Consider the following 288,358-nt stretch of genomic DNA (forward strand, 5'->3'; position numbering starts at 1 on the left):
TTTAATATATTGTTGAGTCGGGTTTTGTTGAGGATTTTTGCATATATGTTCATAAGGGATGTTGCCCTATAATTTAGGGATATTGGCCTGTATTTTTCTTTCCTTGTGGTGTCCTTGTCTGGTTTTGATATCAGGGTAATGTTGACCCTATAAAATGAGTTTGGAAGTGTTCCCTCCTCTTCTATGTTTTGAAAGAGTTTGAGAAGAATTAGTATTAATTCTTCTTTGAATGTTTGGTAAAATTTACCAGTAAAGCCATCTGGTCCTGGGTTTTTGTTTGCTGGGAGAATTTAACTGCTGATTCAATCTCCTTACTAGAAATTGGTCTGTTCAGATTTTCTGCTTCTCATGATTGGGTCTTGGAAGGTTGTATGTTTCTAGAAATTTATCCATTTCTTCTAGGTTGTCCAGTTTGTTGACATGTAATTGGTCATAGTAGTCTCTTATGATCCTTTGTAATTTTGTAGTATTTATAATACATTCTGTAGTATTCTGTAGTATACTCTGCAGTTGTAACATCTCCTCTTTCATTTCTAATTTTATTTGAGCCCTCTCTCTTTTCTTTTTTTTTTTTTTTGGTGAGTCTAGCTAAAAGTTTGTCAATTTTCTTTATCTTTTCAAAGAACAAACTCTTGGTTTTATTGATCTTTTCTATTGTCTTTTTTGTTTTTCTTTCATTTATTTCTGCTCTAATCTTTGTTATTTCCTTTCTTCTACTAACTTTGGGTTTTGTTTGTTCTTCTTTTTCTAGTTCCTTGAGGTGCAAAGTTAGATTGTTTATTTAAGAAATTTCTTGTTTCTTGTTGCAGGCATTTATCACTATGAACTTCCCTCTTAGAACTACTTTTGCTGCATCTCATAAGATTTAGTATGTTTTATTTTCATTTGTCTCGAGGTATTTTTTGATTTCTCTATTGATCCATTGATTGTTCAGTAGCATATTGTTTAGTCTCCACATATTTGTGAATTTTCCAATTTTTGTCCTATAATTGATTTCTAGTTTTGTAATTTTGTGGTCAGAAAAGATGCTTGATATGATTTTAATCTTAAATTTATTAAGATTTGTTTGAGGCCTAACATATGATCTATTCTGGAGAATGTTCCAGGTGCACGTGAGAAGAACGTGTATTCTGCTTCTTTTGGATGGAATGTTCTCTTTATATCTGAGTCTATCTGGTGTAATGTGTTAAGGCCAATGTTTTGTTATTGATTTTCTGTCTGGATGATTTATCCTTTGATGTATGTGGGGTATTAAAATCCTCTACTATTATTGTATTGTTCTCTATTTCTCCCTTTAGGTTTATTCATACTTGCTTTATATATTTAGATCTTTCTTTGTTGAGTGCATAAATATTTACAAATGTTATATCCTCTTGTTGGATTGACCCCTTTATCATTATGCAATTCCCTTCTTTGTCTCTTATTATAGTCTTTGTTTTAAAGCCTATTTTGTCTTATATAAGTTTAGCTACACCAGCTTTCTTTTGGTTTCCATTTGCATGGAATAGCTCTTTCCATCCCTTCACTTTCAGTCTGTGTGTGTCCTTACATCAAAGTGTGTCTCTTGCAGGCAGCATATAGATGGATCTTGTTCTTTTATCCATTCAGCCATTCTATATCTTTTGATTGGAGAATTTAATCCATTTACATTTAAAGTAATTATTCATAGGTATGTACTTATTTCCATTTTGTTAATTATTTTCCAGCTGTTTCATAGTTTCTCTGTGTTCCTTTCTACTTTTCTTCCTCTCTCCCTTTATTTTTTGATGACTTTCTTTAATGGTATGCTTAGATTCCTTACTTATTATCTTTTGTATATCTACTATAGGTTTTTGCTTTGTGGTTACCATAAGTCTTACATATAATGATTTATACTTAAAATAGTCTATTTTAAGTTGATAAGTTAAGTTTGAATGCATTTTAAACCTCTACATTTTTACTATCTCCCCATGTTTTATGTTTTTGATGTCACATTTTACATCTTTTTATCCTGTGTATCCCCTAACCAATTATTGTATTTACAGTTATTTTTACTGCTTTTGTCTTTTAACCTTCATACTAGGTTTATAAGTGATTAATCCACTACCTTTACTATATATTTACCTTTACCAATGATATTTATACCTTCCTGTATTTTCTTCCTACAAAGAAGCACCCTTTTCAGCTTACAGAAGTTACTTTGACATTTGTTGTAAGGCTGGTTTAGTGGTGAAGAACTTCTTTAGATTTTGCTTGTCTGGAAAACTCTATTTCTCCTTCAATTCTGAATAACTTTTTGCCAGGTAGAGTATTCTCAGTTGGAAGTTTTTTTTCTTTCAGCACTTTGGATATATTGTGCCAATCCATTCTTGCTGTAAAATTTCTGTTGAAATACCTGCTGCTAGTTTTATGGGGGCTCTCTTGTAGAATAATTTGTTTTTCTCTAGATGCTTTTAAAATTCTCTCCTTGTCCTTAACTTTTGACATTTTAATTATAATGTGTCTTGGCATAGGTCTTTTTGTGTTCATCTTATTTGGAACTCTCTGGAATTTCTGGATCTGAATGTCTGTTTCCTTCCCCAGCTTAGGGAAATTTTCAGCCATTATTTTTTCAAATAAGCTTTCTGATCCTTTCTCTCCCTCTTCTCCTTCTGAGATTCCTATAACAGAAATATTAGTCCACTTGATGTTGTCCTATAAGTCCCTTAAGTTGTCTTTACTTTTTTATTTATTTTTTTTCTTTTTGCTGCTCTTGTTGGGTGAATTCTTCTGTCTTGTCTTTGTGATCACTGATCCTTTCTTCTACTTTATCTAGTCTGCTATTGAATCCCTCCAGTGTATTTCTTAGTTAAGTTATTGTATTCTTCAACTCTGTGACTTCTGTTTGATATTTTCTTATATTTTCTATGTCTTCATTGATGTTTTTACTGTGTTCATCCATTCTTTTCCTGAGTTCAGTGACCATATTCATGACCATTCCTTTGAACTCTTTATCAGGTAAATTACTTATCTCCATTTCATTAAGGTTTTTTTTTCCCCCTGAGGTTTTATCTTGTTCTTTCCTTTGGAACATATTACTCTGTTTTTTCATTTTACTTGATTCTCTGTGTTTGTTTCTATGCATTAGATGAAACAGCCATCTCTACCAGTCTTGAAGTGTTGGCTTAGTGTAGGAGATAAAGCTTATTGATTAACCTTGCCCTAGTTCTTGGTCGTCTCTTAAACATTTGTGATTATCCAAGCAGTTTATTTTATTTTTAATAACTCCCGATAGTTGAGAGTGTGCCAAGACCAGTCAGTGTCCCAAAGGCAAGGATCTTAGTCAGCACCTAGATTCAGACTGATTAGAAGCCAGACCCTCAGCCTGTAGCTTTAAAGAATGCAAATATATACATTCTTGTGGGTCCACAAGCATAAGCCCCACTGGCCACCAGAGCCAGGCAATCTAGAATTGTCCTTTGGGTGGCAATGACAAAAATTAGGGCTCCAGATGAGTATACAAGCTCCTTTCTGGGAGATACTATTGGTCTATAGTGAGGCAGAGGGAGAGCACAAAGATAGCATCCCTTGGCCTGCATTCCCTGAGAACACCTCTGTAGCATCTAGATGTGTGACAAACCTGAAGGTTGCCTCTAGGGCTGATGCTCCAGAACAAGCAAATAGACTTGCTTCACAGAAAGTCCGAGGGTATGTTTTAGTCTGCTCTCTGTGCAGTGTCCTGGCAGTGGTAGCCTGCCAAGAACTGTCTTTCTAATTTATAGAGTCCCAGGGGACCCAGGAATGCAAGCCCTACTGGCCACAGAGCCAAGCAATCAAAGAGTATGCCCTGGGCAGCAGCCACAAAAACCAGGGCACCAGATGTAAAAACTGGGGCACCTGACTCATATAAGAGGTCCTCTCTGAGAGATGCTGGTGCTCTGGAGCTGAGCAGAGGGAGAGCACAAAGATAGTGCCCACCCTCCAAGGTCTCAGGAAGTTTATAGTCAGCCCTTAGATGTGTTTTTAATTAGAAACCTGTCCCTCAGGCTGCAGCTATGATGATAAGCTAATAGGGCTCTTTCACAGAAAGACTGAGCTTCTGGGTAAGTTACCTCTTGCTGTGCCCTGGAGGTAGTAGCTGTTTAAGAACTCCTTCTCCATTGGTTGCATTCGTTTGGGACCCACGAGCAAGAACTGTCTCCTGGGTGGAAGCTACAAAAACTAGGTCACCAAATGTAAAAACTAGGGCACAAGATATGTGTAGAAGCTCCTTTTTGGAATATACTGGCACTCTAAAGTGTTGCAGAGGACGAGTGTGAAGATGGTACCCACTGGCTGATGCAAGGCAGAAGGAGAGTACAAAGATAACATTCTCTGACAAGAGAGAAAAAAAGAAAAAAACAAAAGAAAGAAAAAGAAAAGAGATGACTCCTGCCAGCTTTAACAAGGCAGAGGGAGAACATGGAAGACAGCACCCACCAACAGGAACATAAAGATGGCACCTGTCAGAAAAGAAAAAAATGGCATGCACTGGCTTTCACAAAGCTAAGAGAGAGCAGGAAGATGGGACCCACCAGCCTCTGTCCCTGGAGAGTATCCCAGCAAGCTCCTGCTCCTCAAACCAGTGCTTTAAAATTAGCAAATGAGTCTTTTTCACATAAAGTCTGGGCCCTTTTCAAAGGGCTGCTTTTGTAGTGAGCCCTGCGCCAGGTAAATCTGCACATTAGCCCTTTAAGAGCCATTTCTCAGTTCACCACAGCCCTATGGGTCTTGTGCCACAAGCCCCATTGATCTACAAATCCAGATGTTTTGAGGGCTCATCTCTTAGGTGCCGGCTTTAATAGTTGGGGTGCTCAATGTGAGGTATAAACTTTTCACTCCTCAAGGAGAAGCTCTTAGTTTTGAGTTCCCTCCCTATTTTGGGTCACCATAGTGGGGGCGGGGTTTATGGTGATATTGTGTCTCAGCCTTTCTTACTCGCTTTGATATGGTTTTCCTCTCATTTGCCCAATGTGAAGGGGTCACTCCACGAGTTTTTAGTTTTATTATTTAAAGAAAATTGTTCCATATACAGCTTTAGATTCTGTGTATCTGTGGGAGGACGTGAGTTCAGGATCTTCATATGTCACCATCTTGAACCAGAATTGTCTATATGTCTGCCTTTATGCCAGTATCATACCTTTTTGATTTGTAAGTTTTGGAATCAGAAAATGTGAGTCTTCCAACTCTGCTCTTCTTTCCAAGACTTGTTTGACTAATTGGGGTCCCTTGAGTTTTCCTGTGAATGTTAGGATGGGTTTTTCTATTTCTGCTGAAAAGTCATTGAGATTTTGGCAGATATTGCATTGAATCTGTAGATCACTTTGGATACTATTGTTATCTTAGTACTATTATTTTTTCCCATCCATTATGCCTTTTTGTTTATTTATATCTTATTTAATTTCTTTCAACAATATTTTGTAATTTTCAGTGTATGTCTTTTACCTCTTTGGTTAAGTTTATCCCTAAGTGTCTTACTCATTTTGATACTATTGTTAATATAATTGTTTTCTTATTTTACTTTTCTGATTGTTAATTGTCAGTGTCTAGAAACACAACTGATATTTGAATATTGATTTTGTATCCTGCCACTTTGCTGAATTTATTTATTAGGTCTAAGAGTTCTGGGGTATTCATGTATGTGAAATCTTCAGGGTTTTCTACATATAAGATCATGTCATATACAAAGAGATAATTTTACTACTTCCTTTTCAATTTGGGTGTCTTTATTTTCTTTTCTTGCCTAATTGTTCAGGAGAAAATGTGACTGGACATGGTAGATATGCATAAGACAAATCTTAATTGTGTTTCATTTCCTGACTTTCAAATTTGTTTTTGTTGGATTGCTTTCATTCAATAATTGGAGCTTGTTCTCAGACCAAGTTATGGCACAGATGAAAGAAGTAGAAGCTGCAAATAAGATGGTAGAGATGAAAGTAATGGAAGAGAAGGAACCTGCAGAGGCTTTCAAAGTGATAGAACGAACAAGAGCCATATATGAAGTGCAGCCAGTGGGGGCATGCAGCCAGTGGAGACCATATAGAACATGGAGTCAAAATAGGCAGTGGGAGAAAAAAAGGCAGAAGAAGTAATAGAATGAAGAAGTCAGTGGATCCAATGATGAGAATGTAGCCCTTGAATTCAGCAGAGGAGAAAATTGCTCAGAGGTAATGGTCTAGGCTTGGAGATACTAGTACTCTAGGAATTTGTACGTTGACAAGAGGTAATACACAATTTTTGAAAAGTAGTATAAACTCCTCTCATTGTTAATATGGTTGTGCATGTTATATGTAGCATTTCCAGACATTGCAAATAGATTTAATCTTATACACTAAATCCTTAAGAAATTTAAGACCTACTCACCCACACTGGGAGGGCTAGAGGACATACTTTTAACAAAACTGTGAGAAATACATTTGAGAAGGGAGCCTCAACAACCTTGAAGAACTCTTAGATTATTCTTCTCTGTAGGCCAGATTTTAAATTGGGAACTGCAGTCACTGAATTGGAAAACATAAATGCAATTGTAGTAATTGGATCCTGAGGTGGCAGGGGCCATGTAACAGCACTAAACCACCAAAGGCAAGGTAGGTATAGTTACCACAAAGGACAGTAGAGTCAAAGCAGCGATCAGAACAGTCTGACTAATGTAGATCTATCGCATTGGCTAGTTGATCATAATGTTCCTGGAAGTGAAATAGGAAGTCTACTAAATCCTTACTATTTCTGTATAAGTAGAAAACTTCTAACTTATGTGAACAACAGTATAACCTGAATCATAAAAATTGAGTTATGGCCCCTCAATCAGTTCCCAAACTTGAGCCAGTTTACATATCCAGACTACCTTGAATGAAGGGGAGGCCAAGTCCCTTTGAGGAAAGCCCCTGGTACACTACTGAAAATGTATACTGGTAATCTTTTCCCTAGTCTTCCCCAAAGGGACCTATGGTCTTTAACCAGGCTAACTGTGCATCAGGGAAAAGGAAATAACCATATCTTTCAGAGACTACTGGACACTGGCTCTGAACTGACACTAATTCTGGGAGACCCAAAAAGTCACTGTGTTCCATTTGTCATAGTAGGGACTTATGGAGGTTTGGTGATCAATGGGGTTTTAGCTCAAGTCCATCTCACATTTTGCCCAGTAGGATCCTGAACCCATCCCATGGTTATTTCCCCAGTTTCAGAATGCGTACTTAAAATAGACATGCTCAGTAGCTGGCAGAATCCCCACATTGGTTTCCTGACCTGTGGAGTGAGGGTTATTTGGTGGGAATGGCCAAGTGGAAGCCACTAGAACTGCCTGTACCTAGGAAAACAGTAAACTAAAAGGAACACTGCATTCCTGGAGGGGTTATAGAGATTAGCCTCACTATCAAGGACTTGAAGGATGCAAGGGTGGTTATTCCCACCACATTGCTGTTCAACTTGCCTATTTGGCCTGTGCAGAAGACAGATAGATCATGGAGAATGACAGTGGATTATCATAAATTTAACCAGGTAGTAACTCCAATTGCTGCTGGATGTGGCTTCATTGTTTGGACAAATTAATGCATTCCCTGGTATGCAGCTATTGATCTGGTAAATGATTTTTCCTCAGTACCTGTGAGTAAAGACCATCAGAAACAGTTTGCTTCCAACTGGCAAGGACAGTAATACACCTTCACTGTCCTGCCTAAGGAGTATATCAACTCTATAGCTCAGCGTTATAACTTAGTTGGCAGGGATCTTGATCACCTTTCCCTTCTACAAGATATCACACTGGTCCATTACATTGATGATAGGCTGATTGAATCTAGTGAGCAAGAAGTAGCAACTACTCTAGACTTATTGGTAAGACATTTCTATGTCAGAGGGTGAAAAATAAATCCAACTAAAATTCAAGGACTTTCTGTCTCAGCGAAATTTCTAGGAGTCCAATGGTGAGAGGCATATCAAGATATCCCTTCTAAGGTGAAAGAAAGGTGTGTTTGGCCACTCCTACAACCAAAAAAGGCACGATGTTTAGTAGGCTTCTTTGGAATTTGGAGGCAATATGTTTCAACATATTTTTCATTTTGGGGCATTACTCCAGCTCACTTAACAAGTGACCCAAAAAGCTTTTAGTTTTAAGTGCGGCCCAGAACAAGTAAAGTCTCTGCAACAGGTCCAGGCTGCTGTGAAAGCTGCCACTTGGGCCACATAATACAGTAGATATAATGATGCTTAAAGAGTCAGTGGCAGATAAAGATGCTTTTTAGAGTCTTTGTCAGGCCCCTACAGGTGAATTGCAGCACAGGCCATTAGGACTATAGAGCAAAGCATTGCCATCCTCTGTAGATAACTACTGTCTTTGAGAAATAGCCCTTGGCCTGCTACTAGGCCTTAGCAGAGAATAAACACTTAACCATGGGCCACCAAATTACCATACATCCTGAGCATGCTAATTATAAAATGGGTGTTATCTGACCCACCAAGTCATAAAGTTGAGCATGCACAGCAACACTCCATTATCAAATGGAAGTGATATATATATGATTGGGCTCAAGCAGGCCCTGAATACACAAAAAAGTCACATTAAGAAGTGGCCCAACTGGCCCCGTGGCTTAGCAGTTAAGTGCACATGCTCCACTACTGGCGGTCCGGGTTCGGATCCCGGGAAAGCACCGATGCACCGCTTGTCCGGCCATGCTGAGGTGGAGTCCCACATACAGCAACTAGAAGGATGTGCAACTATGACATACAACTATCTTCTGGGGTTTTGGGGAGAAAAAGGGAAAAAAATAAAAAGAGGAGGATTGGCAATAGATGTTAGCTCAGGGCTGATCTTCCTCACAAAAAAAAAAAAAAAAAGAAGTGGACCAAGTACCAGAGTCACACTCCTGCTACATTGCCTTCTCTCTCCCAGCCTGCATCTATGGCCTCTTGGGGTGTTTGCTATGATCAGTTGACAGAGAAAGAGAAGAACTGGGCCTGGTTTACAGATGGTTCTGCACAATATGCAGGCACCACTGAAAGTGGACAGCTCCAGCACTACAGCTCCTTTCTGGGACATCCCTCAAGAACAGTGGTAAAGGGAAGTCCTCCCAATGTGCAGAAATTCAAGCAGTGCTTCTAATTGTTTATTTTGCTTGGAAGGAGAAATGGTCAGACATGTAACTATATACTGATTCATGGATTATGACCAATGGTTTGGCTGGATGGTCAGTGATTTCTAATTAACATAATTGAAAGATTGGTTACAAAGAAATTTGAGAAAGATGTATGTGGATAGACTTCTTTGAGCAAAAACCGTGAAGATCTTTAAGTCTCATGTAATGCTTACCAAAGAGTGACTTGAGCAGAGGAAAATTTTAAAAATCAAGTGGATAGGATGACTCATTCTGTGGACACGAGTCAATCTCTTTCCGCAGACATTCTTGTCATCATCCAAAGGGCTTGTGATCAAAGCGGACATGGTGGCAGCGATAGAGGTTATGTATGAGCTCAACCACTTGGACTTCCACTCACCAAGGTCGAGCTGGCTATAGCCACAGTTGTGTGCCCAATCTGCCAGCAGTAGATTCCAACACTGAATTCCCAATATGGCAAAATTGCCTGGGGTTACCAGCCATCTACCTGGTGTCAGATTGATTCCATTGGACCATTTCCATAATGGAAGGGATAGCATTTTTCTTACTGGAATAGACACTCTGAACATGGACTTGCCTTGCCCACATGCAATCTTTCTGCTGAAACTACCATCCATGGACCTACAGACTGCCTTATCCATTGTCATGGTATTCCATAAGCATTATTTCTGATAAAGGAACTAGATTCACAGCAAAAGTGGAGTGCTGGGCCGGTCCCATGGCTTAGCGGTTAAGTGCGCGCTCCGCTACTGGCGGCCGGGGTTCGGATCCCGGGCGTGCACCGACGCACCGCTTCTCCAGCCATGCTGAGGCTGCATCCCATATACAGCAACTAGAAGGATATGCAACTAAGACATACAACTATCTACTGGGGCTGTGGGGAAAAAAAAAAGGAGGAGGATTGGCAATAGATGTTAGCTCAGAGCTGGTCTTCCTCAGCAAAAAGAGGAGGATTAGCACAGATGTTAGCTCAGGGCTGATCTTCCTCAAAGAAAAAAAAAAAAGATTAAAAAAAAGTGGTGTGGTAATGGACAAATGCATGTGGCATTCACTGCTCTTACTATGTTCTCCGCTGTCCTGAAGAAGCTGATTTGATAGAACGACAGAATGACTTTTTTAAGACTCAGCTATAGCTACAGCTAGATGGCAATATTTTGCAGGGCTGGGGAAAGTTTTGCAGAGGGCTGAGTATGCTATGAATCAGCATCCAATATATTGTGCTGTTTCTCCCACAGCCAGGATTCATGGATTCAAGACTTAAGTATAGAAATAGGAGTGGCACCACTCACTATTATCCCTAATGACCCACTAGCAAAATTTTTGCTTCTGTTCTGGTAACTTTATGCTCTGCTGCCCTAGAGTTCTTAATTCCAAAATGAGGAATGCTTCCACCAAGAGATACAAAAATGATTCCATTGAACTGGAATTTAAGTCTGCCACACAGCCACTTTGGGCCCCTCATGCCTCTGAATCAACAGGCAAAGAGGGAAATTACTGTGCTGACTGTGGTGATTGATCCTGACTATTAAGAGGACGTTGTACTACTACTCTACAATGGAGGTAAGGAAGAGTGTGTCTGAAATTCAGGAGAACCCTTATGGCATCTCTTAGTGTTACCATGTCCTGTGACTAAGGTCAGTGGATAACTACAACAACTCAATCCAGGCAGGACTACTAAGGGCCCAGACCCTTCAGAATTGAAGATTTGGGTCACCCCACCAGGTAAAGAGCCACAACCTCCTGAGGTGCTTGCTGACAACAAAGAGACTACAGAATGGGTAATGATAAAAGGTAGTTATAAATACCAGCTATGACCATGTGACCAGTTACAGAAATGAGGACTGTAATTGTCATGAGTGTTTCCTCCTTACATTTCTATGAATACATTTGTGTGTGGGTATGTTTGTATGTGTGTCCGTATAGAGTGTGTGTGTGCATATATGTGCATATATATATCAAACATTTGTTTTCTCTCCTCTCTTATTTCCCTTTCATGTGACATACAATGTATTGACTCTATATCATAAATATTGTCACTTTGATATTAGAGTATTTAAGTTACAGGATATCAACAGGAAGAGCAAATATCACTCAAGGGATTTATCTCCTCTTCTAAGCAAGGAGTTAGTGCATTTTCAGTTGTACACAGGATAGTTGTATCACGTTAGGTGGAATTATTACCTTGCTATTGTCTTTATTTTGAGACTAACTATGGTTTAAGGAGATATGTATGGGTGCCAAGTCAACAAAACATGCATTTGTGATGGTTAATTCTGTGTATCAGCTTGACTGACTAGGCCATGAATTGCCCAGGTATCTGGTTAAATATTATTTCTGGGTGTGTCTCTGTGGGTGTTTATGGAAGAGATTAGAATTTGAATTGGTAGACTGAGTAAAACAGATTGCTTTCTCCAATGTAGGTAGGCGTGATCCAATCCATTGTGTGTCTGACGAGAAAAAAAAAAAAAAAGGTGGAGGAAGGTAGAATTTGCCGTCTCTGCCTGACTACTTGAGCTGGGACATTGGTCTTCTTCTGTTCTCAGACTGAGACTTACACTATCAGTACTCTCGTTGGTTCTCAGGCTGTAGAACTTGAACTGGAAATACACCTCTGACTTTCTTGGTCCTCCAGTTTGCAGACAGTAGATCTACAAAGAAGTTGCAATATTTTGCATCATGGTTAGCAAAGTATGAGTATTCTAGTTTCTCTGCCTCTTAACCAAAACTTGGTATTTTTCTGTCTTTCTGATTTTAGCCATCCTAGTAGTTTGAAGTGCCATCTCATCATGGTTTTGATTACCATTTTCCAAATAACTAATTGATTTTGAGTATATTTTCTGGTGCTTATTGGCCATTTGTATATCTTACTTGGAGAAATGTTGATTCAAATCTTTTATACAGTTTTAAATTTATTTATTTTATATTATTAAATGATAATAGTTCTTAATATATTCTGGAAACAACTCCTTTATCAAATATATGATTGGTAAATATTTTCACTTATTATATGCTGAAAGAAATTAAAGAAGACATAAGTAAATGGAAAGATAACCCATATTCAAGGATTGGAAGAATTAATATTAAGATGAAAAACTATCCAAAGTGATCTAGAAACTCTGTGCAAGTCCTATCAAAATCCCAATAACGTTTTTTTCAGAAATAGAAAAATTCTCCCTATAATTCATATGGAAACTCTACAGACCCTAAATAGCCAAAACAGTCTTGAAAATTAACAAACTTGGCAGACTGACATTGCTTGACTTCAAAGCTTATTATATAGCTACAGTAATCAAAACAACATGTTAGAGAACACGGCAGGGTGGAGGAAAGTGCAGGTTTCCTATGTTATTCGAGATGGAAGTGGAAAAGTACAATCGAAATGGAGTCAATGCCCTGCAGCTGGATCCAGCACTAAATAGACTCTTCACAGCCGGTCGAGACTCCATCATAAGAATATGGAGTGTCAATCAGCACAAGCAAGATCCGTATATAGCATCTATGGAACACCATACTGATTGGGTAAATGACATTGTACTCTGTTGTAATGGGAAAACATTAATATCCGCTTCTTCTGACACAACAGTAAAAGTATGGAATGCACATAAGGGATTTTGCATGTCAACATTAAGGACACATAAGGATTATGTAAAAGCCTTAGCATATGCCAAGGATAAAGAACTGGTCACATCGGCTGGGTTGGACAGACAAATATTCCTTTGGGATGTGAATACTCTAACAGCATTGACTGCCTCAAATAACACTGTCACAACTTCTTCTTTAAGTGGGAACAAAGATTCCATTTATAGCCTGGCAATGAATCAACTGGGAACAATCATTGTATCAGGGTCCACTGAGAAGGTTTTAAGGGTATGGGATCCAAGAACATGTGCAAAACTAATGAAGCTTAAAGGGCACACAGATAATGTAAAAGCATTGCTGTTGAACAGAGATGGCACACAGTGCCTTTCTGGCAGTTCTGATGGGACAATTCGCATTTGGTCTCTTGGCCAGCAGAGATGTATAGCCACATACTGAGTCCATGATGAAGGTGTTTGGGCTCTGCAAGTCAATGATGCCTTCACCCATGTCTATTCCAGAGGAAGGGACAGGAAGATTTATTGTACAGATCTGAGAAACCCTGACATTCGGGTGCTCATTTGTGAAGAAAAAGCACCAGTTCTCAAGATGGAGCTTGATAGATCAGCTGATCCCCTTCCTGCAATCTGGGTTGCAACAACTAAGTCTACAGTAAATAAATGGACATTGAAGGGAATTCATAATTTTAGAGCCTCTGGAGATTATGACAATGACTGTACAAATCCTATAACACCCCTTTGTACATAACCTGACCAGGTTATTAAAGGGGGTGCTAGTATTATTCAGTGCCATATTCTTAATGATAAGAGACATATATTAACCAAAGATACTAATAATAATGTGGCATATTGGGATGTATTGAAGGCGTGTAAAGTTGAAGATCTGGGCAAAGTGGATTTTGAAGATGAAATTAAGAAAAGATTTAAGATGGTATATGTGCCAAATTAGTTCTCAGTAGACTTAAAAACAGGGATGTTGACTATTACTTTGGATGAGAGTGACTGTTTTGCTGCTTGGGTTTCTGCAAAAGATGGTGGCTTCAGCAGCCCTGATGGGTCAGATCCAAAATTGAACTTAGGGGGACTTTTACTTCAGGCACTCCTCAAGTATTGGCCTAGAACACATGTGAATCCAATGGATGAAGAAGAAAATGAAGTAAACCATGTAAATGGGGAACAGGATAACCGAGTACAGAAGGGAAATGGATATTTTCAAGTGCCCCCACACACCCCTGTGATCTTTGGTGAAGCTGGAGGTCGCACACTGTTCAGGCTGCTCTGCCGAGGTTCGGGGGGTGAGACGGAGTCGATGCTTCTTAATGAGACGGTGCCACAATGGGTAATTGACATCACTGTGGATAAAAATATGCCCAAATTCAACAAAATTCCTTTCCACCTCCAACCTCATGCATCTTCAGGAGCAAAAACCTTAAACAAAGATAGACTCTCTGCTAGTGACATGCTCCAAGTTCGGAAAGTAATGGAACATGTTTATGAGAAAATCATCAAATTGGATAATGAGTCCCAAACCACTAGCTCTTCTAATAATGAAAAACCAGGAGAACAGGAAAAAGAAGAGGATATTGCTGTGCTGGCAGAGGAAAAAATTGAACTTTTGTGCCAGGACCAGGTTTTGGATCCAAATATGGACCTTCGAACAGTGAAACACTTCATATGGAAGAGTGGTGTGGTGACCTCACCCCACATTACCGTCAGAAGTCCACGCAAAGGTTGGGCAAATGCTCCTGGCTATTTATTTACTGACCTTCCTCTATGGCCCCAAGAGTAGTCCTAGGAAGCCCACTGAGCCCCAACGGGAGCAAGACTTCTAACGGCTGATTTGGTGTGGACCGAGATTCTCTTTCAATTGAAGTGACTATTTGAGATGTAATATAGAAACCAGTCTCCATGTGTAGAGTAAGCTGTCCCCAAGGAGGCAGGACGTGAGAGCAGAAGAGCCTCGAGCAGACTATGTCCTGTGAGATATGCAGTGAACTGACAACAGGCCAGCGCAGACTTTGCTTCCTCCTTTTGTTTCAAAGGACCTTATCTTTGTCTGTTAGCACTTGTTAAAGACACATTGGTAGGGCCACATCTTTCACTGTTTCAACTTTAAACCCACACTCTCTAGCTTTTCTAAGAGAGTACATTCCATTCATGCAGTACCTATGAAGGCTTTTTCCAAGTTGGTCATTAAAATCAAACAAATTGTTTTCACCATTTAAGACAGTTATTTTTAATAGGAATTTGCTGTTGCACAATTTGAGCCAGCTCATTTCATAATAAATGATTATTGTTGGGCTTGTTTTTAATATTGCATCTCAGATGTGTTCTTTTAGGAGGATCTATTGACACTGCTCCAGGTGCTGGATCACAGCACTTGGACTGCCACACTAGAGTACGCCCAGCCCGTGCCCAGCGATGCCACACCCCCACAGTGCCCCTGCCTGTGTGGCGGTCACAGGGAGGTGCAGCTGTTTCAGTCCTTCCTCCACTGTGTCCAGTTTTATTCATGAGCAAAGCCAGGTAACATCACAGGTTCCTGTTCTGGGTGAGCAGCATGACACCATCAAAACTTAAGTCCATGATGAAATTTTACCTTCATTTAAATGCTACCTAAAATTTATGGTGTCAGAGTAAAATGATATCATAGTGAGTTAATATTCATATCCTGGAAATATACGTATTTGTTTTTCCAGAGTTTTATATGCAGATTTTTGTTGTTGTACCTGTATCCAGATTTCTTTTCACTGTTCTTTCTAAAACTCTAAAGCTTTCATAGAATCATTTGGCTCTTGTACAGAATATAACTTATTGGGGATAAATACTTCAACTTTTGGCAGAAAAAAAAATACTTTGGATTCTCCCCAAAGTCATTTGTATTCAGAATAGATTAATGGTCCACCCCCATAAAACTACACAAGACAAGCCTCCTGTACGAAGCCAGAGCACAAGTGCCTTCAGAGGGCAGTTGATTCCAGTCCAGTTCCCTCCCCAGCTTGTGTGCGGCCTGTCCCCACAACAGCATGGACTGGGGAGGGGGTGGGAATGCTTTTTCTTTTCTACATCTTCACAGGTTCAACTGGAGGCAGCTGATGGGCCTGGGTCCAGACCTTACTATTTGAGATATTCTGACCTGCACAACTGTAGAGACAGGGTCCCTCACTGCTGGTCAGCCTCCTTTGGAAAGTGGACAGGTCATTGCCTCCAACACTTTGAAGAAGTGAGCAAAGACATGCCACGTTTCCACTGAGTCTTTCTCCCTTAGCAGAGAGCACCCGGCTGCTTTTTTAAAAAAAATCCTTTCTATCTGTTGGATACAACAGTGCACTTTTGGTGCACATTTTTTAGCAATAGTTGTGAATTAATGGCAAAAAAAATTTAAAAACTCCTTTACCAGCCCTCAGGTGTGTTTGCATGAGGGGCCCTCGGGCTGAAGGAAGGAGCTTGCTGGGCCATTGCCCTGTGTGCCGAGCCTCGAGGGACAGCTGTGCTCCCTTCCTGTCATAGATCTGACCCCCAGCATGGTTGTACATTTTTCCTTCCAGTCATACCAGTAATAGTTTCCAGAAAATTTGACAGTCTGCAATGCCAAAAGGGTAAAAATCTGTATTTCACGGTTGTATAGAATAAAGGCTTTAGTTAAAAAAAACAAAAAAACAGCATGGTACTGGCATAGAGACAGACATATAGAACAATGGAAAAAATAAAGTCCAGAAATAAACCCTTATGTAGATGGTGAATTGATTTTCTACAAAGATTCTAAGATCATTTGATGAGAAAAGGATAATCTTTTCAACAAATTGTGCTAGAAAAACTGAGCATCCACATGCAAAAGAATGAAGTTGAACATTTACCTTACACCACACACAAAAAATTAACTCAAAATGAAACGAAGACCTAAACATAAGAGCTAAAACTACAAATTCTTAGAAGAAAATATAGAGGAATAGCTTCATGACATTGGATGTGGCAATGCTTTATTAGCTATGACACCAAAAGCACAGGCATCCAAATAAAAATAGATAAATTGGACTTCATCAAATATAAAAACTTTTGCATACCAAAGGGCACAATTAAGATAGTGAAAAAGTAACCTATCAAATGAGAGACTATATTTACAAATAATATATCTGATGAGAGATTAATATGCAGCATATATAAAGAACTTCTTCTACTCAACAACAAAAAATTTATTAAAAATGGGAAAAGGACTTGAACAGATTTTTCTCCAGAGAAGACACACAAATTGCCAATAAATACATGAAAATATACTCCACATAATTAACCATATTTAGCTTTTGTAGGGACTTTTAAAAATATAACCACTATACTCTTATGACACAAAACAAAGTTAAAAATATTTCCTTACTATCTTCTAACACCTAGATCATATTCATTTTTTTTATTAATTCAAAAATGCCTTTTTTACAATCAGATTGTGAAAATCAGTATCCAAACAAGGGCCAAACATTGCATTTGATAGATGTGACATTTAAGTCTTTTTTTAAAAAAGTTTTATTGAGATATAATTAATATACAATAAATGACAAAGTGTACAATTTGGAAAATTTTAATATTTGGGTATACCCATAAAACCACCATCACAATCAAGATACTAACTGTATCCACCACCTCCAAAAGTTTCTTCATGCCACTTTGCAATCTCTCCCTCCCATTCCTCTGCTCCTTCTTCAAGTAATCATTGATATGCTTTTTAATACTATAGATTAGTATTCATTTTGTAGAATTTTATATAAATTAAATAATACACTATCTACTCTTTAAAAAAAAACTCAGCTTAATTATTTGGTAATTCATCCATGTTTTTGCATATGTTCCATAATCAGTACTTTTTGAACAATAGTATTTCATTGTATTAATATATCATATTCTGTTTATTCATCTGTTGATAAACATTTGGGTTGTTTCAGTTTTTGGCTATTACAAATAAAACTACTACAAATATTTGTGTAAATGTCTTTGTATGAGCACATGAGTTTTCAATTCTCTAAATGACTGGCTTATATGGTAGGCACATGTCTAACTTTTTAAGATAATTCCAAACTGCTTTCCAGAGTGGTCATACCATGTTATATTCTCACCGGCAATATATGAGAGTTCCAGTATTTTCACATCCTTGAAAACACTTGGTATGTGTTATGTACTGAATTGTTTCCTCCAAAATTAATATGTGAAAGCTCTAACTCCTGGTACCTTGGAATGTGACTGTATCTGGAGATAGGGCCTTTAAAGAGGTAATTAAGTTAAAACGAGGCACAATCCAATCTGACTGGTATCCTTAAAAGAAGAGAAGATTAGGATACACAAGAGGTACCAGAGATGTATGTGCACAGAGAAAAGGCTATGTGAGGACACAAGAAGGTGGCAATCTATAATCCAAGGAGAGAGGCCTCAGGAGGAACTACACTTGTTGACATCTTAATCTTGGAATTTCAGCCTCCAGAACTGTGAGAAAATAAATATCTTTTGTGTCTTAAACAACAGACACCCAGTCTGTGATAGTTTGTTATGGCAGCCCTAGCAAACTGAAAGATTATGGTCAGTCTTTCTCTCTCTTTTTTTTTTTTTTTAATTTTAACTTCTCTACTAGATGTGTAATGGTATCGTTTTATTGAATTTTTGTTTACTTAACATCGAGGTTAGGAGTTTTTTTATATATTCTGGCCACAAGTATTTCATTAGATATATGATTTGCAAATATTTCTCCCAGTCTATGGTTTTTCTTTTTATTCTCTAGACAGTGTCTTTGAAGAGTAAAAGTTTAAACTTTTGGTGAATTGCAATTTACTATGTTAACTTTTATTGACCTTGCTTTTGGTGTCATATCTAAGAAATATTTGCTCAACCAATGTCACAAATATTTTCTCCTATGTTTTTTCTCTATAAGATTTATAGTTTTAGATTTTACATGTAAGTCCATAATAATTTTGAACCAATTTTTGTATATATTATGAGGTATGATGTAAATTTTATTTATTTATTTATTTAACATATGGATATTCAACTGTTCCAACACTATGTTTTTGCAAGTTTAACAAGTTTTCTCTAATGTATTGTCTTTGTATTCTTGTTGAAAAGCAGATGTCTGTATATGTGCAGTTCTATTCTGGACTGTCATTCTCTTCTATTGATGTATTTGTCCAACATTAAGCCAATATCTGTATAGTTTTAAAAATAAACCTTGAAATCTGACAGTGTTAGCCCTCTAAATTTGCTCTTCTTTTTTAAAGTCATTTTATCTATTATAAGACCTTTGTATTTATAAACACTAGAATCATCTCAAATTTCTATAAAAAGTCTACAGACATTTTGATTTGGATTGCAGAAAATCTGTAGATTATTTGTGAGGAGAATTAACATCTTATCAATATTGAATCTTCCTACCTATGGCCACTGTACATCTCTACATTTACTTTGTTCTTTATTTCTTCTCAGACAAATTTTGTAGTTTTCAACGTACATGTTTTCATATCTTTTTGCTCTGATTTACCCCTAAATATTTCATACTTTATGATGCTATTATAAATGGTATTTTTTATATTTCAATTTTCTATTCTTCATTGTTAATATATAGAAATTCAACTGATTTTTGAATGTTTCTTGTATCTTGCAATCTTGCTAAAATTACTACTTTCAGAAGCTTTTTGTACATTTCTACTAGATATTCTCAACAGGCAATCTTGTTGTCTGCAAATAAAGGTATTGTTGAAATTCCTATGTTTCTGAAAAGCCAGTAATGTTTTTGGAAATCAGAGTAGACTAAAATACATTCCTAAAGCTAAGAGGCAACAAAGACCATCAGATTGACACTCTAGTGGAATGACATTTTTTTCTATCTTCTATCTGGATCTCTCTTTCTCCTGTCAAATACCAACTGAAAAACTTCAATTCTCACTTTTTAGTGGGGCCCAGCAGAGAGATAATCAGCCATGTCCCCTCTCTAGTGGAAGTAGGTGGTGCTCCTGTCCAGTAACAAGCTGTACTTCCACTCCTGGCAACAAAGAGACTTAAGGAGAAAGCTTGATGTGAGGCTAGTCACCAGTACAATCCACTCCCCACTTCCTCACCATGCTCAGTCAGTTTGTTCCGGTAGGGATTTGAGCCTTCATCTCCACCCAGCATCATTGAATCATGGAGATTGAACAAGGTGGTGGTGTGAGTCCCTGGAATTCAGTACTCCATTCCTCCTGCCCCAACTCTGGAGACAGAATAACTCAGTGCGGAGCTGAACCTCCACACCCATCTGGCAGCATAAAGATTGAATGAAGTGGTGGAAGGTGGGGTTAGTTGGCACTCTGCTTTTCCCCTCCATGGTCTTCCCCTAGTGTCAGCAGAGTTGAGATTTCTTGCCTGCCCTGAAACAACAAAGCCTTTCATTCAGCCCTCCACTTCTGCCCTCCCTGATTCCCTGGTGTTGTTGGAGTCCAGAAGAGAACTGAGCTTACACTTCCACTTAGAAGCAATGAGGTGGTATCATCACATTTAAGATTCTGAGGTTAATCATGAAATGATGGCTTTTAAACTTAGCATTTAATTTGTGTGACAAAGGAAAGAAATACGGATTTAACAATAATATGAAAAGAAATGAGTTAAAAGAGAATATGTAAATGGACAATGGTTGTTAGAAATTCCAAACTTTCATTAACGTTCTATTCTGTAGGATCTATTCACTCACAAATATCATCAATAAGTGATTAAAAGAGGTCCATTAGTTTGTTAAAATTAATACTCTCTGCTTTCACCAAATTATTTCTAATAATGCCAGAAACAAAGAAAGCTTTGACATCTTCATTTCTCACTAAACTTTCTTTAATTTTCCTGTGGGATGTCTCTAGAATGGATCCATTAACTTCAATAAAGCTTTGTTCAAATCCCAGGGAAATGGTCTCTTGTGAGCCAAAGTGGCTTGTAAACTTTTCTTAATAATATCATTCAGTGGGAGTGTTAATTTGATGGTCTTTGTTGCCTCTTGGCTTTAGAAATGTGTTTTAGTTACTCATTTTCTGAAAATATTACTGGCTTTTCAGAAACATAGGAATTTCAACAAAACCTTAAAATATTTTCTTTCCATTCTGATTTCTGATGTGAAAGAAGACAGAAGATATTCTAAATAGTATAGGAAGATCTTTGTGTTATCGATTTTTGTGGTATTCTGTTTTCTATTTCATTGGGTCTGAGAAGGAATATAAGAAATGAAAGAATATTTTAAAGAAAAACAACCCTCAAATTCATCACAGTATAATTTGTAAAACTGACTATTAAGAAAATAAAGATAATTCTGAAATCTTTTTGTTCTGAAATGCATTTTATGCATATTAGAAATGCAAATAAGAAAACAAACATTTTATGTCACAAAGCACTAGTGTAGATTCACACTTTTTCATATAAAAAATTTGGTAACTTGTTAGCTATTTCAAAAAATGTGAAAAGGATCAATTTATAATAAATCTTTCCAGCATCCAAAATTAAGAAGGAATAGTTATTTTTTTCAAATATCCCAGAATTATAGTAACTTCACACAAATCTCATCAGAGAACAATTAGTAACACAATAGTTACTAATTGTAAAAGGTTCCTATTTCACATTTAATTTCTGTGTTACATAAAATAATCAATTCTAACTCCCTTTGAAACATTGAAATACAAGTAGCAAGGATTGTGATTGTTTACTGATGCATTGTAAAGGATAATTATGTTACTTAAATTTTTTTTTTTTTATGATCACTCAGGTGCAGACATGGAATAACACCATGGAGAGGCACATAAAAGTGAAAAATATTTATTACTCTCACAGGTCCTAGAAGAGGAAGACAGGGCAAGCCACACAAAGGGTCATATGGGAGGAGCTTCAAGAGAAAGGGCTCAACCAAGCAGAGGCGGATTCTACAGAGTGAGGCCCCCCAGGACAAGTGCCTTTATTGAAAGTCAGGGCAGGCTACACAAGCAAAAGTCATGAGGGGATTTTATTGGTGCATTTGAATGTCACTAGGTCACAGTCAGGGGATGGCTGGGTGTTCACAGCCTGTTTGTGGGGATTTTGAAGTACCAGGAAAATACGAAGTTTTAAAAATTTACAATACAACTGATAATGTTACTGAACCAGTTTCATTTTTGCCCATCACCCAGAAAGCCAAACACTGAGATGACGAGATTGCAGCCAGGAGAGAGTTTAATCACAAGGCAGCCAAGTGAGGAAAATGGGAGAACAAGTCTCAAATTCACCGCCTCGGTAATGGAGACTCAGGGATATTTATGGGGCAGGGGGCAAGGTGGTCTGAAATGTGGAGATAGATGATTGGAGGTGAGGAGAGATGAGGTAATTGATGTTCTCCACAAGCATAGTCAGACTTCATGCCTCCTTATAGGATGCATGTTCACAAAATGACAGGATCAGCATGACCTGAGGGTGTAGTTTTTAGCCTCTTGATGTCAAAAGGTCACTTATCAGACATCTGTGCAGGCCCAGTTGATGGGTTGGTGATCTCAACCAGCCTGAAGTGGACAAGGGGTTCTAATTCCCAAAAAGTAGCTCAAACAGCCATTACCATGGTGATCTAGGCTCCAAGGAGATGTTATCTATAGGAACCTAGTGGGGGTAAGATAACATATTGCCTAAACAGCACAGTTAACAATGGGTGGGTAAACAGTTAAAAACTATAACCAGCACTTGCAAAAAGGAAAAAAAAAACTTTAGTGCCTAGGTACTTAATCATCAATGGCTGTTTATCAGTTTCAATAATGATAAACATTTTTCTTGCCAACACATTTGAAATGACACTTTTAGGAAAAGATTGTTTATATCAAATACTTTCACAAGTGTGTGTTTAAATGTTTCCTTTCTTTTTCAGTGCTCCTGATTCAATGAAAACAGAAATCTGTGTTGATAGTTGAGTTTATAATCCTGAGAGTGAATCGAAGAGTGCTACCAACAGAGAGCAAAATCACCAGACAGAAAAAAAACAACCTAAATTCTCATGTTACCTTTCCTTCTGAGAAGTGAGATGTGATGAGCAGAAAAAGAATCATGACTAAATAATGTAACCACTAAATAATGTAACCAATCATTAGCATCAAGGTCTTCATGATGGAAGTCAGTTAGTATGTGAGAAAATAAACAAACAAACATTGAGAGAGGGCCTACTGTGTGTAAAAGAAATACTTTCAATTTCCTTCTCTGCTCTACTGGGAGCCTCTTTTGTTTCAGAAGAGTAAGCTTTATGCAGGCCTTGGGAAAAGTAGAACATTACAATGCTCTTAGTAGTGTCTTTCCCTAATAATAATAATAATTTCTATTGAACATTTACTATGAGCCATGTACTTTGCTAAGTTCTTCATATGCATGATCTCACTTGATCCTTACAAACACATGATGAGTTAAATGTTATTTATTTCTCCATTATGAGATTTAGGAAAATAACACTCAGTGATTGATTTACTTACTAAGATCACACAACTAGGAAATTCTGGAGCTGAGATCCCACCTGAGGGTGTTAGAGTGCAAATTTTGAATTCTCAATTATTCTCCTGTTTTGCCTCTTACTACCCTAGACTGTAATTGTGATGATATACCACTTCTACATGTAATAACAATAGTAGTAGTAGCCCACCATTTATTGAGGGCTTGCTATGTGACAAATTCTCAGAGATAGGAAGTGAAGAAGATGGTATTCAAATGCAGGTCATTTGTCTTCAGAGACTCTGCTTCTAATAATTGTACCATATTTATTTTTATGCTTATTTCACTTAAGAAAAACTGGGACTGATAGGGGTTATGTGTGTTTATCAAGATCACCCGATTAATTGAGAGATCCAGGACTGAAATTCCAACCTGATGGTCTCCATGATTTTAAACACTATACTCTATTGAACGTGTTTAAATATGTGCAGGAATTTGAGTGAATCTGATAACTCTAAGTTGTATCACACCTTAAGTTAAAATACTCAAACCTTCCTCCCCGTGAATCTGGGTGTATATTTTAACTGGAAAAGTCTTCAAATATCTCATTCACTTTATGAGTCATAGATGAAACATTTAAAAAGTTTTAATTACAGCATAAAAACTACAATTCCAAAATTATAAATTGATAATGGCAGAAGAAAAAACAAAAGAAAGGGTGGGATAAAGAGAATGCTAAGATACTAACTACACCTAAACTTGCAAAATCTTAGACCAATATCAGTATTAGTTACCTGTTTAAGGGTACAAACTTGCAACTAGTAGATAAGTTCTGGAGATATAATGCATGGCATAGTGATTATAGTCAATGATCCTGTATTATAAACTTTAAAGTTGCTAAGAGATTAGACCTTAATTGCTCTCACCACAAAAAAGAAAAAGGAATGACAATTATGTGACAGGATAGAGGTATTAGCCAATGCTATGGCAGTAACCATGTTGCAATATATAAATGTATCAAATCAACACCTTGTACAGCTTAAACTTACATATTATATGTCAATTATATCTCAAAAAAAATTAAAAAATTAGTTACCTAAGGATTTTACTAGCCATGTTTTAGAAGTGTTTCTACAGAGAAAAGAAATTATTTTTTCTTCTTCTTGTGTATAAATATTTTTTTCATCTGAACCAAGCTAGAGGTTTTATCCTACATAATCCGGTATTAAAAATTCAATAAGATGAGGGGCTGGCCTGGTGGCGTAGTGGTTAATTTCACATGCTCTGCTTTGGTGGCCTGGGGTTTGCAGGTTCAGATCCCAGGTGCAGACCTATTCATTGCTTGTCAAGCCATGCTGTGGCAGGTGTCCCACATATAAAAGTAGAGGAAGATGAGCACAGATGTTAGCCCAGGGCCAATCTTCCTCAGCAAAAAGAGGAGGATTGGCAACAGATGTTAGCTCAGCTTCCTCATCAAAAAAAAAAAAAATTCAATAGGAGGAAAGTTATTTTTCTATTTTTGATAGGATAATCTATTATCCATGCCAATTACTTCATCTTAAGTTTGATGAGCTACTTGGCCAACATAGGCAAGAACCATTAAATTTTGTACCCTAGATCAGTGTCTGGCACATGGTAGGCATTAGGTAATGAGTTAAATGAAAACATCTACTTATTTTATGGTTTCAGAAAATCTTGAAAAAGAAACAAATAGATAAAACCTGTCTGTTGAGTAATTGAATGGGAAATGATGTCTCTAATCCTGTTAGAAGAGGGAACAATAACAATATAATTATATCCTGGAAGATGTGGGATCCTAGAAAGAAACTGCCATCAAATACATCATTGTTCTCAAGGGTTATGGTGCTACCACTGAACAAGTAATTTACCTCTGTATAACTTGCCAGGTCAGACCAATTATGCTGTACTGTCTAACTTAGAACCTGTAAACAATACTTGCCATTTAAAGATCTAAAAGAATAATACTTTTGAAAAACAAGTAATATGTTCAAAAAGGCAAATACAAATCAGTTTTAAAAATACATATTTTACTAGTAAATTGGAAAAAATAATATGTTCCAACTTAAAATTGAGGATATATTTAGAATGAAATTGGTAAAACTGATAATATAGGTATTTCATTTGTCTGCCTTTCTAAGACAGTAACTTTTCAACAAGATAATGGTTCTAGTCACTCATAAGCCATGATCTCTTTTGAAGCCTACTTATTAACTAAACAAGTCTCATGTCATTTTTGATGGGTAGGCAATGATTACAGAAAGTCGTTTTGCAACATTGACTACAGGATTAGGGTCAAAACAGTATTTTGTATTGTAAGTTAAATTCTAATTAGACAGTTGAAACATTTAATGTCATTTAAAAATGATACTTAAAACAGTAAGGGTTAATGTTCTCTTTACTATTCTAAACACACTTTTAGACCAGGTTTATGATCTAATATATTAGTCTTCTTTTGTCATTGTTCTCTTAAATATACTATTCCTATTGAAAGCTACTCACATTGTTACAAGTAGACTATACCCCCAAAATGAACAAGATTGATGAAAATTTTGCTTATGATCTGTTTTTAAGAAAAGGAAAAGTAATAAATTACCCTAAACTCAATCACAAAATGATAAAAAGCAAATAATTCTTATAATCATCATGACACTTGCATTAATCATATGATAAGACATATGTTTAAAAGTTTAATTAAAGTTCAAATTAAAATTTTAAGATACATAGGATCAAGTCATTTTAATCTTTTAAATATAATAGATTTCTTATTTTGACACTATTTAAAACAGAACCAGTTTTTCATATATACATATGATTAATCATAAAAGTACAGTGTTATAAATCATATGAACAAGAAAGATTACAGCAATAAAGGAATTTTTAGACAGGTTATTGGATACAGTTCTAAATGCTAAATTAGAACGACCAGTAATCTATGAATGATACTGTTATATTTACAAATATAATTAATAAGTGTAATATGACAGATAACCATCTCCAGAATACAAATATTATCTAAAGTTTGCATACAACATATTTAGGGCACTTAGATTCTATGTCTGTATGTAGTAGAACTGAGTGTAATCAGAAATATTGACATCCTTCTCATGAGAAATAACTGAAGAAGCAGGCCAAAAATATCAAAATATGTGTAGATACTCAAAATATCTGTAAATATTTTTTTCTCATAATTTTTATTTTTCTTCTCATGTTTACTGAGTGAATACTGTATATCAGTCAACAGAATATGCATATTTAATTTTCAAAATTACTCTTTAAGTGTAAACCTATTTAACAGATAAGAAAAGCATCTTAAATAATTTGCCCAAAGTCACACAGAAAATTGGAATATTTTCTTTTTTTCCTTTATTTGCCAGTTTTCAAAATATTGAGTTAGTGGCCCAATATCCTCCAAATTCTGATCTCCACATACCATTTCTCACTAAGAAGAATCAAGATTCCTCGGAGAAATGGATGATTTTAGGTCTGGGTTAGGAAATGTGCAAGATAAACCTGGAATACCTTGTCATGCAATTTATCCAAACATCTATCTTATATTACTGAGGCTGCTTCTAAAGGACTGATGAGACATCTAGAAGAGACTTCTTTTGACCAAAGGTGGAACAATCTGAGCATCAATAAAAATATTTAAATCTTATTTCTATGTTTTTTAAATAACCAGAATACAAAAATAAATTTTATCTTTTAAGAAAATATATTATGTATTCATATTGAAAATTGCATACAAATTAAGGTCTATTGGGACTTTATTTCACCACTCTTCTCTTACATCTGTTTTCCTCTTATCTCTTATTCTGAAAACCCAGTAATCAAAGACTGCAACATAATTATTCACTTTTTTAAATCCACAGCAGATATACAGCAATTTTATAATCACAACACCAACACTAACACCAAGAATATGATTGCTAATAATAGGTTTTTTTGTTTTGTTTTGTTTGTAGTTCTTCATTCTCTTAGTAATATACAGGGATTTAGAATCAAATTGTTTTAAAGTAATTTTAAGTTCATATAATGGTTAAATTCATTTCTTACAATTTGCTCTTTTAAAGACGTTCCTTTTAAAGTTTGTTTTATAATTAAACATTTGAAAGTTTCCAAAGTGAAAATAAGATATATTTTTTAAAAGTCTAGGTTAATTCTCTGTCTTCTCCACCTTGTTCACCCTTTCTTGTTGTTAGTGCCATTGAGTCAATTCTGACTCCTAGAGACCCTGTGTACAGCACAGCAGAACCCTGTATGTTCTTTTTGTGCCATCCTCTCATCTTCCAGTGCAATGTCAGACAATGCTCCCCTGCTATTTATGGGGTTTTCAAGGCCAATTTTGTTTGGAAATGAGTGGCCAGGTCTTTATTTCTAGTTTGTCTTAGTCTAGAAGCTCCCTTGAAACCTATCCACCATAGGTGACCCTGCTGGTATTTGAAATACCTGTGGCATAGCTTTCACCATCACAGCAACATGCAGCCACCACAGTACGACAACCAACAGATGAGTGTTGTATTCCCTGACCAGGAAACAACCCAGGCCATGGTGGTGAGAGCATCAAATCTTAACCACTAGGCCACCAGGGCTGGCACTCTCTCTATTCTCTCACTGTCTCTACCCTCAGGTAATTGTTTCTTTATGATTTTGGCACATCTCTCAGTTGTTTTAATATGAGCAAATATAAAGTGCTACATATAATGCATATTCAACTGCAAACATACATATATATGTGTTTGTACATATGTGTATATATACATATATATGTGTGAATGTATATATACATATGAGTGTGTATGTGTGTGTATGTATATATGATGAGGTAGTATACTATACAGACTTTCACCACCTTCCTTTTTGTTACTCAACAATATATATTGGAGATCATTATATCACAGAATTTAAAAAGATTTTTCTCATTTCATTTTATAGTTGCATAATATGCAATTATATGGATGTTCCATAATTTATACAACCAGTCTGTTATTGAAGTATATTTGCATTGACTCCAATTGTTTGTTTTTTTTCTTTTGCTATTACAAATATTGCTGCAACGAATAACATGTAACTTTTAACATTTTTATCAGTGTGTCTTAGAATACACTTCTAGAAGTGAGATTGCTGAGTCAAAAGGTAAATTTGTATGTAATTTTGCTAAATATCATCTAATTTTCCACAATAATATTTTGCTTTTCCAACAGCAATGTCTGAGATTTCCCATTTCCCTGCTGCCTCACTGATGGAATATGGTTTCCAGCTTTTGCTAATATAATGGGTGGGAAATATCTCAATGAAGTTTTGATTTGTATTTCTCATATTATAAGCAAGATTGATCATTTTAAATAGATTCTTATTGAACCACATTTTACATACACTAATGACCACAATTTTAATGTGTGTAGATCTATAAATTTTGATAATTGTGTACAACTGTTTAATAATCACCACACCAAGACAGAGAACACTTCAATTACACCAGAAAATTCCCTTGTTCCCTTTGCAGTCAAACTCTTTTGCTTTAGGCAACCACTGAGTTGATTTCTTTTATAACGTCTTGGTTATGCCTGTTTGAGGACTTCATATGAATGCAACATACAACACATAATATTTCATATTTCATTTCTTTGTAATCATTACATTTTTTCCCCATCTTTATTGAAATATAATTAATATACATAAGATTGTGCAAATTTAAGGTGTAAAGCATGCTGGTTTGATGCACTTATATATTGTAAAATGATTACCATAGTAGCATTAGTTAACACCTCCATCACTTCACATAATTATCATTTCATTTTTGTTGTGAGAACATTTAAGATCTACTCTCTTAGCAGATTCATCCATGCTGTTGTATCTATCAATAGAAATTTATTTTTAATGGTATGCGGAATTCTATTATAATAATATAGTACAAATTATTTATCCATTCTCCTATATATGAATATTTTTGTTCTTTCTAGTTTGTTGCTATTATGAATAAAAGTATCTTTTACATGTACACATTCATGTACATGTCCTTTTGCAGATGTGTCTTCATTTCTCTTGGGTAGATAACTAGAGTGAAATTCCTAGGTCTTAGGGCAAGTGTGTGTGTTAATTTTTTAAGAAATTAACATGCTGTTTTCCAATCTGGTTGTATCACGTTTTACATTCCCATATGCAATGTATGAGAGTTATGCTTCCTTCACTTCATCACCCAATATTTTGTGTCAATTCTTTTCGTTTTCTCTCTTCTAGTAGGTGTTTAGTGGTTTCTCTTTGTGATTTTTAAAGTTTTATTTTCTAAAATGTCAAACAACAAAATTGACATTTTTTGGTGTACTGTTCTATGAATTTTAACAAATTTATAGATTTGTGTAACCACCACTATAATCAGGATATGGAACAGTTTATTCACTCCTCTAAATACTTACTTATGCTATGCATTTATAGTCCTACCTTCTCCCCACTCCTAACTCATGGCAACTACTGATCTATTCTTAATAACTATAGTTGTATCTTTTTAAGAATTTCCAATAAATAAAATCACATAACATGCAACATTGTGAGATTGGCTTTTTTCACTTAGTATAGGGTTTTGAAATTCATCCATGTCTTTGTATGTATCAGAAGTTTATTCTTTTACATTGCAGAATAAGATTCCATTGTATGACTGTACCACAGCGTGTTTATCCAATCACCAATTGAAGGACATTTGGGTTGTTTCCAGTTTTTTTATGATTATGATTAAACCTACTCTAAACATTTATGTACAAGTTTTTATGTGAATCTCATCATGATTTTAATTTGAGTTTCCTGACAAATAATGATGCTGAACATTTCAAGTACCTCTTGGCCATTCACATATCTTCTTTTTTTTTTGAAGTGTCTGTTTAGGTCTTCTGCAAATTTTTATTGGATTGTTTTTCTCTTTATTATTGAGTTGTAACAATTCTTTATACATTCTGGAAATAACATTGTCAGAGATATGTAGTATGAATATTTTATCCCAGTTCATAATTTACCTTTTTATATTCTTAATGCTGTGTTTTGAAGAGTACAGATTGAAATTTTAATGAAGTATAATTCATCATTGGTCTTCTGTGCTTCTTTTCTAAGAAATTTTTGCCTACCTCAATATTATGGAGATACTTTTTTATACTTTCTTCTAGAAGTTTATAGTTACAGCTAATACATTGTGTTCTGTTATTCATATCTAATTAATTTTTTCTATGGAGTGAAGTAGGAGTCAAAATTCATTCTTCCCCACATGTTTATATAGTTTTCCAGCATCACTTGTTGAAAAGACTATTCTTTTCCCATTGAGTTGTCCTAGCATTTTTGCCTAAGTAAACTGGCCATACATGTACATTTTTCTGGATCTTCTATATTCTATTTCATTAATCTATTTAATTATCCTTATTTCAATACCATAGTGTTCTTGAAACTGTAGCTCTATAGTAGGCCTTAAAATTAGGAAGTACAGTGCTTCATCTCTGCTTGATTTTTTTTTTTTTTTTGGTTAGGAATTTTAGCCCTGAGCTAACATCTGTGCCAATCTTCCTCTATTTTACATGTGCATTGCCGCCACAGTGTGGCTGATGAGTGGTGTAGGTCCATGCCTGGGATCCGAACCCACAAACCTGGATCACCGAAGTTGAACACACTGAACTTAACCACTATGCCATGGGGTCAGCACCATCTCTTCATATTTTTTGAAGTGGTTTTGCCCAGTCTAAGTCTTTTGTATTTAAATATATATTTTATCATTGGCTTACTGATTTAGAAAAATGATGCTGTCATTTTTCATTAGGATTGCTTTGAAGCTAGGGATTGTTTTTGGTAGAATTGACATCCTAACAATACTGGGTGTTTTGGCCCATTAGCAAGGTACATCTTTCCACTTACGTAGGTGTTCTTCAATCTCTCTCAGCAACCTTTTGTTGTTTTAAGTATGGAAGTTCTTTGTATCATTCATTGAATTTTTCCTTAGTATTTTGTTGTTTTCTATGCTATTTTAAATAATGTTTAAAAATTATTTCCCAATTTGTGTTGCCAATACATAGAAACAAAATTGATTTTTGCATATTGACCTTGTATTCTGGGACTTTGATACAATAACATATTAATTCTAGCAATAATTTTTGTACACTGCTTAGGATTTTCCATTAGATAATTATGTCACCCAAGAAAAGACAGTTTTATTTCTTTCTTTCCAGTCTTTATTCCTATTTGTCAGGACTTATCACAATGGTCAGGATATTTACTATAATGTTGAATAGGGGGCATGATATTATATAATAGTATAATGGTTTTTTACCTTTAAGTATGATGTTAGTTCTATGTGATTTATAATTGCTCTTTATCATTTTGAAGATGTCCCCTTGTATCTCTAGTTTGCTGAAATTTTCATCAACAATGATACTCAATGTGTTCAAATGGATTTTTTCACATCTATTAAGATAACCATGATATTTTCTCCTTTACTCTCTTAATTTGTTATATTACATTGATTTGTTTTCAAATGTTGAAACAATTTTGCATTTCTGAGATAAATCCCACTTTGTCAATAGGTATTATCATTTTTATATATTGCTAGATTCTGTTTGCTAACATTATATTGCAGGATTATGTATCTGCACACATGAAAGACATTAAGGTATAATTTTGTTTTCTTGTTATGTCCTTGTCAAGTTTTGGTATCAAAGGTTGTTTGGCTTTATAAATGAATTGAGATATGCTCCCTTCTTTATTTTTTGAAACATTTGTGTAATGTGGCAATGCTTCTTAACCATTTGGTAGAATTTACTGGTGAAATCATCTGCTCTGATATTTCCTTCATAGGAAGATTTATAATTATGAATTAAATTTCACTAATATTTTTAGGGTTTTCAGTTTTTTCTTTAAATTTCTTCTTGTAAGTGTCTTGCTACATTGTCTTAACAAAGTATTTATGTAATTTTTCTTGGTAACATTATTCTGACTTTTTAAATATTATATGCTTATTTTATTTTTAAAGTCTGCAAGGTTTATAGTGATGCCTTTTCTTTTAATCCTGATGTTGGTAATTTATATTTTGTCTCCTTTTTCTTTTCAGTCTAGTTGAGGATTTATTAATCATTTTTTTTAATTTTGGTTTTGTAGGTTCTTTTTGTCTTTTTTTGTATATTCTATTTTATTGACTTTTTTATATAAACATTATTTTTGTAAAAGTTTTAGGTTTACAGAAAAATTTTCAGATAATATTGAGAGTTTCCACATACTCCATTCTCCTGTTTGTGTTCCCCCAAGTTCATATGTTGAAATCTAATCCCCATTTTGGAGGTGGGGCCTTTGGGAAGTGATTAAGTTATGAGGACAGAGCTTTCATAAATGGAATTAGTATCCTTGTAAAAGAGACTACAGAGACCTTTCTTGCCCCCTTCCAACACAGGAAGATACAATGAGAAGATAGCCTTCTATGAACCAGGAAGCAGGCCCTCATCAGAACCAAATCTGCTGGCACCTTGGGGGTCTTGGACTTCCCAGGCTCTAGAACCGTGAGAAACAAATTTCTGTTTATAAATCACTCCATCTATGGTATTCTGTTATAGCAGCCTGAATGGACTGAGAGAATTGGTAACAAAGAGTGGAATGCTGCTGTAACAAATGACTAGAATGTGGAAGTGGCTTTGAAATTGGGTAATAGGTAGGAGCTGTAAGAATTTTGAGGTCATGTTATAAAATACCTATACTGCTCTGAACAGACTTTTGACAAGAGGTTTTCATATGTTGAAATATATGTATATAGGTATAGGTAACTATTCGGGTTGAAAACTGATTTGGCTTGAACTAGAAAGCCTGACTTATGGCCTATAAAACATGCATTGTACATCTGCTTTAACCATTAAAGTAAAGAATGCACTCTCTTAAGAATGCATACTTCCTTTCCTACCCCCTATTGGTAAGACTCTATTGGTAATGCCTGTATTAATCCCTTTCCTGACATCAGGGTTATGTTGACCTGGTAATTTGCAACTGAATACCTCTTTGAAACTTTGATGAATGTGTATCCTGGGTATGTTTACTGTATTTGTTCTAAAATGTATAAGACTGTACTGAAAACCATGCTTCTCTGGAATGCTTTCTTCCTTTTTGGAAAAGGTCTTCCCAGGTTATAATCCTCAGTGTGGCTCAAGTAAAACTCACCTTATCTCTCTTAATTCTTGAATGGTTATTTGTTATTTTGCATGAAAATCTTTAAAGGTGATTCTGGTGAAAGCTCAGAAAGAAAAAAAGAGAGCTATAGAAAAAAGCCCAATCTTCTTAGAGAATATCTAAATAATCCTCAATAGAATCTTGGTAGAAATATGGATGGTAAAGGCTATTCTGATGAGATCTCAGATAGAAATGAGAATCATGTTTCTGTAAACTAGAGGAAAGATGATCCTTATTATAAAGTGGCAAAGAAACTTGGCTGAATTGTGTTAGTGTTCTAGTGTTTTGTGGAATGTAGGACTTGTGAGTGATAAAATTGGATATTCAACTGAAGTTATTTCTAAGCCAAGTATTAAAGGTGTGGCTGGGCTCCTCCTGACTGCTTAGAGTAAAATGTGAAAAGAGATAAATGGCTTAAAGATAGAATTGTTAAGCAAAAAGAAAGCAGAACTTAAAGATTTGCAAAACTCTCAGCCTATTTACATTGCAAAAAATGAAAACACTAAGGTGTGGCCAAGTGACCATTTGCTAAAGAGGATTACTATGAATTGTCTATCTTTACAGAAGCCAGGAGCTATTGTTCAAGACAATGGAAAAATGACCCTGAAGGCCATTCAGAGATTATCAGGGCTGCCACTGTTATCACAGGGCCAGAGTACCAGGGCCAGGGAAGGGAGAGTTTTCAAAGGAGAGGCTACCTGTGTCCACCTTGGTTTGCACTGCCTAATGTTACCTCACCTTAAGGGCTCCACTACCCACACTCCAGTGGTAGGCTCATTAGTTGCCACAGGTGAGACTCCAGTGGGCCCTAATGTGGTGCAGGCTATGGTGGCCACCTCTCCAGAGAGCATAGGCAACAAACTTTGATGGTGTCCATGTGGTGTCCTCTCTCTTGTTGCACAGAGTTCACAGGCCTGGGGGTCATGGCTACCTCCACCTAGACTTCAGAGGATGGGGCTGCCTGATAGAACCATGGGCTAAGGACCCCAGCTTGAAAGAGGTGGGAGCCAAGCCAGAGAGCTGCTTCAGGGCTGTCCCATTGAGCCTGGGGGGTGACATTACTACCTCAGTGGACCTGGAGGGAAGCACATCAAGACAAAAAGTATCATTCTTAAAATTTAAGGTTTAATGTTGTTTGCTCTGTTAGGTTTTGCACCTACATGAGACCTGTCACTCCTTTCCCCTTTCCTATTTCACCTTTTTGGAATGCAAATATCTGTCCTATGCCTGTTCTGCTATTGTAATTTGGAAACACATAACGTTTTTGGTTTAACAGCTGGAGGGGAATTTGCCTCAGGATGAATCATACCTTGAGTCTCACCCATATCAGATTTAGATGATATTTAGATGAGACTTCGGATTTGGATTTTTGAGTTGATGCTGGAATGAGTTAATAATTTTGCAGTTATTAGGATGGAATGACTGTATTTTTCATGTGAGAAAAACATGGATTTTGGGGGACCAGGAACATAATGTTATAGGTTGAATATTTTTTCTCCCAAAATTCATATGTTGAAACTGACAAGCGATTCTCACATATTGAGGTATACGGAGTAACTATTCAGGTTCAAAACTGATTCAGCTTGAACTAAAAAGCCTGACTTATGGCCTGTCAAACATACATTGTATATCTGCTTAACCATTAAAGTAAAGAATGCACTCTCTTAAGATAAGAATGGATACTTCCCCTCCTATGCCCTATTGATAATACCCTATTGGTAACGCCCTATTGGCAACACCTAGATTAGTCACTTTCCCGACATCAGGATCATGTTGACCTGCTAATTTGCAACTAAATATCTTTGAAATTTTGATGAAAATGTATCCTGGGTCTGTTTAATGTATGTTCTTTGTTCTAAAAAGATATGACTGTACTGAAAAACATGCTTATCTGGAATGCTTTCTAAGGCCTTCGCCGGTTATAATCCTCACTCTGGCTCAAGTAAACTCACCTTATTTCTCTTATTTATAGAAGGGTTATTGGTTATTTTTCATAGACAAAACCTAATCCCCAATGTGATGGTATTTATAGGTGAGGCCTTTGGAAGGTGATTACATCATAATTGCAGAGCCCTCATAAATGGGAATAATGCTCTTATAAAAAAGACTCCAGAGAATTCCCTCATCCCCTTACACCATGTGAGGGCACAGCAAGAAGATGGTTGTCTATGAACCAGGAAGCAAGCCCTCACCAGATGCTGATTCTGCCAGTGACTTAATCCTAGACTTCTCAGCATCTAGAACTGTGAGAAATAAATTTCTGTTGTTTATAAGCCACTCAGTTTATGGTATTTTTTTATAGAAGCCTGAACAGACTAAGATATCCTCTTATTAATATCTCACATCAATATGGTCCTATCAAAACTAAGAAATCAATATGTGTACATTATTATTAACTAAATTGCACACTTTATTTGGATTTCATCAGTTTTTCCACTAATGTCCCTTTTCTGTTCCGAGAACAAATTAAAAAGAAAAAAGCACATTGCATTTTGTTCTCATACCTCCTTAGTCTACTCTGTTTCCTTTTCTTTGTAACATTGTGTTTTGTTTCGGGAGGCAAGATTATGCTCAGAGACTGAGGCTGTCTTTGCCAATAATTTATTTAACATGGGTTCACTGTGGGATTTATAATGGTTTCACAAGCCAATAGTGTATAGGATAATGTTTCCTAAAAATATAAAAAAGAAATAAAACATAACATAATATAACATGACATCATAACATCACATCACATCACATAGTTTAAACCAATGATAGATTAATCATACTATTGTTCCAGGCAAGGGGAGATGAAAAGAACAGAGTCTAAATTTAATCTAGGTGTTCATTTGTAGCCACAGGACCAGGAACAGATTTATCACCCCAAAATATGCCTCTTTGGCATAAGAATTATTTTAGGCTGACTATTTTTAAGAAACAGTAGACACAGGGAAAATCTCTGAAAACCTAGTAGAAGTTACCTATTTGTAAGGGAAATTTACATTTGTAAGAAAAATCTCCGTTTGTAAGGGTGCCTTCCTCTCTGTGTCAGGGAAGAGAGGATGACTATATCTCTAGAAACTCTTAGCAATAGAGAAGGTAATGACTTAAATCTACGTAACAGCTTTACCCTTGTGTACTGTGCTGACCTCATCTTAACAAAATGCTAAAGCTACTTTTCAGGGGTGGAGAGCCAGCAAGGAGTACTCGAAGAAGAGAAAATTTTGATTGGCCAATCAAAACTAATCCTTGCCAGCATTTCTGCATATCAGCCTGCCCTCCGTGATCCCTTAAACCATACCCTATATCCTGGATCCCTGGATCGAGGAGACAGAGTTGAGAGCCTTTCCTTCTGTCTCCTCTACAATTGATTGCATAGTAAGCTTTCTTCCCTCAAAGACCGGTGTACCACAGTATCAGCTTCTGTACGCACAGGTGGAGAAAGCCCTTGCTAGGTAATACCTTTTTATGTGAATAGGCACTGGAGAGAGAGGGTTAAACCAATGATAGTGCTCAGGGCAAGCTACCCCAGGAGGCACCACTCTGGTATGCAGATTATTTCGAGCTGAAGACAATAAGGACTGAGAGAACTCAGGAAGAACATTTGAGCTTCCCCTCCCAAACCGCCTAAAGAATTTAAAACAAAAGATCTGTTTCAAGAAAGAGTTATCATGATGGCTGTAAAGATAATGTAGGATAGAGGTTACAATAGGAAAGGCACCAAGCCTCTTTTATCAAAAACTCTGTCTCTCCCTGACCACATTATCTACAGATGACCCTGAAAAGAATTGTCTTCCTGCCCTCTGAAGTCCCAGGCCACTACCCACCCCCAACACGCTCCTCTCCTTGAGCTGCAATACTTAAGCAAGAAGCTTAGACAGAAGGATGAGTTGCTCATTTCTGAGTTTCTCCCATGTATACATGTTATTAAACTTGGTATTATTTTCTCCTGCTAACCTGTCTTGTTGATTATTTGGCCAGCCATAAGAACCTTAAGGGAAAGGGCAGAGAGGGATTCCTCCTCTTCCCACAACAGATTTGGCATAGTCGCCAGGAGCCACACTGGCTGGCAAGTTGCCTTCTCTGGCTGGAAGACCTGCCTTCTCCCCGGACTACTGCAGATGATGAGATACAGGAACGCCTGGCGAAAGCCGGCAAAAGGTAAGACTTCTTACCACGTCAGCCTCCCGGAATCTCCATCTGGGTGGTCTGGCGGAAGGAAGTGGTGAGATTTTTTCTCTTTCTAAATTTAGATTGGCAGGAGAAAATATTTGGGAAACTAGTTTCTTGTACTTTTAGTGACTCTTGGTTTAAATTTGGTAGAGTACTCTTGGTTTTGATCTTGACCCCTTTTCCTCCCAGAGATAGTCTCTGTTTCTCTCTTTTGTCTCTGTCTTTGTGTCATGTGTCATAAGAAGGAAATACCATAAGGTAGGACACAGGCATAGGCCCTATAAGCCTGTTGTCCGGGCCGGCCCCACAGACTGGTGAGTTTGCGGGTCTCACCAGACCGGCGTCTATTTAGACAAACTTTGCTGTGGGTTAATATGCACATGAAGTAAAGGCCATTGCCAAGGGCATCTTGGAAGCCAAAAAGGCCGCTAATTTGCTGGGCACGGGTCGAGCAGTTAAGAGCCATTAGGGCGCTCGCCACTTTCAGAAGACTCCCGTGACAGGATAAGTTGGGTCACGGAATGGGGTAGATGACACAGGTCCCCCACCAACTGCAAGAAAATGTCCGTGCAACGACGAGGTACTCTGTTAAGCACACAGTACCCAACCCCACAGCACCTCCCCCCCTAGGTATTATTCTGACACCAAGAGACCTAAGGCGTGGCTAAAGCTGTCATTGTGCACATAAGAAAAAAACTGGATGAGGTTTTATCTTCTGTCTTGTTCTGTGTCCTGAGAAAACTTGGCTTTGTGACCAGTGAGAGTATTCTCCTTGGTCTCCACCATACGGAAGGTGCATTTACCGGAGTGCACCTTGGTGGCCAGTTGAGTAGACTGGGGTTCCGAACTGTCTCTTTGTCCGGCTGTGCCAAGCTCTCAGGGGAGTTTGTCATAAAGGGCTCAGTCCATAAGGGCTTTTGTCATCTTAACCTTAGTTGCTTGTTAGTGCTGGAAAAATCCCATTCCAGTATCGCCTGCCCTGTGTCACAGATTAGCGGGTCTGTGACTGGAGGTGTCCCACACTATTGTGGGAGACCGGAGACACCATTTTCACTACACCATCCTTACCGCCTGTGCAACGAAGGTCTTTACTTCCTCTGAATATCTTTGGGGTGAATTCTGTGGATCATGGGGGCTACATCATCTGCGACCTCACCAGGGACGCCTCTTTCATCCATGGTAAAGGTTTCTTCTAAGGGTGGAAAGTTACCTCAGGGTCTTTCCTTAAAAAGGCTTATTGGATTGAGTCACTATTGGAATAAATATAGAAATGAAGATCCTACTCGTCAATGGCCAGATGACAGATCCTTTGAATTGGGAAAACTTCTAAATTGGGGGAAAAAAATGTTTTGAGAGCTCTCACATAATTATTTATCTGGTACCTAAGAAAAGGCCAGAAAAAGGAAGGGAAAAATTTGAATAGCCTTAAGACCTTGACTCAGGTTACAATTGAATTGAGAACATGTAAAAGTGTAAGTGTTGATAAGATTATAAAGGTTGGAATGTTTGAGCTAATTTTATATAAAGAGGTTACATCAACTTTGCCTGAGTATGTTTTAAAATGTCTGACTGGGAATGCTTCCCTTGTTCAAAATTAGAAGACCAAGACCTATTGATAAAAATCTTAATGATAACTATGTTTAAAGGTATAAGAGGTGATGAAATTTACATGAAATTTTGTAGAAAAAACTGATGTTATTTCTATTACAGAACTGATTAACAAAAATAGTAATTTAAATGATGGCTAATTTTATCTGAAGACTTATGAAGTCTTGTAGGCAATCTAAATAATAATTGGGAATAAGTAACTAAATAGTTGTGAAAAAGATGAATGTTGGATGAACTTTAAACAATAATTATGTGTTATGGTGGTTACAGCTTCCAAACTCTTTTTGGTAACTTAAAACTTTAGAGTTTTGCTAAATTTTATGATAAAAATTCACTTGAGTATCTAGATCATTTCCATATAAGATGAGATATTAGACATTGATTGCTAAATGTACGTTTGTCTACTTTTGGCTTTTCATTACAGGAAAACTAAAACGTGTTTTGGGTCTATTGATAAACATGTGTTTTATTAAAAGGTTGTACTATAAAGTAACATATTTCTAGAAGTTATGAAGTGTTTATAAATTTTCCAAGCCACAAGATATTAATGTAAAAGAAAGTTTATATTTGTTTACTTAGTTTTTACTTACAAATTAAAGTTTCTAAAGGTTAAAATTTCTAATTAGTGTATGTGATTGAAGCTACTAAAAATTAAGAAAAAATATGTCTGTGTACAAGGAAAGTAAGATGTATAAAGAAGGTACAAAGAATGAAAATATTTTGTTTGATTGATTAAGAAAGATAAATTTGTCCTCAAGTACTAGGAGGGAAAAGAAAGACATGGGACAAATTCTGAATGTAAAAAGGAAGTTATAGAAGGTTTGTGAAAGAGGAATTCTGGAAAAAGAGTTTTATGCATGGTCAAGTTGGCTAAGATTAAAATGAATGTAATTAAGTAATTAAGTTTTAATAGCAGAAGTAAGCTGGTGCAAAATTATAATTTGGTCTTCTGTCTCTTAAAAGGATAATTTGCTTAAACTTGATAAAGAGGTTACAAAAGATTTTTCTTTACCTTTGGGTAAGTCTACCTAAAAGACAGAAAAAAAAAAACAAAACTGTTAAAATAATTTCCTATGTTCAAAAGACTGAGGTCTCTATTAAGTCTTTTTGGACTGTTAATGCTCTGTTTGCTTTGACTTTTTATATGTTTGACAAGCTCCCCAAAATTCATATCTTAAATAAAGTCTTTTTTTTCTTTTTTTCTTTGAGAATTTTCAAAGGGCCCTGGAACTTCTCAAAGAAATTTGCTCTCTTCCTATAAAGAGAAGGATACTAAACTTATTAGGCTTATTCAGTATGTTAAATTACATGGAAAGCATTGTCAGACAAGTGATGATAAGCCTGCTTAGGTGGTATTATGTGGGTAAATGTTATTGATATAGGTGTTTTAAAATTGAATAACATTAATGAAATTCTGATCTGTCCTGGTTATCAGTCATAATTCTGGTTATTATTATTTTAAAATGTTGTATGTCACAAAATTAACCAAATTTCTCTGTCAATTGCCATTTTGAGGTCTTGTTGTTTACAGACTTATTTCTTTGCTCTAATGCTTTTGCAAAATGTTTAAACTTCAAAAAAATTCATGGAAAGGACTCTGACATTTACACTGGAGTACAGGTTTCTGACAAACTTTCTGATCATAAAACTGAACTTGGTAAGAAATTACAGAAATCTGATGGAGAGACTGATAACTTCATGAAGCTGCTAACAAAAAGATTGAGATCAAGAATGGATAACGCAGGACTGAATGAACTGATAAGGATGATTATAATTTTTATGATTTTTCATTTGAAGTTTTGTTGAATTTTTAATGTTTTGTTTTTTCAGATTTAAGGAAAACTTTTTCTCTTTTCTCCTGAGCCAGCTATGACTTATAGCAATTTGGTAAATGATATTTTTGTAAGTAAAATTGAAATATTTATCTTTTTCTCTCTACCTGATCCCTCCAGGATTTGGAAACTCTTAGTAAGTGAGTATTGTTGTTTTCATGGCAATATAGTTATTTGCATAAGTTCAATAAGAATCTGTTCTCCTTATAACAGGAAACAATTGGAAACACTGGTTATATTACCAAGGTTGTGACTGGAACATCATATTTGCGATATAACCATACAGCTTTTGAGGAATGAAGATTGGACTTTATGGAATAAAGCCACGTGGAAATATTGGCCTGGTACCTTATGTTCCAAGCAGCACTTACCAGGATAAGTAAAGAATGTCACTTATCTGACAGGTACAAGGGACCTTGAAATATTTTGGGGGAACCTCGGAAGAGAGGAATTCACCCAAATCTGTAGGTATTGCAGGCAAAGTCTAATGACAAAATCCTTGGCTTGGCTTTCCTGGCCTCAAGAGGCCTTTAAAGTTCAATGTGAGATTCCTTATAAAAAGTTCCAGCAAAGCAGATTTAAAAGAGCCTCTGTGATCAATTGCTGTTCTTGCTGTACTTATGTAAATAATTGGGCCAACTCTATTGGAACTAGACTTATTTTGCAAACTAGTTAGTTTTAATTTGGCTATCTTAATGAAAATGAGGGTGATTTTAGAGAGAAAAATTATATTTCAATAAAAACTATAGTATACATTTGTAGATATTAGATCCTAGTTTTGTTAATTGTCTTTTGAGGTTTTTGTTTTATATCTGTTGACTGGACTGGATCCTGATTTCTTCTAGTCTCCTAAAATATCTGGCTACAGATCTCCAAACTAATGTTTTTCATTTTTTTCCATCATTTTCATTTGGAATCACTGAAAACTGAACATGCCCTTTTTCCTGAAGCCTTACAAACTGAAGCTGATGGACTTGATATAAACTTAAGAGATTACCTGCTGACATCATCAGAGACATTTTAAACTGCAAAAGATGCTTTGATGCTGACATCTAAAAATCTTCTTAACTGGTTGTCCTCTAAACTCAGAAACCACTTTACAACTTGCTCCAACCATTAACCTTGTTTTTCTATTGTTTACATAGAAATGCTTCCATTAAATACTTGATTGCTTGCTTCCACAATATAGGCGTAACCTTGAGAGCCAACCTGCATCACCACCTTCTAAAATGAACTTAATTGAACTGATCTATTATCAGGACTAAGAAATGTGTTCAGTGAGATGAAACAATCTACCAACTCAGCTTCTGGACTATGAAACTTCTTTAAGTCTCAAAAGGACTGTGAAACTTCTAGGGAAGTTTCAGAGGAGGGAACTGATGGTGCTCAGGGCAAGCTACCCCAGAAGGCACCACTCTGGTATGTAGATTATTTCGAGCTGAAGACAATAAGGACTCAGAGAACTCAGGAAGAATATTTGAGTTTCCCTCCCAAACTGCCTAAAGAATTTAAAACAAAAGATCTGTTTCAAGAAAGAGTTGTTATCATGATGGCTGTAAAGATAATGTAGGATAGAGGTTACAATAGGAAAGGCACCAAGCCTCTTTTATCAAAAACTCTGTCTCTCCCTGACCACATTATCTATAGAAGACCCTGAAAAGAATTGTCTTCCTGCTCTCTGAAGTCCCAGGCCACCACCCACGCCCAACACACTCCTCTCCTTGAGCTGCAATACTTAAGCAAGAAGCTTAGACAGAGGGATGAGTTGCTCATTTCTGAGTTTCTCCCATGTATACATGTTATTAAACTTGGTATTATTTTCTCCTGCTAACCTGTCTTGTTGATTATTTGGCCAGCCATAAGAACCTTAAGGAAAAGGGCAGAGGGAGATTCTCCCTCTTCCCCCGACACCAACAAAAGCTGACTTCCAGCTACTAGCACAAAATAAAAGTCCCCTGATGCTCGAACACATTGGTAGGGAAAAAAGGTGCCAGTATTGGTGGGCAGACTTACCTCCTTCATGGGCCACTGTGCAGTTTATCACTACCACTGATATGGGAGTCATAAACCTTACTGCATAGAAGTTAATGCCCCAAGGTCTTCAGAGAGTTCATTTAGGTCAGCAAAGTATTGCTTTGCCCAGAGCAAAACTCTCAGATATTCTGCAAAAACTCTGGATATTTATAGTCTAAAAGCCCCCTTGCCATAGTTGCTTCTCCACGTGTTTTTACCGATAAGCCCCCCAGCAGTGTTCATCATCAGCTGAGTTACTGAGTGCTTTTCAATGACAACATATAAGAGGATGACATTCTGACACAACTTCATTCTTATATCAACACAAACTTTTATGTTTTTGTCATAAACAAGTGGATTAAAACAACTTCACTTAAGTTAAAAACAAGTGGATTTAACATCATATCAAAGCAACACACAACACCTTGACACATTTGAAGAGTGCTGGTCAGGTTTTTTGTAGAATTTCCCTTAATTTGGAAATTTCTGATGTTTTCTTTTTATTATAAGGAATAAATGAGGTTTGTTTGCTTTTGTTTTTATTTTAAAAAATCTTTTTGAAGAGTACCACAGAGGTAATGTGCCCTTGTAATCACATCATATGAGGTGGTACATGATATCAATATGATTTATTACTGATGATGTTAATTATAATCACTTGAGTAAAGTGGTACACAACAGGTTTCTCCATTATAAAGTTATTATGTTTTGCCTTTCCTTAATTGGTTCTTTGGGTTAGTCAATAAGTCAAGCCAATTCTCAAGGAAGATAAATTTAATCCTAACTTTTGAAGGAGGGAATATTTATACATATTATTTGGAATTATTCTACAAGAAAGATTTGTCTCTTCTCCACTTATTTATAAAATAATTTATTTATATCACTGTAAATTCATGGATTTCTTTTTTATTCTTTGGGTCATAATTCAATGCTATATTCTTTGTATTGTGTTCAATTTTTTCCAACTTTTGCCATTGGGAGAGCTTTTAGTTTGGTTTCTATACTCTTTTGACATATTCCTATCTTTTCCTATTTTTTTTCTTTTTTGAGCACTTCCTTGCTTTCTGGCACTATGAGATGCTTCGAACTCATTTCTTAGCTTTCTGGCACTATGAGATGCTCCATGCTTATTTTGTACTGTTTTTCCCCCAGTTTTAGAATCAGCCATTTCTCCAAGGAGCCCTGGGTCCTCTTATTGGAGAATTTTGTTGAAGAATGGTATTTAGCAACCAAGATATGTGTTCTGGGCATGCTTGTTCTATGATTTATCACTATTTCTAGGTCCTGATAGTGGTCATAAATATGAAATATATTTATTTATCCATAATTATCTATATCCATCTATCTATACATCTATCATCTATTTATATTAAATGAGTTAGTAATAACATCACTGCTTCTAATCTACCACTACAGGATTCATTCTAGCTTTCCTCTGTTGCTTATTTACAATTTCTTTCTCTAATAGGGAGAAACTTGGGTCCCATTATCTAGAATTTATTTACTTATTTGTTCAAACATAGTACATACGTAAATTAGTTTCAGGATTCTTAACCTGTACCTTAAGGAGAGGCAGAGTTACAAACTAGAGTACAATTTTTACAACAATTCTTTCTGTCTTTAACTGTAGACTATGCAGTTAAAAATAATTTGCCAAAATTACTTAGAACATCTCCTTGTCCCCCTACTCCCTTCATCGAGGGTACACTTGTGATAAAGTTAGATTTATTTGTTGTAGTCTTCATTTCATCCTGGGATCCCCCAATATCTTGGTTGATCTTTTTAATTGGCATACAGTAAAATTCTCTCAATTACGGGTTTGGACAAATACAAAGAATCATGTATCCACCAACCCAGTACCATACTGAATAGTTCCATAACCCTAAAAATTGCCCTGTGCAGCTCCTTTTTTAGTCATCCATTTTTCCTACCTCAACTCTTGGTGATCTTTGATCAGTTTTCTGTCCCAATGGTTTGCCTTTAGTAGAAGCTCATTTAAATGGACATATGCAACACATATCCTTTTTGGTCTGGTTTTATTAACTTAGCAACATAAATTTAAGATTCATCCATGGAGTTGCATTAATAAAAATATCTTACTTTTTTTTCACTTCTGAGTAGTATTAAATTGCATGGATATACCACAGTTGGTTTATCCATTCATCTGCTGGAGGGTATATAAGTTGTTTGCAATTTTGATGATTATCAATAGTGCTGATATAAAGATTTAATTAAATATTTTTGTGTGAACATATTTTCAATTTCCTTAATTAAATACATAAAAGTGAAATTGCTGGGTTGCATGACAGGTATATGTTTACTTCATAAGAAACCACCAAATTATATTCAAAATTACTGTATGAGTTTTCATTTCTACTAACAGTGAGTGAAAGTTTCTCTCATTGTTTTGTTTTGTTCTTTAATTTTGATAATACTCATTTTGTTTTTTATGGATCTTGCTTTTGTAGTGGTATCTAAAAACTCATCTCTAAACTCAAGGTCACACAGTTTTCTCCTGATATTTTCTTTTAGAAGCTTCAAAGCTTTATGTTTTACATGTAGATCTATGATTTATTTTAAGTGACTTTTTGTATAATATGTAAGGTATGTGTCGAGATATATTTATTTTTCATATGTATATAAAATTAATTTTTATTCTTTCCCCAGTACCACAGTATTGGTTATTGTACTTTTATTTGATATCTTAAAATCAAATGCTGTGAATCACCCAACTTTGCTCTTTTTCAGAATTGTTTTTGTCTATTTTAGTTCCTTTGCCTATCACATAAATTCGAGAATCATGTTGTCAACATCTACAAAAGGTTGCTGGTACTTTCAGCTAATTAATGTTGAATCCAAAGATCAATTTGCATAGAATTAGCATCCGAAAAACATTGTGTCTTCCAATCCATGAATATGGAAGGTCTCTTAATTTAGTAGTTTTTCTTGAACTTTTATTTTTTATTTATTTATTTTTATTTTTTGTTTATTGCAGTAACATTGGTTTATAACATTGTATAAATTTCAGGTGTACATCATTATACTTCTATTTCTGCATAGATTACATCATGTTCATCACCCAAATACTAATTACAACCCATCACCACACACATATGCCGAATTATCCCCTTGACCATCCCACCTCCCCCCTTCCCCTCTGGTAACCACCAATCCAAACTCTGTTTCTATGTGTTTGTTTATTGTTGTTATTATGTACAACTTAATGAAGGAAATCATACGGTATTTGATCTTCTGCCTCTGACTTAATTCACTTTGCATAATACCCTCAATGTCCATCCATGTTGTCACAAATGCCTGGATTTCATCGTTTCTTATGGCTGAGTAGTATTCCATTGTGTATATATACCACATCTTCTTTATCCATTCGTCCCTTGATGGGCACTTAGGTTGCTTTCAAGTCTTAGCTATTGTGAATAAAGCTGCAATGAGGACAGGGGTGCATGTATCTTTACGCATTGGTGTTTTCAAGTTCTTTGGATAAATACCCAGCAGTGGAATAGCTGGATCATATGGTAGTTCTATCCTTGATTTTTTGAGGCATCTCCATACTGTTTTCCATAGTGGCTGCACCAGTTTGCACTCCCACCAGCAGTGTATGAGAGTTCCGTTCTCTCCACATCCTCCCCAACACATGTTGTTGCCTGTCTTGTTAATTATAGCCATTCTGACAGGGGTGAGGTGATATCTCATTGTAGTTTTGATTTGCATTTCCCTGATAGTTAATGATTTTGCACATCTTTTCATGTGTCTGTTGGCCATCTGTATATCTTCTTTGGAGAAATGTCTGTTCAGGTCTTTTGCCCATTTGTTAATTGGGTTGTTAGTTTTTTTGTTGTTGAGATGCATGAGTTCTTTATATATTTTGGAGATTAAGCCCTTATCAGACGTATTGTTTGCAAATATCTTCTCTCAATTGTTAGGTTGTCTTTTCGTTTTGTTGATGGTTTCCTTTGCTGTGCAGAAGCTTTTTAGTTTGATGTAGTCCCATTTGTTTATTTTTTCTATTGTTTCTCTCGCCCGGTCAGCCATGGTGCTTGAAAATATGTTGCTAAGACCGATGTTGAAGAGCATACTGCCTATGTTTTCTTCTAGAAATTTCATGGTTTCAGCTCTTACATTCCAGTCTTTAATCCATTTGGAGTTAAGTTTTCTGTATGGTGTAAGGTACGGATGTGCTTTCATTTTTTTGCATGTGGCTATCCAGTTTTCCCAGCACTATTTGTTGAAGAGACTTTCTTTTCTCCATTGTATGTTCTTGGCTCCTTTGTCAAAGATTAGCTGTCCATAGATGTGTGGGTTTATTTCTGGGCATTCGATTCTATTCCATTGATCTGTGTGTCTGGTTTTGTGCCAGTACCATGCTGTTTTGGTTACTATAGCTTTGTAGTATATTTTGAAATCAGGGAGTGTGATACCTCCAGCTTTGTTCTTTTTTCTCAGGACTCCTTTAGCTATTCGGGGTCTTTTGTTGTTCCATATAAATTTTAGGATTCTTTGTTCTATTTCTGTGAAAAATGTTGTTGGAACTTTGATAGGGATTGCATTGAATCTATAGATGGCTTTAGGAAGTATGGACATCTTAACTATGTTAATTCTTCCAATCCAAGAGCACAGAATATCTTTCGATTTCTTTGTGTCTTCTTCAATTTCTTTCAGCAATGTTTTATAGTTTTTGGTGTACAGCTCTTTCACCTCTTTGGTTAAGTTTATTCCTAGGTATTTTATTCTTTTTGTTGCAATTGTAAATGAGATGGTATTCTTAATTTCTCTTTCTGCTACTTTGTTGTTAGTGTACAGAAATGCAACTGATTTTTTATGTTGATTTTGTATCCTGCTACTTTAGCATATTTGTTTATTACTTCTAAGAGTTTTCTGGTGGATTCTTTAGGGTTTTCTATATATATAATCAAGTCATCTGCAAATAGTGACAGTTTCACTTCTTCCTTTCTAATTTGGATCCCTTTTATTTCTTTCTCTTGCCTGATTGCTCTGGCTAGGACTTCCAGTACTATGTTAAACAGGAGTGGTGACAGTGGGCATCCTTGTCTGGTTCCTGTTCTTATGAGGGATAGCTTTCAGTTTTTCACCATTGAGGATGATACTAGCTGTGGGTTTGTCATATATGGCCTTTATGACATTGAGGTACTTTCCTTCTATACCCATTTTATTCAGAGTTTTTATCATAAATGGATGCTGTATCTTGTCAAATGATTTCTCTGCATCTATTGAGATGATCATGTGATTTTTATTCTTAATTTTATTAATGTTGTGTATTACGTTGACTGATTTGCAAATGTTAAACCAACCCTGCATACCTGGAATAAATCCCACTTGATCTTGGTGTATAATCTTTTAACGTATTGTTGTTTGCAATTTGCTAGTATTTTGTTGAGGACTTTTGTGTCGATGTTCATCAGTGATATTGGCCTGTAATTTTCTTTTTTTCTGTTGTCCTTGTCTGGTTTTGGTATCAGGGTAATGTCGGCTTCATAGAATGAGTTAGGGAGCTTTCCCCCCTCCTCAATTTTTTGGAAGAGTTTGAGAAGAATAGGTATTAAGTCTTCTTTGAATGTTTGGTAGAATTCACCAGGGAAGCCATCTGGTCCTGGACTTTTATTTTTGGGGAGGTTTGTGATTACTGTTTCGATCTCCTTACTGGTGATTGGTCTATTCAAATTCTCTACTTCTTCTTGATCCAATTTGGCAAGGTTGTATGATTCTAAGAATTTATCCATTTTTTCCAGATTGTCGAATTGGTTGGCATATAGCTTTTCATATTATTCTCTTATAATCTTTTGTATTTCCGAGGTCTGTTGTAAACTCTCCTCTTTCATTTCTGATTTTACTTATTAGTGCCTTCTCTCTTTTTTTCTTGGTGAGTCTAGCTAAAGGTTTGTCAAGTTTTTGATCTTTTGCACGAACCAGCTCTTGGTTTTATTAATTTTTTCTATTTTTTTCTGGTCTCTATTTCATTTATTTCTGCTTTGATTTTTATGATTTCCCTTCTTCTACTGATTTTGGGCTTTGTTTGTTCTTCTTTTTCCAGTTCCTTTACGTGCATTGTTAGATTGTTTATTTGAGATTTTTCTTGTTTGTTGAGATAGGCCTGTATTGCTATAAACTTCCCTCTTAGAAAGCTTTTGCTGTATCCCATGAATTCTGGCATGTCGTCTTTTCATTTTCATTTGTCTCCAGGTACTTTTTGATTTCTTCTTTAATTTCATCATTGACCCAGTCATTCTTCAGTAGCATTTTGTTTAATCTCCACGTATTTGTGGCTTTTCTGATTTTCTTCCTATAGTTGATTTCTAGTTTCATACCGTTGTGGTCAGAAAAGATGCTTGGTATTATTTCAATCTTCTTAAATTCATGGTGACTCGTTTTGTGGCCTAATATGTGATCAATCCTTGAGAATGTTTCATGTGCATTTGAAAAGAGCGTGTATTCTTTGGTTTTTGGATGGAATGCTCTGTATATATCTACAAGGTCCATCTGTTCTAGTGTGTCATTTAAGGCCAATGTTTCCTTATTGATCTTCTGTTTGGATGATCTATCTGTTGGTGTTAGTGAAGTGTTAGAGTCCCCTACTATTATTGTGCTACTGTCTATTTCTGTTGTTATGTCTGTTAATAATGCTCTATGTATTTAGGTGCACCTACATTGGGTGCGTAGATATTTACAAGTGTTATATCCTCTTGTTGGATTGTTCCCTTGATCATTATGTAATGCCCTTCTTTATCTCTTTTTACAGTTTTTGTTTTAAAGTCTATTTTGTCTGATATGAGTACTGCTACTCCAGCTTTCTTTTTATTGTCATTTGCGTGGAGTATCTTTTTCCAGCCCTTCACTTTCAGTTTGTGAGTGTCTTTAGGTCTGAAGTGTGTCTCTTGTATGCAGCATATATATGGGTCTTGTTTTTTTATCCAATCAGCCACGCTATGCCTTTTAATTGGAGCATTTAGTCCACTGACGTTTAAAGTAGCTATTGATAAGTATGTACTTACTGCCCTTTTTTAACTTTCTTTTTTCTCAGTGTTTTATTAGTCCTTCTCTGTTCCTTTCTTCTTCTATACTGAATTGATGGTCTCTTTAGTTTGACCTCTGTGTGAAAGCTGTACTCTTTACTTCCCTTCCTCCCTCATTTTATGTTTTTGATATCATATCTAACCTCTTTTTTGTGCATTTGTATCCATTACGTTCTTATCATGGAAATAGATAATTTCTCCTATTTGTGGTCTTCTCTTTTCCCCTTAAATCAGTCCCTTTAACATTTCTTGTAGCACTGGTTTCTTGGTGACAAACTCCTTTAATTTTTGCTTGTCTGGGAAATGTTTGATCTCTCCTTCCATTTTGAATGATAACCTTTCTGGGTAGAGTATTCTTGGCTGTAAGTTTTTTCCTTTTAGCACTTGAAATATATTGTCCATTCTCTTCTAGCCTGTAAGGTCTCTGCTGAGAAGTCACCTGATAGCCTTATGGGGTTTCCTTTGTATGTTACTTGACTTTCTCTTGCGGCTTTTAGTATTCTCTCTTTATCTTCAATTCTGGACATTTTGATTATGATGTGTCTTGGTGTGGGCCTCTTTGGGTTTATCTTGTTTGGAGCTCTCTGTGCTTCCTTTACCTGGACGTCTGTTTCCTTCCTTAGGTTAAGGAAGTTTTCATCTATTATTTCTTGAAATAGATTCTCTGCCCCTTTGTCTTGCTCTTCTCCTTCCAGGACACTTATAACACGGATGTTAGTGTGCTTGATGTTGTCCCAGAGGTCCCTTAGACTGTCCTCACTCTTTTTAATTCTCTTTTCTTTTACCTGTTCAGCTTGGGTAATTTCTTCTAGTCTTTCGTCCAGCTCACAGATCTGTTCTTCTGTATCCTCTACTCTGCTTTTGAGTCCCTCTAGCAAATTTCTCATTTCCACTATTGTATTCTTCATTTCTGATTGGTTCTTTTTTATATCTTCCATTTCTTTGTTGACATTCTCACTGAGTTAGTCTATTCTTCTCCCCAGATCAGTGAGCATCCTTAACACTCTTAGTTTGAACTCTCTGTCAGGTAGGTTGCTCATTTCTGTTTCACTTAGTTCCTTTTCTGGGGTTTTGTCCTGTTCCCTTACTTGGAATGTATTCTTTTGCCTCCTCATTTTGCCTCTTTCCCTGTGCTTGTGTCTACGTATTAGGTAAGTGAGCTACATCTCCTGCTCTTGGATAGATGACCTTATATAAGTGATGCCTTAGGAGGCTTCCAGTGTGCTTCCCTCAGTTCTCCATGTTCCAGGGTTGACCCCTATGTGGGCTATGTGTGTCCTTCTCTTGTGGCCCGTTTGCTCTCCCTGTAGGTGCCCAGGGAGGCCGAGTTATGCTCCTGGCCAGCTGTCGTAATGCTCAGCTGCTTGTAGTTGTTGTGGGCCCTTCAGTCTCTTTATCAGGTGTGGGGAGCCCCAGCACAGTTGGCTGCAAGTTCTAATACCACATTTGTATTGCAATACTTCTTTTAAGTGATTAGGCCCCCAGCGTGGCAGGTTGTTAGGCTCAGGGCCTTACAATTGCTATAAGCCTCCAGCCTTTAGGTCTCTTGTCAGCTCTCTGAGGATTGCAGCTGGGTGGGGCTGGCCTCAGGCACAGGAGCACCCAATTGTTTCAGGCTTTGATGGTCGGCAAACCCCCTATATGGGTCTTTCAGAAGCACAAGTCTTCTGCAGCTGGCAAGCCCTGCTGCCCACAGGTCCACATACAGTCAACACAGTCCTGCCCCATGTGTGTGCCCCGACCTCCCGAAGCGGACCCAGTCTCTCCACGGCGGGAGCCCCACACACTCCACCACTGCCCCACACTCTCCACCCGCTGCTTTTGCACTCCCTGCCCCACTGAGGCTGGCTCAGTTGCCAGGCTGCAGCGAATCCAGTCACCAATCTATGCAGGCCCACAAGTTGCCTGAGGGCTTGTTGTTGGGTGGGTTGGGCCCGTCTCTAGGGTGGGCTGCCTGCCCTGGCTAAGCTGGATTAAATCGGTGCTCTAGTGAGTGGGGCAGACCTGGGCTAGCAGGCCCCAGGGAGAACTCCAATGGCCTCTGTGTCAGCACGCCCACACTGGGCCTCAACACTAGCTGTCGCCATTGTCCCAGTCCCTGGAGAGGTCTCACCTCTCACCGAGATGCACTCAGGGCCTGTTAAGTGAGTCTCTTTTCACCACAGCACTGTGCACCTTTCTTTCTGGAGATTTTGTGATCTTTTCTGAGATTGGTGTGTTTGCACATGGGCCCTTTAAGAGCCGGTTTTAGTTTCTTTGTGAACCGGGTTTTCTGGGGGTACTCCTCAATGTTTTAATAGCAGGCAAAGTCAGATATTATGCCACTCGTCTCGATTGTGCTGAGTCCATAAAACGCCCCTAGCAGGGGCGCTCCCCAGCTCAGGGCCCTGTGTCTCCAGGGAGGGCTGCGTACCTGTGGGCTACCCCCGGGTGGCTGTGACGCTGGCGGCTTGTGAAGGCGCCGTTTTTCCTCTACAGAAGGGAGTTTCTGCTCTTCCACCTCAATTAGGATTGTCCGTTGTTGCAGGAGTTCCTCTTATCCAGTTTTCAGTTCTGTCTCAGGGGTAAATTTTGACGAGTAGTTGTATATTGGCTGTGTCCACGGGAGGAGGTGAGTTCAGAGTCTGCTTACGCCATCATCTTGACTTCTAATCCTCCTGAACTTTTATAATTTTCAGCATGTGGGTATATTATTTTGTAATATTTATCTCTAAGTGGTAGCAGAAGTAGCAGTAGTTGTTGTTCTTTTTCTTGGTGCAATTCTAAACTTCTTAAAAATATAAGACTACTCATTTCTGCTATATACTTATATAATTGTCAGTCAATTTATTTAAATAGCCTAAACTGCAGTCAATCCTGACATAGGTATTATATACTTTCTTCACAGTAGGCTTTTTTTGTTAGATTTTTTTTGTAATTCAATACATTTTGCACTTTTTCAGTTCTGATCTAAGTGATCCTATAATGTCTTCATAAAAAGTGAAAATATATCAGTTTACCTGTAATTTTTGTCTATTTGTACTTTCCAAATATTTCTAAACATATATATGACTTGTGATAACTTTTGAAACATTTCACCTAGATATTTAACAAAATTCATATACAGTATCAATATGCTCTTAGTATCTTAAAATTTCACCAAAAATGTGCAATTAATCAATAGAGAAATTTGAAAAATACAGGTGCATGAATGTATTATATCAATCAATATTCTTTTCTGAATTTTGTCTGAAATATACTTTGTACCAAAATATATCTTTGTACTTTTTGTACTGAATTATATCTTTGATTTTTTACATCTGTGTTATCAAAGATGAAAGGCCTTTTTTGAGGATTTAAATGGAATAAAATTAGTAAGAAATTTATAAATATGTAAGCTTTTTGTTAGTTAACTCCAGTTAAATTAGCTTTTAAAATATTTCTTAAATTTCAAAATACTTTTTACTCATTCAAAGTTTGCATAAACTGTGTTTCAGAACACGTATTTCTTCAATAAATTTTGCATGTGAATATAATCTTATAAGAACTGAGGTTAATTATGTTATATTTTTCAATTCAAATAAGTGGAGCAACTTTCCTCCAGACCACTTCATTTATTTATTTATTTTTGGTTTATTGTAATAAGAACACTTACCATGACATCTACCCTCTTTAAAATATTTAAGCATACAATACAGCATTGAAACTATAGGTACATTGTTGTAATGCAGATCTCTAGAACTTATTCATCTTGCTTACCTAATATTTTATGACTTTTGATTAGCAACTCCTCATTTTCCTCTCCCCCCAGTCCCAGACTACCACCATTCCACTCTATGATTCTATGAATTTGACTATTTTGGATACCTCATTTAAGTGAAATGATGCAGAATTTGTCCTTCTGTGACTAACTTATTTCACTTAGTATAATGTCCTCAAAGTTCATCCATGTTGTTGCATATTGCATATTTCCTTCTTTTTTTTAAGGATGAATACTATTCCATTGTATGTATATGCCACATTTCTTCATCTATTTATTTGGTGATAGACATTTAGGTTGCTTCCACATCTTGGCTATTATAAATAGTGCTGCAATAAACATGGGAGCGTTAATATCTCTTTGAGATTCTGATTTCAATACTTTTGGATAAATTCCCAGAAATTGGATTACTGGTAGTAATCCTGGTAGTAATTACTGGTAGTAATATATGGTAGTTCTATTTGTAATATTTTTTGAATAAACTGCATACTGTTTTCCATAATAGCTGCACAATTTTACTTTCCCACCAACAGCTTACAAGGGTTCCAATTTATTCACATCCTCACCAACACTTGTTATCTTTTGTTTTTTGATAATAGCCATTCTGACAATTGTGAGGTGATATCTAACTGTGTTTTAGATTTGCACTCCCCTGATGATTAGTGTCATTGAGTATTTTTTCATGTACTTGTTGATCATATGCATGTCTTCTTTAGAGAAATGTCTATTCAAGTCTTTATCCCATTTTTAAATTGGATTATTAGTTCTTTTGCCATTGAGTTGTAGGAGTTTATTATATATTTTGGAAATTAACCCCATTTCAGATAAACGGTTTGCAAATATTTTCTCCCATTTCATATGTTGAATTTCCATGCTGTTGATTATTTATTTGCTGTGCAAAAGCTTTTTAGTTTGACGTAATTCCACTTGTCTGTTTTTGCTTTTGTTGTTTTTTCTTTTGGTGTCATATCCAATAATCATTGCCAAAGCCAATGTCAAGTTTTTTCCCTATGTTTTCTTCTAGGAGTTTTATGGTTTCAGGTCTTATCTTTAATTTTTTAATCCATTGGGAAGAATGTTCTGTATATGTCTGTTGGATTAAATTGGTCTATAGTGTTTTTTGAGTCCTATGTTTCTTTATTGATCTTCCGTCTGCATATTTTATTCATTATTGAAAGTGGGGTATTGAAGTCTCTTGCTGTTATTGTATAGTATTATATTGTATTATATTTCTCCCTTCATTTCTATCAAAGTTTGCTTTGTATTTGTAGGTGCTCTCATGTTGAATGCATATATATTTATAATTGTTATATCTTCTAGGTGAATTGATGCTTTTATCTTTATATAAAGTCCTTCTTCTTGTGACAGTTTTTGACTTAAAGTCTGTTTTGTCTGTGTAAGTTTAGCCACCCCTGCTAGCTTTTGGTTACCATTTTCATGGAATGTCTTTTTCCTTTTCCTTACTTTCAGCCTATGTGTGTCATTTTATCTAAAGTAAGTTTCTTCTAAACAGTGTATAGTTAGATCATGTGTTTTTATCCATTCAGCTACTCTATGTCTTTTTCTGGGGGGAGAGGGTGATTAATCTATTTACAATTAAAGTAATTAGTGATAGGGAAGGTTTTACTATAGATATTTTGTTAATTGTGTTCTATTAGTCTTGTAGCTCTTTTGTCTTTCTTTTCCTCTCTTGCTGTCTTACTTAGTGCTTCATTAATTTTCTATATTGATATGCATTGATTCCTTTCTTTTTCTTTTCTGTAACTTTCATAGGTATTTTCTATGTGGTTACCATTGAGCTTACATACAATATCTTATAGTTGTAACATTCTATTTGAAGCCAATAACTTAAGTTCAATCACACACAAAAACTCAACAGTTTTACTTTTGCCTCCCCCACAATTAATAATATTTTTGTCACAATTTACATCATTTATATTGTATATGTGTTAACATAGCTTTTTATTTCTTTTGTTTTTTACCTTTTATTATGGAGTTGGGTGTAATTTACCCATAATTATTATGGCATTATAATATTCTGTATTTGTCTGTATATTTGCCTTTACCAAGTTTTATGTTTTTAATGCTATTGTATTGCTATTCAGCTTTCTTTCATTTCTACTTGAACTCCTTTTAGCATTTCTTGTGAGGAAGATCTAGCAGTGATGGACTCTCTCAGTGTTTGTTTGTCTTCCCTGGGAAAGTCTTTATCTCTCCTTCATTTTTGAAGGACAGTTTTTCCAGGTATACTATTCTTGGTTGGCATTTTTTTCTCTCAGCTTTTTGAATATATCATTCCTCTTTTTTCTGGCCTATAAGGTTTCTAATAAGAAATCTGCTGATGGTACATAGAGGTTCACTTGTATGTCACTTTTCTCTAGCTGTTTTCAGAATTTTCTTTTTCTTTTTTGACAATTTGATTAAAATTTTTATAGATGTGGATTTCTCTAATTGGTAACCTCAGGCTCCTTGGATCTGGATTTACATTTTCTTCCTCGGATTTGGGAAGTTTTTAGCTATTATTTCTTAAAATAACCTTTCTGATCTTTTCCCTCTTTCTTCCCTTTCTATGGCTTGCAAATTGCACATATTTGTCTTTTTGATGGTATCTCATAAGTCTCTTAAGTTTTCTCTGTTCTTTTTAACTATTTTTTCTTTTTATTACTTTCACTGAATAATTTCCAGTGACTTGTCTTTGAGTTCACTGATCCTTTTTTCTGCTTCATCTAGTCTGTTGTTGAACACATCTAGCAACTACTTCACTTTGATGGCCATCTTCAATTCTCTGTCAGGTAAAACATATATCTCTTCTTCATTAGGGTTGGATACTGGAGATTTATCTTGTTTCTTTGTTTGGAAAATATTGGCTTGTGTTTTATTTTTCTTGATTCTCTTTGTTGTTGTCTGTGCATTAGACAAAGCAGCCACCCCTACCAGTCTTCACTGACTGGACTTGTATAGGAGAAGACTCCTCCAATCAGCCTGGCCAGAGTTTCTGGGGACCTCTCAAACCATTGTGCTAGTCTATCCTGCTTTCTTTGTTCTTTGCAGCCACCAGATGTATAGGGTACGCCACTTTCCAGAACAAGCAAGACAGGCAGCTCTCAGAAAAATTGGATCGTTGGACACTTCATCTGACTCTTTCTCTCCTCAGAAACTGGGAGTTTTTGTTTGCTCATTGTGTACTGAGCCCAGTGGAGCAGGTAAGGTGACTGCTGGCCCAAACTTCTGTCTCTATTGTCATTAGTCCACAGGTAGCCAGATTATTCTAGTTCTTACCAGCACCCTGATACAGGCAAGAGAAAAGTCAGTACTTCGGTCAGTCTATGGAAATGTTGAGGTTTTGGACATGTGGACCAACTCTTTCCCCCACCTGGGAGAAGCTGGAGCTAAGGGTTTTTGCTTGTTCTGTGTTGACACAAGGGGAAGGGCTATGGTAACTGCCAACTCAAACCTCCAGACAGCTAGATTTTGCCAAGACATGTCAGAGCTCCAAGACAGATAAGATAGAAGTTAATCCTTTGAGTAGCCCCTGTAAAAGTTGAAGGAAAAGCTGGGAGCTGAGATTTTTCCTCTATGCACTCTTTGCTGAGCAGGGAGGAGGAGCTATGGTGACTACTAGTCCAAGTTTCCATCTTCATTCTTCCTTGGATGGCTATGTTGTGCTGGTTCTGTCACCAGTATAAGACTGGTAAGACAGTCTTCCTCTGGGGAACTCCTGTGGAAAAGTTAGGGCTCTGGATGCATGGACCATCTCCTTCCCTACTCTGGGAGAATCTCGGAGCTGAGAGGTCCCACCTGTTCATATGTTGCAGTGCCATAAGTAGTGATCCTGGAGAAGGTGTCCTGAATCTCCCTACCAGCTTTGATGGATCTGGTTTCACATTCACCTGTGATGCAAAATCCTTTCAATTAGTTTCTGGATTTTTCACAAAGGGAATCTGTTCATGAATTGTTGCTGAATTTGTGTTTTTGTTGGAGGAAATAGAGACGAGGGCTTCCTACTCTACTGTCTTGCTGACATCACTCCTCTGCCCACTTCTTTGATGACTAACTTTCAAGGAAATAATTACCGCTGAAACTTGTATTAATGTTTCAGCAATAATAATGAGGCAAAAATCCACTTCAAACTCCTACTAGAAAAGTGATTTTAAAGACAGACATTGGAAAATAAACTACTAACAACTTGTCATTTATCCCATAGCATTTTACAAAAGGTCAAGGTTGAGTAAAGTCTCCATTAACTCAAGTTTAGAGTATCTGTTGAGAAGGAAGTCTAAGATCCATCTTCTCTCCTTACTTGATTTTGTAATTCCTTCAAATTTTTCATTTCATTTCGTAAACTGAAGTACATTGTGAACTACATATAACAAAACTATATTATTGAAATGTATACTATTTTTTTAGTGATTTAGCTCCAAAAAAATCAGATTCTAGAGTAAACAAACTATATGCTAGTGTCTCCCAAATACTGAAATGCTTACAGGGGCACTTAAAATGTAGATATCTGATCCCCAACCAAAACTTATCAAATTAGTATCTTTCCTTGATAATTCTGCCTGTGTAGAATTTCTTACGGTTATAGTGTGAGCAAATTTCATTCCACAAGGTCAGGCATTCAAGAAGTATCACCTTATTTACTATAACACAACTTACTTACTGATTCTAAGCACCAATTTAACCAAGCAGGTATAATTTTTAATTTTAGTCATTCTTGGGGTTTTCTTTTCCTCCCACTCTATGCCCAGGTTGTTCCTCAGGGTCCTGGATGTTATAAAATATTAAAAAGACTCATCATCATACATCCATTTCTCTCTGAGTTCTGGAAGCTTCCTAGACATGATGCCAGGATATTAGGCTTTGTTCTCCACTGCATGAAAATCACAAACAGTTCTATAATCTCTCTGTTCTTCCTTATATTTCAGGTTAAAAAAATCATTTAATTTAGTTAAAACAAACCTACTTTTAACTTTCTTGCCAAGATACATTGCCTGTGCTCTTTACTCTCTCTTTCCTCTCACAGGCAAATTTTACTTTTTACTTAGCCACATATTTATCCCAAGGCGATATGCATTACTTCAATTTGTGTGAGTTGGGGAAAATATGTAGTGGGAAATCCATAGAGGAAGAAGTAAACATAGATAAATATCTCAAAAAATGGTCCCACCACTTACTTTAAGATTTAGATGGTATTGCTCTTTCTTTTATATGACATATTGTAGATAAAAAAAGTAAACTATGCATTCAATATTTTCAAATGATCAAAATGTGCTGAAAAAGTGCAACTGGGATCATTTTCAGGCAAAATGAAACCTAAAAATGTACCTTTCCAATAAATATTTTTTTTTAGAATTTTTTCCATAGGAATGCATAACAATTGCTGCAGATCCATTCTCACCTAGTAGGGGAGTATGAAGGTCAGTGGATTACATATTAATATCTTTTCCCACTGAATGAATGCATTGGTAAAACATGCATATGTAGTGACCCTTGGAACTGTTTATTGATACAAACAGGTTCACTCCTTTTTTTCTGTACAGATAATTACCAAAATATCCAAATATATCATTGGGAAGATGAAGGAGATTCTGTAGGCCACACTTGGAATTCTTCTAAATAATATATAATTAATAATGTTTCATATGTTTTTTTCAAAATTCAAATGTTATGGTTAATTTTATATGTCACCTTGACTTGGCTAAGGGATACCTTGATAACTGGTTAAACATTATTTCTGAGTGTGTCTGTGAAGGTATTTCTAGAAGAGATTAGCATTTGATTCAGTAGACTGAGTAAAAAGAATTGCCTTCACCAATGTGGGCAGGCATCATCCAATTTGTTGGATGCTTGAATGGAACAAAAAGGAGAAGGAAGGAAAAATTCCCTCTCTCTCTTTGAGCAGGTATGTCTATTTTTTCCTGCTGTTGGATATGGAAACTCCTGGTTCTTAGGCCTTTGAACTCTGGGTCTTCCACCAACAAACCCTTGGTTCTCAGGCCCTTAGCTTCAAACTTGGAGTTACACATCAGCTCTGCTGGTTCTTAGACCTTTGGACTCAAACTGAATTAATACCACCAACATTCCTGATTCTCCAGCTTTCAGATGGAAGATTGTGGGACTTCTTGGCCTCTGTAACCACATGAGCCAATTCCTATAATAATAATAAATATATATATATATCCTATTGGTTCTGTTTCTCTTGAGAATCCTGACTAACATATCAGGGAATATATATTTTATTATCTGTTATAGCTCTGTGGTTTTTTTTTTTTTTTTTGGTGAGGAGATCAGCCCTGAGCTAACATCCACCAATCCTCCTCTTTTTTTTTTGCTGAGGAAGACGGCCCTGGGCCAACATCTGTGCCCATCTTCCTCCACTTTATATGGGACGCTGCCACAGCATGGCTTACCAAGCAGTGCGTCGGTGCGTGCCCGGGATCCGAACCAGCGAACCCCGGGCCGCCGCAGTGGAGCGCGCGCACTTAACCGCCTGCGCCACCGGCCGGCCCCAGCTCTGTGGTTTTATTGTCTCTGAATAGACGTAAACAATCTTTGTAGGATGAAAAAATATATAGTTCACAATTCCATGCCAGCAATATAAGAGATAATTTTACTAATTACTTTATTGACTGATTACTAATTACACTACAGGCTTAATATGTCTCATTTAAGCTATACAAAGCAAAATTTGTAAAGAAATAATCTATAATATCCAAAGTAGACTTAAATTTTTACTTTTATCAATATCTAATTTTTACAACACATCTGAAAGGATAACATTGCCATCTTATGGCCTGCCTGTTGAAGTAACATTAGAGAAAAATGTGATGAATCTTAATACATAATAATGATGTGATTTTTTCAGATTTCAAATTCTCCACTGGGATAGAAAGAAAGATAAGATAGAAATTCTGACATTTCTTCAGAGTCATATGGCACTATATAATATAGAGTAGCACTATATGCCATGTAGTATAGCACTATATAGTATAGACTTTAATAGCACATAATCTAGATTTAAAGAAAATAAATGACAATTTAAGGAATACTATTAATATTTATGTAGTAATAGGTACCATTTACGAGGACATTCAGGCACTCAGGAAATTAAATAATATGTCCAAGTTCATAGAGGTCAAAAGTAGCAGACCTGGGATTTGAAATGAGGTCTCTGACTACAAAGACCGTGTTGCTAATTATTACATTATACTCTTTCTGAAATCTGTAGTTCTACCAAGGGATTAAAAGTGATACAATCTATTACAGGACAATAATAGATATTGTGTATTGAGTACATTGTATTTTGATTTGTGCTAATCTTTTTCTTTATCTCATTTAATTCTTTACACCTAGCTTTTGTAGATGAGCATCCCACACAGGTCAAGTGACTTGCTCAAAGTCACACAGCTAACAAGCTTAAAATCTGAATTGGAACCTAGACTGACTGAATCCAGAAGCTATCCTCTCACTTAAAATATACATATGTATAGACACAGAATCTAAAACTCTATTTTGACTAAATTGAAATACTACCTCTTCTCTCTCAGCAGCACTAAATATTATACACTATACACTTTCTTTCTTAAAAAATGATCTTTATATTCTTCCCCCTTCTCTGGTCACTCCTTCTGGCTCCTTTGAAATCTTATCTGCCTCTAAACAACCATTGTATATTGACTATGAGTGATATGTCTTTTTTAGGCTTCATTCTTTCCTTAAACAATTTCATCCATGACCAACTAGGCACATAACATATAAATTTATGCAAACAATGCAGAACATTTTTCTGAATCTATACCTGTGCATACAATTGCCTATTTTTGTCTCCCCTTGTATGCTGAGACACCTCATACTCAACATGTCCAAAGTCAAATTCATAATCTTTATCTTCAGGCTTTATCTTCTTTTTTAGTGTTATGAACCTCAATGAATAGCACAACTATACATGCATTTTTCTTTTTTATCCAGCTTTATTGAGATATAATTGACTTATAATATTGTGTAAGTTTAAGGTATACAACGTGTTGTTTTGATACATTTATATATTGTAAAATTATTACCACAATAGCATAAGCTAACACCTCCATCCTGTAAAAAAATTACCATTTCTTTTTTGTGGTGAGAACATTTAAGATGTAATATCTTCCAACTTTCAAGTATATAATACAGTATAATTAGCTATAATCACATTAGACACCCAGAACTTGTTAATCTTAAAATTGGAAGTTTATATCTCCCCATTTCTCCCACCGTTCAGCTCTTAGTAACCAGTACTCTACTTTCTGCTTCTATGAGTTCAGCTTTTTCTGGATTTCACATATAAGTGATATCACACAGTATTACTCTTTCTCCGTCTGACATATTTCACTTAACATAATGCCTTCAAGGTTTATCTACCTTGTCTCAAATAACAGAATTTCCTTCTTTTGCATGGCGAATAATATTCTATTGTATACATATACCATATTTTCTTTATTCACTCAATCTTTGACAGAAACTTAGATTGTTTCCATATCTTTGCTATGCCATATCTTTGAAAAATGTTGCAATGAATATGGGGGTACAGATATTTCTTCAAGATCCTATTTTTATTTCCTTTGGAGACACACCTAGAAGGTAGATGCTGGATCATATGGTATTCTTAGTTCTATTTTTTTGAGAAACCTCCATGCTGTTTTTCCCAGTTGGTGAATCAGTTTATATTCTCAACAACAGTGCACAAATGTTCCCTTTTCTCCCCACCCTTGCCAACACTTGTTATCCTTTGCATTTTTGGTGATAGCTATTCTAATAGGTGTGAGATAATATCTCATTGGGGTTTTGATTTGCATTTTCCTGAAGATTAGTGATGTCGAGCACATTTTCACATACCTGTTTGCCATCTGTACATCTTTTTGGGAGAAATGTCTATTCAGTTCGTCTGTGCATTTTTTAATTGGATTGTTTATTTTTCTGCTATTAAGTTGTATGAGTTCTTTATATATTTTGGATATTAATCCTTTATCAAATATATAATTTGCAAATATTTTCTCCTGTTCTGTAGGATGCCTTTTCACTTTGTTGGTTGCTTCTTTTGCTGTGCAGAAGCTTTTTAGTTTGATGGAGTTCCACTTTTTTATTTTAACTTTATATATGTGTATTTTTTTGCCAGTACCAAACTGATTACTATAGCCTTGTACTATAGTTTGAAATCAGAAAATATGATGTCTCTCGCTTAGTTCTTCTTTCTCAGGGTTGCTTTGGCTATTTGGGGGCTTTTGTGGCTCCATACAAATTTTAGGGTTGTTTTTTCTATTTCTATGAAAAATGTCATTGGAATTTTGATAGGATTTGCATTGAATCAATAGATGGCTTTGAGTAACATGGAAATTTTAATAATATTTATACTTCCAATACATGAACTTGAGGTATATTTCCATTTATTTGTATCTTCTTTAATTTCTTTCATTAAAGTCTTATAGTTTTCACTGTACAGATATTTCACAACCTGGTTAAATTTACTCCTAAGTATTTTATTGTTTTTGGTGTTATTATAAAAGGAATTTTTTAAAAATTTCTCTTTCAGCTGTTTTGCTGTTAGTGTATAAAAACACAACTGTTTTCTGTATGTTGATTTTATGTCCTGCAACTTTACTGAATTTGTTGATTAGTTTCAGTAGTTTTTTGGTAGAGTCTTTAGGATTTTCTTTATAGATTATCATATCATCTACAAACAAAGACAATTTCATTTCTTCCTTTTCTATTTGAATGCATCTTATTTCTTTATCTCGCCAGATTGCTTTTGCTAAGACTTCCAGTACAATGTTGAATAGGAGTTGTGAGAGCAGTCACCATTGTCCTGATCCTAATATTAGTGGAAAAGTTTTCAACATTTCACCATTGAGTGTGGTTTCAGCTGTAGGTTTGTCACATAAGGCCTCTATTGTGTTCAGGTATGTTCTTCTATACCCAGTTTGTTAAGGGTTTTTATCATGAAAGAATGTTGTATTTTGTCAAATGCTTTTCTGCGTCTATTGAGATGATCATATGATTTTTGTCTTTCAGTCTATTAATGTGGTATATCACATTTATTGATTTGCATATGTTGAACCATCCTTGAATCCCAGGGATGAATCTTATTTGATCAAGATTAATGATCCTTTTAATATGCTTGAATTTGGTTTGCTAATATTTTCTTGAGAATTTTTGCACTTATATTCATCACAGATATTGATTTGTAATTTTCTTTTCTTGTAGTGTCCTTATGTGGCTTTGGTGTCAGGATAATGTTGATGTAATAAAATGAGTTTGGGAGTGTTCTCTCTTCAATTTTTTTGAAAAGTTTGAGAAGGATTGGTAGTTATTATTCTTTAAATGTTGGTAGAATTCACCAGTCAAACCATCTGGTTGTAAGATTTTCAGTGTTGGGAGGATATTTATTACTACTACAATCTCCTTAGTCATTAAAGGTTAGCTCAGATTTTCAATTGCTTTATGATTCAGTCTTCATAGGTTGTATGTTTTTATGAAGTTATCCATTTCTTCTAGATTATCCAGTTTCTTGGTATATAATTGCTCATAGTATTCTCTTATGATCCTTTTTATTTCAGTGGTATTATTTCTAATTTATTTATTCAAGGCTTTTTTTAAGTCTAGCTCTTAGTTTGTCATTATTATCTTTTAAAGAAACAACTCAGTTTCTTTGACTTTTTTCTATTGTTTTTCTATTTTCTTTTATTTGTTTATGCTCTAAAATTTATTATTTTGTTCTTTATGCTAACTTTGGTCTTAGTTTCTCCTTCTTTTTCTACTTTCTTGAGGTGTAAAGTGAAGTAGTTCATTTGAGATCTTTCTTGTTTCTTAATATAGGCATTTGTTGCAAAAAATTCCCTCTTAGATCTACTTTGACAGCATCCCATAGGTTTTGATCATTGTTCTTCCATTTTCATTTGTTTCAGGATATTTCTTGATTTCCATTTTGATTTCTCCTTTGCCTCGTTGGTTGTTCAGGAGTATGTTGTTTAATCTCCACATATTTGGAATTTTCCAGCTTTCCTCCTGTTATCGATTTTCAGCTTTATACCGTTGCAATCAGAAAAGATACTTGGTGTGATTTCAATCTTAAATTTGTTAAGACTTGTTTTGTGATCTATCATATAATCTATCCTGGAGAATGTTCTGTGTATGCTTGAGAAGAATGTGTATTTTGCTGCTGTTGGATAGAATGCTCTGTTAGTTCCATTTGTTCTAATGTATGGCTCAGGTCCAACTTTTCTTCATTGATTTTTTTGGCTATATCATCTATCCATTGTTGAAAGTGTGGTACTGAAGTCCTCTACCATTATTGTACTGTTATTGATACCAAACCTCTCAATCTCAAGTTTGCATATCCAATGCACAGTAAGCCAATCACTGAGACATCAGTGCTTGGAGATGGAGAAAGGTTTATTCAAATTGGCCAAAAGGGGAAGGCACAAGGTTAGGTTCTCTCAAATGCACCTTAACAAGAGAAGAAAGCAGGGGGTTTTATAGAGCTAAGGGGTTTGGCAGCAGTTTTGGAGAAACAAAGGGGTAATCCATGTTTCTTTCACTCCAGATAAGCCCTTGGGCAATCTGACTTCTGGGCATCAATGGCAGATGCGGGCTAGTTATCTGGTGATTGTAACTTCCTGAAAAACATTCTTTTATTTCTGTAAAACAAACTCATAAATCTTTGTGACCTTTGAGTCACCCCTCAAGTTAAACAAGAAAACAACAAATTGACGAGATTAACTTCTTTTCATAACAAGGTTGAAAGATAATTTTATTGAATATTTACTGTAACCCTCGGGTACCTGGCTTCATTATCTATTTGTTCCTTCAGATCTGTTAGTATTTGCTTAACATATTTAGTATCTCCAATGTCTGGTGCATATATATTTATGATTCTTATATTTCTTGATGAATTGACTCCCTTATCATTATATAATAACCTTCTATGTCTCTTGTTACCATTTTTGGCTTAAAGTCTATTTGTTTGAAATAGGTATAGCTACCTCTCCTCAGTTTTGGTTTCTGCTTGCATGGAATATCTTTTGTCATCCCTTCACTTTGAGCCTGTGTTTGTCCTTAAAGCTGAAGTGAGCCTCTTGTAGGCAGCATATAGTTGGGTCTTGTTTTTTTTAATCCATTCAGCCACTCTGCCTTTTGATTGGAGAATTTAATACATTCACATTTAACATAAAAATAATAGATAAGCACTTACTAATGCCATTTTATTAATTTTTTTGGATGTCTTTTAATTCCATTGTTTTTTCTTGCTTTCTTGCTTCCTTTCTTGGTGAATTAATTTTCTGTAGTGGTATGCTCTGATTCCATTTTCTTTGTTGTTTGTGTGTGTGGTTACCATGATGCTTACATAAAACATCATTATATATATAAAACAATCTATTATATATATGTAACAGTTATATATATAAAAGTCTATTTTATGCTCATAACAACTTAACTTCAATTGCAAACAAAAACTCTATTTTTTTCCTCCCCTTTCCTTTTCAGTTTTTGATGTCATCATTTACATCTTTTTACATTGTGTATCTGTTAACAAATGTTGAAGATATGGCTATTTTTAATACTTTTGTCCTTTAATCTTATTCTAGAATTAAGTAGTTAATACATGACCATATTACAGTATTAGAGTATTCTGTATCTGACTGTATGTTTACCTTTACCAGTGTGTTGTGTATTTTCATACGTCTTTATGTTACTAATTAGCCTCCTTTTTTTCAGCTTGAAGAACTCCTTTCAGCATTTCCTGTAAGGCAGGTTTCGTGGTGATGAATTCCCTCAGCTTTTGTTTATTAGACAAAGTCTTTATTTCACCTTCAATTCTGAAGGACAACTTTGCTCGGTAAAGTATTCTTCTTTGCTGCTTCTTTCTTTTAGCACTGAATATATCATCTCAGTCTCTCCTAACCTACACAGCTTCTGCTAAGAAATCTGCTGATAGCCTTATAGAGGTTTCCTTGTAAGAGATTTTTTTTTCCCTTGCTGCTTTTAAGATTCTCTGTCTGACAGTTTTATTATTATGTGTCTTGGATTGAAATTTTGAAGTGACCTATTAACATTATGAACTTAAATATCCAAAAATCTGCCTAAGATTGAGAATTTCTCAGCCATTATTTCTTTAAATAAATGTTCTACTCTTTTTTCCCTCTCTTCTTTGGGGACTCTAATGATGCATGTATTATTTCTTTTTATGATGTCTCATAAGTCCCATTGGCTTTCTTTATTTTTTTTTCATTTTTACTCCTTTTATTGGATAATTACAATTGATCTATTTTCTAGCACACTGAGTCCCTCTTCTACTTTTTCAAGTCTGCTGTTGAAACTCTCTATTGAATTCTTCATTCATTTTATTCTTCAGTGCTAAAATTTCTATTGTTTGATTCTTTTTTCTATTTTTTGTCTCTTGTTTAACTTCTAATTTTGTTCTTACATTGTTTTCCTCATACAGTTAAATTATTCATCTGTATTCTCTCATAGCTCTCTGAGCATCATTAGAACTATTATTTTGGTTTCTTTGTTGGGAAATTCCTGGATCTCCATTTCTTTGGGGCCATTTACTGGAGGTTTACTGTATTCCTTTATTGGAGTCACGTTTACCTGATTTTTCATGATCCTTGTGGCCTTTTGTAGATGTCTGTTCATTAGAAAAAAACAATTACTTCTCCCAGACTTTATGGACAGACTTCAGTAAGGGAGCACTGAAGGTTTCTGCAGTAGCTTCAAGGGCTATTAGAGTCCTCAGGAGCACTCCAGCTCCAGCAACTGGGGACCAGGGCAGGCAGCAGTTGTGGCCAGAGCTGTAGTATGTACACACTTGGCTGTGGGGGCCCAGCTGCAGGTGCCTGTGGAAGGGGATGGGGTCACTGGCAGCTGTAGAGACCCTGGCTGTTAGTGTGTTCTTCTCTAGTTGCACACTATCCCCCTGGGTGTGTACACTGCAGCAGAGTCCAGTGACAGGGGTTGGGCTGGAGGCATCTAGGTGCACAGCTGGGGGGTAGGCTACAGGTACACATTGTCATGCCAGCCAGTGATTCAGCGAAGGGCCATATCCTGGTCCACAAGCAGCTGTAGGGACTCTGACTGTTGGTAGGCTTATCCGTTGCTGCATATTCTTTCCCTGTGCATGTGCACTGCAGTGGACACTGATAATGAGTGTCAGGCTAGTAGTGTGCAGGTGCACATCTGGAGGGGCTAGCTTCAAGCATAGACATGACAATGGGGGTTAGCTGCGGGCGTCTAGTCTGCCATCTTGTGCTTGCACAGCTATAGAGCCCTAAGGCTGCTGCGGGCATGGCTCCTGGGCTTTGGCTGGGGTAGAGAGGGACTCGGGCAGCTGGCATTTTACACTTGTGCAGGCACAGTGACCTTTGCTGGCTGACAGTTAGCTTCCTGGATTCCAGTAAGAATTGAAGGGGAAGAAGTAGGGAGACACTCAGGCAGCTAACATTTGTGAATGTGAATACCTACAGGGCAAAAGCTGGTGAAATCTTCAGGCAGTCCATGGTGGCTGTGCTGGCCATTGGCTTCATCAGTGATGAAATCTGAGTTTGTCTGCAGTGCAGATCTCTATAAACCATGATCACTTCCATTTTGTGTCTGCTAATAGTATCTTCTGTTTTTCTTCCCTATTATTGGCTAGCTCTATACTTCTCAGCTTTGCTGTCTGAAGGGGATGAAACTGTAGTAGGACCTTCCTACAGTGCCCTAAGTGGCTGGAGAAGCTTCTTGCTCATGCTTCTCTTCCTTTCCTGACAAGAGGAACGTTTTCTAGCTGAGAAGTTCCTTCTTGGTACTAAACAATGTTGGCTTGGGGGATGGGATGCTGCAGGCAAAAGGAAGTTGTCTTTTTTTTGTGTGCAATTATTCTCAGATTTTTTTGTTTCATTGTGTTACTAAAACTTCCTAAGTGGAGTCTAGAGGTCTCCCAAAGCTGTTTTTGTTTATAGATAGCTGTTCAATAGATGATCTTTGTGGGAGGATGGGTAAGCTAGATTTCCCTATGTCACCGTTTTTCTGCAATCTCTACATGCAATTTTCTATGCTAGAAACTGAGAAGTCATGTTTAACCTATTGCTCTAATTCCATATCAAGTTTATTATCATGTCCTGTCATTTTTACTTCTTAATGTCACTCAAATATATCCACTTCTCCTTCTCTACCACCATCATCTAAGTCTTAATCTTCCATTATTTTTCTCCTGGGCCTCTGTAACCATCTGGTTTCTCTCTTTCTCTCTTCACTCTTGTTCCCCTCATATCTTTTATCCATACTGCAGTGAAGTGTTTCTTTGTTTGTTTGTAAATTTTTATTTTACTGTACATATAGAAAAATGTATAAATAAGTGTTATGGACTGAATTATGTCCCCCACTCCAAATTCATATGTTGAAGCCCTAACCTCCAATGTGACTGTATTTGGAGACAGGGGTAGTTAAGGTTAAATGACATCATAAAGTTGGGGCCCTAATCTAATAGGAATGATGTCCTTATAAGAAAACTAAGAGACACTAGAGATCTCTCTCTTTCTACACACTAACAAAAATATGTCTTGTAAGGAGACAGCAAGAAGGTGGCTGTCTGCAAGCCATGAAGAGAGGCCTTACCAGAAATCAACCCTGAAAGTACATTGATTTTGGAATTCTAGTCTTGAGAACTGTGAGAAAATGAATTTCTGTTGTTTATGTATCCAGTCTGTGGTATTTTCTAATGGAAGCCTAAGCAGACTAATGCAGATTTTGGTACCATGAAGTGAAATGCTGCTGTAACAAATACCTAAAAATATGAATATCCCTTTGGAACTGGGTGATGGGGGGTGACTGGAAGAGTTTTAGATGCATCCTAGCAAAAGCCTAGATTGCCTTAAATGTACTGTTGGTAGAAATATGGATGCTAAAGTTAACTCTAGTTAGGGCTCAGAAAGGAAAGAGGAGAATCACAGAGAAAGCTTCTATCATCTTAGAGAATACATATATCATCATTAACAGAATGTTCATAGAAATAAGAACGTTAAGATTGTTTCTGGTGAGGTCACAGACAAATAAAAAACATGTTATTAGAAACTGGAGGAAAGGCAAGCCTTGTTATAAAATTGCAAAGAACTTGGCTCAATTGTGTTCTTGTCTTTTACTGAAGGTAGAACTTGCAAGCGATGACATTGGATATTTAGCTGAGGATATTTCTAAGCAAAATGTTGAAGATGTGGCCTGGATTCTCCTTTCTGCTTATAGTAAAATACACTAAGAGAGAGATAAATTGAAGGAATTGTTTAGCAAAAAAGAACCAGGACCTGAAGATTTGGAAAATTCTCATCCTATCCATATTGCCAAAAGTGAGAAAGTGTGTTCTGGTGAAAACACCAAATGTGTGGCTGGACAATTTCCCCATAAAGAAATCACCCATGACTTTAATCAGTCATATCAGAAGAAGCCAGAAGTAAATATGGAATTATACCACCAGACACACTGCTAGTTCAAAGTAAAGGGGACAGAGAAAATGAGATATAATGAAAGAAGGCTGTAAAGTCTTCTGAGATTCTACAGGATGAGACAATAGATCTATCCAGCTTTGAACATACGTTATCTTTCAAGAAAAGAGAAGAATGGCAGCAACGTCTATTCAGAGATCACTGTGGTGCCACTCTCACCACAGCAAAGAATACACCTGCCCAGGGAGCAAAGTAGTTTTCTCTTTTGTTTCAAAGTGTGGGACCACCTCCTTAGTTTCTGCAGGCCAGAATACTGCTGCCCAATGTCTCAGGTGAAAGACTGTCTTGCAGAGTTGAGGGGGCAGGGCCAAGGTGGTGGGGCCATTGTCTAGGACTGTAGGAGTGACACTGCTACCCTAGTGGGCCCAGACATCATAACATCCAGCCAAACAGTATTATTTTTGAGCCTTAAGATCTCACAGAGATTGCCTCACTAGGTTTCAGACTTGTTTGAGACCCGTCACCCCTTTTTACTTTTTGATTTCTCCCTTTTGGAATGGGATGTCTATCTTATGCCTGTCCCATCATTGTATTTGGAAAGCACATATCTTGTCTGGTTTCATGGTTTTATAGCTAGAAGAAAATTTTGCCTCAAGATGAATCATACCCATACCTGATTTAGAAGATATTTAGATGACACTTTGGACTTGGAATTGATGCTAGAATGGGTTAAGACTGTTGTGGCTGTTGGAATAGAGTGTACGTATTTTGCATGTGAGAAGGACAGGAATTTTGGGAGACAAGAGGGAGGAATGTTATGGACTGAATTGTGTACCCCAGAATTCATAGGTTGAAGCCCTAACTTGCTTTGTGATCATATTTGGAAATAGGGCCTTTAAGGAGGTAATTAATATTAAATGAGTTCATAAGGATGGGATCAAATTCAACAAGACAGGTGTCCTTAGAAGAAGAAAAAGAGACACTTGAGATCTCTATTTCTCCTCATGCACACAGAGAAATGGCCATGTGGGGACACAGCAAGAAGAGGGCCATCTATATCCCACAAAGAGAGGTCTCAACAGAAAATAACCCTCCTAGCACCTTGACCTTGGACTTCTACCCTCCAGAATTGTGAGAAAACACATTTTTGTTGTTTAAGCCACCCAATCTGTGATATTTTGTTATGGAAGCCCGAGCAGATTAATGCATAAGTGTTGTATAGTTCACTGAATTTTCACAAAGCGAACATATTTGTATAACTGGTATCCATATCAAGAACAGAACATTACCAGAAATTTGGAAGCCCTCTTGAACTCCACAAAATCACCACCTCTAAGGATAATAATTTTTCTGAGTTCTAACACAATAGATTAGCTCCACCAGTTTTTGAACTTCATATAAATCAAATCATACAGTATTGTTATCATGTGTTATATACCACATGACATTATCATTTTATTTTTAAAATTTGGTATCATTTGACAATTTCCAATATGTTTCACCCATATATTTACTGTTCTTCACTCTACTTGGAATATTTTCCCTTCATCCTTAAGAATGCAGGCAATGAATTCTCTTTGTTTTGTTTGTGTGAAAAAATCTTTAGTTTGATATTATTTTTGAAAGATAACTTTCCTGGGTATATGAATCTAGGTTGGCAGTTTTTGTTCCTGTTAATGTGGCGTGTTTGTTTGCTTTCTCTCAATACTTTAAAGGTGCCATTGTTTGTCTTCTGGCTTGTTTTTTTGTTGAAATGTTAGCTGTCATTTTATTGCTTGTCCTTTGAAGGTAATCTTTTTTTCTGTGGCTGCCTTAAAAATTTCTCTTTGGTTTTTGTTTTCTTCATTTTAATCATGCCTAAATTTTCTTTCTTCATATTTATTTTTTTCCTGGAGTTAAAATATCTCCTTCAATCAGTTGGGTTGATCTCTTCCATCAGATGTAGAAAATTCTTAGCTGTTATCTCTTCAAACTTTACTTCTGCCATATAGTCTATTCCTCACATTATGAGGCTCCAATTGTGTGTATGTAAGACTTTTTCAATGTGTGACACATGTCTCTTATGATCTTCTCTTGCAGTTTCCCCATCTTTTGCATTATTTTCTTTGCTTTTTAGTTCCAAAGGTTTTTAACTCTCTTCAAGTTCACTTACCCAATCTTCTGCTCTGTTTAAATCACTATCATCCCTATCCTGATAAAAGTAGTGTATTTTGCATTTTTCAAAATGTTTATTTCATTATTTTCATAGAATCAATTTTTTATAGACATACTTTTGAATTAGTCTATTCTTTCATCTATTCATCTATATTTTCCTTTAATTTCTTTAACATATAATTATAGTTATTTTCAAGTCCTTTTCTGATAATTCCAAATCTGGAAAATCTCTGCATCTGTCTTTCTTGGCTGTTTATTCTCTTGATATTTGGTTACTTTTTCTTCTTTTTCATATCACTAGTATTTTTTTTTATTGTATACTGGATTTTATATATAAATGAACAATTGAAGCTCCAGATAATATTTTTCATCAGCAGAAATTATATCTTCCTTCTATTAGGCAGAAAAGATGAAGGGCTGATGCCCTCAATATAGTTAGGAATTGATTTAAAAAGGGTATGGATTGTAGTTATAGTAAGAATCAGTTCATCTCTGACTTTTCTATGTTTCTGTGGCATGCCCTTCCCATGCTCTTGATTGAGAGCCTGTTGAATCTCTATATTCTCAGCCCTGAAATACAGTAATAGAATTAATCTGTCCTTCAGAAGTCTTGAACTTTGTTTTTTTTCCTTCTTACTGGTTCTGCTTCTAAATTTAGAAAGTGTCTTCTGGTGGAGACTAGCCTGATTTTAGAAAAGCCTTGTTGTGGGCTGAATTGTGTTCTTCCAAGTTTCATATGCTAAAAACCTAAACCCTAGTACCTCAGAATGTGACTGTATTTGGAAATAGGGCCTTTAAAAAGATAATTAATGTAAAAAAAAAAGGTCATATGAGTTGGCCCTCATCTAATATGACTACTATCCTTGCATGAAGAGATTAGGACACATACAAACAGAAAGGGAAGGCCATGTGAAGACATAGGAAGAAAATGACCATCTGTAAGCCAAGGAGAGAGACTTCAGAATGAAAGTAACCCTGCTTACACCTTGATCTTAAACTTCTAGCTTCCAGAATTGTAGGGAAATGGATTTCTGTTGTACAAGCCACTCAGTCTGTGGTACTTTGTTATGGTAGTCCTAGCAAACTAACACAAATCTCATTCCTCAAGCAGAACTTCCTCCTATATATCATGAGATGAAATATACTGTGGAAAAGATACACTACAAACTCTTAGGATTAATAAAGTTTCCAAATAACCATGTCAGCCCTATATAGCTGTCTAATGCTTCATATTTTTTTTTCCTCCAGCAGCATCTTTCTGCGTAAGCTAAACACAGTCCTTAGCTCATGCCCATAATTGACAAATGCTAACAAGAAAAGAAGATTTTTTACCTCATAAATGATTCCCCCCTTTGGAATGCTAGTATGTTTAATATTCTGCTTCCATTTCTCTCTGTACTTAAAGAATAACATTTTCTCTTTATATGGTTGTTTTTAATTGTTGAAATTAAAACAGAATTCTGCCATCACCTTATACCTCCTACCTGGAGCATGAAGTATGGCAAGAGATTTTGTCTGTTAAGAAAATTTTACTCATCCCCAATGTCATGAAAATATTCTCCTATGTTATTGTTTAAAAGTTATATTATTTTATGTTTTATGTTTCAATCTAATTTTTTCTGTAATTGATTACTGTTTACAATGTGATAAAGAAACCATTTAATATTTTATATATGGATATCCAATTAACCTACCTTTTCTCCAATGCACTACTGTGTTAATTTTGTTATGAACCAGCTGACAATACATATGTGGATCTAGTTCTTGACTGTATTGTGTTTATTAGCTTAACTATCTACACTTACAACAATACCACACTGTATATTTATAGTGTCTTGGTATCTGGTGATACTATTCCAACCAAACTGTCCTTCTTCATTGAGGTTATCTTGGCTGTTCTTGGCCCTTTACATGTTCATATAAATTTTAAAATCATCTTGTAAATTTCCTCCCCAAAATTTAATTTTGATTTGGATTGTTTTGAATCTAAGAATCATTTGGGGGAGAAATGATATTGAGCCTGTAATAAATAGAACTCAAGAGGGAGAGTTGGTAGACTGATTATAGAGTTTCATGTAAGGATATTTAAAAGATGGGAAAAAGGAGGAAAGAGTGTCTGTTGGATCTATAGTGATATTACCTTTTTCATTACTGAAAAATAGGCTTTTATGATCTTGGTAATTTATATCCTCTGATTTTTACTCCTTATCAATCTGGCTAGAGGTTTAAGTTTTGTTTTGTTTTTCTTTTTTTACTTTTTTATGGAAACGGATTCATTGTTTTTTTTTTTTCTATTGTTTTTCTCTTTTCAAGTTCATCAGTTTCTACTATTTTCTTCAATAAATGTTTTCTTCTTGTTTTAGGTGTGATTTGATTTTCTGTTCATATTTTTTTAAGTTGAAAGTTGTATCATTGATTTACATGTATAATATCTTTCTTCTTTTATAATATAAATATTAAAGTATATAAATATCCCTCTAAGCACCACTTTATCAGTATCCCATTAATTTTATGTTGTGTTTTACATTTAATTCAATCCTAAATATGTTCTAATTTCCCTTATGACTTTCTCTTTGACCCATGAGTTATTTCAAAGTCATGTTTTATAATTCCAAATATTCAGGAAATTTTCAGATGTTTTATTTATATTGAATGCTAATTTAATTCTGTTGTGGTCATGAAACATACTTTATATGATTTCAATTATTTTAAAATTCACTGAAGTTTTATTTATGTCCTAGAATATGATCTGTCTTGGTATATGTTCCATGTGCGCTATAAAATGTTATATATTCTGTTAATGTTGACTGTGTATCTTTTATAAAGTTAAATTAGTTCAAGCTAGTTGATAACGTTTTTGGGTCCTTTATGTCCTTAAAGGCTTTTGGTCTACTTGTTCTATGGAAATGTATGCTTTGTCCTCATTATTATTCCTTGATTTCTAGCATTTCCATTTGACTCTCATACTTTCCATCTTCCTCTAGACATTTTCATTCTGTTTATATATGATATCCATATTTCTTTTTACTAGAGCCTAAATTATAGGCTTAATTATAGTCATTTTAAGCTTTTAAAGAATTATAGTTATTTAAAATTTCCAATCTGATCATTTTTGCATCTCCATTAACTCTGAATATGGTTTTGTTACTGGGTTGTCTCCGGGTTGTTTTTCTCTGTTTGTGTGTCTCCTAACTTTTAGTGAACACTGCATATTATGCATATAATAATAAAGACTGAGGTAAATAGTATTTATTCCTAGAAATAGGCATGCACCTTCTTCTACCAGGCTGTTATTGTGGGGGCATTGAGCCAATCTACTCAGGAATTGTTCTTGCTTTGGATTTTGTTATTACTATTACCATCAATGCGCCATTGGTTTAAAATTCTTTTATCAAAGACTTATGCTTTGGGCTAGCATCTGTGATGCTACAAAGATCTTTTCAATATTCCTGCTCCAGTTTTAGCTTTTGGCATTTCCTACGTGCTTACACTCCACAAAAGATTTATCTTAATTTTTTTTACCTTCCCCAAGTGATAGATTGCTGTTTCTTTTTATTTACTGCTTGACAGATTAGTAATAAGAGCCAGAAGTGATTCTTTGTTGCTCTGGTCCGGCCTCAGTCTTTAGCAGGTCCTGTGTGTCTGGATCTCAAGGGTAGAGATTTCACAGTAATTTTTGTGTCTCCTCCATATGTCAGCCAAACTCTGGCATTAATATTACATCCTGTCTGCAGGACTTTTTCCTGCCTTTATCCTAAGGAATTTTTTAAACTTCTCCCGGTCACAGTTGGTCATCATCTGTGTCCCAAATGTAACAAAGTTTGTGGGTTTTCTCCAATCGCTTAATTCTGCAGTTCTGTAGTGGAGAAGTGTCCACATCAAGCTTCATCACATTCCCAAAATGATGATTCTTCCTGTCTTCCAAGTCTGCATGACTGAGGAAGGTTCTCACCATCCTCTCACTCTGTCATCCTTCCCAGTCTTTCTGTTGAGCACCTAGTGGAGGTCCATGAAGAAGAAACTGTGAGTGATTGTAAAGACCCTGTGTGTCTGGAGAACTATTCTATTATGCTAGCACATTCTTTCCATTTAGCAATTTATTATGTTTTTCTCTCTACAGGTAAGGTGTTCTTTTCCTCCAGTTTCTTGCAGGCTTTTTTCTTTACCTTTGATTTTCTGTAGTTGCAATTGATACGCCTATTGTACTTTTTTTTTTTTTTTTTTTAGTTTTATCCTGCTTGGTGTTCTCTGAGATTGCTAAATCTATGGTTTGGTGTTTCACATTAATTTGGGGAATTTCTCAGTCATTACTATTTCAAATAGTTCTTTTGTTCCTTTTTCTCTTTCTTCTCCTTCTGGAATCCCCATTGTGCATGTTACACATTTTGAGGTTGTCCCAGAATTATTGGATGTTCTGTTCTCTCTTTCGTTTTTTCAGTCATTTTTCTCTTTGATTTTCAGTTTTTGTGATTCTATTGAGATATCTTCAAGCTCAGAGATTCTTTTTTCAGCTATTTCCGGTCTCCTTATAAGCCAATTAAAGGCATTCTTCATCTTTGTGTTTTTTATATCTAGCATTTGTTTTTATTTCTTTCTTAGGATTTCCATCTCTGTTTACATTGCCCATCTGTTCTTTTATGCTGTCTACTTCATTTATTAGAGCCCTTAGCATCTTAATCATAGCTGTTTTAAATTCCTGGTCTGAAAATTCCAACATCCCTGTCATATCCAAGTCTGATTTTAACGCTTGTTCTCTCTCTTCAAATTGTGATTTTTTTGCCTTTATCATGTCTTGTAATTTTTCTTGATAGCCAGACATGATGTACTGTGTAAAAGGAACTTCTATACATAGGCCTTTAGTAATGTGCTGGTAAGGTGTAGCAGGAGGGGAAAGCATTCTATAGTCCTATGATTAGGTCTCAGTCTTTCAGTGAGCCTGTGTCTCTAGATTGTGAACTTTACATGTGCTTCTCAGTCTCCCACCTTCAGCGGGACAGGTTGGCTAGTGTGAGCTCTAGTTGGTATTTACCTTATTCCTTTCATCCCATGGAAGTTTAGAAGAGACTGGAGTTTGGTATTTCTCTTCTTCCAGGTATGTTAGGCTCTGATAATACCACAGCATGTTGGGCTCTGGTTCAACAATTTCTCCTGAGGGCAGACTTTGTTAAAAAGGACAGAATGCTCTGGAATATTTCAAAAATAGCTTATTTTTCCCTCCACCTGCCAAAATAACAAGGATATTTTCTCCAAGAGTCACTGTGAAAACCTGATTGAACTCCTGGAGGTAAAACTCATAAAAGTGTGGGGGTCCCCCAATGACTGGGTCTCCCTGGGGCTTTTCTCCTTCATACTAGTCCATGCTGAACCTCCAGTAATTTGTCAGTTATAATTCAGTTTTCTGTACCTTGGCACTGGTTTCCATGGAAATTTGTGCTTATGGGTTTCTGCTCTGGTAAGTTATGATCCTTTGTATTTGCCTTTCGGTCTCTTCAATTTTGAAGGCAGCAGTTTGCCCTGTGACCTCACACTTCTGATGTATCTGAGAAGAGTTGTTGACTTCTCAGTTTGCTCAGCTTCTTAGTTATTGTTAGGATGAAGTGACGACTTACAGTCTCTTACATGGGCTAGAATTCATGCCATTTTTTTCTTCAAATATTCTTTCTGCCCCTTTCTTTGTCTCTTCTCCATCTGGGATCCCCACAATGTTAGGGTGATCTGTTTAGGTTTGATGGTGTCCTAAAGTTACCTTAGATTCTGTTAACTTTTCATCATTATGTTTTCTTTCTGTTCCTCAGACTTAAAAACTTCACTTGCCTGATGTTTAAGTTTGTTATTTCTTTCTTTGGCCTGCTTAAAGCTTTTGAACCTCTGTAGAGAAAATTTCATTTGCTTATTGTATTTTTCAGCTCCAGGACTTTTTGGTTTCTTTTTATAATTTGTATCTCTTTCTTGGCATTTTTATTTTGTTAATGTATTGCTTTTCTGTCATTGTCCGTATTTTCCTTTATTACTTTGAGTGTCTTTAAGACAGTTGTTTTAAAATCTTTGTCTAGTAAATCTGACATCTGGGCTTCCTCGGGGACAGTTTCTCTCAAATTTTTAATTCCTTTGAATGGGAAATATTTCCTGTTTTTTTGTATGCCTTGTGATTTTTTGTTGAAATTTGGACATTTAAATCTTATAATTTGGTAACTATGGAAATTATATTCTCCCCCATTACAAGTGTTTGAATTTTTTTTTATTGATGTTTTAATGGTTTCTAACATTGTGAAATTTTGGGTTGTACATTTTTGTTTGTCCATCACCATATATATGACTCCCTTCACCCCTTGTGCCCACCCCCCACCCCCACTGCCGCTGGTAACCACAGTCCAGTTTTCTCTGTCCATGTGTTGGTTTATATTTCACATATGAGTGAGATCATACAGTGTTTGTCTTTCTCTTTCTGGCTTATTTCACTTAACATAATACACTCCAGGCCCATCCATGTTGTTGCAAATGGGACGATTTTGTCTTTTTTTATGGCTGAGTAGTATTCCATTGTATATATATACCACATTTTCTTAATCCAATCGTCAGTCGAGGGACACTTAGGTTGCTTCCACTTCTTGGCTATGGTGAATAATGCTGCAATGAACATAGGGGTGCATATGCCTTTTGGTTTGTTGATTTCAGGTGCGTTGGATAGATTCCCAGTAGTGGGATGGCTAGATCATAGGGCATCTCTATTTTTAATTCTTTGAGGAATCTCCATACCGTTTTCCATAGAGGCTGCACCAATTTGCATCCTCACCAGCTGTGTGAGGGTTCCTGTTTCTCCAAATCCTCTCCAACATTTGTTGGTTTTTGTCTTGGTGATTATAGCCATTCTAATGGGCGTGAGGTGGTATCTTAGTGTTGTTTTGATTTGCATTTCCCTGATGATTAGTGATGTTAAGCATCTTTTCATGTGCCTATTGGCCATCTGTATATCTTCCTTGGAGAAGAGTCTCTTCATTTCCTCTGCCTATTTTTTGATCGGGTTGTTTGTTTTGTTGTTGTTCAGTTGTGTGAGTTCTTTATATATTATGGAGATCAACCCCTTGTCAGATGTATGCTTTGCAAATATTCTCTCCCAGCTGGTTGGTTGTCTGTTCATCTTGATTCTGGTTTCATTTGTCTTATAAAAGCTCTTTAATCTGATAAAGTCCACTTGTTTATTTTTTCTTTAGTTTCCTTAGTCTGGGTAGGCATGTCATCCAAAAAGATTCCTTTAAAACCAATGTCAAATAGTATGTTGCCTATATTTTCTTCTATGAGTTTTATAGTTTTCAGGTCTCACCTTCAGGTCTTTGATCCATTTTGAGTTAATTTTTGTGAATGGCGGTAGCACATGGTACTCTTTCATTCTTTTGCATGCGGCTGTCCAGTTTTCTCAACACCATTTATTGAAGAGACTTTCCTTTCTCCATTGCATGTTCTTAGCACCTTTGTCGAAAATTAGCTGTCCGTATATGTGTGGTTTTATTTCTGGGCTTTCAAATTTGTTCCATTGATCTGTGTGTCTGTTTTTGTACAAGTACCATGCTGTTTTGATTACTATTGCTTTGTAGTATGTTTTGAAGTCAGGGATTGTGATGCCTCCTGCTTTGTTCTTTTTTCTTAGGATTTCTTTAGCTATTCGGGGTCTTTTGTTGCCCCATATAAATTTTAGTATTCTTTTTTCTATTTCTGTGAGGAATGTCATTGGGATTCTGATTGGGATTGCATTGAATCTGTAGATTGCTTTAGGTAATATAGACATTTTAACTATGTTTATTCTTCCAATCCACGTGCATGGGATATCTTTCCATTTCTTTATGTCATCATGGATTTCTTTCAATAATGTCTTGTAGTTCTCACTGTATAGGTCCTTCACCTCCTTGGTAAGATTTGTTCCTAGGTATTTTATTCTTTTTGATGCAATTGTAAATGGTATTATCTTTTTGAGCTCTCTTTCTGTTGGTTCATTATTAGCATACAGAAATGCAACTGATTTTTGTAGATTGATTTTGTACCCTGCAACTTTGCTGTAATTGTTGATTGTTTCTAATAGTTTTCCAACAGATTCTTTAGGGTTTTCTATATATACAATCATGTCATCTGCAAATAGTGAGAGTTTCACTTCTTTGTTACCTATTTGGATTCCTTTTATTCCTTTTTCTTGCCTAATTGCTCTGGCCAAAACCTCCAGTACAATGTTGAACAGGAGTGGTGAGAGTGAGCAGCCCTGCCTCGTTCCTGTTCTCAGAGGAATGGCTTTCAGTCTTTCCCCATTGAGTATGATGTTGGCTGTGGGTTTGTCATATATGGCCTTTATTATGTTGAGGTACTTTCCTTCTATTCCCATTTTATTAGAGTTTTTATCATAAATGAATGTTGTATCTTGTCAAATGCCTTCTCTGCATCTATTGAGATGATCCTGTGGTTTTTATTCTTTGTTTTGTTGATGTGATGTATCACGTTGATTGATTTGCGGATGTTGAGCCATCCCTGCGTCCCTGGTATAAATCCCACTTGATCATGGTGTATGATCTTTTTAATGTATTGTTGTATTCGGTTTGCCAATATTTTGTTGAGGATTTTTGCATCAATGTTCATCAGTGATATTGGCCTGTAATTTTCTTTCTTTGTATTGTCTTTGTCTGGTTTTGGTATCAGGGTGATGTAGGCCTCATAGAATGATTTAGGAAGTGTTCCATCTTCCTCTATTTCTTCGAATAGTTTGAGAAGGATGGGTATTAAATCTTCTTTGAATGTTTGGTAAAATTCACTGGAGAAGCCATCTAGTCCTGGACTTTTATTTTTTGGGAGGTTTTTGATTACTATTTCAATCTCTTTACTTGTTATTGGTCTATTCAGATTCTCCATTTCTTCTTGGTTCAATTTTGGGAGGTTGTATAAGTCTAAGAATTTATCCATTTCTTCTAGATTGTCCAATTTGTTTGCATATAATTTCTCATAGTATTCTCTTATAATCCTCTGTATTTCCGTGGTATCCATTGTAACTTCTCCTCTTTCATTTCTAATTTTATTTACTTGAGCCTTTTCTCTTTTTTTCTTAGTAAGCCTGGCTAAGGGTTTGTCTATTTTGTTTATCTTCTCGAAGAACCAACTCTTTGTTTCATTAATCATTTCTACTGTTTTTTTTGGTCTCAATTTCATTTATTTCTGCTCTTATTTTTATTATTTCTCTCCTGCTGGCTTTGGGTTTTGTTTGTTCTTCTTTTTCTAGTTTTGTTAGGTGTAATTTAAGGTTGCCTATTAGGGCTTTTTCTTGTTTGTTAAGGTGGGCTTGTATCGCTATGAGTTTCCCTCTCAGGACCGCTTTTGCTGCATCCCATATTGTTTGATATGGCATATTATCATTTTCGTTTGTTTCCAGATAGTTTTTGATTTCTCCTTTAATTTCATGAATGATCCATTGGTTGTTCAGTAGCATGTTGTTTAATCTCCACATTTTTGTCACTTTCCCAGTTTTTTTTTCATGGTTCATTTCCAGTTTCATAGCCTTATGGTCTGAAAAGATGCTTGTTATGATTTCAATCTTCTTAAATTTATTGAGGCTTGCTTTGTTTCCCAACATATGGTCTATCCTAGAGAATGTTCCATGCGCGCTTGAGAAGAATGTGTAGTCAGCTGTTTTTGGATGGAGTACTCTGTATATGTCTACTAGGTCCATCTCATCCAGTTTTTCATTTAAGTCTACTACTTCTTTATTGACTTTTTGTCTGGATGATCTATCCCTTGTTGTAAGTGGGGTTTTAAGATCCCCTACTATTATTGTGTTGTTGTTGATTTCTCCTTTTAGGTTTGTTAATAGTTGCTTTATGTACATTGGTGCTCCTATGTTGGGTGCATATATATTTATAAGTGATATGTCTTCTTGATGGAGTGTCCCTTTTATCATTATATATTTCCCTTCTTTGTCTTTCTTAACTTGTTTTATCTTGAAGTCTACTTTGTCTGATATGAGTATGGCAACACCTGCTTTATTTTGTTTGCCATTATCTTGGAGTATTGTCTTCCATCCTTTCACTCTGAGCCTGTGCTTGTCTTTAGTGCTAAGATGTGTTTCCTGACGGCAGCATATTGTTGGGTCTTGCTTTTTAATCCATCCTGCCACTCTGTATCTTTTGATTGGAGAGTTCAATCCATTTACATTTAGGGTAATTATTGATACATGAGGGCTGAATGTTGCTGTTTTGTCACTTATTTTCTGGTTCTTTTGCATTTCCTTTGTTTCTTGTCCCATTTGTTTCAGACTGTCAATTCAGTTTGGTTGTTCTGTCTTATGACTCTTCTAGTTTTCTCTTTGTTTATCATATGTGGTTTTGTTTTGATTATCTGTTTAGTGGTTACCTTGAGTTTTGGGCAAAAAAATCTTGTGTATGAGATAGTCCATTATCTGATGGCCTCCTATTTCCTTATACTAAGTCAATTCAATCACTTTCCTCTTCCCCTTCTAAGTTGTTCTTGTTATACCTTATTCTATCTTGTGTTGTGGCTGTGTGTTTACAGTGATGAGGTTAAATTTATTTTTGGTGAGTTTCTTCCTTTGATCTTTGAATTTAGCATTTAAGTGGTTGCTAACCTATTCCGGTAAAGATCTACTATTTTTCTGAGTTTGTCTACCTACTTTTCTCCTTGCTCCAAGCTTTGTGTTCCCTTTCTCTTCTTTTTTTCAGGCCTGAGGGCCTTCTTGAGTATTTCTTGTAGTGGGGGTCTCGTGGCCATGAACTCCCTTAGCTTTTGTTTATCTGGGAGAGTTACTATTTCTCCATCATATTTGAAGGATATTTTTGCTGGATAGAGTATTCTTGGCTGAAAGTTTTTATCTTTCAGTATTTTGAATATATCATTCCAGTCTCTTCTAGCCTGTAAAGTTTCTGTTGAGAAATCCGCTGAGAGCCTGATGGGAGTTCCTTTGTACGTTATTCTTTGTTTTTGTCTGGCTGCCCTTAATATTGTTTCTTTGTCATTGACCCTGGCTAGCCTTACCACTAGGTGTCGTGGTGAAGGCCTTTGTCTGTTACTACATATAGGTGTCCTGTTGGCTTCGCTTACTGGTATTTCCTGCTCCTTTCCCAGATTTGGGAAATTCTCAGCTATTATTTCCTTGAATAGGCTCTCTGTTCCTCTTTCCCTCTCTTCTCCCTCAGGAATACCTATAATTCTTATGTTACATTTTCTAATAGAGTCAGATATTTCTCGGAGTCTTTCTTCATTTCTTTTTAGTCTTAGTTCTCTCTCCTCTTCCACCTGGATTATATCCATATTCCTATCCTCTAAAGTGCTAATTCTTTCCTCCATATTGTCAACTCTGTTCTTTAAAGATTCCAGATTCTCCTTTATCTCCTCCATTGTGTTCTTCATCTCCATCAGCACTGATTGGTTTTTCTTTATTATTTCAATCTCTTTTGTGAAGAAACTCCTAATCTCGTTGAATTGTTTGTCTGTGTTGTCTCGTATTTCATTGAGTGTTTTTATGATAGCTATTTTGATATCTCTGTCATTTAGACTATGGATTTCTGTGTCTTTGGGGTTGATTTCTGGGTGCTTGTCATTTTCTTTCTGGTCTGGTGATTTCATATATTTTTGCATTCTGGTTCCTGTGTTGGTTTAGTTTTTCCTCATCCTGGAAATCTCTGGTTGCAATTTCCACCTGCCGCCACTGTCTGGTGGTAAAGGGCTGTGTAGTCTAAGCCCCTTGTGCTCTGCCCGGTTTTTCTGCTGCAATCCACAGTTTTTTGTTTTTTTTTTTTCCCACTGAGACCCACGGGTCTGGTCGTTTGATCAGGTCTGCCACGGATCACTTGGTCTGGTCTGCCGTGGATCGCTAGGTCTGGTCTGGTTGGTTGAATTGCAGGGTCCGGTTTGCGGGGATGGGGGAGCTCTCTCTTTTGCCCTCTGGGTCCCTGACGTGGGAGGCTTCTCGTTTGCCCCTCTTTATTCACTCTCTGGGGTGCTCAGATGTTGATGGTAGCCCTGTGGCTCTTCTGAGTCCTCTGTGCGGGAGTTTCCCCTTGGCTAGAGGGTCCGAAGAGCTACGGTTTCCCCGCCGAGGGCCACCCCTCCCCCCTCTCTGGGAGCCCCGCTGACCAGGATTGCTGATCTGATGGGGAGGGAGAGGAGTTCTCCTTACCTCTCCCCACTTCCTCCGGGGGCCCAGCACGTTCCCTTCTCAGATGTGCGGCAGTGTGGATCTTTCCGCTCTAGCTTTTCACTGTCTTGGATTCCATTGTTGGTCTGTGACTGTTCCTTTTGTTGTATCTTGTCGGGGGAAGAGTTCACGGGCAAGTTCACTCCACCATGATGCTGACGTCAAAAATCTGAATTTTTTTTATTGTTGAATGGTACATCTGTACCAGTGACCATCTTGAGGTGAAACCTTAATGTCTTCTTATGAATATTCTGAGCCTATGTCTTTCCTTGCTCATGTGTGCTGGCTTTCTAAATATCCCCTATTTGTAGTTTTTTTTTAGTATCTTAATTCTTAAATTTCTGATTCTACAATGGGAAAAAAGAGAAGAAAGATAGCAAAAAAAAAAGTCCTCAGTTTTGGCTCCTTTAAATGCCCTGGAAACTTCCTCAGTCAGTAGTGATGAAAATAGAGGCTGACAGTCTCTGTGCTTGCAGCTCAATGATCAAAAGCAATAATTAGCAATCAGAACACAGAACTCTGACATTTGGAGAACGAGGTCCGTATTGTCCACCCTGACTCCAGAAAGCCACATTAGAATGTGGATAGAATTGCCTGCCGTGAGACTAGGGAATGGGAGGATGGTTAGCAGCTACTACACTAACAGCTGAAATTGGATCACACTAACCACAATTTAGCAGCCAGGCTTTCTCCTGGAAGCTGAAAGCGTTTAAATAGACTCTAGAGTTCCAAAACAGTTAACTGACACTGATTCTAACAGTACAATTGTTGCCTAAGTAGAGAGATGAATTACTGGAACTTCTGACTCCACCATCTTTCTTGATATCAGTGGATATTTTTAAAATAAACTTCTGTAGTTTGAAGTATGGTGGATCTGATAATCTGTCAAATCTTCTTGTCAAAAACAAGAAAATAATGAGGGGGCCGGCCCGGTGGCGCAAGCGGTTAAGTGCGCGCGCTCCGCTGCGGCGGCCCGGGGCTCGCTGGTTCGGATCCCGGGCGCGCACAGACGCACTGCTTGGTAAGCCATGCTGTGGCGGCGTCCCATATAAAGTGGAGGAAGATAGGCACGGATGTTAGCCCAGGGCCGTCTTCCTCAGCAAAAAAAGAGGAGGATTGGCGGATGTTAGCTCAGGGCTGATCTCCTCACAAAAAAAAAAAAAAAAAAAAACAAGAAAATAATGAAAAAATTATAACAAATTTTGAAAAACATTGATAAGCTCACAAAGAGGAAAATAACTAAGTAAAAGTGTGAATACTAGAAAGCAGAGCACAAAATCTGGATCTGCGGGAGCTGGTGAACACGAGACAAAATCTATGACCTCTCTCATTGAAAAATCCAATAGGAGATATTGCAGCATAATACCAGTGCCTCAAAGGTATATAATCTATGTTAGGATTAATTTAGAAATAAACCTATTGCCCCCATTTGAATCCATAGAAAATGGTCTATCTTAAAATCTGGGCTTGACTGGAGATAAAATAAAAACATCCCCTTGAGATTAAATAACAAGACAATGCTTATATGGATTTAAAGCTAATGTTTTCTAGAAAACCACAAGTGTAGAAGTTGGTCCAGATTGCCAGTAACTCAAGGTAATATACAAAAGTAGAAGCACATCTTTTCTGGAGAAACATACCTTTAACTCAGATCTCAAAGTATCCACAAAGTTAAAATTGGGAGTAATATTTTAAAAAATCACAAAATACACAAAAAGACAGAAGAAATAATAGTATAAAGATATCTGCAAAAATTTTAGAGAATGGATTGCTCAGAATAAAATAGCATATAAATATATGTGACTAAAGCAAAAAAATTCTTTGAGAAATAATAAAGAACAAGATATTATCAAAATAGAACAAGGAACATTGATAAACATCCAACTGAAACTTCTAAGAATGAAAGACAAGTTTAATTAAAAACACAATGAGTGGGTTTAAAAGCAGATTAAAAAATAAAAGTTGTGAATTGAAAGATACTTTTAATGAAAGTATCCAAAGTGTACCCAAAAGACAAAAACATAGAGAGATATAGGTATGTAAAAAACAGAATGAAAAAGTCTAAGAGATGTGTAATCAGTGCCAGATAATATTAAAAGGGAAAGATAGCAGAGGAAATGGCATATAATTGTTCACAGTATTCTCTTCTAATCCTTTTTATTTCTGTAAAATTGGTAGTAATACTTTAACTTTTATCTCTGTTTTAGTAATTTGAATACATTTTCTTCTTTACTTAGTCAATCTAGCTAAAGATTTGCTTATTTTGTTGATCTTTTCCAAGAACCAACTTTTAGTTTTGTTGATTTTCTATATTGTTTGCTATTCTCTATTTTATTCATCTCTGTTCTAATCTTTATTATTTTCTTGCTTCTGCTATTGTTGGGCTTAGTTTGTTTTTCTTTTACTAGCTCCTTAAGGTATAAAGTTAGATTGTTTATTTGAGATCTTTCTTCTTTTTTAATATAATAATTTACAGCTATAAAATTTCCCCTTACACTGTTTTTGCTGTGTCTCATAAATTTTGGTAGGTTGTGTTCTCATTTTCATTTGTCTCAAGGTGTTTTCTAGTTTCCCTTTTGATTTCTTCTGTGTTTAGAAGTGTGTTGTTAAATTTCAACGTATTTGTAAATTTTCCATTTTTTCTTTAGTTATTGATTCCAGTTTCAATCTATTGTGATCAGAAAAGATACTCTGTATGATTTCAATCTTTTTAAATATATTAAGATGTTTTGTGGCCTAACATATGGTCTCTCCTTGAGAATGCCTCATATACACTTGAGAAAAACGTGTATTCTGCTTCTGTGTGGTAGAGTGTTAAATATATGTGTTAGGTCCAATTGGTTTAATGTTTTTCAAATCCTCCCTTTTTTATTCATCTTCATTCTGGTTGTTCTATCTACTGTTGAAAGTGAGATGTTGAAGCTTCCAAAATTATTGTAGATCTATTTATCCCTGCAATTCTGTCAATGTTCACTTTATATATTTTGGAGCTTTGATTTTTAGTGCATATATGTTTATGATTGTTATATCTTTTTGGTGAATTTACCCTTTTATCAATATATATTGTCCTTCTTTGTCTCTTGTAACAGTTTTTGACTTCAAGTGTGTGTTATCTGATATTAGTATAGCCACGCCAGCTCTCCTTTGATAACTGTTTGCATGGAATATCTTTTTCTTTACATCTTCTCACTTTCAATCTATGTGTGCCTTAGATCTAAAGTAAGTTTGTTGTAGATGGCACATAGTTGGATTCTGTTTTTTTAAAAGCTCTTTTATTAAGACTTGTCTTTTGATTGTTGAGTTTCATCCCATTGCATTTGAAGTGATAATGGTAGGGAAGAACTTATTTTTGTCAATTTTTATTTGTTTTCTCTGTGTCTTAAAGCTTTTTTGTTCTTCATTTCCTCCATTACTACATTCTTTGATGTTTAGCTGATTTTTTTTATAGTGACACATTCTGAGTCTCTTATCATTTCTTTTTGTATATTTTAAAGACATTTTCTTTGTGGTTACAATGAGGATTACATATAACATCATAAAGCTAAAACAATTTATTGAGAATTGATACCAACTTAACTTCAACTGCATACAAAAACTCTACTCCTATTCAACCCCATTGCCTGCACTTTCTAATATAGATTTCATACATTACATCTGTATAAATGGCATACTCATTAACAGAATTATAGTTATTTATTATGCATTGTCTTTTAAATACTGTAAAAACTTAAAAGTGGAGTTACAAACTAAAATCACAATAATACTGGTTTTCATATTTGCCCAATTATCACCTTTAATGAGGATCTTTATATCTCCATGTGGCTTTGAGTTATTGTGTAGAGTCCATTGATTTCAACCTGAAGGATTCCTTTTAGGATTTTTTGTAGACCAGGTCAAGTGATAATAAACTCCTTCAGTTTTTGTCTATCTTGGAATGTTTTAATCTCTCTCTTATTTTTGAAAGACAGTTTCACTAAATATAGAATTCTTGGCTGACAGTATTTTTCTTTCAACAATTTAAATATATCAAACCACCGCCTTCTGGCCTCCAAGTTTTCTGCTGAAAAATCACCTGATCATCTTATTGAAGATCTCTTGTATGTTATGAATTACTTTTCACTTATTGTTTTCAAGATTCTCTTTGTCTTTGTCTGTTGACCATTTAATTATAATGTGTCTCAGTGTGAGTTTCTTTGGGTTATCCTATTGGACTTCAATGAGCTTCTTAGATTTTTATATTCATGTCTTTCATTAAATTTAGGATGTTTTTGGCTGTTATTTCATCAAATAATATCTCTGTTCCTTAATCTTCTTGTTCTCATTTTTATAATCTCATCATGTGTATAGTTGCTTGTTTGATGATATTCCATAAGTCCCTTAAGATCTGCTCTCTGTTGTTCATTCATATAGATATATATATGATAGAATATTATTCATCCACAAGAAAGAAGGAAATCCTACCATTTGCAACAACATGGATGAACTTGGAGGACCTTATGCTGAGTGAAATAAGCCAAAGGCAAATACTGCATGACCTTGCTTATATGTGGATTCTAAAATAGCAAAACTCATAGAAGCAAAGAGTAGAATGGTGGTTTCCAGGGGTGGACGGGAAGGGGGAAATGGGGATATAATAGTCAAAGGGTACAAAGTTTCCGTTATGCAAGATGAATGAGTTCTGAAAATCTAATGTACAGCATGAGAATACAGTTAAAAACTCTTTTTGTATATTTGAAATTTGCTACGAGGGAAAATCTTAAGTGTTCTCACCACAACTAAAAGCAAACAAAGAAAATGGTAACTATTTGAGGAGATGGATATGTTAATTAGTTTGATTATGGTGATCATTTCACAATGTGTACATATATCAAATCATCAAGTTTCACACCTTAAGTATATACAATTCCTATGTGCCAAGTAGACCTCAATAAAGCTGAAAAATAAAAATAAAATAAAAAAACTAATATAGGATAATAATTTCTATTAACTCAGAGTACAGTAGAATTTTTTAAATAAGACAAAGAATGCACAGATCATGAAGGAATATCTGGAAAAAATTATACTACATTAAAATAAAAAACGTTGTCTGTGAGCTCATAATTCTGTGCTACTACTCAATTATCCTTGGTTCTAATACCATATTGTATTAAATATAATAGCTTTATAATCAGTTTAATATATCTTAGTGCAAGTCCTTCTATCTTATTGTATTCCCCACAAGACACATTAATGGAAGGAAAACATAAGCCTTAAACTGGAAAAACTGTAATACATATAACAAAGTATTAGTATCCAGAATTTAAAAGTACTAACAACCAATAAGAAAAAGATGAAAAGTTGATGAGAACAATGGGTTAAAAACTTGAAGAGAGATTTTACAAAATGTAACACTGACTGTCTAATAAATATATGAAATTTGTTCAACTCATTTGCTTCTCAGATGAATACAAATAACAAATAATGGTGAGATACCATTTCACACCCAGTAGATTGTCAAAAATTTAAAAAGTATGACTATTCCAAGTATTGCAAAGATAAGAAGTAACAGAAATTATCATCTACCATTGATAAGAAAGTTGCCGCAACTGTTTTGGTAAATGGGTTTACATCATTTAATAAAATGGGCATATGCCTCCCTAAAGACCCAGTAATTCCATTCCGAAGTGTATATCCTAAAGAAACTAACATATGTGAATAGGAGATATGTATAAGGAGGTTAAGAGCAATACTATACTTCTGTTCTTAAATGGAAACAATTCAAATGGCCTTGGATGACACACAGAAATTTAAATTGTAGTATACTCACACAATGGAATTCATGTACTGATATACATAAATGAGCTCAAGTTATTCACATCATCAAGGATAAATCTCATTGATATAATACATATGTTGGAGAATTAAGTTAGAAAATAATTTATACTATCTAATTCTATTTACACAAAGTTCCAGAACAATACAGTATATTATTAAAGGGTATATACACAGAGGGTATAACAATAAAAATTTAAAAAGGAACGTGATTGCCTTAAAATTCAATATAGTAGTTACCTCTAGGGAGAAAGGGAAGAGAACTGCAGTTGGGAAAGAACACATAATATTAAGATTTCAAAGACACTTGCAAATGTTCTACATATAAACCTGCGTAGTGGTTACATGGGTGTGAAAATTTATTCTTTATACTGTAGACATATATTAAACACTCAGATATTCATGATGTATTTTACAATTAAAAAGAATCAGCTATCTCAAGTAACAGTGACTTAAAATATAGACTTTAAAATAATAAGAATTGACAAAGAGAACTGTTCACTTAAAATGAATGGTTTTATTGCATGCAAATTATACTTCAATAAAGTTAATTTTCAAAAATACGACAATTCCAAGTAAATATGATGCTTAGAATAACTGAATCAAGTGTGTTCAATTCCATGATGTGTATATTAACAGTTTGTGACAATCTTTTTTGAATCTTTAAAGTCTTCCCAAAGACGTTATATTTTATAATTTTATTTATTTATTTATTTATTTATTTTCCCCCAAAGCCCCAGCAGATAGCTGCATGTCATAGCTGCACATCCTTCTAGTTGCTGTACATGGGACGCAGCCTCAGCACGGCCAGAGAAGCGGTGCCTTGGTGTGCACCCAGGATCCGAACCCCGGGCCACCTGCAGTGGAGCCTTCACACTTAACCGCTAAGCCACGGGGCCGGCCCCCTATGTTATATTTTAAAGGAAATTTATGAAAGAATGTCAATAGGACTTTCCCTTTTCAAAATTATTTAAACATGAAAAAATGTCTGAGTACCAAGTCACCATATCATACCACTTTGTTTTGTCTTGTGCTCTTTCATGCCTTTGATAAATATCTGAATAAGGCACTTGCAGCCATATTTTGATTAGAAATCTGTGGAAAATGAGATAATTTGTAAATTTTTTCCATTTTAAATATGGCAAATTTAATAATTATGAGTTTGGAATCACCAAAATATTCTACCATTTAACATGTTCCACAAGATCATTTGGAAATATAAAAAATATTAGTAAAATCTTACATGATTTTCTGAAAATCTCACATTCCTGTTTTCTGAAATGAATTGAGGTTAAGTCTAAAGTCTAACTTATACAATAATTTAATATGAAATATTATCTTCCACTTGTATCTTTACGAAGTTTTTCTTTCTCTTTCCATTTATGAATGAGTGTCTCAAACAGAATTTGAAATTGACATAAATATCTTATAACATCTTGCAAATAGTTTTCTTACTGGCATGCATCACTTTGTTTTCATTCAGCTCTGTTTTGCATCAGAATGACATTGTGAGAAAACATGTTATTGAATATGATCATGAATGGGTAACCTGTTCATTCTGTTTTTCTTTTTTTGTGTGTGTGAGGAAGAACAGCCCTGAGCTAACATCTGATGCCAATCCTCCTCTTTTTGCTGAAGAAGATTGGCCCTGGGCTAACATCTGTGCTGGTCTTCCTCTACTTTATATGGGACACTGCCATGGCACGGCTTGACAAGCAGTACGTCGGAGCATGCCTGGGATCCAAACCTGTGAATCCCGGGCCACCGAAGCGGAGCACACGCACTTAAGCACTGCACCACCAGGCCGGTCCCCATTCTGTTTTTCTTGAGCATCATTAATACAGAGCAGAATTGCTTGCTTGTATGAGTCATTCCAATCAATTGGCAAAAAAAATATCATTTAAAAAAAATCTAGCCAAATTCCATCTGGCAAGGGAAAATACATAAACACGATTTAGACTAAAGCTAAAAATAAATATCTATCTAAATATTTGAGTACAAGTATAATTCTTCCTTCTATATTGCCCACTACTGCAGTACTAAAAGTAACAGTAAAATGATTGAAAGCCAACAAAAGGCCTTGCTATATAAAATTCAAAACACAAGTCAAAACAAAAAACGTAAATATTTTTAAGTGAGATCAAGCACAAGTTTTGAGATTTGTTAAACCAATTTCTCCCCACAAGGACTTAGTTTGAGGGAGAATCAAGTTCATCAAATGGCTTATATATCTTTTGCTCAAATTGTTGAATCCCAACTATAAAACTACTAAATTTGATGATGAATGGAGACAGATGGAATATAGATTTAGTTGTTGTTATGGAATTTGACATAAAATATGTGACTAAGGACAAATCAACATATACAACTTAACAAAACTCTTTTTTGGCATTTGGGATTTTATAGTCCCCGACTTCTATAGTAAAAACAAAGTTAAAATTACTTATTGCAAAAGGAAAACAATCACTGGGGAAAAAGTTTCTTTTTTAATGGAAATATAATAAACACTTAGGGGAAGCTTCCAGTTTATATATACTAGCAATGTTTATATATTATTTTCTCAAAAACCGATACACATTTTTAAGTTAAAAATGGACACAGAAGAAACATAAGTAGTACCTACAACGTATTAAGTACTTAAAGTATATCAGATGCTGTGCTAAGCACCTAATTCAAGATTGCGTATTTAATCTTCAGAAGAACCCTATGAATTAGGTGCTATCTATCTTTATCCTTATTTTACAGATAAACATTCCGTGTTTTAGAGAACTCATTTACTAAAAGTACCACAGCTAGTAAGTAGAAGAACTGGCCCTAAACCAGGGCCAGTCTGATTCTATGCCTATTTTTATGCAAACATAAAACAAAATTTTATGCAAACTTGGGAGTGTTTGAGTCCTTATTGTCATGTAGATATGTACCATCTATGTTTTGTCTATCCCTAAGATGCCTAGCACTATTTCTAGCTATAGCGAGTGTCTATGTATGACTTAACTCATACCTCACAGAACTCTTATGAGAATTAAGTCAGATGTATGTAATTTGGATGTAAAATCCAAAACGCAATATAAATGCTAATTATTTTTAGTATAACAAACCATGTAATCTAGACATACAAAGGATGCAATTTTCACTTTGAAGGGAAGAAAGGCAAAAGCAAATAAACACAATCAGTATACTTCCACCATGTCTCCTCTACGTGATACAAAATCTATCATAGAACATTCTAAACTTTCAGAAACTTGGACTATTTATTATGGAAGTAACTGTGAAAGTTTACAAAAACTTCAAATACAATATGGTGGGTTTTCATTATATTTAAATCCAACACCTCTTACCAAGGCCTGAGTGAAGCTCTTAGCTAAAGAAGAGGGCATGATCTCTGAATTGGATTTTCTTTTTTTTTTTTTTATAATTTTATTTTTTTTTTCCCCCCAAAGCCCCAGTAGATAGTTGTATGTCATAGTTGCACATCCTTCTAGTTGGTGTATGTGGGTCGCGGCCTCAGCATGGCCTGAGAATCGGCGTGTCTGTGCGCGCCCGGGATTGAACCTGGGCCACCAGCAGCGGAGCGCCGCACTTAACCGCTAAGCCACGGGGCCGGCCCCTGAATTGGATTTTCTTCTATTAAGATTCAAGCTTGGCTGATCCTCTTGTTCTATTCCACATTATTGTTCCACAATGGTGATTATAGGGATAGTTACACAATATGATTACAATTCACATAAAACCTTTGAATTCTACATCCATAATATCTTAAAGTCTATATTGTATTTTAAATGTACCATCTATTTTCTGATATATTGTTAAGTACGGAGGGTGAAGGGTTGGAGTGGGTGCTTCTTCCAATATACTTTTGTCAAAAATGTTGTATAGGATCTTTTCTTACTTTGAAATGTTGTCTAAAATTAGAGCTATATTGCTGTGTACTAGTATTTCAGAGAAATTGCATAGTCTGTTAATAATTACCAAACTACCAAATTAAAAGTAGTCTGTCACCTTAAATTATTCATTTTTTTTATTTAGAATAAGTGAATTCTCTGTTTTCACACTTTTTTTCCATAATAATATAATAACCAAAACCAATTTGGGGATCAACTAGGTTACTTCAAGTAACTAAAGTAAATCTAACTCAGTAAAACAATCAATGAATACAGGAATGGTTTATTCAAATTAGTTGTTAAAGTGATTAAGCCAATGAGATCACATCTAAAAGAAGCCTAAAGAGATACTATGTAACTTCTATGTACAAGTATTTGAAAATCGTCATGATAAAGAAAATAAACCTACTCCTTAGTTAATCTTTCAAGAAGGATCAAAATTAAAGAAAATAATAAATAATTACTGAATGTTAAATGTATGAATTTCTTTCCCTACATCAGAAAACAAACTGTTGCCTTTAAGAATAAAGGGGGAATTACCGTTTGAAATCAAAATTGAAAATAAATATGCATATGACATGTAAATAATTAGTATCACAATCTTGAGTTCCTGTCATCTTAATCAGCTGGATTGCAACAAGTGGATTGACATCAAAATCTGAAATTCAAAATATATAAAACGAGCTAAAGACTAAAAACCTCTAAAGTCTTTCCAATGCGTTTTAGCTGAAACATTGACAGTGTGACTGATAATCCTCTCTCTACCAATGACAATAGATATAGAAAAAGGAAAAGAATATGTGATGAGTAAATGTTTTGAATTTTGTAGGCAGCTTGAGTTCTTTGTGAAAAATTGGTGCTTGATAGACACTAACTTTTAGAGCATCACTGTTTAGAAATGAACCTACTAAAACTAACAATCTATTTTCCAGTATCTACCAAAATTACACACACACTCATTTTCTTTTCACCAATGATAAGTTGGCAATGCAAACTTTTTAGTTAGGAAGAAATTGTACCATTTGACATGTTCTGGGGAATGTGCTTCTTAAATAACAAGCCTAATCAAATTTAGTTAGGATTAGAATGACCAAATTACAGTGGGAATGGAAAGTGAGTTTGAAAACCCTGCAGCCTCATGGCAAGATAGGAATTTTTTTAAATTGTGAATTATAAACTTTTATTGATTCTAAAATCTAATACTCTTATTATAAGAATATCAAAAGTAGGGCCAGCCCTGGTGGCCTAGTGGTTAATTTCAACATGTTTTGTTTTGGTGGCCTGGGTTCAGTTCCTGGGTATGGACCTACACAACTCATCTGTTAGTGCCATGCTGTGTGGTGGCTCACATACAAAAAGAGGAGGGAGAAGAAGTCAAGATGGAGGCATAAGCAGACTCTGAACTCACCTCCTCCCGCAGACACAGCCAATTTACAACTACTCGTGGTAAAATTTCCCCTGAGACAGAACTGAAAACTGGATAAGAGGAACTGCTACAACAAAGGACAATCCTAATTGAGGTGGAAGAGGCAGAAACTCCCTTCTGGAGAGAAAAAATGCCGTCTTCAAAAGCCTCCAGCTTCACGGCTGCCTGGGAGCAGCCCAAAGGTACGCAGCCTCCCTGGAGGTGCAGGGCCCTGAGCCAGGGAGTGCTCCCATTGTGGGCATTGTGTGGACCCAGCACAATCGAGGCGAGTGGCATAATATCTGACTTTGCCTGCTACTAAAACATTGGGGAGTACAACCAGAAAGCCTGGTTCACAAAGAAACTAAAACCAGCTCTTAAAGGGCCCACACGTCAACTCACCCGTTTCAGAAAGCAGCCTAAAATCACCAGAAAGAAAGGTGCATAGTGCTTTGGTGAAAAGAGACTCACCAGATAGGCCCTGAGTGCATCTTGGTGAGAGGTGAGACCTCTCCAGGGACTGGGACATTGGCAGCAGCCATTGTTGTTGCCCGATGTGGGCGTGCTGACACAGACGCCATTGGAGTTCTCCCTGGGGCCTCCTAGCCCAGGTCTGCCACACCCACTATAACACCAATTCAATCTAGCTCAGCCAGGGCAGGCAGCCCACCCTAGAGACTGGCCCTACCCAACAACAAGGCCTCAGGCAACTTGTGGGCCTGCACAGATTGGTGACTGGATTCTCTACAGCCTGGCAACTGAGACGACATCAGTGGGGCAGGGTGTGCACAAGGAGTGGGTGGAGAGTGTGGGGCAGAGGTGGAGTGTGTGGGGCTCCCGCCCTGGAGAGACTGGGTCCACTTCAGGAGGTCGGGGTGCCCACAAGGAGCAGGACTGTGTTGACTGTGTGCGTGGACCTGAGGGTGGCAGGGCTTGTCAGCTGAAGAAGACTTGTGCTTCTCAAAGACCCACATAGGGGGTTGCCCCACCTTCCACAGTTTGAAACAATTGGGTACTCCTGTGCCTTAGGCCAGCCCCACCCAGCTACAATCCTCAGAGAGCTGACAAAAGAACTAAAGGCTGGAGGCTTATAGCAATTGTAAGCCCATGAGCCTAACAACCTGCCACGCTGGGGGCCTACTCACTTAAAAGAAATACTACAACACAAATGTGGTATTAGAACTTGCAGCCAACTGTGCTGGGGCTCCCCAAACCTGATAAAGAGACAGAAGGGCCCACAACAACTACAAACAGCTGAGCATTACAACAGCTGGCCAGGAGCATAACTGGGCCTCCCTGGGCGCTTACAGGGAGAGCAAACAGGCCACAACAGAAGGACACACATAGCCCACATAGGGGTCACCCCTGGAACATTGAGAACTGAGGGAAGCACATGTCAGGACTCCTAAGGCATCACTTGTATAAGGTCATCTATCCAAGAGCAGGAGACATAGCTGAGCTACCTAATACGTAGACACAAGCACAGTGAAAGAGGCAAAATGAGGAGGCAAAGGAATACATTCCAAGTAAGGGAACAGGACAAAACTCCAGAAAATGTACTAAGTGAAACAGAAATGAGCAACATATCCTACAGAGAGTTCAAACTAAGAGTGTTAAGGATGCTCACTGATCTGGGGAGAAGAATAGATGAACTCAGTGAGAACATCAACAAAGAAATGGAAGATATAAAAAAGAACTAATCAGAAATGAAGAATACAATAGTGGAAATGAGAAATTCACTAGAGGGACTCAAAAGCAGAGTACAGGATACAGAAGAACGGATTGAAAGACTAGAAGAAATTACCCAAGCTGAACAGGTAAAAGAGAAAAGAATTAAGAAGAATGAGGACAGTCTAAGGGACCTCTGGGACAACATCAAGCACACTAACATCTGTATTACAGATGTCCCTGGAGGAGAAGAGAGAGACAAAGGGGCAGAGAATCTATTTGAAGAAATAATAGCTGAAAACTGCCCTAACCTAAGGAAGGAAACAGACATCCAGGTACAGGAAGCACAGAGAGCCCAAAACAAGATAAACCCAAAGAGGCCCACACCAAGAGACATCATAATCAAAATGTCCAGAATTAAAGATAAAGAGAGAATCCTAAAAGCCGCCAGAGAAATACAAGTTACATACAAAAGTAACCCCATAAGGCTATCAGCTGACTTCTCAGCAGAAACCTTACAGGCTGGAAGAGAGTGGCACGATATATTTAAAGTACTAAAAGGAAAAAACTTACAGCCAAGAATACTCTACCCAGCAAGATTATCATTCAAAATGGAAGGAGAGATCAAACATTTCCCAGATAAGCAAAAATTAAAGGAGTTTGTCACCAAGAAACCAGCGTTACAAGAAATGTTAAAGGGACTGATTTAAGGGGAAAAGAGAATACCACAAATAGGAAAAATTATCTATTTCCATGATAAGAGGGTAATGGATACAAATGCACAAAAAAGAGGTTAGATATGATATCAAAAACATAAAATGAGGGAGGAAGGGTGTTAAAGAATAGAGCTTTCAGAAAGAGGTCAAATTAAAGAGACCATCAATTCAGTATAGAAGGAGAAAGGAACAGAGAAAGACTACTAAAGCACTGAGAAAATACGTTAAAAAATGGCAGTAAATACTTGCTTATCAATACCTACTTTAAACGTCAATGGACTAAATGCCCCAATAAGAAGGCATAGGGTGGCTGATGGGATATAACACCAAGACCCGTATATATGCGGCATAAAAGAGACACACTTCAGACCTAAAAACACTCACAAACTGAAAGTGAAGAGATGGAAAAAGATACTCCATACAAATGGCAATGAAAAGAAAGCTGGGGTAGCAGTACTCATATCGGACAAAATAGACTTTAAAACAAAAACTGTAAAAAGAGACAAAGAAGATCTTACATAATGATCAAGGGAACAATCCAAGAAGAGGATATGACACTTGTAAATATCTACGCACCCAATGTAGGTGCACCTAAATATATAAAGCAATTATTAACAAACATAAAAACAGATAGACAGTAACACAATAATAGTAGGGGACTTTAACACTCCACTTACACCAACGGATAGATCATCCAAACAGAAGATCAATAAGGACACATTGGCCTTAAATGACACACTAGAACAGATGGACCTAGTAGGTATATACAGAGTATTCCATCCAAAAACCAAAGAATACACGTTCTTTTCAAATGCACATGGAACATTCTCCACGATTGATCACATATTATGCCACAAAACAAGTCTCCATACATTTAAGAAGATTGAAATAATACCAAGCATCTTTTCTGACCACAAAGTTATGAAAGTGGAAATCAACTATAGGAAGAAAATCAGAAAAGCCACAAATACATGGAGATTAAACAAAATGCTACTGAACAACGACTGGGTCAATGAAGAAATCAAAGAAGAAATCACAAAATACCTGGAGAAAAATGAAAATGAGACTACGACATGCCAGATTTTATGGGATACAGCAAAAGCAGTTCTAAGAGGGAAGTTTATAGCAATAGAGGCCTATCTCAACAAACAAGAAATATCTCAAATAAACAATCTAAAAATGCACCTAAAGGAACTGGAAAAAGAGGAACAAACAAAGCCCAAAATCAGTAGAAGAAGGGAAATAATAAAAATCAGAGCAGAAATAAATGATATAGAGACTAAAAAATTAATAGAAAAAATTAATATAACCAAGAGCTGGTTCTTTGAAAAGATCAACAAAATTGACGAAACTTTAGGTAGACTCACCAAGAAAAAAAGAGAGAAGGCACAAATAAGTAAAATCAGAATGAAAGAGGAGAGGTTACAACAGACACCTCAGAAATACAAAAGATTATAAGAGAATATTATGAAAAGCTATAAGCCAACCAGTTCGACAATCTGTTAGAAATGGATAAATTCTTAGAATCATACAGCCTTCCCAAACTGGATCAAGAAGAAGTAGAGAACTTGAATAGACCAACCATCAGTAAGGAGATTGAAACAGTAATCACAAACCTCCCCCAAAATAAAAGTCCAAGACCAGACTGCTTCCCTGGTGAATTCTACCAAACATTCAAAGAGGACCTAGTACCTATCCTTCTCAAACTCTTCCAAAATATTGAGGAGGGGGGAAAGCTCCCTAACTCATTTACAAAGGAGACATTACCCTGATACCAAAACCAGACAAGGAGAACACAAAAAAAGAAAATTACAGGCCAATATCAGTGATGAACATCGATGCAAAAATCCTCAACAAAATACTAGCAAATTGCATACAACAATACGTTAAAAAGATTATACACCCTGATCAAGTGGGATTTATTCCAGGTATGCAGGGATGGTTCAACATTCCCAAATCAATCAATGTAATACACCACATTAATAAAATGAAGAATAAAAATCACATGATTATCTCAATAGATGCAGAGAAAGCATTTGACAAGACACAGGATCCATTTACGATAAAAACTCTGAATAAAATGGGGATAGATGGAAAGTACCTCAACATAATAAAGACCATATATGACAAACGCACAGCTAATATCATCCTCAATGGAGAAAAACTGAAAGCTATCCCTCTAAGAACAGGAAACAGACAAGATGGCCCACTGTCACCACTCCTGTTTAACATAGTACTGGAAGTCCTAGCCAGAGCAATCAGGCAAGAGAAAGAAATAAAAGGGATCCAAATCAGAAAGGAAGAAGTGAAACTGTCACTATTTGCAGATGACATGATTTTATATATAGAAAACCCTAAAGAATCCACCGGAAAACTTTTAGAAGTAATAAACGAATACGGTAAAGTTGCAGGATACAAAATCAACATACAAAAATCACTTGTATTTCTATACATTAACAACAAATTACCAGAAAGAGAAATTAAGAATACAACCTCATTTACAGTTGCAACAAAAAGAATAAAATACCTAGGAATAAACTTAACAAAAGAGGTGGAAGATCTGTACACCAAATCTATAAAACATTGCTGAAAGAAATTGAAGAAGACACAAAGAAATGGAAAGGTATTCCCTGCTCTTGGATTGGCAGAATTAACATAGTTAAGATGTCCATACTTCCTAAAGCAATCTACAGATTCAATGCAATCCCTATCAAAGTTCCAACAACATTTTTCACAGAAATAGAACAAAGAATCCTAAAATTTATATGGAACAACAAAAGACCCCGAATAGCTAAAGGAATCCTGAGAAAAAAGAACAAAGCTGGAGGTATCACACTCCCTGATTTCAAAATATACTACAAAGCTATAGTAACCAAAACAGCATGGTACTGGCACAAAACCAGACACACAGATCAAGGGAATAGAATCGAATGCCCAGAAATAAACCCACACATCTATGGACAGCTAATCTTTGACAAAGGAGCCAAGAACATACAATGGGGAAAAGAAAGTCTCTTCAACAAATGGTGCTGGGAAAACTGGATAGCCATATGCAAAAAAATGAAAGTAGAGCCTTACCTTACACCATACACAAAAATTAACTCCAAATGGATTAAAGACTTGAATGTAAGACCTGAAACTATGAAACTTCTAGAAGAAAACTTAGGCATTACACTCTTCGACATCGGTCTTAGCAACATATTTTCAAGGACCATGTTTGACCGGGCAAGAGAAACAATAAAACAATAAACAAATGGGACTACGTCAAACTAAAAAGCTTCTGCACAGCAAAGGAAACCACCAACAAAATGAAAAGACAACCTAACAATTGGGAGAAGATATCTGCAAACCATACATCTGATAAGGGCTCAATCTCCAAAATATAGAAAGAACACATGCATCTCAACAAGAAAAAAACTAACAACCCAATTAAAAAATGGGCAAAAGACCTGAACATACATTTCTCCAAAGAAGATATACAGATGGCCAACAGACACATGAAAAGATGTTCAAAATCACTAACTATCAGCGAAATGCAAATCAAAACTACAATGAAATATCACCTCACGCCCATCAGAATGGCTATAATTAATAAGACAGGAAACAACATGTGTTGGAGAGGATGTGGAGAGAAGGGAACTCGCATACACTGCTTGTGGGAGTGCAAACTGGTACAGCCACTATGGAAAACAGTATGGAGATGCCTCAAAAAATCAAGGCTAGAACTACCATACGCTCCAGCTATTCCACTGCTGGGTATTTACCCAAAGAACTTGAAAACAGCAGTGCGTAAAGATACAGGGACCCCTGTGTTCATTGCAGCGTTATTCACAACAGCCAAGACTTGGAAGCAACCTAAGGGCCCATCAAGGGACGAATGGATAAAGAAGATGTGTTATATATACACGATGGAATACTGCTCAGCCATAAGAAACGATGAAATCCAGCCATTTGTGACAACATGGATGGACACTGAGGGTGTTATGCAAAGTGAAATAAGTCAGAGGGAGAAGGTCAAATACCGTATGATTTCCTTCATTAAGTAGTAGATAATAACAACAATAAACAAACACCTAGAGACTGAGAGTTGACTGGTGGTTACCAGAGGAGAAGGGGGGAGGGAGGAGGGACTAAGTGATAATTTGGCACATGTGTGTGGTGATGGGTTGTAATTAGTATTTGGGTGGTGAACATGATGTAATCTATGCAGAAATAGAAGTATAACGATGTACACCTTAAATTTATACAATGTTATAAACCAATGTTACTGCAATAAACAAAATAAAAAAAAAAGATGAAAAGAAAAAAATAAAAGAAGAAAGATTGGCAGCAGATATCAGCTCATTGTTAATATTCCTTAGCCAAAAAAAGAAAGAAAAAAGGAATACCAAAAGTAAAACTGTATGAAAAGTGAAAATATTTCACAGATAAAATATTTTAAAATTTACTTAATGAAATATAATCTATAGATATCTGTACAATCTCCTATAATGTGAATGTAGATAACTTACAAATAGAAAACCTCTAAGAAGTCTAGTAAATGATCCTTAATTGATTTATGCCACATGTCTTTTAACATCATTTTGCACTTTTGACTTTGTTGATCTAGATCAAAACAAAACAAAACAAAATATAACAAACACACAGGAAAACTAAAACAACAATCACAAATTACTCCTACTATTCCTGCTTAAATCAAATTTGTATCTAATTTGCCAGCTGGTGCTACGCCATCCTAGTAGATTTAAATTTCAGTTCAATATGTGATTATTTCAAAAAGTTTGCTTTTCTCTCACATTTTTGCACACTGTACACTAAATTATTGCCAATTTAGACCTGAAAATTTAACGAGATTTATTCAATATCTGCAGGGAATTATTTGTAAAAGATGCATTTCTCCTGGTAGAATTGACTATGCATAAACTATATTTTTCTTAATGATTCGTGACATTCTGAACAATATACCTTTCTTTTCAGGTGACAGAAATAATTATAGGGAAGTCGTCTTTCATAAATTACATCCATTTTAAAGGAAACTAGTTAATGATTTTGGTTCACTGAAAACATAAAGTGGAGCTATAATGGCAAACAACATCAAAAATAATTAAGAAAAATGAGTCTTTGGATCACAAAAAGAAAATAATTCATTTTGTAAAGATTGTTCCATCTTATTTTAAAACTCTATTTATGCATTCAGCTTAGAGCTGAAGTGCTAACCTGGTAATAAGTAGTGCAATAAATTTCCTGTTCATGTAAAAAGTGTAATAGAATTTTTATTAGAAATAGAGGAGCAATAAGTATGATGTGCCAGAATCCTGGCATGCAAATTAAAACCAAGTAAATGATAACCTCATAAATAATAGAGGCACAAGACAATAGGACAACAGGAAAAAGAATATAGCTGGGAGGTTTGCTTGGCAGTGTCTATTACTCCAATTATCCTTTTGCTCAGGTTATCCTGGATATAGTTATGCCTTTTTTCATAAAAAAATTACCACATGTCAGATTATTAAAATTAAACTAATTTTAGTAGTAACAAATAGAAGGAGGAAAATATAGTTTTAAAATGTAGATTTTCAAAAGGAATGTTCAAATGCCTTACTACTGTTACCTTTTTAAGGGTGGCAAATGGTGAAAATTTACTCACTTCTCTCCAGCCTCCCCTGTTATGTTCCCATAAAAAGGAAGACAGACATATAATCTGAGAGTGATATTTCATCTAGAGAGCAAAAAAAAAAATTATCTCTAACTCTCAAAAATGCACTTTCTATAGCAGTTAGAAGTGCACACTACAAGCAGTATTATTTGTAATTTTCAATTTGTTTTCTGCACATTTATCTGATTTAAAGAAATACTCTATCTTAAGCTGATTATATGTGAGTCAACTGGATCCTGAACCAGTCATACACAATCCCTCTCATTTATAGACATCATGAAAATAGATTTAATCTCAGGTAAGAATTGAATATCATAACCTGAACCCTATTTCTGTATATCATACATAAAATCTCATGCCTGTGAAAAGAGAGAGGAAAAGGGAGGGGGAAGGGAAGGAAGAATAGAAGGAAAGGTTAGGGAGAGATCTTATTAGAAGCTGATGCTCATTGTGGCAAAACAACTTCTTTTTGGAATATCTCCAGAAAGTCTGAACACAAAGTTAATGAAGAACAGGATCTGGTTCACTCCAGGAACACTCCAGATGTTTAGAAGTGTGTGAAAGAAATGTAAAAATATATATATATATATATCAGGATCTGGCCGACAGAAGAAATAAGGGTGGTTATGGAGGTTCAAAGGATGAATGTTTTAACAAATAAACAATGCATTTGGTCAAAATTCTACTTTTATTGGCTATACAAATCTTAGAAGTTTAGCAATATTTTGTGTTTCATTTTTTACATAATACAATATAGAGTTTGACCTGTTTCTAAGTGTCTCTTCTTTGACCATGATGAAAAGATTTCCTTTCTCATTTTCTCCTCCTCTCAGAAAGAAACATGTTTTAGATATTGCAGTTGTGAGTCATAGGTTTGATAGTCAAGAGGTCTAAAGGTTAGTGTGAGAAAAAAATCAGCATCTTTATTACAGATTCTGATTTTAGGGAATTAAGGTAAGAATGTGAACTCTTCTAGGGGAATCTATGCAATCAATAAGAAAGTTAATATTATACCTATTGTATACGTAAAGATGCTGAGGCTTACAGAATTAATAAACTTGTCCAAGATCAGCTTCACAAAGATGGTTTGAGGCTCAAATGAGTTAATACAGGTAAAGTGCTTAAGACAGTGTAAGAATTTGATCTATGGAAACTCAGTTTTTATTTTTTGATAATACCCGACTCTGTCCCAATGCCTGGAATAATGCTTGGTATATAGTAGAAATTAACATATACTTATTGCTAATTTTTTTATAATTCATAAATCTTGACCTTAATAATGTTTTTTGTATCTTTTATTCAGAACAAATCATAAACTTAATCACTTAGCTACAGATTTCGTAAAGGAAGACACATTGATTGGTAACAAAGCAAACATGTATGATCTTTAAAATACCAAATGTGCAGATGATAATGAAAATATATTTGCAAAAAATATTAATATTTAAAAATATTTTGATTATCTTGTTATATAGAAGTGATTTGGATATCTAGGAAGAGAAAATTTAGTGGGAGCTTATTTTTATTGAATGCCATGTTACTTTAAGATTTTGTAGATTATTTCTATTAAAAACATTTTACAATAATCAATAAAAAGACTTATGATTACCAATTGGGATAATGGAATAGCCATGCTGCCTTGCATCTTCAAGTTAACTTCGAAGATGGCTTATATTTTTTTGTTTTTCATTCACCCAGTCTTCATTGTTCTGATCTCATGTTTCACTCTAAAAATCTTCCATCAATAAGACATAATTTATTCAACAAATAAATACAATAAATTTTAATGACACTACATAATGAGAATTTTTATGTGCTTTCTACTCCTTGTACATGATATAAAAATGGTCCATATTTTCAATTCAAGCATTTGCTATCATAGGTTTCCACTATCATGATTCATCTAGAAGTCTTTGTTAGAAGAAACTGGACATAAATAAATAAACTTAATATTTATAGTATAGCCTGACTATGCTTTCTTAATTCCAGAAAGACTACTACTCCCAACTTTCAAGAAAAAATTATATATATATTTGATAATGTCTTAATTTCCTTTATCAGCATTTGTCTCATTAATAAAATAGAATCCATGGTTAAATACATCTCACAATGTAGCAATCATAATTTAAACTAACAATTTTAACAACATTGTATAGAAACCTTAATTTGATTAATGTCTTAGTTTTTAGTAACCCAGATTAACAAACTATTTAAATGGAATATATGTGAGCCAAACTCAATGATCTGGGTCTTTGTAAAATATCTGTTATATGTATGAAGTTAATAATTATAGATAAATTGTAAAAAGTCTTTAAAACACAGAAAGCATTTTTAAAATCATACATATTTCACCATTCGGGTACACTAACTGTTAATATTTTGTTTTAGTTTAAGTTTTGGCCTCATTATTTTACATTTTAATTGGTATTACAATATATGTATAATTCTGTATTTTAAATAATCAACTAAATATTATCACAAGCATTTCAATGTTATGAAATATGTTTTAGAAATGTGATTGATGGGGAGACGGTGTCAAGATGGCAGCATAAGTGGACTCTGAATTCACCTCCTCCTACAGACACAACAAATTTATAACCACTCTTGGAAGAATTACCCCTAAGAGGTAACTGAAAACTGGATAAAAATAACCCCCACAAGAAGGGACAGTGCTGACTGAAGTGGAAGAGGCAGAAATTCCTTTCTAGAGAGAAAAAAAGCCACCTTCCAGCCACAACAATTCATAGCCAGCTGGGAACAACCATAAGGTATGAAGCCCTCCTTTGAGGAGTGAGTGATCTGAGTGAGGGAGTATTACCACAATAAGCAGCTTTTGGACTCAGCACAACCTAGACAAGTGTCATAATACCTGGCTTTGCTTGCTATTAACTACAATGGGGAATACCCCCAGTAAAGCTATCAGACATAAGGGGAAAAAAAGCCTGCTTTTAAAGGGCCCTTGCACAAATTCACCTGTTTCAGAAAGCAACTTGAAATCGCCAGAAAGAAAGGTGCACAGTCCTTTGGTGAAAAGAGACTCACCTGATAGGCTTTGGGTGCATCTCAGGGAGGGATGAGACCACTTCAGGGACTGAGACATTGGCAGCAGCCATCATTGTGACCTAGTACAGGCATGCTGACACCGACACTGGCAGATGCCATTGGAGATCTTCCTCTGGCTTGTTAGTCAGGGGTCTACCCCACCTACTAGAGCACTGATTTAATACAGCTTAGCCAGCCTGAGCTAGGGTCTGGACCCATGAAACAGCAAGCCCTTAGGCAACTTATAGGCCCACGTAGGCAGGGTGCCTGGAACCTCTGCAACTGGGGGAGTGGGTCCACCTCTGGGGAAAGGGCATGCATGAGGGGCAGGCCTGCATTGGTGGAGTGTGTGGGGTTCCTGCAGTGTGGTGACTGAGTCCACTTCATTGGATTGGGGTGCACGCAGAGGGCAGGACTGTGTTGACAGGATGTGTGGCCCGGTGGGTGGTGGAGTCTGTCAGCTGCACCAGACTTGTTCTTCTCAAACAGCTACATTAGGAATTGGTCTCAGCTTCCAAAGCATGAAACAATTGGGTGATCACATGCCTGGGGCTGGCCCCACTCAGTTGAAACCTTGAGAGCTGACAACTGCCTTGCAGGCCAGAGGCCTACAGCAATTGTAAGCCCCTGAGCATAGCAAGCAGGCATTCTGGGGGCCTGCTCACTTAACAGAAAATCTGCAACTGAATGTGCTATTAGACCTTGCAGCCAACTGTACTCCTCATGCCTGATAAAGTGACTGAAAGGACAATAGCAGCCACACATAGCTGAGCATTACAACCAGCCAGCCAGGGAGACAGCCTAGCCTTCCTGAGAACCTGCAGCAAGAGCAATTTTGTAATAACATAAGGACACATGTAGCCCACACAGGGGACACTCCTGGAACACTTGGATCTAGAGAAGAGAGGAAAGCACACTGCTGAGCCTCATAAGGCATCACTTACGTGAGGCCACTTTTCCAAGATTGGGAGACATAGCTGATCTACCTAATACATGGATATAAACACAGTGAAAGAGGCAAATGAGGTGGCAAAGGAACACATTCCAAGTAAGGAAACAGGACAAAATCCCAGAAAAAAAAGTAAATGAAACAGAAATAAACTATCTATCTGACAAAGAATTCAAACAAAGACTCATAAGGATGTTCACTGATTTCGGGAGAATGGACCAACTCAATGAGAACTTCAACAAAGAATTGGAAAATATAAAAAAGAAGCAATCAGAAATGAGGAATACAGTACTGGAAGTGAAAAATTCAATAGAGGCACTCAGTAGCAGAGTAGATGATAGAGAAGAATGGATCATCAAACTGGACAAAAGACTAGAGGAAATCACCTAAGCTGAACAGATGAAACAGAAAATATTTAAAAAGAATGAGGATAGTTTGAGGGACCTCTGGGACAACATCAAACACACTAACATTTGTGTTATAGGTGTCCCAGAGGGGGAAGAGAGAGACAAAGGGGCAGAGAATCTATTTGAAAAAATAATAGATGAAAACATTCCTAACCTAAGGAAGGAAACAAACATTGAGGTACAGGAAGCACAGAAAGCACCAAACAAGATAAACCCAAAGAGACCCACACCAAGAAACATTATAATTAAAATATCAAGAATTAAAGATAAAGAGAGAATCATAACAGCTATAAGAGAAAGGCAACAAATTACATACAAAGGAAATCCCATAAGGCTGTTAGCTGATTTCTCAGCAAATAACTTACAGGCTAGAAGGGAGTGGCATGATATATTTAAAGTGCTGAAAGGAAAAAACCTAAGCCAAGAACTTTACTCAGAAAAGTTATTCAGAATGGAAGGAAAGATAAAGAGTTTCCCAGACAAGCAAAAACTAAAGCAGTTAATTATCAATAAATCAGCCTTACAAGAATGCTAAAGGAACGTATTTAAATGGAAAAGAGAAGACCACAAATAATAATAATAAAATTATCAAAAAAAAAAAACAATAAAATCACAGGTAAAGGCAAATATAGAGCAAAAGTAGCAGATCAACCACCTATGAAGCTAATACAAAAGTCAAAAGACAAAAGTACTAAAATTATGTATTTCCATGGTAACAGGGTACAAGGAACAGAGAAGAACCACTAAAACATCCAGAAAAAAAGTATCAAAATGGCAATAAATAACTTCCTATCAATAGCTACTTTAACTGTCAATGGACTAAATTCTCCAAGCAAAAGGCATAGGGTGGTTGATTGGATAAAAAAACAAGAGCCATATATATGCTGCATACAAGAGATGCACTTTAGACCTAAAGACACTCATAAACTGAAAGTGAAGGGAGGGAAAAAGATACTCCATGCAAATGGATATGAAAAAAAAAACTGGGGTAGCAGTACTTATATGAGACAAAATAGACTTTAAAACAAAAACTGTAATAAGAGACAAAGAAGGGCAATATATAACGGTAAAGGGAACAATCCAACAAGAGGTTACAACATTTGTAAATATCTATGCACTCAACCTAGGAGCACCTAAATATATAAAGCAATTATTAACAGATATAAAAGAAGAAATAGATAGCACCACAATAATAGTAGGGGAATTTAACACTCCACTTGCAACAATGGATAGATCATCCCAAAAGAAGATCAATAAGGAAACATTGGCCTTAAATGACACATTACACCAGTTGGACTTAGATATATACAGAACATTCCATCCAAAAACCACAGAAAATACATTCTCTTCAAATGCACATGGAACATTCTCTAGGATTGATCACATATTAGGCCACAAAACAAGTCTCAATAAGTTTAAGAAAACTGAAATAATACCAAACATCATTTCTTCCCACATCATATGAAACTAGAAATCAACTACAGGAAGAAAATCAGAAAAGCCACATATATGTGGTGATTAAACAAAATGCTACTGAACAATGATTGGGTCACCTAAGAAATCAAAGGAGAAATCAAAGAATACCTGGAGACAAATGAAAATGAAAATATGACATGCCAAAATTTAGGGGATACAGCAAAAGCTATCCTAAGAGGGAAGTTTATAGCAATACAGGCCCACCTCAACAAACAAGAAAAATCTCAAATAAAGAAAATAACAGTGCACCTGAAGGAACTTGAAAACGAAGAAACACAAAGCCCAAAACCAGTAGAAGGAAGGAAATAACAAGTCAGAGCATAAATAAATAAAATAGAGACTAAAAAACAAGAGAAAAAAATTAGAGAAACTAAGAACTGGTCTTTGAAATGATAAACAAAATTGACAGGCCTTTAGCTAGCTTCACCAAGAAAAAAAGAGATAAGGCTCAACCAAATAAAATTAGAAATAAAAGGAGAAATTACAATGGGTACCTCAGAAATGCAAAAGATTATAAGAGAAAACTTCAAAAAGCTATATGCCAACAAATTGGATGATCTAGAAGAAACAGATAAATTCTTAGAATTATAGAGCCTCTTAAAACTGAATCAAGAAAAAAAATAGAAAATTTGAATAGAATCATCACCAGCAAAGTGATGAAAATAGTAACTAAAACCTCCCAGAAAATAAAAGTCTAGGACTAGACTGCTTCCCTGGTGAATTCTACCAAACATACAAAGAGCACTTAATACCTATCCTTCTCAAATTCTTCCAAAAAATTGAAGAGGAGGGGAAGCTTCCTAACTCATTCTATGAAACCAACATTACCCTGATACCAAAACCAGACAAGGACAACACAAAAAAAAGAAAATTACAGGCCAATATCACTGATGACTGTCGATGCAAAAATCCTCAACAAAATGCTAGCAAATTGAATACAACAATACATTAAAAAGACCATACACCATGATCAAGTGGGATTTATTCCAGGGATGCAGGCATGGCTCAACATTTGCAAATCAATCAACGTGATACAGCACATCAACAAAATGAAGAACAAATATCACATGATCATCTCAATAGATGCAGAGAAAAGCATTTGACAAGATACAGCATACATTTATGATAAAAACTCTGAATAAAATGGGTGTAGAAGGAAAGTACCTCAGCATAATAAAGGCCATATGACAAACCCACAGCTAATATCATTCTTAATGGAGAAAAGCTGAACGCTATCCCTCTAAGAGCAGGAACCAGACAAGGATACCCACTTTCATCACTCTTATTTAACATAGTATTGGAAGTACTAACCAAAGTAATCAGGCAACAAAGAGAAATAAAAGGGATCCAAATCAGAAAGGAAGAAGTGAAACTGTCACTATTTGCAGATGACATGATTTTATATATAGAAAACACTAAAGAATCCATAACAAAACTTTTAGAAAAAATAAATGAATATGGTAAAGTTGCAGGATAGAAAATCTACATACAAAAATCAGTTGTGTTTCTATACACTTAGAATAAGTAGGAGAAAGAGAAATTAAGAATACAAGCCCATTTACAATTGCAATAAAAAGGATAAAATATCTAGGAATAAACTTAACCAAAGAGGTGAAAGACTTGTATACTGCAAACTATAAAACATTGTTGAGGGAAATTGAAGAAGACACGAAGAAACAGAAAGATATTCTGTGCTTTTGGGTTGGAAGAATTAACATAGTTAAAATGCCCATATTTCCTGAAGCAATCTACAGATTCAATGCAATTCCTATCAATATTCTAATGATATTTTTCACAGAAATAAAGAGTTCTAAAATTTATACTGAACAGCAAAAGACCCCAAATAGCCAAAGAAATCTTAAGAAAAAGGAACAAAGTTGGAGGTATCACACTCCCTGATTTCAAAAGATACTACAAAGATATAGTAATTAAAACAGCATGGTACTGGCACAAAAACAGACACACAAATCAATGGAACAGAATCAAGAGCCCAGAAATAAACACAGACATCTGTGGACAGCTGATTTTTGACACGGCAGCCAAGAACATACAATGGAGAAAGGAAAGTCTGTTCAACAAATGGTATTGGAAAACTATACAGAGACATGAAAAAGAATGCCAGTAGGCCATTATCTTACACCGTACGCAAAAATTAACTCAAAATGAATTAAAGACTTGAATATAAGACCTGAAACCATAAGACTTCTAGAAGAAAACATAGGCGGTATGCTCTTTGACGTTGGTCTTAGCAGCATATTTTTAAGTACATGTCTGACTGGGCAAGGGAAACAATAGAAAAAATAAACAAATGGGTTACCTCAAACTAAAAACCTTTTGCACAGCAAGGGAAATCATCAAAAAAATGAAAAGACAACCTAACAATTGGGAGAAGATATTTTCAAATCATATATCTGATAAGAGGTTAATAGCCAAACTATATAAAAACTCATACATTTCAACAACAAAAAAACTAACAACCCAATTAAAAAATGGGCAAAAAATCTGAACAGACATTTCTCCAAAGAAGATTTACAGATGACCAACAGGCACGTGAAAAGATGTTCAACATAACCAATTACCAAGGAAATTCAAATGAAAACTACAATAAGATATCACTTCATGCCCCTCAGAATGGCTATAATTAACAAGACAGGAAATAATAAGTTTTGGAGAGGATTTGGAAAGAAGGGAACTCTCATACACTGCTGTTGGGAGTGCAAACTGGTGCAGCCACTATGGAAAACAGTATGGAGATTCCTTTAAAATTTAAGAATAGAACTACCATACAATCCAGCTGTTCCACTGCTGGGTATTTATCCAAAGAACATGAAAACACAAATGTGTAAAGATATATGCACTCCTATGTTCATTGCAGCATTATTCACAATAGACAAGATTTGGAAGCAACCTAGGTGCCCATCAAGGGATGAATGGATAAAGAAGATGTGGTATATATACACAATGTAATACTACTCAGCCATAAAAAATGATGAAATTTGGCCATTCGTAACAACATGGATGGACCTAGAGAGTATTATGCTAAGCGAAATAAGTCAGAGGGAGAAAGCCAAATACCGTATGATCTCACTCATAAATAGAGATAAAAACAACAACAAACACATAGAGGTAGAGATTGGATTGGTGGTTACCAGAGGCGAAGGGGGAGGGAGAAGTGCAGAAGAGTTTATTAGGCACACGTATGGTGATGGATTGTAATTAGTCTTTGGATGGTGAACATGATGTAATCTACACAGAAATCAAAATATAATGATGTACACCCAAAGTTTATATAATGATATAAACCAATGTTACAATAACAATAGGGGCCGGCCCAGTGGCGCAAGTGGTTAAGTGCGTGAGCTTTGCTGTGAAGGCCCAGGGTTCACTGGTTCGGATCCCGGGCACACACCGACACACCGCTTGGCAAGCCATGCCATGGCGGCGTCCCATACAAAGTGGAGGAAGATGGGCACGGATGTTAGCCCAGGACCAGTCTTCCTTAGCAAAAAAAGAGAAGGATAGGCAGATGTTAGCACAGGGCTGATCACCCTCACACACACACAAAAAAAAGACAGAAACAATAAGGTCTGGCCCAGTGGTGTAGTGGTTAAGTGACTGCGCTCCACTTCGGCAGCCGGGGGTTCGCAGGTTTGGACCCGGGCGTGCACCGATGCACCGTTTGTCAAGCGATGCTGTGGCTGCATCCCATATAAAGTATAGGAAGATGGGCACAGATGTTAGCCCAGGGCCAATCTTCCTCAGCAAAAAGAGGAGGATTGGCATCGGATGTTAGCTCAGGGCTGATAGTCCTTGCAAAAAAAATAAAAATAAAATAAAAAAATAAAAAATAAGTAAATGTGATAGAAGATTATACAATAGTCCGTTTGATGTGATATATACCTTAATTTTTTAACTACTGCCTTAATGTTGGATACTGAGGTTGTGAATAACTTAATTATTATATAAATATGCCACTGTGGTCATTTCTTAATTAGCCTTTTACCACATTCTCAATAATTTCATTAAGTACCATCAACAAAAGTGGAATTACTTAGCTAAGGAAACTACCATTAAGATTGTTTATATTGATAAATTTTCCCTCAGAAAGCTGTATCAAATTATAGGCTCATTCAAACTAATTTTTAAAAATCTCATTTCAAGTAGACGTTAATGAATATAGGAAATTATCATTTTAAAATCTTTATTTCTCCTAATTTGCTTAAAAATGGTGTCTCAATTTAATGTTTATTTCTTTATTAATGAGGTTGAATATTTTCTTCTTAATATTCTTGCTCCTTGTATTTCTTCTTTAGCAACTTGTCTTTGCATATCCTATACACCTTTTTTATTTTTTATTTATTCTTTTAATTTAATTTAATTCCCAACATTCTCCCCTTCTATGTGTTCCCAACTGTGTGTTATATGAACTTCCACAGTTTGCTAGAATGGTCACTACCAAAATTTTCCTAGTCCATGGCTGCATCCATGTAGCATAGCCAAAAGTAGAACAGAAAAAGGCAATACAAATATTCTAGTACATATTTTATTACTTACAATGAGAGAACCAAATTAATCTGGGAATAATATACAGACAATGCCCCAAAGCCTTTTGGAGCATTCAAGTTCAGATTAATCCTTTTATAAATATGTTAGAGAAGACTAGATATTCTCCAAAATTCATGATTTTCCTTTCATAACATAAAATTATTTCTAGGAAGAAAATTTTCAACCAGGTACTATATCTTCCAGTTTGTTTTGCAGTTAGATTTGTACATGTAATTGTGTTCTAACAAATGGAATGTGAGGGGAAGCGATGTGTGTCACTCCTATGCCTGACCCATTGAATCATCCCATATGAGAATGCTTTTCCTCTTTGATGGTTGGATGTCTATTCATAGAGAAACCTTGCAAGCTATTTGTGAAGATGGAAGACCCTCCATCAACTAAGGTCTAGAATGGCTACATGAAGCAGGGCACCCCTCTCCCTAATTGGTAATACCAGCATTGGATTGTTAAATGAGTGATAAATAAAATTCTATTTTGTTAAGCCACAGAAATATGGTGGACTATTTTTATAGAAACTAGTATTACTCTAGCTATAATAATATATATTTCAAATTCTCCTTCAGTATCTTTTTCTTTGTGTCACAAACATCTTTAATCATGAAATACTAAGAGATGCCCTGGGAGATCTCTTGTATTCCAGACTTACTCTTCCTTACTTACATTGTGGAGTAGCAGTCCAGTTTCCGTTTAGTAGTCAGCATCAATCACCCCATATAGCATAAGAACTCACTTCTTTGCCTGTTGATTCAGAGGCATGAGGAGTCCAAAATGGCCAGTGGTAGTCTTAACTTCCAGTTAAATGGAATCATTGTTGTGTCTCCTGGTGGAAGTATTTCTCCCTTTGGAACTAAAACCTCTAGACCAGCAGAGTATGAGGTCATAAGAACAGGAAGCAAAAACTTTGCTAATGGATCACTAGGGATAATAGTGAGTAGAGCCACTTTCATTTCCACTCCTTGATTCCTGGACCTATGAATTCTGGTTATGGGAGAAACAGCACCATATATTGAATGCTGATTTAGAGCATATACAGCCTTCTGTAGAACCTTGCCTCATCCCTGAAAGGTATTACCACCTACCTGGCATTATATCTGAGTCTTTAAAAGGCTATTCCATCATTCTATTGAACTAGCTGCCTCAAGATGGTGGGTGTTATAGAAAATTATATTTCCTCAAAATTTGTATGTTGACGCCTTAACCCCAACTGTGATGATATTTGGATGAGGCTTTGGGGAAATAATTAGGTATAGGTAAAGTCAAGAGGGTGGGCCTCTAATAATGGGATTAGTTCACTTATAAGGAGACACACCAGAGAGTTTGCTGTCTTTCTCCCTCTCTCTGCCATGTGAAGACACTGGAAGAAGGTGGCCATTTGCCAGCTAGGAAAAATGTCTTCACCAGAACCTGACCAAGATGGTACCCTGATCTCAGTCTTCTAACCTCTAGAAACACAAGAAAATAAATTTCTCTTGTTTAAGCCACCCAGGCTATGGTATTTTGTTATGGCAGCCTGAGCTGACTAATATAATGTGTGATATGATAAAATCAGTGAATTCCATAAGCATGGGTCTGCTGCTGCACTTCATTTGTTGTGAAGTGAGTACCTTGATCAAAAACAATGCTATGGGGAATACCATGATAGTGGATAAAGCCTTCTATAAGTCTACAGATGGTAGTTTTAGCAGAAGTGTTGCTTACAAGAAGGCAAATCCATATCCAGAGTAAGACTCTTTTCCAGTAAGAACAAAATACTGCCTCTTCCATGATGGAAGCAGTCCAGTGTAATCAACCTGGCACCAGGTAGATAATTGAACACCCCAAGGAATGGTGCCTTGTTGGGAACTTGGTGTTGGTCTCTGCTACTGGCATATTGGGCACACAGCTGTGACTGTAGCCAGGTAAGCCTTGGTGAGTGAGTAAGTCCATGTTGCTGAGTTCATGCATAACCTCCATTGCTGTCATTACAGCCACTTTGTTCATGAGCCTATTGGGCAATGACAGGAGTGGCTGGGGAAAGAAGCTGATTCACATTTACAGAACAGGTCATCCTATCCACTTGATTATTAAAATCCTCCTCTGCTGAAATCACCCTTTGGTGGACATTGACATGGAACACAAACATCTTCAAGTTTTCTCCCATCCTAAAAGTTCTATCCACATACCTAGTCACCAGATTTCCTTGTCATCATTTTTCCAAACATATTCCTTCCAAATCCCTGACCATGCAGCCAAACCCTTGGACACAGCACATAAATCGGTATATTAATTGCTATGGACTGAGTTGTGTCTTCCCAAAATTCACAGGTTGAAGCTCTAACCCCAATGTGACTGCATTTGGAGATAGGGACTTTGAGGAAGTAATTAAGGTTAAATGAATTCAGAAGAATGGGGCCATAATCCAGTAGGACTTGTGTCCTTATAAGAAGAAGAGACATAAGGAGTGAGTGAACACAGAGAAAAGGCCACGTGAGGTCACAGGGAGAAGGTGGCTATTTGAAAGCCAAGGAGAGAGTCCTCAGGAGAAACCAAACTGAGTAACATCTTGATATTCGACTTCCAGCCTCCAGAATTGTGAGAAATAAATTTCTGTTGCTTAAGCCATGCAGTCTGTGGTATTTTGTTATGGCAGCCCTAGCAGACTGCTAAAACCACCGAACATATCTTTATGAATCCAGACAATGGACCAAAGAATTATTTCCAAATTTAAAGTCTATTATCTAAAATGGACTTCTGACAGGTTATTGATACTATAACTGGACATCATGTAATTACTTTAGCTGAGTTTTGTGAAAAATAGACATAAAGCATGGAATTGAAAACACCCAAGCATCATGGAAGAAAGCAACAGGAGGAATATGCATGCAGGATGGCAGACACTTTTACCACATGGTACAAAATCTTTGCAGGATTTAAATCAGACTTAAATGGAATTACAGAAGAAATAGTTGACTTTGAGAATGTTGACATTCTCACTGTTCAAGAGACTCTAGATATGTAGCCAGAGGAACTTAGCAAAGGCAAACTCATCAACATAAATAAGGAAAATGATTGTGATGAAAAGAATGAAAATGTTTTACAGGAAGTGACAGTAGAAAAAAATTACATTAAATGAATCCTCAGAGATATTTTATGACATTGAAAGCACAAAGTGTAAAATGGGTAAAGAATAAAAGATCAATGTTGGCATCTGATCCAAACTAGAAAAGAGTATAATAATTTTGCCTGGGCATAGAAAAGATTCTTACTCTGTTGTAAGTTATACATCAAGAAGCAGGTGAGCACTATTCAAACTAATCTTAAGTTTTCTTACAAAGAAATAGAACACTTCTATTCTCAATGATTCTAATGTTTTAAATTACATAATAAACATACATTTTTCTATTCTTTTTCATTTCCCCATAAATTTTAACTGAAAATAAGAAAGTTTTTAATGTTTTTACAAAAAATTTTAAATACCATAGAACAATTATGATTAATTTTTCACATTAAGTATTAAAATTGCTTTGTACAGTTTCAACTTGCATGATCATTTTTATAATCCCACACTACAGGGCAAAGCGAGAATCGCCTGTGGTTTATTTCATTTGTATATGTTTTTTATCATTGTAATATCATTTACCTGGTGAGAAAGCACTATTGAGAGTACAAGTAGGAGTGGGTCATATACAATTTTGACTCAGTTGAGTCATGTGCTCCATTTATTCTTGCATCACCTCACTAGTTTGATAAAAAGAATATCAATTTACAATTTTGTCTTTTTGTCTTATTTATATCTCTATAAATTTGTTGTGGCATTGCATAGTTTCCTAAATTCAATGACTTCATGCATTCAAATTTTAACAACTAGCTCTGGTAGTTTAATATCCTCTAGGAAAATAAGTTTTCTCTCTGATTAACACTACTTATTCAGTATTTCCTAAACTTTTCAATTCATTTTTTACTTCCAGGTTCATTTATTTTTGCCTTCATATTGCTTTGTTACTAAGTTATAATACAAACATAAGAATAGGAATGCATGTTATTATTATCATTATTATAATTCCACCATACAAAACCATATTAAATATAAATGGCATTAATCTCTTCTTCTAAGTAGGACATTTTTTTTAACCGGGTCCAATTGTAAAACAAGGTAAAACAAAATTTTTTAACTGCTAAAAAAGTTTTCACTTATTTTTAAACTAAGCTCATATGTCTATTTCTCAGTATATTAATTTCCTTTTAAGTTAAATTTCGTGCCACTTGGATATCTAAGGGTAAAAGTAGCCATTTATCTTGTTTTTATTGCATTTCTGCACAGTGTGGTGTATCAATAGCAAGGTTCTGATGAGGAACCTTTAAGAAGGCCTAAATACCATTTTGCAGTTATCTAGTATCCCTCAGGTCATTCCACCTCATTTCTTGTAAATGTAAACCCTGGACTTGTCCATAGTCTTTCCAATATTTCGTCTTCCATAGTTCTTTGTGATTTCAAAAATTAAGTAATTCTATGTCCAATAACCTGAATTCTCATTTCATTTTTTGAATCATCTACTCCAATATATCTCAACCTATCTGGCTATGCCCTCCTAAACTTTGCGATTAACAATAATTCTCAATATAATCAAAACAAGCAATAGTAGATGTCAATAGTAGGAATAACAGGTATACGTGCATAATACTTTATAAACCTTGTCACATACATATAGCTTACTTGATCCTCACAACAATTCTGTGAGGTAAAATTTCCTCTATTTTATAGATGAAAAACTTTTGTTTTAAAGATTTCAGTAACTTACCTAAGGTCATCGGTGAGTAATTTTACCCCAAATACACTTCATCAATTTTCCAATAATAGTACTTTTTGGAGGTAGAATGTTATGTGGACGTTTTAGCATCACACAGTTGGATGTTGTTATGGGAAGGACCACATCCAGGCTTAGTTCAGTTTAGTGCTCCAAAAACTGAAGAGGTGTACAGATAGACTCAAAAAGGAGAATGCCTTTTGTACCATGGATTCACTAGGTGACAGTGAAGGCCACCACTAGAGATTAGTGTGTGTTTTTATAGATAAATTGTGGTTTTAAGTGGTCAAAGCAGGAAGGAGGAAAGATGCAAAGCAAAGCTATTTTTTTAAGAGTTGGTAAAGGGGTGCACGTGTATGTGCCTGCATGCTGGATGTGTGTGTGTGTGTGTGTGTGTGTGTGCGCGCGTGTGTGTTTGCAGGACAGAGGAGCTGAAGAAGTAAAACTGTTACTGAATTCTGTGCATTTTCTCATACTGCTGTTGGGTCAGACCAGAGTGAAAGACCTTGATATTTGCCACTTGAATACTATCCTATTTTATCTTAGCCTATACCAGCAATCTCACCCTTGTATTCTACACATCCAGTTGAGTATTATACGAAACCCAAAATTATTCAGTATAAAAGTGGATGTCTTTTCAGGAGAAGGAATGCATGAGTTTGGTGCTTTAATGTCAATGGCTGTGCATGGGATGATGATGTTCCAATAAGACTTCATTTACAAAAACAGCAGCAACCTGATTTGGCCTGAGAGGGATAGTTTGCCAGTTCCTGCTTTTAGACAGAGTTAACTTTTAGAGCAATTGAAAATAATAATTTATTTATTTTTATTAATTTCACTTCTAGCACTTTGCATTTCTTTAAGTAGATCCTAGTTTCTGTCTATGATATTTCTTTTGCCTGAAGAACTTCCTTTAATATCACTTGTAGTGAAGGTCTGTCGGCAGTGAATTCTTGTAGTTTGCTTGTTTTTTTAAATCTAATATTTATTTTTCTTCATTTTGTAAAGATATTTTCACTAGGTATAGAATTCTGGGTTGAGCTTTTTCCCCACTTATGTTTAGTACCATAAAGAGGTTGCTCTATGGCATTCTGGTTTTCAGAGTTACTGGTAAGGAATCTATTCTTATTCTTATGTTTTTATTTCTGGATATAATATATATATTTTCTAGCTGACCTAAAGATCTTCTCTTTGACATTGGTTTTCAGCAGTTTAAATATTATGTGCCTCTGTGAGTGTGTGTGTGTGTATGTGTGCATTCATGCACACGTGTATTTATCGTTCTTGGCGTTCTCTGAGTTTTGTGAATCTGTGGTTTGCTGTCTATCATTGATTTTGGAAAATTCTCAATCATTATTATTATTATTAAAATATTTCTTACACACCATTCTCTTTTTCATCTGCTTCTGAGATTTCAATAAGAGATATTTTAGACCCTACATTGTTCCACAGTTCTTGGATGATCTGTTCTATTTTTTTGTTTGTTTTGATCTTTTTATTCTCTTTTCTCTTTGTCTTAGTTTCAGTAATTTTTTATTCATTTATCATCCAGTCCACTGATTTGTTTTCTGGTTTTGTTCTTCTACTACAAGTTCCCATTGAAGATATTATTCTCTCACTATGTTTCATTTAAAGAATTTCCATTTGATTCTTAAAGTTTAAGTCTTTCTGCTGCAATTATCCATCTGATCCTGTGTGCTATCCGGAGCCTATAGCATATTATTTAGTTACTTTAAATCGCTGTTTGAGAATTCCAACGTCTGTTTCATATCTGAATCTTTCTTTTTCATTCATTGCTTTTCCTCTTGATATGGTTTTATTTTTTTACATGCCTCATAGTTTTTCTGTTGTTGAAAACTGAGCATTGTATGTAGAAAGGTTGTAACTGAGGTAAATACGTTCTCTGCCTGGAAATTAGCAAAATTTTCCTTCTGCTAAGCCTTTACCATGGAGCTTTGAGTCAATCTATTTAGTTGAGTTTGGGTTTTCTTGTTGCTATGTTTACCTCCATGGCACAATAGCTTTCAAATTCTTTTGTGTTACCCTGTGTTTATTGTGGTAGCTAGTTTTCCAGAAGATTTTAACATTCTTAAATAAGCAGATTCTTAATATCTGCTCTACCCTCAGCTTCATATCTTTCCTTTGCACTGTGCCTCAGAGAGGATTTCTATTTCTTTTCTCACTTCTGTCCCTATCCAAATTATAGACTGCATGTACTTGGTAGCCTTGTGATTTGGGAATGAGGGATTCTGTTGATCCGATTAAGCCTCAGTCTTAGGCACTGTGTCTCTGGTCTTGGCAGTGAAGATTTTCAGTGATCCTTCTCTATCCCAAGCTGTAGGTTTGGGCCCAGTGCATATTCTTGTGCCTCCCCCAGGAGTGAAAGGTGTTTTTAATCTTCCTTTACCCCAACTGCAAAATGTTTCCACTTTTCCCTAAAGGGCATAGACTTTACAATCCTTCTCCCAGTAGCTTAAGGATTTTGCTCCATATGGGAAATAATATGAGAAAAATGCAGGTGAGTCTTTGTGCCTTTCCTGCAGCAGCTTCTTTTGCCCTCTCTCAGGTCTGTACTGAGAGAGATACTTCCTGAGGAATCTCACCCCGTCTCCAACAGTGTTCATGAATACTTGGTTAGTTCAATGGAGAAGGGCATGTGAAGAGTGCAAATTATCCTCGTTTCTGCTGTTCTCAAAGGGTTCTCCATTTGTTCTCTAATCCATATTCAGCCTTTAGCAACTCATTAAAAATTTAGCTGAATTTATTTTCCTGAAGACATTTTTTTTTTCTTTTGCTAAGGAAGATTTGCCCTGAGCTACCATCCACTGCCAATCTTCCTCTTTTTGTATGTGAGCTGCCACCACAGCATGGCCACTGACAGATGAGTGGTATAGGTCCACACCCAGGAATCAAACCCAAGCTGCTGAAGTGGAGTGCACCGAACTTAACCACTAGGCCACTGGGGCCGGCCCAAGACTATTTTTTTTAGAGCAGTTTCAGGTTCATAGCAAAATGGAGGAAAGGTACAAAAATTTCCCATATATTTTCTGCCCCCGCAAATGCATAGCCTCCCTCATTATCTACATCCCCCACCAGATTAGTGGTACATTTGTTACAATAGATGAACCTACATTGATATATCATAATTACCCGAAGTCCATAGTTTACATTACAGTTTACTCTTGGTGTTGTGTGTTCTATGGGTTTGGACAAATGTATGATGATATTTATCCATCATTATGGTATCATATAGAGTAGTTTCAGCACCCTAAAATTCCTCTGTGCTTTGTCAATTCATCCTTATTCCCCCAACCCCTTGAAAACACTGATCTTTTTATTGTTTCCATAGTTTTGTCTTTTCCAGAATGTCATATAGTTGGAATCATATAGTATGTATCCTTTGCAGATTGACTTCTTTCACTTAGTATTATGCATTTAAGGTTCCTCCATATCTTCTCATGGCTTGATAGCTTATTTCTGTTTAGTGCTAAATAATATTTCGTTGTTTAGATGTACCACAATTTATTTGTCAATTCACCTAATAAAGGGCATCTTGGTTGCTTCCAAGTTTTGGCAATTATGAATAAAGTTGTTACAAACATCTGTGTGGAGGTAACTGTGTGGACATAAGTTTTCAACTCCTTTGGGTAAATACAAAGATGTGAGATTGCTGGATAGTTTGGTAAGAGTATGTTTAGTTTTGTAAGAAACCAGTAAATTATCTTCCCAAGTGGCTGTACTGTTTTGCATGCCCACCAGCAATGAAGGAGAGTTCCTGTTACTCCTCATCCTTGTCAGTATTTAGTGTTATCAGTGTTCTAGATTTGGGCCATTCTAATAGATGTGTAGCTATGTCTCATTGTTGTTTTAATTTGCATTTCCTCAATTACATATGATATGGAGCATCTTTTCATATGCTTGTTTGCCATGTGTAAATCGTCTTTGGTGAAGTGCCTGTGAAGGTCTTTGGCCCATTTTTTTAATTGGATTGTTTTCTTATTATTTAATTTTAAGTGTTCTTTGTATATGATGCATAATAGTCCTTTATTAGAAGAGTATTTTGCAAATATTTTATCCCAATATGTGGCTTGTTTTCACATTATTTTGACATTGTCTCTTGTAGAGCAGAAGTTTTTTAATTTTAATGAAGTCCAGCTTATCCATTATTTGCCTCATAAATTGTGTCTTTCGTATTGTATCTAAAAAGTCATCACCATACCCCAGGTCATCTATATATTCCCCTATGTTATCTTCTAGGAGTTTTATAATTTTTTTCTTTTTTTGTGTGTGAGGAAGATCAGCCCTGAGCTAACATCCTTGCCAATCCTCTTCTTTTTTTGCTGAGGAACACTGGCCCTGAGCTAACATCTATTGCCAATCATCCTCCTTTTTTTCCCTTTTTCTCCCCAAAGCCCCAGTAGATAGTTGCATGTCATAGTTGCACATCCTTCTAGTTGCTGTATATGGGATGCCGCCTCAGCATGGCTGGACAAGCGGTGTGTTGGTGCGTGCCCAGATCCAAACCTAGGCCACCAGTAGCAGAGTGTGTGCACTTAGCTGCTAAGCCTCGGGGCTGGCCCCCAAGCATTTTATAATTTTATATTTAGGTCTATGATTTATTTTGACTTAATTTTTGCGAAGGATGCAAAATCTGTGTCTAGATTCTTTTATTTATGTGTGGATATCTATTTGTTCCAGCACCATTTGTTGAAGAGGCGATCTTTGTCCCATTATGTTGTCTTTGCTAGTTTGTCAAAGATGAATTGACTATACATACGTTAGTCTATTTCTGGCTGTCTATTCTGTTTTATTGATCTGTCTATTCTTTTACCAATACTACACTGTCTTACTTATTGCAGCTTTATAGTAAGTATTGAAGCTAAGTAGCGTCAGTCCTCCAACTTTTTTCTTCAATATTGTGTTGGCTGTTCGGAGTCTTTTGCCTCTCCATATAAACTTTAGAATCAGTTTGTCAATATTACAAAATAACTTGCTTGGATTTTGATTGGGATTACCTTGATTCTATAAATAATTTTGAGAAGAACTGACATCTTGACAATATTGAATCCTCCTGTCTATGACTATGAAATATCCCTTCATTTATTTAGTTGTTCTTTGATTTATTCATCTGAGTTTTGTAGTTTTTCTCATATAAATCTTAGTCATATTCTGTTAGATTTATACCTATATGTTTCCTTTTTTTGAATGCTGATGTAAATGGTATTGCGTTTTTAATTTCAAATTTCATTTGTCCATTGCTAGTATGTAGGAAAGAAATTAATTTTTGCATGTTAACCTTGTATCCTGCAACCTTGCTATAATCACTTATTTCCAAGAATTTTTTGGTGATTCTTTCAGATTTTCTACATAGACAGTCATGTCATCTGCAAACAAATACAGTTTTATGTCTTCCTTACAAATCTGTATACATTTTGTTTTCTTGCCCTCTCACGTTAGCAAGAACTTTAGTATAATGTTGAAAAGGAGTGTTAAGATGAGATAACCTTGCCTTGTACCTGATCTTAGCGGGAAAGCTTCAAGTACCTCACCATTAAGTATGATGTTGGCTGTAGGTTGTTTGCAGATATTGTTTATCAAGTTGAGGATGATCTCTCTATTCCTAGTTTACTAAGAGTTTTATCATGAATTGGTGTTGGATTTTGTCAAATGTCTTTTCTCTATCTATTGATATGATGCTGTGATTTTTCTTTTTTAGCCTGTTGATGTGAAGGATTACATTAATTTATTATTTTTTTAAGTGTCTGGAATTATTTGTTCCAGGTAAGCAAATGTTTCTTTTTTTAGATTGTAGATTATTTGGTTTCTTGTGCCCTCAGCTGTATCATGGGTTTAGGACTAGTTGCGATTTTGTAGATTGTCTAGCTTTTTCTCCTGTCCTTTCTCCCCTTCCTCCTGCTCCTCTTCTTCTTTCTATTCTCTCATTTCCTTCTTCTCCTACCTTTCCTCTTCCCAATCCTTGTCCTCCTCCCTCTCATCCTCTTTCTTCTTGTTGTAATTGGGGAAGTGATGTTCTTTTCAGCTTTCTATACCCTAAACTGAAGCCAGAATGCTTGGTCTCCTCTGTTATACCTGACTTTTTAATAATAGAGTGCATTAGCGCTGAAACCTTGGCTATATTTCTTTCTCTAAAATGTACTTTATTTGTATTTTCACCCAGTCTCAAGGATCTAAACAACATTTAAATTCTAATGATTCCAAAATTTATATCTCCATCACAAAGCTATACCCTGCACTGGAGATTTCTATATCAAAATGTCTACTTCTTCAAATTAAAGATCTCTTTAAATTTTTAGTTACAAAAACAAACTCTAGTTTTTTTCCCCTATACAAACATTTTCCTCCCACATTATTCTTCACTTCGGCTGCTTCTGCCATCCACACTGGTTACCCTTTTGACTCTTCTATATCTCTTACAACACATATTTGATCTATCAAAATATTCTTTTTGGTCTATCTTCAAAATAGATCTAATGTCCAGCCACTTCTTGCCACTGCCACTGTTATTGGTCTAGCCCAATCCCATATTATCTCTCACCAGAATTATTGCAAAAGCATCTTAAGTTGTCTCCTTTTGTTTCTTGGCTCTTCCCATGTCTACTCACTGTAGAGTAACCAGAGTCATCTTATTAACCATAAAATAGACCATGTCACTTCTTTATTTAAAGTCCTCCAATATTTTCTCTTCTCTCTAAGAATACAACTCAAACTTCTTAGAACATATTACAAGGGCTTACATGCTCTTACCCTATCTCCTGCTACTCGACTCGCTTTTATTTGGCTTTCTGCACACTGACCTTCTCCCTGTTCCTGGGACATATCAAACACACTCCTAAACTTAGGATCTTTCCACTTTCCTTCCTGTTGCCTAGAGTATGTTTCATCCAGATATATGCATGTTTCACTACCTCATATACTTCAAATCTTTACCTAAATGTCACTCTCTCATGTTTTTTTCTGAAAACCTTAAGACTGAACCTCTTCACTCTTGACAAGCCCTAATTTTTTTTCTAGTTTGTTTTTTCCCCTTAATAGTCCTAATCACCATGTAGCATAGTATCTATTTTACTTACTTATTTGTTTTCATCTTCATTTGTGTCCACTCTAATGCAAATTCCACGAGGACAGAAAAATTTATTTCTTTGTTTTTTACACTTGCATTCTTTTATTTTGCTGAAGATGATTCACCTTGAGCTAACACCTGTGCCAATCTTCCTCTATTTTGTTTGTGGGTCACTGCCGCAGCATGGTTGCCAACAAGTGGTGTAAGTCTGCACCCGGGAATTGAACCTGGGCTGCTAAAGCAGAGTGCACTGAATGTAACCAACAAGCCAGAAGGCCAACCCCTCACAGTTACATTCTTAATAATAAAAACAGTGCTTGGAATGTAGTAGGTGCTCAAGAGATAGTTTTTTAACAAAAAAATTAATTTATAATAGTAAACATGAAGAGAAGTAACCTGAAGTTTGAATTACTTATAATTCATTGGCTTTTTCTTTTGTGTGTGTCTGAGGAAGATCAGCCCTGAGCTAACATCCATGCCAAACCTCCTCTTATTGCTAAGGAAGACCAGCCCTGAGCTAACATCTATTTCATTGTTTTTTTTTTTAAAGAATTCATTGACACTTTGGTTTTTTTCCAGATTTATTGAGGCATAGTTGAAAAATAAAATTTATATGATTTTCAGGTTACAAATATGATGGCTGATATACATATACATTGTGAAATGATTCCCACAGTCAAGTTAATTAACACATGTATTACCTCATATATTTACCTCTTTTTCATTTTTGTGGGGAGGTGAGAACACTTAATATCTACTTAGCAAATTTCAAGTATACAATGCAATATTATTAACTAGAGTCACTGCTCTGTACATAAGATCCTCAGAACTTATTCGTCTTATAATTGAAAGTTTGTACCCTTTGACCATTCTCTCCTGATTTCCCCCATCCCTCACGACCCTAGCAGCCACCACTCTATTCTCTGATTCTATGAGTTCAAATTCTAGATTCCATATATAAGTGAGATCATACAATATTCATCTTTCGCTGTCTGACTTATTTTACTTAGCATAATGTTCTCCAGGTTCATCCATGTTGTAGCAAAAGTCAGGATTTCCATCTTTTTTATGGCTGAATAGTATTTCATTGTATTTATATATATATAAACACCACATTTTCTTTATCCAATCTTCCTTCCATGGACATTAAAGTCATTTACATATATCCTGGCTATTGTGAATAATGCTAGAATGAACACTGGAGTGCAGATATCCCTTTAAGATACAGATTTCAATTTCTTTGGATATACCCAGTAGTGGGATTGCTGGATCGTATGGTGGTTCTATTTTCAATCTTTGAGGAACCTGCATGACCTTTTCCACAATGGCTATACCAACTTAGATTCCCACCAACATCCTTGTCAAAATTCTCCACATCCTCACCAACACTTGTTATCTCCTGTATTTTCTTTTTTTTTATTGGGGTAATATTGGTTTATAACATTATCTAAATTTCAGCTGTATATCATTATATTTCAATTTCTGTGTAGATTACATCATGCTCACTATCCAAAGACTAATTACAATCCATCACCATACACATGTGCCTAATAACCCCTTCTGCCCTCCTCCTTCCCCCCTTCCCCTCTGGTAACCACCAATCCATTCTCTACCTCTGTGTGTTTGTTTGTTGTTGTTTTTATCTTCTATTTATGAGTGAGATCATATGGTATTTGGCTTTCCCCCTCTGACTTATTTTGCTTAGCATAATACCCTCAAGGTCCATCCATGTTGTCACAAATGGCCAGGTTTCATCATTTCTTATGGTTGAGTAGTATTACATTGTGTATATATACCATATCTTCTTTATCCATTCATCCCTTGATGGGCACCTGGTTGCTTCCAAATCTTGGCTATTGTGAATAATGCTGCAATGAACCTAGGGGTGCATGTATCTTTACATGTTTGTGTTTTCATGCTCTTTGGATAAATATTCAGCAGTGGAATAGCTGGATCATAAGGCAGATCTATTCTTAATTTTTTGAGGAATCTCCATACTGTTTTCCACAGTTGCTGCATTAGCTTGCACTCCCAACAGCACTGTATGAGAGTTCTCTTTTCTCCACGTCCTCTCTGACACTTTTTATTTCTTGTCTTGTTAATTATAGAAATCCTGAAGGGCATGAGATGATATCTCATTGTAGTTTTGATTTGCATTTCCCTAATAATTAGTGATTTTGAACATCTTCTCATGTGCCTGTTGGCCATTTGTATATCTTTTTTGGAAAAATATCTGTTCACATCATTTGCCCATTTTTTAGTTGGGTTGTTTTTTGGTTGTTGTTGAGATGTATGTGTTCCTTATATATTTTGGATATTAACCCCTTATCAGATATATGATTTGCAAATATCTTCTCCCAATTGTTAGGTTGTCTTTTCATTTTGTTGATGGTTTCCTTTGCTGCACAGAAGGTTTTTAGTTTGATGTTGTCCCATTTGTTTATTTTTTCTATTGTTTTCCTTACCTCGTCAGACATGGTACTTGAAAATATGCTGCTAAGACCGATGTCAAAGAGAGTACAGCCTGTTTGCTTCTAGAATTTTTATGGTTTCAGGTCTTACATTCAAGTCTTTAATCCATTTTGAGTTAATTTTGTGGATTGTGTAAGATAATGACCTACTTTCATTCTTTTGCATGTGGCTGTCCAGTTTTCCCAATACCATGTATTGAAGAGACTTTCCTTTCTCCACTGTATGTTCTTGTCTCCCAAGTCGAAAATCAGCTCTCCATAGATGTGTGGGTTTATTTCTGGGCTCTCAATTCTGTTCCATCAATCCACATGTCTGTTTTTGTGCCAGTAACATGCTGTTTTAATTACTATAGCTTTGTAGTATATTTTGAAATCAGGGAGTGTGATGCTTCAAGCTTGGTTATTTTTTTTTCTCAGCTGCCTATTTCTCCCTTCAGTTCTGTTAATATTTGCTTTAAATATTTAGATGTCTCAATGTTGGACACATTTTTTATCTATAATTGTTATTTTCTCTGGATGATTGACTTCTATATTTCTGCATACTTTTTTTTTTGTCTTTTGTGACCGATTTTGATTGAAAATCTATTTTCCATTCCTGCTCTCTTTTGATTGCCATTTGCATGGGTTATCTTTTTCCATCCTTTCACTTTCAGTGTATATGTTTCCTTAAAGCTAAAGTGAGTCTTTTGTAGGCAGCATATTGTTGGATCTTGTTCTTTCTTTGTTTTTTTTTTTGTTTTTTTTTGTTTTTTTTTTTTTTTGCTTTGTTAATCCATTCAGCCACTCGGTGTCTTTCAATTGGAGAATTTTGTCTACTTATGTTTAAAGTAATTATTTTAGGTAAGGACTTATTATGGTCATTTTGTTAATTGTTTTCTGACTGCTTTATAGTTCTTTTGTTCTTTTCTGTCTCTCCTGCTGTTTTCCTTTGTGATTTATTTTTTTTGTAGTGATATGCATTAATTTCTTTTTCTTTATCTTTTGTTTATGTAGTAGAGGTTTTTACTTTGCTGTTACCCTAAGGCTTACATAAAAAAACTTATAGATATAACAGTCTATTTTACGTTGATAGCAGCATATCTTCAACGACATACAAAACCTTTATTTCTCCTCCCCCTACACTTTATGCTATTGATGTCATAATTTATATCTTTTGATATTGTGCATCTAATATCAAATTATTATAGCTATAGTTATTTTTAATACTATTGGCTTTTAACTTTTATACTATAGATAAATGTGATTTACACACCATTTTTATGATATTAGGGTATTCTGAATTTGACTGTATATTTGTCTTCACTGGTGATATTTATAGTTGTATACGTTTTCATGTTGTTACTTAATGTCTTTTTATTTGAACTTGAAGAACTCCCTCCAACATTTATTTTAAGGCTGATCTAGTGATAATGAAATTCCTTAGCTTTTGTTTTTCTGAGAATGTTTTTATCTCTCCTTTATTTCTAAACAGTGTTTCTGGGTATAATATTCTTAGCTGGAAGGTTTTTTTTCTTTCAGCACTTTAAATATATTATTTCACTCCCTCCTTGCCTACAAGGTTTTTGCAGAGAAATCCACTGATAGCTTTATTAGGGTTCCTTTGTATATGACAAGCTGGGTTTTTTTTTATTGCTGCTCTCAAAATTCTCTCTGTCTTTGACTTTTAACTTTCCGTTATAATATATCTCAAGGTAATATTCTTTGAGTGGATCTTGTTTTGTGTCTTTTGAGTATCATGTACGTGGATGTCCATATCTCTCTCAAGGTTTGGGAAGTTTTTAGTTATTATTTCTTTTTTTTTTTTTTTTTTTTTAGTAAGAAAGATCAGCCCTGAGCTAACATCCATGCCAATCCTCCTCTTTTTGCCAAGGAAAACTGGCCCTGAGCTAACATCCGTGCCCATCTTCCTCCACTTTATGTGGGATGCCACCACAGCATGGCCTGACAAGCAGTGCATAGGTGTGTGCCCAGGACCTGAACCCAGGCCACCAGCAGCGGAGTGCGGGCACTTAACCGTTACACTATGGGGCCGGCCCCTCATTATTATTTCTTTAAATATGCTTTCTGCCCATTTCTTACTCTCTTCTCTTTGTGGGAATCCCATGATGCAAATGCTCATTCTTTTGATCATGTCCCGTAATTTACATAGAGTTTCTTCACTCATTTTTATTCTTATTTCTTTTTGCTATTTTTTTTCCTTCTAACTGGCTAATTTCAACAGTCCTGTCTTTGAATTCAGTGATTCTTTCTTCTACATGATGAAGTCTACTGTTGAAGCTCTCGATTTTTTCAGTTCTATCATTATATTCTTCACCTCCAATATTTCTGTTTGGCTCTATTTTTATGTTTTCTATTTCTTTACTAAGCTTCTCATTTTGTTCATGCATTGCTTTCCTGATTTTGTTTAATTAGCTATCTTTGTTCTCATTAATTTTATTCAGTTTCTTTAAGATGACTATTTTGAATTCTTTGTCAGACAATTCACAGATGTCCATTTATATATGGTCAGTTACTAGAACTTTATTTGTTGCCTTTGATGTTGCCATATTTGCCTGATTCTTTGTGATCTCTGTAGCGTTGCATTGAGGCATATGCATTTGAAGGAGCAAGCACATCTTTTATTCTTTACAGATTGGTTTCAACAGTTAAAGATTTTCTCTTGTTGCTTTCCTGAGCTGATGGGATTACCTTAAAAATCACAGTCAAGCTGGGTTTGAGCTAGATCACAAGGTTGTTGCTGGATCTGCAGTGCAGTCTGTGCTTTGTGGGACTGTTACCAAGGACTCAGGTGGGTATGTATCCTGTCTGGTTCCTGGTTGCACAAGACTTCTTCCACAACTTTGTTCAATAGGGTGGCACTGGGACAAGTGACTGCTTCAAGGTCTACAGACAGTAAGCCAGCTACCGAATGTGCCAAACAGTATGGGTCCTGCAAAGGTCCTTGGGAGAGCTCCTACTGCTTCACTGGTTATATCCCTGGGCAGGACCCATGTTCCCAGACCATGCCTGAAAGTGGCCAGACTGAGTTTCAGGGCTGTTTCAGGGTTCACAGCTAGGATCAAAGTCTGCAGACCTGACTCTGGAAGGCTTGCATGTGCATGTCTCCTGCCAGATCCTTTCATGGGCAGGACTGCTCCTTGTCTATGCCTGGTAAGGGCTGGGGGAAAATTACAGGGCTGTTACAGGGTCTGCAGTCAGAATAATTTTGGCCAGCTTACCTCCAGGTGCATAGACAAGTGTGTTGCCTGGTGAGTCTCTGGGTGGACACAACTGCCCATGAACCACAGCTGAGAGGGGTTGGAGCAAAGTCACAGTGCTATTTCAGGATCTGCTATCAGGCCAAGTGGCTGACCTGCCTGTGGGGGCCCTGACAGGCATATCTCCTGGAAGAATCCTGATCTAACAGAACTTTTCCTGGACTGTGGCTGGGAAGGACTGGAGTCAAATATAGGGATGTTTTAGGATCTCCAGGGGTGTGGAAAGGAATATCGTCTGCTGGGTACCTGGCCTGGCAGGACTGCTTGCAGACTGCATATAGGAGGAGCTGGAGCCCAGTTCCAGAACTGTTTTAGAATCTACAGTTGGACCCCGTTCAGCCAGCTTGGCTCCAGAGTCTCCAAGACTGTAGCTGAGAGAGGCTGGGACTGGGTCACAGGCTACTTTAAGGTCCACAGCCTGGATGATATCTGCAGGCCTATTATCCAAGGCATGGGTAAGTGAGACTCTTCCTGGGTCCCTTGACCATAGTCCTGCCACCAGCACCATACGCAAAGGGACCCAGGAGGAGTTTACAGGTGTACAGAGCCATTTCCATGTCTGTACTTGGGACCACAATTGGCAAGTCAGCCACCTGGGTATGATCTTGCCTTCTCAAAACTGGTCTCTTTAGTCATGGACTCCACTGGGGTTTCACAGTTTCCTACGTGGGTCCCAAAGCTCACACAAAAGTACTGTTGTCTATGGATGGCTGCCAAATTATTGTTGAGAAGAGATACAAGTGGGGCACCTCTTATTCTACCACTTTATTGATGTCATCACTTTCATTGCCTTTTTAATTATAATTTTACATTTCTTTTCCAAATGGCACCATCGTACTATGAATTTTTCTGAGTGCCAACGCTGTGATAATTCTTTTTGTTTTAACCTAAGGTGAACGCTCTCAGATGTGGGACACCAAAAATGTTATATATACATATAAATATAGATTAGATAGATAGGTATCTAGATTAGATATTGGAAAACGTTTTCTATAAGGGGCCAGGTAGTAAACATTTTAGTTTTTAGTCTTTCCCAGCCACACATTTTTTTCTGTCACATCTTCTTCTTTGCCTTTTTTTTTTTTGACAACTCATAAAAAGGGTTCTTAGATTAAAAAAACATGCAAAACAGACCTGGATTGGCCCACAGGCCATAGTATATTGACCTTTGCTGACCAAGATGCTTCTGGGAGATCGAGATTTGGCCATCCTGAAATATATCTCTTTACCTTGATTGTTTTCTCTGAGGGACATTTGACCTCCCCAACTCACTGCCTAAAGAATTTGACATGGTGGCTCCTTCCTGGAACAGATCTTCTATCATGATGGCTGTAATGATAATGTAAAATAGATGTTATAATGGGAGGGGCACCAAACCCCTTTTATCAAAAAAAAACTCTGTCTCTCCTGACCACATTATCTACAGATGACCCTGAAAAGAATTGTCTTCTTGCCCTCTGAAGTCCCAGACCATTACCCACCCCCAATACTTTCCTTGCCTTTAGCTACAATACTTAAGCAAGCAGCTTAGACAGAGGGACGAGTTGCTCATTTTTGAGTTTCTCCCATGTATACATGTTATTAAACTTGGTATTATTTTCTCCCGCTAACCTGTCTTGTTGATTATTTGGTCAGCCATAAGAACCTTAAGGTAAAATGGCAGAGGGGGATTCTCTCTCTCTCCCCACAGTTTTGGCGCTGTGAGCAGGATCCCCACTGGCTGGCAAGTTGCCTTCTCTGGCTAGAAGAACTGTCTTCCCCCTGGACTACTGCAGATGATGAGATATGGGAATGCCTGATGAAAGCCGGCAAAAGGTAAGACTTCTTACCACGTCAGCCTCCCAGAATCTCTATCTGCGGAGTCCAGTGGAAGGAAGGGGTGAGAATTTTTTTCTCTTTCTAAATTTAGATTGGCAGGAGAACATATTGGGGAAACTAGTTTCTTGTGCTTTTAGTGACTCTGGTAAATTTGGTAGAGTACTCTTGGTTTTGATCTTGATCACGTTTCCTCCCAGAGTAGTCTCTGTCTTGTTCTGTGTCCTGAGAACTTGGCTTTGTGATCAGTGAGAATATTCTCCTTGGTCTCCACCATACGGAAGGTGCATTTACTGGGGTGCCCCTTGGTGGCCAGTTGAGTGGACTGGGGTTACGAACTGTCTTTGTCTGGCTGTGCCAAGCTCTCAGGGGAGTTTGTCATAAAGGACCCAGTCCATAAGGGATTTTGTCATCTTGACCTTAGTTGCTTGTTAGTGCTGGAAAAATCCCATTCCAGTATCACCTGCCCGGTGTCACAGATTAGCGGGTTTGTGACTGGAGGCATCCCACCCTATTGTGGGACACTGGAGACCACTACACCATCCTTACTGCCTGTGCAACGAAGGTCTTTACTTTCTCTGAATACCTTTGGGAGTGAATTCTGTGGGTCATGGGGGCTACATCATCTGCTACCTCACCAGGGACGCCCCTTGCATCCATGGTAAAGATTTATTCTAAGCGTGGAAAGTTACCTCCCGGTCTTTCCTTAAAAAGGCTTATTGGATGGAGTCACTATTAGAATAAATATACAAATGAAGATCCTACTCGTCAATGGTCAGATGACGGATCCTTTGAATTGGAAAAACTTCTAAATTGGGGGGAAAAAATGTTTTGAGAGCTCTCACACAATTGTTTAATTGGTACCAAAAAAAAAAGGGCCAGAAAAAGGAAGGGAAAAATTTGAATATCCTTAAGACCTTGACTCAGGTTACAATTGAATTGAGAACATGTAAAAGTGTAAGTGTTGATAAGATTATAAAGGTTGGAATGTTTGAGCTAATTTTATATAAAGAGGTTACATCAACTTTGCCTGAGTATGTTTTAAAATGTCTGACAAGGACTGTTTGGACAGGGAATGCTTCCCTTGTCCAAAATTATAAGACCAAGACTTATTGATAAAAATCTTAATGATAACTATGTTTAGAGGTATAAGAGGTGATGAAATTTACACGAAATTTTGTAGAAAAAAACTGATGTCATTTCTATTACAGAACTGGTTAACAAAAATAGTAATTTAAATGATGGCTAATTTTATCTGAAGTCTTATGAAGTCTTGTAGGCAATCTAAATAATTATTGGGAATAAGTAACTAAATAGTTGTGAAAAAGATGAATGTTGGATGAACTTTAAACAATAATCATGTGTTATGGTGGTTACAGCTTCCAAACTCTTTTTGGTGACAACACTTTAGAGTTTTGCTAAATTTTATGATAAAAATTCACTTGAGTTGATCATTTCCAAATAAGATAAGATATTAGACATTGATTGCTAAATGTACGTTTGTCTACTTTTGGCTTTTCATTACAGGAAAACTCAAAGGTGTTTTGGGTCTATTGGTAAACAATTTGGGTCTATTGTTTACCAATAGACCCAAAATTGGTGTTTTATTAAAAGATTGTACTATAAAGTAACATATTTCTAGAAGTTATGAAGTGTTTATAAATTTTCCAAGCCACAAGATACTAATGTAAAAGAAAGTTTATAATTGTTTACTTAGTTTTTACTTACAAATTAAGGTTTCTAAGAGTTAAAATTTCTAATTAGTATATGTGATTGAAGCTACTTAATATTAAGAAAATATGTCTGTGTACAAGGAAAGTAAGATGTATAAAGAAGGTACAAAGAACGGAAATATTTTGTTTGGTTGATTAAGAAAGATAAATTTGTCTTCAAGTACTAGGAGGGAAAAGAAAGACATGGGACAAATTCTGAATGTAAAAAGAAAGTTATAGAAGGTTTGTGGAAGAGGAATTCTGGAAAAGAGTTTTATGCATGGTCAAGTTGGCTAAGATTAAAATGAATTTAATTAAGTAAATGAGTTTTAATATCAGAAGTAAGTTGGTACAAAATTATAATTTGGTCTTATTTCTCTTAAAAGGATAATTTTCTTGAACTTGATAAAGAGGTTATAAAAGATTTTTCTTTACCTTTGAGTAAGTCTACCTAAAAGACAGAAAAAAAAAACTGTTAAAATAATTTCTTGTGTTCAAAAGACTGAGGTCTCTCTATTAAGGCTTTTTGGACTGTTAATGCTCTGTTTGCCTTGACTTTTTATATTTTTGACAAGCTCCCCAAAATTCATATCTGAAATAAAGTCTTTTTTTTTACTTTTTTTCTTTGAGAATTTTCAAAGGACCCTGGAACTTCTCAAAGAAATTTGCTCTCTTCCTATAAGGAGAAAGATACTAAACTTATTAGGCTTATTCAGTATGTTAAATTACATGGAAAGCATTGTCAGACAAGTGATGATAAGCCTGATTAGGTGGTATTATGTGAGTAAACGTTATTGATATAGGTGTTTTAAAATTGTATAACATTACTGAAATTCTGATCTGTCTTGGTTATCAGTCATAATTCTGGTTATTATTATTTTAAAGTGTTGTATGTCACAAAATTAACCAAATTTCTTTGTCAATTGCCATTTTGAGATTTTGTTGTTTACAGACTTATTTCTTTGCTCTAACGCTTTTGCAAAATATGTTTCAACTTCAGAAAAATTCATGGAAAGGACTCTGAAATTTACACTGGCGTACAGGTTTCTGACAAACTTTCTGATCATAAAACTGAACTTGGTAAGAAATTACAGAAATATGATGGAGAAACTGGTGACTTCATGAAGCTGCTAACAAAAAGATTGAGATCAAGAATGGATTACACAGGACTAAATGAACTGATAAGGATGATTATAATTTTTATGATTTTTCATTTGAAGTATTGTTGAATTTTTAATGTTTCATTTTTTCAGATTTAAGGAAAACTTTTTCTCTTTTCTCCTGAGCTAGCTATGATTTATAGCAATTTGGTAAATGATACTTTTGTAAGCAAAATTGAAATATTTCTCTTTTTCTCTCTACCTAATCCCTCCAGAATTTAAAAACTCTTAGTAAGTGAGTATTGCTGCTCTCATGGCAATATAGTTATTTGCATAAGTTCAATAAGAATCTCTTCTCCTTATAACAGGACACAGTTGGAAACACTGGTTATATTACCAAGGTTGTGACTGGAACATCATATTTGCGATATAACCATATAGCTTTTGAGGAATAAAGATTGGACTATATGGAATAAAGCCACGTGGAAATATTGGCCTGGTACCTTATGTTCCAAGCAGCACTTACCAGGATAAGTAAAGAATGTCACTTATCTGGCAGGTACAAGGAACCTCAAAATATTTTGAGGGAACCTCGGAAGAGAGGAATTCACCCAAATCTGTAGGTATTACAGGCAAAGTCTGATGACAAAATCCTTGGCTTGGCTTTCCTGGCCTTGAGAGGGCTTTAAAGTTCAATGTGAGATTCCTTATAAAAAGTTTCAGCAAAGCAGATTCAAAAGAGCCTATGTGATCAATTGCTATTCTTGCTGTACTTGTGTAAATAATTGGGCCAACTTTATTGGAACTAGACTTATTTTACAAACTAGTTAGTTTTAATTTGGCTACCTTTGATAAAAATGAGGATGATTTTAGAGGGAAAAATTATATTTCAGTAAAAACTATAGTATACATTTGTAGATATTAGATCCTAGTTTTGTTAATTGTCTTTTGAGGTTTTTGTTTTATATCTCTTTACTAGACTGGATCCTGATTTCTTCTAGTCTCCTAAAATATCTGGCTACAGATTTCCAAACTAATGTTTTTCATTTTTTCCATCATTTTCATTTGGAATCACTGAAAACTAAATCTCCCTTTATCCTGAAGCCTTACAAACTGAAGTCAATGGACTTGATATAAACTTGAGGGATGACCTGATGACATCATCAGAGACAATTTAAACTGCAAAAGATGCTTTGATGCTGACATCTAAAAATCTTCTTAACTGGCTGTCCTCTAAACTCAGAAACTGCTTTACAACTTGCTCCAACCATTAACCTTGTTTTTCTTTTGTTTACATGGAAATGCTTCTATTAAATACTTGATTGCTTGCTTCCACAATATAGCGTAACCTTGAGAGCCCACCTGCATCACCACCTTCGAAAATGAACTTAATTGAACTGACCTATTATCAGGACTAAGAAATGTATTCAGTGAGATGATACAATCTACCAACTCATCTTCTGGACTATGAAACTTCTTTAAGTTTCAAAAGGACTGTGAAACTTTTAGTTTCAAAGGCGGGACTGTGGGAGATCAAGATTTGGCCACCCTGAAATATATCTCTTTACCTTGATTGTTTTCTCTGAGGGACATTTGACCTCCCCAACTCACTGCCTAAAGAATTTGACATGGTGGCTCCTTCCTGGAACAGATCTTCTATCATGATGGCTGTAATGATAATGTAAAATAGATGTTACAATGGGAGGGGCACCAAGCCCCTTTTATCAAAAAAAAAACTCTATCTCTCCAGACCACATTATCTATAGATGACCCTGAAAAGAATTGTCTTCTTGCCCTCTGAAGTCCCAGACCATTACCCACCCCCAACACCTTCCTCGCCTTTAGCTACAATACCTAAGCAAGCAGCTTAGACAGAGAGACGAGTTGCTCATTTTTGAGTTTCTCCCATGTATACATATTATTAAACCTAATATTATTTTCTCCCGCTAACCTGTCTTGTTGATTATTTGGCCAGCCATACGAACCTTAAGGGAAAAGGGCAGAGGGGAATTCTCTCTCTCTCCCCACACTTCCATCTTGCCTTTTGCTTATATTTAATTCAGTCCTGCCAGAGTAACCCCAGATGTACTGTTCAGAATCACTAATCTACCTCCAAATAGATATAGGTATTTTTCTTCCTTCTAAATGTACCCTAGTCAGCATCAGATGTCCATAATAATTGTCCTTAGAACAAAGCTGCATCTCACCTCACCTGTACCTTGGGCCAGGTTCTCAATATGATAGTGTTCATTTCCATGAATCCATATGTAAACTCATATGACATTCCAAATCACTGTCAAATTTCATTCCAAATTGGTTCTCATAATTTTGAAATCTCCAAAATTAAAATATGTTACCACTTCTGTTTTAGTCTAGACGTGTAAAGAGATGGAAAGAATGTCACTCTCAAAATTATAACATGAAAAATGCTGGACATTTGGGAAATTAACAATTCTGATTGAACCACTTCGAGAACTGAGATTGCAGGGCAATCAAATAAACCCAAATATAGAGAGACACGGGTGCCTACAAGAAGAAACAGGCTGTTAATATTTGCATATCTGGGACAGAGGCCCCATAAGCCAACGAGAAGATTTAGCTGTAAAAGTTTTAACAAATTCCCAAATACTAAGTGGGCTAAGCATGCATGACAATGTGAAGCCCCTGGTGGCCTTTGAAATAGGGAGATTAATTCTCTTTTACAAGTTTCTAATCCACAAACCCCATCAGGTGCTCACAGAAAAGATCAGAGAGAATCCTAAGAATGATTTCCAGGGTATGTCTGTGAGAGAGAAGTAACAGTCACTTCCAATATTCAGCCCAGACTTATCTCCTCCATTTCCCCTCTAAAACAAAAACCTTAATCTGCAAAGGGAAATAAAACAAAAACTGTAGCCTAAGGGGACTGGTGGAAATCCACTTCAATAAGGAGAGGAGAACAGGAACAAAAAAATAAAAGCTTTATTCCTGGAGGAAGTGCAGGGATATATGTTTACCTCAATGTTATATTTGCATGTGAGGTAGAAACACTCTCCTGAAGGCCACATTCCTAAAATCCAGATTCACAATGTTTGCCTAAATCTGATTAATATTGAGGCTTAATCAGAACATCAGAGAAAACCTCTTCTCACATTCTTGCCTCCAATGATAATAAACATACAGGAAAAATAACAGTGGAATGCAGCTGGAAGACATGAAAGAGACAGATTCTCTCTGGGCATTAGTAAAAGGGGAAGAGGCCCAAAGCCAAATAGGAAGACCCAGGACCAAGTTGGGAGTAGACATTGAGAAAAACCTTCTGGCAAATTACCCACACTCTTAACACAAACTATCACAAGAGGAATTTGAAGGCTCTACTGAACTGAGGGTAGCCATAGTAACAATAAACTATAGCAATGATGAACTACAATCTCAACCCAACTACTGACTAGATTAACACAAAACTCTGTACTAAAGCCCGAGCAGAAGAAAAGCCATGCTCATCTTGAACCATAAAATGTATTGACCTTAATATTTACTATCCTGAAAAACACATCACACTTTCAATGACAACAACAACAAAAAATTGGAAAGCATATAAAAGATAAGATACATTCTGATGAGGCAAAGCATCATCAGAACCAGACTCAGACTAAGACATATGACACAGATGTCGAAACTATCGGACCACGAATTTAAAATAGCTGTGATAAATATGTAAAAGCCTCTAATAGAAATGGTGGACACCATGTCAGATCACACAGTAATTACAGCAGAAAGAAGGAAACTATAACAAAGAATTAAATAGAAATGCTAGAAAAATATTTTCTCAATTGTCCTGTAATAAGAGGACATATGAATAAGAGCAGTTCAGATACAGAAAACAACACAGCAAAGATTACCCAATAAATTTGTATAAACAATATAACATACACTCTCTGTCGTATATCTTCAAATTATTTCCCAATTTCAATTTCACTTTTAATTTTGTCATTTTTCTTATCTTTTCATATATGATGTCTCCATTGTTCTTAAGCTTAGAAAATAATTTTTCTTGCTGATAGCAATGACATACTTATTTGCTTACTTCTTATTTTTATAGTTATTTGATTACAATGTACTTTTCAATCCACATGGAATTTATTTTGCAGAAAGATATAAGGTAAGAACGTGACTGAATTTTTTTTTCTTTTCCAAAAAGAACATTTGTATATCTCTTGTTTCACACAGTTGCTGATGCAAATAATCCATAAACTATTTATAAATCAAAATTGGGGTGAGTTTATTATGAGCCAAGCCTGACGATCATATAGCCCCACAGAGTCCCTTCACAAAGGAAGGAAGCACTCCAAAGAAATGAGGTGTACACAATGGTTATATAACATCTTGGAACAAAGAGCATATATCACATATGATAGGAATGTCCATTTTACAATAGTCATAAGCTTGCTTTGCTGACACAGCAGATCGGTAAACACAGCAGATCATTGGTCATAAGGTAAGTGGTCACAAGGTGAACACAACAGGTCAGTAACTAATCCTTAGTTTAGGGAGAGATGCTTATCCTTAAGGAAATACCTACATGGGGGAAGTTACATTCCTACCTTAAAGGGCATCATTGATTTCCTTCATTAAGTAGTAGATAATAACAACAATAAACAAACACATAGGGACAGAGATTGGATTGGTGGTTACCAGAGGGGAAGGGGGGAGGGAGGAGGGTGAAAGGGTAATTCGGTACATGTGTGTGGTGATGGGTTGTAATTAGTATTTTGGTGGTGAACATGATGTAATCTATGCAGAAATAGAAGTACAGTGATGTACACCTGAAATTTTTACAATGTTATAAACCAATGTTACTGCAATAAACAAAAAATTAAAAAAAAAAAAGGCATCATTCTTGTCTTTGGGACATAGTAAATATTTAAAGCAGGTATACAATGCCTGCTCAACAGGCCACACCAGGTCCTTCTAGAAAAACAAGGTCAGGCCAAATTAGTTTTAATCCAAATGGTTTCCTCATATACTCCAATATATCCTATTGCTTGTCATTTATTTATCACATTGATCTATAATGTCATCACCAACAAGTAACTAAATTTTTAAAATAGACTTTTATTGCTTTTTCCCCCAACTTTATTGAGGTACAATTGACATACAATATTGTGTAAATTTAGGGTAGACAAACATGTTGACTTGACATATCTTGCAATATGATTATATAATGTTAACTAACATCTCCATTGGGTAACATAATTACAATTTCTTTTTTGTAGTGATAACATCTAAAGCCTACTTTTATAGCAAATTTCAAGTACAGTCATGTGCTGCATAATGATGTTTCAGTCAATGACAGACCACATATATCATAATGGTCCAATAAGATTATAATGGAGCTGGAAAATTCCTATTACCTAGTGACATCATAGCCATCATAATGTCATAGTGTAACACATTATTCACATGTTTGTGGTGATTCTGGTGTAAATAAACCTACTGCCTTGCCAGTTGTATAAAAGTATAGCACATACAATTACCTAAAGTACATATACTTGATAATGATAATAAATGACTATGTTACTGGTTTATTTATTTACTATACTATACTTTTATCATTATTTTAGAGTGTATTCTTTCTATTCATAAAACACTTTCCTGTAAAATAATGTGCTATCTTACATTGGCAGCAGCTTCATACATCTCATGTTTACTCTTGATTGCATCACTTTCTTTTGTGCTTGATTCAATCTCATGTTGTTTTATTCATCATGCCCCTAAACATACAAAATCCACAGATAATGTTGCCAGTAAGAGGCCACATTGAGTGATTGAGCTGGAAAAAAAAAAAGTGATTAATGACTACAAAGGTGGAAAATTAGTGATGGTTATTGCTCACCAGTCAGGCATGTCCCATTCCACAATAGCCATGATTTTTAAGAACAAAGTGATAGAACCTTTAAAGGATCAGCTTCATTAAAGACAATGAGTCTAACAATAATTTGAGAAGGGTCTATATCACACATGGTGAAACTTCTAATGACCTGGATTGAAGACCAGACGCAGAAGCGTATCCTTTTCAGTACTATAACAATCATGGTCAAAGCAAAAACTTTGTTTGCAATATTGAAAGAAAAGGCTGGGTCCGACTATGATGTTGAATTTACTGCTAGTTATGGGTGGTTTAAACAATTCAAAAATTACTATTCATTACATAATGTGAAAGTGAGTGGTGAGTCTGCAAGTTCTGATATGGAGGCAGCTGTAGAATTTTCAGAAAGTCTAGATAAGCAGATTGTGGAGAAAAATTACTTGTCAGAGCAAATATTCAATATGGAGAAACCTCCCTATTCTGGAAATGAATGTCTGAAAGGACTTTAATCTATAAGGAGGCCAAGTCAATGCCAGGTTTCAAAGTTTTTAAGGAGAGGAAAACAGTCTTGCTTGGAGGCAATATCGCAGACTACAAATTCAAATCCTTTGTGATCTGGCACAGTGAGAACCCCAGAGCCTTCAAGTATATCGATAAGCACACATTGCCTTTATACTAAAGGAGCAATAAGAAGTCATGGATTACCCAGCTCCCTTCCACGATGTCCTGCTGAATTGCTATATCTGCAAAACGGAGAAGTACTATTTGAAGAATAAGATACCTTTCAAAATTTTGTTTATTGTCCATAATGCTCCCAAATGTCTTCCTTTTATTGGTGATCTTCATCCCAATATCAAAGTGGTGTTTCTCCCTCAAAACACCACCTCTTTGATCCAACCAATGGATCAAGGAGTTATGGCAGGTACCTTTTGTGTGTGTGTGTGTGTGTGTGTGAGGAAGATTAACCCTGAGCTAACATCTGTTGCCACTCCTCCTCTTTTTTGCTGAGCAAGATTGGCCCTGGGCTAACATCTGTGCCCATCTTCCTCTACTTTATATGGGAAGCCACCACAGCATGGCTTGACAAGCAGTGTGTAGGTGCATGCCTGGGATCCGAACCTGCAAACCCCAGGCCGCAGCAGTGGAGCACGCGCACTTAACTGCTGCGCCACTGAGCTGGCCCCAATGGCAGGTAGCCTTTAAAGCCTACAACCTGAGGAGGAACTTTGCCCAGACTATTGCTATAACTGTGGAAGACATTGAGAAGACACTGATGCAATTCCCAAAGTATTACAATATACATGACTGCATCAAGAACCGTGCATGGGTTTGAGATGATGTCACCAAGGACTGCATGAATGGCATTTGGAAGAAGACACTCAAGAAATTTGTTCATGACTTTAAAAGATTTGCTATGAATGAGAAGGTTGCACAAATCAAGGCTGTGGATGAGATGGCAAGCAACTTTAACCTGGGTGTGGATAAGGATGACATTAAGGAGCTCCTAGAAGTGGTTCCTGAGGAATTGATTAATGAGGAGCTTTTGGAACTGGAATAGGAATGCATAGCTTAAGAAGAGGCAAGAAAAAAGGAAACTGCAGGAGAAGGAAAATTAGAACCCCCAAGAAAATTCACGGTGAAGCGTTTAGCAGAAGCATTTGCAGACCTCAACAAACTTCTAAAAAAGTTTGAAAACATGGACCCCAACACCAAAAGGTTTTTTATAAAGGGTAATGTTCCTGGTGCATTATCTATTCACAAGCAAATCTATGATGAAATAAAGATACAAACCAAGCAAACCACCATGGACATATTTCTGAAAAGAGTGGCACTCCCACTAGAAGAGCCTCAAGTATGTCCTTTGGGAGGTGTTCCAGAAAAAGGCATTGTTATGATGGGAGATGACAGCTCCATGTGTGTTATTGCCCCTAAAAGACCTTCCAATGGGACAAGATGTGGAGTTCGAAGACAGTGATATTGATGATCCTCACCCTGTGTAGGCCTAAGCTAATGTGTGGGTTTGTGCCTTAGTTTTTAACAAAAAAGTTTAAAAAGTAAAAAAAAAAAATCTAAAAATGAAAAAACCTTATCAAATAAGGATATAAAGAAAGAAAATATTTTTGTATAGCCATACAATGTGTTTTAAGCTGAGTGTTATTAAAAAGAGTTAAAAAGTTTGTAAAGTAAAAAAGTTTCAGTAAGCTAAGATGAACTTATTATTGAAGAAATAAAAATAGTTTTTTATATATTTTGTGTAGCCTAAGTGTACAGTGTTTATAAGTCTACAGTAATGTACTAGGCCTTCATATTCACTCACCACTTGCTCATTGACTCACTCAAAACAACTTCCAGTTCTTCAAGATCCATTCGTGGTAAATGTCCTGTGTAGGGCACTTATTTTTTATCTTTTAAAGTGTGTTTTTACTGTACGTTTTCTATGTTTAGATATGTTTAGATACACAAATATTTAGCATTGTGTTTCAGCTGCCTACTGTATTCAATACAGTAATATGCTATACAGGTTGGTAGCCAAGGAACCACAGACTGTACCATATAGCTTAGGTGTATAGTAGGCTATACCATCTAGGTTTGTGTAAGTACGCTCTATGCTGTTCAAACAGTGACAAAATCACCCAACGATGCATTTCATAGAACGTAATCCCTGTCCTTAAGCAACACATGACTATATAGTACAGTATTGTTATCTATACAATGCTGTTCAATAGAAGAAGAAAACATATTCAACTTCTAACTGCAAATTTGTACTCTTTGACCTATACCTCCCCGTTTCCTCCACCACCCAGCCCCTGGTAACCATTATTCTACTCTGTTTCTGCAAGTTTGGCTATATTAGATTCCACATGTAAGTAAGATCATACAGTATTTGTTTTTCTTTGTAACTTATTTCACTTAGCACAATGTCCTCAAAGTTCATTCAATGTCACAAATGGCAGGATTTCCTTCCTCTCGTAAGTAGTATTCCATTGTGTGTGTGTGTGTATATATATATATATATATATATATATATATATATATATATATATACTAGGAAAAGTCTTATGGAGCAAGAAAAATTTGAACTAAGAATTTGGATAACATTTATGATGAGGTCAGTCCCGTCATCTTACCATTGAAAATATTAGGTAAAATCTTAAATGCATCCTGGTCTCACGGAGCCATGCTATAGAACAGTGAAACAACTTATAAAATAGTGAAATAAAACACAGATATTTTGGAAGTAGACATCAGCATCATGGAAGAGTGAGTTGTCCCCTTAGTGTCTCCCTCCAAGTTACAACCAAATGGACATTCATTAACCAACAGAGGATTCCCTACAAAGCACAATAGGACATCTGAGAGATCCATGCAGCCATACATCTGAAGGTGGGGGTACTGGATCCCTGGGAAGCAGTGGAAAGAGGTGAGTGGATGCCCTCCCCTTCCCCAGCAACAGTAATCTATGTCACAGGTCCTCACATAGCAACCAGTGCATGATGTTAAGAAGAGGAGGGGGGTCAGTCAGGCCTGTGCATGAATGCTTTCACTCTCAGAGTTGCGACCTGGCCTGAGAGAACTCTCCACACCAAGCGGTGTGGCTCAGCCACCATGTGGGCACCCCCACCAAGTGCAGCAACCCATGTTGTTGTGCCCATGAGCACAGAGCAGGTCTATGCACACAAAAGAAGTGACCCTACCCTCCTGCCTAATGCAGGAGCTTGGCTGGTCCCTGGCCAAGGCAGCAGTTTCACACTAGAGTGCCTGTGCATGTGTGTTTGACCTGCCAAGTGGTTGTGGCCAGTGGGCAAATAAAGATGAGCCCTATTGGCACAAATTCCACGAGATGCAGTGGGTTCAGAAAAAATAGCTCTTGCCCCTCCCTCCAGAAGTGGCAGGTGGAATCTGTGACCTGATACTACTACGAATGCCTTTGCAAAGGATCAGTTCACCAAACAGCATGAAAGAACTACAGTAACACTTCAGAGCAGAAGGAAAATGATGGCTCCAGAAACCAATCCTAAAGTTACAGAAATTTACAATATAAATGGCAGAGAATTCAAAATAGTTGTCATAAAGAAACTCAATGAATTACAAGAAAACTCAGAAAGACAGCTTAATGAACTCAGTAATAAAATTAATGAGCAGAAGGAATATATCACTAAAGAGATTGAAAGTCTAAAAAAAACCAAACAGAAATTCTGGAGATGGAAAACATAATGAATGAGATAAAAAGAAATCTAGAAACCTTAAAAAGCAGAGCTGATGTTATGGAGGACAGAATTAGTTATTTAGAGGACAGAAATATAGAAATGCTTCAGGTGGAGGAGGAAAGAGAACTAAGATTTAAAAAAAAAATGAAGAAATTCTTTGAGAAATACCCAATTCAATTAGGAAATGCAACATAAGGATTATAGGTATTCCAGAGGGAGAAGTGAGGAAGCATAGAGCTTGGTCTAAGAAATAATAGCTGAGAACTTTCCAATCCTGGGGAAGGAACTGGAATTACAAGTACAGTAAGCCAATATAACTCCTAATTATATCAATGCAAAAAGACCTTCTCCAATGCATATAATAGTAAAACTGGCAAAATTAAATAATAAAAAAAAAAATATTAAGGGCAGCAAGGCAGAAGAAAATAATCTACAAAGGACCCCCTATCAATCTTTCAGTGGATTTCTCAGCAGAAACTTTACAGGCTAGGAGAGATTGGAATGATATATTCAAAATACTGAAAACCAAAAACATTTAGCCAGGAATACTCTATCCAGCGAAACTATCCTTCAGATACAATGAAGAAACAAAAGCTTTCCTAGATAAACAAAAGCTGAGGGAGTCCATCGCCACTAGACTTCCCTTACGAGAAATGATCAAGGGTGCCCTCATACCTGAAACCAAAAGGCAAAGCTTTACAAAGCCTTGAGAAAAGAGATAAATAGACAGACAGAATCAGAAAATTACAGCTCTCTCTCAGAACATGTTAGTAAACACTTAATTACAACATAAGAGATAAAGGGAAGGAAAGCATCAAATATAACTACAAACACTTCATTTTAGTCACAAATTCACAACACAAAACAGAATAATTTTTGACAACAAAAACTTAGAATGGGAAGAGGAAATGGATGGAACCTGCTTAAGCTAATGGAGATAAGAGGCTATCAGAAAATGGACTATCTCCTCTATAAGATCTTTTATATAAATCTCATGGTAACCACTAGAAATAAATCAGGACAGAGACACAAATCATAAAGAGAAAACTGAGAAACCCATCACAGAAAAACAGCATGCTGAAATGGCATTCAGATATACAAGGGAAGAGAAACAATGAAAATATAGAACAACCAGAAAACAAGAAAAAAATGGCAGTTTTAAGCCCTCCTATATCAATAATCACTTTAAATATTAATGGATTGAATTCTCCAATCAAAAGACACAGAGTGGCTGGATGGATTAAAAAACAAGACTTGACAACATGCTGCCTCCAGGAACTACATCTCAGCTCTAAAGATAAACATAAGATCAGAGTGAAGGGGTGGAAGATGATACTCTAAGCAAAGGGCAAGGAAAAGAAAGCAAGAGTTGCCATATGTATATTAGATAAAGAAGACTTCAAGATAAAAAAGGCAATGAGAGACAAAGAGGGGCAGTATATAAGGATAAAAAGGGAATTCCACCAAGAGGAAATAAAACATATGAATCTATATGCACCTAACACAGGTGCACCAAAGTATATAAAGCAACTATTAGCAGACCTAAAGGGAAAAATTAACAGTAACACAGTAACATTAGGGGACCTCAACACCCCACTTACATCAATGGATAGATCATCCAGACCAAAAGTTAACAAGGAACTAGTGGTTTTAAATGAAACACTTGATCGGATGGACTTAATAGATATATAGAGAACATTCCATCCAAAACAAGCAGAATACACAGTCTTCTCAAGTGCACATGGAACCTTCTCAAAGATAGACCATAAGCTGGGAAACAAGGAAAGCCTCAATAAATTTAAGATTGAAATCATATCAAGCATCTTTTCTGACCACAATGCTATGAAACTAGAAATCAACTAGAAGTAAAAAGCTGACAAAGTCACAAATATGTGGAGACTAAACAACAAGATAGTGAACAATGATAGGGTCAATGAAGAAATCAAAGGAGAAATCAAAAAAAGCCTGGAGCCTAATGAAAATGAAAACATAGCATACCAAAATTTATGGGATGCAGGAAAAGTGGTACTAAGAGGGAAGTTTGTAGCAATACAGGCCTACCTCATCAAACAAGAGAAATCCCAAACAATCTAACACTATGCCTAAAAGAACTAGAAAAAGAAGAACAAACAAAACGCAAAGTCAGAAGAAGGAGGGAAATAATAAAAATTAGGGCAAAAATAAATGAAATAGAGACCAAAAAAACAGTAGAAAGGATCAATGAAACTAAGAGCTAGTTCTTTGAGTAGGTGAACAAAATTGACAAACCTTTAGCCAGACTCACTAAGAAAAAAAGAGAGAAGTCTCAAATAAGTAAAATTAGAAATGAAAGAGGAGAAATTACGATGGATACCACAGAAATACAAAGGATTATAAGAGAATCCTATGAAAAACTGTATGCCAACAGATTGGATAACCTAGAAGGAATGGATAAATTCCTAGACTCATACAATCTGCCAAAACTGAATCAAGAAGAAAGAAAATCTGAATAGACCAATGACAAGCAAAGAGATTGAAACAGTAATCAAAAACCTCCCCCAAAACAAAAGCTCAGGACCAGAGGGCTTCTTTAGAGAATTCAACCACACATTCAAAGAAAATTTAATACCTATCCTTTCCAAGCTATTTCAAAAAACTGAAGAAGACAGAATGCTTCCTAACACATTCTATGAGATCAACATCACCCTGATCTCAAAACCAGACAAGGACAACACAAAGAAGGAAAATTACAGGCCAATATTGCTGATGAACACAGATGCAAAAATCCTCAAGAAAATATTGGCAAACCGAATACAGCAATACACTAAAAGGATCATATACTATGATCAAGTGGGATTTATGCAAAGGAAACAGGGATGATTCAACATCCACAAATCAATCAATGTGATATACCACATTAACAAAATGAGGAATAAAATCACATGATCATCTCAATAGATGCAGAGAAAGCATTTGACAAGATCCAACATCCATTTATAATAAAACTCTCAATAAAACGGGTATAGAAAGAAAGCACCTCAACATAATAAAGGCTGCATATGACAAACTCACAGCCAACATCATACTGAACAGTGAAAAACTGAAAGCCATCCCTCTGAGAACAGGAACAAGACAACGGTGCCCACTCTCACCACTCCTATTCAACATAGTACTAGAGGTTTTAGCCAAAGCAATTAGGCAAAAAAAGAAATAAAAGGTATCCAAATTGGAAAAGAAGTGAAACCCTTGCTGTTTGCGGATGACATGATCCTATATATAGAAGACCGTAAGGAATCCACCAGAAAACTATTAGAAATAATCAATAACTACAGCAAAGTTGCAGGGTAAAAAATCAACTTACAAAAATCAGTTTCATTTCTATACACTAACAACAAACTAGTGGAAAGAGAAGTCAAGAATATAATCCCATTTACAATCACAAAAAGAAGAAAAAAATATCTAGGAATAATTTTAACCAAGGAGGTGAAAGATCTATACACTGAAAACTATAAGACATTATTGAAAGACATTGAAGATGACATAAAGAAATGGAAAGATATTCCATGCTCATGGATTGGAAGAATAAACATAGTTAAAATGCCCATATTACCTAAAGCAATCTACAGTTTCAGTGCAATCTCAATCAGAACAATGACATTTTTCACAGAAATAGAACAAAGAATCCTAAAATTTATATGAAACAAGAAAAGAACACAAATAGCTAAAGCAATCCTGAAAAAAAAGAACAAAGCTGGAGACATCACAATCCCTGACTTCAAAATATACAACAAACCTAGAGTAATCAAAACAGAGTGGTGCTGGCACAAAAACAGACATACAGATCAATGGAACAGAATTCAAAGCCCAGAAATAAAACCACACATCTATAGACAGCTAATATTTAACAAAGGAGCCAAGAACACACGATGAAGAAAGGAAAGTCTCTTCAATAAGCGGTGGTGGGAAAACTGGACAGCCACATGCAAAAGAATGAAAGTAGACCATCTTCTTTTGCCATACACAAAAATTAACTCAAAATGGATTAAAAACTTGAATCTAAGACCTGAACCTATAAAACTCCTAGAAGTAAATATTGGCAGTACACTCTTTGACATCTGTCTTTGCAGCCTCTTTTTGAATACCATGTCTAATCAGGCAAGGGAAACATAAGAAAAAATAAACAAATGGGACTACATCAGACGAAAATGTTTTTGCAAGGCAAAGGAAACCATGAACAAAACAAAGACACAGCCCACTAATTGGGAGAAAATATTTGCAAATTGTATGTCTCACACAGGCTTAATTTCCAAAATATATAAAGATTTCACACCACTCAACAACAAAAAAACAAACAACCCGGTCAAAACACGGGCAGAGTATATGAACAGACATTGTTACAAAGAAGATATGCAGATGGCAACAGGAACATGAAAAGATATTCCACATCAGTATTTATCAGGGAAATGAAAATCAAAACTACAATGAGATATCACCTTATACCTGTCAGAATGGCTGTAATTAACAGGACAAAAAATAGCAAATGTTGGAAAGGATGTGTAGAAAAAGGAATCCTCAAACTCTGTTGGTGGGAATGCAAATTGGTGCAGCCACTGTGGAAAACAGTATAGAAATTTCTCAACAAAGTAAAAATAGAAATACTATATGACCCAGGTATCCCACTAATGGGTATTTATCCAAACAATGTGAAATCAGCAATTCAAAGAGATTTATGCACCCCTATGTTCATTGCACTGTTATTCACAATAACCAAGACATGGAAGCAGGGCAAGTGCTCATCAACTGATGAACGGATAAAGAAGGTGTGGTGTATACATACAATGGAATACTACTCAGCTTTAAAAAAAGACAAAATCATCCCATTTACAACAACATGGATGGACCTTGAGGGTATTATGTTAAGTGAAATAAGCCAGACAGAGAAAGACAAGCACCACATGATTTTACTCATATGTGGAAACACATGGATGAAGAGAACACATGGATGAAGAGGACAGATTAGTGGTTACCAGAGGGGAAGGGAGTTGGGGGGTGGGCTAAAGGGGTAAAGGGGCACATATATATGGTTACGAATAAAAATCAGACTATTGTTAGTGAGCATGATGCAGTGTATACAGAAACTGATAAATAATAATGTACACCTGAAATTACACAATGTTGTAAACTATTATGATGTCAATAAAATGATTGAAAAAAAACAACACAGATATCTTGGATTCAAAGGCAGTTTTCCCTAACTATACTATGTTGTATCATGTATAGGAAAACATAAACAATGAAACTTGTTTTATAATAAAGAGTCTGTCTGGTCTTTGTCCCTGGTTCCGGAAAGGGAGCTTCTAAGCTTTGGAATTACCTGAGTGGTAGGACCATCTTTGTTATGCGTGATGGAACCCTCAAACCACACTTGTGTCTATGCTAATGAGGTCACTCATTCTGGGCTCCTAGAGCATTTCAGAATGGGGGCTGGCCATACTGAAAAGACCAACCATATGGTTAGAGGATTGGGACTTTGAGCCATGTGATATAATTCTGACCTCCCAAACTCCAGGAAGAACAGGGGGGCTGGAGATTGAGTTCGATCACATAACCAACAATTCAAGTAGTAAATATAATAAAACTCAATAAAAACTTTGGACACCTGAAGTTCAGGGGAACTTCTTAGTTGGTGATACATATCTATTTACCAGGAGGGTGACCCTTTCTGAGGACACAGAAGCTTTGCATTTGGGACCTTTCTGGACCTCACCCTATATGTCTCTTCATTTCACTGGCCCTGATTTGTATTCTTTATAATAAGACTGTAATAGTAATTATAGTACTTTCCTGAGTTCTGTGATTCATTCTAGCAAATTATCAAACCTGAGAGGGTAATGGGAACCCTCAAATTTGTGGCCAGTTTGTCAGAAGTTCAAGGAACCTGGGAACACTGGAGCTTGTGGCTGGTGTCTGAAGTGAGAGGAGTCTTGTGGAGGGCTGTGTCTTTAACCTGTGAAATTTGACCCAACTCCTAGTAGTTAGTGTCAGAATTACATTGCAAAACCTGTAATCAATGACTTCACATAATATATACTGCTCTAGAGCAAGATATCAAATGAACAGTAACTGAGGCACTAGCCAGTTGGGACAGAGAGAGAAAATTAAAGAGACTAAAGTTGAAATAGTTATACCTGTATTTTAAAATGAGTAGATAAAAGAACTAGTCCCTAGTTAGCTTATCCATTGTCCAATGATTGTTTCCCTACAAGAAGCCTGTTGTTTAATAGAATTTTGTCTATATATTAATTAGTTGAGTGACCAATAGTGATGTAACCAGCTTCACAAACCTGATAACACAATATATTATCTCAACCAAGCAAAATAACTGGAATAAGCTAATTGACTCTAAAATAAAGGAATTTAATGATAATAAAATGACTAAGAACTCTTTTGCAAGGGAAAATCTACATTATATTTATCAGTTTCATTTAGACTGGCTGCGAAATCATATAATATCAGTAGAAGGAAATAAAAGAAAAAGGTTTGGGATCTACATTCACCTTCATCCAGAGCTTACCGCTTGATTAATTTATCTGTTGGATCATTGATATATTTTGAAAAGCTTTAAGGTTTCAAAACAAAGAACTAGAAATTCTGCATACTGAATACAAAAGCATAAAGCAGTATATTGTAAATGCTAGAGAAAATGGAATCTTATTCCAGGATAACTAATAATAGTAATTCTTGAGCCATATAGCAAGCATAGTGATCTATCTGGCTTCCCTAAAATATATCATCTGCAACAACAATTTTTCATTTTCAATTTCTACATACTGTAGCTTTTCTGTGAAGCTCTGTAAAAAGGAATATGAAAATAGCACGATAAACAGATCTATCATACACAGTTTCTTCAAAAACATTTCTTCAAAAGATTTTCTTATTCTGATGAGTTGTTCTAGTACTGGAAAACGAATGACATACTGAAATATTTGCAACCAACAACTTCAACATGTGAAATGGGTGATTATTTTTTATTATTAGTTTTGGCTTCACTATGATTTCAAGCAGTTTCTTTTGATTTAAATTGAGAAGTACATAAAACAGAGATATTTTAACATGCAAAATGGCACTAATACAGAAATTCAAAGTAGGTATATTTTATGATATTTTCACCTAAAGATTAAAGATACATTGCTTAATTTGGATTGTATTTTACTATACGATAATGGAGAGTGAAATGAGAATTCTGTGTAATGTCTGGCAGTTTTCAGTCAGTTCAATTTTTTTTTTTCATGAGGAAGATCGGCTCTGAGCTAACATCCATTGCCAATCCTCCTCTTTTTGTTGAAGAAGATTAACCCTGAGCTAACGTCTGTGCCCATCTTCCTCTGTTTTGTATATGAGATGATGCCACAGCATGGCTTGATGAGCGGTGCGTAAGTCCAAGCCTAGGATCCTAACCTGTGAACCCCGGGGTGCCAAAGTGGAGTGTGTGAACTTAACCACTATGCCACCGGGAAAGCCCCCAATTGGTTCAAATTTTTAATACAATTTCTCTCTCAATAGAAAAATTCATTACTGAATAATATCATTATCTGTAGGGTAGAGACTTGGGCAGTCTATTAAATATTCAAGAATAAGTTAAACAACCTTAATTTAAAACAATGCAATTAAGCAGTATTACCATAGGAGAGTAAAAATGAGCAGCCAGGTACTTTTGAGAATATCATATAAAACAGTATTTGTAATTTTAACATCTAACCAATAGATGACACCAGAGGGTAAGAATCGCAAACTTAGTTTTTAAGCATGAAAACTGGGCAGTTGTTTCATTATATCTTAGTTATTAGCTGATACATAATACCTGCTAAGTGAGCATAAGAGTGGAGAATAAAGATATTTTATAAAGAGTATTATATATGTGTATATATATATATATTTTTTTTATTTTAAAATTAGGATTACCTTTGCAGCACAGGAAGAATAGAGAGAAGCAGAACAAGAATTCAGAATAAATTGAAATATCAGGTTATTAAAAAAGCTGTCTTTTCCTTTCAAGTTTCTTCATTTTTTACTCAAGTGTATCTATTGTCACACAAAATTACAGCAAAAAATAAAACTGAGTAGTGGGTAGCATTCACAAGACAGGCAGTCTAATTATCAAATGTACAAAGTAGAATTCTAGTCATATTTGTATTATGAAGAATATTCATTTGTTAGCTTAAGATAATTATAGGTGTTGTAAAAAGATAGTAGTAACGGCCTTGACTGTGAAATGTGAAACATTAACAACCAAAATTATCTCATGGAATTTCCTACACATTGTTATTTACTGATGGATCCAAGTTACTTGTATGTAGACAAAACACATGTTTAAGTTTGATAATATGGATATTTTATAAACCATAGATCTATAAACTCATGTAAACACAAATTCAAAATAGACAGGAAAGGAGAAGTAAAAAGGAAACTTATACTTATCGACAACCAACTCTGTACCAGACACTGTGCTAGGCACTTTAGTACATTTCATTTAATCCTCCAAGGAACCCCATTTAGAAGATAATATTATTATTCTCATTTTCCAGATGAGAAGAATAAAGCTTGAAGAGTTTAACTATTGTGCCTAAATTATACAGCTAGTAAGTGGTAGAATTGTAACTCAAACCCACCTAGTTCTGTTGGAGACAAAAGTTTACATTCCTTTTGTATTCCTTTTACCAAGGTGCATCCCCAAACTCAGGGCCATACACATAGTTTTATAGGTCTTGTTGGTTGGTTGAAAGCATAAGAAGCCATGATTAGTTCATTTAAATTAATCATGTTCACATGCAGCTTAACTTATCTTGTTAAGTAAGGAACTAAAATTAGGTTGGCTTAAGAATGAAATATTATGGGCCAGCCCCGTGGCTTAGCGATTAAGTGCACGTGCTCCGCTGCTGGCGGCCCAGGTTCGGATCCCGGGAGCACACCGACACACCGCTTCTCTGGCCATGCTGAGGCTGCATCCCACATACAGCAACTAGAAGGATGTACAACTATGACATACAACTATCTACTGGGGCTTTGGGGGAAAAAAAGGAGGAGGATTGGCAATAGATGTTAGCTCAGAGCCAGTCTTCCTCAGCAAAAAGAGGAGGATCAGCATGGATGTTAACTCAGGGCTGATCTTCCTCACAAAAAAAAAAGAAATATTAATCCATTGCTGGGTAAAGTAGCTCTGGCACTAACTAGTTGGGTATCCTTGTTAAAGTAATTTTGCCTCATTAAGAATCAGTTTTTTACAATTAAAATGAAGGGAGTTGAAATAGATCAGTATTTTTAAAAAACCTTTAGCACTAGAAAGTTATTTTTTTTATTAAAAGAAAAAGTACATGGATTTCCAATATATAAAATAGATGAAAGTAGAGCTGTTGGTATTCCCAAGGTTGGAGTTTCAAAGCTCCACTTTATCAGAGTTTTCCTCACGACTCCTTCCAGTAGTCCCTGAGGCAAGTCCATAAAGTTTGAAATCCACTGTACTAGGTTACATCTAAAGTTACTTCTAGCTTGAAAATTTTAAAATTTCATGATATTTGATTTAATGATTCAAAAAATAAGTCAATCTGATAATAGTTGAATTGTCAGACCTTATAGTTATAATTTCTATGAAATATGAATGCAAAAAGGACACACTTTCCATAAAGGAAGAATTTACATAGCTAGAAGTACGTTGATTTAAAAAAAAAACTTATTGAACTACTAATACACAAAAGCTCTATGGTATATACCTAAGTTACAATGGTGAATAAAAGCAGAAATGCTTCCTGTCATGGATTTTTATGGTCTGGTGAAAGATACAGATACTATGCAAAAAATAAAAATCTTCAACAGATGAGAATTATAAATTTTATTTTATTACTGTTTTGGAATTCTTTTTTCCTTCAGCTTTATTGACACATAATTGACATATAACACTGTATAAGTGTAAGAGGTACAGCATAATGACTTTATTTACGTATACTGTGAAATGACTACCACAATAAGTTTGGTTAACATCTCATATAGATACAAAAATAAAAAGGTTTTTCCATGTGATGAAAACTTTTAGCATCTACTTTCTTACCAACTTTCAAATATATCACACAGTAGTGTTAACTATAGTCATCATGTTGTACATTATATTCCCAGTACTTATTTATCTTATAACTGGAAGTTTGTACCTTTTAACTACAATTTAATAGATGTTACATAAAAAAGAGGTACATGGGGCCAGGAGATCAAATATGGCAATCAAATTGACCTCATTAGGGAGATATGAAAATGTTTCTCTGAGAAAATGATATCTGAGTTGAAAGGTGTAGTATGAATAGGAGATGAAGAGGGAAGGAAGACAGAGAGGCCCTGAATGGGAGGAAGCAGAGTGAGTAAAAGAGACAGAAAGGAGGCCAGAGTGGCTGGAATGCAGAAAATGAACAGGCGTGTGAGATAAGCTCTGAGTGAGGAGGTAGGCAAGGGCCAAACTATTTAGAGTAATGTGGGCCATTTTAAATTTATACAATGAGATGTGGAATCTGGTGAATGGGTTTAGAATAAAAGGACTAGAGAGAACTCAACATCTTATAAAATAAAAAAGAATAAATGACCTCAGAAATTAAACTTTTCTGCCCTATAATAATCATAAGTAAGTTTTATGGGCTTCCAGGAAATTAGTGAAAGCTGAATGAAGATAGCCCAGAGAAACCATGTGAGAAAGATTCCTCAGTGTGGTAACTTTGATATTTCACTACTATCAGAATATTGTGAGGAAAAAGTCCCAAGGGTTTGGTCTGTAAACCAGATTCAAATAAGGCATCATTAGCTGAAGCTGGGTATGTCAGTTTCTCTGAACACCATTATGCCTTCCCCTTAGGGATATGTATCTCTCGGACCCTGCCCCATTCCAATCAGTGAGTCAGAATCCTTTGGCTCCCCCTAATACTCTTGACTGTTCTCCTGTGCTCTGGTTGTCTTTCCGCCTGAATTGGCTCTCTTTTAGCCCTAACATCATTGCAGATTTACTGCATTTGTAGTCACTCATGAAGAGAACATTTTGAAACATTGTATATTCTATAAGCACATATTGTTTTAATTTTATGCCATATATATTAGTTTGTGAAGGCTGCTGTAACAAAGTGTGACAAACTGGTTGGCTTAAACAACAAAAATTTATTGTCTCATAGTTCTGGAGGCCGGAAGTCTGAAATCAAGGTATCTGCCAGGTTGGTTCCTTCTGAGGGCTATGAGGAAAGGATCTGTTCCAGGCTTCTTTCCCTGGCTTGTAGAGGGCCATCTTCTCCCCATGTTTCTTCGCATCATCTTCCCTCTGTAAGTGTCTATGTCTGTCTCTGTGACCAAATATCCTCTTTTTATAAGAACGCTGGTGATATTGGATTAGGGCTGATCCTAATGACCTCATCTTAACTAAATACATCTGCAAAGATCCCATTTTCAAATAAGGTCACACTCTGAAGTACTGGGGGTTAGGAGTTCATCATGTGAATTGGAGGTGGGGACACAGTTCAATTGATAACATATAGTAAGTATATATTATGTATATTTTGTTACACCAACATATATTTATAGGAAATAGTTTGTTTCAAAATCTTTTAAAATTTCTAGTATTATGAGTCATCATGTTCCCTGACTTCATACAACTGTCATTATGTGAAAGAATACATTGACCCAAGGACCCTCATAAGTAATTCAAGATGGATGAAATACAAAGAACTGTAGGTACTCTTGCACATTATAACTTTTCAGGTAGCATGTGTGTCTGTGGTAAATACAGGAGAACCTAGTTCACATAGCAAATAATTATAGTTGCCAAAAAGATATAAACTTATCCCAAATTGGCATATTTACTAATTGCAGACATTAGCAAAATCATTATTTTGTGAAAAATATTTACCAAACCTTATAATCCACAAAATTATTTGCTTGTAAATATGAAATCATCTTCCATTATTTTCTTTCATTAAGTTCTACATATTTCTTATTTGAAAATTCTTAGGTACTTAGTATTTTTATTTCTATTGTAAATATTATTTTTTATCATATTTTATGAAAGTTGATTGCTGCTTTGTAGAAAGGTTATTGATTTTTTATGCTAATATATCTAGTGAACTTGCTAAGACCTCTTATTCTCATTTTTTTTGTTATTAATCTTGAGTTTTCTAAGCACAAATCTTTATATATTTTGCATTCAAATCCTTCATCCAAATATATGCCTTGCTCTTCAACAGGGAGAGAAAGGCAGCTATCCAAGAGTTACATCTTTTTCTCCATTTTCTACTTACTGTGTATTGGCTAATGTCCAGAACAATGATAAGTAATTGGTTATTACTCACATTCTTGTATTTTTATTCTAATTTTAATTGTCATAAATGTCTTCTAATATAGTTAGTATTCTTACTGTTTTGCCTTTTTATTTAGAGGGATTCTAACTTATATATTCCTAGCAACTAACATAATTGTATATTAATACTTCCATTGTTGTTTAATAACTTTCAATTATTTGACTAACCAGTCTTCATATGGCTACTGTGATCAAGAAAATGTGGTATAGGGGTAAGGACAGGCAATATTATTGGGATATAATACAATCCAGAAATATACTTGCACATTTACAGTCAATTCATATTCATATTCTTCAAAAATGCTAGAAGTATTTAAATGGAAAAGGGCAGCCTTTTCAAAAATTGTGATGGAATCAACTAATAATTACTTGGGAAAAAATGAACCTAATGCCTTTCCTCACAACATATGCAGAGATAATTCAAGAAGGATCCTATTTCAAGAAGGATCCTATTGCAAAACCTAAAAACTAAAGCTATTACTCTTCTAGAAGAATACATAGGAGCATATTTTTGTTACTTTGGAGTAGACCAAAGTTTCTTACATAGGACACAAAAATCAGTAACTATAAAGAAAAACTGGTAAGCTGTAATCATCAAAAGTCACTGGTAAGAAAATGAAAAAGCAAGTGACAAATTGATTTGTTTATATAATGTGTGTGTGCATGTGTGTGTGTGTGTGTGTTGTGCCCATGCACAGAGAGAAATTCTTACAACTCAATAATAAAAAAGACAACCAATAAAAACAGGCAAAATAATTGAAAAGACACAGGCAATATATGAATGCCTACTAAGCACAGGAAAAAGTGCACAACACCTTTAGTTATTCAGGGAAATGAAAATTAAATCCAAAATAAAATACTCACCTATCATAATAACTAAATAATGAAAACAAAACTAAAGAATGGCATACCAAATGCTCTTGGGGATACAGAGCAACCAAACTCTCACATATCACTGGTGGGAATGTAAAATGGTTTAGCCATTTTGGGAAAACTGATTTGCAATAATCTTAAAAATTTAAAACACACCTATCATATGATGTGGCAATTCCATTTCTAGGAAATTACCCAAGAGAAATAAAAATGTATGCTTACCGAAAGGCTCACAAAGCCTTTTTTTAAAACTTTATTCACAGTAGGAAACATTTGAAACAACCCAAATGCTCGTCCAAAGGAGAATGGAATTACAAATTGTGGTATTTTTATACAATGAAATATTACTCAACAGAAACAAGAAAATGATAAACTACTAATATGTACAACAGATGCATGTATCTCACAGACATTATGCTGAACAGAAGGGCACATAATAGCAGATATTGTATTATTACATTTATATAAAGTTCTAGAATAGGCAAACTAATTTAGGGTGATAGAAATTATTTATTTATTATTATTTTTTTGTGTGTGAGGAAGATCAGCCCTGAGCTAACATCCATGCTAATCCTCCTCTTTTTGCTGAGGAAGACCAGCTCTGAGCTAACATCTATTGTCAATCCTTCTCCTTTTTATTTCCCCCAAAGCCCCAGTAGATAGTTGTGTCACAGTCACACAACCTTCTAGTTGCTGTATGTGGGACGCGGCCTCAGCATGGCCGAAGAAGCGGTGCGTTGGTACGCGCCCAGGATCCGAACCCAGGCTTCCAGCAGCGGAGCACGTGCACTTAACCGCTAAGCCACGGGGTGGGCCCAAGGGTGATAGAAATTAGAACAGTGTTTTTCTGTGGGTGGGTGAGGATAAACTAGAAGGGGCATGAAGAAATTTTCTGGAGTTATTGAAATGCTCTGTATTTTCAGGAAGTTTTACTGGTTACATGGGTATATACATTTGTGAAAGCTCACCAATTTATATGGTTAAAATCTGTTCATTTCACAGTAGATAAATTTTATTTCAATTAAAATAAAATAAGTAAATGTTTCAAGTAAAAGAGAGAGAGAGAGACATAACAGCCTGAGCATGATATACAAATATGAATCCATATTTAGTAGAATTCCAGGGTAAAGAACTTATTTTTAAAAATTACCAAAACAAGATAGAATATTTGCATAGAATATCTACAAAGGAACAATACTAGAATGACCATTACATAAACCCTCAGACTGATCATCAGACTTCTTATCATAAATAATAGGTGCTTGAAGACAATGGAGTAATATCTCAGTGCAGAAAGAAAATGATTGCTAACCTATATTTGGTATCTACACAAAGTAGCATTTAATAGTGAGGTGAACTAAGTACAATTTCACATCTCAGTGAAAAATTATGGAAGAATGTATTTCAGTAAGAAAGATAAATTTGAAGGAAAGGATGGCTGCAAAAAGCAATGATAACCACAGAAAATTCTAAAATAATTTGGTAAACTTTAATAATAGTAATTGTAAATATACATACTCAAACACACACAGAGGCATGAATACATATACATTTGTTTTATTAAAGGAAGAAGCAAAGTGGTACTAAAATAATATACAATGGCATGGAAGAGAAGAGATGAGATAGAGGAAAGTTAAAGTGTTCCCCAATTCCTTATCAGATTCAAAGAATATTAAAACACTTATAATGGAGACTTTTTAAGAAAAAGAGCATAGTTAGCTAAATATACTCATTATATATTAAGAATTACAACTTAAATAATAGAAATATAGTGTACAAACACCAAGAAAATAATTGCAGGCTATTTGTTAAAAAAAAAAAAAAAGGAGAGACAAACAAAGAATATTTAAGGAAAATAGAAAATACTAAATATATTGCAGAAATGTGAAGAAATATATAATAAACATGATAAATGTAAATAGAGTAGAATCACATATTAAAAGACAGAGATACTCAGATTGGATTTTAAAAATCAGATATATGTTATTTGTAATAAACACACCTAAAATGTAATAATGTAGTGGGAAGGTAAAAAAATAAATGGTAGATATATATATATATATAATTTATACTGTAATATATTCATTCATATATAAATATAATTTGTACATAAATATATAAAATATTAGCCAAAGGAAAGCTGGTATAAAAATATCAATATGAGACAAAGTATAAGAAAAGGTGAAAAGTATTAAAAGGGCAAAAAGGGAGACATTACATGATGATGGAAGAAAAATCCACTAAGAAAATGAAAAGATACTTTCATGCTTAAAAGTTTCAAGCAAAAATTGATAGAATCGTATAACACTATAGTGAAAGATTTTAACACAATTCTCTGAAAAACATAAGTATTAAAAACAAAATATTACTAAGAATATAGATGTTTTAAACAAAATAAGCTCAATCTAATATGTTTATATATAGAGAGAGAGAATTCTCTAGCCAAAATTTGGAGAATACATATTCTTTTTAGGCACACGAGTCCTTTACAAATATTGACCGCAACTCTGTATATGAATAATCTTAATTTTCTTAAGTGCACATGGAGAGACGGTGAGGGAGAAGGGAGGGAGCAGTCTGAAGAAAATTTAGTAATAAGATTATAGGTAATAACTTTCATTACTTATAAATCCATATATTTCCCAGAAATTGTCAAATGAGACTGCCTTACTTTGGTAATCATATACAATAATAAATGTTGTTTTAAAATAAGTTAAACTTTAAAATTAAGGCAAGTTTAAAGCAAGCAATTCAGACTTGCTCAAATTTGCTTCAATGACTTTGATAGGTGATGAAAGGCAATTTGGGGAAATAATTTTTTTTGTTTTAATAGTCAATTTATATGTGAATCATTTGTTATTCTGAAAGTCAAACGAACACACCTTTGTAACTCATATTTTACTATATGGATCATGAGCGTTTTTATGCATGTAAACGAAGACTACATTAATACACTACATAGAAGATGTGGTATATAACATTTATTACTTCAATTGAAATCTAGCTTTCTGTTTTCAATTGTAATCATTACCTTGAGTGCACACACTTACCTTTGGTGGTACTTTTCAATAGCAATATTATACTTGAATTTTCATGTTCATAACTTGTATTTCAAAGCAAAGACTAGGGTTTGTCACTCTTTTCACAAATTAAAACAAATGCAAAAGTTTCACTTGAGCTTAACCAAAACTTTTATTATTTCTTATTTCCTGACAAGAGCCATTAATAGCTATCTTTTTTGTTTCATGTATAAAACATGAACACACACACACACACACTCAAGTATAAATCTGTGTGAGATTTATTTTAAAAGAAATTTAAAAACTGACATAGCTAGTTTAATCCAACAAATAAAAAGGATGAACATTCTGCCTTTGTCATATTGCTATGTTTTCCTAATCTGCAAAGGCATAAGTTAAAGGCAGGGTGTCAGCTCTGTCATTCTTCTCACATCAAGTTGATCAAATCAAACTCACAATGGCACTTAAAAGTAGAGGCATATTATGGAAGATTTTATTTCTTTCCTTTTATTTTTAAATTCAATTCACGATCGACTCTAAAAATAAAATTATTCAAGTATTTATGAATATATTCCTTTGATGAATTCTATTAACTAAAAAGACTCTGACTTCAAATATGTTAAAAATGTATTTATTTCTGAGGAGACAACTGCTCTATCACAGGTACAGATAGATCTTGATATTTTAAAATATTAAGATATCAATATATTTCATTCCTTCTGCTCCTTTTTGGTACAGAAAGTATCTGCAAAAAAGCAAGTGAGTAAGTGAACCAATGATATTCTTTATTGAAAAATTAAATTAGTCTTGGCTTTGATTGCAGTAATAACAAAAATCACAGTAGTCAGATATGTTCCATGTATCCTTTTAAGGAAGATTTTAAGTGATTGTTTTCAAACTCAGTAATTTTAAGCTAGTTTGCATCATCTCCAAGACATCAAAGTGACATGTTTTCACAGTCATAGCTTAATTACTGTATTTTGCAGACCTGTTGATAAAGCCTACAGGAATTCTAATTAGCTATGATTCTTCCTTGCTTTCCCTATTGTACAATCCACTGTTCTCAGCTTGCAAGCTCCAGTACTATGACTTGCTCAGCCAAGGGTGAATACAGCTGTTGGTCTCTTGGCTTACATCCAAGCTGAAAAGACTGTCAAATTTTTTAATCAAAGTCTGCTTACTAATCTCTGTCTTTTTATTTTCTAGTTCAAATCTTAACATGAGAAGGTCTAAATTTGGCCTAAAAGAGAATAAATCTCATTTCTAGTAGTATGTTCAAAGGCATTGTTTTGTATTGCCCCTTAAATTGAAGTTAATGATTTAAAATATAGTTTCTTGACGCAAACAGAAAATAAATACAGTGACATTTTCCAAGGTTTGGGGAATGAAATTAGGCAAAGGAAATCATTTTTAGTACTAAGTGTGGTACATATTTTTAGTGACTCTTCAACAAGAAATCTGAATTTTATTTTAACAATTTTAAGTTTTAATAAAGTCTCAAATGAAATAGAGCCATATGTGACAAACAAAATTTATCTTGGATAATGTGTTAAAGGAGCTAAGTTGATAGCACCCCTTAAAGTCAAATAATAATGCAAATGAGGAGGAAGCAAGTAGAATTTTTCATAATACTTTGTAGGTTCAGATTTTTAAAATATTTAAACACTGATGAAGACTATTCCCTAGATACATAGTTAGTGACAAACAACATCTTCATACTATGATTTCTTCTACCTAGCGGACTGTGCTCCTTAAGGAAATATTAACTTTTATGTTCGCATGAAATCTGATAGACAAATTCTGGAGATCATACCACAAGGAGCATATCCATAATTCCATAAATAAACAGACTCATCAAATTTAACAACTTTCTCTTATCCAGCTTTAATCAGATCTGATACTTGAAGTCCAAGGTACAAAAACTATATTTTATTCTTAAAATATGTGACCCTCTTTAATGTTATTTTTTTATTTGTTGTCAAAACCAAGAGTCTATAAAAAATATCAAATGGTCAGTCTAGATTGGTCAATGTGGTCATTGAAGTGTAAGTTTCAGGTGGATTCTTTACATTTTAATCTAATCAACCTGAAAGCAGGGTCCAAACAACTAAATTGATAAAGAACAACTGAATTGATATAATAAAGAAACCATATTGGTTAATGCCTTCAATAGAAAATTATAAGTGGGAAATTGACTTCTTGTTCTTATATTTAAATATCAATTTTAAGGGATACAAATTGACTTAAAATATTTTTCCTAAATGACCATTCAGGTTCCCTGTCTTCATTGCTCTGTAATCTTTAGCTCTGGAGCCATTTACTCCTACCTGTAATTTTACTTCAAGTTCTCTGACTAACGCAGCCCCTATGAGGGCACATATAAGGACTCTTGGTTGCAAAATTTATTCACTGAGCATTCCTTCATCCATTTAAAATTTATTGAGTGCCCACAATGTTCTGTACACTGAGGACACAGCAATGAATCAAAGAGACCATTATCTCTGTTTTCATGGAGTTTTACTTTTGGTTTAGTTTCCCTTATACCACACTCCCAATAACTGGATCTATGTTCTGTCTCCTTCAGGTTAACTATCTATTGTCTATCTATCAGTATGTTTATAAACAAGTAAATGTATATCAGCAATTTTATTAATCTCAATTCTTAATTCCAATAATTTATCTAATTATTTGCATTTTCTATGTACACAAGCGTATCATAAGAAAATCATACTTTTATTTATTTCTTTTCAAATACAATCATTTTTATTTATTTATTCTTGCCTTATCACAACGGGTGGTACTTCCAGCACAATATTAAATAAAAGTGGAGGTAGTGGGCATCTTTGTCTCATTCTAGATTTCAGTGCAAAATCTTTCATCATTTCACCCTTAAGTGTGTTGTTTGCCGTAGGCTAATTAATAGATATCTCTTAATATTAGAGTAAGGAAGTTCCCTTCTATTTCTACTTTAAGTAAATTTTCAACATATACAGATGCTGGATTTTATTAAATGCATTTTCTGCATTTGTTGAAGTGATCATATTATTTTTTCTTTTTTTCAGTTGATGTGGTAAAACACATAGAGTGATTTTCAATTGTTAAACCAATTTTTCATTCCTGGAGTAAACCCAAATTAGCTTTACTATATTACCATTTTTCTATATTGCTCACTTTGTCTTGCTATGATTTTGTTTATAATTTTTGCATTTACCTTCATGAGTGAGACTGTCCTATGGTAAGATTGGCGTTATTTCCTCAAATGTTTGGTAGATTCAACTGTTAAAGCCATATTGACCAGGAGTTGCTTTACGGAAAAGTTTTCATTACCAATTTAATGTTTTTAATAGTTACAGAACTAATCAAAATTTATGTTTCCTTTCATGGTATTTTTGTTAGAAATTTTTCTATTTCATCCATATTTCCAATTGAATTACAGAGTAGCTGATGATAATTCCTGCTAAACTTTCTCTTATATATAGAATTTTTAGCAATATCCCTCTATTTTAATCATTATATTTGTTCCTTGTACCATCACACTTTTTATTTTTTTATCATTCTAGCAATAAGTGTATTGATATTATTATTATTTCAAAGAACTCATGGTTGGCCATATTGATCTTCTGTTTTCATTTGTTTTCTTCTTTATCTGTACCTGCCAATGTTTCTTTTTGGTGCGTGCTTAATTTGCTGTTTTTTATAAAATCTTTAGATGTTTCCTAAGCTCATTGATTTTTTTTTAATAATTTTATTTATTTATTTTTCCCCCAAAGCCCCAGTAGATAGTTGTAGGTCATAGCTGCACATCCTTCTAGTTGCTGTATGTGGGATGTGGCTTCAGCATGGCCAGAGAAGCAGTGCGTCAGTGCACGCCTGGGATCCGAACCCGGGCCGCCAGCAGCGGAGTGCACGCACTTAACCGCTAAGCCACGGGGCCGGCCCTCATTGATTTTTTTAGACTTTCTTCTTTTAAACAATGTACCAAAAGACATGTACATGGTGTGACTGAGACTGCTATCCTTAAAAAAGACTTCCTTGCTGGATTAATCATTGGTCGGTATCTGGGAAATTGACTGGAAAACAGTTTCTTACACTAACATAAAATTTATTCTAAATAATTAGAGTGGTTCATTGTGCCTAAAAAAATTGAACAAACAATGTGGTTCATGTTGAATGCCTGCATTCTGGGTGTGTGAAATTTTGTATGTGCTAGACAAAAGTGCCAACACAACTGAACTTTAATTAAAAATCTTGAAGCCCATAGCTAACACCATACTCAACAGTGAAAAGGTGAAAGTGTTTCCTCTAAGATCAGGAAAAAGACAAAGATGCCCACTCTCACCATTTTTATTCAACATAATACTGGAAGTCCTAGCCAGAGCAATTAGGCAAGAAAAAGAAATAAAAGGCATCCAAATCAAAAAAGAATAAGTAAAACTATCTCCATTTGTACAAGACATAATATCATATATATTATATATAGATATAATATATAGAAAATGATAAAGACCCAACAAAAAATCTGTTAGAAATAATAAATGAATCAATATACAAAAGACTTGCATTTCTATGCACTAACAATGAACTATCAGAAAAAGAAATTAAGAAAACAATTCCATTTATAATTACATCAAAAATAATAAAATATCTAGGAATAAATTTAACCAAGGAGGTGAAACATCTATACACTGAAAACTATAAGACATTAATGAAAGGAATTGAAGGAGATACAAGGGAATGGAAAGTTATTTCATGCTAACAAATTAGAAGGATTAATATTGTCAAAATTTCCATACTACCGAAAGCAATTTATAGATTCAATGCAATCCCTATCAAAATTCCAATGGCATTTTTCACAGAAATAGAACAAACAATCCTAAAATTTGTATGGAACCACAAAAGACTCCAAATAGCCAAGGCAATTTTTTTTTTTTTTTTTGTGAGGGAGATCAGCCCTGAGCTAACATCCATGCTAATCCTCCTCTTTTTGCCGAGGAAGACCAGCTCTGAGCTAACATCTATGGCCAATCCTCCTCCTTTTTTTTCCCCAAAGCCCCAGTGGATAGCTGTATGTCATAGTTGCACATCCTTCTAGTTGCTGTATGTGGGACGCGGCCTCAGCATGGCAGGAGAAGCTGTGTGTCGGTGTGCGCCTGGGATCCAAACCCGGGCCGCCAGTAGTGGAGCACGCACACTTAACCGCTAAGCCATGGGGCCGGCCCAGCCAAAGCAATTTTAAGAAAGAACAAAGCTGGTTGTATCACATTTCCTGACTTGAAATGATATTAAAAAGCTATAGTAATCAAAACAATATGGTATTGGCACAAAAACTAACACATAGGTCAATGGATTGGAATAGCCCAGAAATAAATCCATTTATATATGTTCAATTAATTTATGACAAAAAGCCAAGAATTTACAGGGGGAAAGGATAGTCTCTTCAATAAATGGTGCCAGAAAAACTGGACAGCCACAGGAATAAGAGTGAAATCGGACCCCTATCTTACACCATAAGCAAAAATAAAATCAAATTTGGATTAAAGACTTGAATGTAGAACCCGAAACTCCTAGAAAAAAACATAGGAGATAAGCTTCTTGACATTGGTCTTGGCAATGTTATTTTTGGATTTGACACCAAAAGCAAAAATAAACAAATGGGACTACATCAAACTAAAAAGCTTCTGCACAGAAAGGAAACTATCAACAAAATGAAAAGACAATCTACAGAATGAAAGAAAATATTGGCAAATCATATATCTGATAAGGAGTTAATATCCAAAATATATAAAAAACTCATACAATTCAGCAAATAAGAAAAAAACAATTTGATTAAAAAATGGGCAGAAGAACTGAAGAGACATTTTTCCCAAGAAGGCATTCAGATGGCCAACAGGCACATGAAAAGGTGCTCAACATCACTAATCATCAGGGAAATGAAAATCAAAACCATAATGAGATATCACCTCACACCCGTTAAGATGGCTATCATCAAAAAAACAAGAGATGACAAGTGCTGGTGAGGATATGGAGAAAAGGGAATCCTCATTCACTGTTGGTGGGAATGTAAATTGGTGCATCCACTGTGGAAAACACTATGGAAGTTCCTCAAAAACTTTAAAATAATACTACCATATGATCCAGCAATTCCACTTCTGAGTATATATCCAAAGGAAACATAACCATTACCCTAAAAAAATCTTCACTCCCTTGGTCATTGCAATATAATTTACAAGAGCCAAGATGCAGAAACAACCTTAATGTCCATTGACACATGACTAGATAAAGAAAATGTTATATATATATATTTTAGCCATAAAAAAGAAGAAAATCTTGCCTTTTGTGACAACATGGATGGACCTTAAGGGCATTATGCTAAGTAAAATAAGTCAGATAGAGAAAGACAAATACTGTATGATCTCACTTATATTTGGAATCTAAAAAAAACAAACTTACAGATACAGAGAACAGATTAGTTTTTGCCAGAGGCAAGGGTGATGGGTAGAGAAATGAGTGAAGGTGGTCAAAATGTAAAAATTTCCAGTTACAAGATAAATAAATTCTGGGAGTGTAATGTACAGCATGGTAACTACAGTTAACAATATTATATTGTATATTTGAAAGTTACTATGAGTAGATCTTAAAAGTTCTTTTCATAGCAAAAAAAAATATTGTAACTATGGGAGGTGACTGATGTTAACTAAACTTATTGTGGTAATATTTTTGCAATTTATATATATATCAAATCATTATGTTGTACACCTTGGACTAATACAATGTTATATGTCAGTTGTGTCTCAGTAAAACTAGAAAAAATGAGGCACATATTTTAATAATAAAAAAAAAAACCTAGGCTTCTGGGCTAAGATGAGCTTCCATTTTAGACAACACTTCATACAAGTTGTCACAACTCATTGCTGGAGGAAGTATGTCTTGTGTAAGTCTACTTTCAGAAGGCTCTTGGAAGATCATACCTGGTTTCCTCTGGACTTCACTTCATGGATTTTTTCTCTTTGATGATTTTGCTTTGTATTTTTTTGCCATAACAAATCTTAGTCATGAGTACAGTATGCTGACTCCTGTGAATCCCTCTAGCAGATCACTGAACCTGAGGGGAATTTTGAAGACCCTCAACATATACAATTACTTCTAAGCATGACATCAGCTGAATTCTTTGTTTTTTTTTTTTTTTTTTTTTTTGCCTAAGGAAGATTCACCCTGAGCTAACATCTGCTCTAATCTTTCTCTTTTTGTATGTGAGCCACTGCCACAGCATGGCCACTGACAGAAGAGTGGTATAGGTTCACACCCAGGAACTGAACCTGGGCTGCTGAAGCAGAGCATGCCAAACTCAACCACTAGGCCATGAGGGCTGGTCCTGAATTACTTAAGTTTTGATATATAGTATTTTCATTAGGCTCTAGTTCAAAATATTTTCTTATTTCCATTGTTATTTGTTCCTTATAACATGGATTATTTAGGAAGAAAGAATATTCCTTAATTTCCAAGCACAAGAAAATTTTTAGTTTTCTTTTATATTTATCTTCTTGCTTATTTTAACCGTGGTAATGGGAACATATTCTGCATGATCTTGAACTTTCAAATTTTGCTTATACTTGTTTCAGAGAAATGGGAACCATATATCCCAGTTTTCCCCTGAGAGTTGCATTTTATACCACTTGTCCAAGTGTAAGTATTAACAGCACTTCCTTTGACACTCAGAAGATTCCCAGTTTGGTTGATCAACCATATTGGTATCCTTTTTATGGATGAGCATATGGCAAATTTGTTAGAAATTCCATGTGGACTTGACAGAGTGTTTTCTTCTCTTTGGGAAGTATTTCTCTTCATGTCTACTACATGTCTTTCTTTCTTTCTTCTTTTCTTTCTTTGTTTTTTGCCTTAAAATCTACATTGTCTGATAGTAACACAGTAACATCAACTGGCTTTTTGTTAGTCTTTGCATGCTATATGAGTTTCCTTTCCTTCTTTCAATTTCTTTTGTATCCTCATGTGTTAAACAAGTTCTCATAATCAGCATACAGTTTGATTGTATTATACCAGTGTTAAAAAACAAAATTCAATTGAGTAAATTTGAAGACTTAATTGGCTTTATTAAATGATTCATGAATTGAGCATCATCTTGTCTGACAAGCAGAGAGATACTTCAAGGGGTTATACAAAGTGGAAGGCTTTTATAGAAACGGGGGTGGGACAAGAAACTCATCAGCAAGAGAAAAATGAAAGTTCATTGGAGGAAAATAAGAGTTTCAGGTTACAATGGCTTTTCATTGGCTTAGCTGTGGCATTTCCATTGGCTGGGCTTATTGCTGGGCAAGAAGAAAATCTTCCTTCCTCTTGTTGAAGGAGCAAAGTAGCTGTATTTTCTGTTTAGGAGTGTACTTCCTCTCTTCCTGTTGGGGTCTGTAATTGACACTTCTTCCTGTTGGAGTCTGTAATTGGCATCTTTCTGTTGGGGGTAATTAACGACAACTGGTAGGGTGTGAGAGCTCCCTCTACAGGCCTTCACAATTCCAATTTTACTTGAGGTTTCCTTTATTAATTTTCACACCATTTTGACAACCTTTAACACTCAATTGAAGAATTGAATGCATCTACATTTATGCAATTATTGTCATAATTTTAATTAGTGACATATTACTATTTTATATTATTTGCTCTGTTACTTGTTATATTTTATTTTATTTTGTGCTCTGTTTTTGAATTGATCGCATATCTTTATTGGTCCATTTATATTATCAGTTAACTTAGAAGTTAAATACTCTTTGTAATCTTGCAATAATTACACGAGAGATTAAACACACTTTCTTTATTTATCAAAAACTCAATCAAGTGAATAATTTTTACTTCTTAGACAATGCAAGAACATTAAAAACTTTTACCTCCTTTTACCTAATTTTCCAAAATTTTAATTTTAACTTTTCATACATATACATACATGTACATATACATACATACATGCATACATGTACAAACACATACACATATATCCATCAGATATTATTATTATTTTTATTATTTGGCTAGAGTTTTCTACGAACATCAGTTATTTGTTGCACATCATTCCTCCTTGTCTCTCTATACTTCTATTTGTGATTATTTACTTTTTGACTGAAGAAAATCCTTTAGGATTCTACTGCAATTCTGATGGTGAAAAATATTTTGTTATTATTTTTATGATAATGTTTCTTATTAAATTTCAAATTTGAAGGATATTTTAGCCTGGCGTATAACTTAGTTTGGCAATTCTTTTCTTTCAGCACTTTGAACACATTTTTAAAATTTTATTCTGTCTTTCAATATTATCATTGACAAATCACCCCTATATCTTACCATTGATCTTTCAAAGGAAAGTTTCTTTTCCTGATTTTTTTTTTGAGATTCTTCCTTTGACTTTGCACTTAGCAATTTACTTTACAACTTACTTTTTATATTATACCTAGGTGAGGTTTTCTTTGTATTCATCCTACTTGTGACTCATAAAAAATTTTTGTCCTTTAAAATCAACTTTTTTGAGGTGTAGTATACATATAATAAAATGTTGATACATTTTGACAAATACACCCGTGCAACCACCACCCCAATCAAGATATAGAACATTTTCAACACTCCAAAAAGATTCCTGGTTTCCATCCTCTTTTACTAAATGTCCCATGACACTCTCAGCCCCAGGCAACTGTTGATCTGTTTTCTATCACTGTTTATTAGATTTATCTTTTCTAGAATTTCACATAAATGGAATCATACAGTATGTACTTTTGTTTCTGGCTTATTTCACACAAAATAATGTTTCTGATACTCATTCAGGCTATTCCATGTATCAGAAGTTAGTTGGTTTTTATTACTGTGTATCATTCCATTGTCTGGATATACCACAGTTTATCCATTCTCTGGATATTTGGGTTTTTCCAGTTTGGGGCTATTATGAATAAATTTTCTATTCATGTGCAAGGTTTTGTGTGGATATGTTCTCATTTCTCTTGGGTAAATACCTAGGAGTGGAATTGCTGTCAAGGGTAAGCGTATACTAAAGTTTAAAAGAAACCACTAAACAATTTTTCAAAGTAGTGCTGCCATTTCACCTTTCCACCAAGCACTCATATGAGAGTACCAGTAGATCTACTTCATGTTTTTTTAATTTGCATTTCCCTGATGACTAATGAAGTTGAGTATTTTTGTTTTTTAAATTTAAGTCTCCCAAACATTTACCTTTTAACTAGGTTTAACTTTTAACTTATTCATCTTTTAACATATTTATTTATCTTTTTAACTAGAAGTTTGTACCCATTGACCAACATCTTCACATTATACCCACCCTCCACCTAGCCTATGGCAAATACCATTCTACTCTGTGTCACTATGAGTTCAGCATTTTTAGATTCCACAAATAACTGGTATCACACAGTATTTGTCTTTCTCTGTCCGACTTATTTCACTTAGCATGCTACCATCAAGATCCATGCATGTTGTCACAAATGACAGGACTTTATTTTCATAGCTGAATAATTGTCCATTGTGTGTATGTATATATACCCCACATCTTGTTTATCCTTTCTTCAATAGACAGGCACTTAGATTGTTTCCAAATTTGGCTATTGTGGATAATGCTGCAATGAACATGGGAGTGCAGATATCTCTTTGAGATACTGATTTCATTTCCTTTAGATATATACCAAGAAGTGGAATTGTTAAATTATATGCTAGCTCTTTTTTTTAATTTTTTGAAGAACCTCATTCTGTTTGCAATAGTGGCTGTACCAATTTACAGTCCCACCAACAGTGCACAAGGATTCCCTTTCCTCCATGGTCTAGCCAACGCTTGTTATTTCTTATTATTATTTTTGTGTGTGTGAGGAAGATTAGCCCTGAGATAACATCTGTTGCCAATCCTCTTCTTTTTGCTGAGGAAGATTGGCCCTGGGCTAACATCTGTGCCCATCTTCCTCTACTTTATATGAGACGCCACCACAGCATGGCTTGACACGTAGTGTGTCAGTCCACACCCAGGATCCGAACCTGTGAACCCCGGGCCACCAAAGCAGAGCACATGAACTTAACCACTATGTCACAGGGTCTGGCTCTCTTATTTTTTTTGATGATAATCAATTCTAACAGGTGTGAGGTGATAACTCATTATGGTTTTTATTTGCATTTCCCTGGTGATTAGTGATGTTGAGCATCTTTTGATGTATCAGTTGGCCATTTGTTTGTCTTCTTTGGAAAAATATCTATTGATGTCCATTCTTAAAATCAGATTGTTTGTGTGTGTGTGTGTGTGTGTGTGTCTGGTATAGAGTTGTATGCATTCTTTATGTACTTTGGATATTAACTCTTTATCAGATATATAATTTGCAAACATTTTCTCTTTCCATAGGTTGCCTCTTCATCTGATTGTTTCTTTTTCTGTGCAGAGGCTATTTAGTTTGATGTAGTGTCACTTGCTGATTTTTGCTTTTGTTGCTTATGCTTTTGGTGTCATATCCAGAAAAATGCTGCCAAGACCAATGTCAAGGAACTTTTACCCCATATTAGAGGGATAATGGACTGTAGTTTTCTTTTCTTGTAGTGTCTTTATCTGGCTTTAGTATCTGGGTAATGCTGTTCTCAGAAAAGGAGTTTAAGAGTATTCCTTCCTCTTAAATTTTTTGGAAGAATTTGAGAAGGATTGGCATTAATTCTTCTTTAAATTTTCATAGAAATCACCAGTTAAACCATCTGGCCCTGGGCTTTTAACTGTTGAGAGGTTTTTGATCACTGATTCAATCTCCTTACTCTTTATTGGTCTGTTCAGATTCTCTATTTCCTCATGATTCAACCTTGGTATGTTGTATGTTTCTAGGAATTTATCCATTTCTTCTGTCCAATTTGTTGTTGTATAAGTATTCATTGTAGTCTGTTATGATCCCATGTGTTTCTGTGGTATCAGCTGTAATATCTCCTCTTTCATTTCTGACTTTATTTATTTGAGTCTTCTCTCTTTTTTCTGAGTTAGTCTAGGTAAAGGTTTGTCAATTTTGTTAATCTTTTCAATAAAACAGCTCTTAGTTTTGCTAACCTTTTCTATTTTTTTTTTTGGTCTCTAATTTATTTATTTCTGCTCTGATCTGTTATTTCCTTTCTTGTGCTAATTTTGGGTTTAGTTTCTTATTCTTTTTTTTTTTATTTCCTTGAAGTGTAAAGTGAGGTTGTTTATATGAGATTTTTATTTCTTTTAGTGTAAGTGTTTATTTATATAAATTATCCTCTTAGTACTGCTTTGGCTGCATCTCATAGGTTCTGATATGTTGTGTTTCCAATTTTGTTTAAGATATTTTTTGGTTTCCATTTTTATTTTTTCTTTGACCTATTGGTTGATCAGGAGTGTGTTTAATATCCACATATTTGTGAATTTTCCTGTTTCCTTGCAGTTATTGATTTCTAGTTTCATGCCACTGTTATTGAAAAAGATACTTGCTATCATTTTATTATTCTTATGTTTCCTAAGACCTGTTTTGTGACCTATCATATGATCTATCTTGAAGAATAGTCCATGTACCTTGGAAAAGTATTGCATTCTACTGCTGTTGGATGAAATGTTCTTTATATGTCTGTTAGTTCCATTTGGTCTAAAGTATAGTTCAAGTCCGATGTTTCCTCATTAATTTTCTGTCTGGATAATTTATCCATTGTTGAATGTGGGGTATTGAAGTCCCCTACTATTATTGTATTGCTGTCTATTTGTCCCTTCAGGTCTGTTAATATTTGCTTAATATATTTAGGAGCTCCAAGGTTGGGTGCATATATGTTTATGATTGTTACATCTTCTTAATGAATTGACTTCTTTATCATTATATAATGACATTTTTATTTCCTGTTACCATTTTTGGCTTAAAGTCTATTTTGTCTGATATAAGTATTGCTACCCTGCTCTCTTTTGCCTTCCAAGTGCATGGACTGTCTTTATCCAACGCTTCACTTCGAGCCTTTGTATGTCCTTAAAGCTTAAGTGAGTCTCTTGTAGGCAGTGTATAGTTGGGTCTTGTTTTGTTAACCATTCAGCAACTCTATGGTTTATGATTACAGAGTTTAATCTATTTACATTTAGAGTAAATATTAATAGGCAAGGACTTTCCATTTCCATCTTATTAATTGTTTTCTGGCTGTTTTCAAGTTATAGTCTTCCTTTCTCCCTCTCTTGCTAGCTTCCTTTTTGAATTGATGAGTTTTCTTTAGTGGTATGCTTTGAATTCTTTTGTAAAAATATATTTTGAGAACGTTGCATACTTTTAGGTTTTGTGGTTACCATGAGGCTTACATGAAACATTTTGTAGATATAACAGTCTATTTTTATGCTGATAGTAACTTAACATCAATCATATACAAAAAACTCTACTCTTTTACTTTCCTTATTATGTTTTTTTAAATTATTTTGTTGAAGTCATAATGGTTTATAACATTACATAATTTCAGGTATACATTATTATATGTCAGTTTCTGTATAGACTGCGTGTTGCTTACCCCAATAGTCTAGCTTTCATCTGTCACCATACATATATGACCTTTATGCTTTTCACCCTCCTCCCACCCCCTTTGCCTCTGGTAACTGCTAATCTGTTCTCCTTATCAATGAGTTTGTTTATCTTCCACATATGAGTGAAATAATACGGTGTTTGTCTTTCTCTGTCTGGCTTATTTCACTTAATACAATACCCTCAAGGTCCACCTGTGTTGTTGTAAATGGGAAGATTTTGCCTTTTTATGACTGAGTAATATTCTGTTCCATATACCACATCTTCTTTATTCATTCATCAGTTGATGGGCATTTGAGTTGTTTCCACATCTTGGCTTTTGTGAATAATGCTACAATGAACAAAGGGGTGCATAAATCTCTTTATATTATTGATTTCAGCAGTATCTTTTCAAATACCATGTCTACTCACACAAAGGAAACAAAAGAAAAAATAAAAAAATGGGACTACATCATACTAAAAGTCTTCTGCAAGACAAAGGAAATCATGTACAAAATGAAAAGACAGCCCACCAACTGCAATAAAATATTGGCAAATCATATATCTGACAAGAGGTTAATTTCCAAAATATATAAAGATTTCATACCACTCAACAACAAAGAAAATCTGATCAAAACATAGGTAGAGGATATGAACAGACATTTTCCCAAAAAAGATATACAGATGGCCAACAGGCACATGAAAAGATATTCAACATCACTAGTTATTAGGGAAATGAAAATCAAAACTACAATGAGATATCACATTACACCCATCAGAATGGCTATAATTAACAAGACAAGAAATAACAAATGTTGGAAAGGATGTGGAGAAAAGGAAACCCTCATACACTGCTGGTAGGAATATAAACTGGTGCAGCCACTATGAATACAATATGGAGATTTCTCAAAAAAATACAAATAGAAATACCATACAATCCAGCTATCCAACTACCAGGCATTTACCCCTATTATGTCTTTAATGTCACAACTTATCTCTTTTTATGTTGTGCATTCATTAAAAAATTATTGTAGCTATAGTTATCTTGAACACTCTTTTCCTTTAACTTTTATATTATAGCTAAGTGGTTAATGCATCATCCTATTACTGAACTAGACTTTTCTAAATCTGACTGTATATTTACCTTTACCAGTGTGTTGCATACTTTTGTGTGTTTTTGTGTCACTAATTAGCATCTTTTCATTTCAGCTTGAAGAATTTCCAGCATTTCTTGTAAGGCAGACCTAGTAGTGATGAAGAACTCCTTCAGCTTTGTTTGTCTGGGAAAATCTTTTTCTCTCTTTAATTTCTGAAGAATAACTTTGCTGGATAGTTTTCTTGGTTGGCAGTTTTTCTCTTTCAGCACTTTTAATAGATCATCCCATTCTCTCCTGGCCCGTAAGATTTCTGCTTAGAAATCTGCTGATAGCCTCTTATGGGGATTCCTTTGTAAGTTACAAGCTTCTTTTCTTTCACTGCTTTTAAAATTCTCTCTTTGTCTTTGATTTTTGGTAATTTTATCATAACGTGTCTTGGAGAAGATCTCTTTAAGTTGTTTTGTTTGGTGATCAATGAGCTTTATAAACTTGGATGTCCAAATATCTCCCCATATTTGGGATGCTCTCAGATACTATTTCCTTAAATATGCCTTCTGCCCCCTTCTCCATACCTTCTCTTTCTGGGACTCCAAATAAATTGCAAATATGTGTCTTTTGATAATATTCCCATAGATCATGTAGCTTTTCTTCAGCCTTTTTATTCTGTCTTTTCGTTCTCTTCTGACTAAATAGTTTCAAAGTTCCTGTCTTCTAACTTCTGTCTTTGCCTTTGAGGAAACGGTCACCTCCTCCAGTGTTTACTGACTGAGTTCAGGAGAGAAATAATTTCTGTCAGCCCTGCTAGGGATTCCGAGGTTTTCTTAGAACTTTTCTTTTGCTATGCTTGCTCCACACTTCTTATTCTCTCTTAAGGGGGTGGGAAGAAATAATTCTTAAGATTGTATCCCTTCTCTTGATCCAGCAAAGACAGGCTAGGTGCTGACAATATCCCATTTGTTTTCCCTAGAGTGATGTTAAATGCTTAAGTTTGTATGCTTTCTCCTAATCCCAGAGTCAGGCCTATCTTCTGAACATGTTCACTTGCTATCTGCAAAGGCACACACTTGTCATCTTCAGGGGCAGACACAGAGTTAGCCACACACAGGGTGTGTGTGGTTGAGGCACACAGTTCATGGGATCTGCAGGCAAGCTTTCCCAAGTGTCTCATGGGCTGGCTTCCAGATGGAGTCCATTAAGTGCTTAGTAGGATTTGTGTCCCTTTGACGCCCTCCAAGAGCCCTGACTGCTGTTATCCTATCCTCTTCCCACCCACTAATCATACAGCACACCTCAATATTCCGGATGGGGTGAGAAAGAAGTAGGCTTCTTTTTCAGCATCCCACACAGCTGGAGAATTCGGGCACTTACTCACATACTCTCACTTACCCTGTGGAAAATCAAGCCTAGAAGACCTTTCTTGGCACTGAATTCTGCTGCTTTGGGGGAGGGGTGATGTGGGTAAAGTAAAACTGTTCTTCTTATCCTCTTCAATGTGTCCAATCTTGAAATTTTTTCTCCAATGGTGTGCTAGACCTTCTCTGCTGTAATCCTGGACTTCCACAAAGGTACTCTTGTCCGTAGATGATTGTCAAAATCAATCTTCTTTGGAGGGAAGAAGGTAGATAACTCCTATTTCACCATTTTTCTCTTATTCAAGTTTTAATGATAATTTCACTGTGTACAGAATTCTAGATTGGTGAGTCTTTTAACACATACATATTTTAATCCACTCTCTTCTTGCTTAGATAAATGTAATTCTTATTTTTACCCCTCTATGTGTAAGTTTTTGTTTTGGTTTGATTTGATTTTGTGGCTTCTTTCAAGATTTTTTCTTTGTCTGATATTCTGCAGTATTCTCTTCCCTTCTCCTTCAGTTATTCTCATTATGTTTATGTCATACACTTTATAATTTTCTCAAGTTCTTTGATATTCTGTTCTGTTTTTCTATTTTTATTCCTTTTTCTCTTTGCTAGTTTTGGAAGTTTATTTTGACATTTCTTGAAGCTCAGTTGTTCTTTTCTCAGCTATGTCCAGTGAATTGAAGAACTTGTCAAAGGCGTTCTTCATTTCTGTGATGTTTTTTATTTCTAGCATTTTTATTGATTATTTCTTTGAGCTCCCATCTGTCTGCTTACATTTTTACATTACACATCTGTTTTTGCATATTTTCAAATTTTTCTGTTAGAGCTCTAGCATGTTAATCGTTGTTGTATCCAAGTCTAATAATTCCAACATCTCTGTTATATCTGACTGTTTTGATGCTAGCCCTGCCCTTTCAAACTGTGTTTTTTGTCTTTTATTGTGCTTTATAATTTTTTGTTGCAAGCTGGATATGATGTACTGGTTAAATAACTGAGGTTAATAGACCTTTAGTGTGAGGTTTTATGTTTATCTGGCTGGGGATTTGTCTGTGTTTGCTATAGCTTTAGATGTCAGAGGCTAAAATTTCCTCTGGTGTCCTTGATTTTGTCTCCCCTTTTGCTTTTGGGTTTCTCTAGAGACTTCTTAAATATCATATGAGATGCACAGTTCTTTCACTTGTATTTTCCTGTTATTATACAAAAGTCCTACTGATGTAGTATCAAGATGTTGGGGGAGGGGAAGCATTCCATAGACCTATAATTAAAAGTCAGTCTTCTAAGGAGCCTGTACCCCTGGGCTGTGGCCTTTACAAGTGCTTCTCAGTTTTGTTTTGTTTTTTCCCCTTTAGGTGAAATAGAAAGACTAGTGGTTGCTATAGTTGAGTATTTCCCTTTCCTCAGGTGAGTTAGGCTCTGGTGAAACAGTTTCTCTTGAAGGCATATCTTGTTAAGAAGAACGGAATGCTCGGGGCACATTTCAAAATGGCTTCTTCTTCCCTACCTCCACTGAAAGGAGAGGAAGATATTTCTCAGTCTTCAATGCAAGAACCTGGTAGAGCTCCTGGTGGTAATACTCACAAAACTGTGGGGAACCACCTAAGACTGGCCCCGCTGGAATTTTCACTCTCAAATTTGTCCACACTGAGCCTCTAGCAATTTTTCAATTAGAGTTTAGTCTTTCCTATCTCAGTACTAGTTCTTGTGGAGGTTTCTGCACCTGGACTTCTGCTCAAGTAAGTTGTATTTCTCTGCATTGGCCTGTCTCCTTAATTTTGGCGGTCAGTGATTTGCCCAATGACCTCAGTTCTCTGATCTAAACAGGGTTGTTGATTTTCAGTTTGTTCAGTGTTTTTTCTTGGTGTGTTGTTGGGAGAGATGACTTCCTAGTTCCGTACTTGCTAGACCAGAAACTGAAAGTCCTCACTAATCTTTTTAACATCTCCATATTTTTAAATTTTCCAGAATGTCATATGATTGGAATTTTACAGTATCTAGTTTTCTTAGACTAGTTTCTTTCGGTTAGCTATACGCACTTAAGATACATTCATTTTAGGGGGGTGCTTTACAGCTTAATTCTTTTAATCATTGAATAATATTCCATTGTATAAATGTACTCTCATTTGTTTATCCATTCACCTGTTGAAGGATCTATTGGTTGCTTCCAGTTTTTGTGGTCTATGAATGTAGCTACTATATACATTTGTGTTCAGACTTTTCTGTAGACGTGAGTTTTTAACTCATTTTGGTAAATACCTAGGAGCACAATTCCTAGATCAGATTGTTGGACTATGTTTAGCTTTGTAAGAAACTGCTAAACCATCTTCCATAATAGCTATACTCCTTTACCTTCCTACCAGCAAGCAATAAGAGTTCTTTGTACACCGTATTCTTACCAGCAGTAGTGTCATTTTTTAAAATTTTAGCCATTCTAATAGCTATGTTACCTTATTGTTGTTTAATTTGCATTTCCTTGATGAATTATGCTGAGCCACTTTTCATATGCTTTTCTTATTTGGTGAAGTGAACATAGATTTTCCCCCCATTTTTAAAATTGAATTGTTTCGTTTCCTCTTGGTCAGTTTTTAATAATATTTTGTATATTGTGTACAAAAATCCTTTATCAGATATGTATCTTCCAAATATTTTCTCCTGGTCCAAGATTTAACATTCATTCTCCTAGGAATGTCTTTCAAAAATCAAATATTTTAAATTTCTCCATTGCATTGTCTTTGCTCCTTTGTCAAAGATCATTTGACTATATTTGTGTGGGTTTATTTATGGACTCATTCTAGTCCATTGATGTATATATCTATTCTTTTGCCAGTACCATATTTCCTTGATTATTGCAGCTTTATAGTAGTGAAACTAAGTAATGTGAGTCACCCAGTTTTTTTCCTCTTCCTCATTTATTTTTTGGCTATACTAGGTCTTTTGCCTTTCTGTATAATCTTCAGAATAGATTTGATGATATATATGAAATAGCTTGCTAGGATTTTAATTGAGAATACATTGAATCCATAGATCAATTTGGGAAGAATTGACATGCTAACAATACTCAATTCATGAACCTGGAATATCTTTTCACTTGTTCAGATATTCTCTGATTTCTTTCACAGGTATATAGTTTCCCCCACATAGATTCTGTACATATTTTGTTAGATGTATATCTATGTATTCCATTCTTTTGGTGCTTTGTAAATATTATTGTTTCTTTATTTTGAAATTACAACTGGTCGTTGCTGGTATAGGAGGGTAAGTGATATTTGTATATTAACCCTGAATCCTGTAATATTGCTATACTTGCTTATTAGTTTCAGGAGTTTTTAAAAGCTATTATTTGGGATTTCTACACAAGCAATTGTGTAATCTGTGAATGACAGTTTTGTACCTGCCTTTCCAGTCTGAATACCTGTTATTTCCTCTCTTGTCTTATTGCACTAGCTCCAGTATCATAGCACACTTTTTATCTCCTAAAAGTGTTCTACGTAACTCTAATTTTAAAAACACTACCCTGTTGAAGAAAGTCCAAACTTCTTCGCATTATATATGGTGTCTTGCATGATAAATCCTTACTCATCCTTTCGACTTCATATCTTTCTTGCTTCAAAAATATATCTCCAGCTACACTAAATTACTTTTAGTTATTTTCAATGCCCACTTGACATTTTTATTTTGCTTATGTTGTCTATGTGGCCTAGAACACCTTTTTCCCCGAGTTCTCACTTTATTAGCTCAGTTTACCTTCCCTTTCATTTCATGTATCACTTCTCTATCCTCAGCACTTAGAAGAATGCCTGGCAAAAATAGGCCCTTAATTAATATTTATTTAGTGAATAAACATATGAATAAATAATTTCCATAACAAACGAATGAGTTTTTTAAATGAAAATGTGATTTTTCTTATCAATATTCACTATGATCCATAAATTAAGCATAACTCTTTATGAAAATAATCAAATAATTATGTAGTTTCTTTTGAATGTAAAGAAAATATTTTTTTAATTTCCCATGATATTTTCCAATTGTAATTTTTTATCATCATATAGCCTTAGTTAAATGATGATACCTCTACATCAATAATTTTAAGGTGTAAATTTTTCAGGTGTGAATTCAAAGATAATGCTGGTGATGAAAATCTCTCCACCAAGACTAAAAAGAGAGAAATTATTACTCTTCTATTTTATTTATGCTATCTTTAAAACTTCTATTTTAACCACCAATAGATTTCTGAAAACATTACTATTAGTGTTGTTTATGTAATATATTTTCTATGAGTGTGTAAAATGCATTAAAAATATATTCAAAACTGTTAAAGAAAAAGCCACCTTAGCAGTCTTGAAGCTAGGTGGGAAGACAATATCATGGATTTGGCAAGAGTTATTAAATTGCGGTTTATGATTGCATAGGAACTGGCAACTGCAGGACTCTACAAAAATTCTGCCATGCATGGCAAAGAAAAGGAGTTGCTGCTTTACTTTCCCTGAGGAGCAAAAGTCTAGATTACTCAAAATGCATGATATGATGAGTACAGAGTATTCTCCAATAATTACACCACATGTACAAACAAAGAAAAAAATTTTTGTGTGAGCAAATATCTGCTAGGATCTGGGCTGAGGCCACCAAACTCATTTTCACACATGAAAATACCTGCTTTTGAACCCAAATGTTATTTAATAAAAAAAATTGAAGGACAGTTTATGTCAAAAGAAATTTCATCTTTACACGGCAAAAGTTTAATACGAAAAAGCTGTGCAGCTTGCCAATTACTCTACACATCTTTAAATTGCTTCTTTCAACACACAAACCAGCTTAATAACTGTTGTCAGTTTGAGCAATGATTTAGATTTTTATATTTTGTGTTACATATGGATGAATAGAGCCAATCTTATTAATAATGTGTGTCTCTGAATGTGTAGTTTTTCCTGTGTTTTTTATTTTTTTGGTGTGGAAATACTTTTTTTTTGTTGCTGTTTATTGCAGTAACATTGGTTTATAACATTGTAAAAACTTCAGGCGTACATCATTATACTTCTATTTCTGCATAGATTACATCATGTTTACCACCAAACAAGCCATCATCACACACATGTACCGAATTATCCTTTTCACCCTCCTCCCTCCCCCCTTCCCCTCTGGTAACCAACAATCCAATCTCTGTCCCTATGTGTTTGTTTATTGTTGTTATTATTTATTACTTAATGAAGGAAATCATACGGTATTTGACCTTCTCCCTCTGACTTATTTCACTTTGCATTATACCCTCAATGTCCATCCATGTTGTCACAAATGGCTGGATTTCATCATTTCTTATGGCTGAGTAGTATTCCATTGTGTATATATACCACATCTTCTTTATCCATTTGTCCTTTGATGGGCACATAGGTTGCTTCAAAGTCTTGGCTATTGTGAATAATGCTGCAAGGAACACAGGGGTGCATGTACCTTTACAAATTGGTGTTTTCAAGTTCTTTGGATAAATACCCAACAGTGGAATAGCTGGATCATATGGTAGTTCTATCCTTGATTTTTTGAGGAATCTCCATACTGTTTTCGATAGGGGCTGCACCAGTTTGCATCCCACCAGCAGTGTATGACAGTACCCTTCTCTCCACATCCTCTCCAACACATGTTGTTTCCTGTCTTGTTAATTATAGCCATTCTGACAGGCGTGAGGTGATATCTCATTGTAGTTTTGATTTGCATTTCCCTGATAGTTAGTGATTTTGAACATCTTTTCATGTGTCTGTTGACCATCTGTATATCTTCTTTGGAGAAAAGTCTGTTCAGGTGTTTTGCCCATTTTTTAATTGGGTTGGTAGTTTTTTTGTTGGTGAGATGTATGAGTTCTTTATATGTTTTGGAGATTAAGCCATTATCAGAAGTATGGTTTGCAAATATCTTCTCTCAATTTTTAGGTTGTCTTTTCGCTTTGTTGATGCTTTCCTTTGCTGTGCAGAAGCTTTTTAGATTGATGTAGTCCCATTTGTTTATTTTTTATCTTGTTTCTCTTGCTCGGTCAGATGTGGTGTTTGAAAAGATGTTGCTAAGACCGATGTCTAAGAGCGTACTGCCTATGTTTTCTTCTAGAAGTTTCACAGTTTCAGGTCTTACATTCAAGTCTTTAATCCATTTGGAGTTAATTTTTGTGTATGGTGTAAGGTAAGGGTCTACTTTCATTTTTTTGCATGTGGCTATCCAGTTTTCCCAACACCATTTGTTGAAGACACTTTCATTTCCCCATTGTATGTTCTTGGCTCCTTTGTCAAAGATTGGCTGTCCATAGATGTGTGGGTTTATTTCTGGGCTTTTGATTCTATTCCATTGATCTGTGTGTCTGGTTTTGTGCCAGTACCATGCTGTTTTGGCTACTATAGCTTTGTAGTATATTTTGAAATCAGGGAGTGTGATACCTCCAGCTTTGTTCTTTTTTCTCAGGATTCCTTTAGCTATTCGGGGTCTTTTGTTGTTCCATATAAATTTGAGGATTCTTTGTTCTATTTCTGTGAAAAATGTGGTTGGAACTTTGATAGGGATTGCATTGAATCTATAGATGGCTTTATGAAGTATGGACATCTTAACTATGTTAATTCTTCCAATCCAAGAACACGGAATATCTTTCCATTTCTTTCTGTCTTCTTCAATTTCTTTCAGAAATGTTTTATATTTTTGGGTGTACAGATCTTTCACCTCTTTGGTTAAGTTTATTCCTAGGTATTTTATTCATTTTGTTGCAGTTGTAAATGGAATGGTATTCTTAATTTCTCTTTCTGCTACTTCGTTGTTAGTGTACAGAAATGCAACTGATTTTTGTATGTTGGTTTTGTATCCTGCAACTTTACCATATTTGATTATTACTTCTAAAAGTTTTCTGGTGGATTCTTTAGGGTTTTCCATATATAAAATCATGTCATCTGCAAATAGTGACAGTTTCACTTCTTCCTTTCCAATTTGGATCACTTTTATTTCTTTCTCTTGCCTGATTGCTCTGGCTAGGACTTCCAGTACTATGTTAAATAGGAGTGGTGACAGTGGGCATCCTTGTCTGGTTCCTGTTCTTAGAGGGATAGCTTTCAGTTTTTCACCATTGAGGATGATATTAGCTGTGCGTTTGTCATATATGGTCTTTATTATGTTGAGGTTCTTTCCTTCTATACCCATTTTATTCAGAGTTTTTATCATAAATGGATACTGTATCTTGTCAAATGCTTTCTCTGCATCTATTGAGATGATCATGTGATTTTTATTCTTCATTTGATTAATGTGGTGTATTACGTTGATTGATTTGCAAATGTTAAACAATCCCTGCATATCTGGAATAAATCTCACTTGATCATGGTGTATAATCTTTTTAACGTATTGTTGTATGCGATTTGCTAGTATTTTGTTGAGGATTTTTGCATCGATGTTCATCAGTGATATTGGCCTGTAATTTTCTTTTTTTGTGTTGTCCTTGTCTGGTTTTGGTATCAGGGTAATGTCAGCTTTGTAGAATGAGTTAGGGAACTTTCCCCCACCTCTTCAATTTTTTGTAAGAGTTTGAGAAGGATAGGTATTAAGTCTTCTTTGAATGTTTGGTAGAATTCACCAGGGAAGCCGTCTGGTCCTGGACTTTTATTTTTGGGGAGGTTTGTGATTACTGTTTCGATCTCCTTACTGGTGATTGGTCTATTCAAATTCTCTACTTCTTCTTGATCCAGTTTTGGAAGGTTGTATGTTTCTAAGAATTTATCCATTTCTTCCAGATTCTCGAATTTGTTGGCATATAGCTTTTCATAGTATTCTCTTATAATCTTTTGTATTTCTGAGGTGTCTGTTGTAACCTCTCCTCTTTCATTTCTGATTTTACTTATTTGCGCCTTCTCTCTTTTTTTCTTGGTGAGTCTAGCTAAAGGTTTGTCAATTTTGTTGATCTTTTCAAAAAAGCAGCTCTTGGTTTTATTAATTTTTTCTATTGTTTTTTTGGTCTCTATTTCATTTATTTCTGCTCTGATTTTTATGATTTCCCTTCTTCTACTGAATTTGGGCTTTGTTTGTTCTTCTTTTTCCAGTTCTTTTAGGTGCATTGTTAGATTGTTTATTTGAGATTTCTCTTGTTTGTTGAGATAGGCCTGCATGGCTATACACTTCCCTCTTAGAACTGCTTTTGCTGTATCCCATAAATTCTGGCATGTCGTATTTTCATTTTCATTTGTCTCCAGGTATTTTTTGATTTCTTCTTTGATTTCTTCATTAACCCAGTCGTTGTTCAGTAGCATTTTGTTTAATTTCCTCCTATTTGTGGCTTTGCTGATTTTCTTCCTATAGTTGATTTCTAGTTTCATACCGTTGTGGTCAGAAAAGATGCTTGGTATTATTTCAATCTTCTTAAATTTATAGAGACTTGTTTTGTGGCCTAATATGTGATCAATCCTGGAGAATGGTCCATGTGCATTTGAAAAGAACGTGTATTCTTCGGTTTGGGATGGAATGCTCTGTATATATCTACTAGGTCCATCTGTTCTAGTGTGTCATTTAAGGCCAATGTTTCCTTATTGATCTTCTGTTTGTATGATCTATCCGTTAGTGTAAGTGGAGTGTTAAAGCCCCTACTATTATTGTGTTACTGTTTATTTCTTTTTTTATGTCTGTTAAGAATTGCTTTATATATTTAGGTGCACCTACATTGGGTGCGTAGATATTTACAAGTGTTATATCCTCTTGTTGGATTGTTCCCTTGATCATTATGTAATGCCCTTCTTTGTCTCTTGTTACAGTTTTTGTTTTAAAGTCTATTTTGTCTGATATGAGTACTGCTTCCCCAGCTTTCTTTTCATTGCAATTTGAGGGGAGTATCTTTTTCCATCCCTTCACTTTGAGTTTGTGAGTGTCTTTAGGTCTGAAGTGTGTCTCTTGTATGCAGCATATATATGGGTCTTGTTTGTTTTATCCAGTCAGCCACACTATGCCTTTTAATTGGAGCATTTAGTCCATTGACGTTTAAAGTAGCTATTGATAAGTATGTACTTACTGCCATTTTTTAATTTTTTTTTCTCAGTGTTTTAGTAGTCCTTCTCTGTTCCTTTCTTCTTCTATACAGAATTGATGGTAACTTTAGTCTGACCTCTGTCTGAAAGCTGTACTCTTTAACTCCCCTCCTCCCTTCTTTTATGTTTTTGATATTATATCTAACCTCTTTTTTGTGCATTTGTATCCATTACATTCTTATCATGGAAATAGATAATTTTTCCTATTTGTGGTCTTCTCTTTTCCCCTAAAATCTGTCCCTCTAACATTTCTTGTAGCACTGGTTTCTTGGTGACAAACTCCTTTAATTTTTGCTTGTCTGGGAAATTTTTGATCTCTCCTTCCATTTTGAATGATAACCTTGCTGGGTAGAGTACTCTTGGCTGCAAATTTTTTCCTTTTAACACTTGAAATATATCGTGCCATTCTCTTCTAGATTGTAAGGTTTCTGCTGAGAAGTCAGCTGATAGCCTTATGGGGTTTCCTTTGTATGTAACTTGACTTTCTCTTGCGGCTTTTATGATTCTCTCTTTATCTTTAATTCGGGACATTTTGATTATGATATGTCTTGGTGTGGGCCTCTTTGGGTTTATCTTGTTTGGGGCTCTCTGTGATTCCTGTACCTGGATGTCTGTTTCCTTCCTTAGGTTAGGGAAGTTTTCATCTATTATTTCTTGAAATAGATTCTCTGCCGCCTTCTCTCACTCTTCTCCTTCCGGGACACCTATAACACGGATGTTAGTGTGCTTGGTGTTGTCCTAGAGGTCCCTTAGACTGTCCTCGCTCTTTTTAATTCTTTTCTCTTTTACCTGTTCACCTTGGGTAATTTCTTCTTGTCTTTCATCCAGCTCACACATCCGTTCTTCTGTATCCCCAACTCTGCTTTTGAGTCCCTTTAATGAATTTTTCATTTCCACTATTGTATTCTTCTTTTCTGATTGGTTCTTTTTTATATCTTCCATTTCTTTGTTGACATTCTCACTGAGTTCATCTATTCTTCTCCCCACATCAGTGAGCATCCTTAACACTCTTTGTTCGAACTCTCTGTCAGGTAGGTTGCTCATTTCTGTTTCACTTAGTTCCTTTTCTGGGGTTTTGTCCTGTTCCCTTACTTGGAATGTATTCTTTTGCCTCCTCATTTTGCCTCTTTCCCTGTGCTTGTGTCTATGTATTAGGTAAGTCAGCTACGTCTCCTGCTCTTGGATAGGTGACCTTATGTAAGTGATGCCTTAGGAGGCTTCCAGTGTGCTTCCCTCAGTTCTCAATGTTCCAGGGGTGACCCCTATGTGGGCTACATGTGTCCTTTTGTTGTGGCCTGTTTGCTCTCCCTGTAGGCGCCCAGCGAGGCTGAGTTATGCTCCTGGCCAGCTGTTGTAATGCTCAGCTGCTTGTAGTTTTTGTGGGCCCTTCACTCTCTTTACCAGGTGTGGGGAGCCCCAGCACAGTTGGCTGCAAGTTCTAATACCACATTTGTGTTGCAGTATTTCTTTTAAGCGAGTAGACCCCCAGCGTTGCAGGTTGTTAGGCTCAGGGCCTTACAATTGCTGTAAGCCTCTAGCCTATTAGGTTCCTTGTCAGCTCTCTGAGGATTGCAGCTGGGTGGGGCTGGCCTCAGGCACAGGAGCACCCAATTGTTTCAGGCTTTGGAAGGTGGGGCAAACCCCTTATGTGGGTCTTTGAGAAGCACAAGTCTTCTGCAGCTGACAAGCCCTGCTGCCCACAGGTCCACACACACAGTCAACACAGTCCTGCCCCGTGTGCACGCCCCGACCTCCCCAAGCGGACCCAGTCTTTCCTCGGCGGGTGCCCCACACACTCCGCCACTGCCCCACACTCTCCACCCACTCCTTGTGCACACCCTGCCCTGCTCAACTCGGCTCAGTTGCCAGGCTGCAGAGAATCCAGTCACCAATCTATGCAGGCCCACAAGTTGCCTGAGGGCTTGTTGTTGGGTGGGGCCAGTCTCTAGGGTGGGCTGCCTGCCCTGGCTGAGCTGGATTAAATCGGTGCTCTAGCGGGTGGGGCAGACCCTGGGCTAGCAGGCCTCAGGGAGAACTCCAATGGCATCTGTGTCAGCATGCTCACACCAGGCCACAACAATAACCACCGCCAATGTCCCAATCCCTGGAGAGGTCTCACTCCTCACTGAGATGCACTCAGGGCCTATTAGGTGAGTGTCTTTTCACCAAAGCACTGTGCACCTTTCTTTCTGGTGATTTTAGGATGCTTTCTGATATGCGTGAGTTTGCGCTTGGGCCCTTTAAGAGCCGGTTTTTGTTTCTTTGTGAGATGGGTTTTCTGGGGTTACTCCCCAATGTTTTAGTAGCAGGCAAAGTCAGATATTATGCCGCTGGTCTCGATTGTGCTGGGTCCACAAAATGCCCACAGCGGGGGCGCTCCCCGGCTCAGGGCCCCGTGCCTCCAGGGAGGGCTGCGTACCTGTGAGCTGCGTCTGGTGGCTGGCTGTGATGCTGACAGCTTGTGAAGGCGGCGTTTTTCCTCTCCAGAAGGGAGTCTCTGCCTCTTCTGCCTCAGTTAGGATTGTCCGTTGTTGCAGGAGTTCCTCTTATCCAGTTTTCAGTTCTGTCTCAGGCGTAATTTTTCCACGAGTAGTTGTAAATTGGCTGTGTCCACGGGAGGAGGTGAGTTCCGAGTCTGCTTACGCCGCCATCTTGACTCGAGTTTTCCTGTGTTTTTTTAAAGTTGTTTTTTGCTTAGAATATAACCCAAGCCTGAAGTATATATATCCCAAATGCCAGAATATTCAAATAAGACCTTATTAAATAGTCTTCAATATGTAGCTACAACTATGATTCTTGTTCTATTGTTTCATACAAAATGAGGGAGGAAAATAAACTTGGATAACTGCATTTAACTTTAATCTTATTTTTCAATACACTAAATTATTAGAAATATTGATTTTAAGCATATTTCCAGCTGTATCTTCTCAACTTTTGTGAAAACAATGCTAAAACCATCCCACTCAAATTGCAGCAAGTCAGAAGTTCAGTTCTGTGTCGACAAATTATATATATACATTATATATTACATATATAATACATATATATTACATATATAATACATATATATTATAATACACATTATATATATATATTTTCCAGAAATAGGTTTCTAAGGTAGCTTCTTCACCAAAGTCTTCTCATCTTTCATATTGTTTGATGGTAGAGTGGTTTATAATATGTTATTCTTTTTATTCTCAGTCAACAAACATATATTATATGTATCTCTAATGTAGAAGATATCAGGCTAGTTTCTTACATCAAAAATTGGATATTTCTGGGCCAGCCCAGTGGCGTAGCAGATAAGTGCATGTGCTCCACTGTGGCGGCCTGGAATTTGGATACTGGGCATGCACCGATGCACCGCTTGTCAAACTGTACTATGGCAGCATCCCATATACAGTGGAGGAAGATGGGCACGGATGTTAGCCCAGGGCCAGTCTTCCTCAGCAAAAAGAGGAGGATTGGCGACTGATGTTAGCTCAGGTCTAATCTTCCACACCCACACACAAAAAAAGGATATTTCTTCACCATGGATAGATAGAAATTAACAGCCTCCTGTCTATGTTAAACATATATCCTGTTCATTTATACATTTTCATCATTAAATATTGGAAAATCATATTTTTTCACAAAATTATCAAAGACGATAATAAATAGGTAAGGCTACTGCCAGAGTCTCAATAATTACATTCTGCTACATCTATTCATCACAACACATTTAGTTCTCTACTTTAAAATCTATAATTCTGAGTTTAATGTCACTATGATTAACTTTCAAAATGTTTCTATGTTGTAGCCCTCAACATCTGGGACCTTCATCCTGAAGATTCGTTTCTTACTTCTCAAGACTTATTGCCTCAGAAGTTCTTTCTGACATTCTTATGAGAACAAATTTTCAGCATCTTCACCTAGAGAGCTTTCTCTCAGCCTAAAGAGTAACAAATGTTTATTGAGTTCTGACTATGGGCCAAGAGCTCTGTTCAGTGTTTTGGGATTTTTTTAAATTCTTTATTCCCTCTAAACCTTGAAAACTCTGTGATATAAGTTTTATTTCTCTCCTCATTTTACAGATGCAATAACTGAGGCATAAATGTATTGAATAACTTGCTTAGGATCACATAGGTAGAAACTGGCCAGGTTTGGATTAGAAACAAAGTAGTTCTAACTTCAAATTGTAAGTATGTAACCACTATAAAATAATTGATGGATAGATAGATAGATAGATAGATAGATATAAATATTTATTCAATCATTCATTCTACAAATATACTAAGCATTGTTCTGTACACTTCATATACAACATCTCCATTTTTTACAAGAAAAAAATTCAAGAAAAGTTATTTGTTCAAAGCAAAGTCAGGATTCAAATACGTATCTTCCTAAGCTGTTTCATCCCTGTCTAAAAGGACACATGATCAACTAGATGATCATGAAATCAACTTCATATGATAAAATGCTCTCAAGGCTCACTAAAGTTGATGCTACACTAATCCATATATCTGTAAAAATCTAAATACTCATCCTACCTCTACACTTCCCCTCTTTTTCAAAATTAATTTCTTATTATTGCTGCTATTACTATTTACTATTGTAGAGTGATATTCTAAATAAAAATGTATGATTATGTAACTCCTCTGATTAAAACCCCTCAAAGGTTTTTCTCTACTCTTTTGTAAACAGTTTTACTGGTATACAATTCTTACAATTCTTATGCTATAATATTCATCAATTTAAAATATATATTTAACATTTTTTTAGTATTTTCACTGAGTTGTGAATCCTTTACCAAAATCTATGCTTAGGAAATTTTTATCACATGAAAAGAAACCTCATTCTCATTAATAGTCACTCTCCAAGCTCCCCCAATCCCAACCTTAAGCAACTAATAATTTTTCTGTCTCTATTGATTTCACTGTTATGGACATTTCATATAGGTGGAGTCATATAATTAGTGGCCTTTTGTGACTGGCTTCTTTCACTTAGCGTAATGTTTTCAAGATTCACCCATGTTGTATTATACCAAAAGTACTTCATTTCTTTTTATTGCTGAATAACATAGCAATGTATGGATAGTTCACTTTTTATTAATCCTTTCACAAGTTGGTGGGCATTAGGGTTGTTTCCACTATTTGGCTATTATAGATCATGCTGCTATGAACATTCATGGAGAATTTTTTGTGTAGACGTATATTTTCAGTTCTCTCGAGATGGAATGGCAGGGTAACACTATGTTTAACATTTTGAGAACCTGTGTTATAAGGCACAACTTTTATATTGGCACCAGCAATGTATGATGGTTCTAATTTCTCCACATCCTTACCAACACTTGTTATTATTTGTCTTTGTGTTACCCATTCTGGTGGATGTAAACTTGTTTTGTGTTCTTGACTTCCAATGTCCTAATTAATGGTGTTGAATATATTTTCAATATATTTTCTTATGTGTATTGGTTACTTGTATATATCCTTTGAGGAGATACTTATTCAGATACTTTGTCAATTTTTAATTGGATTTCTTATCTTTTCATTGTGCTATAGAAATTCTTTAAGTATTATTGATTCAAGTCCTGTATCAGACTATGATGTGCAAATATATTCTCTATTTTGTAAGTTGTCTTTTTTTGATAGTGTACTTTGAAGAATATTTTATTATTTTTATGAAGTCTAATGTGTCTATGCTGAATCAGTTTGATAATTTGTGTCTCTCTAGGAATTTATCTCCATCATCTTAGTTATCAAATTGTTGACAAATATTTGTTTATAGAATTTCATAAAATCCTTTTTACTTCTATAAGTTCAATAGTGATATTGACTCTTTCAAGCCTTATTTCAGTAATTTGAATATTCTCTCTTCTTTTGGTCAATTTAGCTAAATGTTGGACAATTACGTTGATTGCAAAGAATCATCTTTTGACTTCATTTATTTTCTCCATTGATTTTCTATTATCTTTTTATTTATTTCTGATCTAATCATTATTATTTCCTTTATTCCTCCTGCTTTGGATCTAGTCTGCTTTTCTTTTTCTAAGTTCTTAAAGTGGAATTTTAGGTTATTATGGAAACAACACAAATGTCCACCAAATAATGAATGGATAAACATGCATCCATACAATGGAATGTTAGTCATAAAAAGGAATGAAGTAATGATACATGTTATAATATATATGAACCTTGAAAACAGTATGCCAAGTAAACAAAGCCAGTGACAAAAGAACAAATATTTTATGGATCCATAACAATAAAATACCCAGAAGAGTCAAATCTGTAGAGATAGAAGGTAGAATTAGAGATTCCATGGGGCTAGGGTGGTTAGGCAGAGTGAGGAACAACTGCTTGTTATGGACTGAATGTTTGTGTCTCCACAAAACTCATATGTTGAAGAACCAATCCCAGTGTGGCTGTATTTGGAGATGGGACCTCTAAAGAAGTAATTAAGGATAAATGATGTCATAAGGGTGGGGCCTTGATCAGATAGGATTAGACTACTTATAAGAAGAAACAATGAGTACTCACTCTTCCCCCCTCCCTCCCTCTGTCTCTGTGTCTATCTCTGTCTTCTGTCTCTATCTCTAATCTCACACATATGCACCAAGTAAAGTTCATGTGAGCACACAGTGAGAAGGTGGACATCTGCAACCCAAGGGGACAGTCCACAAAAGACACAAACCTACAGGTACATTGCTATGCAAATTCAGTCTCCAGATATGTGAGAAAATAAATTTCTGTTGTTTAAGCCACCCAGTATATGCTTTTTGGTTATGGTAGCCCAAGCAATCTAAGACGCTGCCACTGGGTACTAGACTTCTTTGTGAGATTATGAATACATTCTAAAACTGATTTTTTCCCCAGCTTTAGTGAGATACAAGTGATATTTTGTGGTGAGAATATTTTGGATCTATTGCTTAACAACTTTATTATTAACTATAATACCTGTGCTATACATTGTATCCACAGAACTTGTTCATCTTACAATTGAAAGTTGGTACCCTTTGACCAATATCATTCTGTTTCACCCAACTTCCACCCTAGGTAACCACCACTCTATTCTCTGTTTCTATAGGTTGGCATTTTTAGATTGCACATAAGTGATATCATGCAATATTTATCTTTCTCTGTCTGATTTATTTCACTTAGCATAATGCCCTCAAGGTTCATCTATGTCATTGCAAGTGGCAGGATGGCATTACTATCGCCATCTTATTAGTGGCTGTTTTCTGGCTGTTTTGTAGTTTCTTATTTCTTTTCTTCCTTTCTTTATGCCTTCCTTTGTAAATTGATGAAATTCTCTAATGCTATGCATTGATTCCCTTTTCTTTATCTTATGAGAATCTTGTATAGGTTTTTTCTTTGTGGTTACCATGAGGCTTACATAAAACTTGTTATAGATATTACAGTTTATTTTATACTGATAATAATTTAACTTTGAACACATACAAAAACTCTATTCTCTTACCTTTCTGATGTCACCATTTACATTTTTTAATTAGGTATCCATTAACAGTGTTGAAGCTATAGCTATTTTTGATACTTTTGTCCTTTAACCTTTATTCTAGAGTTAAGTAGCTAGCACATCACCATGTTACAGTATTAGCGTATTCTGAATCTGACTATATGCTTACTTTTACTAGTGTGTTGCATATTTTCATATGTTTTTAAGTTACTAAATAACTTCTTACTGTTTCAGTTTGAAGAACCCTTTCCAGCATTTCTTGTAAGGCAGGCTTAGTGGTGACAAATTCCCTCAGCTTTTGTTTATTAGGGAAAGTCTTTATTTCACCTTCAATTATGAAGGGCAGCTTTGCTGTGTAAAGTATTCTTGGTTGGCAGTTTCTTTCTTTTAGCCCTCTGAATATATCATCCCTTTTTCTCCTGGCCTGTAAGGTCTCTGCTAAAAACCCACTGATAGCTTCATGGGAGTTCTCTTGTACAAGAATTTTTTATTCTCTCTTGAAGCTTTTAAAATTCTTTATTTGTCTTTGGTTTTAGATAGTTTGATCTTTATTTGTCTTGGGAAATAATGTTTTGGATTGAAATTTCGAGGTGACATATTAGTTTCATGAACTTGGATATCTAATCTCTTCACATGTTTGGGACATTCTCAGCTATTAGTTCTTTAAATAAACTTTCTACCCCTTTCTCCCTCTTTTGTTCTTCTGGGACTCAAATAATATGTATATTATTTCTTTTGATAGTGTCCCATAACTCCCAAAGACTTTCTTCATTCCTTTCCATTTTTTTCTTTTTGCTCTTCAAATTGTATAATTTCAATTATCTGTCTTCTAGCTGTCTAATTCTCTCTTCTGCTTGTTCAAGTCTGCTGTTGAAGTTCTTTATTGAATTCTTTAGTTCATTCATTGTATTTTTCAGCTCCAGAATTTCTGTTTGATTCTTTTTATGTTTTATATATATTTGTTGAATTTCTCATTTTGTTCTTATATTGTTTTTCTGATTCATTAAATTGTTTATCTATGTTCACTTATAGCTCTCTGAATACCTGTAGAACAATTATTTTGAATTCTTTGTCAGAAAATTCCTGGGTCTCCACTTCTTCAGTGCCAGTTACTGGAAGTTTACTATATTCCTTTGGGGAAGCCATGTTTCCCTGATTCTTGATTATCCCTGTAGCTTTGTGTAGGTATCTGTACATTTGAAGAAACAGTCACCTCTTCCAGACTTAATGGATTGATTTTGGTAAAGAAAGCCTTTCACCTGTGGATAGGGGCACACTGGATCATGCTATGACCCTGGGTCTACTGGTGCAGGGTGCCAAGTGTGGGGGAACATGGTGGCACCATGTCTGAGGAGGGTGTGATATCTCTTTGACTGAGGCCACTGAAGTCCACAGCATCAAGAACTGTGTGGTTCTTGGCGAGCACAATAGGGCATCTACAGTGGCTGCAAGGGCTATTGGCCTTTAAGCGGTGCTCCAAGGACGAGTAGCTAGGGACCAGGGCAGGGAGCAGTAGTGGCCAGAGCCAGTGTTGTGCACACACGTGACTGTGAAGGCCAGTTGTAGTTGCTTATGTAGTGGCAGAGATCACTTACAGACACACTCATAGTAATGGGGGTCAGGACAGAAAACAAGTTCCAGCACCAACTATGGGCTTGCTGGTATCTGCAAAGAACCTGGGTGTTAATGTGCTCTCCCATGGTTTCACACTCTACTCTCAGGAATGCCTACTACAGTGGAGGCCAGTGACAGGGGTTGGGCTGGGGGGCATGTAGGTACATAGCTGGAGGGCCTATCTCTAGGTGAGTGTGGTAGTGCCAGCTAGTGACAAAAGACAGGGCCTGATCCAGACCCACAAGCAGCTGCAGGGGTCCTGAATGTCTGTGTGCTGTCTTATGGCCACACACTCTTCTCCTTGGGCATGTACATTGCAGTGAGGGCCATGACTGGGGTAAGCTGGGATGTGCCAGAGCAAAGCTGGAGCATCTATCTGTAGGTGGGCATGGTGTTGTTGGCCAATAACAGAAGGTAGAGTCTGATCTTTACCCATAATCAGTTGCAGGGCCCCTGGCTACCACTGTGTTCACCCATGGCTGCACAGTTTCCCCTCCATGTGTGCATGCTGCTGTGGAGGCCAATGATGGGCATCAGGCTGGTGGTATGCAGGCACACAGCTGTAGGGGTCAGCCCTGAATGTGGGCACACTGGTGGAGGTCAGCTGAGGGCACCTAGGTTGGTGTCTTGCACTCTCACAGCTTAAGATGCTTGGGCTGGCTGGGAGCATAACTCCTGGGATCTGGTGGGGATGGGTAGGGATCCAGGTCGCTGACATCTTACGTTTGTATTTGCACAGCTGCAGAGACCTTGGCTTGCCAGCATAGTTCTTGAGCTTGGGAGTGGGTGGGTAAGGACTCAGGAAGATAGTCTCTTACCCACAGAAAGCTTGGATGACTGGAGCATGGGGTGGTAAGGGAGTAGGAAAGGGCTGAAGTGTCACTAGTGTTAGCAAATGTAAATACCAGTGGGGTGGCTTGCAAGATCTTCTCAGCTGGCCAGTGACTTCATCAGTGGCAGAAGCTGCTGAGTTTGTCTGCAGGGCAGGTCTCTATGAACCACAATCAATCCTGCTGTATGTTTGATAATAGTAGTCTCTGCTTTTCATCTTGGTTCCTAGCCAGCTCTCTTTGCCAGACTGGGTGGGGTGAAACCAAAGCTAGACCTTCAGGCAGTGCCAGGAGAGGATAAAGAAGCCTGTTGCTCACCCTACTCTTCCTTTCCTGGTGAGACAAACTCTTATTAGCTGGGAACTTCCTTCTTGGCACTGAACAGTCCTAGCTTGTGGAATGGGATGATGCAGGCAAAACGAAGTTGTCTTCCTCCTCTTCTTATGCAATTATTCTCAGTTTTTTTGTTTCCCAATGTTGCTGAAACTTACTAAATGGATTCTAGAAGTCTCCCAGAGCTGTTTTGGGTTGTAGATAGCTGTTTAATTAGTGATCTTTGTGGGAGGACAGGGAATCTGAGGTCTCTTATGTTGTCATTTTGACCCAGACTCTTTTTTCTTGATGTATACATTTATCAATATAAACTTCCCTTTTAGAACTGCTTTTGCTCCACTCAATAAGTTTTGGTATGTTTTATTTTCATTTTTGTTTATCTCAAGATAATTTTTTATTTATCTTTTAATTTCTTCTGTGATACATTGGTTGTTCAGGGATATGTTGTTTAATTTCCATCTGTTTGTGAATTTTCCAGATTCCCTTTGATCATTGATTTCTAGTTTCACACCATTCTGTTTGGAAAAGACACATGGTATGATTTCATTCTTCTTACATTTGCTAAGATTTGTTTTCTGGCATAACGTGATCTGTCTTAGAAAATGTTCTGTGTGCACTTGAGAAGAATGTGTATTCTGCTGGTGTTGGATGGAATGTTCTGTATATGTCTGTTAGGTCGATTTGGTCTATAGTGTTGTTCCAATCTGCTGTTTCCTTATTGATTCTCTGGCTGGATGATCTATCCATTGTCGAGAGTGGGATATTAAAGTCTCCAACTATTATTGTGTTGTTATTTAATTTTTCTTATAGTTCTGTTAGTATTTGCTTTATATAGAGAGATGCTCTAATGCTGAGTACATAAATATCTACAATTGTTATATTTTCTTGATAGATTGACCTCTTTATCATTATATAATGTACTGCTTTGTCACTTTTGACCATTTTTATCTTAAAATCTATTTTGTCTGATCTTAGTATAGCTACACCTGTTTTCTTTTGGTTCCCATTTGCTCGAAATATCTTTTTCCATCATTTTATTCTCAGTCTATATGTGTCTTTAAAGCTACAGTGAGTCTCCTGTAAGTACCTTATCATTGGGTGTTGGTTTTTTTTTTTTTTTAATTCCATTCAGCCATTCTATGTTTTTTGATTGGAGAATTTAATCCATTTACATTTAAAGTAATTAATGATAGGTAAGGACTTACTATTGCCATTTTCTTAGTATTTTCTGATTGTTTTGTAGATCCTTTCTTCCTTGCTTCTTACCTTGCTGTCTTCTTTTGTGATTTGATGACTTTTTGTAGTAGTATGCTTTGACTCTTTTATCATAATCTTTTATGTACCTACTACAGGTTTTTCCTTTGTGGTTAGCATGAGGCTTACACAAAATATCATATTTATAATATTCTATTTTAAGATGACAACAACTTAACTTCAATTGCACATGTAAACTTTTACTTTTACTTCTCCTGCTCTCACATTTTAGATATTGATGTTACAATTTACATATTTTTACATTATATATATATCCAATAACTTATTGTAGTAATTGTTATTTTTATAACTTTTAAACTACAGTTGTAAGTGAATTATGCACCACCATTATAATACTAAAGAATCTGTCTTTGACCTTATTTTTACCATTACCAGTGAGTTTCACATATATTCATATGTTTTTATGATGTTAAATAGCATCCTTTTATTTCCACTTCAAGAACATCCTTTAACACTTCTTGTAAGGCAGGTCTAACGAGGATGGACTCCTTTAGCTTTCGTTTGTTTGGAAAAGTCTTTATCCCTCATTTCTGAAGGACAGCTTTTCTGGGTATGGTATTCTTGGTTGAGTTTTTTTGTTTCAATATTTTGAATATAACATAGCACTTTCTCCTGGACTGCAGTTTCTGTTGAAAAATCTGCTGAGCATATTATGTGTATTCTCTTGTACATGAAAGCCACTTTTTTTTCTTGCTGCTATTAAAATTTTCTCTTGCTGCTATTAAAATTTTCTCTTTGTCTTTTGACAATTTAATTATAATATGTTTCAGTGTAGCACTTTTGGGTTCCAACTATTGAGTTCAAACTATTGGGATCTTGTGGTCCTCATGAATTTGGATGTCTATTTCTCTCTCCATGTTTGGGGATTTTTCAGCCGTTATTGCTTTAAATATACTTTCTCTCTGTTTCTGTTTCTCTTTCCCTTCTGGGATTCACAAGATGCATAGATTTTTTTTTTAATAGTATCCCATAAGTCCCATAGGCTTCCTTTACTCTTTTTCATTCTTTATTCTTTTTTCTCCTCTGAATGGATATTTCAAATGACATCTTCCACTTCATTGATTTTTTTTTCTTCTACTTAGTTGAGTCTGATGTTGAGGCTCTCTAGCTAATTCCTCAGTTCAGTCTTCGTATTCTTCAGCTCTATGATTTCTCTTTTTTTTTTTTTTGCTAGTTCCTATTCCTTTGTTGAACTTTTCATTTTGTTTATACATTATTTCCCCAATTTTGTTTAGTTGCCAGTGTGTTATTATAGTTTACTAAACATCTTTAAGAGGATTATTCTGAATTCTTTGTCAGACAGGTCATAGATCTCCATTTTCTTAGGATCAGTTTTTGGAGCTTTATTAGTTTCCTTTGGTTGTGTCATGTTTAACTGATTCTTAGTGATCCTTGATTCCTTGTGTTCTTATCTACGCATTGCAGTAAGTGGTCTCTTCTTTTAGAATTTACAGGTTCACTTTGGCAGAGATAGTCCTTCACAAGTCAGCTCAGCTTGGGGTTCTGGACAGGTCAGCTTGTAGCATTCTTGCACAAGTGGGGCTTGTTATTAAGTTCTCTATTTGAGCAGGTCACTGCCTAAACTCAAGGTTGGTGGCTGCCACTGACTGGGAACAGTTGGATAGGACTGAAGGCTAGGTTCCCTGCCAAGGCATGGCTATAGGATGGGCCCTATGGTTGCCTGGATTTGCTTCTCAGGCTTTGTAGTCAGATGTGTCTGGATGCTATACTCAGCAGTTGGGCAGGCTGTGAATTTTCTTCCCGTCTTAGGCAAGGCTGCAGACCAAGCTTAACAGTCATTATGGGTTGATGACTTGGCACCTAAATCAGGCAGAACTGCCCATACAGTTCCCTGGGCAGACAAGGGCACTGGCTGGGCTCTGGAGGAGGACAGAGCAACTGGCTAGGATCCCTGCTTGGATATCTCTATAAGTGGAAGTGTAGAATAGTTCATGCACCCTCCAAGAATGGTATGGCTCATTTGCTGAGGACCCAAATCATGCAGAATTGTGAACCAAGGTCCCTGACCAGATAAAGCCACTAATTTGGCTCTGCAGATGGGCAGAGCTGCTGGCTAGGATCTCTACTTGGGCACCACTGAGAGAAAGAACATGGTCTGCCAAGATTCAAGCATATGTTGCTATAAGCCATGTACCCCTTTGCTATCTCAAACTAATCTTCAGTGGTCAAGTCCCTCAGATTCCCTCTGCAATCCCCATGAGGTGAGACCTTATCAGGCCTCCTGGGAAGCATCCCACAATGCTGGAGAAGCATGATGTTAACCTTGGTTTCTCTTTTTTCCACTGGAGAAACCATAGGCACAGGGGCTCTTTTGGTGCAGTGTTGTGCTGGCCTGAGAAAGGGGTAATGTGTTCAGAGTGCTGCCATTTTTCTTATTCTATCATTCTAATGTGGTTCTTCTCCATCTGTTTGGTCCAGGGGGGTGCTTCAGCCTCACATCCATGCTCTGAGATTTTCACAATGGTGTCTTGTCTATAGATAGTGGCTAGTTGATCTCTTGAAGGGGACTGAAGTTGGGAATGACCTATGTTGCCATCTTGATGATATCACTCACATTTAAAGTGCTGGGGAAGGGATAGGAGGAATGAGCAACATATAATTTTATAAACAGTGAGAATGTTTTTCAAAATAAAGAAAGACTTCCACTGTAAGCTCTGCTATGGGAATATATTAGAATTCATAATTCCAATTATGACAACAATAAAAAGATGGACAAACTAAAAATCAATGACTTTTCTTAGACCCATCAGTGAACTGAAGTCACAGGAAAACATCCACCCTGAAATATGGATAGACAGACCCATCCAGAGAGCTATAGTATCCATGATCTGCTTACTCACACCAGAATCTTTTAGAAGCCATAATCAGTGGAACAATTTATTAGTAATTTTGATAAATTTCTGGAGACAAAATGAAGAGAAGCATCAGATGGGAAACTGCTGACAGTTGCAATCACAAAAGAATCCACATATTTCCACAGGATTTCTTTCTAGGAACTCAAGCAGATTCTCACAGTAAGGTTTCAAGAAAAATTCCCTCATGGTTCTGATAGAGGGCAAAGTGTAGCAATTATGTAACACTCCATGATTCTCCTATGTAACAAAGTTCTACTTACCAGATTGAAAGATTTCTCAATGGAGTAATACTGAAAAGGTATTCCACCTGGAGAAAGGGATTTCTACTCCACTGCATCCCCCTTCAGCCTTCCTATCTCTACCAATAGGAAAAATAACAAGAAAGGGGACAGGGCTTCAAGGAAATAGATTGTGAACATTATAGCCAAGGAAGTGATCAGGGAGAAGATAAGGGAAATCTACATTCCTGGAAGAGTAACAGAAACACTTGTGAAAGCCACACTCTTTAAACACAACCCTACTAAAATTATGCAACTTAGAATAAAATAGAAAATCTTCTATACTCCACAACTTAACAACCATACAAGTGATTATCCAGAATAATAATAGTTGAAAATCTGCCCGACACAGATTCTTTATGAAGTGCAGTACAAAGTGACACAAGAATGCTAAGAGAGAAGACATAAACAAAGAGACTAAAGTAATGAAAACCTCTGGTACCTATACCTGCAATAAATATTAATCATAGTGGGACACCTAGCCATATTAACATAAATATCCACACTAAATTTCCACTTACCCTATCACATACTACTGATACAACATATCTGACTTTTACCAAATAATAGCAAGACATACCAAAAGGCAAGAAAAAACACAGTCAGAAGAAATAAAACAATCATCAGAATCACACTCATATATGGCACATATATTGAAATATGAAACAAGAAATTTAAAATAACAATGATTAATATGTTAAGGGCTCTAGGAGGCCAGCCCAGTGGTGAAGTGGTTAAGTTCACGTGCTCCACTTTGGCGGCCCGGGATTCGCAGGTTTGGATCTTGAGTGCAGACGTACACACTGCTCATCGAGCCATGCTGTGGCAGTGTCACATATAAAGTAGAAGAAGATGGGCACAGATGTTACCCCAGGCACAATCTTCCTCACCAAAAAAAAAAAAAGTTAATATGTTAAGGGCTCTAACTGACAACGTGGGAGAACAGATGGGTAATAACACAAGAGAAATAGACATCACAAGAAAGAACCAAAAGAAAATTCTAGAAATTAAAAAGTAGGAACAGAAAAGAAGAGAGCTCTCAACAGGCTCATCAGTAAATAACATAGCTGAAAACAGAACCAGTGAAATTAAAAATAGGTCAGTAGAAACTTCCAAAAATGAAATAAATGTGAACAGAAAAGTAAAAAAAAAAAATAAAATAAAACAGAACGCCCAGGAACTTTGGGACAATTTCAAAAGTTGTACTATAGGGGTGTCTGGAATACCAGAGGAGAAGAAAGAGAAAAAGAGACAAAAGAAATATTTTAAGGAATAATGTTTGAGCACTTTTCAAAATTACTTACAGAATTACAAAATTACAAACCAGACATCTAGGAAGTTAAGTGGAGACCAAAAAAAATAAATACCAAGAACAAAACAAAACAAAACACACATCTGACCATATCATATTCAAAATGCAGAAAATCAAAGATGAAGAGAAAAATCTTGAAAGAAACTGGGAAAACAAAACTTACATATATAGAAACAAGGATAGGAATGACAGCAAACCTCTTGTCAGAAACCATTTGAGCAAGAAGTGAGTGGAGGGGAATCTTCAAAGCATGGAAAGAAAAAATTCTGTCAAACTAGAATGCTACATACACTGACATTATCCTTCAAAATTCAAGGATAAATATTTTCTCAGACAAGAAAAACTGAGGGAATTCATTGCAAGGAGACCTGTTTTGCAAGAAATATTACAAGAATTTCTATAGGTCAGAAAGTTAAATCTATATAAAAGAAAGAAAGAGCATTGGATAAAGAATACATGAAGGTAAGAGTAAAAGTTTATTATTAATAATTGATGTAAAAGATAACTGGTTATTTATGGGATAACATTAACAACATATTGAGTGATTACAACACATGGATAAGTTAAATGAATGAATCTTAAATAACACATCAAGAGAGAAGATAAATGGAATCACATAAAATGTTTTTTAAAAGCCAGAGAAGGCAAAAAGGAGGTGGCAGGAAAAAATAGGAAACAAAAGCAATGTATAAAAAAAATTTACTAAAATGGTAGATTTTAATCCATACACATTGATAATTGCTTTAAATGTGAATGATGTATAGCAATTCTGGAATTGCATAATAAGAATCTTCAAAAATTTATTGTGCCATAAGAGCAATGAAAATATTGGCAAATATTATCAAAACAAAGCTTTTCCAACATTTTCAAATTAATGAAAGTCTTCTAACAATATAAGGAATGTTTATTCCAGAAAACCAGCATTCCATAATCTCTGTAAGAACACTGAGCATTGTATCATTGTAACATGCCATACTCCCACCCCCCCACCCAAGACCCTAAGTAACCTTGAAAACCAACACCTGCATAACTATGGTTACTGTGAAATCTAGCAGTCTAAGAGCACTAAACACAGAAGAATATGCCTAAAGCCTCCTTGGAAACCCCATTTCCAGAGAATTACCAGTATTTGAACTGTCTGGCAGCTTCTGAATTTTTTTTTAAATAAAGCTTGTCTTAATTTGAGCTCTATGTATAACAACACAATATCCATGGTGTTTGCTGAAAACAACAACCAAGAATTAGTTAACTTTTCAGCTCTCTGAGGTAGTATTACCAGTTGGGGCTTTGACTAACCACTTAAAAATAAAAAAAAAAAAGTGAGTCGTGAGATGCCCATAGGGGATTTTGAAAAACACTGACATATTCTTGAAAATCTAGAAGGGCATGAACATGTGCATACCTCTGGTTGACTTTGACTCTGTGTGCAAGCAGGAAGTGAAGTCTCAGGCAAAGTTGTTAACTGCCTGCTACAGGGTTGAGGACATGCCCCAACACTCACAGAGCTACTCAACAAAGGTTGGGAGGTTTATTGCTCTAAGGAATTGAAGAAAATAGCTGTTCAAATATTAGCTTACCCCTAAGTCAAACATAAAGAAATTTTAGTGCTCACATAATGCAAAGAATTCACTTTATATAATTAGTTCATCAAAATCACCAAACGAAACAAACAAACAAAAAAAACAACAAATATCAACAAAAAAAGCCCTGGGGAGGAGACAATCTGATTTTCAGAGTTGCCACATTACAATTTAAAATGTCCGTTTTTGGAGATTGCTGGGAACATGGCAGCATGGGAGGACTCTGAACTCACCTCCTCCCACGGACACAACAAATATACAACTACCCGTGGAACAATTACTCCTGAGAGAGAACCAAAAACTGTATAAAAAGAACCCACACAACAAGGGACAGTGCTGACTGAAGTGGAAGAGGGAGAAATTCCTTTCTGGAGAGGAAAAAGCCACCTTCTAGTCACGGCACTTCACAGCCAGGAGCAATCTTAAGCCATATAGGAGATCGGCCCCACCTTCCAACATGTGAAACAATTATGTGCTGCCACGTCTGAGGCTGGCCTCACCCAGCTACATTATGGAGAGAGCTGGCAACAGCCTTGCAGACCAGAGGCATACAACAATTGTAAGCCCCTGGGTCTAGCAAACAGCCACACTGGGGGCCTACTCACTTAACTGAAAAACTGCTGCAGGAATGTTCTATAAGATCTTGCAGCCAACTGTGCTGCAAGTCACAATAATGTGACTGAAGAGATGGTAGCAGCCACACGCAACTGAGCCTTATAACCAGCTGGCCAGGGGGACAGCCTAGCCTCCCTGGGCACCTGCAGCAAAAGCAACCCTGCCACAGTAGAAGGACACACATAGCGCACACAGGAGACACTCCTGGAACATTTGGAACTGGTGACGAGAGTGAAGCACACTGCTGGGCGTCATAATACTCCTCTTACATAAGGCCACTTCTTCAAGATTGGGAGATGTAGCTGATATACCTAAGACATAGATATAAGCACAGAGAAAGAGGCAAAATGAGGGGACAAAGGAATATGTTCCAATTAAGGGGACAGGAAAAATCCTCAGAAAAAGAACTAAATGAAACAGACATAAACAATCTACTTGATAAAGAGTACAAACTAATAGTTATAAGGATGCTCACTGATCTTGGGAGAAGAATGGGTGAATACAGTAAGAACTTCAACAAAGAATCAAAAAATATAAAAACGAGCCAATCAAAACTGAAGAATACAATAATGGACTTGAAAAATTTAATAGAAGGAATCAACAACAGAGCAGATGATACAGAAGAACAGATCAGTGAGCAGGATGAAAGACAAGAGGAAATCACTAAAGTTGAATAGAAAAACAAAAAATAATATTAAAGAGAATGAGGACAGTCTAAGGGACAACTGGGACAACAACAAGTTCACTAACATCCGTATTATAGGTGTCCCAGAAGGAGAGAGAGTCAAAGGGGCAAAGAATCTATTTGAAGAAATAATAGCTGAAAACTTTGCTAAACTAAGGAAACAGATATCCAGGTACAGGAAGCACAGAGAGCACTAAACAAGATGAACCCAAGGAGGCCCAACCAAGACACATTATAATTAAAATGTCAAGAATTAACCATAAAGAGAGAATCCTAAAAGCTACAAGAGAAAGGCAACAAGTTGCATACAAAGGTAAATCTGTAAGGCTCTCAGCTGACTTTCAGCAGAAACCTTAGAGGCTTGTAGAGGGTGACATGATATATTTAAAGTTTGGAAATGAAAAAAACTACAGCCAAGAATATTCTACCAAGCCAAGTTATCATTCAGAATAGAAGGAGAGATAAAGAGTTTTCCAGACAAGCAAAAACTAAAGGAGTTTGTCACCAATAAACCAGCCTTACAAGAAATGCTAAAGGGACTTACTTATTTAATGGAAAAGAAAAGATCACAAATAGGAATAAGAAAATTATCAAAAATAAAATAAACAAAAACAGTAAAATCACTCATAAAGGGAAATATACAGTGAAGGTAGCAGATCAAGAAACTATGAAGCTAATATAAAGGTCAAAAGAAAAAGTACTATAATTATCCATTTCCAAGATAAGAGGGTAATGGATACACACACAACAAAAGAGGTTAAATATGAAATAAAAAACAAAATGTGGGAGGAGGCAAGTAAAAAAGTAGAGCTTTTAGGAAGAGGTCAAACTTAAGAGATCATCAACTCAATATAAATTGCCATATATGTAGGTTATTGTGTTTGAAACTCATTGTAATCACAAACCAGAAACCTATAATAAATATACAATAAATCAAGAGAAAGGAACCCAAACACAATACTAAAGAAAGCCATCAAACCACAAGGTAAGAGAGCAAGGGAAGAAGAAAGGAACAGGAAGGAACTTCTAAAACACCCATAAAAAATTAAAAAAATGGCAATAAGTACATACATATCAACAGCTTTTTTAATATAAATGGACTAAATGCTCCAATCAAAACACATAGGCTGGCTGATTGAATTTAAAAAAAAAAAAAAGACCCATATACATGCTGCATACAAGAGACACAGTTCAGACCTAAAGACACTCACAAACTGAAAGTGAAGGGATGAGAAAAGACACTCAATGCAAGTGACAAAGAAAAGAAGTTGACGTAGAAATACTTAGACAAAATAGACTTTAAAACAAATCTGTAACAAGAGAAAAAGAATGGCACTACATAATGATAAAGGGAACAATCCAACAAGAGGATTGCAAATCTCTAGGCATCCAACATAGGAGCACCTAAATATATAAAGCAATTATTAACAGACTTAAAAGGACAAATAGTAATACAATAATACTAAGGGACTTTAGCACTCCACTTACACCAATGGATAAATCATGCAAACAGAAACTCAATAAGGAAACATTGCCCTTAAATGACCCATTAGACCAGTTGGACTTAGTAGATATATACAGAACATTCCATCCAAAAACCACAGAATACACATTCTTTTCAAATGTACATTGAACATTCTCCAGGATAGATAACATATTAGATCACAAAATAAGTCCCAACAAATTTAAGAAAATTAAAATAATACCAAACATCTTTTCTTACCACAATGGTATGAAACTAAAAATCAACTACAGGAATAAAACCAGAAAAGTGACAAATATGTGGAGATTAAAAAAAAATGCTAATGAACAATTGTTGGGTCAATGAAGAAATCAAAGGAGAAATCAAAAAATACCTGGAGACAAATGAAAATGAAAATACAACGTATCAAATTTTATGTGATACAGTAAAAGCAGTACTAAGAGGGAAGTTTATAGTAATACAAGCCTACCTCAAAAAACAAGAAAAATTGCAAATAATCAATCTAAGAATAGACCTAAAGGAGCTAGAAAAAGAAGAACAAATGAAGCCCCAAATCAGTAGAGGGAGAAAAATAATAAAAATCAGAAAAGAAATAAATGAAAAAGAGATTAAAATGACAATAGAAAACATCAAAGAAACTAAGAGCTAGTTCTTTGAAAAGATAAACAAAATTTGACAAACCATTAGCTGGGCTCACCAAGAAAAAAGACAGAAGTCTCAAACAAATAAAATCAAAAATGAAAGATGAGAAATTACAACAGACACTACAGACATACAAACAACTATAAGAGAATATTACAAAAGCTATATGCCAACAAATTGAGTGATCCAGAAGAAATGGATAAATTCTTAGAATCATACAGCCTTTGAAAACTGAAACAAGAAGAAATAGAGATTCTGAATAGTATGATCACTAGTAAGAAGATTGAAACAGTAATTAAAAATCTCCCAAAAAACAAAAGTCCAGGACCAGAAGGCTTTCCTAGTGAATTCTACTGGATATTCACAGAAGACTTAATACATATCCTTCTCAAACTCTTCCAAAAATTTGAAGAGGAGGAGACACTTTGTAACTCATTCTATGAGGCCAAAATTACTGTGATACCAAAACCAGATAAGAACAACACAAAAAAAGAAAATTTCAGTCCAATATCAATGATGAACATAAATGAAAAATCCTCAATAAATATTAGAAAATTGAATACAGCAATACATTAAAAGGCTCACACACAATGATAAATTGGGATTTATTCCAGGGATGCAAGGATGGTTCAACATCTGTAAATCAATCAATGTGATACATCATATTAACAAAATGAAGAATAAAATTCACACAATCATCTCAGTAGATGCAGAGAAAGCATTTGACAAGATGCAGCATCCTTTTATGAAAAAAACTCTAATAAAATGGGTATGGAAGGAAAGTACCTCAACATAATAAAGGCCATATATGACAAACCCACAGATATCATCCTAAATGGTGAAAAACTGAAAGCTACACCTCTAAGAACAGAAACAAGATGAGGATGCCCACTTTACCACTTCCATTTAACATAATATTGGAAGTTGCAGCCAGAGCAATCAGACAAGAAAAAGAAACAAATGGCGTCCAAATTGGAAAGGAAGAAGTAGAACTGTTTTCTATATATAAAATCATGAAATGATTTTATATATAGAAAGCTCTAAAGAATCCACCAAAAAACTATTAGAAATAGTAAAAGAATACAGTAAATTTGCAGGATACAAAATCAACATACAAAAATCAGTTTTATTTCTATACACTAACAACAAAAGAGGAGAAAGAGAGATTAAGAATACAGTTCTATTTACAATTGCAACAAAAAGAATAAAATACCTAGGAAAAACTTTAACCAAATAAGTAAAAAACCTGTACACTGAAAACTGTAAAACACTGTTGAAAGAAACCAAAGAATACACAAAGAAATGGAAAGATATTCTGTACTTATGCATTGGACGAATTAACATAGTTAGAATGTCCATACTTCCTAAAGCAATCTACAGTTTCAATGCAATCTCTAACAAAGTCTCAGTGACATTTTTCGTGGAAATAGAACAAAGAATTCTAAAATTTATATGGAACAACAAGAGACGCCAAATACCCAAAAGAATCCTGAGGGAAAAAAAACAAAACTTGAGGTATCACACTCCCTGATTTCAAAATCTTCCACAAGGCTCTAGTAATTACACAGCATGGTACTGGCAGAAAGACATACAAATCAAGGAAACAGAATTGAGAGCCCAGAAATATACCAACACATCAACGGACAGCTAAATTTTGATAAAGGAACCAAGAATCTACAATGTAGGAGGAAAAGTCTCTTCAATAAATGGTGTTGGGAAAACTAAACAGCCAATTGCAAAAAAATGAAGTAGACAATTATCTTACATCATACACAAAAATTCACTCAGAGAGAAATCAAGATGGTGGCATAAGCAGACTCTGAATTCACCTCCTCCTGCGGACACAGCCAATGTACAACTACTCGTGGAAAAATTTCTCCTGAGACAGAACTGAAATCTGGATAAGTGGAACTCCTGCAATGAAGGACAATCCTAATTGAGGTGGAAGAGGCAGAAACTCCCTGCTGGAGAGAAAAAACACCACCTTCATGAGCCACAGTGCTTCACGGCTGCCTGGGAGCAGCCCAAAGGTACGCAGCCTTCCCTGAAGGAGTGGGGTCCTGAGCCAGGGAGTGGTCCTGCTGTAGGCGTATTTTGGACCCAGTACAATCAAGACGAGTGGCATAATATCTGACTTTGCCTTCTACTAAAACATTGGGGAGTACCCCCAGAAAAGCTGGCTCACAAAGAAATTAAAACTGTCTCTTAAAGGGCCCATGCACAAATTCACCTGTTTCAGAAAGCAACCTAAAATTACCAGAAAGAAAGGTGCACAGTGCTTTGGGGAAAAGAGACTCATCGGATAGGCTCTGAGTGCATATCAGTGAGAGGTGTGACCTCTCCAGGGACTGGGTCATTGGCAGCAGACATTATTGTGGCCTGGTGTGTGTGTGCTGACACAGATGATGGCAGACGACATTGGAGTTCTCCCTGGGGCCTGTTAGCCCAGGATCTGCCCCACGCACTAGAACACCGATGTAATCCAGCTCAGCCAGGGCAGGCAACCCACCCTAGGGACTGGCCCCACGCAACAACAACCCCTCAGGCAACGTGGGGGCCTGCATAGACTGGTGACTGGATTCTCTGCAGCTTGGCAACTGGGCCCACTTCAGTGGGGCAGGGTGTGCACAAGGAGCAGGTGGAGAGTGTGAGGCGGTGGTAAGTGTGTGGGGCTCTCACCATGGAGACACTGGGTCCACTTCAGGAGGTCAGGACTCGCACACAGGACAGGACTGTGTTGACTGTGTGTGTGGACCTGTGGGCAGCAGGGCTTGTCAGCTGCAGAAGAATTATGCTTCTCAAAGACCCACATAGGGGGTTTGCCCCACCTTCCAAAGCCAGAAACAATTGGGTACTCCTGTGCCTGAGGCCTGCCCCACTCAGCTGCAATCCTCAGAGAGCTAACAAGAGACCTAAAGGCTGGAGGCTTATAGCAATTGTAAGGCCCTGAGCCTAACAACCTGCCACGCTGGGGGCCTACTCACTTAAAAGAAATACTGCAACACAAATGTGCTATTAGAACTTGCAGCCAACTGTGCTATGGCTTCCCAAACCCGATGAAGAGACTGAAGGGTCCATAACAACTACAAGAAGCTGAGCATCACAACAGCTTGCCAGGAGCATAGCTCAGCCACCCTGGGCACCTACAGGGAAAGCAAACATGACGCAACAGAAGGATACATGTAGCCCACATAGAGTCACTCCTGGAACATTCAGAACTGAGGGAAGCACACTGCCAGGCCATAAGGCATCACTTATATAAGGTCACCTCTCCAAGAACAGGAGAAATAGCTGACCTACCTAATATATAGACACAAGCACAGGGAAAGAGGCAAAATGAGGAGGTAAAGGGATATATTCCAAGTAAGGGAATAAGACAAAACCCCAGAAAAGGAACTAAGTGAAACAGAAATGAGCAACCTACATGACACAGAGTTCAAACAAAGAGTGTTAAGAATGCTCACTGATCTTGGGAGAAGAATGGATGAACTCAGTGAGAATGTCAATAAAGAAATGGAACTTATAAAAAAGAAACAATCAGAAATGAAGAATACAATACTTGGAATGAAAAATTCACTAGAGGGACTCAAAAACAGAGTAGAGGATACAGAAGAATGGATCTTGAAGCTGGAGGAAAGACTAGAAGAAATTACCCAAGTTGAACAGGTAAAAGAGAAAAGAATTAAAAAGAGTGAGGACATTCTAAAGGATCTCTGGGACAACAAGAAGTGCACCAACATCCGTGTGATAGGTGTCCCAGAAGGAGAAGAGCAAGACAAAGGGGCAGAGAATCTATTTCAAGACATAATAGCTGAAAACTTCCCTGACCTAAGGAAGGAAACAGGCATCCAGATACAGGAAGCACAGAGAGCCCTAAACAAGATAAACCCAAAGAGGCCCACACCAAGACACATCATAATTAAAAAGTCCAGAATTAAAGATAAAGAGAGAATCCTAAAAGCTGCAAGTGAAAGACAAGTTAGATACAAAGGAAACCCCATAAGGCTATCAGCTGACTTCTCAGCAGAAACCTTACAGACTAGAAGAGAGTGGCACGATATATTTAAAGTGCTAAAAGGAAAAAACTTGCAGTCAAGAATACTCTAGGTTATCATTCAAAATGGAAGGAGACATAAAACGTTTGCCAGGCAAGCAAAAATTAAAGGAGTTTGTCACCAAGAAACGAGTAGTACAAGAAATGCTAAAGGGTCTTATTTAAGGGGAAAAGAGAAGACCACAAATAGGAAAAATTATCTATTTCCATGATAAGAGGGTGATGGATACAAATGCACAAAAAAGAGGTTAGATATGATATCAAAAACATAAAACGAGGGAGGAGGGGAGGTAAAGAGTATACCTTTCAGACAGAGGTGAAACTAAAGAGACCATCAATTCTGTATATGGACCACACGGTAAACACAAACTAAGAGAAAGGTAACCAAACATAATACTAAAGAAACCATCTAACCACAAGGGAAGAGAGCAAGAGAAGAAGAAAGGAACAGAGAAGGACTACTAAAACACTGAGAGAAAAAAATTTAAAAAATGGCAGTAAGTAGATACTTCTCAATAGCTACTTTAAATGTCAACGGACTAAATGCTCCAATTAAAAGGCATAGGGTGGCTGATTGGATAAAAAAATAAGACCCATATATATGCTGCATACAAGAGACACATTTCAGACCTAAAGACACTCACAAACTGAAAGTAAAGTGATGGAAAAAGATACTCCACGCAAATGGCAATGAAAAGAAAGCTGGGGTAGCAGTACTCATATCAGACAAAATAGACTTTAAAACAAAAACTGTAAAAAGAGACAAAGAAGGGCATTACATAATGATCAAGAGAACGATCCAACAGAGGATATAACACTTGTAAATATCTATGCACCCAACGTAGAAACAACAAAATATATAAAGTAATTATTAACAGACATAAAAAGAGATATAGACAGTAACACAATAGTAGTAGGGGACTTTAACACTCTACATACACCAACGGATAGATCATCCAAAGAGAAGATCAATAAGGAAACATTGGCCATAAATGACACACTAGAACAGATGGACCTAGTAGATATATACAGAGCCTTCAATCCAAAAACCTAAAAATACATATTCTATTCAAATGCAGATGGAATATTCTCCAAGACTGATCACATATTAGGCCACAAAACAAGTCTCCCTAATTTTAAGAAGATTGAAATAATACCAAGCATGTTTTCGGACCACAACAATAGGAAAATAGAAATCAAGCATAGGAAGAAATTCAGAAAAGCCACAAATACATGGAGATTAAACAAAATGCTACTGAACAACGATTGGGTCAGCAAAGAAATCAAAGGAGAAATCAAAAAATACCTGGAACCAAGACACATCATAATCAAAATGTCCAGAATTAAAGATAAAGAGAGAATCATAAAAGCCGCAAGAGAATGTCAAGTTACATACAAAGGAAACCCCATAAGGCTATCAGCTGACTTCTCAGAAGAAACCTTACAAGCTAGAAGAAAATGGCACGATATATTTAAAGTGCTAAAAGGAAAAAATTTACAGCCAAGAATACTCTACCCAGCAAGGTTAACATTCAAAATGGAAGGAGAGATCAAAAATTTCCCAGACAAGCAAAAATTAAAGGAGTTTGTCACCAAGAAACCAGTGCTGCTACAAGAACTGTTAAAGGGACAGATTTAAGGGGAAAAGAGAAGACCACAAATAGGAAAAATTATCTATTTCCATGATAAGAATGTAATGGATACAAATGCACAAAAAAGAGGTTAGATATGATATCAAAAACATAAAAGGAGGGAGGAGGGGAGTTAAAGAGTACAGCATTCAGACAGAGGTCAGACTAAAGTGAGCATCAATTCTGTATAGAAGAAGAAAGGAACAGAGAAGGACTACTAAAACACTGGGGAAAAAAAAGTTAAAAAATGGCTGTAAGTACATACTTATCAATAGCTACTTTAAACGTCAGTGGACTAAATGCTCCAATTAAAAGGCATAGGGTGGCTGACTGGATAAAAAAACAAGACCCATATATATGCTGCATACAAGAGACACACTTCAGACCAAAAGACACTCACAAACTGAAAGTGAAGGGATGGAAAAAGATACTCCACGCAAATGGCAATGAAAAGAAAGCTGGGGTAGCAGTACTCATATCAGACAAAATAGACTTTAAAACAAAAACTGTAACAAGAGACAAAGAAGGGCATTACATAATGATCAAGGGAACAATCCAACAAGAGGATATAACACTTGTAAATATCTACGCACCCAATGTAGGTGCACCTAAATATATAAAGCAATTATTAACAGACATAAAAACAGAAATAGACAGTAACACAATAATAGTAGGGGACTTTAACACTCCACTTACACCAACGGATAGATCATCCAAACAGAAGATCAATAAGGAAACATTGGCCTTAAACGACACACTAGAACAGATGGACCTAGTAGATATATACAGAGCATTCCATCCAAAAACCGAAGAATACACGCTCTTTTCAAATGCACATGGAACATTCTCCAGGATTGATCACATATTAGGCCACTAAACAAGTCTCCATAAACTTAAGAAGATTGAAATAATACCAAGCATCTTTTCTGACCACAATGGCATGAAATTAGAAGTCAACTATAGGAAGACAATTAGAAAAGCCACAAATACGTGGAGATTAAACAAAACGCTACTGAACAATGACTGGGTTAACGAAGAAATCAAAGAAGAAATCAAAAAATACCTAGAGACAAATGAATGAAAAGACGACATGCCAGAATTTATGAGATACAGCAAAAGCGGTTCCAAGATATAAAAGGGATACATTGGGAAGGAAGAAGTGAAACTGTCACTATTTGCAGACGACATGATTTTATATATGGAAAACCCTAAAGAATCCACCAAAAAAACGTTTAGAAGTAATAAATGAATATGCAGGATAGAAAATCAACATACAAAAATCAGTTTCATTTCTGTACACTAACAACGAAGTAGCAGAAAGAGAAATTAAGAATACCATCCCATTAACAATTGCAACAAAAAGAATAAAATACCTAGGAATAAACTTAACCAAAGAGGTGAAAGATCTGTACATGGAAAACTATAAAACATTTCTGAAAGAAATTGAAGAAGACACAAAGAAATGGAAAGATATTCCGTGCTCTTGGATTGGAAGAATTAACATAGTTAAGATGTCCATACTTCCTAAAGCCCTCTGTAGATTCAATGCAATCCCTATCAAAATTCCAACAACACTTTTCACAGAAATAGAACAAAGAATCCTAAAATCTATATGGAACAACAAAAGACCCCGAATAGCTAAAGGAATCCTGAGAAAAAAGAATAAAGCTGGAGGTATCACAGTCCCTGATTTCAAAATATACTACAAAGCTATAGTAACCAAAACAGCATGGTGCTGGCACAAAACCAGACACACAGATCAATGGAATAGAATCGAAAGCCCAGAAATAAACCCACACATCTATGGACAGCTAATCTTTGACAAAGGAGCCAAGAACATACAATGGGGAAAAGCAAGTCTCTTCAACAAATGGTGTTGGGAAAACTGGATAGCCACATGCAAAAAAATGAAACTAGACCCTTACCTTGCATCATACACAAAAATTAACTCCGAATGGATTAAAGACTTGAATGTAAGACCTGAAACTATGAAACTTCTAGAAGAAAACATAGGCAGTACGCTCTTCGACATTGGTCTTAGCAACATCTTTTCAAACACCATGTGTGACAGGGCAAGAGAAACAATAGAAAAAATAGACAAATGGGACTACATCAAACTAAAAAGCTTCTGCACAGCAAAGGAAACCATCAACAAAACGAAAAGACAACCTAACAATTGGGAGAAGATATTTGCACACCATACATCTGATAAGGGCTTAATCTCAAAAATATATAAAGAACACATGCATCTGAACAACAAAAAAACTAACAACCCAATTAAAAAAGGGCAAAAGACCTGAAAAGACATTTCTCCAAAGAAGATATACAGATGGTCAACACACACATGAAAAGATGTTCAAAATCACTAACTATCAGGGAATTGCAAATCAAAACTACAATGAGATATCACCTCACGCCCATCTGAATGGCTACAATTAACAAGACAGGAAACAACATGTGTTAGAGAGGATGTGGAGAGAAGGGAACTCTCATACACTGCTGGTGGGAGTGCAAACTGGTGCAGCCACGATGGAAAACAGTATGGAGAGTCCTTAAAAATTCAAGCATAGAACTACCATATGATCCAGCTATTCCACTGCTGGGTATTTATCTAAAGAACTTGAAAACACCAATTTGTAAAGGTACATGCACCCCTGTGTTCATTGCAGCGTTATTCACAATAGACAAGACTTGGAAGCAACCTAAGTGCCCATCAAGGGACGAATGGATTAAGAAGATGCGGTATATATACACAATGGAATACTACTCAGCCACAAGAAACCATGAAATCCAGCCATTTGTGACAACATGGATGGACATTGAGGGTATAATGCAAAGTGAAATAAGTCAGAGGGAGAAGGTCAAACACCGTATGATTTCCTTCATCAAGTAGTAGATAATAACAACAATAAACAAACACACAGGGACAGAGATTGAATTGGCGGTTACTGGAGGGGAAGTGGGGATGGAGGAGGCTGAAAGGTGTAATTCGGTACATGTGTGTGGCGATGGGTTGTAATTAGCATTTTGGTGATGAACATGATGTAAACTATGCAGAAATAGAAGTATAATATTGTACACTTGAAATGTTTACAATGTTACAATATAAACCAATGTTACTGCAATAAACAAAAAATTAAAAAAAAAATACCTGGAGACAAATGAAAATGAAAATACGACATGCCAGAATTTATGGGATACAGCAAAGAATGTATGGGATACAGTTCTAAGAGGGAAGTTTATAGCAATACAGGCCTATCTCAACAAACAAGAAAAATCTCAAATAAACAATCTAACAATGCACCTAAAGGAACTGGAAAAAGAAGAACAAACAAAGCCTAAAATCAGTAGAAGAAGAGAAATAATAAAAACCAGAGCAGAAATAATTGAAATAGAGACTAAAAAAATCAATAGCAAAATTAATAAATCTAAGAGCCGGTTCTTTGAAAAGATAAACAATATTGACAAGCCTTTAGCTAGACTCACCAATAAAAAAAGAGAGAAGACTCAAATAAGTAAAATCAGAAATGAAAGAGGAGAAAGTACAATGGACACCTCAAAAATACAAAAGATTTTAAGAGAATACTATGAAAAGCTATATGCCAACAAATTCGAGAATCTGGAAGAAATGGATAAATTCCTAGAATCATACAAACTTCCAAAACTTGATCAAGAAAAAATAGAGAATTTGAATAGACCAATCACCAGTAAGGAGATCGAAACAATAATCACAAACCTCCTCAAAAATAAAAGTCCAGGACCAGACAGCTTCCCTGGTGAATTCTACCAAACATTCAAAGAAGAATTAATACATATCCTTCTCAAACTCTTCCAAAAAATTGAGGAGGGGTGGAAGCACCCTAACTCATTCTATGAAGCTGACATTACCCTGATACCAAAACCAGACAAGGAGAACACAAAGAAAGAAAATTACAGGCCAATATCACTGATGAACATCGATGCAAAAATCCTCAACAAAATACTAGCAAATTGCATACAACAATACGTTAAACAGATTATACACCATGATCAAGTGGGATTTATTCCTGATATGCAGGGATGGATCAACATCCGCAAATCAATCAACGTGATACACCACATTAATAAAACGAAGAATAAAAATCACATGATCATCTCAATAGATGCAGAGAAAGCATTTGACAAGATAGAGGATCCATTTATGACAAAAACTCTGAATAAAATGAGTATAGAAGGAAACTAGCTCAACATAATAAAGGCCATATATGGAAAACCCACAGCTAATATTATCCTCAATGGTGAAAAACTGAAAGCTATCCCTCTAAGAACAGGAACCAGACAAGGATGCCCAGTCTCACCACTCCTATTTAACATAGTATTGGAAGTCTTAGCCAGAGCAATCAGGCAAGAAAAATAAATCAAAGGGATCTAAATTGGAAAGGAAGAAGTGAAACTGTCACTATTTGCAGATGATATGATATTATATATAGAAAACCCTAAAGAATCCACCAAAAAAACGTTTAGAAGTGATAAATGAATATGGTAAAGTTGCAGGATACAAAATCAACATACAAAATTCAGTTGCATTTCTATACACTAACAATGAACTAGCAGAAAGAGAAATTAGGAATACAATCTCATTTACAATTGCAACAAAAAGAATGAAATACCTAGGAATAAACTTAACCAAAGAGGTGAAAGACATGTACACTGAAAACTATAAAACATTGCTGAAAGAAATTGAAGAAGACACAAAGAAATGGAAATATATTTTGTGCTCTTGGACTGGAAGAATTAACACAATTAAGATGTCCATACTTCCTAAAGCAATCTATAGATTCAACGAAATCTCTATGAAAGTTCCAGCAACATTTTTCACAGAAATAGAACAAAGAATCCTAAAATTTATATGGAACAAGAAAAGACCCTGAATAGCTAAAGGAATCCTGAGAAAAAAGAATAAAGCTGGAGGTATCACACTCCCTGATTTCAAAATATACTACAAAGCTATAGTAACCGAAACAGCATGGTACTGGCACAAAACCAGACACACAGATCAATGGAATAGAATTGAAAGCCCAGAAATAAACCCACACATCTGTGGACAGCTAATTTTTGACAAAGGAGCCAAGAACATACAATGGGGAAAAGCAAGTCTCTTCAACAAATGGTGTTGGGAAAACTGGATAGCCACATGCAAAAAAATGATAGTAGACCATTACTTGACACCATACACAAAAATTAACTCCGAATGGATTAAAGACTTGAATGTAAGACCTGAAACTATGAAACTTCTAGAAGAAAACATAGGCAGTACGCTCTTCGACATCGATCTTAGCAACATATTTTCAAGCACCATGTCTGACAGGGCCAGAGAAATAATAGAAAAAATAAACAAATGGGACTGCATCAAACTAAAAAGCTTCTGCACAGCAAAGAAACCACCAACAAAAGAAAAAGACAACATAACAATTGGGAGAAGATATTTACGAACCATACATCTGACAATGAGTTAATCTCCAAAATATATAAAGAACTCAGCCATCTCAACAACAAAAAAACTAAAAACCCAATTAAAACACGGGCAAAAGACCTGCACAGACATTTGTCTGAAGAAGATATACAGATGGCCAACAGGCACATGAAAAGATGTTCAACATCATTAACTATCAGGGAAATGCAAATCAAAACTACAATGAGATATCACCTCACAACCCTGAGAATGGTTATATTTAACGAGACAAGAAATAATAAGTATTGAAGATAATGTGGAGAAAAGGGAACATTTGTACACTGGTGGTGGGAATATAAATTGGTGAAGCCAGTATGGAAAAGAGTATGGAGATTCTTCCAACAATTAAAAATAAAAGTACCATATGATGAAGTTATTTCACTTCTAGATATTTATCCGAAGAACACAAAAACACTAATTCAAAAATATATATGCAGCCCCATGGTCATTGCAGTGTTATTCACAATAGCCAAGATTTGAAAACACCCTAAATGCCCATCAATGGATAACTGGATAAAGAGGAGGTAGTATAACTATATACACACAGACACACACAATGGAATACTTCTCCACCAAGAAAAAGATGGAATCATTCCATTTGTGACAATATGGATCGACCTAGAGGGCATTATGCTAAGTGAAATAAGTCAGACAGAGAAAGCAAAATACTGTATTATTTCACCCATGTATGGGAGATAAAACAATAACAACATCAAACAAACACATAGACACAGAGATTAGACTGGTTGTTACCAGAGGGGAAAAGGGTAGATGGGGAGGCGAATGAGGTAAAAGGGTACGTGTGTACGGTGACAGTTGACAATGAGATTTTGAGTGTTGAACATGATGTAATCTTCAAAGAAATCGAAATGTAATGATGTATACCTGAAGTTTATATAATCTTATAAACCAATGTTACCTCCATAAAAAAATAAATAAAAAGAAAGAATACAAAAAATTTAAAGAAAAATGTGAGAATGTCTCATTGTTATGGATTGAATTGTGTTCCCCTAAAATTTTTATGTTGAAGCCCAAATTCCTAACATGACTTTATTTGGAGATAGGGTAGGACCTTTAAGGATATAATGAAGGTTAAATGTGGTCAAAAGGGTGAGGCTCTAATCCAATAATGCTACTGTCCTTATAAGAAGAGGAAGTGATGCCAGATCTCCCCTCCTTTTTTTCTCTCTGTGCATATGCACAGAGAAAAAGTCATGTGAGGACATAGTGAGAATGTGGTTATCTGTAAAGCAAGAAGAGAGGTCTTACCAGAAACCAACCCTAGTGGCACCTTGATCTTGTTCTTCCAGCCTTCAGAGATATGAGAAAATAAATTTCTATTGTTTAAGCCACCCAGTCTATGGTATTTTGTTATGACAGTCCTAGCAGACTGATATATTCACCAAATACAGAACATCAATGAAGAGATTAAAATTATAAAAGATAACAAATAGCATTTTGGGGGTTGATAAGCACAATAACTGAAATAAAAATCTCAATAGAAGGGTGAACATCAGATTTGCACAGGAAGAAGAAAGAATCAGTGAACATGAAGATAGGAAGATAAAATTATCCAGTCTGGGGCCGGCCGGGTGGCGCAAGTGGTTAAGTGCGCGCGCTCCGCTGCGGCGGCCCGGGGTTCGCTGGTTCGGATCCCGGGCGCGCACCGAAGTACTGCTTGGTAAGCCATGCTATGGCGGCGTCCCATATAAAGTGGAGGAAGATGGGCATGGATGTTAGCCCAGGGCCGTCTTCCTCAGCAAAAAAAGAGGAGGATTGGCGGATGTTAGCTTAGGGCTGATCTCCTCACAAAAAAAAAAAAAAAAAAAAAAAATTATCCAGTCTGTGAAAAAAAAAAAAAAAAAAGAATGAAGAAAAATGAACAATTGTTCAGAGACCTGTGAGACACCAAGCTCAATAAACTCCAAGAGGTCCACAAGTAGGCACATAATAATCAAGTGGTCAAAGCAAAAAACAAAAAGAGATTCTTGAAAGTAGCAAGGGAATAGCAACTCATCATGAACAAGAGACCCACAGTAAGATTAATTGTTGGTTTCTCAACAGAGACCATGAAGGGCAGAAGGCACTGGGATGACTAAAGCAAAGTTTATTTAATTTTTGAGAAAAACTGTCACCAAAACTTCTACGTCTGTCAAAACTGTTCTGCAGAAATGAGAAAAGAAACTAAGATATTCCCACATAATGACAAACTGAGCACTTTTATCATTAGCAAGTCTTCCTTAAAAGAAATAACTGAAAGAGTCCTTCACAAGAAAATGAAAAGACTCTAGCCAGTAACCCAAATTCATAAGAAAAACTAAGAGCATTGTTAAAGGTAATTACATATGTAAGAATAAAAGTTTAAATGTATTTTCTCTTGTGACACTTTTCTTTCTTTATCTCATTTAAAAGACAACTACATAAAGCCATCTTTGAAAACTGTGTTCCTTAGGTTTAGAAAAATTTTTTTACAAATTTACCCTCTCATATATTAAATCCTAGATTATTAGGAATTGAATAAATTATGTAGATGTACAAGAGAAATCTGAGGCATATTTGTAAAAGGACAAAATCTATGCCAAGAATGTTAATCAGACACCTAAAAAGTACAGTTTATTTCAGATGATTAATGACTATCTAAAGTCTTTGTTGATTATCTTTGCAGTTAAGTGGTGGTCTCAGGTTTATTTTTGGTAACAAAGCATTGTTATGCAGAAAAATATGTTGATGGCCTTATAATGTAAAAGGATTTAATATGTGTGATAAAGCAGAACAACGGAGGGTGGAGGGAAGTGATCTATATGGGAGCAAATTTAATAGTATAATATTTAAATTAAGTTGGCATTAATTCCACCTATATATTTATGTTAAGATATTAATTGTAAATGCCAGAGCAAGCAGAAAGAAAATAATTTAAAAATATAGTGTAAGAAATACAATATAATTAAAATGATGTAATAGAAAATATTGATTTAATACAACAGAAGGTAGTAAAGAAGGAATAGATGGACAAAAATATGAGGTATAATTTAAAAAATATCAAAATGGTAGACATAAGGCTACTTTATTGGATATTAAATTGTAAATGAAATAAATTTTCTAGTCAAAATACACAGATTGGAAGAATGCATTAAAAACATGATCCAACAATATGCTGTCTACAATACACAAACTTTTGATTCATAGACAAATACATTGAAAGCTAAGGGATAGAAAAATATATATTATCCAAACAGTAACAAAAAAAAGCTAGAGTGGATATACTAATAATAAGACAAAATAAATTGAAAGTAAAAATTATTTAAGAGATAAAGGATATTTTATAATGATAAAAGCATAAATCCTTCTGGAAGATATAGCAATTATAAACATATATGCACCTAATATAGAGCCCAATAATACATGAAGCAAAAACTGACAGAATTGAAGGGAGAAATAGACAATTTACCATAATAGTTGAAGACTTTAATATCCTACTTCCAATAGTGGATAGAATAACTACGCAGAAAGTAGAAGACTTGAACTATGTTATAAAATGACTAGACTTAATAGACATGTGTTATTCCCTGATAGAACATGCCACCTAATAACAGACTACACATTCTTCTCAAGTGGACAGGGAACATTTTTCAATATAAACCATGTATTAGGCAAGCCTCAGTAAATTTAAAATGTATGAAATCATGGAAAATATTTTCTTCCACACCAATAGAATGAAATTAGAAGTCAATCACAGGAGGTAATTTTTGGAAATTTGCAAATATATAGAAATTAAACAACACAATTCTAAATGACCAATGGATCAAAGAAAAAATCATGAGGAAAATGAGATAGTATTTTGAGATGGATGAAAACAAAAACACAACATACCAAACCTTATTGGATGCAGATAAACCAATGCTCTGAGAAATTTATTACTGTAAAATGCCTATATTAAAAAAGCAAAAAAAGAGCCAGCCCTGTGGCTTAGTTAAGTGACCACACTCCGCTACTGGCGGCCCAGATTCAGATCCCAGATGTGCACCAATGCACCACTTCTCCGACCATGCTGAGACTACGTCCCACATACAGCAACTAGAAGGATGTGCAACTATGACATACAACTATCTACTGGGGCTTTGGGGAAAAAAAAGGAGGAGGATTGGCAATAGATGTTAGCTCAGAGCCGGTCTTCCTCAGCAAAAAAAAAGAGGAGGATTAGCATGGATGTTAGCTCAGGGCTGATCTTCCTCACCAAAAAAAAAAAATCTCAAATCAGTAATCTACCTTTCACCTTAAAAAACTGGTAATAAAATGACAAACTAAGCACAGAGCAAGCAGAGAGAAGGAAACAACGAAGTAATAAAGATTATATGGGAAATAAATCAAATAGAGAATAGCAAAACAACAGAATATCAACAAAACCAAAAATATTTTTTGAGAAAATCAACAAAATTGACAAAACTTTAGCTAGATTAACCAACAAAAAGAGTTAAAAAACTCATATAACTAAAGTAAGAAATGAAAGAGGGGGCATTACTACTGACCTTAAAGAAATAATTAAAACAAGGATTATACTGGAATACAATAAATTGTTGTATGACAATTAATTAAACATTATATAAGGTAAATAAAAAAAGCAATTTCCTAGAAACACACATACTACTGACTGACTAAAGAAATAATAGGAAAATTGAATAGATCTGTACCAAGTAAAGAGATTGAATTTGTCATTAAAATCTCCCCTGAAGCCTCCCCACCAAAAAAAACGCCCAGCCCCAGATGACTTCACTGGTGAATCTTAACATTTTTTAAAAAAAGTATTAACACCAATACTTTACAAACTCTTCTAAGAAATTGAAGAGGAATAAATACATTCCTAGTCATTCTATGAGGTCTGTAATACCAAAATCACACAAAGATGTCACAAGAAAAGTAAACTTAAAGCAACAGAAACAGAAAAAAGAAAAAAATAAAAATGAGAGCAAATATTATTGAAATTATAAACAGGTAATTATTGAAAAGATTAGCAAAGCCCAAACTGAGTTCCTTGAAATACCAATAAAATTGATAAACCTTGAATCAGAGTAACCAAGAAAGATCTATTATAAACTAAACAACAATAACAACAACACAATATCTGATGATATTAGAGAACAATATATCCAACTTTAAAAAAAAATATGCAAGATAGACACAGGACCTATTGATATACAAAACAACATGAATGAACCAATTCTGAGTGAAATAAGCCTTAAAAAGCGCATGTTCTATGACTTCATTTACATGATATAAAATTAAACTCATCTATGTTTCTAAAAAGCAGGAGAGGGATTGCATCTGCAGTATGCAGTAAGGGAGTGGATTGCCTAGAAAAGGGCATGGAAATTTTATGAGGTAAAGTTCTTGATAGTTTTTCATTAACCATGTATATGAACTTGTCAAAACTTATCTAATAGTATTAATGTTGACATGACAATGAGAGGAGTTCCATGGACCTGTTCCTCAGTGAAACCAATGAAATTAATAAGAAGAATAATACAACAATCATTTAACATTTCTAGAAACGGCCCTAAGGGCATACAGCAAGTGAAAAAATACCTATTCAAGTAAATCTATGGAAATTCAGTAAGAAAAGCAACAGTCTGTGGTATTGGAACCAATACTATTCCCTTGCCACCCCTTTTCAGCTCAGTGAGATGAAAAATCTACTCCAGACTTGTTCAGCCACAAATGAAGGGCTCCCTATCTCCCTAGCTTCCATTTCAAGGGCTCTTACTGGGAAGACCAGGACATCAGTGTTTTTCACCCTGCCCCAGCTACCTGTATCTGAGACTAAGTCTCAGGTGACTATGGTGATGATATCCCTTCTTCTACCAAGCCACCACTTGTGGAACAAAGGCTGTATTTGGGGCATTGTAAAATTGACAATACTGGGGCCCCAGTTGCTATTGCTATAGCTCATACTGGGATGGTTGCACATCAGGAGAAGCAAGCTGAGACTTCAGGCTACTTCCTCCCCCACACACACTGAGCACTTAGCTCCTAAAGTGGAAGTGTCACTCAGAGAGAAGGAAGTCATTGTTCTGATCTACAGAATCCTGGATCAGAGGTTTTATCTAGCAGAAGAGGAAAAGTAGGCCATAAAACAGGTAGCTCTTAATCTTTCCCCCAAACAACTGAATTAATTTGTCAAAGAGCATGGAGAAGTTCAAGCCTAAGGGCATACTCAAAAATAGTGAAGGTTGGGGGCTGGCCTGGTGGCATAACAGTTAAGTGTGCATGCTCCGCTGTGGTGGCCCAGGGTTAGGATCCTGGACGCACACTGATGCACCACTTGTCAAGCCATGCTATGGTGGTGTCTCATATAAAGTGGAGGAAGATGGGCACAGATGTTAGCACAGGGCCAATCTTCCTCAGCAAAAAGAGGAGGATTGGAGACAGATGTTAGCTCAGGGTTAATCTTCCTCACAAAAGAAAAAAAATAGTGAAAGTTGTAAAAGGCAATAGTAAAAAGGCAAAACTATAGGCTGGTTGGTTTTCCCAAGAAAACTGGGGAAGGAGACAGCTGGGAGAAGCCTTCCTGAGGGTCATAACAAATATTAAACACAGACATCAGCACGTTAGTTTTCTAGAGCTGGCATAACAAATTACCACAAAATGTATTAGTTTAAACAAGAGAAATTTATTCTCTCACAACTCTGAATGCTAGAATAAAAACTATAGATGTCAACAGGGCCTTTGTCCCTCTGAAGACACTAGAAAAGAATCCTTCCTTGCCTCTTCTGGCTTCTGATGGTTGCCAAAAATTCCTTGATGTCCCTTGGTTTGTGGCTGTATAACTTCCTTCTTTTCCTCTATCTTCACATGGCCAACTTGCCTCTGTGTATATCTACGTTCAAATTAATCTCTTCATATAAGTACACCCATTATTGGATTAAGGCCCACCCTAATCCAACATGTCCTCACTTTAACTTGATTGCATCTGCAAAGACCTTATTTCCAAATAACGGAAGTCGTATTTACATATTCGGCATGGACATGAATATTTTGGGGTACTACTTAACCCAGTACATTTGGCAGTTATAGCTTCAATGGAGTTTCAATTTGATGAATTAGCCCATATAGCTATGTGTGCCCCAAGGCACTGTTGAAAATAATGGAGCAGTCATCAATTAGTGGAATTTAACAGCTGGATATGGGTAGGGAAAGAGAAAAAGATGACTCTGCCAAAACCACTGTCATCCTAGGATGACTGTGGGCATACCCAAAGCTGCACCTATGAGAGGAGAAAGATAAGAAACTTAATACTGTGGAGGGCCATAGACTTCACTAAAATGATCCAGCCAGTCACTAAACAAATAAATAGCAAATAACAATAACAAGACCTAGAGGAAGTGAGCAGTACCCAGAGTTACTACAATATATTATCTAAAATGTCCAGTTTCCAACAACAAAAGCAATGAGACAAGCAAAGAAATAAGAAAATATGATACATACATGGGGAAGAAAGCAGGCAAAGAAACTCTGTGAGAGTGACCAAATGTGGTATTTAGAGAAAAATGTATCAAAGCATTTATTATAAATATATTCAAAGAACCAAAGGACACCATGATTAAAGAAGTAGAGGAAGATATGATTATGCTTCATTAAATAGAGAATATCAATAGAGATAGAAATTACTAAAAATAACCAAAAGGAAATTCTGGAAAAGGAAAGTTAAAAAGAAAAAAATGAAATGGAAAATTCACTAAAAGGATTTAAGAGTAGATTTAAACTGGCAGAAGAAAGAATTAGTAAATTTGAAGACAGATTGATAGAGATTATGCAATCTGAAAAATACAGAGAAAATGAATAAAGAAAAATGAACAAAGTTTCAGAGATATGAGGGATACTATTTTTTTTTACTTTGTTAATGTATGTATTTAAAAGTATTTGTCACTGCATTTTGACTTACATCCAAATCACTTAATATAATGATATTTGTTGGTAATATTTTTAATAAAATAGAAATAAAGGTAGTCTTTGCTTTGGCAACATATTTCCTTCTGGTATCTCTGAGAGTGAGGGGAGGGGAGGATGGAAAGGATCTGAGAAAATCCTGGCATGGGAAGAGAAGAACAGTGGGGCTTCTCCTTAACCTACTAGTGTCCCAAGAATGCATTTAATGTGATGGACACTTCTCAGGTTTACATGTGATGGTCAGGGCTACCTGGTCTATCTAACAGTATTTCCTTTCCAGTCAAATTTTTATATTTTTAAAATGTTCTTTAGATACTGAGAATAAAGGTGCAAGTCATTTTGTGAAAGGCATCTTCCAATCTTTTTAAACTTTGTGCCTTACTACTTAACCTTTAATGAATGCTTTTATATAGATTATGATATATATAAAATTATATAAGATTATAAAATATAATCTATAGATTATGCTCAGATTAGTTTTTAATTATAATCATGTATAACATTCTTTCATATTTGTTTCAAAAAGTAGAATTGTTGTGACCACTGCCTAGAGGTGGGATGGACCTTTCCATGTCCCCCAAACTTGGTTTGGATGCATAGACAGATGATGTCATACCCACACCAAGAGGGTACAAAAGGTTTATTATTTTTGAAGGACACTAGTAAGAATACAAACATATACATAACAGGAATACCAGCAGGAGATGAGAGAGAGAGAGAGGAGAAAAAGACAATTTAAAGAAATAATGGCTGATAACCACCAATCTAATCTCTGTTCCTATGTGTTTGTTTATTGTTGTTATTATCTACTACTTAATGAAGGAAATCATACGGTATTTGACCTTCTCCTTCTGACTTATTTCACTTTGCATTTTACCCTCAATGTCCATCCATGTTGTCACAAATGGCTGGATTTCATCATTTCTTATGGCTGAGTAGTATTCCATTGTGTATATATACCACATCTTCTTTATCCATTCGTCCCTTGATGGGCACTTAGATTGGTGGTTACCAGAGGGGAAGGGGGGAGGGAGGAGGGTGAAAGGGATAATTCGGTACATGTGTGTGGTGATGGGTTGTAATTAGTATTTTGGTGGTGAACATGATGTAATCTATGCAGAAATAGAAGTACAATGATGTGCACCTGAAATTTTTACAATGTTATAAACCAATGTTACTGCAATAAACTAAAAATTAAAAAAAAAAAAAGAAATAATGGTTGAGACCGTCTCAAATTAAATGAATAATATTTATCTACACATCAGGAAATTCAACAATCTTCAAGTAGAATGAACCAAAAGAGGTCATCAAACAGATACAACATAGTAAAAATGCTGAAATTGAAAGACAAAGAGTAAATCTTAAAAATAGCAAAAGAAAAACACATTACTTTCAAGGGAATGCCAATAAGTTTAATAGTTGACTTCTCAGAAGAAACAATGGAGAAGAGAAGGCAGTGAGAAGCCATGTTCAAAGTGTTCAAAGTAAAAACAAAATACCTATAAATCAAGAATCCTATATCCAGCAAAGCTATCATTTAAAAATTAAGATGAAATAAAGGAACAGCCAGATGATAAACAAAAACTGAGAGAATTTTTTCTAGCATACCTGCCTTACAATAAGTAGCAAAGGAAGTTCTTCACGCTGAAAGCAAGTGACCCTAGATGGTAATTCAAATCCACACACAATAAAACAAAGAGCACCAGGAAAGATAACTATGTAATTGTAAAAGTCATAAATATACCTTTTTTCTTCTTTCCTTTTCTTAACTAATTTAAAAAACAATTATATAAAATAATATGAATATAAAGTATTTTTTAGCATATAGCATAAAGAAATGTAGTATAATTATAATATATTTGTCAAAACAGTACAAAGGAGTTGGGTGGGAGGAAAGGTGTATTGAAATAAGGAAATGAGTATAGATTATAAGGCAATAATTAACACAGTGTTTTGTTGGATTTATAACATTAATATATGTAATATGTATAATAATAATACCATAAAAATGAGGAAACGAGAATGGATCTCTATAGAAGTAACATCTCCATATCTCACCGGAATAAGGTTAGTATAAACCTGAAGTTGATTCTGATAAGTTAACATATATGATAAACTCTAAATCTAGCTTTAAAAAATAACTCCAAATACAGTGAAAAAAATCATTAAAAATTTTAAATGCTTCATTAGAAAATATTAACTATACAAAAGAAAGTAGCAAAGGAGAAGTAGAGGAACAAAATAAAATGAGACACATAGAAAACAAAAAGTAAAATGGTAGACATAAATCCAACAATATAAGTAATAAATTTAAATGCAAATGGATTAAACAGATAGAATGGATTGAATTAAAACAATTGAATCAAAAGGCAGAGATTTTTTAAACAAGATTTTTAAAAAATCAAGATCAAACTAGAAACTTTTCATAAGAGACACACTTTAGATTCAAAGATGCAAATAGATTGAAAGTAAAAGAATGGAAAATATACATCATGCAAACAGCAGCAACAAAGCTGGAGTGTCTATGCTAAAATCAGAGTAGATAGACTTTAAAACAATAACTGTTGCAAGAGATAAAGGGGTCAATCATATGATAAAAAGGTCAATCATAAGGAGTAATAATTATAAACATAATATACACAAAATAACAGCACACTAAATACAAATAATATGCACATGACAATAGAGCACCAAAATTCACAAAGAAAAAACTGACAGAAATGAAGAGAATAATAGACAATTCAACAAAAATATTTGGAGACTTCAAAGCCCCATTTTCAATAATGGATAGAACAACCAGATAGAAGAAAAACAAGGAACTACAAGATTTGAACAACACTATAAACCCACTACTCCTCACAGATATCTATAGATCATGGCACACAACAACAATATATATTCTTCTCAAGTGCACATTGAACATCCTCCAGAATAAATCATATGCTAGCTCATAAAACAAATAAAAATAAAAGGGCAGAAATAATACAAAATATGTTCTTTGACCCCAATGGAATAAAATTATAAATATGGAACAATTGGACAATTCACAAATATGTGTAAATTAAACAACACATTTCTGAGTAATCAATGGATCAATGAAGAAATAGAGAATTCAAAAAATACTTTGAGATGAATTAAAATGACACAACATACCAAACCTATGAATGCAGCTAATGCTGTGCTTAGAGTAAAATTTATAGCTCTAAATGCTTATATTATGAAATAAGAAAGATTTCAAATCAGTAATCCATCCTCCCACTTTGGAAAACAAAGAGAAAATTAAACCTAACAGAAGAAAGGAAATAAATATTAGAGCAGAAATTAATAAAACAGAGAATAGAAAAACAGTAGAGAAAATAAAGGATACCAAAAGCTTGTTCTTTGAAAGGATCAACAAAATTGACAAACTTAACTAGACTGACCAAGAAGAAACGAGAGAAAACTCAAATTAGTAGAATCAGAAATAAAAGAGAGATATTACTACTGACCTTACAGAAATAAGAAGGATTATGAAGAATATTATGAACAATATTATGCCAAGCTAATAAACTAGAAAACTTAAATAAAATGGAAAAATTTCTACAGAAACAAAAACTACTGAAACTGACTCAAGAAAATATAGGCAATCCAGATAGTCCTATAGCAAGTGAGGGATTGAATTAATAATCATAAAAAGAACTGCCCACAAAAAAAGACCCAGGGGCAAATGCTTTCACTGCTGAATTCTACCAAATATTTTAAAATAGTTCATACTAATTCTTCACAAATATTTCATAAAATACAAGAGAAGCAAATGCTTCCCAACTAATTTATAAAGCCAGTATTATCCTGATACCAAAATCAGACAAATCCATCACAAGAAATAAAAGCTACAGACCAATATATCTTATGAATATGGATACAAAAATCCTCAACAAATACTAGCAAATTTATCGAACAACACAGAAAAAGAATAATACACCACTACCAAGTGGGATTTATCCCAGGAATACAAGGTTGGCCTAACATCTGAAAATCAATTAATGTAATATATAATATTAACAGAATTTTTTAAAAATCACAAGATCATCTCAAATGGATGCATAAAAATCATTTAACAATATCTAACACCTTTTCATGAAAATATTAAAAACACTAAATCTAGGAATAGAGAGAACCTTCCTCAACCTGATAAAAGATATCTGTGACAAACCCACAGCTATCATCATAATTAATGATGAAAGCCTGCATATATTCTCCCTAAGATCAAGAGAAAACAAAGGTGTCTGCTCTTGCCACTTTTATTCAATATTGTACTAGAGGATCTAGCATGGCAATTAGGCAGGAAAAAGAAATAAAAGACCTCCAGAGTATAAAAGATTAAATGAAATTATCTCTATTTGCAGTGATATGATTTTGTCTATAGAAAATCCTCAGGAATCCACTAAAAAACTATTAGAACTAATAAATGAGTTCAATAACTTTACTGGATACAAAATCAATATACACAAATGAACTGTATTTTTATACACTTGTAATGAACAATCCAAAAATCAAATTAAGTAAACAATTCCCTTTACAATAGTATCAAAAATAATAAACTACTTAGAAATATATTTATTCAAAGAAGTACAAAAGTTGTACTCTGAAACCTACAAAATATTGTGCAAAGATATTAAAGAAGATCTAAATAAATGGAAAACATCCCATGTTCGTGGATCAGAAGACAAAATTCTTAAGATAGAAAACTCCCCAAATTGATCTACAGATTGAACACATGCCTATAAGATTCCCAAATGACTTCTTTTTAGAAATTGGTAAGCTGGTTCTAAAATTCATATGGAATTGCAAGATATTCAAAAGAGCTATAACAATTTTGAAAAAGATGAACAAAGTAGTAAGACTCTCACTCCTCGATTTCAAAACTTTGTACAAAGCAACTGTAATCAAGTCAGTGTGGCACTGGAAGAAGGGTGGGCATACCAAAAAATAGACTAGAATTAAGAGTTCAGAAATAAAATAATGTGTCTACGGTCAACTAATTTCCAACAAGGGGTCCAAAAGTGTTCAATGGGGAAAGAATAGTCTTTTCAACAAATGGTGCTGGGAATACTGGTGAACCAACTACAAAAGGAATAAACTAGACCCTTACTTCACATCATATACAAAAAATTAACTGAAGTACACCAAAGATCTAAATTGCGGGAGCTAAAACTATAAAACTTTAGAAGAAAACTTTGGGTTAAATCTTAATGACCACAGATTTGTCTTAGATATGACACCAAAAGAATAAGAGACAAAAGCAAATATAGGTAATTTGGATTTCACCAAATTAAAAACTTTTGTGCTTCAAAGGACACCATCAAGAAAACGAAAAGATGGGGCCGGCCCTGTGGCTTAGTGGTTAAGTGCATATGCTCTGCTGCTGGCGGCCCGCATTTGGATCCAGGCGGGCACTGACGCACAGCTTGTCGGGCCATGCTGAGGCGGCGTCCCACATACAGCAACTAGAAGGATGTGCAACTATGACATACAGCTATCTACTGGGGCTTTGGGGAGAAAAAGGGCAAAAAAAGGAGGAGGATGGGCAATAGATGTTAGCTCAGAGACGGTCTTCCTAAGCAAAAAGAGGATTGGCATGGATGTTAGCTCAGGGCTGATCTTCCTCACAAAAAAAAGAAAAAAGAAAGTGAAAAGATAACCCATAGACTGGGAGAAAATATTTGGAATCATATATCTGACAAGGGACTGACCCCAGAAAATATAAATAACCCAATAATAAAAAAAAAAAACAATTAATAAATAGGCACAGGATTTGAATAGACACTTCTCTCAGGAAGATATATAATTGGCCAATAAGCCCATGAAAAGATGCTGTACATCATTAGTTATCAGGGAGATGAAAACCAAAACCACAATGAGATATCACATCATACCCACTAGAAATCAATAAAAGCAGTGATTAGAGGGAAATTTGTAGCTTAAAATGCTTATAATAGAAAAGAGAAAGTGTTTCAAACAATAATCTAATCTAGGGCCCAGTAAAATTTTTCCATGAAGGGCCAGATAGTAAATATTTTAGCTTTCATGAGAGGAGTTCTCAGCCAACAAGAAGCATCAACTGCCAGGCACATGAGTGAAGACACCTCCACATGATTCCTGCCTCAGCATTTGACTCACCCTCAGATAGGAACAGAGGTAAGCCTTTCCTCTTGTGTCCTGTCCAGATTTAAGACCCAAAGAATTTATGAGCATAATAAAATGGTTATTTTAAGCTGCTGTATGTTGGGATAATTTATTACTCAGAAGTATTGGCTGTAACATAAGAGTAAAATGTTACTAGGCATAAGCAAATATTATTGTCATTTTATTAAGACTATGGTTAATTCATAATCTAACATATATATTCCATTCTTTTCACAAAAAGTTGTTTTAGAATTTATGCACCAAAATCTAGAGAACTTTGAGCTGTGTAAATGGCTTTATTTCTCCCCAAAGCAGACAAATCACTAAAAATAAGAAAGAAATTATCCCATTTAAATAACACAGAGAAGTCTAGTATCACAAGTTGGATGAAATGTTAAAATCATAGCCCACAGAGACAAAAAAAAAAAGAAAACTTTTAAAAGCTGTCAAAAATACCTCATCATTTCACCCATTTTTCTTTAAGTCTCAGTGGAAGAGCAAATATAAAGAAAGCATCAAAGAACTGTCTTGGAATAGATTAGCATATTTTCCCCAAATAACCGATAACTGGGTAAACTAATTATAAAGTAAAATTAGATATACGACAGTTGTATTTTATATCAAATATACAAATCTTCCTTTTTTTAAAAAAATAGACTTTATTAGAGAAGTTTTAGTTTCTTAACAAAATCGAGCAGAAAGTACAGAGTTTTCATATACCCGTTGCCAGCACACACACATGCACACACATTCAAAATCTCTCCCACTGTCAACATCCCACACCAGAATGTTATATCTGTTACAATTGATGAACAATGCACACATTGTTATCACCCAAAGTCCAAAGTTTACATTAGGGATCACTTGGTGTACATTCTATGGATTTTTGACAAATGTATAATGACATGTATCCACAACTATAGCATGCAGAATTGTCTCACTGCCCTAAAAATCCTCTGTGCTCTGCCTGTTCATCCCTCCTTCCTACCCTCAACCCCTATCAACCACTTATCTTTTTAATGTCTCCATAGTTTTGTCTTTTCCAGAATGTCATATAGTTGGAGTTATACAGCATGTAGCCTTTTCAGATCACCTCTTTCACTCAGTCATATGTATTTAAATTTCCTCCATGTCTTTATATACCATGACAACTCATTTTTTTAGAGCTGAGTAATATTCTATTGACTGGATATATCACAGTTTATTTATTCACTCATCTTCCGAAGGGCATCTTGGTTACTTCCAAGTTCTGGCAATTATAAATAAAACTGCTATAAACATCCACGTGAAGATTTTGTGTGGACGTGTTTTCAACTCATTTGCATAAAAACCAAGGAGAGGGACTACTAGATTATATAAGAGTATATTTAGTTTTGTAAAAAACTGCAAAACTGTCTTCCAAAGTGGTTGTGTCATTTTGCATTTCCCCTGGCAATGAATGAGAGTTCCTGTTGCTCCACATCTTCATAAGCATTTGTTGTCAGTGTTTGTATTTTGGCCATTCTAATAGATGTGTAGAGGAATTTCATTGTTTTTTAATTCCCAACTCCTGATGACGTATAGTAAAAGTCATAGATCCCTTTGGATAAGGCTACGAGAAAGATTAGCAGTACAAATTTTTGGTAGTGTACCAGGGTCCCTCCTCATGGGGAACCAGCCTGCCCTTCATTCAAGAGGTTCTGGCGGGGGCAGCCCCGTGGCTTAGCAGTTAAGTGCACGCGCTCCGCTACTGGCGGCCTGGGTTCGGATCCTGAGTGTGGACCGGCACACCGCTTCTCTGGCCATGCTGAGGACATGTCCCACATACAGCAACTAGAAGGATGTGCAACTATGACATACAACTATCTACTGGGGCTTTGGGGAAAAAAAGGAGGAGGACTGGCAATAGATTTTAGCTCAGAGCTGGTCTTTCTCAGCAAAAAGAGGAGGATTAGCATGGATGTTAGCTCAGGGTTGATCTTCCTCACAAAACAAAATAAAAAGAGAGAGAGGTTCTGGGTTTGTAAACTGGCTCAAGTCTCAGAACTCTTTAAGGGCCATGATCTTACTTTTATGATTCAGGTTAGACTTTTTTCACTTGACCTAGAACTTTTCTGCTTATGCAGATCAAATAAGAATTTAGTAGGCTTCCTGTCTATTAAAATTCATGGAATACCCTGGCCAATTAGATGATGCCATAGGTCTGCGTGAGTCAGACAATTCTGATTATTGCTTCAACTCTGCTGTCTATTACGATAACCACACCCACATTGCCTTTGTTGGTTGAGTACCAACCACTTGGCTCCTGCCACTGTGGGATTCAATTACTCTCATTGTAGTTAGGTTTCCCAATTCAGTGGCAGCAGTTCTCATTCTAATTTCTCACCTACAGAGAAGAGTTACCACAGAGCTCTTCAAAAATGCTGGGGCTCCACTCACAAATTTATTTTCCACAATATTGGTGAAAAGTATGTCTCTGGATCCTCTCAGTGTGAGGAGGCTGCAAATGAAAAATCCACTCTAACTTTCCAATTTCCCTAAGCCTTTGAATCCCTTCCTCTATATTAAACCAAGGCAAGTCCAGCATTTGCAATTCACTTACTGTGGGCTACATTTTGGTCCATGTTTCAGTCAACCAACTAAACAGTTAGAACCCTTTCTAACTCCCCAAACTGCAATGTTAAAGGCAGAATATCTACTTAATGGGCTTATATCAACATATTCAGCCTGGTCCAGCCTAGTGTTTCTTCCACCATTATCCCACACCCTTAGTATGCATTTCCACACATGCTCCCTGGATATCTGTCTGTACAAGTTAGAAAACTCAAGTAGTTCTTTTGATGTAGTGCACCCCCTCATGGGTCACACCTTGTACCTCATCTTTAGGGGCGTGCTGGGACTTAAGTCTAGATATAAGTCTAGAAGCAAAGAGGGGTAGTGGGAGTGGGTCCTAAGAAGAATCAGCATTGTCTTTCATCACAACTGCCTCAGGGGATGCCATTACCATTTCCTCAGGCAATGAAGGGTTAATCCCTTCAGATTGGGCTGGAGAATCAAATATCACTGGGGATGGTGATGCCACTTATTCTGGGGTTAGGGAGGATGCATCCACTGACAAAAACTCATCGAAATTTAGGGGTTCAATGTCTTCAGCTTCATCAGTGTCTTCCCAAACATCTTCATCTCAACATATAAGATTGTATTATTTCCCAATCAATGCATTCATTTTAATAGTAGACACCATGTGAGGCTGGAAGTTCAACTTTCACTGTAGTTCAGCCAGTTGCAGGATGACAGTCTATGTATGATTTTCAGCAGTCTCATCCCTGCAGCTATAGAAGATAATGTTCTCTTTCAGGGCACACTTAGAAGTCTTCAGGTCATTTATGTAGTGCTTTAGTTAGGAATTTGAATCCCTGAGCTCACCCTTTTCTCTCACCATCTTGTCCAGCTACATTAGGAGCAACAGCCAACCTCATTATACTCATCAGTTTTCCAAAAATGTTCAAAAGTATCATGTACATGGTCACCCAGCTCCTTGTTTCATATTATTGGTTCATCAAGAGTATTCACTATAGGGCCTGGCCTGGTGGTGTAGTGGTTAAGTTTGTATGCTCCACTTTGCTGGCCCATGAGTCACAGGTTCAGATCCTGGGCGTAGACTTATGCACCACTTATCAAGCCATGCTGCGGTAAGTGTCCCACATATAAAGTAGAGGAAGATGGACACGGATGTTAACCCAGGGCCAATCTTCCTCAGAAAAGGAGGAGGATTGGCAACAGATGTTAGCTCAGGGCTAATCTTCCTCACAAAAAAAAAAAAGAGCATCCACTGTAGATATTTTGTGTATTTCTGTTACTAGTTCACACCATGGTCTATCAGTGCTCTCTTTACTGCAGGAAACAGAGTCATTGTCATCTTCAAATATAATCAGATTTGAGATCCAATTCCAGAAACTCCAGAACCAATTCTGAAAACTGATTCTTAATATTCTGTTCCTCTAGAACTGCTTTCATTTTTATAAAGATTTGGCTCATGTGAGTATGTAGGCACAGAAGTCCTATGATCTGCCACCTGCAAGATAGAGACCCAGGAGAGCCTGTGGTGTAGTTCTAGTATGAGCCCAAAGGCCTGGGAACCAAGAGAAATGATGACGTAAGTTCCAGTCAAACTCTGAAGGCCTGAGAACCAAGAGAGTTGATGGTGTAAATTCTTCCAAATTCAGAAGATTGATGTCCCAGCTCAAAAACAGTCGGACAGAGAGAGAGTAAATTTTCTTTTATCCCATCTTTTGTTTTATTCAGCCCTCCACAAATTAGATGAGGTCCACCCACATTGGGGAGGGCAATCTGATTTACTTATTATCTCATCCAGAAACACCCTCATCAATATACCCAGAATAATGTTTAACGAAATATCTGGGTGCCCCATGTCCTAGTCAAAGTGACACAGAAAATTAACTATCATAATTACTTCAAATATTTTTTCTGTTTCTTTCTTCCTTCTCCTTGTATTTCCATTACATGTATGCTATATCTTTTGTAGTTGTCCCATAGTTCTTGGATATTTTGTTCCACTTTTTCAAGTCTGTTTTCTCTTTCCTTTTCAGTTTTGGAAGTTTCTGTTGACATAGTCTCAAGCTCAGAGATTCTTTTCTCAGCTGTGTTCAGTCTACTAATGAGCCCATCAGAAGCATTCTTCATTTCTCTTACAGTTGTTTTGATCTGTAGCATTTCTTTTTGATTCTTAAAATTTCCACCTCTCTGCTTACATTATCCATCTATTCTTGCATGTTGTGTACTTTTTCTATTAGAACCCTTAGCATATTAATCAGTCTTTTTATATTTCTGGTCTGATAATTCTAACATCCCTGCCATATCTGGACCTGGTTCTGTTGTTTGCCCTGTGCCTTCAAACTGTGTTTTATTACCTTTTTGTATGCCTTACAGTTTTTTTGTTGAAAGCCAGACATGATGTAATAAGTAAAAGGAATTGTGGTAAATAAGCATTTATTGATGAAGTGGTATGGTATGGGGGGTGGGTAATCATTCTGTAGTCCAATGGTTTGTTCTCAGTCTTTTAGTAAGCCTGTGTCCCAGAGCTGTGAGTTTCACAAATATTTATCAGTTCCCACCTCCTATCAACTGGGACTGGATAGCTAGAGGGGCCTAGAGTTAGGTATTTCCCTTTATCCAGGTTGGTTGATTAGGCTCTGATAAAACCCAACTGGGTTAGGCTCTGGTAAAATAAATTCTCTTGAGAGCAGGCCTTTTCAGAAGTATGGAATGGGCTGGTGCATTTAAAAATGGTTACTTTTCTCTTTCTCCTGCCAGAAGCATGAAGGGTTTCTCTTTGATCTTCACTGAGAGAATTTGGTAGAGTCTTAGAGGTAAAACTCACAAAAGTTAGGATGCATGACCTTAAGACTGGGCCCACCTGGACTTTTTAACTCTCAGACTTATTCACATTGAGCCTTCAACAATTTGCCAGTTATAGATTAGGTTTTCCTATCCCGGTAATGGTTCCCATTAAAGTTTCTGCTCATGAGTTTCTGCACAGGTAAGTTGTGATTCTCTGTATCTGCCTGTTTGTCTCTCCTGTATTTGGAGCAGAAGTTTGCCCTATGACCTCAAATTTTTGATGGTTCTAAGAAGAGTTGTTGATTTTCAGTTTGTTCATGTTTTCACTTGTAGTTAGTTTAGGGTGATGACCTTCAAGATCCTGACATGCTGCACTGGAAACCAGAACACTTAAGTCTTCTTTTCTTATAGACCATATTTTCTTACTTTCTTTATGATTATTTTGCACTGTGCTGCCCTGATGTTTAAAATTATTTTCAAGGAGACACTTAACTGTAGGCAGGCCACCTATCACTTCTATAGTCAAATATACCACTGATTTCTTTATAGTCATTCTAAATAGCTCATTAACTACAGTTAATAAATATGCACTATTAAATATCCTATTTTAACTGTAGTCTTATAGTATATTTATGTACTAAAGATTATTTAATAAATGGGAAAAAAATTGTTATTATAAAATGTAAGCTTAATTTCATCCAATTTAAACTCATTTGGGTGTGGGGGGCTTGTTTAATGTTATATCCAAGGAACTGGAACTGTATGTGACGTATAATAGCACCCAAGAAGTATTTTTTAATTAATAAATAAGGATGGAAGACAATATGTGTTGTCTACTATTTCTAGAAACTTAGGTAAGAAAAGAAGAAAAGAGATAGTACAATAGAGGGGTACCAGATCAAAAATATTATTTGATTATTTTTAGCATTAAAAAATCTATAGGAAAAGGTATACTAGAGAAGGAGGTACTGACAATATAGGAAGGAGAAGTTATTTTGTAGAGTAAAGATCCAAAGAAGACAGAAAGGTATTTTATAAAAGTCTTAAAAAAGTTTAAGGACATTTCCCCTTCCTCTTAATGTAGATACTTTTATAAATGCCGGAAGATAAGTGTGATATAAATAACATCTAATCATCTCAAGTGTTTTGATTAAGTAAGAGGTAAGACCATTTACTGACTTTGATAGGATTTGAGATTGAGTTCAATAGTAGTGGTGCAATTCTAAAATAGTGGTTGTAAATAATATCCCCACAGAAATTTTTATTTAATAATCCTTCCAGAGCCAACCCTGATGGCCTAGTTGTTCAGTGCTCACCACTTCAGTGGCCCAGGTTTTCTTCCCTGTCATGGAACCACACCACTTGTCTGTCAGTTGTCATGCTGTGGTGGTGGCTCACATAGAAGAACTAGAACAGCTTACAACTAGGATATACAACTATGTACTGGGGCTTTGGGGAGGAAAAATAAAAGAGGAAGATTGGTAACATATTTTAGGTCAGGGTGAATCTTTTTCTGAAAAAAAAAAAAATAATCCTTCCATGGCCCCATGCTTTGGAAAAAAAACATATGACAGGTATTCTACCTGGATAAATAATGAATAATCAAAATAAAACAAACAAGTAAATAAACAAATAGAAACTGTCCCTGCTCACCATGGAACTTGTTTTAAGAGTTTACTTCTTCTTCTTTTTTTTTTTTTGGAAGTTTCACATTCAGGATATATTTAGGCATTGTTGTGCTCTAGCTGACACTTAAGAAACGCTAAGACTTTAAACACATGACGCATAAAAAGTGACTGAAAATATCATGTCCAGAAAATATGGAACGCTTCACGAATTTGCATGTCATCCTTGCGCAGGGGCCATGCTAATCTTCTCTGTGTTGTTCCAATTTTAGTATATGTGCTGCCAAAGCGAGCACAAGAGTTTACTTCTTAAATGTTGATTTTATTTCATGTTCTGTTTATCCATTTTTAAATCTGTACCACATTGTTCAAATTATTAGCTTTCTAGCACATTTGAACATCTGGATGGGATAGAAACACTTCACATTTCTTTTCCTGTTCAAAATATTTTATCTAGGACTGACTACCCATTCTCTCAGATAAAAATTACAGTGAGATTGCCATTAAGTCAATGAAGGAATATGTATATAATTATCATCTTGCAAATATTGAATTATCCATTACAAAACATGATGCATTCCTTCATCCATTTCAGTCTTACTATATTTCCTCCAGTAAAGCCTTTGAGTTGTCTTCAAATAGGCCCTGAACATTGTCTATGTTTATTCCTATGTATTCTATTTTTTTTATTTCTATTAAAGCTGAAATATTTTTCATGATCTCTTTTGTATATTTTTTGCAACTATTCAGACCTCTCATAATTTCTCTTAGATTTTTAGATCATGAAAATATTCTAGTTTTAGTAGAAATAAAAACATAGAAAACTTAAGAATAAACATAACAAAAAATGTTCAGGGTGTATTTGAAGGCTTTAGTTATATAATTATATATATATATATATATATATATATATATATATACTATATACTAGCTACAAATCACTTTTTTTTTCCTTGCCAGTACTTACACTTCTAATTTCAGTTTCTTGTCTCATACCATTGACTAAAATTTCCAGAACTTTATTAAATAATATGGTTGATAGTGGCCATCCCAATTTTGTTCTTGACTTTAATAAAAATGCCTTCTGTCTCTAGGTTTCCAATAATAAAATATTTTGGCTGTTAGTTCATAGAGCTACAGTTTTAAAATATTCTATGTGGTAGGTACTGTTCCAAACATTTTTATGTGAATTATTTCATTATATAAATTCTTTCATAGTATCCTCTGATGTAATTATTATTATTTTCTCTATTTTTACTATCAAATAAATTGAGGTAATGAACGTTAACATGCTCATGATTGTATAACTTTTAAATTGTGGGGCCATAATTCAAAAATAGACCAGTCTGCTTCCAGAGTATACATTTTAAGTATCTTTCTATTTCTTAATTACTCAATTGTTTTGAAGAATGTATGCTGATATTCACCTAATGCCATTTTTGACAAAATAATTATATTGATTTGTTTGAATAATTAATGTGATTAATGGTATTACTTTTCTCAAATAGAACCATTCATGTATTCCTAAGATAAAAGTTTAAGATATCTGACACCAAAGAGGGATGATTTTGATAGGTTACAGGTAGGGAGTGGCTAAGGGATATAGATGTGAGTGAATAAATAATGAGAAACTCAAGAATACTGAAAGGCTAATGTACTGGTTAGTAATTTACATAGTATAGGTACTGAGATCAACCAAGACGATGGTGATGAATGAGTGGAAGCGAGATCATAAACCAGATACCAAAACTTCAATGAACTGTGGTGAATCACGAGAAGGTTGGAAGATGACAGCAATTAACAAGGGAGGAAGGTGGTATTTTAGGATGTCATGAGTCTTATATTAGTTTCCTAAGTCTGCTGTAACAAATTACCCCAAATGGGTGGCTTAAAATGACAGAAATTTATTCTCTCACAGTTCTGGAGGCCAGAATTCCATAATCAAGGTTTTGGCAAGGCCATCCTCCACCCAAAGGCTCTAGCGAAGAAACCTTTCTTGTCTCTTCCAGCTTCTGGTGGCTCCAGACATTCCCTGGCTTGTGACTACATAACTCCAACCTCTGCCACAGTCTTTACATAGCCTTCTCCTTTATGTTTGTGTCTTATCCTTTTCTGTCCCTTATAAGGACAGTTCTCACTGGACTTAGGGCCCACTAGATAATCCATAATGATCTTAACTTGAAATCATTAATTATATCTGCAAAGTTCCCTTTCCCAAACAAGGTCACATTCACCGGTTCTGGGGGCTAGGATGTGGACATATGTTTTTGGTATCCATCATTTAACCCACTACAGGCTTCAAAGGGAGATTTGGGCAAACTAGAGTATGCTATAAATACAAATAGTGATATTAAAGCTAAGATAAAGTAGCAACTAATCGTCAGTCCTTCATTCACATCCATATCCATCCTTTCTTGGTATAGTGGGAAGACATTTTCTTCCTCCTGTCTAAAGCTAATCATTAGAGGAAGTTATAATGAAAGGCTAACTATATATTTGAAATTTAACTATAATTTTCATGTCTGTCAACAGACATTCTAAATTTCTATACAATTAGCATTGATGATGCTCACCAATCTACCATCTCTCTGGAGGTGATAGATCCAAATCTTAGAAGAGGAAATAAGGCACGTTATATTTATGTATTGTAGGAAATGTTTATAACTATTGAGAAACATTAATTCCTATGAAACTTTGAAAATCAGAAATGCCTTTCTTTTCTGATATGTGTGTGTATATGTGTATTTGTGCATGTGTTAATGTCATTATATTGAATCTTAATCCAAAATTTACACATGCTAGAAATACACATTTTTTCCTACAATTCAAATTTTTATTTCATTATTTTATTTCATTTTATGTTGAGAGCAGTTTGGGATTTCCCCACTCCACCAGAGACAGGCTAAGTTCCAGGGTGTTGATGCAATTCCAAGACATTATAATGTGCTCATTGGATCTTGAATAATCTTTCATATCAGGATTCCAGAAAAAATTCCATAATCCGTTAGCCCTCTGTCTTGATTCACATAGCCCATCATATTAATGTTCTTCTTTCCTGTCTACCAGGTTTCTTCAGAAACCTGGTAGACAGGAAGCTTTCTCCTTTACTCCAGTACCGTGGTAAAGGCATAATAATTCTTCTTTTCCTTACTTCATTGAAGCATAGGAGTTTCTGATACATAGGGTCCAACTATCCCTGTGTCTCCACAAAATGATCTGGGGTCTTACTACCTTTCTGGAAGTGTGGGAAAGTCCTTTACTTTTGTGTTCTAGTTATATCTTTCTTTTGAGGCAATGATTGAAGAGGGTCCTAAGGATGTGAGTGGTGGGAGAAAGGTAAATTAAAAGAATATGATGAGAAGTATATTACTGCTCACCAAATATTCCATGTGCTCCTCAATATTTGTCAAATACCTAATAGTGCCATGTAAATAGTTCTGGCCAATGGTTTGTTAGTGTAAATAATTTGTATCACTTCCTTAACCAAGCAGTTATTTGTCAGTACACAGAATTCTTGTCTCTTCTTCCACTGCTGTGTGGTAATAATAGAATCATATATTGAGACATTGGTGCCAAAATGAAAGCTGTCTCGGTAACTACGTCATATATGGAGGGTAATTGCTCTGGAGAATCACTTAATATGTGTTGGACTTTACATGAGTGAAAGAAAAATCTTTGTATTTTTAAGTTACTGAAGTTTTGTCATTTGCTTATTATTACAGCATTACCTATAGCTTGAGTAATAAAAGACTAAACAATACTTCAATTAATATATAAACATATTATTTTAACATATTATCTACCTATATACCTACTTACCTAGCTACCTAACTGCTTATCCATCTCTAAGTACATGTGCATGTACACACACATTTAACATTTGTTTCTGAGCCAGAAACCCAATGATGGATTATTAGTCTTTTCAAGTTTCCCCAGGACAAGTTTTCCAATGACAATAAGTAAATAGTAGAAAAGTTATATGGAAAATAAAACTGAATAGTAGATGCAATTGTATTCTACACATGTGGCAGAAAAAGGAATCAAGTTAGACAAAAAACAAGCAATAGAAAATTAAACATTTGCTGTAGAGATTAGTCCCTTCTTCAAGCCAAGGTATAAATGAAGTAGATAAACTTAAATATAAACAGAAATGGGTAAAGACAACACTGAACATAATGAAACACATTCTGGTAAGATTACATTTTTTTTTAATGAATAAGCCCATAGAGGGAGACTTTGTGGTATTGATATGAAAAATTAGCAAGACTCAGGCAAAGGTTTTTATAAGAGAAATAGAAGAAATAATAAAAAATAAATGATAATGTTAAGAAGTTGTTTATGCTTAAGGAAAAGAAGAGAAAATGGAGCAGGAAACACAAATAGAAAATCAGTGTGAAATGAGACAGTGTAGTTAGTAACAGCAGCAGAAAAGAAAGAAAGAATTTTTAAAAGGCAATGCTTTCCAGGATTCAGCATAACCTAGGAAAATATTCTACTGCTGAGTTGTACAGTTTAGGAATTAAACAACAACAAACTTGATTTTTTTTTTTTTCTGGCCAGTGAATACTTGGATTAAGTCACTTTGGGAGCCAGCATGCTCTTGTTCACTCTGCCTTTTCACATGAGTTCTTTTCCTTTGAAATGTCCTCTGACCCATCCCAATCCCATTTTGTATACCAGACTAATTACTCTTCAGCTTTGAAGATTCAGTTCAAATTTCTTACTTTCTTCCCCTCTGTCTCTTTCCTTGCTCTCCCCTAGCACTCTGCAGATACCTCTACCATCAATGCTGTAAATGATCTATTTTCATACCTAAATCCTTCACTAAACTATGAAATTGTGTAGAGAATGGAGAGTGTATAATGATTTTATAGGACCAAAAACTAAGTAGCTCTTTGCTGGCACATAACTCTAAAAAAATATTTCACTCAAATCTTGCATATTCAACTGAACAACTCTTCTGGTGCTTCATTTTCCCACACATGACCCAATTAATTGCTAAAACTGCTGCTTAAATACAATCTTTGGAACAAATACCCAACTGGAAATTATGAATTTAATCAGACCTATGACTTATTTTCCAGATGCACCTGTATTTATCTGTATAGTAGGTAAAATTTTATTCATGTTCTTTTTTTGAAATATTTATTTGACACACAGTATAGCCAAAAGATAATTTGATTAAGTCATTTTTACCCAAGTGCTGCACATGGAAGGTTTGGGCTCAAAATGTCAGAAAGAGATGACAAGTCTTCTTTTGTATTTCTTCACATAAGAAAATATAGCATTTAAAACCCAAATCTATATCCTTCATTTTTTTTGGAAATATTAGCTCCTACCATCTCATACTTCCCAATCAATCCACCATTGACAGAGGCATTATTACTAATTGGTATATTATTTTATGCAGCAAAAGATGAGATATTAGAATCCTAAAACACTGTTTCTTTTTTTATAAATAACTCTAATAACCATGGTGATTTGTAGTGAAACCATGTATATAAAGTAAAATAGTGCCTCTTTGTAAACTCTCTAGGGTACTTTCACAAAGTGCTGCACAGGGATTTTGCTGCATGAAGTCAATTAATATTAATATGAGTCACACAGCTAAATCCCTGTAGACTGCTCTGAAAAGTACTTCACTGCATGTAATTAGGAATGATTTTTTTTAATCAGCTTTCTTCCTAGAAGCCCACTGCTAGTGACAGCAATACCCACTATTGCTAACACATTATCAGTGCTCTATTCTGAGTGGTGACTGCTGGACAGACAAGTGCCTCTTCTTTCACTAAAATATAATGGCTTGGGGGATATTTCTATCAGTTCTCATCTTAGCTGATCATGTTTCACTTGGTTATATACGTAATAATACTGTATAATGAACTTACCTCACCATCCATTCTAATGGAAGTTTATTAGAAAGACTACATTGCTGGACAATGTATTTTGAATTCTGTTCTGAAGAGAGCTAGAAACAAAAGAAAACTGATGATCAGTCATTTCCCAGTGATTTAGCAAGAAGGAAGCTTCTCTTGAAACTGCCTAGGTAAAAGTAAGGTATCTTATACCCATCATTTCTATCTTTGCCTACCTATTAGATCCTGGATCTTTGAATATGTTCTTTGTTTGAGGGATTTGGAGATTGAGACGGGTTTTGCTTTTGAGCCAGAAGCTATTGAAGCAGGAGAGAAAAGGGAGGAAATTGCTACTGGATGACTGTTATGGACTGAATATTTGTGTCCCCACCCAAATTCAAAAGTTGAAGCCCTAATCTCTAATGTGACTGTATTTAGGGACAGGGCCTGTGAGGAGGTAATAAAGGTTAAAAAATGTCATATAGGTATGTCCCTAATCCCATAGGGCTAGTGCACATATAAGAAGAGGAAGAGACACCAGAACTCTTGCTCTGCTATGTGAGGATATAGCAAGAAGGCAGCTGTCTGCAAGCCAGGAAGAGAGCCCTCACAGCAACCAAACTGGCAGTACCTTGATCTTGAACTTCTCAGCCTCTAGAACTATGAGAAAATAAATTTCTGTATTTAAACTACCCAGTCTATAATATTTTGTTATGGCAGCCCAAGCAGACAAATATAAAAACAGAACAAAGGAATGTAAAATGTCAGTTTGCCTTTGTCTCCAATTTGGAATGCAAAGAGCTCATAAAGAAGTCACTTCGTTATAGAGTGTACCTGACACTGGAACATGATTCTGAGAAAGCACTTACTATGTCAAGACTTAATTGCAAATGGATCAAGCAAGGACTGGTTTTCTGGGCCATTGTCTAGTTCAGGTGAAGAGGTTTCTTAGACTGACTACATTTTTTGTTGTTCCTTCAACTGGGATTTTATTTTTATAAAATTGAACTTGTTTTCTTTAGTCATTTTTAATTTTCTCCTGTATACTCCATTTTTTTTCTTTTGAGAGAAAGTGAGACTGTAATTCTGTTCATTCATTTGTTCATTCATGGAGACTCACTATCTACTCAAGAATAGGAAGAAGAGAGGTCTACTAGAACTTTTGCCCCAAGGTACTGCAACAGCAAAGACTAGCCCTAACATTTCTATGCAAATCTAATGCAAAAAAAAATTGTGAATGTGTTAAATTTGTATTAAGAGCACTTCTTTGTAAAATGCTTAGAGCCAACTCTGCTCGGATATCTAGTACTTTCTTGGAAACCATCCCTTCTTTCTAGAGCCACCATGATCTTTCCTGATTTCCTTTCAGCCATCAAAATTTATTATCTTGTGTTTTATTCCATGGGAACTTGGTAGATGAATTAGCTCATTTAATTTAAAGGGTGAGTGGATGTTGTCATCTCAAAATATAACTTGGCTCCTAGTTAGCAATGGGTACTTCAACAAGGTGTTTGCAACTCTAGCCTAAAGATTGATCTATGCAAAAATTTAAGACAATATTTCAGGGTAGTGAAAGAGATATATTTGGGCAGGATTTTCAAAACACTCTAATTTGCACCATATGAGAGTCTATTATTTGTTGTTTTTTTCTGATATTACTAAAAACATAAATCATAAATGCATGCTTTACATACTAAACAAAAGAGACAATTTAAATTTTTTCAAGAGTCAAAACAAGGACCCAGTCTATCCCTGAATAGATTCTAAACAATATGAGTCAACCTTTGTCTATCTTACATTTATTTAATAAGTAATTACACACAGTGAAAAAAAAATGAGCTACTGGAATCTCTATCTCGTAAATCTCCCTATTTCCCACAAGAATATTATCAGAGAAAATGATTTTTCTTTCATTAAATTTTAAGTACATGCCCTTCATGATTTTTCAATGAGAAAAGCAGCTGCTTATCTGATAAGAATACTAGAAAATATTGGAACATTTTTGTCCTCAAAGATATATTTGAAGTGACTATCCTAATAATGAACACTTACTTAGTCCAATTGTTATTGCTAGTATTCTTCAACTTGTTCCTGATGATACAGACATATTTCTACAAAACCCCAACAGCAATAGACAAGTAAAAGAAAAAAAAAAAAAACTAAACAGTACAATAAGCCCAACAAAAGCGTTCCTTTTGTCTTTAGATTGCATCCTAGACAAAGTATTACTTATCATTCCTGAGATCATAGAAATGTGTATTTTCTGTGTACATAGAAATTGCCTTCATATCCACCACTTCTGTACCCATATCCTTGGCCCCCTAAAATGTTCATAGTACCTTAAATGTAGTACCCACTTGGGAGAAGATTGTTGAGGAATTGAGTTTCTTCCAAAATAGTGGGTTAGAAAAAGACCTTACTTTGCAGGAATATAAAACATTTAAGAGTCTAAGATTATATTTATGTTATTGTTTTTTTTTAACTACAGAAGGAGTAAAGGCTCATTATAACAAATCAAACAAAAAAAATAAATGTGTAAATTAAGAAAGTAAATAATTTCCCTGTCTTCATCTAATCTCACTCAGAGATTTTCTTTCCACACATTTTCTACATTCAAAAACATATATGAGGGGCCGGCTTGGTGGCGCAGCAGTTAAGTGAGTGCGCTCCGCTTTGGTGGCTCGAGGGTGTGCAGGTTCAGATCCCGGGCATGCACCAACACACTGCTTGTCAAGCCATGCTGTAGCAGTGTCCCACATAAAGTAGAGGAAGATGGACACAGATGTTAGCCCAGGGCCAATCTTCTTTGGCCAAAAAAATATATATATATATAAACATATATATTTTCTTCTATTTTGTAGAAAACAATATATTATACGTTATTTCACATTTTTTACAATTAAAAACTGTATCACAGGTAATTTCTGTAGGCCAATACACTCAGACTTAATATATGATATATATTAGCTGCAAAATATTCCATTGTTCATATCTACTATAATATTTTCAACCTCTCCCCTACTGAGATATTCACGCTGTTTCCAGTTTCCATATCTTTAAATGATTATAAAAGAAAGATCTTTCTATATATTGATTCTTTGGTTTTTGTATAGTACATTCCTAAAACATAGGATTTGGGGGTCAAAGGGTGTGTTACTTTAAATTAATATGTACTTTCCAATTATTTTTCAACAAAAAAGGCATTAGTTTTCACTCATATGTGGAAGATAGACAAACACAGGGATAAGGAGAACAGATTAGTGGTTACCAGAGGGGAAGGGGTGGGAGGAGGGTGAAGGGGGTAAAGGGGCACATATGTATGGCAACGAATAAAAACTAGACTATTGGTGGTGAACATGATGCAGTCTATACAGAAACTGGTATATAATGATGTACACCTGAAATTTACACAACGTTATAAGCCAATATGACCTCAATAAAATAATTTTTTAAAAAAAGGCATTAGTTATTTACAGGCCCACTTACAATGCATTGGAGTATCTGTTTTCCAACAACTCTGCTAACATCAGAGGCTGTCAATATTTTAAAATTACTAATCTGAGAAAAAGAAATAGTACCTTATTGTTTAAATTAGTATTTCATTGACTATAAAGTGAGGCTGATAATTCTTCCATATATTTGTTGGGAATTTGAATTTGCTGTTCTTCCATTTAGTCAATTTTTCTACTGGTTGTCTATTTCTTAACTATGACACCTTTGTATGTTCTAAGGACATTAAAACCTTGCCTACTCATATGGGCTACAAATGTTCTTTCCCAATCTGTACTTCCCCTTTGACCCTCTTTATGATCTCCTTGGACGTACATTTTAACAATGTTTATGCAGTTAAACCTGTTCAGCTTCTGTTTTAGGAATTTTAGACTTTCTATCTACATTTCCACTTCCATCCTGAAGTTCTAAAATATTCCTTTAAATTTGGCTGGTGTTTTTATTTACTATTTTATCTATTCATAATTTAATTTTACATATTCTTTCACTCAAATTTCTAACTTTATTTTCTTCCAGACAGTCAATTTTTTCATATCCTTTTGTTAAATAAACCACTCATTTGCCACTAAATTGAAGTGTCATCTTCATCAGTTAATAGATACTTGTTGAAGACCTATTATAGCCAGGTTCTATTCTATAGGATAAGGCAATGAAATAGACAGAGTCGCTAGTCTCCAGGAACTTACATTCTAGCCTGAGGAGACAGGCTTTAAACACACAAATTAGTGGATTAAATTCTGGTAGAGACAAAACTATGAAAAAAGATAAAATAAGATAACGTGATAGAGACGGTGCAGGGCAATGCTGTTAGTTAGTCAGGGAAGGACTCTGAAGAAGTAATATTTGAGACCATAATAATGAAAAGGAACAAGTCGTGAGATGATCTAAGGGAAATGTATTCCAAAAAGAAGGAACAAAAACTATGTAACCTTCAAGAAAAAAAGCTTATTATATTTGAAAAAAGGTCAATGTGGTTGAAGAGTGGTAAATGAGTGGAAGAATATGTAGTTACAGAGATATTTTGGGAGACAGATGATGTCGAGCCTTTAAGACATGAATTTTTTCCTGGTTGGATTAAAAAGTGATTTGAAGGCTTTAAACAGGTAAAGTGGTATGATATGTCCTTTGTTTTAATTAGATCAGTCCGATAGTTATGTGGAGGATGTTCAATTAGTCTCAGTGTTTTTCCCTCAGGGAATTTGCCAGTTCTCATCATGAGGAATAAAGACTGAGCAGAAAGCAATTACAGGGGGCTTTCAAACTCTCTTGGCTTGGGTGCAGAAGTTATAGTTCAGGGACTGCCAAGGAGAGCACTATTTGAAAGGAAAGAGGAAGGAGTGTCATACGGAGAAGTGAATCTGAAATTCTGCTTGCAATGTTTCCCTAAAGGTGTTTGCTAACTCCTAAGCTGCCTGTACATGGGACAGGATTTCCATAAACCTAGTACCATAAAATCCTAAACAATGGCTTCTCACCTTGATCCAATTGTTCAAGTCCTATAGTCCTGAAGAGAAAAAGATTGGAGTTTAGGCCCATCAAAATAGAAGGACCAAGGTAAATATTTCAAGTTTTTAGTTGAGATCACAAAAGAGAAGAACACTAGGAGAAAATAAAAACACAAAAAAGAGTTAACAAAACCTAAATCCCCTCTCTAACTGGATCAAGGTAATCTTCTAGCATTCTATTTGCTTACCAGAAGAAAGCTAAACTTCCTTAGATGAGAATAAAATTAATCAAGGCCTCTACACTTTTATATACCAGTATTCAGTAAAAAGTTGCCAGGTATGCTAAGAAACAGGCGCAATGACTGAATCCAAGGAAAAATAGAGCAAAACATTTTTTAAAAATGTTTGATAAATTAGAGAAATCAATTATGGATATTAAAACATCTATAATTAATATGTCCATAAAAATAGAAGGAAGAATGTAAAATTTCACAAGAGACATAGAATCTCTATAAAGGAGAAGCATGCAAACTATAGGAGTAAAAAATATAATAACTGGGAAAAAAAATTCAAAAGGTGTGTCTTATGAACAAATTAGATATGGCAGAAGAAAAGATTAGTAAACTGGAAATTGGGAAAATAGAAAATATTAATACTGAGACATAGAAATGAAAAAGGACTTAACATGCAAAAACATAAGTGAGAAATATTTGGAACATGGTGAAAAAAGTTTATTATGCATAATTTGCATCCCAGAAGGAGAAGAGAGAGAATAGGACAAAACAATATTTAAAGAAACATTGGCTTAGAATTTTCTAAAACTAATGAAAAATATCAAGCCATAGATTAAAGAAGATCAAATGGCCCAAAGCAGGATAATTAAAAAGAAAACTAAATTAGACACACATTAATAAACTGCTGAAAACCAAAGATGAGGAAATCTTAAAAGCAACCACAGGGAGAAAAAAAAGCATATAACCTTCAAAGGAGAGACTGTAAAACTGACAGGTAAGTTTTCAACGGTAACAAAGAAGCCAAAATGCAATGAGACAGCATTTTTAATAAGCTAAAATAAAATAACTGCTAAGTTGAAATTCTATACCCATTGGTTACTTCATTTCTGAAAAAGGTCTCCTCCAGTGCAGAGGGAGAGAGAAAATCACTTTTAATAAATTGTGCTAGGTAAGTTGGATTTCCTATTAATATGGAAAACAAGGAATCTTGACCTATACCTTACACCATGTTCAAAAATCAGTTACAGGTCTATTATAGGTTTAAATGCAAAATTCAAAACAATAATTTTTCTGTAAGAACACAAAAGAAAATATTTTTATTATTCTAGGTTAGACAGAACACAGAAAATAAAATCTTTAAAGGAAAATAATTGAAAAATTAAATAGCACCATATAAAGTTTGAAGAGGCAAGCCAGTGAGTGAGAGAAGAGACATGAAATAACTATATTTCACAAAGGTACTTCATCCAGAATATATCAAGAATTCATACAAATCAACAATAAAAACATAAATAATCCAAAATAATGGGCAAATACTTGAACAGGCACCTCAAAAAAGAGTGTATACACAAGGCCAATACAAATATTAAAATATGTTCAATTGTTTTAGACATCAAGAAAATTCCAACTGAAATTACAATGAGATACCACTATATACTCCAAAAAATTTCGAAAATGAAGATGATAGACATTGCCAAGGGTTAGCAAGCATATGGATTATCTGACATTCATGTGAACTTTTGTTTAGATTGTATATGGGTACAACTACTTTGGAAAATTGTCTGATGATATTTACTAAAGTTGGATATACTCATGCTTTATGACTCAGAATTCCACTCCTAAGTATACGCTCAAAAGAAAGGTGTTCATATGTTTACCAAAAGATACGTACAAAAACATTCATAGTGGCAATAGTCAAAATAGCCCCAAACTGTAAACAATTCAAATATTCGTGAACAGTATAATGAATAAATAGAATAAATAAAACATTTATACGAGATATAATAAAATATTAGAAATGAAGAATTTATAACTACTGGCAACAACGTGGATGAATCTCAACTATCTAATGTTGAGTAGAAGCCAGATGTAGAGCATATATCATATGATTCCATATATATAAATTCCGAAAACAAGAAAATCTAGGAGCTGATGGTAGAAGTCTGGATAGTGATTCCCTTTGGGCAGGTATTGACTGGGAGAGAGCAAGTGAGAGGCGTCTGGATGTTACTAAAATTCTATATTTTGATCTGAGTATGGTTATATGAGTGTATAAATTTAGAAACATGCATTGACTTATTACTTGAGATATGTGAATTTCAATAAATATGACTTTTAAGTAATGTTACACTTCAATAAAAAAGGTAAGAATTAAAAAGAAGAAAGAAATAAGACAAGTCAAATGCTTCCTTTTTTCCCTCAGCTTTATTGAGATATTATTGACATATAACATATGTAAGTTTAAGGTATACAAAGTGATGGTTTGATACATGTATATATTGCAAAATGAATATCACAATAAGGTTAGCTAACACATGCATCCTCTCACATAATTGCCATTTTTTTGTGGGTGGTGATAATATTTAAGATTTACTCTCTTAACTTTGAAGTATATAATACTGTTAATTATAGTCACCATGCAGTACATTACATTCCCAGAACTTATTCATCTTAGAGCTGGGAGTTTGTACCCTTTGATGAACATCTCCCCACTTCCCCCATCTCTCAAACCCTGGCAACCACCATTTTACTCTCTATTTCTATGCGTTTGCCTTTTTTAGATTCTGCATATATGCGAGAACATATAGTATTTGTCTTTCTCTGTCTGACTTAATTCACTTAGCATAATGCCCTCAAGGTCCATCCACGTTGTTGCAAAAGGCAAGATTTCCTTCTTTTTTATAACTGAAAAATATTCAAGGGTGTGTGTGTGTGTGTATGTGTCTGCGTGTATCACATTTTCTTCATCCATTTATCTGTTGATGGACACTTAGGTTGTTTCCATGTCTTGACTATTGTGAATAATGCTGCAATGTACATGAAAGTGCAGATCTCTCTTCAAGATAATGTTTTCCTTACTTTCAGTATATATCCAGAAGTGGGACTACTGAATCATGTGGTAGTTGTATTTTTAGTTTTTTGAGGAACCTCCATACTGTTTTCCAAAGTGGCTGTCCCAATTTACTTTCCCACCAACAGTGCACAAGTGTTCCATATTCTCCATTATCCTCACCAACACTTGTTGTCTCATCTCTTTGATTATATAGTCATTCTAACAGGTGTGAAATGATATTTCATTGTGGGTTTTATTTGCATTTCCTAATGTTTAGTGATGTTGAGCATCTTTTCATGTACCTATTGGTCATTTTTGTGTCTTTGGAAAAATGCCTATTTGACTTCTTTGCCCATTTTTTAATCAGATTGTTTGGGGTTTTTTTGTAGTTGAGTTGTATGAGTTTCTTATATATTTGGGACATTAACCCTTTATCAAATAGCTGGTTTGAAAATATTTTCTCCCATTATATAGGTGCGTTTTTACTTTGCTGATTGTTTCTTTGGCTGTGCAGAAGATATTTAGTGTGAGACAGTCCCACTTGTTTCTTTTTGCTTTTGTTGCTTGTATTTTTGATGTCATATCCAAAAATCTTGGCCAAGACCAATCTCAAGGAGCATTTTCCCTGTTTTCTTCTAGTAGTTTTACAGTTTTGGGTCTTACATTTAGGTCTTCAATTATTTTGAGTTACTTTTTTGTGAGGGGTATAAGATAAGGGTCCAATTTCATTTATCTTCATGTGGTTATTCAGTTTTCCCATCATTTATTGAAAAGAGTATCTTATCCCCATTGAATCTTCTTGGCTCTCTTGTCAAATATTAATTGACTGTTTATGTGTGGGTTTATTTCTGGGCTCTTAATTTTGTTCCATTGGCCTATATTGTCCATTTTTATGCCACTACCATACAGTTTTGATTACTATAGTTTATATAAGAAAGTTTGAAATCAGGAATTGTGATGACTCCAGCTTTGTTCTTCTTTCTCAAGATTGCTTTAGCTATTTGTACCCAATTGTGGTTCCTTACAAATCTTAGGATTGTTTTTTCCATTTCTATGAAAAACACCATTAGAATTTTGAAAGTGATTGCATTGAATCTATAGATAGCTTTGGGTAGTATGGACATTTTAACAATATTATTTCTTCCTATCTATGAACACTGGATATCTTTTCATATATTTATGTCTTCTTCAATTTCTTTCATCAAAGTCTTATAGTTTACAGTGTACAAATCTTTCACTTTCTAGGTTAAACTTATTACTAAGTATTTTATTTTTTTCAGTTGATTCTGTTGTAAATGGGATTTTTTCCCTTATTTTTTCAGATAGTTTGTTGTTAGTCTGTATAAACACAACTGATTTTTGTATATTGATTTTCTATTCTGCAACTTCACTGAATTCCTTTATTTTTGGCAGACTTTTTGGAGTTTTCTATATAATTATCTATATATATAATTTGCAAATAGAGATATTTTACTTTTCCTTTTCAATTTAGATGTCTTGTTTCTTTTCTTGCCTAATTGCTCTGGCTAGGACTTCCAGTATTATGTTTAATAGTAGTGGTGAGAATGGGCACCCTTATCTTGTTACTAATTTTAGTGGGAAAGGTTCCAAGCTTTCATCATTGAGTATGATGTTTGCTGTTGGTTTGTCATATATGGCCTTCATTATGTTGAGGTACATTAGTTCTATACCCAATTTTTTGAGCATTTTTATCATGAAAGGATGTTGAATTTTGTCACATGCTTTCTCTACATCTATTGAGATGATCATATGATTTTTATCTTTGATTTTATTAATATAGTGTATCACATTTATTGATTTGCATTTGTTAAACCAACCCTGCATCCCAGGATTAAATCCCACTTGATAATCATGTATGATCCTTTTAATGTACTGTTGAATTTGGTTCTCTAGAGTTTTATTGAAGATTTTTGATCTATATTCATCAGGAATATTGGTCTGTAATTTTCATTTCTTGCAGTGTCCTTATCTGGCTTTGGTGTCAGTGTAATGCTAGCCTTGTGAAATGAGTTTGGGAGTGTTCTCTTTTCTTCAGTTTTTTGGAGGAGTTTGAGAAGGATTGGTGTTAATTCTTCTTTAAATGTTTGGTAGACTTCACCAGTGAAACCATCTGTTCCTAGGTTTTTCTTTGTTGGGAGTTTTTTGATTAATCTTTCAATCTCTTCATTCATTATTTGTCAGTCCAGATTTTCTATTTCTTCGTGATTCAGTCTTGGTAGTTTTTATGCTTCTAGGAATTTTTCAATTTCCTTTAGATTATCTAATTTGTTGGTGTATAATTGTTGAAAATAGTCTCTTAAGATTTTCTGCATTTGTCTACTATCAGTTGTAAAGTCTCCTCTTTCATATCTGCTTTTAGTTTTTGAGTCTTTTCTCTTTTTTTCTGAATTAGTCTAGCTAAAGTTTTGTCAATTTTGTTTATCTTTTCAAAAACCAGTTTAGTTTCATTGATCTTTTCTTTTTTGTGTCTGAGGAAGATCAGTCCTGAGCTAACATCTGTTGCCAATCCTCCTCTTTTTGCTGAGGAAGATAGGCCCTGGGCTAACATCCATGCCCACCTTCCTCTACTTTATATGAGATGCCACCACAGCATGGCTTGACAAGCAGTTTGTTGGTCCATGCCTGGGATCTGAACTTGCAAGCCCCGAGCTACTGAAGGAGAGCGTGGAAACTTAACCGCTATTGTTGTTCTGGTCTCTATTTTGTTATTTCTGCTCTGATCTTTGTTATTTCCTTCCTTCTGCTAACTTTGGGCTAAGTTTGTTCTTCTTTGTTTGGGAAAGTTTTTCTCTCTCCTTCATTTCTGAAAGACAACTTTTCTAGGTAGAGTGTTCATAGTGGGCAGATTTTTTTTCTTTCAGCACTTTGTATATATCATCTCATTCTCTCTTCGCTTGAAAGGTTTCTGCTAAGAAATTTGCTGATACCCTTATGGGAGTTCTCTCATATGTGAGAATTTTTTTTCTTTTTCTGCTTTTAAAATTATCTTAGTCTTTAATATTAGACAGTCTTTTTATAATTTGTCTTGTAGAAGATTGTTTTGTGTTGAGATTTGGAGGTAACAAATTGGATTAATTAACTTGGGTATCTAAATCTCTCCCCAGATTTAGAAAGTTCTCAGCCATTATTTCTTTAGATAAACTTTCTGCTCCTTCTCCCTCTTTTCTACTTCTGGGATCTCAATAATGCATAGATTGTTTCTTTAATGATATCCCATAATTCATGTAGTTTTTCTTCTTTCTTTTTTCTTTGTGCTTCTCTGACCATTTGATTTCAAAAGACCTATCTTTGTATTTGCTAATTCTTTCTTCCGCCTGGTCCAGTTTGATGTTGAAGCTCTCTATTGAATTCTTCAGTTCAGTCATTGTCGTCTTCCCCTCTAGGGTTTCCATGTTTTTCTTAATGGTTTGTATTTCTTTGTTGAACTTCACATTTTGTTCATGAATTCTTTTCCTAATTACATTTAGTTGTCTGTGTTTTCTTGTAGTTCACTATATTTCTTTAAAAGGATTATTTTTTTGTCACACAGTTCATATATCTTCATTTTTTTAGAGTTGGCCATTGGAATTTTATTACTTTCCTTTGATGCTGCTATGTTTCCTTGATTGTTCATGATCTTTTTGGCCTTGCATTGGTGCCTGTACATTTGAGGATGTAGGTACCTCTTCCAGTCTTTAAGACTGGCTTCAGTAGGCAAAGCCCTCCAGTAGTCAGCCAGTCCAGAGATACTGGGTGGGCAACATGGTGATGTCCCAGGGAAGGCTTATTGCTGGGGTCTGGGGTGGCTTGGTGCTAAGGTGGCTCAAAAACATGGGATGGAGGTAATCAGTCTGGCTCTGGGGACTGCCAGGAACCTGGGTTCAGAGGTGAACCCTGGAGCCTGGGTTTGCAGGCATTGATTGGGAGCCTGAGGTCACAGGAGCTGCCCAGGTCCATGAGAGCTGGACAGTGCTAAATTGTGCCATTAGCCTGTGTCTGCTGGAGCAGACCGGGATCCTGGAGCCACAGAAGCCACATTGGGCAATGGGAGTTGGCCAGTGCTGGAGTGAGCTGGGAGACTGGGGTCAGAAGAGCATGTCTAGAGCCTGGGGCCAAGGATACTTCCTGGGGCCACTAGAACCAGCAGGTGCCAAGGCGAGCTGGGGCCCAGGGTTCTTGGGAGTGTCCCAATAGCCTGGTGTCACAAGAGCCACCTGGGGCTGCTGGAGTCAGCAGGCACAGGGTGAGACAGGGGCCTGGATTCCCAGGAGCCCACAGGGAGCCCTGTTATGGAAACTACCTGGAGCTGTGGTTGGTGCCTGGGGCTGCTGAAGTAGATAGGCAGCAACATGAACCATTTTCTTGATTCACAAGAGCTGCCTAGGGCCACTGGAGCTTGCAGGTGCTGGAGTGATATGGGGGCCTGGGTACCCAGAAGCCTGAAGGGATCCATGCTGTAGAAGCTGCCTGTGGTCACACAAGCTGCTGGCAGGCCCTGAAGTGAGCCAGGGCATAGGTTCATGGGAGCCAACTAGGAGCTTGGTGTCAAGGATGCCACTTGGGGTTTCAGGAGCCACCTGGGGCCACTGGAGTTGGTAAGTGTTGAGGTGAGGTTGGCCTGGATTTGCAGGAGCCCACAGGGAGACACCTAGGGCTGATGGAATCATCCTGATGCTGGGGCAGTGCGGCTCTGGGGTCTGTGGTGAAGTAAGGCACTGACTTTACTCTTTCTCTCTAAAGTAAGGTGTCTCTCTCCTTAATGGGCTGCCTAGGCTTGGGGAAGGGGTAATGAGGGTAGTGTGAATCTATCTTTCCTGCCTTCCCCAATGCATCCTTTCTTATTTCTGTGCTTCACCCAGGTGCTGTTCTCCCTCACCTGGCATCCTTGGCTCTTGTGAATGTTTTTCATGCATAGATAGTGTTTCAAATTGATTTTGAGGGGGGTGAACAATAGAAATTCCTTGCCATCATTTTGCTGACGTTACCCTCTGGATTCTCCAAATGCTTCTGAGAAGTGAAGTGAAGTGAGCTATTTCTAATGAATTGAATCAATTAATAATTCTCAGATATTTTTCACTGTTCCATTTATTTATTACTGTGCCAATTTTTATTGGTCTGATGGAAGCTACATTACTGTAAATTTTAATATCTGACAAGGCAAGTGCCCCACCCTATTTTTCTTTTCCAAGATTATTCCTTTGATATGAAGTTTTAAATATCTTTATTTAAATTCCAACTTTAATCTCTAGATCATAATAGTATTATTATGGAAATTATATTTAATCTATATACTGATTTGAGAATGGTATATATGTTATATTAAATTTTCCCTTTCAGGAATGTGGAACAGATTTTGTTTTATGTTCTCTGGTTCATATTGTCCTTGTAATACTGTTAAATTAATCCTAGTTATTTTAAAGATTTATTACAAATGTGAATATAATTGTTATGATTATATTTCTATCTGATTATTATGAAGAAAATCTATTTTTGTACATTTAACTTGAATTAAACTATCCTGCCAAATTCTCATGATTTCTAATAAAGGCTTAATTTTTTGCCTAGCACAAGATCAATTTTTGTGAATGTTCTATATTCCCTTAAGATGAGTTAATATTTTCTAACTGCTGAGTGCAGGGCTCCATATATGTACATTAGCTTAAACTTGTTAAATGTGTTATATATTCTATATCTTAACTACTGTATTTATCTACTTAATTTATAAATAATTGAGGTAAATATATTGAAATCTCTCATCATGACGTTGGATTTGTCAATTTTTCCCTGTAATTCTGTCAACTTTTGCTGCATATATTTTGGAGCTATTTTGTTTGGTTATAATGTTACATATTCCTGGTAAAATAAAATTGTTATCATTATGTAGAGGCAATCTTTATTTTTAAAATGTATTGCCTCATAAACTCATTTTTTCTGATATCAGTATAACAATCTCAATTTTCGGTTGCTTAGTATTTGTCCAGAACATATGTTTCCATCATTTTTCAATTTTATCCTTTCTGAGACCTTATGTTTAAGTGTGTCTCTGGTAGACAGCATATAAGATTACCAGTTTGGAGAAAACAAAAATTCTATTCTAACAATTTATCATTTAATTTGTAATAGTTGCCTGATTAGAAATGTATTTGTTTCTCCAATTTTACTTTTTAATTATATTTATTCTACTTTTTAATTCTATTCTTCCTTTATATCTTTATTGCCTATTTTTAGATTGTTTTTTTCTTTTTGATTTTTATTCCCTTATTTCTTCACTAAATTTATACACTCATGCACTCTATTTTTTTAACATCACGGTTGTCCTTGAAATGTTCACAATGCATATTTAATTTTAAAATATCCAAATGTACTTAACGCTTAAATATTCTCACCATTGAACATTATTTACTATGGTTACTATGTCTTCAAAATTTTTTAATTCTAATTATCTGCTGCAAACTGTCATATTATTATTGTCTAGGATTTTAGATCTACCTTTTCTTAACCCAACTAATTAGACATTATTATGACTTTTGTCATCTCCCTTGTCATCCTTATCCTCTTTATCATTATCATAGTTAACAATGTTTGTATGAATTTATGCACATGTTCCATATTATTCACTTTATATTCCTTATTGAATCTCAGACCATCCTTCTGAGACTGTTTTTCTTCTTCCTGAAGTACATTCATGCATTGTTGATGTTGGGGATACATTCTGAGAAATGCATCATTAGGCATTTTTGTCATTGTGCAAACATAGAGTGTACTCACACAAACCTAGATGGTATAGTCTACAACACACATTGGCTATATGGTGTAGCCTATTGTTCCCAGGCTACAAACCTGTACAGTATGTTACTGTACTGAATACTGTAGGCAATTGTGACACAATGGTAAGTATTTGTGTGTCTAAATATATCTAAACATAGAAAAAGTACAGTAAAAATATGGTATAAAAGATAAAAAATGGTACACCTATACAGGGCACTTACCATGAATGGAGCTTGCAGGACTGGAAGTTGCCCTGGGTGAGTCAGTGAGTGAGTGATGAGTGCATGTGAAGGCCTAGAATATTGCTATATACTACTATAGACTTTATAAACACTGTACATTCAGGCTACAGTAAATTTATTAAAAAATATTTTTCTTTCTTCAATAATAAATTAACCTTAGCTTACCGTAACTTTTTTACTTTATAAAATTTTATCTTTTGTAACTTTTTGACTCTTTTGTGATAACACATAGCTTAAAACACAAATACATTGTACAGCTGTACAAAAATAATTTCTTTTATGTCCTTATTCTATAAGCTTTCTAAATTTTTTTTTTTTACTTTTTATACTTTTGTGTTAAAAACTAAGGCACAAACACACACATTAGCCTAGGGCAACACAGAGTCAGGATCATCAATATCACTGTCCTCCACCTCCACATCTTGTCCCACTGGAAGGTCTTCAGGGGCAATAGCACACATGGAGCTGTCATCTCCTACGATAACAATGTCTTCTTCTGGAATACCTCCTGAAGGACCTGTCTAGGCTCTTCTTGAGTTGATGTCACTCTTTGCAGAAATATGTCCATGATGATTTGCTTGATTTTTACCTTTTTTCATCATAGATTTGCTTGTAAGCAGATAATGCACCATGAACACTCCTCTCTGTTAATAAAAACCTTTAGGTGTTGGAGTCCATGTTTTTAAACTTTTTGAGGAGCTTGTTGAGGTCTGCAAAGGCTTCTCCTAAACCCTTCACTGTGAATTTGCTTGGTGCTTCTTTTGTTTTTCTCCTACAGTTTCTTTTTCTCTCACCTGTTCTTCAGCTATGTGTTCCTGTTCCAGTTCCAGCAACTCTTCATTAGTCAATTCCTCAGGAACCACCTCTAGGAGCTCCTCAATGTCACTCTCATCCACACCCAAGTTAAAATTGTTTGCCACCTCAACCACAGCCTTGTTGAGTTTTGCAACCTCCTCATCCTTGGCAAATGCTTTGAAGTAACGGAAAAACTTCTTGAGTGTCTTCTTCCTGATGCCACTCATACACTCCTTGGTTACATCATCTCAAACCCACACATGGTTCTTGATGTAGTCATAGATGTTGTAATCCTTCCAGAATTGCATCAGTGTCTTCCTCAATTACAGCAATAGGCTGGGAAAAGGTCTTCCTCAGGAGGTAGGCCTTAAAAGCTGCTATAACTCCTTGATCCATTGGTTGGGTCAAAGAGGTGGTATTTGAAGGGAGAAACAACACTGATATTGGGATGAAGATCACCAATAAAAGGAGGATGTCCAAGAGCATTATCAACAGTAAGCAAAATCTTGAAAGGTATGTTATTCTCCAAACAGTACTCCATTTTGCTGGCATAGCAATTCAGGAGGGCATCATGGAAGAGGAGCTGGGTCATCTATACTTCTTATTTCTCCTTTAATACTCTGGCAGTGTGTGCTTATTGATATGCTTGAAGTCCCTGGGGTTCTCACTGTGCCAGATCACAAAGGGTTTTGATTGTAGTCTGCAATATTGCCCCCAAGTAAGACTGTTATCCTGTCCTCAAAAGTCTTGAAATCTGGCATTGACCTGGCCTCCTTACGGATGAAAGTCCTTTCAGGCATTCATTTCCAGAATAGGGAGGTTTAATCCATATTGAATACTTGCTCTGGCAAGTAATTTTTCTCCACCGTCAGCTTACCTAGAATTTCCAAAAATTCTTCTGCTGTCTTCATATTAGCACTCGCAGACTTGCCTTTTACTTTCACATTAGGTGATAAATAACAATTCTTGAATCATTTAAACCACCCAGAGCTAGCAGTAAATGTAACATCATAGTTAGGTCCAGCTTTTTCTTTCAATGTGGCAAACAATGTTTTTGCTTTGTCAGTGATTGTCATGATGCTGAGAGAGATATGCTTCTGTGTCTGGTCTTTAATCCAGGTAATTAGATGTTTCTCCATGTCTCATATAGTCTCTTCTCAAATTTTTGTTAGTCTCATTGCCTTCAGCGAAGCAGATCCTTTAATAGCTTTCATCACTTTGTTCTTATTCTTCAAGATTGTAGCTATGGTAGGATGGGACATGCCTGACAAACAATAAATCATTGATTTTCCACTTTTGGAGTTCTGAAATACTTTTACTTTCATTTCCAGGTCAATCACTCAATGTAGCCCCTTGTTGGCACCATTAGCACTGGATTTTGTGTGCTTAGGGGCCATGATGAACAAAGCAACATGAGATTAAATCAAGCACAAGAGAAAATGTTGCAATCGAGAGACACGGTAAATGAGATGTATGAGGCTCCTGCCAGCGTAACATAGTATACTGTTTTACAATAAATGCTTTTTTTAAATACAAATAGAAAGAGTACACTCTAAAATAATGATAAAAGATATAGTATAGTGAATACATAAACCAATAACTTAGTCGTTTATTATCATTATCAGTTATTATGTACTGTACAAAATTGTATGTGCTACACTTTCATACAACTGGCAGCTTAGTAGGTTTGTTTACACCAGCATCACCACAAACACGTGAGTAATGTGTTGTGCTGTGACATTATGACAGCTACAATGTCACTAGTCAATAGGAATTTCTCAGTTCTATTATAATCTTATAGGATCACCATCATATATGCAATCCATCATTGACCAAAAGGTCATTATGTGGCCCATGATTATATATCTTTCAGATGTACTTTTGTATAAGTCTCTTGGTGGAAATTTCTCACCGTTATTGTTTATCTGTAATTGTATTTAGAAAATCCTCACTTTTGAAAGAGTTTTTATGTGCATACAATTCTAATTTAAAAGTTACATAGTTTCAACTCTTTTAAAGCTATTATTCTATTATTTTATTATTTTTATAGTGGGTGATGAGAAGTTACTGTCAGTATTATTCTCTCCTTTGTATTCATTTCTTTCTTAGTGCTGTAAGGATATTGTCTTTAATTATTTAATCTGTAATTCCACTTAATGTGTCCAGATATAGATTTTCAAATTTTGCTTGGGATGCATCATTCTTCCAGGATTTATAGATTTATATTTTTCATCAGCTATAAAAAAATCACAGCCATCGTCTCTTCTAGTATTGCTACTCTTTATCCTCTATATTTTCCTTTTTAAATACTTTGGTAAGACATGTTAGACCTTCTCCTTCAATGACCCATAGTCCTAATGTCTTTTTTCTGTGTACCATCTCCTCATCTCTCTGTGATTGAGTCTGGGTAATTTACACAGGTACATCTTCCAATTCATTAGTTTAATCTTCAGTTGTTCTGTGTCTGCTGATTAATTTATCAGTTTAGTTTTAATTTACTTTAGCAATTATATTTCCCATTTCTGGAGTTCTAAAATTTGTTACTTTATTTTATTTAGTATTTTCCTGCTTGCTCATCTTTACAATTACATTATTTTATTTCTTTAACTATTTAATATAAAGCCATTCTATAATCCATATCTGAAAATCCCAGTATCTGCACAACTTGGTATCTGAATTTGTTATTTTTTGGTTTCTGCTGACTTTCATTCACAGTAGCTTCCCTTCTCAAGTACTGTGATCTTTTGAATTGTGATATTATTGCTGAGTTTTAACCTGTGGGATTACCGAAGACACAAATTGGTAATATTTTCCTTAAGATATAATTGTTTTCCACTTCTACCAGTAATTGGGCAGGGGCGTGCAATCCTTACATGAGTGTTAAAACATTCCCCATAGCGTCCTGGCTTAGCACTTTTTTCCCATAAAGATAGGATTTTAAGAATTTTTCATTATAACAAAGGTGAATCTAATTTATTAATTTTATCACTATAAAATATTATATTTTTGGAATAAAGTGCAGTTTACGTGCGCATTTTCTTATTGAAGAAGAGTTAGGTAATTTACAATTAAAAAAACACTACTCGTAATGAATATCATTTTCTTTGGGAATATGTGTGACAAGTAGATATGTAATTGTTTGATTCTAGGGTATGATTAATTTCAAGTATAGTAGGTACAGCTAAGTTGTGTTCTAATATGGTTACACCAAATTAAACTTGGAATTCTCATATTTCTCTGCTGTTTGATATGTAAGTTATGTTATCTCAATAATATTTTAATTCAAATTGGAATTTCCTTTATTCAGAAATTTATTGAACATGCAGGATTCCTACTCAGTGAATTGTCTATTCACATATTTTACCCATTTTTTAATTGGTGTGAATCTTACCCTTCATTGAATACATAGGTAACAAATAGGCTTTCCCATCTGTGGCTTGCTTTTTAACATTTTTATGGTGTGTATTACCCTACCACATTTTAAGTTTTAATAAAATCAAATTTACCAATATTTACCTTCATGGACTGTGTAATTTTTGCTCTTGGTTAAGAAGATCGTCCCTACTTCAAAGTCATACATATATTCATTTATATTCTATATTTTTTCTAATGGTTTGATAGTTTTTCATTTTACATTCTGTTATTTATCTGGAATTTAATTTTGTTTGTAACATGAATTAGGAATCAAATTTTACGTTTTTTTTTTAAGAGATAAACAGACCCCATTGAAGTAGAAGCTGTTTTCCTGGTTAATTATCCATGAGACCTCTGGCCTGTCTGAGACCACTCCCTCACTCCACCCATGTGGTGGCTCTTCCCACCCCGACACCTTTTTTTCTTTTTTTTGAGGAAGATTGGCCCTGTCCTAACATCTGTTGCCAATCTTCTCTTTTTCTTTTTTCTCCCCAAAGGCCCAGTACATAGTTGTGTATCATAGTTCTAGAGATGTAACTCTTCTATTTGGGACACCACCTCAGCATGGCTTGATGAGCGGTGAATAGGTCTATGCCCAGGATCTGAGCCGGAGAACCCCAGGCCAGCGAGGGGAACACATGGACTTAACTGCTACGCCACCTAGCCGGCCCCAAATTTTACTTTCTTTAATGTATGTTATCTAATTGTCCTAGCACTATTAAATAAATGGCCATCAGTTTCCTTCTCATTGGTAATGTTAACTCTGTGATATATCAAGTTCCCATATATATATGAATCTTTCTCTGGACTCTCTATTCTACATAATTCATCTATTTGTCTATCCTGCACCATTTCCACCCTAACCTAACTTCTAAGTACTTATAATATTAAGTTTTTGAAGATTTAATTATTAAGCACCATTTACATCTATCCTCCTTTCATTTTTCAGCTTTCCATTTGGATTCTTCAACTTTCAATTTGTAAAATCAGTCTATTTAAAATTTTTATGTAAATACATTTTCTTAGGATTTTTTTTAGGTCCTACAATAGTTTTATAATTTTCTTCTTAATGGTTTTGCACAACTTTTGTTATTGCTTTGTACTTTATAATTTTGATAAATATTATAAATATCATCTTTAAAAATGTCACATGTTCTAATTATTATCTGTTATCAGTTGTTAATTGATATATGTGATTTTATTCTATTATTTTATTATTTCTATTTACTATAGATTTTTGCTTTTTGACAAACTACTAATTGAGTAATTTATTTTGTCCTCCTCTGTTATTTGAAAGTTATACATTCTAATTCTATTCTCTTAGTGATCACTCTGTAAACATTTAACATGTATATACATTATAGACAAAGACTAAAATTGATCAATTTTTATCACCTTTCAGAAGTAAAATGCCCTTACACCACTAAAGCTTTACTAACTCATCTTCCATGCTATTTGCTATTGTTCTTTAGTATTGCACTTACATATTGTTTTTATAACCCTCAAAATGGTCCTTATCACTATTTTTCTTTAATATAGTCACAGCTTTTTCAGATCTACCTAAATATTTATCAGCATTTTGCTGACCAACTCTCCATCTCACTCTTCTCTTCGAGTTGAGTTTCTTTCTTTCTAAAATATAACTTTTAGTAGTTCTTTGGGAAGGATGTGAAGTATGTAAATTGTGTTCATTTTCTATCACAAAATATCTTTGTCCTCACTTTTAAGTAATAGTTACTTATGTATAGCAATCTAAGTTAATAGCTATTATCTCTCGGGGTTTTAAATATATTACTCTACCGTTTTGTGTTATTTCTTTTTGATTACATTGTATATGTTCACTTTTGTTTTGATGTTCTGCAGACTCACTACAGATTTTCTAGATGAGGATTTATTATGCTTTTCATGATTAGAATAATCCTTCTTGAATATGAGGATTTAGGTCTTTAGCAAATTCTAGGAAACTCTCAGTCATTATGTCTTTGACTATTACCTATCCAACATTGTCTCTATCATCTGCATCTGAAACATCAATTAGATATATATTGCACCATATTTTTATTTTTCCTTGCTTCTTGAATCTGTTATGTTTTTTATCTCTTTATCCTTCTGTGCCTACTGTTCAGATCTATCATCCAGTTCATTAGTATTATTTTAAGATGTACTTTGCTGTTAAATCCAACTACTAACTTTTTAAAAAATCCAATTATCATATTTTTATTTCTAAATTTGGTCCTTTTACAAATATCTAAATTTTTAATAGCATTTTGCTTGATATTTATGGGCTTCAAGTTAATATTTTTTTCTTTTGTCTCTAATTATTAAAAAATATATATTATTCCTTTTCTGATTTTCTATTTTCTCAAATTATATGGGACTCTGATTCTCCTGTTTGCTATTTCTGACCTTATCACAGCAGTGCTTGTTTTTCCTTTATAGAACTCATGTGTTCTAGGTCTTGAACATATTCTGTCAGAGAAGTTTTGCATTTATTTTAGCCAAATATTCCAAGGTTAGCACAGGACCCATTTTATATCAATGAATTTTTCTGGTGTTTGTTAGGCGTAGTAGGTAGTGTACATTTGAATCCAAAAACTGTATTTCTCAAAATCGAAGGGTTTTGTTTACCCCGAGATTTACTGTGGCCAATAACTTAGAAATTTTTACCTATATATGCTACCAAATGGTTTGCTTTCCAGTCAAACTTTTTAATGAGAATGTTACTTTTATTGATTCTCGACCAAGAAGGGGTGTTTGAAAGTATAAAGGACTTTGGGGTTGTTATAATGCTGGAGAGTATTTATGGTATTTAGTGGGCAAGAACTAAGGATACAAAACAGTCATAGCTCTCCTCCAGAAGCTGATTAAACATGGGATAAAGGAGAGGAGCTCGAGTCAAGATGGCGGCGTAAGCAGACTCGGAACTCACCTCCTCCCACGGACACAGCCAATTTACAACTACTAGTGGAAAAATTACCCCTGAGACAGAACTGAAAATTGGATAAGAGGAACTCCTGCAACAAGGGACAATCCTAACTGAGGTGGAAGAGGCAGAGACTCCCTTCTGGAGAGGAAAAACGCCGCCTTCACAAGCCGCCAGCTTCACGGCCACCGGGAGCAGCTCACAGGTACACAGCCCTCCCTGGAGGCGTGGGGCCCTGAGTCGGGGAGCCCCCCCGCTGGGGGCATTTTGTGGACCCAGCACAATCGAGACCAGCGGCATAATATCTGACTTTGCCTGCTACTAAAACATTGGGGAGTACCCCCAGAAATCCCAGTTCACAAAGAAACTAAAACCGGCTCTTAAAGGGCCCGTGAGCAAACTCACCCATTTCAGAAAGCAACCAAAAATCACCAGAAAGAAGGGTGCACAGTGCTTTGGTGAAAAGAGAGTCACCTCACAGGCCCAGAGTGCATCTCAGTGAGAGGTGAGACCTCTCCAGGGACTGGGACATTGGCGGTGGCCATTGTTGTGGCCTGGCGTGGGCATGCTGACACAGATGCCATTGGAGTTCTCCCTGAGGCCTGCTAGCCCAGGGTCTGCTCCACCCACTACAGCACCAATTTAATCCAGCTCAGCCAGGGCAGGCAGTCCAGCCTAGAGACTGGCCCCACCCAACAACAAACCCTCAGGCAACTTGTAGGCCTGCATAGATTGCTGATGGGATTCTCTGCAGCCTGGCAACTGAGCCGACTTCAGCCGGGCAGGGAGTGCCCAAGGAGCAGGTGGAGAGTGTGGGGTGGTGGCGGAGTGTGTGGGGCTCCCACCGTGGAGAGACTGGGTCCACTTCAGGAGGTCGGGGCGTGCACACAGGGCAGGATTGTGTTGACGGTGTGTGTGGACCTGTGGTGGCAGGGCTTGTCAGCTGCAGAAGACTTGTGCTTCTCAAAGACCCACATAGGGGGTTTGCCCCACCTTCCAAAGCCTGAAACAATTGGGTGCTCTTGTGCCTGAGGTCAGCCCCACCCAGCTGCAATCCTCAGAGAGCTGACAAGAGACCTAATAGGATAGAGGATTACATCAATTGTAAGGCCCTGAGCCTAACAACCTGCCACGCTGGGGGCCTAATCACTTAAAATAAATACTGCAACACAAATGTGGTATTAGAACTTGCAGCCAACTGTGCTGGGGCTCCCCACACCTGATAAAGAGACTGAAGGGCCCACAACAACTACAAGCAGCTGAGCATTACAACAGCTGGCCTGGAGCATATCTCGGCCTCCCTGGGTGCCTACAGGGAGAGCAAACAGACCACAACAGAAGGACACACATAGCCCACATAGGGGCCACCCCTGGAACATTGAGAACTGAGAGAAGCACACTGGAAGCATCCTAAGGCATCACTTACATAAGGTCACCTATCCAAGAGCAGGAGACGTAGCTGACCTACCTAATAAATAGACACAAGCACAGGGACAGAGGCAAAATGAGGAGGCAAAAGAATATATTCCAAGTAAGGGAACAGGACAAAACCCCAGAAAAGGAACTAAGTGAAACAGAAATGAGCAACCTACCCGACAGAGAGTTCAAACTAAGAGTGTTAAGGATGCTCACTGATCTGGGGAGAAGAATAGATGAACTCAGTGAGAATGTCAACAAAGAAATGGAAGATATAAAAAAGAACCAATCAGAAATGAAGAATACAATACTGGAAATGAAAAATTCATTAAAGGGACTCAAAAGCAGAGTAGAGGATACAGAAGAAAGGATGTGTGAGCTGGACGAAAGACTAGAAGAAATTACCCGAGGTGAACAGGTAAAAGAGAAAAGAATTAAAAAGAGTGAGGACAGTCTAAGGGACCTCTGGGACAACATCAAGCACACTAACATCCGTGTTATAGGTGTCCCGGAAGGAGTAGAGCGAGACATGGGGGCAGCGAATCTATTTCAAGAAATAATAGAGGAAACCTTCCCTAACCTAAGGAAGGAAACAGACATCCAGGTACAGGAAGGACAGAAAGCCCCAAACAAGATAAACCCAAAGAGGCCCACACCAAGACACATCATAATCAAAATGTCCAGAATTAAAGATAAAGAGAGAATCCTAAAAGCCGCAAGAGAATATCAAGTTATATACAAAGGAAACCTCATAAGGCTATCAGCTGACTTCTCAGCAGAAAGCTTACAGGCTAGAAGAGAATGGCACGATATATTTCAAGTGCTAAAAAGAAAAAACTTGCAGCCAAGAATATTCTACCCAGCAAGGTTATCATTCAAAATGGAAGGAGAGATCAAAATTTTCCCAGAAAAGCAAAAATTAAAGAAGTTTGTCACCAAGAAACCAGTGCTACAACAAACGTTAAAGGGACTGATTTAACGGGAAAAAAGAAGACCACAAATAGGAAAAATGATCTATTTCCATAATAAGAATGTAATGGATACAAATGCACAAAAAAGAGGTTAGATATGATATCAAAAACACAAAGGAGGGAGGAGGGAAGTTAAAGAGTACAGCTTTGAGACAGAGTTCAAACTAAAGTGACCATCAATTCTGTATAGAAGAAGAACAGAGAAGGACTAATAAAACACTGAGAAAAAAAAACAAAGTTAAAAAATGGCAGTAAGTACACACTTATCAATAGCTACTTTAAATGACAATGGACTAAATGCTCCAATTAAAAGGCATAGGGTGGCTGACTGGATAAAAAAACAAGACCCATATATATGCTGCATACAAGAGACACACTTCAGACCTAAAGACACTCACAAACTGAAAATGAAGGGTTGGAAAAAGATACTCGATGCAAATGGCAATGAAAAGAAAGCTGGGGTAGCAGTACTCATATCAGACAAAATAGACTTTAAAACAAAAAGTGTAAAAAGATACAAAGAAGGGCATTACATAATGATCAAGTGAATGATCCAACAAGAGGCTATAACACTTGTAAATATCTACGCACCCAATGTAGGTGCACCTAAATATATAAAGCAATTATTAACAGACATAAAAACAGAAACAGACAGTAACACAATAATAGTAGGGGACTTGAACACTCCACTACACCAACGGATAGATCATCCAAACAGAAGATAAATAAGGAAACATTGGCCTTAAATGACACACTAGAACAGATGGACCTGGTAGATATATACAGAGCATTCCATCCAAAAACCAAAGAGTACACATTCTTCTCAAATGCACATGGAACATTCTCCAGGATTGATAACATATTAGGCCACAAAACAAGTCTCCATAAATTTAAGAAGATTGAAATAATACCAAGCAACTTTTCTGACCAGAACAGTATGAAACTAGAAATCAACTATAGGAAGAAAATCAGAAAAGCCACAAATACGTGGAGATTAAACAAAATGTTACTGAACAACGACTGGGTTAACAAAGAAATCAAAGAAGAAATCAAAAAATACCTGGAGAAAAATGAAAATGAAAAGACGACATGCCAGAATTTATGGGATAGAGCAAAAGCAGTTCTAAGAGGGAAGTTTATAGCGATACAGGCCTATCTCAACAAACAAGAAAAATCTCAAATAAACAATCTAACAATGCACCTAAAGGAACTGGAAAAAGAAGAGCAAACAAAGCCCAAAATCAGTAGAAGAAGGGAAATCATAAAAATCAGAGCAGAAATAAATGAAATAGAGACCAAAAAACAATAGAAAAAATTAATAAAACCAAGAGCTGGTTCTTTGAAAAGATCAACAAAATTGACAAACCTTTAGCTAGACTCCCCAAGAGAAAAAGAGAGAAGGCACAAATAAGTAAAATCAGAAATGAAAGAGGAGATGTTACAACAGACACCTCAGAAATACAAAAGATTATAAGAGAATACTATGAAATGCTATATGCCAACCAATTCGACAATCTGGAAGAAATGGATAAATTCTTAGAATTATACAACCTTCAAAAACTGGATCAAGAAGAAGTAGAGAATGTGAATAGACCAATCACCAGTAAGGAGATCGAAACAGTAATCACAAACCTGCTCAAAAATAAAAGTCCAGGATCAGACGGTTTCCCTGGTGAATTCTACCAAACATTCAAAGAAGAATTAATACCTATCCTTCTCAAACTCTTCCAAAAAATTGAGGAGGAGGGGAAGCTCCTTAACTCATTCTACGAAGCTGACATTACCCTGATACCCAAACCAGACAAGGACAACACAAAAAAAAGAAAATTACAGGCCAATATCACTGATGAACATCGATGCAAAAATCCTCAACAAAATACTAGCAAATCGCATACAACAATATTTTAAAAAGATTATACACCATGATCAAGTGGGATTTATTCCAGGTATGCAGGGATGGTTTAACATTCACAAATCAATCAACGTGATACACCACATTAATAAAATGAAGAATAAAAATCACATTATCATCTCAATAGATGCAGAGAAAGCATTTGACAAGATACAGCATCCATTTATGATAAAAACTTTGAATAAAACGTGTATAGAAGGAAAGTACCTCAACATAATAATGACCATATATGAGAAACCCACAGCTAATATCATCCTCAATGGTGAAAAACTGAAAGCTATCCCTCTAAAAACAGGAACCAGACAAGGATGCCCACTGTCACCACTCTTATTTAACATAGTACTGGAAGTCCTAGCCAGAGCAATCAGGCAAGAGAAAGAAATAAAAGGGATCCAAATTGGAAAGGAAGAAGTGAAACTGTCACTATTTGCAGATGACAAGCTTTTATACAGAGAAAACCCTAAAGAATCCACCAGAAAACTTTTAGAAGTAATAAATGAATATGGTAAAGTTGCAGGATACAAAATCAACATACAAAAATCAGTTGCATTTCTGTACACTAACAACGAAGTAGCAGAAGGAGAAATTAAGAATACCATCTCATTTACAATTGCAACAAAAAGAATACAATAATTAGGAATAAACTTAACCAAAGAGGTGAAAGATCTGTACACCGAAAACTATAAAACATTTCTGAAAGAAATTGAAGAAGACACAAAGAAATGGAATGATATTCCGTGCTCTTGGATTGGAAGAATTAACATAGTTAAGATGTCCATACTTCCTAAAGCCCTCTGTAGATTCAATGCAATCCCTATCAAAGTTCCAACAACATTTTTCACAGAAATAGAACAAAGAATCCTAAAATTTATATGGAAAAACAAAAGACCCCGAATAGCTAAAGGAATCCTGAGAAAAAAGAACAAAGCTGGAGGTATCACACTCCCTGATTTCAAAATATACTACAAAGCTATAGTAACCAAAACAGCATGGTACTGGCACAAAAACAGACACACAGATCAATGGAATAGAATCGAAAGCCCAGAAATAAACCCACTCATCTATGGACAGCTAATCTTTGACAAAGGAGCCAAGAACATACAATGGGGAAATGAAAGTGTCTTCAACAAATGGTGTTGGGAAAACTGGATAGCCACATGCAAAAAAATGAAAGTAGACCCTTACCTTACACCATACACAAAAATTAACTCCAAATGGATTAAAGCCTTGAATGTCAGACCTGAAACTGTGAAACTTCTAGAAGAAAACATAGGCAGTACGCTCTTCGACATCGGTCTTAGCAACATATTTTCAAACACCATGTCCGACCGGGCAAGAGAAACAATAGAAAAAATAGACAAATGGGACTACATCAAACTAAAAAGCTTCTGCACAGCAAAGGAAACCATCAACAAAACGAAAAGACAACCTAACAATTTGGAGAAGATATTTGCAAACCATACACCTGATAAGGGCTTAATCTCCAAAATATATAAAGAACTCATGCATCTCAACAACAATAAAACTACCAACCCAATTAAAAAATGGGCAAAAGACCTCAACAGACATTTCTCCAAAGAAAATATACAGATGGCCAACAGACACATGAAAAGATGTTCAAAATCACTAACTATCAGGGAAATGCAAATCAAAACTACAATGAGATATCATCTCACGCCCTTCAGAATGGCTATAATTAACAAGACAGGAAACAACATGTGTTGGAGAGGATGTGGAGAGAAGGGAACTCTCATACACTGCTGGTGGGAGTGCAAACTGGTGCAGCCACTATGGAAAACAGTATGGAGATTCTTCAAAAAATCAAGGATAGAACTACCATATGATCCAGCTATTCCACTGTTGGGTATTTATCCAAAGAACTTGAAAACGCCAATTTGCAAAGGTACACACACCCCTGTGTTCATTGCAGCGTTATTCACAATAGCCAAGACTTGGAAGCAACCTAAGTGCCCATCAAGTGACGAATGGATAAAGAAGATGTGGTATATATACACAATGAAATACTACTCAGCCATAAGAAACGATGAAATCCAGCCATTTGTGACAACATGGATGGACATTGAGGGTATAATGCAAAGTGAAATTAGTCAGAAGGAGAAGGTCAAATACCGTATGATTTCCTTCATTAAGTAGTAGATAATAACAACAATAAACAAACACATAGGGACAGAGATTGGATTGGTGGTTACCAGAGGGGAAGGGGGGCGGGAGGTGGGTAAATGGGATAATTCAGTACATGCGTGTTGTGATGGGTTGTAATTAGTATTTTGGTGGTGAACATGATGTAATCTATGCAGAAATAGAAGTATAATGATGTACACCTGAAACTTTTGCAATGTTATAAACCAATGTTACTGCAATAAACAGAAAAAAAAAACAGTCATAAATTTCAGGAACATCCTGCCCAACTAATAATTAGAATATCCAAAATATCATTAGCATCCTATTGATGAACACTGACTTAGAATGTTTCAGATTTATGCATAAGTCTGCTTAAGCCTTGTCTCTTATTCAAGCTAATCTCTGGTCCCAAGTCTCTAAATTCTCTGGGACTAACAACCACTTTTAGAGAAGGTGTAATATCATGTCAAGTGTTTATCTTTCTGGCTTTTGCTTCCAAATAGGTTTTGAGACTGGATATTCTCTTTCTTATAAGTTCTGCTATGCAATAAATTGTATTCTTACATTTATCCAGGTGTTTGCTGCAGTTTTCTTCAGGTATCATCATCTTTTATGAACTAGAAATCATCTACCTAAATGTTAACATTAACCCATTAACATTAAATGTAAACATTAAGCACTGTTTTAGACTTTAATTTAAAGAAGTAAAACGTTACTAATTGATTGTAATCCCCTAGTCCTCCCTGAAAGTCACATTTCCTGTATTCATTGCTACAGAAAACCACCATTTTGAATATATATGTATATTTTTGGTCCGTATTTTATATTTTATTAACCACACATAAATTTCTATGAAATGTATATATTTAATGTGTATGATATACTCTTCTAAGTTTGTTAAATAGTTAATCTAATTTTATCTTCACAAAAACCTACTAGGTATTTACCCAGATTTCTCTCATGTGATGGATGAGGAGATGGAGGCACAAAAAAATTAAGTAGCATGTCAAGGTCACAGAAGTAGAAAATACCAGAGTGACAAAGTTTGGATTCCAACAAAGGCAGTTTTATTCCAGAATTTTTGATCTGTTTAAACACTAATAAGCAACTTTTGGCTCTATGTCTTAAATAGTTACAAAAATGGTGTCAAACTGTGCACATTTTTAATTTAACATTATGATTTTGAGAACTAATTATGTGAACAAATTTAGAATAAGTTCATTTATTTTACTATAAAGTATTCTATTTTACAAATTTGGACATCGTTTAACCAATTAACTTTTAAGAAATAGTCACATTATTTCCTTTATATTACCCTTACAAGCAACATTGCATTTAATATTCTTGTACATGTGAAGGTATTTCTCTAGGTTACTTACTGAAAAGTGGAATTACTGACTTGTGGGATACATACATTTCAACTTGATATTTCTGAATTCCTCTCCAAAGTTGTACCCTTTAGAGTCCCCCCAAAAATATAGGCAAGTTCTCCTTTCCCTACAATTACTATTGCCAGACTTCGTTTCCTTTGTCAATTTTTCTTTAGAGTTTTTTTCGCTTTCTCTTAATTTGTAGAACCTCTAACATATTTGGGTTATAATATTTGCCTTTCATATATATTTTACATATCTTTTTTACGTTTTTATGACTGCATGTGGTGATATTTGATAATATGATTATTTTTATTATTTTTAATATAACTGAAAATACTTTCTTTTATGAATTATGCTTATGTGACTTCTTTAATAATATAATACCTACTCTGAGATCATAAATGTGCTCTCATTTATTTTCATTCAGTTATGCAAAGCTTTTTTAATATTTACATTCTTAAAATATTTGTGTGTTGTTTGCTTGGTTTTTACTTATACTTTGAGAATAAAAGACCTAACGGTATTTTTGTTTGAACAGCATTTATTGAATAGCCCATATTTTCACATTGGTTTTAACGCCATTTGTCACTTCTGTCAATTATAAAATTTTAATATGTGTGTTTTTATATTCTGGATTCCCTTTTCTTTTCCTTTTGATCTTCATGTATATTAATGCAAAAATACCACACTTCCACAGTCAGGACAACCATGAAAGGTAAGTATTATCCACATATGAGAGGACTTGAGACTCAGTGCTTAAGCAACTCTGATTCAAGGTTACATAGCTAGTACATCTAGTACATGGAAGAATCAATATTTAAAATAGGCCTTCCTGACTAAGGGGATCTCTGCAGCCCTACCTCATGCTCGCCTGCTTTTAAAATTATAGTAAGAGGCAATAGAACAAAGTGTTCAGTAGCAGAGGTTCTGTCACATACTACATGACATTGGAAAGTTTACCTAGTTTTTCTGTGTACCAATTTTCTAATAGTATAAATAGAGATGATGCTATATTACCTAGACCAAAGAGTGGCTATGAGGATTAAATGTGGCCATACCTAAAAATACTTGAAATCTTGCTTATCAGAGAATAAGCACTAAGCATTTGCTAGCTATTATTTCTTTTTTCCTATTGCCTTATCCTCTTGTCTTCATAGAATTTTGAGGTAAAAAACCAACTCTAGGTAACATGAAAAAACTGATTGGACCTCAACTATTGAGATCAATTTTAAGGCCTAGAATGGGAAAAAAATTTCATTTATATGTTGATATAGAGTCTCAATTCAAGAAAATATAGAGTCTCAACTCAAGAAAAAAAAGAGATAAACTAGGTTTAGGGCACTGAAAGACTAGGCCACCTTAATTCACATCATTGCATAGGGCTACCATTATACAGACTTATTTTCTCTAAACATTGTTTCTGATTAGAAAGTATATTCAATTTGATTTAATTTAATCAAATCACTTTCAAAAATTAAGTATATAAACCAGGAAGTCAAGTTAAAGCATGTTTAGCATCTTCTTGAATGAGTGAGTAAATTTGTTTTTTAAAACATTCAACTAAAAGAATCAGATTAATTAGATGTAGATTACCCATACCCTTGCTCTTTCTTTATATTTTCTTATATTATCTACCTTTTTTATAATTTATTATCTTTTTTTGGTGAGGAAGATTAGACCTCAGCTGACACTTGTTGCCAATCTTCTTTTTGCTGAGGAAGAATGGCTCTGAGCTAACATCTGTACCCATCTTCCTCCATTTTGTATGTGGGACGCCACCACAGCATGGCTTAAAGTGCAGTGCACGGGTCTGCACCCGAGATCCAAACCCACGAACCCCAGGCCGCTGAAGCAGAGTGTGCAAACTTAACCACTACACCCTATCTTTTTTGTAATTTTTTGTTTTGATTTGGTTAGAATTTTAAAAATTGTCTAGAAAAGGAACCAAGATTGTACTTTGGGATCTTTGGTGATTTTTCATCTGTCTCAGTTTTTGAATCCTACTGTTTCTTCAGCTATTATAATTACAAGTTTGAGTATAAATCATCAATTACAAAGAAATCTAACCTTCTCAGATACATTTGAACCAAACTAAATCATTGAAAGATTATTTGGTGAAATATGAAACAATTTGCTGGTTTTCAGAGAATTTTCCCATACATTATTCTTAAATTTCACCTTGTCATTCTACCACAAACTATTATATTGAAGACAGAGAATGAGCATGCATAAGAAATTAGTCAGGATTCTCTTCACTGAAAGTAATGCAAATTAACTCAAAATAGAGTAAGTAAAAGGAAGGGAGGAGTGTGATTGTCTTACATAAGTGGAGTGAGGTAGCAGGCCCAGACCCAGGGATTCAAGGATTGTATTTGGTCCTCTGTTTCTCTCTTTAATTCTAAAATATTGTTGGATACTGACCCTCTTCACTTGGTGGCATGATGATCACAGACACCCCCTACTTACACACTCCCATCCTAAGAGCTTATCAGTACATGACTTAAAATCCTGAAGAAGACTGATTGAATTCCTTGAGTCATACATGCACCCCTGTGGTGAGAAGCATGGGAGAGATGAAGTCAGGCAAAACTAAATCACTGGAAATAGGGTCCCTACTGAGCAGAGGTCTTGTATAATAACAATAGAGGGAAATAGGCACTCAATACCCTAACTAAGAGATGTCTATTATGTGTAGACGTAGAGGAAAACCTTAAATTTGTCTCTCATTCCTGTTTCATTTCTAATGGTTTGTTTTTCCTCCCTCACGTTGTAAATCATTAATTGCATTTGCTTCCAAATTGTCTTTCTTATAAGATTTTTGGTATATATCGTCAACTTATTTTTTTGTTATATGTGATAATACTTTATATTTCAATTTAATTATTTTGGTAAGTTCCTAAACATAAATTTGTTTCTTTTTCCATAAGATGATCTTTCTGTATCTTAAAGGTAACTAGTGTGGCCTTTGCCTATTCAGAAGTAAAAGTTCATTTGTACTTTATGATCAATAATTAAACTGTAAAGAAATTCTATTTTCTCTTTTTCTTCTGTGGTCACCACTAAAACAAAATTTGGGGGTATCTTGCATTTGAATCCCTGTTATATACCTTATTAAAAAACTAATACTGCATCATTCCTCTATTCTTTTTCTAACATGATGATCATAAAAATATTTTAAATGCAAGTTTACTTTGCAAAAAGGCTTTATTTGCTAAAGTGGCATCAAACAAATGACAACTTGTGTAAAAGCTCACAGACTAATTTATTCTTTACTACTAAAAAAGTTGTCCCCAGGTAACAATATGAAGTAGTTTTGAAATAAATTTCTAAGCACAAGATGGAGTCACTCCTGCCTGGGGTGCCACATCAGCAAATTGAAACTTAGATCACTTTTGTGTCCCTGTAAATGCTCTGCTTGACCAGAAATGGTTTATTCAGTCAGCCAGTCCCCAAACACCAAGCCAGCTCTGGGTCTTGTCACTTCAAACAAGGTTGACTATGTGGCTCCAGCCAATCAGATATTTTCTATTTTTGTCTTTCTTGTTCTGTATTCCACAAACCTTCCTGCCTTCTGCTCTATTTTCAGTTCACCGAATGGAAACAGTCCACTTCATGAAGTGTTCAAGTTTGTTTATATCACCTAAATTGTCTTCTTTAAACGTTTTACATTGTTTTGTTGTATATACCACTGAATCATTTATAATAAACATACCATAACTTGGTTTCAGTTAAATTAGTATCCTGAGTTGTATTTTTCTAATTTCTTTGCTAAATGACAGATTTGTTACCTTCTTAAAGATGAAGAGTTGACATTTCAATTTAGTCAATTTGGTTTGGTGACAATGACAGGGAAAGAATATTTGGAATTCAGAGTATTTTCAAAAATCCCCATTAGACCACTTACTGCTCTACGAGGTTTGGTACATAAACACCTACATGCAAAATTATTATAGATAAGTTTAGATTAAAAACATTGAATGGTAGTCATAGACTATAATGACACTAGAAGGAATAAGGACAAGAGATTTCTCTGCACAGAAGAGAACATAACAGAATAAACATCAAGTTCATCATACAATCTGAATGATCTTCCCTTTGTTTTTAATTTTTTTGTTTATTGCAGTAACATTGGTTTATAACATTGTGTAAATTTCAGGTGTACATCATTATACTTCTATTTCTGCAGAGATTACATCATGTTCACCACTCAAATACTAATTACAACCCAACACCACACACATGTGCCGAATTATCCCTTTCGCCCTCCTCCCTCCCTCCTTCCCCTCTGGTAACCACCAATCCAATCTCTGTCTCTATGTGTTTGTTTATTGTTGTTATTCTCTACTACTTAATGAAGGAAATCATACGGTATTTGACCTTGTCCCTCTGACTTATTTCACTTTGCATAACACACTCAATGTCCATCCATGTAGTCACAAATGGCTGGATTTCATCGTTTCTTATGGCTGAGTAGTATTCCATTGTGTATATATACCACGTCTTCTTTATCCATTCGTCCCTTGATGGGCACTTAGGTTGCTTCCAAGTCTTGGCTATTGTGAATAACGCTGCAATGAACACAGGGGTGCATGTAACTTTATGCATTGGTGTTTTCAAGTTCTTTGGATAAATCCCTAGCATTGGAATAGCTGGATCATATGGTAGTTCTATCCTTGATTTTTTGAAGAATCTCCATACTGTTTTCCATATTGGCTGCACCAGACTGCACTCCCACCAGCAGTGTATAAGAGTTCTCCTCTCTCCACATCTTCCTCTCCAACACTTGTTGTTTCCTGTCTTGTTAATTTTAGCCATTCAGACGGGCGTGAGGTGATATCTCATTGTAGTTTTGATTTGCATTTCCCTGATAGTTAATGATGGTGAACATCTTTTCATGTGTCTTTTGGTCATCTATATATCTTCTTTGGAGAAATGTCTGTTCAGGTCTTTTGCCCACTTTTTAATTGGGTTGGTAGTTTTTTGTTGTTGAGATACATGAGTTCTTTATATATTTTGGAGATCAATGCCTTATCAGATGTATGGTTTGCAAATACCTTCTCCCAATTTTTAGGTTGTCTTTTCGTTTTGTTGATGGTTTCCTTTGCCGTGCAGAAGATTTTTAGTTTGATGTAGTCCCATTTGTTTATTTTTTCTATTGTTTCTCTTGCCCGGTCAGAAATGGTGCTTGAAAATATGTTGCTAAGACTGATGTGGAAGAGCATACTGCCTATGTTTTCTCCTAGAAGTTTCATAGTTTCAGGTCTTACATTCAAGTCTTTAATCCATTTGGAGTTAATTTTTGTGTATGGTGTAAGGTAAGGGTCTACTTTTATTTTGTTGCATGTGGCTATCCAGTTTTCCCAACACCATTTGTTGAAGAGACTTGCTTTTCTCCATTGTATGTTCTTGGCTCCTTTGTCGAAAATTAGCTATCCATAGATGTGTGGGTTTATTTCTGGGCTTTCGATTCTATTCCATTGATCTGTGTGTCTGTTTTTGTGCCAGTACCATGCTGTTTTGGTTACTATAGCTTTGTAGTATATTTTGAAATCAGGGAGTGTGATACCTCCAGCTTTGTTCTTTTTTCTCAGGATTCCTTTAGCTATTCGGGGTCTTTTGTTTTTCCATATAAATTTTAGGATTCTTTGTTCTATTTCTGTGAAAAATGTTGTTGGAACTTTGATAGGGATTGCATTGAATCTATAGATGGCTTTAGGAAGTATGGACATCTTAACTATGTTAATTCTTCCAATCCAAGAGCACGGAATATCATTCCATTTCTTTGTGTCTTCTTCAATTTCTTTCAGAAATGTTTTATAGTTTTCGGTGTACAGCTCTTTCACCTCTTTGGTTAAGTGTATTCTGTTTATTCTTTTTGTTGAAATTGTAAATGGGATGGTATTCTTAATTTCTCTTTCTTTTACTTCGTTGTTAGTGTATAGAAATGCAACTGATTTTTGTATGTTGAATTTGTATCCTGCAACATTACCATATTCATTTATTACTTCCAAAAATTTTCTGATGGATTCTTTAAGGTTTTCTATATATAAAATCATGTCATCTGCAAATAGTGACAGTTTCACTTCTTCCTTTCCAATTTGGATCCCTTTTATTTCTTTCTCTTTCCTGATTGTTCTGTCTAGGACTTCCAGTAGTATGTTAAATAGGAGTGGTGACAGTGGGCATCCTTGTCTGGTTTCCATTCTTAGAGGGATAGCTTTCATTTTTCACCATTGAGGATGATATTAGCTGTGGGTTTCTCATATATGGTCATTATTATGTTGAGGTACTTTCCTTCTATACACGTTTTATTCAAAGTTTTTATCATAAATGGATGCTGTAACTTGTCAAATGCTTTCTCTGCATCTATTGAGATGATAATGTGATTTTTATTCTTCATTTTATTAATGTGGTGTATTACATTGATTGATTTGTGAATGTTATACCATCCCTGCATACCTGGAATAAATCCCACTTGATCATGGTGTATAATCATTTTAACGTATTGTTGTATGCAATTTGCTGGTATTTTGTTGAGCATTTTTGCATCGATGTTCATCAGTGATATTGGCCTGTAATTTTCTTTTTTTGTGTTGTCCTTGTCTGGTTTTGGTATCAGGGTAATGTCGGCTTCGTAGAATGAGTTAGGGAGCTTTACCTCCTCCTCAATTTTTTGGAAGAGTTTGAGAAGGATAGGTATTAAGTCTTCTTTAAATCTTTGGTAGAATTAACCAGGGAAGCCGTCTGGTCCTGGACTTTTATTTTTGGGGAGGTTAGTGATTACTGTTTCGATCTCCTTACTGGTGATTGGTCTATTCAAATTCTCTGCTTCTTCTTGATCTAGTTGTGGAAGGTTGTATGATTCTAAGAATTTATCCATTTCTTTCAGATTGTCGAATTGGTTGGCATATAGCTTTTCATAGTATTCTCTTATAATCTTTTGTATTTCTGAGGTGTCGTAATTTCTCCTCTTTCATTTCTGATTTTACTTATTTGTGCCTTCTCTCTTTCTTTTTTGGTGAGTCTAGCTAAAGGTTTGTCAATTTTGTTTATCTTTTCAAAGAACCAGCTCTTGGTTTTATTAATTTTGTCTATTGTTTTTTTGGTCTCTATTTCATTTATTTCTTCTCTAGTATTTATTATGTCCCTTCTTCTACTGATTTTGGGCTTGGTTTGTTCTTCTTTTTCCAGTTCCTTTAGGTGCATTGTTAGATTATTTGAGATTTTTCTTACTTGTGGGAATAGGCCTGTATTGCTATACACTTCCCTCTTAGAACTGCTTTTGCTGTATCCCATAAATTCTGGCATGTCGTATTTTCATTTTCATTTGTCTCCAGGTATTTTTTGATTTTTTATTTTATTTCTTCATTGACCCAGTCGCTGTTCAGTAGCCTTTTCTTTAATCTCCATGTCTTTGTGGCTTTTCTGACTTTCTTCCCATAGTTGATTTCTAGTTTCATACTGTTCTGGTCAGAAAAGTTGCTTGGTATTATTTCAATCTTCTTAAATTTATGGAGACTTGTTTTGTGGCCTAATATGTGATCAATCCTAGAGAATATTCCATGTGCATTTGAAAAGAAAGTGTATTCTTCCGTTTTTGGATGGAATGCTCTGTATATATCTACTAGGTCCATCTGTTCTAATGTGTCATTTAAGGCCAATATTTCCTTATTGATCTTCTGTTTGGATGATCTATCCGTTAGTGTAAGTGGAGTGTTAAAGTCCCCTACTATTATTGTATTGCTGTCTATTTCTGTTTTTATGTCTGTTAATAATTGCTTTATATATTTAGGTGCACCTACATTGAATGCGTAGATATTTACAAGTATTATATCCTCTTGTTGGATTGTTCTCTTGATCATTATGTAATGCCCTTCTTTGTCTCTTTTTACAGTTTTTGTTTTAAAGTCTATTTTGTCTGATATGAGTACTGCACCCCAGCTTTCTTTTCAATGCCATTTGAGTGGAGTATCGTTTTCCATCCCTTCATTTTCAGTTTGTGAGTGTCTTTAGGTCTGAAGTGTGTCTCTTGTATGCAGCATATATATGGGTCTTGTTTTTTTATCCAATCAGCCATCCTATGCCTTTTAATTGGAGCATTTAGTCCATTGACGTTTAAAGTAGCTATTGATAAGTATGTACTTACTGACATTTTTTAACTTTTTTTTTCTCAGTGCTTTAGTAGTCCTTCTCTGTTCCTTTCTTCTTCTATACAGAAGTGATGGTCTCTTTAGTTTCACCCCTGTCTGAAAGCTCTACTCTTTAACTCCCCTCCTCCCTCCTTTTATGTTTTTGATATCATAACTAACCTCTTTTTTGTGCATTTGTATCCATTACCCTCTTATCATGGAAATAGATAATTTTTCCTATTTGTGGTCTTCTCTTTTCCCCTTAAATCTGTCCATTTAACATTTCTTGTAGCACTGGTTTCTTGGTGACAAACTCCTTTAATTTTTGCTTGTCTGCGAAATTTTTGATCTCTCCTTACATTTTGAATGATAACCTTGATGGATAGAGTATACTTGGCTGTAAGTTGTTTCCTTATAGCACTTTAAATATATCGTGCCACTCTCTTCTAGCCTGTAAGGTTTCTGCTGAGAAGTCAGCTGATAGTCTTATGGGATTTCCTTTGTATGTAAATTGACTTTCTCTTGCGGCTTTTAGGATTCTCTCTTTACCTTTAATTCTGGACATTTTGATTATGATGTGTCTTGGTGTGGGCCTCTTTGGGTTTATCTTGTTTGGGGCTCTCTGTCCTTCCTGTACCTGGATGTCTGTTTCCTTTCTTAGGTTAGGGAAGTTTTCATCTATTATTTCTTGAAATAGTTTCTGTGCCCCTCTGTTTCGCTGTTCTCCTTCCGGGACACCTATAACACGGATGTTAGTGTGCTTGATGTTGTCCCAGAGGTCCCTTAGACTGTCCTCATTCTTTTTAATTATTTTCTCTTTTACCTGTTCAGCTTGGGTAATTTCTTCTAGTCTTTCGTCCAGGTCACAGATCCATTCTTCTGTGTCCTGTACTCTGCTTTTGAGTCCCTCTAATGAATTTTTCATTTCCAGTATTGTATTCTTCTTTTCTGATTGGTTCTTTTTTATATCTTCCATTTCTTTGTTGACATTCTCACTTAATTCATCTATTCTTCTCCCCAGATCAGTGAGCATCCTTAACACTCTTAGTTTGAACTCTCTTTCGGGTAGCTTGCTCATTTCTGTTTCACTTATTTCCTTTTCTGGGGTTTTGTCCTGTTCTCTTACTTGGAACATATTCCTTTGCCTCTTCATTTTGCCTCTTTCCCTGTGCTTGTGTCTACGTATTAGGTAGGTCAGCCACGTCTCCTGCTCTTAGATAGGTGACCTTATGTAAGTGATGCCTTAGGAGACCTGCAGTGTGCTTTAGTCAGTTCTCAACGCTCCAGGTGTGATCCATATGTGGGCTACGTGTGTCCTATGCTGTGGCCTGTTTGGTCTCTCTGTAGGCGCCCAGGGAGGCTGAGTTATGCTCCTGGCCAGCTGTTGTAATGCTCAGCTGCTTGTAGTTGTTGTGGGCCCTTCAGCATCTTTATCATCACATGGGGGGAGCCCCAGCACAGTTGGCTGCAAGTTCTAATACCACATTTGTGTTGCAGTATTTCCTTTAAGTGAGTATGCCCCCAAGCTTGCAGGTTGTTAGGCTCAGGTCCTTACAATTGCTATAAGCCTCCAGCCTTTAGGTCTCTTGTCAGCTCTCTGAGGATTGCAGCTGGGTGGGGCTGGCCTCAGACACAGGAGCACCCAATTGTTTCAAGCTTTGGAAGGTGGGCAAACCCCCTATGTGGGTCTTTGAGAAGCACAAGTCTTCTGCAGCTGACAAGCCCTGCTGCCCACAGGTCCACACACACAGTCAACACAGTCCTGACCCGTGTGCGCGTCCTGACCTCCCGAAGCAGACCCAGTCTCTCCACGGCGGGAGCCCCACACACTCCACCACCACCCCACACTCTCTACCCACTCCTAGTGCACGCCCTGCCCCACTGAATTTGGCTCAGTTGCCAGGCTGCAGAGAATCCAGTCACCAATCTATGCAGGCCCACCAGTTGCTTGAGGGTTTGTTGTTGGGTGGGGCCAGTCTCTAGGGTGGGCTGCCTGCCCTGGCTGAGATGGATTAAATTGGTGCTCTAATGGGTGGTGCAGACCCTGGGCTAGCAGGCTCCAGGGAGAACTCCAATGGCATCTGTGTCAGCACGCCCACACCAGGCCACAACAATGGCCACCGCCAATGTCCCAGTCCCTGAAGAGGTCTCACCTCTCACCGAGATGCACTCTGGGCCTATGAGGTGAGTCTCTTTTCACCAAAGCACTGTTCACCTTTCTTTCTGGTGATTTTAGGTTGCTTTCTGAAACGGATGAGTTTGCACATGGGCCCTTTAAGAGCCAGTTTAAACTTCTTTGTGAACCAGCTTTTCTGGGGGTACTCTCCAATGTTTCAGTGGCAGGCAAAGTGAGATACCATGCCACTTGTCTCTACTGTGCTGGGTCCACAAAATGCCCCCAGCGGGGGCGCTCCCCGACTCAGGGCCCCACTCCTCCAGGGAGGGCTGCATACCCTTGGGCTGCTCCCAGGCTGCCGTGATGCCAGCGGCCCGTGATGGCGACAATTCTCCTCTCCAGAAGGGAGTCTCTGCCTCTTCCACCTCAATTAGGATGGTCCTTTGTTGAAGGAGTTCCTCCTATCCAGCTTTCAGCTCTGTCTCAGGGGTAATTCTTCCATGAGTAGTTGTTAATTGGCTGTGTCCGCGGGAGGAGGCGAGTTCAGAGTCTGCCTACGCCACCATCTTGACTTCTCTGAATGATCTTCTCTTAATGAAACAACAGGACTCAACTTTCTGAATTTATATTGAGAATATAGCTCAAATCTTGCAAATATTCTCAGTACCCATGAGGCAGTATGATTGTGTGGATACAAATTCTAACACATTTCACGTTATTAGTTTTTATTCCCGTAGCACTTCTTACAAACCTGTTACCTGAGAAACACACTTCCCTTTGAAAGATTAATAAATTTGAGTTTGTTAGTGTGAAGAGATAGTAACGTAAATATATAAGTAAAGTGGACTTCCAGGTGCTGAAGGGAAGGATATCCATTACATCCATAAAGAAGAATAAAGAGGGAAAAATAGAAATATATCAACACAGAGACTACACACTCGTCATCACTTGAAGACAGAGAAATCCAAACTTAAAAATAACTGTAAGTCAAATGAGAAAAATCATGAAATTCCAGCACATAATCTGTTACACTTCTGCCCCACTGAAAGGCTTTGTGGCAAGCATAGACAGACCAAGAAAAACTACAAAGAAGTGAGAAGAAAGATAGCAATGGGGCCTTCGGTTGATATAAAATCCATTCTAATTCTGAATATAAAAAAAATATATATCTGTTACAGAGAGCACAAACTATACCGTAAAAACACATAGGTTTCCAGTTTATACCTGGGAATGCAGGTGGAAAAATCACTGCTTTCAACATTACAATGAAAAAAAAAAAGGAACAGCATAACTTTTTTTGAAACTGTTTAAGTTCTAAGGTCACAGAGCAACCAAGTAGTCCTAAATCTAGGGTGAGATAGTCATCTACAGGGAGACAGAAGAATAATTTATCTGGGCAAGAAGCAGATAGACCTCAATAAGAACAGTTTAGCTGGGGTGATTGTGACATTCTTACTAAAAATAAATAACTCTTAGTCTAATC

General features: G+C 35.7%; 1 protein-coding gene and 1 non-coding gene across 2 annotated transcripts; one reads left to right on the plus strand and one right to left on the minus strand.

Moving 5' to 3' along the window:
• The first annotated feature begins 12,431 nt into the window (after window positions 1-12,431).
• On the plus strand, window positions 12,432-14,467 carry LOC131400315 (WD repeat-containing protein 48-like). The gene is given in 2 exon segments (XM_058535089.1): window positions 12,432-14,390; window positions 14,393-14,467. Coding segments are annotated over 2 exon segments (2,016 nt in total). The 5' UTR covers window positions 12,432-12,449.
• A 226,520-nt stretch (window positions 14,468-240,987) lies between these two features.
• Window positions 240,988-241,094, minus strand: LOC131401510 (U6 spliceosomal RNA). The gene has a single exon (XR_009217709.1). It is a non-coding gene; the product is annotated as a U6 spliceosomal RNA (small nuclear RNA).
• Window positions 241,095-288,358: the final 47,264 nt, after the last annotated feature.

The sequence above is a fragment of the Diceros bicornis genome, chromosome X, assembly GCF_020826845.1.
Source record: "Diceros bicornis minor isolate mBicDic1 chromosome X, mDicBic1.mat.cur, whole genome shotgun sequence".
Taxonomy (NCBI): Eukaryota; Metazoa; Chordata; class Mammalia; order Perissodactyla; family Rhinocerotidae; genus Diceros; species Diceros bicornis.